Below are 244,827 nucleotides of genomic sequence, written 5' to 3'. Positions count from 1 at the left end.
CCGCCGGCTCCACTGCAGTCTCCGTTTCCCCTTTACCACCGACCCGGACCCCCTAGACGCCGGCTCCTGCGCACGTCACACATCCCACTTAGTCGCAGGGGAGGGATGGGACCGCCAGGTGACCAAGACATCGGGGGACTTGTCCTCTCCGAAAGCCGACATTCCTGAAGAGAACGCATTTCGCCCGGAGTCCGAGTTTGCTTAGGTGGGAGATGCGGTTGAGCGGCGGGATGAGGGCTTTTTTACTTCCCTGAAATTGCTGATGCTGCTGAGGGCTGCTCCAGCTCACTGTCCCTTCTCTGTTGTAGTGGGAACCTTCCTGGCGGAGGTGAGCTGGGAAGTCAATGTTGAATGAAGATCAGTTCCCCATCCTCACGTGCTTCCCAGTCATTTCCTTCTTTCCGTCCTCCTTTCTGAGATCCTTCCTAAGGTCAAAAGAAACTGATGAGTGTGCCCTCTCTTGAATTTGTCTAAATGGCTGCTTGCAGTAAATGATTAAACCCTCCGACTTGTTAATAGAAGCCCCAAACAAGTAGGCTGAGGGGAACCGGTGGGACCACATGACTATCCATAGCTCGTTTGCTGTAAGAAGGGGATCGCGGGAATGTTGACCTGTGCCTTGGGCCGGGCATTGCACTAAGCACTCTCCTAGTATATTGATATCGTACCTCTCTCTGACAGGTTAATTTTCACTAATCCAGTATTACTGATGAGGAAACCAGGACTCACAAATTACTCCTTGCAATTCCCAAGGTATATTCTGTCTCAGTGTCTCTGATACTCTTCTGTTCTCCTGGTTGACTCTTTCTTTCTTATAGATTCTAGTTAGTTATCACCTCTTCCTGCATAAAGCCTTCCTTTTGACCTTCTTTAACCCATTCAGGCTATGTAAGTGTCAAACCAACTCTGCCTGGGGATCCAAAGGCTTAACATTTTCCATTATGTGCCCTTTTGGTATCTTAGGGACAACTCTGTCCCTTTCTTACATTTCCCCTCCTTCTTCCTTCTGCTAGTTAGAAGGTGACAGAACAGGGCAGGCTTGAGAGCACTCCTTGGAGCTTTCTGGATTCCTTTCTCTCCTTGAGCCCCAACATCTCCTTACTATACCCAACCATCTTCTCTTTCCTCTCCCATACCTACTCCTAACCCAACCCGGTCATAGGCTTCTTGAGAGTAGGACCAAGTTTCATTCATTTTTGTATGCCTTGTTTATGCATGTTTAACACAGGGTTTCACCAATCTCTGTACTAGTGACATTTGTGGCTGAAAATTTTTTATTGGGGGGGGGTGCTGTCCCATGCTGTTCCATTGCAGGATGTTTAACAGAATTCCCTGCCCTCTCAACTAGATGCCTGTTGTACCCTCCCCCTAGTTGTGACAACCAAAAATGTCTCCAGATACTGTAATATGTCCCTGGGTGGAGGACAAAAATCTCCTGTTGAAATTCACTGGTTTACGGACTGAATTGATATGAATTTCCAAGAAAGTCCCTGGCTCAAGGCCTAATTTATTTGATTTTGGGGGTAGGGGGTGTAATTGTTAAACTCTCAAAAATTTATACCCTGCTTTAAAATTCACAACCCACGCCTGACTCATCCCTGCTTCAGTGTGATGAAACTGCCATAGCACAGTTCACTGGGGTTTCTTAATAAAAATAATTCCTTATTCTACCTTTCTTCTTCCCAATAGTTCCTCTTCCCAATAGCCCCAGGATTGACAAGCCCCGAACTTCAGATTCTTTTGTAAGCCTGGTTAATCAGCAGGATCCCAATACTGGTGACAGACAAGAGTGGCCAGTTTTGAGGCTTTGATTCTTTGCCTGCCTATTCCTAAAGCAAAGAGTGAAGGCTGATCTTCAATTGGGAGTAGGATAGAGGACAGCTCTCAAGTTTCCTCGGCCTCCATCTAAAGCCATCTGCTTAGCTAGAGCTCCATCTGGCTTTACTTTCGGAGAAGGAATTTCAAAAATTGGTGTAAAGACTACAAAAAATCATGAGAGACCTCAATCCATGATCTTTTCCACACTAAAGTGGAATGGAAGAATGTGAAGATCAGACCTCTGCTCATTATGGGTGCAGATATTCAGCACGTGTCATAAGGAGGAAGGTAACTGGAAGAGGTAACAAGAAACTGCAGATTAACTGAAAACTTTGAAACTACAGGCCATGAAATTGACTTTTATTTTTCTTTTTGAGATAGAGGCTCCCTCTGTTTTCCTGGGTAGAGTGCTGTGGCATCATCATAGCTCACACCAACCTCAAACTTGGTGGGTTCAAGTGACCCTCCTGCCTCACCCTCCCAAGTAGTTGGGATTACAGGTAGGTACTCACCATAATGCCTGGCTAGTTTTTCTATTTTTAGTAGCGATGGGGTCTCACTCTTGCTCAGGATGGTCTCAAACTCCTGAGCTCAAGCAATCCACTCACCTCAGCTTCCCAGAATGCTAGGATTACAGGTGTGAGCCACCACACATGGCCAGGAATTAGCAATTTTTTTTTAGCTTCCTTGTCAGCAAAGGAGTTGATAGTCATCAATACCACCAGCCACAGAGGCACCAAGAAGGCACCCAAAGCTGGAAGTAGTCAAGGCTGGTCTACAAGTCTTTCTTTCTTGCAGAGATGGTTCCAGTCTTGTTGTTTCTAAAGTTATTAAAAATCTACATTACCAATTTCCCTTGTTCCAGAATTCAGGTTTTCTCCAAAACTTGAACAGAGGGATACAGGTATAAATACGTATAAGGATCAAACATACTATTTTCCCCATGTAAGCATTCTACTTTAACCCAGAGGTCAGATATTTGATTAAATAGATAGCATCTGGCATTGATAAAGCTTAAAAATAAGATGCAGAAGTGGTTTGTTTAAGACAGAATCTCACTATGTTGCCCTCAGTAGAGTGCCGGGGCACCATAGCTCACAGCCACCTCTAAATGTTGGGCTTAAGCAATTCTCTTGCCTCAGCCTCCCAAGTAGCTGGGACTATAGGTGCCTGCCACAGTGCTCAGCTATTTTTTTTTTGGGGGGGGGTTGTAGTTATCGTTGTTTGGCAGGCCTGGGCTGGATTCGAACCTGCCAGCTCCTGTGTTATGCAGCTGGCACCCCAGCTGCTAAGCTACAGGCACCGAGCCAAGATGCGTAAGTCTTTTTATCTTTCAGAGACAGAGTCTCAGTCTATCACTCTTGGTAGAGTACCATGGCATTACAGCTCACAGCAACCTCCAACTCCTGGGCTTAGGCAATTCTCTTGGCTGAGCCTTCTGAGTAGCTGGGACTACAGGTACCTGCCAGAATGCCCAGCTGTTTTTTTGTTTGCAGTTTGGCTGGGGACAAGTTTGAACCCGCCACTCTCAGTATATGGGGCTGGCACCCTACCCACTAAGCCACAGGTGCTGCCCAATGCAGAAGTCTTAAAGTACCTACTTTTTGAGTCTAGCAGGCAGCTAGGGTAATATAGTAGAAAAAGAATAGAAATCTTCCTCTTCCCACAAAGGGCATGTGTGGATGTAATGATGCAATGGAGGCTGTAGGGCCTGAGACAAGAAGTTGATGTTTATGCAGTCAGCAATGTGTGCCAGGCTTTGTAAGCAGCATTTTTTACACATCAGATCATTAAGTCTTTACCCTTACCCTGGAGATAATCATTACCTATTTCACAGGCAAGAAAAAGTCTCTGAGTTATTATATAATTTGGCCAAGTTATACAACTTGTAAATGGCAGAGCTAGGATTCAAATCCAAGTTAGTTTCATTCAAAATCCAAGCTCTTTCCACAATACTGTGAGGTGGAGAAATGTTCATGGCAGTGGGCAGCCTGGGCTTATCTCATGAATCTGAAAGTAAGACCTCGGTTCCATCCTTCACAAAAGAGGAGTCAAGCCTACCCTAGGGGAACAAACTCACAGGCTTCATCGCTAGCTGCTGCATTTTCCCCCTTACCTGAAATGGCACCAGCTTTGAGCATTACCAACATCGCAGACTATTCTAGCCCTGTGAACCTTAGTCTAAATAAATAGAAGTCAAAGTGGTAGAACACCCTGTTAGAGAAAACATCTGCCTACAGGATGCAGAACTGGTTTAGTTTGTCCACTAAATAAGGTGGCTATCAGAAAGCTATCCAAAGATGGCTACCTTACTGGTAGTTGAACCTGGCTAGTTGGATTTATCCTCTGATTATGAATTTAGTCACACAACCTGATTTAGAGACAAACCTCTGATTTCTTTCTTCCGTTTGCTGAACACATCCAGGTCTTGGGTATCAGGATCCTTTGGTTCCGAACTGTGGAGATGCTGACTTCTCAAGCTTTCCAGGTAAGGGCAGCACACAGAGGGCTCAGGGGACCTAGAACATGCTTTAGTTTCTCTGCCTTAGCCTACAATTCTCAATTTTCTAGGGTGGCAATTTTCTGGGAAGGCAGGTTCCTTACACACACAGCCAAAGTGTAGAGGGCAGGGGCAAGGGCAAAGGAGTGGGCTGGTAAGATATTTACCATCAAAGTTAAGGCCATTCAAACATGCCTACTGGTAACTGTTTCAGCTTTGCACATCCCCACCCTACAGCAGGTTCTCTAGCTTGTTGCCCAGAGACCTCTCTCATCTCTGAATTCCTAGTTCACAGAAGCAAAGAATCCTCTTAAGACAAGCATCCATTTTAAGAATATTTTATTTGTGTTTTGAGATTACATAGTCATTATTGCTGATCTAATACAGTCACTTAGACATAAAGATTTCCAAGAGCTTCTCAGAAATGGTGATCCTTAAAGGTTTTATTCCTTTCAGTAAGATGACAGAACTAGATTATTATTATATATATGTATATATATGTGTGTATATAGTTTAGAATTTGTCCACATACAATTTGCTGGTGTTGCTTATTTTCCTTCTGTAATTTTCCTTTATTAAAAAAGCTTAATGCAACAATTTTGCATTTTAATTCCTTTTTTAAACCATGACAAAGTTAATTTGGGGAAAACCACAGGAGCAGCAATTTCAGATCTGTTTAGAGAAAAGCTAAGCAGCAAAAAAGCTTTGCAGGAGTGTGTGGCTGGGGAGCCGTGCTCGTATGGGAGGGTGGGAGTAAGGGGGCAGGAGGGCAGAGGGAAGTAGACTAGATATATGTTTTTTTGAGGAAAAGAAAACTATTTCCATTAAGAAGGCAAAAAAGGTCTTGAAAACTAGCACAAATTCATTGTAGAGAAAATAGTATGTATCCTCACAGGCAAGGTGACAGGGATAATTAGCCTTCTTTCCCATGTTTCCAGATAGACAGCTAAGATGCATCTAAGGTGAGAAGTTGGAAGAAGACACATTTGCTCTGATTCCAAGGGTGGAGGGAATAATGACCAGATTTCCAAAACTAAGACAGAACACAAATACTTAGGAAACCTGGGCCTCCTCCTTCTTAATGGTTGCTGACATAGGGTTCCCAGAGTGTAAGAAGAGAGTTCACTTGAAACACAGAGGCAGATAACCTCATCACAGACAGCAACACTGGCAACCTAACTTAGAAGCCCAGTGTGGCTCCTTTTTTATTTGAATGGGCCTCTTTACTATGACAAGGCAGAGTATACTCTGTAAGTACTGGCATATATTAAGCTCCACAGAGAGCAAGGCTTTGCTGAGAATCAGGATATTATGATTTTTGGTGTAGGAACATAATAGATTAGAGTCCATGTATCTGCTGAATGGAATCTTCTCTGGATATAAGATGAGGTGCAAAGAACTGAATCTTTTACTAAAGGGATCCAGTTAATTACTACAAAAATCAGAACTGGGTAAGCAAAAAGAATCAAGTGGCTTAGTGGAATTTTCAACATTTATGATCTTCCTTATATAAAAGAATACAGCCATGTATGTAGCACTTCTCCATACTTGCTGAGAAATATGGCCTCTGAAGAATTGGACCGTGTGTGCTGAGCCTGTATACAAATAGTCATTTATCCAAGTTCCACCTCCCTACTTCCAAAAGTAAGGTCTGAGGGCATATGTGAAGACCAGGGGAAGTTGGAGAGGGTTATGGCTGGGGGGAGAATAAGGATGGGAAAGTTACAGTAATTGTGGATGTTATGCTGTTTCCTTGAGTCACCTCGGTCTTGAGACTTTGAGGCGGACCAGCATGGGGAAAAAATGAGAAACGGAGTGTAAAATTGGGTCAGTAAGGGAAAGAGGGACTCATTTAATTCAAGATTCCAAGGGCCACTCCAGACTTTAACTCTTAGAACTAATCTGCTCCTAGTGGAATTCCTGAGACCAGCATGTCAGTCTCCAAAAGGAATCCAATCCTTGGATGGGACATAAAATTTCACACTGTTTACATTACTAATATTTTGTAATGTTGGATTTACTCAAGAAACTATCTGTGAAATACAGAATCTTTAAGTTGAAGAGGTCAATCATAAAGGCTAAGTCCGTGGAGAGGAAAGACCATAGATCAGATTGCAGATCTCAGTTTCATCAATGGCAATGGCCAAAGGGATGAAATGTCTGAGATTCAAACTGGTCAAACTAGCTTTGATCATCTGGATACAGCCTACAATGTCACCTCTGCATCCTTCAGTCAGTCAAGCGGCAAAAACCTTCCTGGGAAACAAATATACTATTTCTTTAGGGTGTCATGCTGTGGGCCTGAAAGACCTGTCCCATTTCCAAAGCCTTATACCCTTAAATCCCTGGGAAAGTATGCCTTTCCCTACCCACTTTCAGAAGTAGTTTTAGGCAACGGCAGAACTTTCAGGAAGCAGTTTCAGCACAAACCCTTCTTTCTGAGACAGTGCCAATCTGGAAACTAGATAGGAAACTAGTTAAATGACAAGGAAAAGTAAAACTATGAGGCCTAATGAATGCAGCCCCCACTTCCTGAGCAGAGGTTTGTTGGGTTAAAAAGACAACAAAATAAATGTCTGACAAACACCAGAGCTGTGAAGGAAATAACAGAAGCACATCCCTCTTGGAACCAGAAAGCATTAAAATGGACATAAATATTCAAGGAGAAGAAAGGAGTCCTGGGTAAGGAAGGAGACCCCCATTAGGCACAGCAAAGCTGAATTCTTGGGGTAGCTTGACAAAGCCATAAATAACATTCCTTCCTTACTAGCCTTTGTATAAAGAAGGCAGTGACAGTGATGTTCAAGGCTGTGTTAATTCAGAGGCTTCCAAAAGGCCTTACCTGGGGAAGGGCTAAAGCTGAGAAAGGCAGCTGCTGATAATTTATTCCCCAAACCCCCAAGGAACAAGGGGCCTGGAATCCCTGGACTACTGAGCCTGAACAAGAGAAAAATGGCATTGCTGAGGATTCAGAGTCCACAGGGAATGACACGAACAATGCAGTGGGAGCAGTTACCCCATGCCTTTCCTTCCTCAGGCTATCCTCTGTGACTCTCATGGCCCTCAGGGCAGTAACCACACACTGGGCCAAAGCTATAGGCACAGGAGTCTAGATTTTAATAAATAAATAATCTAACACATAGGATGAGCACGGCGGGCAGCTCTGATTGGAGAAGCAGCTTGCTGAATTCTTTCTTGTATAGTAGTGGAGAAAAGGCTTGGAGTTTTATTCCTTAAAACTTCTGGCTTGAGTTACAGGAATTTAATACCTAGAGGGAAAAAGAAAGATGAGACTGTGATCTTATCAGCTAGTGGGGTTGCTGGGAGATGAAGGTACTTAAAGGTAAGACAGGTAGTCAGGGACTTTTCTGGAGTATATGGTAAGGGTATATAACTGTAGAACCCTTGTACATTAGTGAAAGAGGCCAGTATTTCTCCATAAGGAGAAAAATCATAGCAAGAGGATGAAGTAGAAGGGCAAATTCAGGAAGGGGAACACTAATTAAGTCCTTGAAGAGTCCTCTGAGGGTGGCAGTGAGAAGGGGGTGGTTTTTATTTGTTTAAGTTCATTCTAATGTAGAAAAGCACTTCACTACCCGGGTGTCCCTGATTTGGGGGGATGCCCAAGTCACCTGTAGTAATTAGGCTTGAAGGGCCCATTTTTGTTGAGTCCCAGATACTTGGCCTGTTCGTCTGTCAGCTCTGTCAGGTGGGCATCAAAGGTGGGCAGGTGTAGGCTTGCCACATACTCATCTGGAATAGAACACAGAAGCCCTGGTATGAGCATTCTTGCCTCCTATCTGGCTGTTCTCCCCAAGCTAGGCCTTCAAAAGTTGGAAGTAACTATCTAATATACCTGGAGCTAAACAAAAAATGCTCAACTTTTGCTCACTGGTCCTCAGTTGTTTTTTTTTTTTTTTTTTTTTTTGAGACAGAGTCTCATTCTGTGCTCTGGGTAGAGTGCTATGGTGTCATAGCTCACAGCAACCTCAAACTCCTGGGCTCCAGCAATCCCCTTTCCTGAGCCTACTGAGTAGCTGAGACTACAGGTGCCTGCCATAACACATGGCTAGTTTTTCGATTTTTAGTAGAGACGGCCTCTCATTCTTGCTCAGGCTGGTCTCGAGCTCAGGCAATTCACCCTCCTGGGCCTCCCAAAGTGCTAGGATTACAGGTGTGAGCCACTGTGCCTGGCCTGCTGGTCCTCAATTTTTAAAAAATGGTTGCCATTAGCTTCAAGCACATGCTTTTCAAAGCTATAATCTTTCTTCCATAATAACATTTCTTTTTTTTGAGAGACAGAGTCTCACTTTATCGCCCTCAGTAGAGTGCCGTGGCCTCACACAGCTCACAGCAACCTCCAGTTCCTGGGCTTAGGCGATTCTCTTGCCTCAGCCTCCCGATTAGCTGGGACTACAGGCACCTGCCACAATGCCTGGCTATATTTCTGTTGCAGTTTGGCCGGGGCCAGGAGGTTTGAACCCGCCACCCTCGGTATATGGGGCCGGTGCCCTACCCACTGAGCCACGGGTGCCGCCCCATAATAACATTTCTAACTCTTTCAGCCTTGAACCTTTCTTTCTCTCAGAAAGGTGAGGGAGAGAGGAAAGAAGTAATAGGCCTCAGGATCTAAAAGAAAGAATGAGATAGCAATGGGACTAAAAAGTGGTAAGCTATAACTTGAAGTTTGCCTTGGTTTTCTAAGTAACTTTGGGTTATTTAGAAAAACTAAACTAACACCTGCAGAAACTGTAAAGGAATAACTAAGAAGGATGCTACACCGTGTGCTTTGCCTTTAGTATTCTTAGTTCTTATGTGCTTCTGTTCATATTCTATTATCTGAACACATAGTATTTATTCATAATTTTATGTCATTTCTCATGTATCTGTTTGGTCTCCTCAACTTCATTCATTATACATTTAGTCAGAATGCGGACTGCTCTGTTTCTTTTATATCCTTCCAAAGTGTCTATTAAAGGGAAACTATATCAACTTTTAACAGTTGTTATACACCTAGTGCTAAAGCAAAACAAAACGGGGTGTTTTATTCCCTGATCTTTGCCTGAGGAGTATGTAAACACACCACATAAGTTCAGGTGCTTGAGGCAGGCTCTTTAAAAATTTAAGTTAGTTTAATGTTTCTCTTACACAAAACGCCTACATAACTAAACTCAATAGCAGCTACTCTGAGTCTGCCCTTTGGCCTGAAACAATGGGGTTAGCCTTAGAAAGTGTAGTAAGAAGATGGGTGTGGTGGTTCATGCCTATAATCCCAAGCACTTTGGAAGGCCAAGACAGGAGTGCATGAGGCCATGAGTTTGAGATTAGACTGGGCAACACAGCAAGATTCTGTCTCTAAAAAAAAAAGTACTAGCCAGGTGTGATGGTGTTTACCAGTAGTCCTGGCCTAGCTTGGGACTACTGGTAAGCTTGGGAGGCTGAGGCAGAAGGACTGCTTAAGCCTGGGAAGACTGCAGTGAGCTATGATCATGCCATACCACTGCATTCCAGCCTGGCCAACAGAGTAAGACTCTGTTTAACCAAAAAAGAAAAAAAGTACAGTGAGAATGATTCATATGGTCTGGGGAAAGTTTGGTAGGAGCTACCTAGCAGTCTAGAACTAGATTAAGTCAGATGTCACAAGGTAGGAAGTGATTCCTCTCTTTAGGGGGAAGAATTTTTTTTTTTCTCCTTTGTGATTTCTGAAATGTGATCCTGAATGAGATACTTTATGAGAGAACATCCTTAAAATTCCCAGGCAGGTAAACTAAATCACAGCAAAGTGTCCCAACTTCACTAGGACAACCCATGTGGATAAAGGACTGACTCAACTGGAATGGAACCTATGAATCCTAGCTCCTACTTTACAAGATATTTTTTCCCCTATCCCTAAGAAAGTTAATGTCCTCAAATTTCCTTCAGACTCTGACTCTGATCTACTCTGGTGAGGATAAGATGGAAGAGCATGTGCTTACCCATTTTCTTGGGCAACAGGTAGACATCCTGCTTATAGCGTCCCTCAGGAGCATTGTAAAGTTCTATCAAGGCGAGAGCCTAGAAAAGCAGAGAGAGGGTCGCTGACGTGCCATGCACAGCAATCTTCCCCATATCAAGTGAGACCGCTGGTCTGGGGACCCTCTCCAGCCTACTAGTGCCCTTCTCTGGCAGCCTTACCTGAGTAGTAGCAGTGATGGAGAGCACAAATGTAGGCACTGTGGAGCAGCTTAGGTTCAGCAGACGGCCCTAGTGGTCAAAGGTGAAGACACAAATAGGGTTAGGACAAAGTTGCTGGCCCTTGAGGAGTGAGGGAGAGTATGACCGCCATTTTCCAAACACTTCCCGACTGACGCTGCTGGACAAAAATCAGGTGTTCAATAAGTAGGAACTGACTGACATTTAGAAGAAACACTAAAAATTCTGGAAAATTTGATGAGGGTAATAGCTAAAAGATTTCTGGAATTATGTAAAAAGGAATACAGATGGTTATATGATGCTGAAGCTTATGCCAAGGGTGGGTATATTTCTCTTAATTTTTTTACTCTCTAGCAAAATATCCTTCAGAGGATCAGCATGTTTTTTAAAAAACTGTCCAAACACAGGCAGTGCCTGTGGCTCAGTGGGTAGGGCGCCGGCCCCATATACCAAGAGTGGCAGGTTCTCACCCAGCCCCGGCCAAACTGCAACAAAAATATAGCCAGGTGTTGTGGCAGGCGCCTGTAGTCCCACCTACTCAGGAGGCTGAGGCAAGAGAATTGCCTGGGCCTGGGAGTTGGAGGTTGCTGTGAGCTGTGTGATGCCACAGCACTCTACCGAGGACGATAAAGTGAGACTGTCTTTACAAAAAAAAAAAAAAAAAGGCGGCGCCTGTGGCTCAGTGAGTAGGGCGCTGGCCCCATATGCCGAGGGTGGTGGGTTCAAACCCAGCCCCGGCCAAACTGCAACAAAAAAATAGCTGGGCATTGTGGCAGGCGCCTGTAGTCCCAGCTGCTCGGGAGGCTGAGGCAAGAGAATCGCTGAAGCCCAAGAGCTAGAGGTTGCTGTGAGCCGTGTGACGCCACGGCACTCTACCCAAGGGCGGTACAGTGAGACTCTGTCTTTACAAAAAAAAAAAAAAAAAAAGACTGTCCTAAAATAAACAATAATCTAGTCAAATCCAGAGGCAATCTCTCTAGGTTAAGAGGAGAGATACCTTTGGATTTAGGAAGCTGTGGCGATTTCTGTGTTTCTTCCTCAGTCTGGTTCTCCCAAATTCAAGGCAACCTTATATACTGAGTGGTGTTCAGACAGCAGAAGGGCTGGACATACTTTCCTGGTTTGTTTCCTAGGAAGCCTAATCACCTTTATTTCTCAATCAGATAGCCACAAACACCTGTGGTGCTTGTTTTTGCCACCAAAATTACTAAGCAGGACTTCCCAGGACAATTAGAAATAAGTTGCCAGACAGTAGGCTGACATCAAAGCTACTTGTGTATATTTAACAACCTAACCATCTCCCCATACACACTCCTTCTTGGTGAAGAAAATAGTTCATTTCCTTAACAGATGCCCTGAAATATTTGACAAGGTGAAGAAAATGTGAAAAGAATAACAGTAAGGATGCTAAGACCTAACGTTATGGGCTCCTAGATAAATACTATACATTTTACATTTTCATATTCAATTTCCATAATATAAAAAAAGGAAAGAAAAACTGACTAAAAATCAAAACCTGAGAAAAATACTATCTTCCTTGTGATTTTGGCATCTTTCTCTGAAGACAAGAGAGCTTACAAGAAAAGCAGAGGGGCATCACCATACCTGTCAGGAATCCAGGACCAGGGAAGAGGAGCTTTCAAGAAAGGAAAAGTGGTCAAACATGGATGTGAGAGGCTAAGCAAAATGTAAATCAGGAGTAAGTGTGTGCTAGAAGAAGCCAGGATGGGGAAGTAACAATTGAGCAACCAATATATACCTGGGTCCCTACTACACTTCTGGGTCGATTCAAGAGGACAAACACTCAAGAACAGGAAATCTACCAGCAAAGGCAATCAATGACTTTCCCAGAGCTGGCCCAAGATAGATATTTCTGACTGTAACTATCTACTTGGTACTCACTGATTAAAGCATCCCACAAATGACATTATCTCTTTGTAAGTATCACTCAAAGTGGCATTGGTTCTATCTGTGAATTCCTTCCACAGTAATAGTCATTATCTGACTCAATTTGTGGAGTGACATGGAGAGACAAGATAATTGGTGAAAAACGGGGAACCAAAATAGTTTCTTAATTGCTGAATTAAAAGATCTTTCACAATCAGAAGTAAAATCCTCTGGCAAAGTAGTCAAACTTGCATCTAAGAGAAGGAGTTGAAAGTATAGGAGAACATGAGGAGGAGGGGACCCGGGTACTGCAGTCTCTCCTGTCAAGAGGGCTACCTTCTGTCAGCCTCAGTCTTACCTCTGCCAGCAGTATTATCCTCTTCCCATCAGGCCATATCACATGGTCAACTTGGGACCTCACCCGCTCCCAGGTCAGTTCTGGTGTCCGCAGACTTGCCTGGAACACATATAACAAGCATGTCATCAGCTATGGCAAATCCCAGTTTAGGGATAAAAGATGTTGAAGGGAGCCATTTCAAATAGCAAGTTGAAAGGAGCAACCAACATGCCAGATGGAGAATACCTGTCCCGGGTTGGTTAGGACTGTTCCATTTCAGGAAATTTAATCTTAGGCCCAGCCAGGGAGGGATCACTCGGGATGTCATTCCACAACATATACCGTATGCCCACTCTCACAGTAAAAGGTGCTATGGGAAATAACAAAAGAAACCAAAGACATGGTTTCTGCCTTCAAAAAGCTTGCACTTTAGTTGGAGAACAATACATATGTGAGAGGAAAAAAGAAAGCCTTTAAATTACTTACAAAGCAACATGCAAACAAGTGCAGATTAATACAGTGCAAACTGAATACATAAGTGCTAAAGAGACATAGAAAAAAAGGACAATCTGAGCTGAGTTGGATTAGTAAGAGAAGGCTAAATGTCCTAAACATAGCATGCTGGGCTCAAGGTTCGGCCCTCACATCCCAGTGTCCCAAGTTCCACCTTTTCAATGATGGTGGCTCACCCTAAAGTTACAGAAGCTTTGTGACCTAAGTGCAAATGTGAAGTAGCTTTTAAAGAAATGCTTAATGGTAAAGCGCCAATGGCTCACCCTCCTTCCATTTCTGTATATTGTATATTCAGAGAACAAGAAAAAAAAGTTCAAGTTTATTAATGGCAGCAATCAAATAACAGTCACAGGGTATAGACTTAAGACAACAACTTCTTTTTTCTAATAGGCAATGCCTAAAATAGAAAGGAAATTCAAATTCAAAAACTACCTGCTGGTTCATTTGATAAAACTGAGAAGTTCTGTCAGATAGTAGTTTTCTGACAAAGGGAAACACTTTAGTTACACAGTAATCATATACTGAGTTCATATGCTATTCTAGGCCTTGTAGTAAAGGGTATGACTATAGATAAGACTATAGATTCCTTTACTATGCTCTGAGTTATTTATGGACAAGAAAGTACTTTCTTTTCATTTTTGTATCCCCAAGGTCTAAATGTATATACAATGGGGGGCTCAATTAATGTTTAGGAGTTTGTGGTCCCTATCCTCTATGAAGCCCCAATCTAGTGGGAACTGTATCAACGGTCTGGCCATTTCTTTATTAGGCAGATTGGAAATATATAAAAGTTCTTGGGATGTCCTTTCTAGAGGGCAATTGGCAGTAGCTAGCAAAGTCCTAAACTTTGACCAGTTTTACCTTCAGGACTTTATCCTATAGAAACATTTGTTCAAGTTCAGAAACGTAAGTGCCCAAGAATATTTAACCCAGCATTATTTGTAATAGCAAAAAATCTAAATCAACAAGGGAATGGCTAATCAGGACTCCATATGATGGAATATTATGCATCCTTTAAAAAAAAGTATACCTGGGCTTGGCGCCCATAATACAATGGTTATGGCGCTGGCCACATGTCGAGGCTGGCAGGTTTGAACCTGGCCCAGGCCAGCTAAACAACAATGACAACTGCAACAAAAAAATTGCCAGGCATTGTGGTGAGTGCCTGTGGTCCCTGCTGCTTGGGAGGCTGAGGCAGGAGAGTCGCTTGAGCCCAGGAGTTGGAGGCTGTTGTGAACTGTGACGCTACAGCACTCTACCAAGGGTGATGTAGTGAGACACTGTCTCAAAAATAAAATAAAATAAAAATTTTAAAAAGTGTATCTGTATACACATATACATATACATATAACATGAAAACCATTCACTATTGTTAAGTGAAAAAATAAAGCTGCAGAACGATATAACCTCAATTTTGTGTATTTTTTACTTTTTACTTTAAACATATTTACATTGTTTGAACTTTCTTTCTTTTCTTTTGTTTTTTTGATACAGAGCCTCAAGCTATTGCCCTGGGTAGAGTGCCATGGCGTCACTGCTCACAGTAACCTTCAACTCCTGGGCTTAAGCGAGTCTCTTGCCTCAGCCTCCCAAGTAGCTGGGATTATAGGTGCCCGTCACAACGCCCAGCTATCTTTTGGTTGTAGTTGTCATTGTTTGGCAGGCTCAGGCCGGATTCGAACCCACCAGCTCTGATGTATATGGTTGGCGCCTTAGCCACTTGAGCTACAGGTGCCACCCTGTTTGAATTTTCAACCGTGCAAGTATTACTTTAAAATTAGAATTTTAATAAAAAATTTTATAAATAGTATAGAGTTAAAAAGAATTTAAGTAAACAGACTAGTTTGAGAAGTTAAAGATATAAAAGATTAAATCCCTTAGCCAATGAAGACAGTAAAACAGAGATCCTAACCACATAGAACCAAGAGATACTCCTTGGTAATGCTGGCATTTTTTATTGAGATTTCAGGTAAAGTATTTCATGTTTTCAGTGTTTCACATTCATCATCTTCTAGAGGACAAGAAATCTTGGCGACTGGGAGCAAAAACCGACACCAGGATAACAAGAATCTCCTGTCTTAGAAAGTATTCCTTGGAAAGAATGATAAAATCAAGGACAGAATATTCCTTATTAATATAAGCAAATAATCAACACTTTGTAGAAGCAATTTACTAGAGCATCGGAATGGCTATGATGGAGGCAAAAGCCCTGAGGGTAAATTTTAAAAAAGGAGTTTGAAGAGAAATTTGCTAATTTATCTCTGCCGCTGACCAAGGAGCTCCAATAACCTCATTATTAAGGTCTATTTCGTGTTACATTCTTTGAAAGAAGAAGAGTCTCCTACACTACCAGCTGGCACACGTGACAAGAATCCCTCTTAAAGACACCCAGTGGTCTTCACTATGGATTGACAATCACTAAGCAATCCACCAGGAAGAGGGCACCTTCCCAGACATCCCAGCATAAATTAGCCAGTTGTGTGCTTACACAAATCAGTTCTTATATGATTTGGAACAGTGTTTATCACATTGTTTTGTTTTGTTTTGTTTTTTCAGGGAGAACAACTGTGATTCTAGTCCTGTAAAGCATGGAGTTAATAGCAAGTCTCAGCTTAAATCACTCTTTGGTTGGAAAAAACTTTTTAAAGCCCATGTATATAATGGTTTAACCATCGGTATTGTGAAGCTTAAAATCATAAAGAGCTTCTGTGTGATGCCTATGGGGAAGCAAGTCTGCCTGCTTTCAAGAGAAAACAAATAGGGCAGCGCCTGTGGCTCAGTGTGTAAGGCGCTGGCCCCAAATACCAAGGGTGGCGGGTTCAAACCCGGCCCCAGCCAAACTGCAACAAAAAATAGCCAGGTGTTGTGGTGGGCACTTGTAGTCCCAGCTACTTGGGAGGCTGAGGCAAGAGAATTGCCTAAGCCCAAGAGCTAGAGGTTGCTGTGAGCTGTGATGCCACGGGACTCTACCAAGAGCGACAAAGTGAGACTCTATCTCTAAAAAAATAAAAAAAAAGAGAGAAAAAAAATATGTAAAAGAAAGACATGGCCAAAAGCAGCAGAGAGCATAATCCCTAAAACAGGCTCCCTAAATATTCATAGCATTAATATTTTTTAGAAAAAAATGCAGCTTTCTAAGTGACCAACTATTTTGAGGAGCTATTTTCACTCCTCAAAGGCCAGCAATATGTCCTAACCTATGGTGGCCTTTGAGGAGCAAACCTTCCCCCCAAACCTCAACAATCTTAATAGTTTTTTTTTTTTTTTTTGGAAAGAGTGTCTCACTTGCAGACTGGTCTCCAGGTTCTGGGTTCAAGCAGTCCTCCCCACTTCAGCTTCTGGAGTAGCTGGGACTATAGGTGTGAGCCATTGTGCCCAGCTAAAAAAAACTTTAACTTTTTGATAACCAAAGATATTGAGGTTACTTACCAAATCACTCATTCTGCTATACAGTTTCACTTAGTTGACTTACTGTGATTTTCCTCTCTTTTTCTCACACTCTACATCCAATCCACTTAGCAGATCCCATTGGTCACAACATATCATTTCTTATTACCTCCACTGCTTTACCATCTAATCTAAGCCTCCACCTCTTATCACTGGAAATACTGAAAGACCCTCCTGTTGTTTCTATTACTACTCAAGTTCTGGAGTGTTTTCTTTGTATAAAAGCCAGAGTAATTTTTAAAATTTAAGCCAGATTTTGTCACTCATCTGCTTAAAACCTTCCAATGGCTTGCCTCATATTCAGAATAAAATCTAAAGTCTTTATCATGGCCTATAAAGCCCTATATAGCCCACCACCCCCTTGTGTTACCTCTTCTCCTCAACACCTTGCCCAGCGTTCCTCCTCCATGGCTTTTTTTCTCTTTCTCCAACACATCCAGTGGGTGTCTACCTCACCGTCTTTTACTGGCCATTCTCTCTGAATACAATGCTTAGATGGCTTGTTTCTTTTCATTCAGGCTTTTTACAAATGTTATCTCCTCAAAGACACTTCCTTGACTGCCCTATTATAGAATAGCATCTTCAATGTCCTCACCTTGCTGTTTTTCTTCAATGCAAGCACTGACAGTAACTGTCTATTATTTGCTTATTGTCTGTCTTACACACTAAAACATAAGCTCAAGGAGAGCTAGGATGTGTTCACTGCTATTTCTTCAGCCAATTAGTAATTGGCACATAACAAAGCAGTTACGCAATACAAATTTACTAAATAGTAAATAAATATTCTGGTTTCAATTATTAGTTGAGTTTGCTAGTTCCCCTGAATTTCACTTTACGTATCTTATAACATCATACCACCAAAGACTAAGTAATTTAACTTTCAAAAGACCTTCTAAGCCATTCTGGACCATTTAGCTTAACTATATACCTTCTGCCATGAAAGACATAAGAAGTGAGAGCTGGCCCAGCTCATGTCAGTTGCAGATGTGGGGACAACCTGGCAATACCTGAAAAACTAGGTCTAATCTCAATACAGCAGCCAGAGTGATCCTTTTAAAATAAAAGTCATTCTTTCAAAACATAAAGTTAGGTTGTTATAAACCCTACAACTGCTCCCTGTTTCTCTCAAAACATAATTGGGAGTTCTCATGATAAGTTATGAGGCTCTGTAAGATCCGGCCTATGGGCTCCCTGATGTCTGCCCCATGTTCATTCTACTCCAAGCACACCAGCCACCTGTGCTCCTCAAACAGCCTAGGTACACTCCTGCCTGAGGGCATGTATGCTGGGTTTTCTCTCTTCTAAAAATGCTCTTCACCAAAAAACCCATATGGCTAATTTCTTCAAGCCTGCTCAAACATCATCTTCCTAATAAGGCTCTATTTAAAATTGCCACCCAGTACTAAATTTCTCTTAGCATGCTCTACTTTTTCTTGTTTTTCATGGTGCTTCTGCCTTCTAACATAGTACAAATTTTACTTGAGATTTATAATGTTTGTTGTCTTTCTTCTCACTCCATGATGGCAGGAATCTTTGCCTGTTTTGTTCATTGACTGTAAGCATCTACAACAACACCTAGCAGATAGCAGTCACAAAAAAAATACATTTGTGATTGAAGGTAAAGAGACTTCTGGCCTGGGTGGCGCCTGTGGCTCAAGGAGTAGGGCACCGGTCCCATATGCCGGAGGTGGCGGGTTCAAACCCAGCCCCGGCCAAAAATCACAAAAAAAAAAAAAAAAAAAAAAAAGAGACTTCTGGCCTTTATTCTGAGAGATTACTTACATCTGGCTGCCTTTGAAAGAGCGATTACCATCACAATTTGAAGATAAATTTAATCTACAAATCATGAGGTGGTAATAATAAAATACATAAGCACACAAAACTAGAGTAGGAGTCAAAAAATCTGGAATTTGTACTCCAATTTCATTTTGGATTAATTATATGACTGACAATGTACTTAACTTCATAGTTGTTTTCCCAATTAATTCCTTTCCCCTTCCCCTACTCTGAAGATTTTTCATTAGGACCTATGTCATGACATGAATACTTCCCTTTAGGCTTTTGCCCTTTGAAGGCTCTAGAAGATTAATCCAAGAAAAGACAATCATATGCTAGACATTTTTAGAAATATTAATAACTTTGGCCCTTTAGTAAAGGGGCAGTATTGCACGTAAGTGAAACTTCAGGAAAAAAACCTAACAACTAAGTTATTCATTGTAAGCAAAATATCATGGTAAGATAGAGAAATGAAGCCAGTCAGACAACTAGGGTAGAAATAGGCTTGGTAGGTTGCTTTGCTAGCTATTTTTTTTTTTTTTTTTGTACAGACAGAGTTTCACTTTATGGCCCTCGGTAGAGTGCCGTGGCCTCACACAGCTCACAGCAACCTCCGACTCCTGGGGCTTAAGCGATTCTCTTGCCTCAGCCTCCCGAGTAGCTGGGACTACAGGCACCCGCCGCAACGCCCAGCTATTTTTGGTTACATTTTGGCTGGGGCCGGGCTTGAACCCGCCACCCTCGGTATATGGGGCCGGCGCCTTACCGACTGAGCCACAGGCGCCGCCCATTTTGCTAGCTAGCTATTTTTAATAATAGAAGAATACAGCACAGAGTTAAAAAGAGAAGTCATATAAAACAGATATCCAACAGGCTCTCAATAACTGATCCTTACCTGGCAATGCTGAAACTCAAGCAGAGCAGCCCTCAGTGGAGATGAAAGCATGCTTTGCTTGAGCCAGAGAGAAATACAGGTGTGCCAGAAAAATGCCATAAAAATTTAAAACCAGAGCGAAAGTCACATTGAGAGATATTTTGGTAAGTCTGTAAAGAAATAAATAACACTTCTATTAACTATTGCTTGGGCAACGTATTAGGACCAAGTGCTGTTTTGGATTGGAAAATTTTAGAGTAAATATAAGCAAATTAGAGAACCAAGGTGATAGATTTTCTGGGTTTGAGGACCACATGCTACTACACAATGGCACTGCATTGACTGTGACCACCTACAGACCCAATTACTATGGTATGGAAAATATGTTAAGGGGAGACATAGCCCAGTGAAAGAAAGAGAGAAGGAAGAAACCGCAGTATATGACTGACACAGTCAAACTTAAACAACATAATCATCCAGCACATAGAGTTTTCTTCCGTGACTTGTTTCCTTGGACCAAGCCACTTATTTCATCTTTATGGTAAAACCATAAAGTAAAACTTCCAAAAGTTTGGTAAAACTTTGGTAAAAGTTTGGTAATACTTTGGTAAAACTCCCAAAGTATTGACTACTACACTGACTCACATTCATCGCATCCTTTTTGTAGTTTTGAGTTTCCCCCACTCTCAATCCTAAATATAGAGATAAAATGGCTTATAATATAAGTAGGTATCAAAGTTGGGAGGAGGAAGATAATCGTTTGAAATTATTAAATTGAGAGGAAGAAGCTATATAGTAACCACAATAACAACCAGGAAAGTTATATTTAGGATGGCTCGTGATCCTGCTCTTTCCTCTTTCAGTTTATTTCCTGGGAAGAAGAGGTGGAGCAAAAGACCCTAATAATAAGCCACTTGATCTTACCACATCAATCTCCGTGTTGGAATGTCCCATGTTACAGACAATACAGCTATTCTTCATACGGTCCAGGTGCTCTCTGGTTACCACATTCTTGTTACCTTAAAAACCGAAGAGGTATCCATATGAAAAGAAAGGAAGCTGGACCCCTATCTCATTCAATATGAGATAACTCATATAACAACATGATAAAATTAACTCAAAATGAATCATAACCTAATTGTTAAAGCTAAACTATAAAACTCCTAGAAAAACATAGAATTACACCTTTGTGACTTTGGGTTAGGCAATGGTTTCTCAGACATAATACCTAAAGTACAAGCAACCAAAGAAATAATAGATAAATTGGACTATGTCACCATTAAAAGCTTTTGTGTACAAATGATACCACTAAAAAAATGAAAAGACAACCCATAGAATGAGAAAAAAAATCTGCAAATCATATAATTGATAAGGGGCTTTTATTCAGAATATACAAGGAACTATTACAACCCACTAAGAAGAATACAATTCCAAAATGAGCAAAGATGAGCTCAGAACTTGAGATTACAGTGAGTTATGATCATGCCATTGCACTCCAGCTGGGGTGACAGAACAAGACCCTATCTCTAACTGAAAAACAAAAAGAGGAAAAGATCTGAACAGACATTTCCCCAAAGAAGATGTACAAATGGCCAACAAATGCATGAAAAGATGTTCAACATGATCAGTCATTAGGGAAATATAAATCAAAACCACATTGAGTACCACTTTATGCTCACTAGGATGGTGATAATTAAAAAGACAGACAATAACAAGTATTGGTGAGGATTTGCAGAAATTAGAATGCACATGCATTTTGGTGAAATTATAAAATGGTGTAGTAATTTTTTTGGTGATTCCTCAAAATAATAATAGAGTTACTGTGTGAGTCAATTTTACTCCAAGGTATATATCCAAGAGAACTAAAAATATATGTCCACACAAAAGCTTATGTATAAGGTTCACAGCAGCAGCATTATTCCTAATAGTCAAAAAGCGAAACAACACAAATGTTCATCAACTGATGAATGAATAAATAAAATGTGGTTACATCATACAATGAAATATTCAGCAATAAAAAGAAGTATGATACATGCTATCACATGGTAGACCCTGAAAACATCATGCTAAGTAAAAGAAGCTGGTCACAGAAGATAACATACTGTATGATTCCATTTATATAAAATATCCAGAATAGCAAAATCTATACAGACAGAAATACAAGTGGATTGCCTAGGGCTAGGGGAGGGTGGAGGATGAAGGATACAATAAGGAGTGACTGCTAACAGTATAGAGTTTCTTTATGGGGTGATGAATATGTTCTGGAATGACATAATGGGATGTTATACAACTTTACTAAAAACCATTGAATTGTAAACTTTAAAATGGTGAGCTTTGGTGGCGCCCATAGCTCAGTGGGTAAGGTGCTGGCCACATACACCGAGGCTGGCAGGTTGGAGCCTGGCCTGGGCCTGCTAAACAACAATGACAACTGTAACCAAAAAATAGCTGGGCACTGTGGCAGACACCTGTAGTCCCAGCTACTCGGGAGCCTGAGGCAAGAGATTCGCTTAAGCCCAAGAGTTTGAGGTTGCTGTGAGCTGTGACACCACAGCACTCTATCGAGGGCGACATACTGAGATTCTGTCTCAAAAAAAAGGTGACCTTTATGGTATATAAATTATATATCAATAAACAAATTTGATTTTGGTGAGGGCTGCACAACCCTGTAAATTTACTAGAGAACAATGAATTTAAATGGGTGAAATATGTAGCATGTGAATTATATCTCCATAAAGCTATTAAAAAAATTCAGGAAATTTATATGAACCAAGAACAGCTTCTTGTGGTCCTTCTTCTCTGTCCCAGATCTCCCTGAGGCTACAAATATTTCTGATTTTCCCCCTCAAAAATAAGATTATAAAAGAAAACCAGTGTTCCTGTGGTTTATGGTTCTACTATAAAAATAAAATAAGCGGTGGCGCCTGTGGCTCGAGGAGTAGGGTGCCGGTCCCATATGCCAGAGGTGGCGGGTTCAAACCCAGCCCTGGCCAAAAAAACACACACACACAAAAAAAATAAAATAAAATAAGCATCTCAGTCTAAATAAACTAGTCATCTCTGCATATTCCTCTCTAAAACTCAAAATTTACCTCTATAGGAATTAACACAATAACCTCTCCCACTTTAACTATGAATAATTTGTGTCTACCTTTGCCTTAATTATAGGGACTAGAGAAAAATATATATCATTTTTGGAGATAAAATAAATATCAAGCAGAGTCCTATGGATGAAAAAAAAGAAAAAAACCCAAGTGTACAAATTTAAGTTCTGGCTTCCCAAATGAAACTATACTAATTAATCTCATCTCTAGCTTTATCCTAGGTAGTTGGGGATAGATGGAGACACAGCAGTTACAAAGGGTGGAGAGAAACCTTCCTATAGTAATAACCTAATGGTATACTTTTGGGTCAGAGCTCCAAAGAGGTAGGAAGAAAAAAAACTACCTGGTTTTAAAAAACTGGCTGGTTTTGTATACTACTATCTCATTCTAGCTTTTAGACTTTGTTTTTTCAGAATATTTCCAATCATCTTTCTTTTGCTCTGTGAAAGCGTTCCCAAGTGCCACCCCATTTAGTATGTCATAATCATACCTGTACAGGTAATAACAATGTCCACTTGTCGGATGACCTCATTTAATTTCACCAGTCGAAATCCATCCATACTGTAGAAATAAAGCACGACCAATTAACCTAAACAAGCAGCTGGGGAGATTTTTGCCACAGAACTTCAAGAGCTATTACAAGGTCCTTTGGTAACTACACTGTCACTTCTTGAGATAGCTGGATTATTCTTAGTAATGAAAAATCCAAACCATTTCCTTAAGTCCACCACAATGCCTGGCTATTTTTTGTTTTTTATTTTTTTGTAGTTACTGTTGTTCAGCAGGGCTGGGCCTCCAGCCCTGGTGCATGTGGCCGGCGCCCCAGCCGTTGAACTATAGGCGCCGAGCCCAAAAATATATCTTAGACTCATAGACATACTTGATTTCTTCTTCTACATTAAACATTACTTGCCTTCTTAAAATGCTATACTCTTTAGATCTGTCACATTTCTTTTTTTTTTTTTGTACAGACAGAATCTCACTTTACTGCCCTCAGTAGAGTGCCGTGGCATCACACGGCTCACAGCAACCTCCAGCTCTTGGGCTTAAGCGATTCTCTTGCCTCAGCCTCCCGAGCAGCTGGGACTACAGGCGCCCACCACAACGCCCGGCTATTTTTTTGGTTGCAGTTTGGCCGGGGCTGGGTTTGAACCCACCACCCTCGGCATATGGGGCCGGCGCCCTACTCACTGAGCCACAGGTGCCGCCCGATCTGTCACATTTCTATCCTGGTTTACCTCCTACTTTTCTGATTCTCTCTTGTTGACCGCAACCAACCTTGGCACTGGTATACTCTACAGGGTTTTGCTCTTTACTCTTTTCTCTTATTTTTTCAATATTTATCCATACTCCTTCCCCTGGCTGCAAATGACCACTTATAGGTGGCTGATATGTACATTTATATCTTTAGATTGGATCTCTCTGAGGCTTCGCAGTCAAGTATCAAATTATCTAGTGAATATTTCCTCATGAATGTCCCGGAAGGATCTCAAACTTACTGTCTGAAAATATACTCATTATCGTCTTCCCACATCCAACTCCATCTATTTCTTCTTCTATATTCTCTATTTTGATCAATAGCATCAATGTTCATCCAACTATATGAGCCATATAAACAAGAATGTTCTAAGGGCTGGGCGTGGTGGCTCATGCCTGTAATCCTAACACTCTAGGAGGCCAAGGTGGTTGAATTGCCTGAGCCAGAGCGAGACCTCATCTCTAAAACTAGCTGGGCATTATGGCAGGTGCCTGTGGTCCCAGCTACTTGGGAGGCTGAGGCAAGAGAATCACTTGAGCCCAAGAGTTGGAGGTTGCTGTGAACTATGATATCATGACACTGTACACAAGGTGACAAAGTGAGACTTTGTCTCAAAAAAAAAAAAAAAAAAGATAAGATAAGAATGTTCTAGCTTACTGCCTATCCCTAACTGAAGTTGTCACCAAATGTAGTTGATTCTTTTTCCTTAATTCCTTAAAAGTCTATTGAATCTGTCCCTCATCTTCAGACATGCTGGTCTTGCTTAAGTTCAGGTCTTACACTTCCTGCCTAGATTACTACAGTAACCCCTGGCCCAATCTCATTGCCTCTAAATCATTTGCAGAGTGACTTCCCTAAATGCAATTTAGATCATGTCACTTCCTTGTTTAAAATATTTCAAAAAGGCTTGGCGCCTGTGGCTTAGAGGCTAGGGTACCAGCCACATGCACTGGAGCTGGAGGGTTCAAATGTGGCCTGGGCCTGCCAAACAATGACAACTACAACCAAAAAATAGATGGGCTTTGTGGCAGGCCCCTGTAGTCCCAGCTACTTGGGAGGCTGAGGCAAGAGAATCGCTTAAGCCCAAGAGTTTGAGGTTGTTGTGAGTTGTGACACCATGGCACTCTACCCAGGGCCACATAGTGAGACTCTGCCTAAAAAAAAATTTCAATGAGATGCCTGTTCTCAGGATAAGACCCAATACTTACGTTCATATGATTACACTGACATAGGATTCCTATGACCCCTACCTCAGATATTATCATTCCTTCAAATTTATCCTGTCTGCCAGCAACATTAAAGTATTTCCAGCTTCTTAGACATGCTGTGCTATCTCCTTCCTTACAGACTATGCACATGTTCCCTCTAACTATAATATACCTCCAAACTAAGAAAATATTTAGACATGTCTGAAGACTCAGTTCTATTGACATCTTTCTACCCTGTCCCCTTGCTCTCCAGTTAGAAATTTCTCCTTTGTCCAACTACAGAAGCATGTGATGTTTATCTTCATGTCAGCACTTGGTACACTACATAGTGGTTATCTGTCCATGTGCTTCTAAAAGCAGACTTTGAGACAGAGTCTCACTCTGTTGTCCCAGGGTAGAGTGCCATGGCATCACAGCTCACAGCAACCTCAAACTTGTGGGCTCAAGTGATCCTCTTGCTTCAGCCTTCTGAGTATCTGGAATTACAGGTGCCCACCCAACATCCGGCTAGTTTTTTTATTTTTAGTAGAGACAAGGTCTCACTCTTGTTCAAGCTGGTTTTGAACTCCTGAGCTCAAGCAATCCACCCTCCTTGGGCTCCCAGAGTGCTAGGATTACAGGTGTGAGCCACCATGCCCAGCCTCTACAGGATAATTTGAATAGTATTGCAATCAGTATTAAAGCATGTTCAAATTTCTATAATAAACTCTGAGAACACTAGAAGGGTGATGGTTCCCCTTGTGTGCAGGAACTTGACTTAAAGAAAGTCCCAATTCTGTTGAGGAAATCCGTCGGTTTATAGCTAAGATGTGTAAGGAGGACAGGGGGAAATGATTATAGTAAAAGCTTTATGCAATGTTTATCTTGGGAATACTCCTACAGAAGTGTTTTTCAACCCTTTTTTAAATCTCACAGCACACTTGAACCTATAAACTTCTGTGCACACTTAAATTATGTTGATCAAAAAAAGGATAAAAAAAGAATCTATTTTCTGTGCTTTGAAATTCTTTTGAAAATAATTTTATTATTATTATTATTAAGATCCTCTCATGGCACACTAGTTGAAAATCACTGCTCTAGAGGGTTGATAGCAAAGACTGGGTTGGGTATCCAGACTATAACACTAGGGCTCTGCATAGTTTTCAGGAACAACAGTATTTCCCATCCTGCTAAGGGTAGCAAGAGACAATTTTAATGATAGCTACCATTTAGTGAGCATGCATTATGTGGCAGCAGCTTTGTACCTTATATATTATATAATACATAATAATTATTGTTTTATTGAACTCTTACAACCTTGTGAAGTAGCTATGATTACCTACATTTTACAGAAGAAAAAGGAACTATTCTGTTTTCAAATTTTTAATTGTAGAATAATTTGAAATTTAAGAATTGTAAGAATAGTACAAATACTTCTCATATACCTTTCAGTCAAAGTTAGCAGATTTTACCCTTAATTTGGACTTGACTGATAATTCCTCACAATTAGATTCAGGTTATTATGTTTTGGGGAGAGATATAATACCACAAAAAGGCCTTTTTAGTATATTACATCACAAGACATCCAAAACCAGCCTGTTTCTTTTCTGATCATTGTTTTCAAAGAGGCAGGGATTACATACAGAAGAGGTAAGGGGCTACTTGTTCTCTGGCTCAAAGCATACCCTGCTACTATTTCCATAGGAATTCTAAATTTTAGCTTTTCTGATAGTCTCTGCTCTATCAGAGCAGAGCTCCTTTATCTTTGAAAGATAAACTTAGCATTAGTGGCAGCCTCTCTGAGGAGCTGAGCCCCTCTAAGATAAGATGTGTAACTAGGCCCCTCTTTGGAGCAGCTCCAAGATCACATGTCAGATGGCAGCATACAGGAGGAGCAAGTCTCCCTTTGCATGCTTACCAGGCTTGCAGGGCACAGATGGGGTCAATCTCTGTTACATACACAATGGAGCCCATGGCTTTGAGGGCAGCACAGCACCCCTTCCCCACCTGAAGAAGGGGAAGAACATACCTATTAGGAAAGTCAGTGACAAAACAGTTTTCCAAAGCTTCTATAAAGAGCACCCCCAATTTCTGCCCCCAAAAGGAATTTCACTGAATAGATTCATGCTCAGGGAAAAACAAATAAATGAATACAGTTCATAAACAACCCCCCTGGTTCCTGCTTATCACATTCATGTGCGTAAGAACACCCACACTCACGATTTATAATCAAAACACAAGCGAAAAGAACATTACAAACGGTGGTTCTGGAACAAGTCAGAAAATTAACTTAAGGAAAAATGGCAAAGATGCAAAGGTAAAAGAAAGGCTTTACTTTAACTAAAGGGCCTCCGAAGTTGTTCAGTTTCCCATTCTAAAGTGGTAATGAATATATTCTTATGTCCATACAAATGAAAAATTCTAGACTATTTCAGCAAAATACATTTGATACACCTAATAAATGAAAGGTTAAACTTTACCTCTCCATAGCCACAGACCACCACTTGCTTTCCACCAAACATCATGTCTGTTGTTCTTTTAAGTCTAGCGGGGGAGGGTGGGGGGGGGAAATGTCAAATCAGAAAAATTTTCTCATTTCTCCGTTGAGATTAGTATTAAGTCTTTTTGTTTACATGGGTCTTTTTTTGGTTTGTTTTTTATTTTGAAAGAAAGTCTAGTTTCTCTCCTAGAAAAACAATTTAATAACCAGAAAGAAAAGTTGAATAAAACATATATTTTCTCACTCCTTGCCATCCAACTAATTCTACATGTGACTTTTTTTTTTCCTTTTTTCTCCTTACGTTAGGAGTGGTGTAGAAGAGAAGAAAAGGTAGATTACACAGTAACTTTTGAACATAAAAGCAATATACATTTATTATATAATGTTCTGAATGTATAATACTTGGAAATAAAAGATACAAAGAAGAAAATAAAAATAATGTAATTTTAATTTATGAAGTTACAAAGCTTTGGTTTAGTGGAAATGTTATCTAAATGTGCTACGTGAATCATTTCCAGAAATAAGCAAAACCAAAAGAAAATCAAAATTACAACTCAAGATCATCTTAACGATAATAAACATTACCCATCAAGAATTGATTCACGGCAACAGTACAGGTTGTCAAATTTCTGTTTGGTGACTGAGTCATTGACATTCATGGCTGGAACACACAGCTTCCCAGCTTTGGACAGTTGGTATAGCCTGAGGATGAGGGAAGTCAAGAAGAATATAAAACAATGAAATACCAAGATCTACTATCGCTTTCAGATCAAATCCCAGAAATATGTTGATTACCTAGGCATGACAGCATGAGACGTGACGAGTTTTGTCTTCTCAGATACTGAGAAATAAAAAATATGTTTCTCGGGGCGGTGCCTGTGGCTCAAGGAGTAGGGTGCCGGCCCCATATGCTGGAGGTGGTGGGTTCCAACCCAGCCCCAGCCAAAAACTGCCAAAAAAAAAAATGTTTCTAGAACCTGTATACAGTTTGGCAATAAAGATCTTCTTCAAAAGTAATGTGGGGAAAATCCTTGATTTACCTTTAAATTTTAAATGTAAAATTTTAAATTGCATATTAACTTTATCCCCCATTTTTTTTGAGACAGAGTCTCAAGCTGTCGCCCTGGGTAGAGTGCCATGGTATCATAACTCACAGCAACCTTCAACTCAGGATCAACTGGGGTCTCGCTTTCTGCTCAGGCTGGTCTCAAACTTGTGAGCTCAAGCAATCCACTGCCTCAGCCTCCCAGAGTGCTAGGATTATAGGTGTGAGCCATTGTGCCTGGCCTTTATTCCCCATTTTAATTAAAAGGAGAATAACTTTCAGTACTACTACATTGGCTAATTAAGTTCTCAAAATCAGGGTGGTGCCTGTGACTCAAGGAGTAGGGTGCCTGTCCCATATACCGGGGGTGATGGGTTCAAGCCAAGCCCTGGCCAAAACTGCAAATAAAAAAAAAGTTCTCAAACTCATCCTGGAAAAAGTACACCTTTGAAATGCTCCTCTTGCATCTGGCAACCATAGTGATATGCAGCAATGAGATATGTAGCACTTTTTCTAGGATGGGTTTGTGAACTTAGTTATCTGACTTGTATTTTAAAAATCTTGCATAATCCTACTACTCTAATGCAACAATTTTAACTTTTAAATGATCTAAAATTTATAATCTCAATATGTAGGTCTACTATGAAAGTTTTATGTTATTTTATTTTATTTTTTTCAGAAAGAGTCTCACTTTGTCACCCTTGGTAGAGTGTTATGGTATCATAGCTCACAGCAACCTCAAACTCTTGGGCTCAAGTGATTCTCTAGCCCGAGTAGCTGGGACCATAGGCACCCGACACAACGCCTGGCTATTTTTTTAGAGACAGGGTCTCGCTCTTGCTCAGGCTGTTCTGGAACTCACATGCTGAAGCAATGCACCAGCCTCAGTCTCCCAGAATGCTAGGATTATAGGCGTGAGCCACGGCACCCAGCCAAGAGTTTTATTTTAAACTGAGTCAATTACAAATTAGAACTACGGACTTTATTCAAAATTGATCCCTTTTTAAGAGTTGAAGGTATGTTATACTACAGTTTTGTATATTCAAAAAGATCACAATATATTGAAGCCATGATGGTGGGCGATTGAGAATTTACTTCCCCCCAATTTTTGTTTCATGCTTTCAGATCTTTATGGGTGAATAAGAGCAAACAGAAATGATTCTAGTTTTACTCAGGCAAGTACTAGCTCCTTTGAGAAAAAGAGCAGAACCCCTACACTCTGTGTAAAAATATAAGCTTGATAAGGACACAGATTTTTGTCCCTTTTGTCTGCTGCTAGATCCCTAGCATGTAGGAGAGTTCCTGGCTCATTGTATATGTTCAATAGACATTTGCTGAATAAAAGAATTTATCCCAAAAGGACAAGAAGTCACTGTATCAAAATGACTAGAAAACATGAGACCTCCACTTATTCCCCTGCCTGACTCTCTCACTATTTTAGGTTTGTTATTTGGGTTAATTAAATAATAAGTGTGCAGGCTCAGATCTGGTTACCTCCTAGCAGGTTATAATTTTTTAACATAGTATGTTCTGTAGGTATGTGATTGTAAGATTATATGCCTAAACTGCATAAAACAAGGTATGCCCATGTCAAAACTTACCTATGAACTCCAGTGACACTCTCCTCTACTATGCCCTTGATTTTCTTAAACATGTTGGGATACTTTTTATAAATCCAGTGAGTGAGATCCCCTCCATCATCTAAGATCTGCAATAGCAAGCATCAATAATGTCATTTACTTTGTTGAAGGCTCCAGGCTTCAATGCTTCTTTGGGTTTTGTATCCTAATTTCTAATTACCAATTTATAGATATTCCAAATTTCCATATGTTTATATAAAGTAACTTCGAGCAGGATTAATTAACTAAATAGTCATGATACTGAAAGGAAAGACAATGGAAGGTGAAAGGCCAATTGTAATTCTCACTGCCAAATGACGCTCCCACATGACAAACCTACTTTATGAAAATACACAGCAACATGATGTAGATTTTCTTATGGATTGACAGCTTAAATAATGGCTATCTAGACTATTAGTCCTTGAATGTACTGTAGATATTCAAAAACCCTAAACTTATATAGGTATTCATATAGCAGATTTCTACTGGTTAAATTCAGGACTTTAAATAAATTCAGTAAAGGCTTAGCCTAAAATTAAAAAAGGCCAGATAATTAGCCTTCCTCTCAGAACAATGGTTATAAGACTTAATTCTTTAATCCTTTACTTCTCCCAAAGTACAGGCACTCTCCCACCCAAAATATCAGGCAGCACTGTGGGGTTTTGCCTAGCACAACCTCACACTCTGTATAAACCGAATTAAAAATAACCAGGGAACCATGCAGCAGGTAGGTGTGCAAGCATGCCTTTGAACAGCTCATCACTATTTCAGGTTGGGATTAAAGATAAACACAATGCTGTGCCCACTGGAGAGCTTTCATCAGCAGAGGAAAGTTTTTGAATTATAAATAAGCTAAAGAAGGACCAGCTTAGAATGCTATCAGGCTCTAGGCTATGGCAATTCAGCCTTTCACTGGGCTGTCAAAAATGCTTAGCAGGACTTAACAAATTGTTACACCTGTTGTCCTGGAAAGTCCCTACAGAAATCTGTTGCCCTTTGCTGGCATGTACCCATTTTACAGTCCCATCAGTCATCAACTCTCCTATAAGTGCCAAAAATGCCATGGCGGACCCCAGGGCACACAAAATCCCCAACCTCATGTCTATCTCCTGATCTCTGTTTCTGCTCCAGTTGTCGATGTATTTTCTCTGACTCAATCAAGCCTTGCTTGAGAGCAGAGATCCAAGGAAGAACTCATTAAAGCTCTTACACTTGCTCCAAACACAAATAGAAACTCCTAGAACAGATGCCCTAAGAAACCAAAAGTTTCTTTTTCTGAGTTTCTCTCTCCCTTTCTGCATGCATGGAATTCCTTGTGGGGTTTTCCCTGGCCACAGAAAAGGTCAGAGACAAAAAAGATTGGACAACTGGGAACCATGTGTTGTAAGTTCTACTATTCTTATCTACTTTTCCCTTTGACAAAGATACAGGCAGGTAGCTGCTAACCCCAATATTTATTTAATGAAAGCAGCCCATAGTTCTCACCATGTAAATCTACTGTAGAAAATTCCTGTCATCAGGAAATCCTTTTGCGATTAGAAAGCAAGCAAAAGTACTACATCTTCACAGGATCCAAAGAGGTTTCAGTCTAGTTTTCCGGGGTGACAACTGTTTTTGTCTCTGACTTTCTTCATTAACCTTCTCATAGTTTCTGCTGGTTCCACAGTTTATAAAATCTCTCTGGGTACAATCCCATGTCCTTTCTGGGTTCCTGACTATAAAATCAATGTTTTTTTTTTTTCCAGTTTTTGGCCAGGGCTGGGTTCGAGCCCGCCACCTCCGGTATATGGGGCTGGCGCCCTACTCCTTTGAGCCACAGGTGCCTCTCTAAAATCAATGTTTTATTCCCAGAAGAAACCTGGCATATCTTTTTAGTATCTGTCAGTCATACTCTGTCCTGTTTCTGTTAAAACTGACTCCTCTTACAGCCACTGTCAACCTCCTCCCCCCAGCCCTTTGGAATGAAAGCTTTAACACAGCTTCCTCAAACGAGGGAGAGGGAGCCCTGGGTGCAATGTGACCTGGATCACAGAAGGCAGAAAGAAGCTGCTTCTCTGCGTGAGTCAGACCAGGCCTGCTCTGCAGTCTGCAGCAGCAAGCAATGGTTGGAGGATTCACGCATTCTTTTTTCAGTTGATTCTCTAGTTTCTCATCTAATATTCAGAATTTTTATAAAATAGGAGTGCCACATATTTTGTGTAGATTTTTGCCTCTGCAAATCTAATGTACTATCAGGCTTCAAGACTTGATCTTTTACAAAAAGAAACAAGAATAAAAAACTCAAAACTTTGCTTGGTCATCTTTTTTAAGGTGCTCAACAAATAAAGAGAAGAAATTTGAACTTGGAAGTTCTTTAGATTTACTAGATTCTGTGTATAGATTCTAGAAAGAAAGCTAAGTATCTCAGAGTTGTTTTTTTTTGGGGGGGGTTTTGGTTATGTTGGGTTGGGGGGACTGGTAGGCAGTGACAGGGGATGGAAATTCATTATCCTTGCTTTTTAATCAGCCATGTGTAAATCCCGAGCAGCACTTTACTATTACTAATGAATATGAATGCTTCTAAGAATTAAGGTACAAGGCACTATGAGGTTATAAGAGTTCAATACTCTTGGGGTACCCTAAGCATGAGCATCTAGATAGATCTACTGGAAACCCTGGCACATCAGATAGAAAAGGAGTCATTTTCCCTTTTTACTGTTGAGAAACTTCTCCCAGGCCACAGCCTTATCCCACCTCCATCCTGTCCCTATAGAATTGTATTAGCAGAAATCCGACCTACCATGTTTGGCTGCCAGCCCTCAACATTTACACATCTATCAATGCACCACCAAAAGTCATCTTCTGACTCTCCCTTCCAGGCAAACACAGGAAATCCTGAGGAAAAAAAAAAAAAAGAAAGAAAGAAACCATTAAAAACTGAAAAAAAAAAAAAGGAATGATCCCCAAATATTTGAAAGACGATGTTGGTTTTCCCCAATTCCAAACCCTCCTATTCTACTATATTCCTTGGACTGACTTCCTTCATGATTAGCATTGCCTTTAGCACTGTTATCCATTCCTTTGTCTTTGGAGGTCATTCTGCTCTTATTAGCCAAAAAAGGACAGGCTAAAGGGACAAAAGTATCACAGTTGTTAAAAATAGGACTAAATGGAAAAAAGAGACCAGAAATAAGTACTTCTTGATCCACTTAAACTGCCATTCTCACCATTTCCCAACTACTCTTTTTTTTGAGACAAAGCCTTACTCTGTCCCACTGGGTAGAGTGTCGTGGTGTCATAGCTCATGCAACCTCAAACTCCTGGGCTCAAAAGCTCCTCTTGCCTCAGCCTCTGGTCCACCACAACACCCGGCTAATTTTTATATTCTTTTTAGTAGAGATGGGGTCTTGCTCTTGCTTAGGCCAGTCTCAAACTCCTGAGCTCAAGCAATCCACCAGCTTCCCAGAGTGTTAGGATTACAGGCGTGAGCCACCACGCTGGCCTCTACTCTTTGATCTTTCTTGCTTTTATACTTTAGTCATCCCACCTTCTTTGTCAGGAAAACCCTTCTTATACCTTCTCCATCTGCTAAAATGTTGCTATACTTCATAGCCCAGTTAAGTGTCATGTTCCTAATGAAACCTTATTAACCCAGCTGGAAGTAACTCTCAAAGAATTTGAACTTTTCTAAGCCCCCTGTTTATGGATATAAATCCGCTGTGGCATTTATCATAAATGTTCTTGTATTTTAATAAAATTCTGAGGGCAAAGACATTGTCTCATTTGTCCTTATATCTCTTAGAGTAGGTCAATACGCATTTGTTTTAAAAAAATTATGAATGCATACCTATAATTAATTAGGCTATATAATACTTGTATCAATAAAGCATTAATATTAAATACTGTTCTATCATATATACATTAATAAAATTTTATAAATGAATGAGTATAAATGAAAGAACCAATGAACACTGAGAGTGCCAGCCAAAGGACAGACATGCATATTCTATAGGCCTTCCCCAGTATCTCCCAGGGGCTCTGAAGCAAGTGTTTAGTACTCTGATCTGTGCTGTGCTGCCAGAGAGTAAAGGCAAGAGGCTGGCAAAATCCAAATTTCTCTATTTCTTTTGTCCTTCAAGTATCAGTGGATGTTCAGATCAAATATTAATCTGCCAGGTCAAGTCAGATTTCTGCTAAAGTAGAAACACAAAACGTTAAGTCAGGGCTGGAAAACCTACAGGGTGAAGCATTTTCTTCTTCTTTTTTTTTTTTGAGACACAGTCTCACTCTGTCACCCTGGGCACAGTGCTGTGGTGTCAACAGCTCACGGCAACCTCAAATTCTCGGGCTCAAAGCATTCCTCTTCCCTCACCCTCCTGAGTAGCTGGGACTACAGGCACCCGCTACCACGCCCGTCTAGTTTTTTTTGAGGTGAGCCATTGTCCCTCTTTATTTCCAACTTTAGGACTGAGCAGAAAGAAGGTTCAGAGATTTGTTTACAGGGAATTGAAGTAGGAAGACAGCATAACCAGGTAAACCAGGTAATCTAGACACAACTTCCCAGGTAAGCAAACCAGGAAGCCTGGAGCACAAGGCTGGAGAGCACAGCAATCCACCGGCTTCCCAGAGTATTAGGGGACATTTGTGGAGAAGGAGTCAGGACCCCAAGATATGTGTCCATGAGTTCATCCAGGACTGAGAGAACACTGAGGTGAAGAAGACCCCTTCCTCATGCTCTTTCTGCCCCAAGCCCTTAATGAAAGGGAGAGGGAAGCCTGTCCAGAGCCTCAGGCAGTCCATACACTTTAGACATTTGCAGTAGGAATAGGGAGGGGATGGAGGCAGAGCCACTTCAGACATGGAAAATCACAGTTGCAGTAGACACAGAGGGCCAGTCACTGGAGGAGCTTGACATAATTTGCAGGGAAGAGTCCAAATGCCCCCGCCACGAGCCTTCATCCACCATATCGATGTCAGTGATGATGTCATCTGGATCAAAGGGAAGCTCATCACTTCCTTGTCCGTGGTAATCATACAGGGCTATAGCTGAGATGCCCATGGCCCCACGTGGGCAGCCTGATGATCCAGGCACGGCAGAAGGAAAAGGGGACTCCTCGGGTTCAAGCACATCCTCATAGTCCCCCTCTGTGTCCTTATCCTGCTCATGACTGTCCATCTCAGCAATATCCTCATAGTCATTCTCAGGCTCGGGCTCAGGTGCCTCTTCATACACTGGTTCTTCCTCCAGGTAGAAGACTTCTAGAATCCGAGGGGGCAGAGCTGGGGGCTCCTTGTTGTCCTCTGGAGGATTCAGCCTCTTGGGCAGTGGGGGCACCGGTTGTTCTCTGCTGGTTCTCACAGGCTCAGGTTCTGATGACTGAAGACTTCCTGCTGGAGGCCAGGCCTCAGAGGAGATTTTCTTGGGCAGTGGAGCTGGTGCCATGGTTCTTCCACAGGCGCCACCAACTGCTGATTCTTGTGGCTTGTCTTTACCACGGCCTTTGGCTCCTATTGCCGCTTGGCCATCTGCTGGGCCTTCTCCTTTTCCTCCAGCTTCCTCTTCTCACCATGGATTCAAATTTTGCCATCAGCTTACAGGCACCACTGGAAGCAGCTTCTACAGGTGTCGTCTTCTGATAAGCTGTTGTTGGGGCCTGCATTTCACTGAAGTCGGCAGCACTCTTTCCCTGGGCTCTCACTCTCTTGCTCTCTCTCTTCCCCCCTCCACTCACTCTCAGTTAAAGTTCAGCTTTTGGAGGACAAAAACATTAGATGTGGGCAGTCAAGGGGGAGTGCAGGAATGCAGAACACCATCGGGATTGGCTTAGGCCCATGACCACTGTCCCTTCCTCCTCCACTTCTCCCGCCTTTCACTTTTCTCTGTGCACTGCCCTAAGCTCAGGGCATTCTTCTCAAGACACTGGTGTTTGGGTGCTTTACCTTATCCATTTGATCCTTCTGAATTCCATACTGGCCACCAAAGCCCTTGGTATACTCTCTCTGGGACTCGTCACGCCCGTCTAGTTTTACTACTTTTATTAGAGATGAGGTCTTGCTCTTGCTCAGGCGGGTCTCGAGCCCCTGAGCTCAAATGATTCACCCACCTTGGCTTCCCAGAGTGCCAAAATTATAGACGTGAGCCATCACACCCAACCCTTCTTCTTTAGGGCTCACTCAGTGAGTCAAAGCAAAATATTAAGCAATAATGGAATAATAGACATAGGTAGACATTTGCCAACTGTATAACAAAATTAACCAGATCATATTTGAAAGAAAACGCCCAGAAAAAAAGAACAAACTCATTTAGATTAGGGATCCACTTCTTCCAAGACAGCTCCTTTACTGTGAACCTTCCTTAAAAATATATATTAAAACAATGGGAGTTTTTGGAGACTTTCTTGAGCCAAAGACATGGAGAACAAATAAGAGAGCTTACCACTTTCTGCTAGAGCAGCAGCTACTTCATTGAGAGTGGAATAGATGTTGCAGGCAGCCCATCGGCACTGTGCCCCCAGAGCACCTAGAGTTTCCATGAGCACCTGTGTTAAAGAGAAAGCAAGAGATGAGCAAGCTTGGGCCAAACTAATGGTCAAGGAGATTAAGTTTATAGATTTGACAATGAGAATGTATATCAGAAATAACTTAGGCCAATTCTTTTCAAATTGTGCTGTACAGAACCTCTACAGTATTCTGAGAAGAGGGAGAGGGTTGTGGGGGAGCCACGGGAAGACGCTCTATCTGAGCTCTATGCTTTTACCTTTCAGCAAGAAAATATCTCCTGCCCAAGATCCTCCACAGATGCAAGAAAAAATTTGGCTGCTACAAACAGGCAAGGTAAGAACCTGAGAAAGCCTTGCTCTCACAGAGGCCTACTTAAGACAGAGGCTGCACTAGGAGATCCAAGAACCCCACTTGCCCTCCCCACCAGCCTGGCCCCCAGAAACAGGGAGCAGCAGTGTAGTGTGGCAGGAACTGGAAGGGAGATCCTCCCTCCCCCAAAGGTATGCCTGTGTAGAAACAGCCTCTGATCCAAGCACAAGGTAACAGCAACCTACTGCTGCTGGAGGAATTAGAAGCCTTTGCTGGTATATAACACAATCTATATCTACTCCAAGTCAGGACTATAATGGCAAATAATATACTACTATTCAATAAAAAAATCTGAAGACGGGTGGCGCCTGTAGCTCAGTGGGTAGGGCACCGGCCATGTATACCCAGGCTGGTATAGGTGGGCTCAAACCTGGCCTGGGCCAGCTAAAAAATGACAATGACAACTGCAACAACAACAAAAAAATAGCCAGGTGTTGTGGCCAGCACCTATAGTCCCAGCTACTTGGGAGGCTGTAGCAAGAGAATCACTTAAGCCCAAGAGTTTGAGGTTGTTGGGAGTTGTGACATTATGGCATTCTACCCAGGGTGATACCTTGCGACTCTGCCTCAAAACAAACAAACAAACAAAAATCTGGAGATACACAAAAACTGGGGGGGTGAACCCCACTATTAAGAAATAAAGTTATCAAGCTAGACACAGTGGCTTATACCAGTATTCCTAGCACTCTGGGAGGTTGAGACTAATCTGAGCAAGAGTGAGACCCCCGTCTCTACCAAAAATAGCCTGTGTGGTAGAACACGCCTTTGTCCCAGCTACTCAAGAAACTGAGGCAGGAAGATCACTTGAACCCAGGAGTTTGCAGTTGTAGTGAGCTATGATGATGCCATTGTACTCTAGCCAGGACAACAGAGCAAGACTATCTCAAAAACAAACAAATAACCACCCCCAACCCCAACAAATCAGTAGAGCCAGACTCTCTGATGAGCCAAATATTTGATCAGAAACTTCAAAATAACTATGATTAATATGTTTATGTTAAAGGATCTAGAGAAAAAGATGGATTATATCTATGAACAGACAGAAAGTTCAGCAGTGAGATGGAAACTACAGAGCAATTCAAATAGAAATAACAAGAAATTAAAAAAAATTAGAGCTTAAAAGTTCCTTCATCAGACTTATCATATTAGGTATATCCCAAGGATAGAATCATTGAACTTGAAGATAGAGCAGTAGAAATTACCGAACTGCAAACAAAAAGACATGAGAGTGTTGGAAAAAAATCAGAACAGAGCACTCAAGATCTCTGGGACATTATCAAATGGTATAACATGCATGTAACTGAAGTGCCAGAAGGCAAAGACGCAGTGAGAGGGCAAAAGAAACACATGAAGAGTTAATGGGCAATTATTTCCAAAACTAATAAAAGAGGATTTGGGAATACCAATATTCCAACAGACAAGAGCACATTAGTGTCCAGATCCACTAAAGCAGTGGTTCTCAACCTTCCTAATGCTGCGAACCTTTAATACAGTCCAAAGGGGTCGCAACCCACAGGTTGAGAACCGTTGCTCTAAAGGAACCAAGGCTCCTTGGAGAAATGGCTAATTCCAAGGCTAGAGCATGGAATATACAGGATGAGCTTAAGAAGTGCTACAAGAATGAAACGGACATGTCAAAAGACAAAAGAAGCAGGCTGAGCACAGTGGCTCATGCCTGTAATCCTAGCACTGGGAGGCCAAGGCAGGTGGATTGCTTGAGCTCACAGGTTCAAGACCAGCCTAAGCCAGAGCAAGACCCCGTCTCTAAAAAATACAAAAAACTAAGGCAAAAGAATGGCTTGAGCCCAAGAGTTTGAAATTTCTGTGAGCTATGATGTCACCATGGCACTCTACACAGGGCAACAGCTTGAGACTCTGTCTCAAAAAGCAAACAAATAAACAAAAAAAAGACATTGAAGGGGCTCCCCCGGCCAAACTGGGGACAATATGTGCATCAAAATAATGATACTAATGGATTATAACCCACTAAATAAAATAGGAAAAAATTATTCTATACAAATAAAAGTGAGTGAATGAATGAATGAATCAATCAATCATAAATCTGGAATGTTTATAGTTTATACTACTAGCTTACAAAAAGCATATTAATTACCAAGGGAGGAAAATAACTTTACAAAGGAAAAGCCTGACAGATACCACCTCAATCAAGGGGTTCAAGTGAACATTATTAATTATGGGACAAATTGAAATCATGTACCACCTATAGTATCCAACAACAAAAACATGCAGCATCACTTCACTGTATTCCTACCATAGACGCATAGCCTGAAGCATCGGAAAAATCTAAATTGAGAACATTTACACAATAATTCATCTGTACCCTTCAAAAGTATCGAGGTAATGAAAATCAGATTTAGAGTGTTTCAGCCTAAAGGAGACTAAAGAGACATGACCATTAAATGCGACACATAAGTATGGACTAGATTCTTTTTGTTTGTTTGTTTTTGTGATTTTTTTGGCTGGGGCTGTGTTTGAACCTGCCACCTCCGGCATATGGGACCGGGGCCCTACTCCTTGAGCCAAAGGCACCGCCCGATTCTTTTGTTATAAAAAGTACTACTGGGACAACTAATGAAACTTGAATGGGATCTGAGGATTAAACAGCAACAATGAATCAATGTTAATCTCCAAATTTTGACGGTGATACTGGTTGAATAGGAGAATGTCGTTCCTTGTAGAAAAGAGACACTTAAGTATTTGGGAGATATGATGGTGTGAATATATGTGGTCTCCCCCAGCTCTATGACTTAATACCATTGTATTAAGCTGTGAAGGTCATAAGAACTCTGTCCTCATGAATGGATGGGACTAGTACTGTCATGCAAGAGGCCTGAGGAAGCTTGCTTGCCCGTTTGGCCAGGTGAATACACAAAAGCTACCATCTATGAGGAACAAGACCTCACCAGGCACTGTATCTGCTGGTGCCTTTATCTTGGACTTCCCAGGTTCCAGAACTGAGAACAATAAATTTCTACTGTTTGGAAATTACCCAGTCTCAGGTTTTTGTTATAGCAGCCCAAATGGACTGAGAGTAAGGAGTCCAAACAGACTCAGGAGTATTAAGTTGGCAATTTACTCTCAAATGGCTTAGGAAAAAACGTAATTTTTTTTGCAAATCTCTGGTTATTAGATTTAGAAACTTATAAAATTTAAAGCTACTTATTTGATCCTGACTTGATTTCACTTTAATATATAAGATACGACAGGAATTCTTTTAAGAAGGTAGTGTACCATCCCACTGCTTTGATCAAGAGTATTTTTAATAGGAATAAAGCTTTGGTTAAAAAGCTTGATTAAACATTTCCTGACAGTAGTTAGCTTTGGGTACTGGTAATTTTCTTTCTTTCTTTCTTTTTATTATTAAATCATAGCTGTGTACATTAATGCAATCATGGGGCACCATACACTGGTTTTATAAAAAGTCTGACACATTTTCATCACACTGGTTAACACAGCCTTCCTGGCATTTTCTTAGTTATTGCGTTAAGACATTTATATTCTACATTTACTAAGTTTCACATGTACCCTTGTAAGATGCACCGTTTATTTTTTTTTTTTTGAGACAGAGTCTCACTATGTTGTCCTTGGTAGAGTGCTGTAGAGTCACAGCTCACAGCAACCTCAAACTCTTGGGCTTAAACAAACCTCTTGCCTCAGCCTCCCAGTAGCTGGAACTATAGGCGCCTGCCACAATGCCCGACTATTTTTTGTTGTCATTGTTGTTTAGCAGACCTGGGTTGGGTTTGAACCCACTAGCCCCGGTGAATGTGGCTGGCACCCTAATCACTGAGTTATGGGCACCAAGCCTACTCATATGTCTTAAATTCTAGTCCAACTATGTTTTAATATCTGCTTCATTTTTCACCTTAAATAATTTCTGAATTCCTTATAACCAGGATTACTGAATTTGTCAAACAAAAGAATGATATTGGCTAGGCGCCATGGCTCATGCCTGTAATCCTACTAGCACTCTGGGAGGCAGAGTGGAAGGATTGCTTGAGCTCACGAGTTTAAGAACAGCCTGAGCAAGAGTAAGACCCCATCTCTACTAAAAACAGAAAAATAAGCCAGGTTTCATTGTGGGCACCTGTAGTCCCAGCTACTTGGGAGGCTGAGGCAGGAAGATCACTTGAGCCCAGGAGTTTGAGGTTGCTGTGAGCTAGGTTGAGGCAAAGGCCCTCTAGCCTGGGCAGCAGAGTGAGACTGTGTCTCAAAAAATAAATAATAATAATAATAAAAAGAATGATACTGAAGCTTACCTACAGAGCCATATAAATTAACTAGGAAAGAAAAGTGACTGCAATAAAGAATATAAGACTGTGAGTCTGTTGGCTGTTAGGGCTCAAACAGGAGGCAGAAGGCAGGTAGGAGTGGGAAGAGGACAGCACTTAGAAGCTGGTTTAACCTCACTTCCAATCATTATCACCTAGAAGGAGTAGCAATGGAATCAGGTAAGAACTATGGAAACACCTAAAATACACAAATAAATCCATGTCTGTTAGAAATATGGGCAGGAAACCATTAACTATGATAGTTATTTCTGGAGCATGGGATTATAGGAGACTTTGTCTTTTTACATTATATACTGAGTAACATCTGACTATTATAAAATGAACATAAACGAGTTTCATACTCGGAAAAATAAGGTAGAAGACAAAGCCAAATGCCTTTGTAATTTTTTTTTTTTGCAGACAGAGTCCCACTTTGTCGCCCTAGGTAGAGTGCAGTGGTGTCACAGTTCACAGTAACCTCCAGCTCTTGGGCTCAGGCGACTCTCTTGCCTCAGCCTCCCAAGTAGCTGAGACTACAGGCGCCCACCACAACGCCTGGCTATTTTTTGTTGCCGTTTGGCCTGGGCCAGGTTCAAACCCACCACCCTTGGTATATTGGGCTGGCGCCCTACTCAGCCACACGCACCGCCCTCCTTTGTAATTTTTTTAAAGGAAAAAATATGCGGTGGAAACAATAATGTTAAAATTGTTAAACTAATTGTGATTAATCCATTAAGAACAGAAAAGAAACTCTGAAAGCTGGTAAATGTCAGTCAGCCTAGGAGCAAAAAACAAACTAGATACAATTTAGCAACATGAGACAGTAGCTATATTAAGCTACCACACTGAAGTCTCATGTCACTGACTGAGGAAGCCCAAAAAACCGTTTCAAGAATGTTTTTGCCTTGATTCATCGGTAGCTCCAAAAAGATAGCTTTTCAAATTATTGTATTAATTTTGGGCAGTCAAGTGCTCTTTTCCTCAGAGAACATATAACCCAGAAAAGTCTCCTAGTGAAGATGCTAACAGTAGCTGTCTGCATCTTGAGGAATCACTAGTGTTGGGAACATTCTTAATCAGGAATGTGAACATTTAAGTGTTATGCTTCAGGGGAGACAAAGATAATCTTTTGGGGCGGTGCCTGGGGTCAGTGGGTAGGGTGCCAGCCCCATATACCGAGGGTGGTGGGTTCAAACCAGACCCCAGCCAAACTGCAACAATAACAAAATAACAGCTGGGCGTTGTGGTGGGCACCTGTAGTCCCAGCTACTCCAGAGGCTGAGGCAAGAGAATTGCCTAAGCCCAGGAATTGAAGGTTGTTGTGAGCTGTGCCGCCATGGCACTCTACCTAGGTGACAAAGTGAGACTCTGTCTCTAAAAAATAAAAAAATAATAATAATCTTTTGAAAGTTGATCTACCCATACAAATGACTCAGATCTTATTAATCCCATAAAAGACTCCAGACCATTTCTTAATACACCAATTTAGCTGGCAACTTAATATCTATTACATCTTTGATGATGACTCAAAAGAGCAGATTTTGAAAATTGTTGGAGTATTTCTGGTTGTCACAATAATTGGGAGAGAAGTTCTACTGGCATTTAGTGGGCAGGGCCAGGAATCTGGACATTTTGAAACTGCAGGACAGTCTCTTTTTTTTCTTTTGAGACAGAGTCTCAAGCTGTCGCCTTGGCTAGAGTACCATGACGTCACAGCTCACAGCAACCTCCAACTCTTGGGCTTAAGCGATTCTCTTGCCTCAGCCTCCCAAGTAGCTGTGACTACAGGCGCTTGCCATAACACCCGGCTATTTTTTGGTTGTACCTGTCGTTGTTTGGCGAGCCCAGGCTGGACTCGAATCCACCAGCTCTGGTGTATGTGGCTGGAGCCCTAGCTGCTGAGGTATAGGTGCCAAGCCAGGACAGTCTCTTAAAACAAAAAATTGTGCCACATATCAAATGTCCCAGGGAAAGTTCATGTGGGTACACAATATATGTATAATTACCTGAGTTTGGAACCCAATTCTAATTTACATATTTTAAAAAAGTATTTTTATAGTTTTAATACAAAATAGTTTTTCCTTTTCTTTTTTGCAAACAAAATAAAAGCCAGGCATTGTGGTGGGTGCCTCAGACTTGGGAGGCTGAGGCAAGAAAATCGCCAAAGTCCAGGAGTTGGAGGTTGCTGTGAGCTGTGACAACATGGCACTCTACTGAGAATGATAAAGTGAGATTCTCTCTAAAAAAAAAAAAAATAAATAAATTACATATACTTAGATATGTTATTTGAATTCTGTTTCAGGATAATTCGGAGACACTGCCAAATTTATTTTTGTAGAAAGAAGAAGGTAGGAATCACTGGTTTAAACTAATCATGGTAATTCTAATCCTTTTTTCAGGAGTGGTGGAGCACATACAGGTGACTGAGTTCTGCTCATTGAGACATAATGGAGTATCTGGAGGAATTCTGGAAAGGTTTCCTTGCTCTTGAGAGAGAGGAAGACATGGCTCTTTTTCATGGCAGTTTGTAATGACTAAAACAACTATAATCTTCTGGCTATCATCTTGAGGGTATAGTAAGTAGACTGAGAAGGTATCTCCAAGAGAATCACAGAGATACAATCACAGTCTTGGGATCCTACATCTGAAGTCTGCCTTCCCTTTGGACTTTTAGCTACATAATGTAATACATCTCTTATGTGTAAGTCAGATAGAATCAGGTTTTATCCTATTTGTAGCCAAAAGCAGCCCAACACATAAGGTTGCCTTGTTTACAGAAATGACACTGGACGGGAAGATAAAGGGAAGCAGTGTAGTATAGCCGCAGAAGCATGAGCTTGCTTTTTTTTTTTTTGATACAGAATCTCAAGCTGTCACCCTGGGTAGAGTGCCGTGGCATCACAGCTCACAGCAACCTCCAACTCCTGGGCTCAAGCCAGTCTCCTGCCTCCGCCTCTGCTTCCCAAGTAGCTGGGACTACAGGTGCTCACCACAATGCCTGGCTTTTTTTTTTTTTTTTTGGTTGCAGCCGTCATTTTTGTTTGGCAGGCCCGGGCTGGATTCGAACCTGCCAGTTCAGGTGTATGTGGCTGGCACCTTAGCCGCTTGAGCCACAGGCGCCGAGCCGAGCTTGCTTATTTTGATATAATAGTCCCCCCATCTGCAGTTTCAGTTATCCACAGTCAACCAAGGTCTGAAATTATGGGAGTACAGTTCGATAAGATATTTTGGCAGAGAGAGACAACATTCATAAAACTTTTATTAGTCTTTATTATAATTGCCCTATTTTATTATTAGCTATTCTTGGGTTTTCTTTTTTTTTTGTTTTGAGACAGTTTCACCAAGTCGCCCTCAGTAGAGTGCTATGGCATCACATTTCACAGTAACCTCAAACTCTTGGGCTTAAGCAATTCTCTTGCCTAAGCCTCCCAAGTAGCTGGAACTATAGGCACCTGCCACAACACCTGGTTATTTTTTTTGTTGTTGCACTTGTCATTGTTGTTTAGCTGGCTTGGGCCAGGTTCAAACCTGCCAGGCTTGGTGTATGTGGCTGGCGTTGTAACCACTGTGCTAAGGGAGCTAAGCCAAAGTTATTCTTGTTTTTTTGTATGAGACAGAGTCTGACTATGTCACCCTCGGTAGAGTGCTGTGGTGTTACAGCTCACAGCAACCTCAAACTCTTGGGCTTAAGCGATTCTCTTGCCTCAGCTTCCCAAGTAACTGGGACTACAGGCACCCGCCACAATGCCTGAGTATTTTTTTTTGGTTGTAGTTGTCATTGTTGTTTGGCAGGCCTGGGCTGGATTCCAATCTGCCAGGTCCAATGTATGTGGCTGACACTCTAGCCGCTTGAGCTATAAGCGCTGAGCCAGTTATTCTTGTTACTCTCTTACTATGCCAAATTTATAATCATTTCTTGGTATCCATGGTGGATTGTTTTGGGACTCCCTTGGATAACAAAACCTGAGGATGCTCAAGTTCTTATATAAAATGTCAGAGTATTGTGTATAACACACATCCTCTCATATACTTTAAACTATCTCTAAATTACTTATAATGCCTCATACGATATAAATGTTATATAAATAGTTGTTATACTGTATTTTAAAAATATGTATTTTTTTATTGTTGTATTTTTTTCTCCCAATTATTTTCTTCCTGTTTTTAAAATTTCAAATTGATATGAGGGTACAAATGTTTAGGGTCCTGTTTATTTTCAATCTGCAGTTGGTTGAATCCTCAAATGCAGAACCTACAGATATGGAGCACCAACTGTGTAAATCAAACTGTATCACAAGTATGAACAAATAGGAAAAAACACAGTAGGCATAGAGTTTGATGCTACCCGAGGTTTCACACATCCACTGGGGGTATTGAAACTTATCCCCCATGGATAACAGGGGAAATACCATATATTGAAGATCAAATCTTGATTCTATAATTTACTAGCTATATAACTTTAAACAAATTTCTTAAACCCTTTGAGCCTCAGCTTCCTCATTTACAAAATAGAAACAGGAATACCTGTTTTATACGGCTATGATGAGGATTAGTGAACTAGTATTTGCTAAGCTCTTAACTTGGTGCTTGGCATGTTGTAAGCATTCAGTAGCTGGTGGCTACTATTTACCATTGTTTTGAAGAAGAGAAAGGAAAAGGACTCACAGCAGTCTGAGCAGTAATATGTGTGCAACCCACAATTTTGGCTCCAGCCAAAGGCTTTTCTCCTTGAGCTCTCTTCCTCAAAGCCATCAGTGCAGGCATTTCTGAAAAAGACACAATACATATACAGCAATATTAAAGAGGAGAGAATAAAAGATAAAAGAATAACCAGGAAACTTACTTTTCAAGTTAAGATCCTTCTCCCCATCGGGTCATATTAGGTTCCTCAAGGGATCAAGACATTAAACTTGAATTTTCTTTTATTAGCATTTTCAGAGGCAAATGCTACGGGGTTCCAATTCCCTGTACTAAGTCCTCCTTATCTACTCTCTCTCCTGTTTTCTTGTACAGGGGTTCCTTTTAGACTTTGCCACAGTTTACTCCTCCCCACAGTGTTTCCTAAGCTCACATTTCTTTCATTGTAATTATTCTTCAATGTTACTCACAAGTTTCACAAGCTACCAAACCCTAGGATATAGAAAGGGTTAACATGGACAGAAAGACATAGACAGGTTAAGAGGGAAAAAAGGTGCATGCTTTCTTTACCTTGTTCAGCAATTTCAATTTCTCTTCGTCCAAACTCTGCCTGTTTGATGTTCTTGACACAGAAGTCACTGCTTCCCTTAGAGTTCTTCTGCTGCTTGTCCCTGGGGGATGTCTCATCATCAGAGCTATCTGTATATGAAGCCGCTGGAATGACAAAATAAACAAACCTCAGCAGAAAAAAAAAAGCTTCCTCTACAATTCCGAACTACAGAGTGAACTGAGGCTTCTCTAGCCATCCAGCACCATGCAAATACACGCCTCTGGCAAGCACCTAAGTGGTACCATGGGGCTATCACTCATCTTCTATGGAAAGTGCTATTGATAGGTCAGAAAAGGAAAGCTAAGAGAAGTTGCCAAAGATATTTTCCCTGGGTACCATTAACTTGAAATCTAGGGCTAACTTTATTTTCAGAATATGCAGAGGTCCTTGAATATGTGAAAAGAGAGAGTGATGCCATGGTAGCAATAGGTGAAAAGTCTCTAATGCAACATCACAGTCATTAACCTATGGGTTTCTGGCATCCCATGTACCTTTCTCTCTTTGCATCTTAAATGTCTAACGTAATTTGTGTTTTAGTACAATAGCTGAACAGATAAGACCTAGAAAACAAGGAACCCATGTGAAAGTAATTAAGAACCATACAAAAAGTGTTTGTCTGACATAACAGAGATTCCTTTTTTAAGACTTGCTGAACTATGCCTGCAGACCCAATTAGACACTGACAAAATGAAGTATTTATTGTGCTTTCTCTTCTTGCTGGCCTCAGTGGGTTCTGTGTTACGCATTTTAGATTCCCAAAGAATGAAGAAACTCCTCGTTAGGTACAAAATGCTCTTATACTTATATTGAATCCATGTAGCAATATACACTAGATGATGGGTCTATTTTTTTATTATGGCTAACAAGCAACTGCTGCTACTGCTATCCACTGCTAGTCTTCATGTAACTCTGTAGTTGTTAATCATTTGCTAGAAAATGTGAAGCAATTTCTTTCCTTAAGTTTCTTTTTTCTTTTTGAGACAGAGTCTCACTATGTTGCCCTTGGTAGAGTGCTGTGGCATCACAGCTCACAGCAACCTCAAACTCTTGGGCTTAAGCGATTCTCTTGCCTCAGCCTCCCAAGTAGCTGGGACATCAGGCACCTACAACAATGCCCAGATATTTTTATTGTTGTTGCAGTTGTTCAGCAAGCCTGGGCAAGGTTTGAACCTGCCTGCCTCAGTGCATATGATGGGCACCACACCCACTGGGCTATTTTTGTTGCAGTTGTCATTGGTGTTCAGTTGGCCTGGGCCAGGTTTGAACCCGCCAGCCTTGGTGTATATGGCTGGTGCCTTTAGCCACTGTGCTACAGGTGCTGAGCTTTTCCTTAAGTTTCTGAAGATAGTTATTCCTAACCCCCACAATTTTGGGGAGTGGAAGATATAAAGTACTGTCTATAAAGCATTTTCTTTCTGTTTTTTTTTTTTTTTCTTTTTTTTTTTGAGACATAGTCTCACTATGTCGCCCTGGGTAGAGTGCCATGATGTCACAGCTCACAGCAACCTCCAACCCTTGGGCTTAAGCGATTTTCTTGCCTCAGCCTCCCAAGTGCTGGGACTACAGGCGTCCACCACAATGCCCAGATATTTTTGTTGTTGTTGCAGTTGTATTGTTGTTCAGCAAGCCTCGGTCAGGTTTGAACCTGCCTGCCTCAGTGCTTGTGATGGGCACACCACCCTCTGAGCTATGGGCACCCAGCCTATAAAGCATTTTCTATCTCTTAGTGGAACAAGAAGTACTCCCATCACTTTTCAGGGAAGAAAACTGTGAAAGTTCAGAGGGTCTAGGGTCTATGGTGTTCTGATCTACTTAAAGCCAGAGAATTAAGGCATTTCTGGGATTTCTTAGCAAAGAGTCTCTCTCTGGGAGGGCTGTAAAAGGCAAGTCTGACTTTGCCCAATTAATCAGGTATGGCACTACAGACTGCTTGGGCAGCAGGGGCCTGAGAATCTATCTTGGAACTGGAAAAGTGCCCTAGAGCAAAGTCCTAACACGAGGCAAGGAGAATGAACATGGGCACCAGGGGAGGTAAGGGAATTAGTAAATATCTCCAAAAGGACTTTTGTTCTTGAAAGGAGCTAATCTGTACACAAAGTTTGTGGTCCCCCCCACCCCCCTGGGAGAGCTCAAAGTACTTTTGGCAACAGAATCCAGAAACAACTTTCTGAGCAGTCATCTGTTTTACCAATCAATATTCAGAAATAGCTCATGAGTTAGAGGCTTAGGGGATCTATATTTCTACCACCCAAGAGAGAAAAAAGATAATAGCCAACCCTAATCTTAATTGAAATTTACAGGAAAAATTGCTTTTGAAGAAACCTTTTACATTCAGAATATCCTGAAATTTCCTTTTTTTTTTGTCAGGATTTTTTTTTTTAATTGTTGGGGATTCATTGAGGGTACAAGAAACCAGGTTACACTGATTGCATTTGTTAGGTAAAGTCCCTCTTACAATCATGTCCCCAAAAGGTGTGGCACGCACCAAGGCCCCACACCCCTCCCTCCTTCCCTCTCTCTACTCTTCTTTTCTCTCACCCCTCCATCCTTCTTTCTCTCTCTGCTCTCCCCTTCCCCCACCCCAACTGTATCCTTAATTGTCCTCATATCAAAATTGAGTACATAGGATTCATGCTTCTCCATTCTTGTGATGCTTTACTAAGAATAATGTGTTCCACTTCCAACCAGGTTAATACAAAGGATGTAAAGTCTCCATTTTTTTTAATGGCTGAATAGTATTCCATGGTGTACATATACCACAGCTTGTTAATCCATCCTGGGTTGGTGGGCATTTAGGCTGTTTCCACATTTTGGTGATTGTAAATTGAGCTGCAATAAACAGTCTAGTGCAAGTGTCCTTATGATAAAAGGATTTTTTTCCTTCTGGGTAGATAGATGCCCATTAATGGGATTGCAGGATCAAATGAGAGGTCTAACTTGAATTCTTTGAGGTTTCTCCATACTTCCTTTCAAAAAATTGATATTAGTTTGCAGTCCCACCAGCAGTGTAAAAGTGTTCCCTTCTCTCCACATCCACGCCAGCATCTGTAGTTTTGAGATTTTGTGATATGTGCCATTCTCGCTGGGGTTAGATGGTATCTCAGGGTGGTTTTGATTTGCATTTTTCTAATAAATAGGGATGATGAACATTTTTTCATGTTTGTTAGCTATACATCTGTCTTCTTTAGAGAAGGTTCTATTCATGTCTCTTGCTCATTGATATATAGGATTGTTGGCTTTTTTCATGTGGATTAATTTGAGTTCTCTATAGATCCTAGTTATCAAGCTTTTGTCCAATTCAAAATATGCAAATATCCTTTCCCACTGTGCAGTCTATTAGCTTTGGTTGTTGTCTCCTTAGCTGTACAGAAGCTTTTCGTTTAAGTCCCATTGTTTATTTTTGTTGTTGTTGCAATGGCCATGGCAGTCTTCTTCATGAAGTCTTTCCCCAGGCCAATATCTTCCAGTGTTTTTTCTGTGCTTTCTTTGAGGATTTTTATTGTTTCACGCCTTAAATTTAAGTCCTTTATCCATCTTGAATCAATTTTTGTGAGTGGAGAGAGGTGTGGGGCCACTTTCAGTGTTTTACATGTGGATATCCAATATCCTGAAATTTCAAATCCTTTTCCAGAGCCATGATAATTTTTATGCTCTGCAGTGGCCATTTAAAGATAGTGGTTACATGTTTTACAGTCAGACTTTGGTCGAAGTCTCAGTCTCTGGTGTATAAAGTAGAGGTGATACCAGAATCTAGTAGGGCTGTTAATTTATTCACGTATACCATCATTCACACATTTAGTGAATTCACTTTTACTTGTGCCCTTACCATGTACCAGCCATAGTTTAGGTACTGGGAATACAAGACAGATATGGTCCTTACCTTAATGGAGTTTTCAGTCTAGTACCCTGTTTCCCCGAAAATAAGACAGTGTCTTATATTAAGGTGTGCTCCCAAAGACGCGCTAGGTCTTATTTTCAGAGGACGTCTTATCTTTCCTGTGAGTAGGTCTTATTTTCAGAGGATGTCTTATTTTGGGGAAAACAGGGTAGGTGAGCCAGAAGTGAAATAACTAATTATAAAATAAAAGTTTTTTTTCAAAACAGTTGTAATGTATGCTATGAAGCAGAAATCAAGATGCTATAAGACTAGATAACAGGAGGACATGACTTGAGAAGATCAAGATAATATAAGTAAAGCGTTTAGTGCAATGCTTGGCATATAGTAGTTAAGCACTGCATCAGGGATACCTGATATTACCCGCTTTTGCACATATTTTAAATTCACTACCTGGTATAATTATCTTTAAAGGTTCTTACTTAGTTTTAGGATTTTGAATGGGAAAAGAATGATATACATACATCATTATCTGGCAGTTTCTTTTTTTTGTACCTCCGTCATCTCTTATGAATTTACCAAAGCAACAGGTGGTTGGCTGGAAGTAATTAAAAAAGTTGAGACTGGAATCCTAACTCTACCCAGAATAGCTCTCCCCTCCTGTTCTTCTCCAGCTTCTAAGGATGAGTCAAGAAAACAAACAAACAAAAATAAATAAAATAAAATATTCCCTTAAGAGAAGCATTCCAACTTTTGGCTCTCCCACCTCAACTCAAAGAAAAAAATTACATCACTTCCTTATTCCAAAAGCTAGAGAAAACAGTATTTAATTTTCTTAATAGTCAACTGGTTACAGTTAATTCAACCAATATTTTTCCTTGGACCAAAATGTATACAGGCTTCAAAGAGCCCTGTATACAGACCTGCTCTAAGATAAAAACCAAACGTATCAGTTGTCCAGAATGTACCAATATGTGGACAAAACTTTGCTGTTTGGAAAATCTAAAAATATCTCTAACTTTTAAGAACCAATTATGAATAAGGACTTCTGTTTTCCCTCCTTATTCTTAACCAATTAACTCACTATAATGACAGCTTTTCCAGAAATATATCAGTGAGAGTAGTCTGACTTTGGAAGAAAGTCTCTTTTGTTCACTTGTTTTTATGAGATTTTTTGCTTAGGGAAAGAGCTTTTAGAAGTTTGTTTGGATTTTTGAGATGAGGTCTCACTCTGTCACCCAAGTGAGAATGAAGTGCCACAGCCACAGCTCACTACAACCTGAAACTCCTGGGCTCAAATCATCTTCCTACAACAGCCTCCCAAGTAGCTGGGGCTACCAGTGAATGCCACCATGCTCCGCTCATTTTTAAACTTTTTTTTTTGTAGAGATGGGGTCTATGATGCCAGGGTTGCTCTCCAATTCCTAGGCTCAAGCAATCCTTCCTGCTCAGACCCTCAAAGCATTTGCATCACAGGCATGAGCCGTCATATCCTGCCATTTGTTTCTTATAAAATAATTTCATGGATTAATGTAGCACTTAACTTAGGTTCTGCTAGAATTAAGTTCTAATGCCTGAAGCATTCATTCATTATATACAAAGAATTAACTTCTCTCCCATGCATCTAAAAAGTTACTATTTATGTACCATCTTTTGGAGAATTAAGAAAATAGTCTATCAAATCATTTCCTGTGTTCTGTGATTTAGATAAGGAACCCTGTTTGAGAAAGGCTGGTAGAGGTTCCTAAATAAAACATGGTAAAACTTAGTACTAGAATCATTATGAAGGAAGAGTAAGCCATAGCCCACTTAGCCTCTAAGTATCTTCAGCAAAATAAGCACTTTGGATAGGAAAGCATCTTTTTTTGAAATGTCATAAACCTTAGTCTGGCTGTTCACATATACTGAGTATATTAGAGACCTTGGCAAAGGTGTAAAGTATAATAAGAACGTCTCTGAACCCCTTTCATTAATATCATTTACTGAGGCCCTTTTATGTGTCAAACAGTTCTAAATGCTGGAAGCAGAGCAATATAAAGACAAAAATTTCTACTCTCTTGCATCTAGCATTAGATGGGAGGTAAAAGAAAAAATTAGTAAAATATAAAGTATGTTATATGATAGGAAGTGCTATGAATAAAAATAAAAGAAAAATTTGATAAGGAGTATTAGGTGAGGTATTTTTATAGTATTTATTTTTAATGAATGCATTTTTTTATTTCAAATTAATATGAGAGTACAAATTTTTATGTTAATTGTTCTCACTTCCAGGGTAAAGTTCCAGATGTAAAAGAGTCCCTCACCCAGGGGACATGATACATACCCTCACAATGTGCACGTAAGGTGAGATGCCACCTCATGCCCTCTCCTCTTTCTGCCAATTGTCCTCCCCCTCCCCCTTAATGAATGCATTTTTAATTGACATAAAATTGCATATATTTATTGTGTACAAAACAAACAATATTTTAAAATATGTATACATTGTGGAATGGCACAATAGAGTTAATTAACATATATATTATCTCATATACTTATTTTTGGTGGTGGGAACACTTAAAATCTATTCTTTTACTGATTTTCAAGAATATAATACATTGTTGGGTGGTGCCTGTGACTCAGTGGGTAGGGTGCTGGCCCATATACCAACGGTTGCAGGTTCAAACCTGGCCTCAGCCAAACTGCAACAAAAAACATAGCCGGGTGTTGTGGCGGGCGCCTGTAGTCCCAGCTACTCAGGAGGCTGAGGCAAGAGAATCACCTAAGCCCAGGAATTGGAGGTTGCTGTGAGCTGTGTGATGCCATGGCACTCTACCAAGGGCGATAAAGTGAGACTCTGTCTCTACAAAAAAAAAAAAAAAATAGAATAGAATACATTGTTATTAACTACAGTCACCATGTTGTGTATAATAGAAGAATAGCCAGGATAGGACTCAATGAGAAGGTGAAATAAATTATATACACACACACTCATAAATGTATGTATTTTAAAGACTAGTCAAGTGCAGTAGTGAGAAGCAAAGAATAGAACAAGGAATTCTATCTGTAACTGTAAATCAACTGAGATAACTCACTATCTTTGGACCGGATAATATTTTTGATAAAGAAGTGCAGGAGGTAAGATAGCCAGCTGTGCATATTTCTGGGAAGACAGCATTTCAGGCAAAGAGAACGACAAGTACAAAGGTCTTGAGGCAGGAGAGTGTCTGGCATATTTCAAAACAACAGTAAGGAGACTACTATGGGTAGAGTGAAATTAACAGCTGGGAGAAGAGGGAGGTTTGGAGAAGTAGAGAGATGATCAGACACATAATGGAAGGCTGGATGGGATAGAGCCTTACAGACTGCCCTAAGAAAATTAGACCTCACCCAGAGTGAGTCTGGTAAGCCTTTGGAGGGTTTGAGCAGAGTATCGATGTGACCTGATGTATTATAAAAGGATGAATTTGGCTACAGTGTTGGGAATAGACTGAAGATGGGTAAAGTTGGAACCAAGAAGATCAGTTTTTAAGACATGAGAGGTATGAAATGTCTATAAATCATCCAAGTGAAAAAATTAAGCAGATAGTTGAATACATGGATCTAGTGTGCAGGAGAGAGACTTGAGCTAGAGATAAAATATGAGAATCAAACACCAACATATGGTATCTATTTATTTAGGAGACAGAGTCTCATTCTGCTGCCCAGTCTAGAGTGCCATGGTGTCAGCCTAGCTCACAGCTATCTCAAATTCCTGGGCTCAGGCAATCCTCCTTCCTCAGCCTACCTAGTAGCTGAGACTACAGGAATGTGTGACAACTCCCAACTAATTTTTTCTAATTTTTTTAAGTAGAGACAGGGTCTCACTCTTGCTCAGGCTGGTCTTGAACACCTGAGCTCAAGGAATCCTCCTGCCTCAGGCTCTCAGAGTGCTAGAATTATAGGCGTTGAGCTTCTGCACCTAGCCTCAATACATGGTATTTAAAACTATCAGATTAAATGAGTTCACCTAGGGAGAAAGTATAAATGGAGAAAGGAAGTGGGTTCAAGGATCCATCTTTGGGACTCTCCAGTGGTAATTTCTATAGTCATTTAAATTATAATGCCCACTGAAAATGGGCTCCAAGTTCTTATTGTTATGCATTTGCATATATTCTAATATTTAGAAAACTGTGAGTCACTTCCATTATTCTTGGGTTCTCATTTGATGGGCCTGGAGTTCTTTCTGTATCCTATGACTTTCCATTTCTCTTTTATGAATATGCCAGGAAGCAAGAGTTTTCTAGGATCATACACTAAAACAAACATGGATTAAAAATGAATCAGGGCAATAGGCATCTCCATTCAGAATCTGTTTAAAAGGGATTGACAATTGTTCATGTGAAGGAGAAAAAAAAAGAAGGCAACAATGCATGTGAGGCAGATGCTAAAGAAGTAAACAATCTTAGGCTGCATTTTGAAAGCAGATTTATGGAAATAACACTTCTTATAGATTAATTCTGACCATCTAGAATATTATATTGATAGGAATATATTGATAATATTGTTTAAAAGGACTCTTTAATCTGGAAAATGTCCAGATAAGCATAACCAGGATAGTGGGATATCCCAAAATCAGGCAACCCAAAATGGCAATTTTTATTTGTAAGTAAAATCTTTTCTTTTTCTGAGATAGAGTCTCACTTTGTGGCCCTGGGTAGAGTGCTGTGTCTTCATTGCTTCTTAAGAGAATTGAGGTTTCTCTGTTAATTTGCTAGTAACAGATGAAAGGATGAGGAACTTCATTTTTATTTTTAAAGGATGGAAAAAACACAAGTCATTACATATATTGTTTAGTGAAGGTCAGTGAACAACATATCCCCACCTTTCTGAGTAGATCAAATAACTCAATTTCCTTAATCATTTCTTCTGCTTCTGTTGGAAAAGGAGGCCTCTATTAAGTACCACTCTGAATTCTGAAGAGAAATCCAAAGATTCCACCAAATTTTGACTCAAAGTATTTATTCAAAGCACAGATGAGGTTATGCTTACTTAGCCTTGGATAGATGGAGGGTGGTGGGGTTGGGGGAGGTGGGGTCTGTTGATCATACGTATTAGCCTTAATGCATGGGTCCACAGCAGCTCACACTCACCTGAGCTGTAGCTGTCAGTAGATGACTGAGAAATGGACCGAGACAGAGAGCGACGTCCAATTTTGGTGGGACGTTTGTTGAATTCTTGCTTCTGGTCAGCAAATTGGATCTGCTAAGGAAAAGAACCCTAGTTACATAAGGGAAAAGAACCTCCATTTTGAGAGCAACGCTAGGCTTGCATTGTAGGCTCTTATTTTTCTTTGTAGTTGATCTGACTGTATTCCTATCAGGAATGTTAAGACTCTTTGAACAGAAGAATAGTTTTTCATTCATTACCTACTATGTTTCTATCAAATTCAAATCTATGATCACTCTCTGACTATATGCTTTTTACAATAAAATTGTGACATCCCTCCCCCAAATGGAAAATGGGATGTTCTGGTTAAAGTAAATTTTTAGAAAATTGAGTCATATTCAGAAATCCCTTCTATAGTTTCGCTGAAAATTAAAGCTGGAAAGAATCTTTTAGACTATCCACGTAGCTGTAAGTTTCTAGATATACTAGATGAGAAAATTGTAAGGTACAGAAAGGTAAAATGTGGGCAGAGAGATCAGGAAAAAATTTTTAAAAACAAAAGTGAAATGACTTGCATTTAAAAAAATGACTGGCATTCAAGTTTCAAGATTCTTGGTAAATGGTAATATAATAATTTTTAAATGGGGCGGCACCTGTGACTGAGTGAGTAGGGTGCCAGTCCTATATACTGAGGGTGGCAGGTTTGAACAAAAAAATAGCCGGGCATTGTGGTGGGCACCTGTAGTACCATCTACTCAGGAGACTGAGGCAAAGAGAATCGCCTGGGCCCAAGAGTTGGAGGTTCCTGTGAGCAGTGATGCCATGGCACTCTACCGAGGGCGACAAGGTAAGACTCAGTCTCTAAAAAAAAAAAATAATAATAATAATAATTTTTTCTTTTTTTCTTTGTTTTTTTTCTAATAATAATTTTTCAATGGCTTTTCATTCAGAACAAACATTCTGGAATTCACATTTATTATTCACATTCTGGCTATGCCGCTTATTATCTGTGTGATGTTGTCAAGATGCTTTTGTGAGCATCATTTTTCCATAAATAAAACAGATAAAACTACTTACCTCACAGGTTTTAGAGAGTTCAATGAGACAATATACGTAAACTATGAAACATAGCAGGAGATTTAATAAATCCATTCCAGCTCACGCCTGTAATCCCAGCACTCTGGGAGGCCAAGGTGGGTGGATGGCTTGAGCTCACCAGTTCGAGACCAGCCTGAGCAAGTGCGAGATCCCACATCTAAAAATTAGCCAGGTGTTGTGGTGAGTGCCTGTAGTCCCAGCTACTTGGGAGGCTGAGGCAAGGGGATTGCTTGAGCCCAAGAGTTTGAGGTTGCTGTGAGTTATGATGCCACAGCACTGTACTGGGGCAAGAAAGTGAGACTCAAAAATAAATAAATAAATAAAATGAAATAAATAAAATAAATCCACTCCCCACCCCTAATCCCTACAGTTCAGTGTTTTTATAACTCATGCAGGTAGCCACTCTAATTTGTTAAATGTTTTCTGAAACATATTAGTTAGCTTTCCAGTTCTAGTAAGCATTAACTTATCTTTTTTTTAATGTTTGGCATTATAAAATACCTAAAAACTACAAGATCAATCATTTACTAACTGTAAAAGATATAGAAGGAACAGATGATTTCACTGAATGTATATAAATCTCAGATCATACTCTGGAGGTTGCATTTTGGACAATATCTGATAATGACTGTTTAATCTCTGCCCCTACTGTTAGGAGGTGCCAGCTGATATTTTATAATACTTTACAAATCAAAGCTCATATCATTTATTGAACTAATACTTTTTCTCTAACAGAACGTTTGTATACTTGCTTATTCTTGTGGATTCAAGGTGGCACAGAGGAAGGTCTACTGAAAAGGATAGAAGACATGATGACTAATTTTACTTTCAATGATAAAGATGAGCCAAACACATCAGACAGGATGAAAGCAGCAACTGATGACTACACTTACTGTAGTCAGAGGTAACTCATGAGTCATTTGAGTACTGAGACAAGGGGACCAATGCCAAATCGAAATACCTTAGTATTGCCATTTAGGGGAATTCATAGCATTTTTATAGCTGTAACAACAAATAAAGCCTGCGTAGTGCTTCTTTAGAGTTTGCAAATTGTTTTCAGCAACAGGAAAATCCATTGGATTAGAGGCTTTTCACAAAATGAAAAAGGACAAAACGGATTATTTTGCTAAAGTAGTAATTTATTTCAAAAGGATAAAGTGCCCCTTCTGTGTATTCCCATGGGATGCACACAAACTTTCATGTATTGTACTATTTCTAACATAGCACCTACTAAACTGATTTAACTGTCTGCCTACTTGTTTCCGTTATAAATTATAGGCTCCATAAGGTAGGGATCATCTTATTCATCCTTACATCCTCATGCACAAATGCCTGGCACATCCTAGGCACTCAATCATGTGCTGAATCCATGAATCTGAAGTAACCTATTCTATTTTCACTATATTTGGCTGAATATTCAGTTAATATAGTAAACATAAAATAAGCTTAAATTTAATTTTTTTTTTTGGTAGAGACAGAGTCTCACTTTATTGCCCTTGGTAGAGTGCCATGGCAATCACACATCTCACAGCAACCTCAAACTCCTGGGCTTAGGGCGGCGCCTGTGGCTCAGTGAGTAGGGCGCCGGCCCCATATGCCGAGGGTGGCGGGTTCTAACCCAGCCCCGGCCAAACTGCAACCAAAAAATAGCCGGGCGTTGTGGCGGGCGCCTGTAGTCCCAGCTGCTCGGGAGGCTGAGGCAGGAGAATCGCGTAAGCCCAAGAGTTAGAGGTTGCTGTGAGCCGTGTGACGCCACGGCACTCTACCCGAGGGCGGTACAGTGAGACTCTGTCTCTACAAAAAAAAAAAAAAAAAAAAAAAAACTCCTGGGCTTAGCTGATTCTCTTGCCTCAAACTCCCAAGTAGCTGGGATTACAGGCACCTACCACAACACCCAGCTATTTTTTTGTTGCAGTTTGGCCAGGGCCGGATTTGAACCCACCACCCTAGGTATATGGGGGCAGTGCACTACCCACTGAGCCACAGGCACTGTTCAAAAAAAAATTTTTTTTTTGAGACAGAGTCTCAAGCTGTCACTTTGGGTAGAGTGCTGTGACATCGCAACTTACAGCAACCTCAAATTCTTGGGCTGAAGCGATCCTCTTGCCTCAGCCTCCCAAGTAGCTGGGACTACAGGCGTCCACCACAATGCCCGGCTATTTTTTTGTTGCAGTTGTCATTGTTGTTGTAGCAGGCCTGGGCTAGGCTTAAACCTGTCAGCCTTGGTGTATGTGGTGGGCACCCTACCCACTGAGCTACGGGCACCACCTAAACTTAAAATATTTTTTAAGAGCAAAAATGTTGGGACGGAGAAAAGAGAGGGTAGGAAACTGGGGAGGTAGATAGCAGTCAGGCTGAAAATTCTCAAAATTCTCGCTTCCATTTCATCAACCTTGTTTAAGACAGGGTTTATTCTTTTTTAGCAGGTCATCTAGGAAACAGAGTAATAATGGATTTTCCAAAGGCCATACTGAGTCACTTGCTAACTTCAGTAGTGCCTTCTTTTCAAAAAGAATAACAGATAAATCCTACCTCAATACAAGCCCCCGCACCACCCATACATACACACATGCATGTGCACTCACACCACTAGAGGGGGCCAGTCACTCTGATTCTGTAGATTTATAGGATCAGGGTAATGCCTAGGTATTTTCACCTTGGTAACAACAAACCATAGAGATATCTAGCTGCATTATCATCTCAAATCAGTTTCTCTGAGCTGAGCTCTCTTCTCTATAATCCTTTCCACTCACAGTAACCCCGCCACCCAGAACAAGTCCAGGTTGTCTTTTGGCACTAAAGGCAATTAGGCTGTACAGGCTTTCTCCATTTAGAACATAGGGATCTAAAACCTTGGTTAGACATGGAATTCAAGTTTCTCTAAAAGCGACTAGCTACATACTTATAAATTATATAATTTTCCCAAGAAATGTCTGTCTTTCACTGATAACCAGAATATCTGAGTTAAGTGGGTCATCCCTGGTGTCTGCCTTCCCTCAATAATTAAATGCCATATTCTTCATGCAACAGTCCATTTTGTAATGGACTGATTTTGTAATCCCTACCCCAATTGTGGTACCTTGGTAGATTTAACCTCTAACTTTCCTACCTTGTCTGAAACCAAAGAGTCTTTCAAGGTAACCCTCCTTTTCCATTGCAGACAGAATAGCCTAATTCTAACAGGTATCAAGGCAAGGGAGAAAAAGAGACCGTTATGAAAGTAGTGGCTCACCTTATACCAGACAGCGAGATGAAAGCAGGAAAAGAGGAAAAAAGGATATAAGCAGCAGCCTTTTAAATAATGGCTACAGCGGCAGCAAATGGTAAATAAGAGCTTAGTCTCACCTGGGTTTTAATCCCAGAGTTGCCATTGACAATGTATTTCTTCCTGCTGCTCAGCATGGTGACATGACCAGCCCTACTGCCACCTCTGTGGCCCGGGGACCCTTGTGGCCAGGCCTTTAAACTTTCCTCATCAGCAATTCTGTTGGCTCTGGTTCCAGCTAGCTTTTTGGAGGGGGGAGGGGGACTACTCTTCCTTGGAATCCCTGAAACAGTTCCAACAACCCCTTCAACAGCACAGCCCCAATTTAATAAGGCATTTCTGTTAGTGGCTCATCAGCCATTCCTAATTCTGGTGGCTGTTTTGCTTTTATTTTCTTCTTAAACACCTAATTACATGGATCCTCTGACCTCTAAACCTTAACAAGTCCCTTGACAAGGCCCAACTTGCTTGTGTATAACAATGGCTTATTTATATAACCAATACACTTTTTTGCCTACTATAATTAACTTGCTAATTAGGTTCCTTTTTAACCTTACCTCCTCTTCCCTGTCAGATGATTTTAGTCAACCTAGTCTCATTAGGAAAAAATTAACTACAGAGCCCAAAAACAATGAGGGACTTTTTTAAGAGTAAGAAAAAAAAATTAATGGTGCCAAATATTCAGGCAGCCCTGTATCCTTGGATTAGGCAGACACTGGTTTCAGCTCTGTTACCAAGGAAATCAGTTTTCTCAGCCTGTTATTTTACTCTTAATTGTGCATCTTTTTTTTTTAATTAAAAAAATTTTTTAGAGTGGGGGTCTTGTTCTATCACACATGTTGTGCAACGGTGTCATCACAGATCACTGTAACCTCAAACTCCTGGGCTCAAGTGACCCTCCTGCCTCAGCCTCCCACAATGCCTGGCTGGCTATCTATCTATCTATCTATCTATCTATCTATCTATCTATCTATCTATCTATCTATCTATCTATATGGAGTCTTGCTATGTTGTCCAGGCTAGTCTTGAACTCCTGGGCTCATGTGATCCTCCCACCTTGGCTTCCCAAAGTGCTAGGATTACAGGCATAAGCCACAACATCAGCCTATTATAATTATTCATCTTTTATACAGGCTTTAACATTTGGTTTCTAATCTTATCTCAGGATTGTTGCTGACTTAGCATGGGGTGACCCAGTTTGATTTTTTTCAAAAAATGTATTTCGTGGAAAGTATGACTACAAAGAGGAGTTTCTTATCTCTTCAGAGTCCTCAAAATAATAACCTAATTACATAGCAAATAATGATTCAGACAACAGGGCAAAGAATAACATTATCTGTTTGATTTCTGAACGGGACACAGCAAATAGGAAAGTATACTACAGAGGCTAGAGAGGAAAGTGATTTGAATTCTTCCTAAAAAAAAGAAAAGACTGCTTGTTGAGCACAAGAAAGAACATAGATTATCTTTTAAGAATAATCTCTATTTTTAGAGAAAAGGTCATGTTACATAGTGTTTACTGACTTCTCTGAAAGAAGAGAAGGGGAGAAGAATTAATATTTATCACATTACTATATGCACAGCCCTGTGTACTGTATGTTGCTGCTATTGATCTGTACAAGAATCTTAAGAATCAGGCATCGTCATTCTCATTTGACAAAGCAGCTCTGAGACAACAAATAGTTTGCCCAAGGTCTCACAGCAAGTAAGTGATGGGACTGGAATTCGAGCCTGTGGTTATGTCAGAGCTGAAGCTCTTTCCACTATACCACACCCTATGATATTAATCAGAAGGACCAAAGAAGTCTCCTGGCCCTAATCCTTGGTGCACTAGCCCCAACTTAATCCTCTTAAATTTATCTTTAAATGTATTTAATTTAAAATTACTCTTTAAATTTACTTTCTTATTAGAGTGGGTCTTAGAAATGATATCATCCCTGATGATCGTGGGGCTCTGATCAAGCCATAATTCTCAAACACTTATAATTATATGAGTTAGAACTCTAACAGCCATTTAACTGGCAACTTTGCCCAATGCCATTACCAAAAATGGAAACAGAAATTAAATGAACTCAAATATTGGTATTTATCATCACCCATGACAATCCTGATTGCTTACTCAGAATTTCACAAAGTGAGAGAGACCACTTTGCCTGCTTCCTTAACAAATCGGCTCTTCCTAACAAGGATGTTCACACTAGTATGCGCGCCTGTAACTAAACTGGTTTCTTATTTTCCTCAGGTAAAAAGGAACTCCTTGGTCCAATGGCTTAAATAACTAAACCTGAGCCCAAAGGAATTGTAGATCTATACCAAAATATTTTAGAATACTATGATTGACAGGAAAAGCCTTACCATTTAAATTATCTAACAGAGTAGTTAACACATTTTAGTTAGATCAAAATCACTTGTTAAAGCACACTGCTGGGCCTTACCACCAGACTTCTTGACTTACTGTGTCTGGGTGGGAAAGATTATGCATTTCTAACAAGTCCCTGGGTGATACTGATGCTGCTGGTCTGGCATCAGACTTTGAGAACCACTGTTCTAACATTTTCTCCACTCATGAATAAAGCAGCCCTGATTCTCTTGACTGTCTCCTTAGCCCAATATCCTATCCTATTCTATCCATGGCTACAAACCATGAAGGCATGTTCACAGGGAGAAAAGAAAAGGTCATTTGAAAGGTCAGAGAACAAGATAAGGTGATCCTTTCTTTATACCCAACACAGGATCTAAAAAAAAGTGGGTCTGGCGGCGCCTGTGGCTCAGTGAGTAGGGCGCCGGCCCCATGTGCCGAGGGTGGTGGGTTCAAACCCAGCCCCGGCCAAACTGCAACAAAAAAATAGCCGGGTGTTGTGGTGGGCGCCTGTAGTCCCAGCTGCTTGGGAGGCTGAGGCAAGAGAATCGCGTAAGCCCAAGAGTTAGAGGTTGCTGTGAGCCGTGTGATGCCACGGCACTCTACCCGAGGGCGGTACAGTGAGACTCTGTCTCTACAAAAAAAAAAAAAGTGGGTCTAATTCTGATTTCCATAACATGAGACTCTTAAGAACAGATGGCTAATACTTTAAGAAAAACAGGACTCATGGGGAGAATAGAAGACTTATTTACTCTAAAGAGGATTAGGCAAAGAGAAACCTATTAATTTCTTTAAAGTACGTAAAATAGTAATACAAAGGATGTATCTGTATCTCTTTTTTTTAACATATGTAATGCTTATTTGCAAAATGGAGACAATATCTACTTTGCCTACCTAAAATGCGTGCTGAGATAATAAAATAAAACGTGAGAGGGCTCTGAAGACTACATAATGACATACAAGTCTAAAATATTAATATTTCTATTCTTTTAGGTCAAACATGCTTAACCTAGAATTCATGGATGTCTAGAGGTCCCTAAAAGAGTATGCAAAATTTTATGTTTGAGTATTTTCCTGGGGAGGGGAAAACTACATACACATAGTTTTCAACAGTTTTTTCAAATGGGTTTCTGCTTTCAGTGCTAATCTTGACCTATACTCAAGCTACCTCTACCACCATTTATCAAATAAAAGTTTCTGTTTCACTTCCAAGTAAATATTGTTCAAATGTTCCTCAAGACACTTCTCCCTTCTAATCCAAATGAGCAGCTTGGGGCAGCGCCTGTGACTCAGTGGGTAGGGCGCCAGCCCCATATACCGAGGGTGGTGGGTTCGAAACCAGCCCGGCCAAACTGCAACAAAAACTAGCTGGGCGTTGTGGCAGGCACCTGTAGTCCCAGCTGCTCGGGAGGCTGAGGCAAGAGAATCGCCTAAGCCCAGAAGTTGGAGTTTGCTGTGAGCTGTGATGCCACAGTACTCTACTGAGGGTGTTAAAGTGAGACTCTGTCTCTAAAAAAATAAAGAGCAGCTTGAAAAAACTCTTTACTTATGAAAGGGATTACTTCTAGTTGAAAGAATACTGAGTAGCAAGCTGGCTGGGTACTCAAGAAAGTCAATCAACCAGATCTCCTATGGAAAAGTACCAAGCACTACAGAGAGCTTGCGTGGGAGGAGGAGGAACTATTAAAATGTAGACACGTTGAAAAAAAGTTACTGCTGATCACCATGCATGTAAAAAAAAGGACTCAAGATTTCTCAGGGGAAGTAAATCACATTAATAAAGACAATCTTTAAAAGAATCTGCTCCTCAACCTTGCAGCAGTAAAACTGCCTGAGCAACGCTAAGAAAATCACATCAAAACAGCTAAGGAGAGGAGGCTCCAGAAGAAGTCTTGCAGTGATTGATGGAACATTACCTTGAAGTTCACAATTCTTGAGATGGGGTTCTGCAAACTTCATCCTGGCTTATTTCCCAGCAGGGAATCAGAGATGTGAGTACTGTCATCTATCTATGGTCTGAGTTCTATTTTCTGAGGGGTACACAAGTCCCTTCTGCTAGTGATTATAACAAAAATGGAGACAATCTTCTCTGCTAAATTTTTCTCCTGAAAGAAGAGAGGCTTCACATATTTCCTTCAGAAGAGGTGGCAGAGACAGTCTCAGTGGAAATTTCAATATACTAATATATAAACTGAAATATGAGCCAGACATTTGTTAAAACTTTCTTAACTTGAAATTTTTGCCCAACATGGAATCTGGCTCCAGAGTTTTCTCTTGGGGATTTAAAAGGCACTTTAACATTTCACAAGTCAACCTGAAAATCTATAGGCAATACACTAGAGGGTGCTCAGTGGCTAGCTTTCCTGGCTATGTGGATGTCAGTGGCAGCTTAATGAAGTATTTCCACAGACCAGGTCAGAAGTTAATGACTTACATACTATCTGAAAGAAAGCCTCAAAAGTCGTTGGCAAGGAAAAGATAGCAAATGAGATAACTGTGTTATTAAAGTCAAGTCCCTCCTTACTCCTCAATGTTATTCAAACAATTACTAATCAAAGGTATATTCCTGGTTTTCGAGAGAGAAGGACTGAGAAGTTGCTAAATAAAAGGAATGCCATATTAACAACAGAGCAGACCTGTGCTTTATTAAATAATGTTTTCTAGGGCGGCGCCTGTGGCTCAGTTGGTAGGGCGCCGGTCCCATATACCAGGGGTGGCGGGTTCAAACCCGGCCCCGGCCAAACGAACCCGGCCAAACTGCAACCAAAAAATAGCCGGGCGTTGTAGCGAGCGCCTGTAGTCCCAGCTACTCGGGAGGCTGAGGCAAGAGAATCGCTTAAGCCCAGGAGTTGGAGGTTGCTGTGAGCTGGGTGAGGCCACGGCACTCTACCAAGGGCCATAAAGTGAGACTCTGTCTCTACCAAAAAAAAATAAATAAATAATGTTTTCTAAAAGCTGAGAAGCCCTAGGACTAGGTTATATCCCTTAAGCAGCAGTCACACTAATTCCTTTAGGGGAGTTTTCCTGTTCCCATAAGAGAAGTTAAATGGGTAAAAGTTCAGTAGGAGCTCCTGTTGAGGGGATGTAATAAGCAGGCATGACACTAAGGATGATTACTTACGGCAACAAGAACTACTGTGAAAACTTTGATTTGGAGTTGGCACATTAATGTTCAGTTGAATTCTTCTATAATATTACTTTATGTAAATACCAAAGTGTAATACCTTAATGTGATCCCTCCCTTAAGAAAGACAAATTTCTTGCTCTCCCTTCTTATTAGCAAGTGGGTAGAGATTCAGAAAAACAAACTAAAAAACCCAATGAGAATGATTCCATTAAGTAATAATTAAACCTATTAATTCTAAAGCATATTATATTCTAAAACACAAGTTTGTGGATGGATAGGATTTCTCTTCATCAAATATTTTAAAACTGAGCATGATGTTCTGAAATGGCATCAAGAATAACAGCCATAACCTCTACAAGAAAAAGTAATAGTTACAACCAGAGTTGAAATGTAGGCTCCTCAATTGGGCCTTTGCGAGGCCTACGGTATATTCAATCTCATTGTCAATAGTTATTTCTTCAAGTCCACAAACACTAAAAAGAACTTGAAATATACTGTGGAGTCTAACCAGTTTTCTATAGAAAAAATATCTATATATAACACAAACCCATATAGGCTATAATAAATCAGGCAAAATCTAGAAACCATTTGTAATCATAAAATGTTTACTGTTTTTAAATCAAAAGTTGAAATTAGATCCAAAATATTAGGTTTATGTATCAGCTTTTATCAACAAATAAGTTCTTATTATCATTACATTAAAACTATTTATCTGGGGCGGCACCTGTGGCTTAGTGAGCAGGGCGCCGGCGCCATATACCAAGGGTGGCAGGTTCAAACCCGGCCCCAGCCAAACTGCAACAAAAAAATAGCCGGGCGTTGTGGCAGGCGCCTGTAGTCCCAGCTACTCGGGAGGCTGAGGCAGAAGAATCGCTTAAGCCCAGGAGTTGGAGGTTGCTGTGAGCTGTGTGATGCCACAGCACTCTACAGAGGGCGATAAAGTGAAACTCTGTCTCTACAAAACAAACAAACAAACAAACAAAACTATTTATCTGATAAATAATAGTATTTTGAAAAACTATACCAAGGGAGCTACAGTTTCTGCCCTATAGAAATATATATACATATAAAGAGTGGTTGGTGGGTGGCGCCTGTGGCTCAAAGGGGTAGGGTGCCAGCCCCATATGCCAGAGCTGGCGGGTTCAAACCCAGCCCGGGCCAAACACTGCAAAAAAAAAAAAAAAAAAGAGTGCTTGGTAAGGGGGAGAATAGTTGGGGAAATGTTTTGACTGGAATAAAAAAAAATAAAAAATAAAAAATAAAAAAAAAAAATGGGCAGGGTAGGGAAAGATGTTTTTAATCTCTAAAAAGAAACTTGAAAGAGCACTATTTGTCTAAGTTGTTGTTGTTTTCCATACTTCTTTTTTTAGCCGAAGATCTTGCTATGTTGCCTAAATTGGTCTTGAACCTGATCTCAAACAATCCTCCCACTTTGAGTAGCAGGAGCTACAGGAGTGTGCCACCATGCCCTTCCTTATACTTTTTCTTTACTCCCAGAGGAATAAAATAAGCATTAGTTTGAAAACAGAAACAAAGAAATCACAGGACAATTCGGCCTATACAGCACACCAGCAGCTGTAGGAAGGCCCCCCACCAGAGGAAGCCAGGCAGTTCTGACACCTTCCCTAGCTCCACTGGTAATTAAGAAACTGGGGGAGGGCCTTGTGGGGGAGCCCAGTACATAGGAACTAATCAGAAATTAGAGTAATAAATGTTTCCCCCATCACAGATTTTGATAGGAGCTTCTACAGGTGATCTTTATCACCTGTCAGAAATGGTTGCTTCTCATTATTAAGAAACAGAAGGAAAAACAAAGTGACCAAAGAACTCACCATCCACTCAGGCATGTGAAAAGCTGAGGTGCCCTCATTACCGTCCCACTTCTCCATAGTGCAGGCTTGGGTAAGATATGTCCTGAAGCAAAAGGGAAAGCTGGTTTGGAAATGCCAGGGTTATCTGAGTGCCCCAAAGCAGACCCAAACCTACTGATTCAGAAGTTCATAGCGGCTAGCAGAAGTTGCCTCCCTTTTCACAGCAGCCTCCTATTCAAAGAAAGATCATCAGTCAATTGCCTGACAAGTCCTTTTACTGGCTGGCTTCAAAGCCTTCTGCTTCTGATGCAAAAATCAGAGCTGATGCAAAATGCTGCACCCAAGCACTGTATTTCTCACTGTGCACTCAATGTTCAATGCTACCCAAACACTCTACACTACTTACCTAGTGGGGACTTTCTGCAGCAGCAAACTTCCTTCACTTCCCATGTGTAAGGCACTTGTTAATTTTCTCCCGCCCCTCAGTACACGTCACTGAAGGTACTGATACCAAGATCAATAAAGACTGAGGTCAAGAAGGCACTCCCATTTCTCAAGAGTTGCTTGATTTGGATTAGTACAGTAAACAGGCGTTTCCTTGAAATCAAGAGCTCCTTACGGCCTGGCCTTCAAGTTTAAACAGCTATGCAGAAGCTCCCCATCTGCTCACACCAGGGGTCTGGCACCAAACTCTGACATATCTCAAGTTAAATTCTTACTGCATGGGAGGTTCAGATGGAGCCTGGGAAGATCTTTTGCAAAATTATAATTTCTTAGAGGCTCTGAAGAAAGTTCTGGGACCACAGCTCCCTCTGCTGGCTCCCTATGAAACAACACAGGTGCTGAACTTAAAGCAGCTTCATTGAGGCTAGTCAGGAGCCACCAGGGTAGGTTTAGAGGAAAGCCAGGGTTTCCAAGCAAGACTTGTGCTGCCTCAAAGTCCCTAACCAATGTCAGTTTTTACACACCAGTCTGGTTTCAGAAGAAATAGGGTGCCAACACGGTAGTCCTGTACACTATCACCTTAAAGGCTCTTGGAAGCTGTTTCCACTTTATGTCCCTATATCAGCTCTCTCCTTGCTGTATACTTCAGAAATCTGGAAATACGACAAAACTAGAAAAAAAAAGGTGATATAACCTTCTTTACCTGTTTAGTTCATTCCTAGAATATATTATCCAATAAGAGTACCATAGGTTTCAGGAACAAAGGAAGTCCAACAAGAATATATGCCTGCCTTGGTCCCTTCCAAGGACCAAGGACTCTACAGTGTTAATTCCCACTGCAGTGGATAATTTCTCTGGAGGGACAGTCATAATATGCTAACGATTACAGGTTTGTTACCCTGTAGGACCTTCACTAGTTAAGAGAATGGTCCTCTGGATGCAAAATGAAGGGAAGGTAATGTTAGGGAAGAGGTAATGTAAGATGCCAGAGAGGGCACCATTCAAATGATTGGCCATAGGTATAAACTGGAGAGAAAGGCAAGTAAAAACAGAAGGGGACTGTTGTACGAGGTATGTTCAGAGGTGTCAAGGGGGTAGTAATCACAAGGAGAGCAGGTGCAGTGAAGTGGAAGTAAAGGAACTATGGAGTTCAGCAATTTGAGTGATGTCAAGAGAGAAACTTGATGAGATACAGGGAAGATAAGGCCCACTGAAGTCAGGATGTCAACTTTGCTATTCGATAGTTCAGCCTTAGCTCGCAGCAACCTCTAGTTATTGTTCTCTGGTCTTCCTTTTAATCCAAATGTCTCAAAATGAGAACTCACACCTGCTGCCTAAATTTCCAATGATGTATTTCATCTGTGTTTTAAATACATCATGTCTAAAAGCAAAATTATCACTCTATCTTTTTCCCATCACCTGCCAAACAACTTTCTTTTCTTCTCACTTTTCTATTTGTGTTACAGATGCTGCTATTTCCTTAGGCAACCAGATATGAGATCTTAGACATCTTTGATTTCCCCTTTTCCCTAGTCCCCATAACAACCAGTCACCAATGATTTCTGAGCCCTTCTCTACCAAGCCTTTCATCTATCCCTCTCTGTTTATTTTCACTGCCTCTTAAAAACTCTCTATAAACCCTTTCCAACATGACCTTCCGGTGCATGTCCTTATTTACAGTCTATCCTCCAGCTAGGCTGTATAACTTGCTATTTCCTGAATGTGAAGACTGCCCAGTATGGCAGCCTTGAGCACTGGTTGTGGAGTAATACAGACTTGGGTTAGAATCCTGGTCTGCCAGATATTTAACCTCTCCATACCTCCAACTTTCTAATCTGTACAGCAGAAGTAACAACAGCCACCTCACAGGACTGATGTAAAGATTTTAAAAGAGTACACACACACTAAGGACTTAATTAATGTTAGCTCTTAATTACGTTCCTTTCCCACCTCAGTGCCTTTGCTTATGCCATTTCCCCAAATTAAAATTCATTTGTTGGGGGAAGCAGAAAGAGAGAGGGAGGGAGTGGGGTGGGGCCTTAGTGTGTGTCACACTTTATGGGGGCAGGACATGATTGCAAGAGGGACTTTACCTAGCAATTGCAATCAGTGTAACTGGCTTATTGTACCCTCAATGAATCCCCAACAATAAAAAAAAAAAGGAAAAAAAAAAAGAAAAAAAAAAAAAATAAAATAAAATTCATTTGTTTCTGCCTTCAGAAAGAAGAGAAAATTCATTTGTTTCTCCATCATTTTTGATTATTCTAATTCCCCAGGGCTCAGCTCAAATGATAGTTCTGCCATGAAAGGTGACCTAAAAAAAGGAATCTCGCTTTCCTCTAATCCTGTCCTTTAGCTATTTCACTCTTCCCATCCCTCCTCATATTAGAGTTACTATGTACATGTGTTACCCCTCATTAGACTCCAGGTTCTTCAGAGGCTTAGCCAACTTTGATTCGCCTACAGAGCCTGGCCTATAGTAGGTGTTTAAGAAATTACCAAATAAATTTAAAAAATTTTTTTCTTTTTTTTTTTTGAGACAGTCTCAAGCTGTCTCCCTGGGTAGAGTGCCAGGGCGTCACAGCTCATAGCAACCTCAAACTCTTCGGCTGAAGTGATCCTTTTGCCTCAGCCTCCCAAGTAGCTGGGACTACAGGTGCCTGCCACAATGTCCAGCTATTTTTTGGTTATAGTGTCATTGTTGTTTGGCAGGTCTGGACTGGATTTGAACCTGCCAGCTCCAGTGTATGTTGCTGGCACCCTAGCGGCTTGAGCTATAGGCGCTGAGCCTGCCATAGATATTTCTTATAGTCCTCTAGGAGTAAGTTAAAAAATTAATGTATTTAATATGTTCGTGTCCATTTTATAGAATATGGAACATTATATTTGTTGGGCCTTAGTCATATTTTCCAGTGACAGCTATGACTTCTTTGATGATAAGTTCTTATGAGGCTTTTAATCCTTAATCATAATGTATCTCTGTAGGAAGACATAATCCACTTCCATTGCTTGATCCACATTAATTGTAACTGTTATAAACCACATCATAATGAAACTTTTAGGAACAAATCAAGGCCAAAAGTCTATCTTACTGCTGGTGTAGAGGCCCTTATTTCAGTCAGTGGCAAATCACTAGATTGTTAATACTCCTGTTTTTATTTTCTATGTAATGATTTATTAAATATATGGGAGATGACTGCCTTCGTGATAAGCACTAAACCATGAGAAAAAATGACTTTTAAAGAAACTAAGATTAGGGCTCGGTGGCTAGGGCGCCAGCCACAAACACCGGAGCTGGCAGGTTTGAATCAAGCCCAGGCCTGCCAAACAGTGACAACTGCAACCAAAAAGTAGCTAGGTGTTGTGGCAGGAGCCTGTAGTCCCAGCTACTTGGGAGGCTGAGACAAGAGAATAGCTTAAGCCCAAGAGTTGGAGGTTGCTGTGAGCTGTGATGCCATAGCACTCTATCCAGGGCGACATAGTGAGACTCTATCTTAAAAAAAAAGAAACTCAGATTAGGAATAAAACAATAAACACAAGTGAAATATATCACTTTGGCAGGCTAAACTGTTTCAGTTATGGCATTGTTTTGTTTTCTTAGTCTTAGTTTTTTCTTAGTTTTCTTTAGTTTCTTAGGCTTTAAAATAGACTTCGTTTGAACACTGTAACTTTGCTGCACCTTTCTCTAATGATTCTGAAATGAAAATAAAATACAGTAGTAGCTATTACATTTGAGAACTGAGGGTGTATTTACTGACCAGGGCTGTGGTAGGTATAAGGTATAGGTGTAAGTACTAGTTTTATTATTTTTATTCATTTATTTTTTTTTTTTTTGAGACAGAGTCTCACTATGTTGCCCTCAGTAGAGTGCTGTGGTGTCACAGCTCACGGCAACCTCAAACTCTTGGGCTGAAGTGATTCTCTTGCCTCTGCCTCCCAAGTAGCTGGGACTACAGGTGCCCGCCATAACTCCCAGCTATTTTTTGTTGCAGGTGTCGTTGTTTAGCTGGCCTGGGCTGGGTTCGAACCTGCCACCCTCAGTGTATGTGGCTGGCACTGTAACCACTGTGCCACAGGCGCCAAGCTATAAGTACTAATTTTAAACTTGTTTCCATATAATTTCGTTTTACCATATTATGCCTTAGAAGATACATCTATGGCAAGAGTAGCAATGAGACCATTGCACATTGATTACAGAACATTTGACGTTTGGGCAAGTAGTTAGCAAGTTCAAAAAGAGTTATAAAAATTGCATCTGCTCTTGCAGGCGTCTGTTGTACAAAAATTGCCTGAATGTATGAACAGTTTACAACAATCTTTTTTGTTTGTGTTTGTGGCTGGCGCCCTAGCCGCCAAGCCCTAATCTTAGTTTCTTTAAAAAACAATCTTTTTTTTTAACTCCAAGAACAGTTAGAAGTTCTATGTACCACGTGTGTTCTAACAATGGTAACTTGATAGATCAATGAGGGTATGCCAGATTATCTTAAATCAGAGTGAATATATGCTCAGGGCTCAAGGGGGAAAGACAAAGTTAATATTTCCAGGGGTCAAAGCCTAAAAACAACCAGGCAGTAAATAAGTTACCACAGTGGTAGCACAGTTTTAAACTAAAGGAGATAAATCTGGATCCAAGAATCATAGCCACAGGACAAAGGATACAAGAATGTGAACCTGTCCTCTATTCCTTGCTTGTTCCTAATGAGTTTATTAGACATCAGAAAGTCAAATGATCACTCTCTCCCTCAGTTTCCTTATTACAAAATGAGGGAAAGGTAAGGAAGAGTGTACTGTGGAAGGGTGGAACTGGTTCTTTCCAGTTCTGACATTCAGTATTTCCAATCCATCTGGCTTCTCTGAGACTATTAAAAAAAAACCTATTCTTTAGTCACCTTTGTTACAGTTTATTATAGAGGGTAAGGTTCTGAACCACCTGAGTTCAAAGCTCAGTCTGGTCAATTATGAAGCTGCCTGGAATTGTTGGGCCTTAAATCTCCCTTACCCTTCAAACTTGAAATCCAAATGCAACCACAGCAACTGGCATTAAGTCCTCCTCCTTACCTTACAACCTACATAATGTTAGGCATCTGACCTTTTAGTTCCTCTGTGATCTTAAAACTCCTATCTGACAGATATTTAAGATTCAACAGAAGGCATTATCAATACTGGCTTTAAAGGTAGCTAGATTTGGGTTTAAAGGCTGGCTCCATCCCTTACTAGTGGTGTACCCTCAAGTAAGCTACATAATTTTTTATTTTTATTTTTGGGAGACACAGTCTTGCTCTTGCTGCTTGGGCTTGAGTGCCATGGCCTCAGCCTCCTGACCAGCTGGGACTATGGGTGCCCGCCACAATGCCTGGCTAATGTTTCTTTTCTTTTAATTTTTCTATTTTTAGTAGAGACAGGGTCTCAGGCTGGTCTTGAACTCCTGAGCTCAAGTACACTTCCCGCCTTAGCCTGCCAGAGTGCTAGGATTATAGGCCTTAGCCACCCCACCTAGCCTCAGACTCTACATTTTTAACAGCTCTCAGATGACGCCAATGCTGCTGGGACTACACTTAGAGAATTAAGGGCCTAGATAATTCCATCTGTGGAATGGCCTACTTTAATTCATTAAATTCAACTTATTTATACATGATTACAATCAGTATGATCACTTTAAAATCCAATCACATTGTTTCTTTGTTTCTAACAACTCAGTTGGTCCCCATGTTCTTAAAATAAAATCCAAACTCCTTAGCATGATGACATATAAGGCCCTTCATGCCTTTGCATAGTTCTGGAACCTTAGCTCTCTGCATTCCCTACCTCCCCACTCACACATACATCTTCCGAACTTATAGATTTATAGCTTAGCTATAACTTCCTTCAGTACATAATTCCAGCTCCTGATTTAGGTTAAGAATCAATTCTATGAATTACTGAGTAGTCACCCACATTGATATCTATAATAGCATGTGTCAGCATTGATACTGTAATCGATCATTTTCCTATTTCCACACTGGAACTGTAAGTAATTTGAGGGCAGAGGTAATGTGTCTTATTCCTGTATTCCAAGTGCCTAATATATAATAAACAATTAATGAGGGCTGGGTGTGGTGGCTCACGCCTATAATCCTAGCACTCTGGGAAGCTGAGGCAGGTGGATTGCCTGAGCTCACAGGTTCGAGACCAGACTGAGCCACAGTGAGACCTCATCTCTAAAAATAGCCAGGTGTTATGGCAGGCACCTATACTCCCAGCTACTTGGGAGGCTGAGGCAAGAGAATCGCTTGAGCCCAAGAATTTAAGTTTGCTATAGCTGTGACACCACGGTGCTCTACCCAGTGAGACTCTGTCTCCAAAAGAAAACAAAACAAAAAAACAATGACTACATGCTGAATAAAAAAAAGACTTAACTGAAAAATAAATAACTAGCTCAGGACAAATCCCAAAATGAATAAAATATAGAACAGGCACCTGAAGGGTAAAAAGAAGGAAGAGATCCGGGCATGAGTAAGAAAGGACAAACCCATAAATAGAAACTCACTATAACAAAATTATGCCCATTGTAGTTAAATGTACCACCTTGTCAATGACTACCCCATTCAGTGTTTTTCAGATAAACAATTAAGCAATACAAAGACTATAGTATTCTAAAACAGGCACCAAGCCAACTTCTTCACTCCCTCTTAAGTCCTCTAGAACCTGGCTGTAGGATGTGGACTTAAACCCTCAATTTCCCTGACACAGCTAATAGAGAGCCACTTAGGCCAGGGTTCAGTTTGCTGCATAGTTAGCACCTCTACCCGAAACTGTCCTTAAATAGAAGTTAAGCTTAAACTTGAAACTGTTTTTTGTAATTATTATTAGTAGTAGTATTTATTGTTTGGGATTCATTGTGGGTACAAAGAGCTAGGTTATACTGATTGCATTTGTTTTTTTTTTTTTTGTAGAGACAGAGTCTCACTTTATGGCCCTTGGTAGAGTGCCGTGGCCTCACACAGCTCACAGTAACCTCCAGCTCCTGGGCTTAAGCAATTCTCTTGCCTCAGCCTCCCGAGTAGCTGGGACTACAGGCGCCCACCACAGCGCCCAGCTATTTTTTTGTTGCAGTTTGGCCGGGGCTGGGTTTGAACCCGCCACCCTCGGCATATGGGGCCGGCGCCCTACTCACTGAGCCACAGGCGCCGCCCTGCATTTGTTAGATAAAGTCCCTCTTTTTTTTTTTTTTTAATATTTTCTTTTTATTTATTTATTTGTGGGTTTTGGCCAGGGCTGGGTTTGAACCCGCCACCTCCTGCACATGGGACCGGCGCCCTACCCCTTTGAGCCACAGGCCCCGCCCCGATAAAGTCCCTCTTATAATTGTGTCCCACCCCCAAGAGGTATGCCATACACCATGACCCCTCATCCTCATTTCTCCTCCCCTCTCCCTGCTTGCTCATTCCCCTATCCTCCCCACACCCCTTGTATTACTCATTTACTGCTTTCATATTAGAAAAGAGTACATTGGATTCTTGCTTCTCCATTCTTGTGATGTTTTACTAAGAACAATGCATTCCGCCTCCATCCAGGTTAATACAAAAGATGTAAAGTCTCCATCTTTTTTTTAGTGGCTGAATAGTAGTCCATGATACACATATACCACAACTTAATCCATTCCTTGATTGGTGGGCAGTTAGGCTATTTCTACATTTTACCGATTGTAAATTGAGCTGTGATTAACAGTCTAGTGCAAATGTCCTTATGATAAAAGGATTTTTTTTCTGCTGGGTAGAACCCTAGTAATGGGATTGCAGGATCAAATGGGAGGTCTAATTTGAGTTGTTTGAGGATCCTCCATACTTCCTTCCAAAAAAGTTGCATTAGTTTGCAGTCCCACCAGCAGTGTAAAAGTGTTCCCTTCTCTCCACATCCATACCAGCATCTGAAGCTTTGATTTTGTGATGTGGGCCATTCTCACTGGGATTAGATGGTATCTCAGAGTAGTTTTGGTTTGCATTTCTCTGATTAGGGACGATGAGCATTTTTTCATGTTTGTTAGCTATTCGTCTTCGTATTTAGAGAAGGTTCTATTCACCTAGTGATATTTGGGTTTTTGGGTTGTCTTTTGTTGTTGTCTGAGTTCTCTATAGATCCTACGTATCAATTCATAATACACAAATATATTTTCCCATTTTGAAGGTTGTCTGTTTACTTTGGTTGTTGTTTCCTTAGCTGTATAGAAGCTTTTCAGTTTATGTCCCATTTGTTTATTTTTCTTGTTGCAATTGTCATGGAAGTCTTCTTCATAACATCTTTCCCCAGGCTGATATCTTCAGGTGTTTTCCTCACATTTTCTTTGAGACTTATTGTTTCATGCCTTAGATTTGAATCTTTTATCCATCTTGAATCAATTTTTGTAAGTGGTGAGAGGTGTGGGTCCAGTTTCAGTCTTTTACATGTGGTTATCCAGTTCTCCCAGCACCATTTATTAAACAGGGATTCTTTACCCCAGTGTATGTTCTTATTGGTTTATCAAAGATCAGGTGGCTATAAGAGCTTAGTTTCATCTCATGGTTTTCTATTCAGTTCCAAATGTCAGTGTCTCTTTTTGTGTGCCAAAATGTGCTGTTTTGAGCACTATGGCCTTATAGGATAGCTGAAAGTCTGGTAGGGTGATAACTAGCCCCAGCTTTGTTTTTATTAGTAAGAATTGCCTTGGCTAACAGGGTTTCTTTTGGTTCCATACAAAACAAAGAATTATATTTTCCAAATCTTGAAAGTATGATGATGGTATTTTAATGGGGAGTGCACTGAATCTGTAGATTGCTTTGGGAAGTATAGCAATCAACATTTTCACAATGTTGATTCTTCCCAACCATGAGCATGGTATGGTCTTCCTTTTGTTAATATCTTCTGCTATTTCTTTTCTTGGGGTTTCATAATTTTCTTTGTAGAGGTCTTCACCACTTTTGTTATGTATATTCCTAGATATTTCATTTTTTTAAGCTACTGCATCCTTGTTTAGCTTCTCATCTTGGCTGTTATTGGCATATACAAAGGCTACTGATTTGTGGGCATTGATTTTATATCCTGAGGCATTGCTGTATTTTTTGATTACTTCCAGATTTGTGGTTGAGTCTTTGGGGTTCTCTAAGGATAAGATCATATTGTCAGCAAAGAGTGATAGTTTGACCGCCTCTGCACCCATTTGGACGCCCTTTATTTCTTTCTCTTGCCTGATTGTATTGTCTAGAACTTCCAGCACTATGTTGAATAGTAGTGGTGATAGAGGACAACCTTGTCTGATTCCACTTCTAAGTAGAAAAGGATTCAGTTTTACTCTGCTCAGTATAGCATTAGCTGTGGGTTTTTCGTAGATGGCTTCCATCAGATTCAGAAATGTGCCACCTGTGCCTAAATTCTTAAGTGTTCTAATTAGAAAGGATGCTCAATTTTATTGAATGCTTTTCCTGCTTCTACTGAGAGGATCATATGGTCTTTGTTTTTGCTTCTGTTGATACGGTGAATTACATTTATGGACTTGCATATGTTAAACCAAACCTGCATCCCTGGGATGAAACCAACTTGATCATAATTAATGATTTTTTTTTAATGTGCAGCTGTAATCTGTTGGCTAGGATTTTGTTGAGAATTTTTGCAGCTGTATTCATTACTGAAATTGGTCTGAAATTCTCCTTTTCAGTTGAGTCTTTTCCTGATTTTGGTATCAGGGTGATGTTTGCTTTGTGGAACAAACATGTTGGGGAAGATTTTTTGAAATAATTTCTGCAGTATAGGAATAAGCTCTTCTTTAAAGGTTTAATAGAATTCTGGTGTGATGGCATCTGGAGCAGGGCTTGTTTTTGTTGGGAAATTTTTTATTGTTTCTTCAATCTCAGTTCTTGAAATTGGTCTGTTCAAGAGATCTAGTTCTTCTTAAGTCTAGGGAGGGGGTGATTCCGGGTATTCATCTATTTCTTCCACTTTGTAAAATTTCTAGGCATAGTTTCTTGTAGTACTCAGAAATGATCTCTTGTATCTCTGTGGCATCTGTTGTTATTTCCCTTTTATGACTTTTTTTTTTTTTTTTTTGAGACAGAGTCTCACTATATTGCCCTGGGTAGAGTGCTGTGGCATCACAGCTCACAGCAACCTCCAACTCTTGAGCTTAAGTGATTCACTTGCCTCAGCCTCCCAAATAACTGGGAATATAGGCGTTTGCCACAACGCTCAGCTTTTTTTGTTGTCGTTGCAGTTGTTTAGTTGGCCCAGCTCAGGTTCGAACCTTCCACCCTCGGTGTATGTGGCTGGCGCCGTAACCACTGTGCTACAGGCACTGAGCCCCTCTTACCACTTCTAATTGAGGTCATTAGAGATTTTATTTTTCTGAACATTTTTGTTGGAGTTCCACCTTTTGCCTTGTAGTCTTAGAAGATATAAGGTGTAATTTCAATTATTTAAATTTTCCTGAGGTTTGATTTGTATCCTAGAATGTGGTTGATTTTGGTGTATGTACCATGGGCCGGCGAGATATTCCTTAACTTTGGGATGGTGTGCTCTGTATATGTCAATTAATCCCATTTGTTCTAGGGTCACATTTAAGTCCTTTGTATCTTTGTTTAGTTTCTGTTTAGTGGATCTGTCCAGTTCTGTCAGAGAGATGTTAAAGTTCCCAAAATTATGGTGTTGTGGGACATCATATTACTCAGATCCATCAAGGTATATTCATAAATCTGGGAGCATTTAAGTTGGGTGCATAAATATTTAAAATTGAAATGTCTTCTTGTATTGTTCCTTCAACCAGCCATTTCATTAATTAAGGTGGACCAGTATAAAGTGTCCATCTTTGTCTTGAAACTTCTTAAACTTGAAAACAACCAGAATAAGAGTGGAAAGGGATGTGCATCCAGAGCCCTCAATTCTGTCACACAGATGGGGGAGGGTACGGGAGTAAGATAACAAAGCATAATGCCATTAAGTAAGTGGAGAGTTGGACTTCTTGCTATATTCTTTTTTTCTGCTATATTCTTTTTATTTTTAAATAAATATTTTATTGAAGCATAATTTATCTACAAAAAGAAATACACAAATTAGAAAGTTACAGCTTGATAAAATTCACAAGTCTACATAGATAAGGGAACCAGGACATTCCCAGTACCCTAGAGCAGTCCCTCATGTCCCATCCTTCAGTTATTACTGTCATTTTTCCCTAAGGTAACCCCTTATTCTAACCCCATCATCACTGATCAGTTTTGCTGATTTTTGAACTTGAAATAAATATAAAATAAATACTTTTAAGTGTCTCTTTTTCTGCTCAATGTTTTTTAAGAATTATCCAAGTTTAGGGCGGCACCTATGGCCCTGTGGGTAGGGTGCTGGCCCCATATGCCAAGAGTGGTGGGTTTGAGCCCGCCCCCAGCCAAACTGCAACAAAAAAATAGCCGGGTATTGTGGTGTGTGGCTTATAGTCCCAGCTACTCAGGAGGCTGCGGCAGGAGAATCACCTGAGCCCAGGAGTTGGAGGTTGCTGTGAGCTGTGATGCCATGGCATTCTACCAAGGGCGATAGAGACTCTGTCTCAAAAAAACAAAAAAAAAATTATCCAAGTTTGTCATTCTTAGTAGTTTATTTACTATTTATTTTTATTGTGGGAAATTATCCCATATTCACATTTTATTGAATCCATTTTCCTGTTGATGGGTTTTTGGTTATTTTCAATTTTGGGGCAAAAATAAATAATGTTGCTATAAACACTGTATATGTCTTTTGGTGCCCATATGAAAATATTTCTGTTGGATACATACTTAGTAGTGTAACTACTGAGTTATAGTATAAGTGTATGCTCAGCTAGGTAAATAACATCAAACAAGCTTCTAAAATATTTGCACTGATCTATATTCCTACCAGCAGGATATCAGTATTCCAGTTGCTTAGGATTATTGGTCTTTTGTCATTTTAGCCATTCTAGGTAATTGTGTCACATTGTGATTTTTAATCTGCATCTTTTTTTTTTTTTTTTTTTTGTGGTTTTTGGCCGGGGCTGGGTTTGAACCCACCACCTCCAGCATATGGGGCCGGCGCCCTACTCCTTGAGCCACAGGCACCACCCAATCTGCATCTTTTTTAAAAACAATGGCAAATACAAATAAGATTTACCATTTTTTATTCTTTTATTTTTTCTCTTAATGATTTTTTTATTAAATCATAACTGTGTACGTTAATGCATTTATGGGGTACAATGTGCTGATTTTATATACAATTTGGAATGCTTAGATCAAACTGGTTAACATAGCCTTCACCTCACTTACTTATTGTGTTAAGACATTTATACTCTACTCTTAGTAGATTTGACATGTACCCAAGATTTACCATATTAACCATTATTTTTTTTTTTTTTTTTTTTTGTGGTTTTTGGCCAGGGCTGGGTTTGAACCCACCACCTCCGGCATATGGGACCAGCGCCCTACTCCTTGAGCCACAGGCGCCGCCCCATATTAACCATTTTTAAGTGAACAGTTCAGAGGCATTAAGTATGTTCACATTGTTATGCAACTGTCACTACTATCCATCTGAAAAACTTTTTCATTATCCCAAATGCAAACTCTACACCTCTTAAACAATTCCCCATTCCTCTATCCTTCCATACCCTGGTAAACACTATTTTACTTTCTCCCCACTTCCCTTTTTTTTTTTAAGAGACAGAGTGTCATTCTGTCACCCTTCATAGAATGTTGTGGCATCACACAGCTCACAGCAACCTCCAGCTCTTGGGCTTAGGCCATTCTCTTGCCTCAGCCTCCCGAGTAGCTGGGACTATAGGCACCCACCACAACACCGGGCTATTTTTTGGTTACAGTTTGGCTGAGGCCAGGTTCAATCCTGTCACCCTTGGTGCATGGGGCTGGCACCCTACCCACTGAGCCACAGGTGCCGCCCAATGACAGGCTTATCTCATTTATGATGTTCTCAGGGATCATCCATGTTGTAACATGCAACAGAATTTCATTCCTTTTTACAGCTTAACAATATTTCATTGTAGGCATGTACCACATTTTATCTATTCATCCGTTGGTGGACATTTAGGTTGTTTCTACTTTGTGGTTATTGTGAATGGTGATGCCACAAACACTGATGGGCAGATATCTATTCAATTCTGCTTTCAATTCTTTGGAGTACATATACAGAAGTAGAATTGCTGCATGGTGTTGGGGGCGGGACACAATGATAAGAGGGACTTCACGTAACAAACGTAAGCAGTGTGACCTGGTTCTTTGTACCCTCAATGATTCCCCCAACAACAACAGAACAAAAGAAGTAGAATTGGTGAGTCATATGATAATGCTGTTTAATTTTTAGAAGAAATGCCATGCTGTTTTCCACAACAGCTGCACCATTTTACATTCCCATTGGCAATGCACAAGAGTTCCAACTTGGAGAAACTGAAACACTTGTGCACTGCCAAGACATTTTTATATGGTTATTGGCCATTTGGCTGTCTTCATATGTGCAGTGGCCTTTCAAGTCTTTCGCTATGGGTTTTATATTGGGATGTCAGTCTTTTCCTTGTTGATTTGTATGAGTTAATATTATACATTCTGGTTTTTCTTTCTTTCTTTTTTTTTGTAGAGACATAGTCTCACTATATCGCCCTAAGTAGAATGCCATGGTGTCACAGATCACAGCAACCTCAAACCCTTGGGCTTAGGTGATTCTCTTGCCTCAGCCTCCAAAGTAGCTGGGACTACAGGCACCTGCCACAACGCCCAGTTATTTTCTTGTTGTTGTAGTTGTTGTTGTTGTTTAGCAGGCCCAGGCTGGGTTTGAACTGGCCAGCCCAGGTGTACATGGCTGGTGCCCTAACCACTGAGCTATGGGCACTGAACCCATAGAAGGTTCTGATAATGAGACCTTTGAGTTTATAATCTTGCAAACAACTTCTCCTACTCCCTGGCTTGCTTTTCCAGTCTTGTTTTTTTTTTTTCCAGAAAGAGTCACCCTCAGTAGAGTGCTATGACATCACAGCAACCTCCAGCCCTCAGTAGAGTGCTATGACATCACAGCAACCTCCAGCCCTTGGGCTTAGGCGATTCTCTTGCCTCAGCCTCTCAAATAGCCAAGGCAAGAGAATGCTTGCCCACCACAATGCCCAGCTATATTTTGTTGCAGTTTGGCTGGGGCCGGTTTTGAACCCACCACCCTCAGTATATTGGGCCAGGGCCCTACTCACTGAGCCACAGGCGCTGCCCTGTTTTTCCAGTCTTAATATTGTCTTAAAAGAAAAAAAAGAAACTTTTGATTTTCAAATAATTTTATTATTTTTTATTTATTTATATTTTTGATACAGAGCCTCAAGCTGTCACCCTGGGTAGAGTGCTGTGGCATCACAGCTCATAGCAACCTCCAACTCCTGGGCTTAAGTGATTCTCTTGCCTCAACCTCCAAAGTAGCTGGGACTACAGGTGCTCACCACAACGCCTGGCTATATTTTGATTGTAGTTGTCATTGTTGTTTGGCAGGCGGGCAGCTTAGCCACTTGAGCTATAGGTGCCAAGCCTCAAATAATTTTAGAATTAGAAACGAGTTGCAAAAATCGTATTGACAGTTCCCATACACACTTCACCCAGTTTATTCTAATGTTATAAAATTATGGCAATTATCAAAACTATGAAATAAACACTAGTACAGTATTTTTAATCCGGACTTTATTTGGATTTCACCTGTTTTTCCGATAATGTTCTTACGTTCTTTTTCAGTTCTAGGATCTAATCCAGGATCCCACGTTACATTTGATTGTCTTCCTTAGTCTCCTCCAATCTATAATAGTTTCTCAGTCTCTCCTTGTCTTTTATTTCATGCTCTTGACAATGTAATTGACTGAATTCTGGAATAAGGCTATTGGTTGATTGGATTAAAAAACCCTTATGTGTTATCTATTTATCTCATTGATTAATTCTTAGCAAAGTTGAGATATCAGATTTTGTATATTAATCAAGATAATAATTTTAAAAATCAGCTAATTCAATATCCTTATTTTAAGGCTAAAGGGGTCAAGACCTAGAGAAATGAACTTACCCAAAGTCTTATAGCACTTCTTTTCCCACTGATTTTATTTGAAAAATGATACTTTCGGGTGGCGCCTGTGGCTCAGTCTGTAGGGCGCCGGCCCCATATACCGAGGGTGGCGGGTTCAAACCTGGCCCCGGCCAAACTGCAACCAAAAAAAAAAAAATAGCCAGGCGTTGTGGCGGGCGCCTGTAGTCCCAGCTACTCGGGAGGCTGAGGCAAGAGAATCGCTTAAGCCCAGGAGTTGGAGGTTGCTGTGAGCTGTGTGAGGCCACGGCACTCTATGGAGGGCCATAAGGTGAGACTCTGTCTCTACAAAAAAAAAAAAAAAAAAAAGTGATACTTTCTTCTCTGTAACTTCTGGTAGACTTCTGGAGTGCTTTAAATGCCTTTAAGTGTTCAGAGACTCTCCCTTTGTAATCAACATAAACTAAATATCTATCTCTATTTCCGTTAAGAGATTAAAAAGGACTAAAGAGTACCTGACCTATTCTATTTTCTAAATTTTGTGGAACGAAGACATATTGCTCTTATAAAGGAAAAAAAAAATAGAATAGAAATTTGTGGCTGTGGGCGGCGCCTGTGGCTTAGTCAGTAAGGCGCCGGCCCCATATACCGAGGGTGGCGGGTTCAAACCCGGCCCCGGCTGAACTGCAACCAAAAAATAGCCGGACGTTGTGGCGGGCGCCTGTAGTCCCAGCTACTCGGGAGGCTGAGGCAAGAGAATCGCTTAAGCCCAGGAGTTGGAGGTTGCTGTGAGCTGTGTGAGGCCATGGCACTCTACCGAGGGCCATAAAGTGAGACTCTGTCTCTACAAAAAAAAAGAAATTCGTGGCTGACAGAATAATGTCTCCCGTGTCTATGTCCTAATACTTCTTCCTTAGTAACAGTAGGAAAGAAAACATAATAGATGCAGTTATTGATTTGGTGGTAATAAGATGAATGAATACACATCTAAGAGGTTCCCCTCCACGCACAATGAATTATGAAACAATGACATCAATTATGGAGGGGTGGGGTGAAAGGGCTGTAGGAGAACTGAAGAGCATGAAGAGACAACTGGTTTATAGTAATTTAAAAATAGACAACTAGCAGCCACCAAAAGGTTCTAAGTAGGGCAATAATCTCAACAGAATGAAGTGATAAAAATATACTTAGGGAAGATGACTTACTACTGTGTAACTGATACATTCAAGAGAGAATGTGGCTGAAAGAATTGAGAGTAATTTTAAGGTCAACTTGAAGATGATTAAAGCCTGGATTTCCAGATTATGACCTTACAAATAAAAAAGAGTACAGATTTGAGAAATCGTATAAAGGAAGAACTAGAGAAGGACTGAGTACAGAGTTAAAAGAGACAAAAGTTCCTGCAATTTATGTGAGTAGCCATTTTCAACATAGCACAAATTCTATGTGTATAGAAACTCACATCATTACTGTTTTTATATTTTTGATAATAACCATTATAATTATTTCTCTTTACCTGGCACTTTTATGCCAAAAAGTTTTGACTGCTTTCCAAAATACTCTTGTCTTTTCACCTTTCCCCATGAAAGTCAAATAGGCAATATTCTAATGAGTTTCAAAACAAATGAATTAAGCATAACCATGATTAGTAAGCAGATCTTTTTGCATCCAAGGACAAGATATTGTATATTTAAGAAGCAAAAATATAATAAGATGCAAAAATTATCCTAAAATATGAACCTTAAAGATGACCTACTGAATGGATTTTTCCCTCATCCCCCAAATAACAATTAAGCCTCTCTCTAGTAGCCATTTTCTGGAAGTTAAGTTGATAAATGAGCTAATGTCTGTAAGATACTTTAAAAACCTTAGAGATACATACAAAAAATACTACATTCTTTTTTCTTTTTGAGACAGAGTCTTGCTCTGTTGCCCAGGGTGGAGTACAGTGATACAATCGTACCTCATGGCAACCTCAAACTTCCTCCTGGCTCAGCCTCCCAAGTAGCTGGGACTATAGGTCCATGCCACCACATCTGGCTGGCTTGCTATGTATCTATCTGTTTATTTATCTATCTATTTGGCAGAGACAGGCTTTAGCTTTTTTCCAGGGCTGGTCCTGAACTCCTGACCTCAAGGGATCTTCTCACTTCAGCCTCCCAAACTAGGATTATAAAGTTGCCACTAATACTGAATTTGCCAATATTTGACCATTGCTCCTAGGGGAAATTCAAGATTAGACTCCCGAGATTTCCAGCATTATTTTTTTTTATTTTTTATTTTTGAGACAGAGTTTCACTTTGTTGCCCTAGGTAGAGTGCTGTGCTGTCATAGCTCACAGCAACTTCAAACTCTTAGGCTCAAGCAATCCTCTTGCCTCAGCCTCCCAAGTAGCTGGGATACAGGTGCTGCCACAACGCCTGGCTATTTTTTAGAGATGGGGTCTTGATCTTGCTCAGGATGGTCTTGAACTCCTGAGCTTAAGCAATCCACCCACCTCAGCTTCCCAAAGTGGTAGGACTACAGGTGTGAGCACCATACACAGACCTGTCGGTTGTTCTTTCAAGTAGAAGTGGCATACTGTTTAAAAAAAAAAGAGGTTAGTTCAGTTTGCAACTTAATCACATGAGTGTTTTCAATCATCATACCTCAGCATGCAGCCAGAGACCTTTATGTGTACTTCCCAATTCATCTGAAAATAAAACCTTTATTCAAGGGTTGATATTCAATAAAATTTATCATTTCAATGGCTTCATCAAAGTCATTTTAAGTATAATTGAAAAAAGATTTTAATTGCACGTGCATGATAACAAAGAATACATTGATAATCTATGGCAATTATATTAATTACTTATCTATCCTTGTGTGTGTACCATGAGTACAAAATGTCAATACAATGGAAAAGGCAAACAACATCTCAGTATTATTATGGAAATCGTTTTGACATCAGGGACCCTCAGGAGACCACATTTTTTTTTTTCTTTTTTTTTTGTAGAGACAGAGTCTCACTTTATGGCCCTCGGTAGAGTGCCGTGGCCTCACACAGCTCACAGCAACCTCCAACTCCTGGGCTTAAGCGATTCTCTTGCCTCAGCCTCCCGAGTAGCTGGGACTACAGACACCCGCCACAACGCCCGGCTATTTTTTTGGTTGCAATTTGGCCGGGGCCGGGTTTAAACCCGCCACCCTCGGTATATGGGGCTGGCGCCTTACCGACTGAGCCACAGGCGCCGCCCAGGAGACCACATTTTAAGAACCCCTACTTTATAAGGTACTGGGAGACCATTTTGAGGTCTGGAGATTAATAAAGGTTATGAAAGCAAAGCAGTGATTCAGAAAAGTCTATAACCTTTACCATCGCCAATGGGGATTTCCTTTTCACCTTCTCCTTTTATTCAGGTGCTTTTTGAGGTCAAAAGTATTTTCATAATAATACTGAAATGTCATTTGTCTTTTTCACTTTTCATTCTCTCATAAGCATAGAGTGGAGATTTTAACAATGTGTGATAATGTGATCACCATGCTGATAATGAAATGTGTGCATATTTATGTATTTTTGTGTTTTCTAAAATTTTGCAAGGAGATTGGTTAGAGTGTAAGTAAGTGTTTTCTTTTGTGATCCTACTGTCTATCTTCAGCTATACCTGCTGTATTTTCTGTAGCTTCATTATCATCTAATGAATTACTGTTTTTAAATCCAAGTGTTCCTTCGGGGGCAAGACACGATTGTAAGAGGGACTTTACCTAACACATGCAATCAGTGTAACCTGGTTTCTTGTACCCTCAATGAATCCCCAACAATTAAAAAAAAAATCCAAGTGTTCCTTATGCCTATGTGGAAACACAGAAAAATAAGTATGTAAGTACATATTATCAACTTATAAATTTGAAAAGACAGTATAATGAAAATTCTATTTCCCTCTAATTTAGAGCTTACAATATATACCTTATTTTGTTTTATGCAACTGAATATTTCTAAATAGTATTACACTCCAGTTAAGTTACAGAATCATTTTGAAACTAATCATTTAAAGTTCAAAGAAAAAAGAATTAAATATGTTAAAGAAAAATACAAAATCCCAAGATGAACTCTTTTAAATGTATTACACAACATAAAGACTGACTCATACCCAAAGATGAAATGACCTCGAATCATCACTTAAATGGCAGTCATGCTGAACTCTGGCAGAAAATTGAATAGAACTTGGCATGACAAAGGGGGCCCAGTCACTGTCTACGGTGAAAATATCTTGCTCTGTAAACCTTCATCTTGCTCCTGCTCTGTAAATCTACCTTTTTCTTCTTCAATATTATTTCATGCTTGCAAAAAAAAAAACAACAGTTGAATAGAACAGAAAGATAAATCTTTAGAATTAGAGGCAGAATCTACTTAGGAGTTGTGGAGTTGTATATGTTGTTGAAATAATTAGACAGTCAAGGGGCCTGTAGTTCTAATGATAAGAATCTCTTTTAATTTTGCTTCAGACAGGTACCTAATAGGGAGAGGGGAAAAAATATCCACATGACTCTTCTCGGGGAATTTCAAAGCTACAGAGAAACAACAGTATAACCAGAAAGCCCAGAAGTCTAGTGGTTGAGACATGAATTTTAGCTGTCTCGCTTTTCTTTCTTTTCTTTACTATCAGTCAAACAATAGAGGATATGGACATTGAAAAAGAAATCATTGCTATAGTGTTTATGCAACAAAGTAATCATGGGGGAGAACTGGCTCTTAGTTCTGATAATCAACAATTTGATTCAACTCCTTATCTGCTTGTTCCACACCTCCCTGTGGAATCCAAGGAACCTAGGCTGTATGGAAAAGTACACCCTGATCCTTACCCCTCCAAGGAGGCCCTTCAAATCAAGAAAACTGAATCCTACCTTGCTGACTAATCAAGAGCAACAGAAGGTCATTGACTTAAAGTAGTCACCAAAATTATCAAGGATACTGGGCTTGAGGGCCCAGGACCTCAAGGGGCCCAGGACATGATGTGAAGGTCATCTTTGTGCCACAAGACACTTGGCAAAAAGTTGAGCACATGATGTTTTTCCAGCAATAGCCCATTTGGGAGGGCTAGATTTCTTTGCAGTAATAAATTTTTACTTTAAAAAAAAAGTTTTTACTTTTTAAATAATATTTGAGGCTCAGCGCCTGTAGCAGTGGTTTCGGCGCCAGCCACATGCACCGAGGCTGGTGGGTTGAAACCCGGCCCAGGACAGCTGAACAACAATGACAACTGCAACAAAAAAATAGCCGGGTGTTGTGGTGGGCGCCTGTAGTCCCAGCTACTTGGGAGGCTGAGGCAAGAGAATTGCATAAGCCCAAGAGTTTGAGGTTGCTGTGAGCTGTGACACCATGGCACTCTACCAAGGGTGACAATCTGAGACTCTGCCTCAAAAAAAAAAAAAAAAGGGGGGTGGCGCCTGTGGCTCAGGCGAGTAGGGCGCCAGCCCCATATGCCAGAGGTGGCGGGTTCAAACCCAGCCCCGGCCCAAAAAAAAAAAAAAAAAACTACAAAAAAAGAGAAGAAAGAAAGAAAGGGAAGGAAGGAAGGGAGGGAGGGAGAAAGGAAGGAAATAATATTTGGGAAATCTCTGAACAGACCACTATTTAGAATTTCCAGATCATCTATTATAGTGATTAACATAGCCCTAGTGCTCTGAAGTTTGCCTCAGACTTATTACTTACTGAGAGAACATAATGAAGAAATGAACAGCATATATCCTAAGAGGAACATCCAGTGATCACAGTACTCTGCTTATAATACCCTATGTATCAAATTAAAACATGGACAGATAAACAATACTCAAACAAGGCAGCTCAAGAGCTCACTCATGTGGAGAGAAGGAGGGAACACAGAGCTGTATGCGAACACAAGTAAATACGGAACATGTGTTGGTCAGTTAGCTTCCTAAGGTAAACCTGGAGGAAATGACCACGAACAAAATCAAGACCACAAGTATATGGAGTTGAGGAACACACCCAATCAAAGGAACTTACGTCTCAGGTCTCAGCTCAACTGTCACCTCTTCCAGGTCTTCACTAATCATCCTGTCCCACCGAATTACCTTACTTTACTTTTTTTCAGTTACTTACCATTATCTGAAACTACTTATTTCTTTTTCTGTTTTCTCATTCTAAAATTTAAGCTACAGACCAGGTGTGGTGGCTCATACCTGTAATCCTAGCACTCTGGGAGGCTGAGGCAAGTGGATTGCCTGAGCTCATGAGTTCGAGACCATCCTGAGCAAGAGCGAGGATGGCTGGGCATAGTGGTGGGAGCCTGTAGTCTCAGGTACTTGGGAGGCTAAGGCAAGAGGATCACTTGAGCCCAAGAGTTTGAGGTTGCTGTGAACTATGATGCCAGGAGCAATCTACCAAGGGAGACAAAGTGAGGTTCTGTCTCAAAAAAAAAATATAAATAAATAAATAAAAACAAAAAATTCATTGACATGACTGCCTCGTCCTCCGAAAGGGCAAACTAAAAATTTATATGTGATGTAATTGTAAAATTTACCCTTGCATGCTTATTGAACATACTCTTAATAACCCTGAACTAGGACGGCGCCTGCAGCTCAGTGAGTAGGGTGCCAACCCCATATACCCAGGGTGGTGGGTTCAAACCCAGCCCCAGCCAAACTGCAACAAAAAAATAGCCGGGCGTTGTGGCAGGCACCTGTAGTCTCAGCTACACGGGAGGCTGAGGCAAAGAATTGACTAAGCCCAGGAGTTGGAGGTTGCTGTGAGCACTGTGAGCAGTGTGATGCCACAGCATTCTACCGAGGGTGATAAAAGTGAGACTCTGTCTCTACACACACACACACACACACACACACACACACACACACAACAAACCTGAACTACCCTGTAGGTCAAGAATTCCATTCTCTCAGTGATTTTCAACTGGTTTGCTGCGAGATCTCAGGTGTGCCACAAAAATTTTTAAGGATCATTAATTATTTTCAAAAGAAGTTCAAAGCACAATATGTATATTCTTTTTTTACTTTGTTTTTTTGATCAACATTCTTTAAGTGTGCTGTGGAAGTTTAACTATAGGTTCAAGTGTGCTGTTGTGATAAAAAAAAAAAGGTTGAAAAACACTGCATCCTCTACAAAGCCTTTTGAAACAAAAATGATCACAATGTAGATTTCGGACAAATGATTCAGGGTTGTGCAATAGTGTGAAAAACCAAATGTACAACTGAGTTAAAATGTGCATGTTGAAATCTAGGTCATAATTCTAATTTATGAAAATCAGGTAAGTAACAGATTATGATCAATACTCATCAAGGTAATTCTTACTAGTGAAGAACTACAACTCACAGGGTTGTATATACTTCCTCTCCTTTTCATAAAGCAAAGCAGAGAAAAGAACCTGAGAAGAGAGAGGTTTCACAGAGATGTCACCTCTCCCTCACAGTACCACCAGAGGATCAATCTCATTAGCAAGGCAGGTTTATTTCTGGTAAGAAAATAAATCATGGCTATTCATTTAAAATCAGGCTGGTATACACTCTTCCCCTCATATTAACATTTCATCTGTTTGTTCAGAATTAGGTCTCTACCTAATTATTCTCAGCATTAGGGTTTTTCTTTATGACAACATTTCTAATTTTTGAAGCCCATACATAGTAAATCTAGATAGAATCAAAATATTTTCAAGATGAAGGGAATCTCTTTGAAATCAATTACTTCACTTTACAGGTAGGATATTGAGACCGCCAGGGCACAGAGTGAGACTGTGTCTCAAAAAGAAAAGAAAAGAAAAAGAAAAAAAAAAAAAGAAAGAAAGAAATTGAGACCCAGGGAGTTTAAATTACTTGCCCCAAACACAATACAATTAGAAAACACTTAGATCCAGAAAAGACAGAAATTATGAGGAAAAAATAGCAGCCACAGTCTTCCTAGGTATAAAGAAAAGACTGCCTGATAGCAAAGTATTTTCTGGCAGAAAGAAACATAAAATAGCAAAAAAGATTAACTTCCTAAGGCCACAGGACACTCCTTAAAAAATCTGATTAAAGTCATAGACCCTTTCTAGAAACACTGGAATAGGATGTACTTACACAAGATTTGCTACACAATTTCAAAGGGTTCATATATCTATTCAGGTTGACAATCCTTGGCCTAAATTAAGAAAATAAAATCCTGGGAACCTTCCAAACAGAAATTATGGAACTGGAGACAAAGGAGCAAGAGCAAAGGTCATCTTTTATTATTGTATACTCACGATATGCGAAGCAGTGCATTAGGATTATATACATGACTCATTTAATCCTCATAACAATCCTATAAGATCAGTTTGTTTAAATCTGGATTTTATGTTTTTATTTGTTCATTTATTTTTAACTGTGGTACAAAGTTCTAGAGATATAAAGAGTAAACTGGAGAAAGTCTTTCTACCCTTTTCCTTCAGCACATGAATATTCTCTCTAGAGGGAAATCTTACTTGTACATTTTTCTAGAGATATCCTTTACATAAAAGCATATGTGTGTGTGAGGGGGTAGTATTCTGTTTCTTTTTCTACACAAATCATACATAATAGTCCTACATCCAGTTTTCTGCTCTCAACATTATCTTGAAGATGTTCCCTGTCAGTATGTATAGAGCTGCCTCACTTTTTTTAACTTCTGCACATTGTTCTGGTTTCCAAATATACCAATATTCACTTAACCAGTCCCCTGCCAATGGACATTTAGATTGTTCCTATCTTTTGCTGTTTATTGACATGATATAATGCTGTAATGAACAGTCTTCTATATACATTCCATACATGTGTGAGAACATCTGTAGGATAAATTTCCAGAAATGTTATTCTTCTCTTTCACAGGCTTTTTGTATACATAGGTATAAGCAAAGATCTCTCTCCTATTTTCTCAGAAATTATTTTGAAATCCATGGGAGAAGGAGGCCTTGGTACTTAAAATAGATTAATATTGTATGTAGTATCAGTTGAAAAGCTGTCAAATGATGTTTGAATGTATGTCAAACAGTGAAAGATGTCAAATGGTGTTTGCGTGTAAATGTAAACAAAGTAAAAAATACAACTGAAAGGAGATGCAAATATTCCTTAGAATAGGAAAATAAATGACTTTTAATTATTGGGGTTGGAGGATTTCCCCCCATCATTTCTCCCCTGACAATATACAATTCTAGACATTTATATCTCTATGCATTAGGCTATAATTCTATCTTTTCAAAAACTGTAATTATTTACTATCACTATAAAAAAACTTGGGCGGTGCCTGTGGCTCAGTGGGCAGGGCGCCGGCCCCATATACCAAGGGTGGCGGGTTCAAACCTGGCCCTGGCTGAACTGCAACAAAAAAATAGCCGGGCGTTGTGGCAAGCGCCTGTAGTCCCAGCTTACTCAGGAGGCTGAGGCAAGAGAATCGCCTAAGCCCAGGAGTTGCAGGTTGCTGTGAGCTGTGTGATGCCACAGCACTCTACCAAGGGTGATAAAATGAGACTCTGTCTCTACAAAAAAAAACTTAATGAAGGCCAGGTACTATGGCTCACCCCTATAATCTTAGCAGTTTGAGATGGAAAGATCACTTGAGGCCAGGAGTTTGAGACCAGCCTGGACATAGAAAGACCCAGTTTCTCTCTCTCTCTCTCTATATATATATATGTGAAAAAAACACATATACACACATATACATAAAATAATTATTTACATATAATATATCTTACATTATATAAATATGTATTTATTTATATAAATAAGTAAATGAGCCAGGCATGGTGGCATGCACCCCAGCTACCCAGGAGACTGAGGTGGGAGGATCACTTGAACCTAAGAGTTCAAGATTGCAGTGAGCTATAATCAGATCAGTGCACTCCAGCCTGGGCAATAGAGCAAGACCCTGTCTTTAAAAACAAAAACAAAAAACTTGGCAGATTTGAAGGAAGTAGTGGTGAAGGTGAGAAAGGGAAGCAAAACTTTCCTATCAAGCAGCAGCAAGCTAAAAGTGAAAATAAAGACCTAGAGTATTAACTCAGTGATTTTGAGTTTAGACTAGCAGTCCTAAATTACCTGACCTGTCTCCATGAAGTTTCTTATTACAGCTGTTCTGGTTTTTAAAGCAGACTTTCTTTTTCAGGGCAGTTTTGGGTTCACACCAAAAGAGAGTGGAAAATCAGGTCATTGACAGTGGGGAAGCTGTTTCCTTGTGGGGAAAGACCAGCATGAGAGTGGTACATTGGTTACAATCAACTGATAAACCTAACACTGACATATCATTTTTACCCAAAGTCCATTGTTTACATTCTGTGGATTTGGATAAATGTATGTGTATCTACCATTACAGCATCATACACAGCAGTTTTACTCCCTGCCCCCAATCCTCTGTGCTTTGCCTATTCACCTTTTCCCTCCCCCTAACCCAGTGGTTCTCAACCTTCCTAATGCCACGGCCCTTTAATACAGTTCCTGTGGGGTGCGACCCACAGGTTGAGAACCACTGCCCTAAACCCTGGCAACCACTGATCCTTTTACTGTCTCCATAGTTTTGCCTTTTCCAGAAGATCACAGTATAGTTGGAATCATATGTGTGTAGTCTTTTCCAATTGGTTTCTTTCACTTAGTAATATGCATTTAAGGTTCCTCTCTGTCTTCCCATGACTTGATAGCTCATTTCTTTTTACTGCTGAACAATATTACATTGTCTGGGTGCACCCAGTTTATTTACCCCTTCACCTACTGACGGACATCTTGGTTGCTTCCAAATTTACAATAAATTACAGATAAAGCTGCTATTAACACCTGTGTACAAGTTTTTGGGTGGATATTAGTTTTTAACTCCTTTAGGTAAATACCAAGGACAGCAATTGCTGGACTGTGTGGCAAGAGTATGTTGAGTTTTGTTAAGAAACTACCAAACTATCTTCCAAAGTGACTATATCACATTGCATTCCCACCAGCAACAAATAAGTATTCCTGTTGCTACATATTCTCACCAGCACTTGGTGTTGTCAATATTCTGAATTTTGGCCATTCTAACAGGTGGGTGGTGGCATCTCATTGCTGTTTTAATTTGCACTTTCCCAATGACTTAATGATGTGGTGCATTTTTCATATGCTTATTTGTGATCTGTTTATCTTCTTTGGTAAGTTGTTTGTTCACGTCTTTTCCCCATTTTTAAGTTAGGTTGTTAGTTTTCTTTTCTTTTTTTTTTTTGAGACAGAGCCTCAAGCTGTCACCCTGGGTAGAGTGCTGTGGCATCACAGCAACCTCCCACTGCTGGGTTTAAGTGATTCTCTTGCCTCAGCCTCCCAAGTAGGTAAGACTACAGGTGCCCACCATAACGCCCAGTCATGTTTTAGTTGTAGTTGTCATTGTGGTTTGGTGGGCCTGGACTGGATTTGAACCCACCAGCTCTGATGTATATGGCTGGCACCTTAGCCACTTGAGCTACAGGCGCCAAACCTTTTTTTTTTAGACAGAGTCTCACTTTGTCACCCTTGGTGGAGGGCTCTGGTGTCATAATTCCCAGCAACCTCAAACTCCTTAAGCAATCCACTTGTCTCAGTCTCCCAAGTAGTTGGGACTACAGGTACTGCCCCAGTGCCCAGGTAGTTTTTCCATTTTTAGTAGAGCCAGGGTATGGCTCTTGCTCAGGCTGGTCTAGAACTCCTGCCCTCCAGCAATCCACCCACCTTGATCCCCAAGAGTGCTAAGTTTTAAGAGTTCTTTTGATATTTTGGATAACAGTTCTTTATCACACAGGTCTTTTGCAAATATGTTCTCTCAGTCTGTTCTCTCATTCTCTTGATACAATTGTTCTTAACAGCTAAGATAACCGAGGCTTGGAAGTTTATTTCAAGCCCTGAGTGGGAAGTAGCTGCTCTTACCACCATTTTATTGTTGTATTTCCTAGGATTTACTTGAAAAAGGAGACAGAATACTGAAGGAGAAAAAAACAAAACACCAACAACAACTGCCATAACCACTCTGGTTTTGAAAAATGAAACCACATACCTTCCTTATCTCACAAATTCTCTGATAATCTCTTTGGTTACCAGTTTCAGTCATCACCTATATGCTGATAATTCCTGGATCTCTATTCATAGCCCAGTTCACTCAGATGTGTATATCCAATTGCCTATTGGGTAACTCCACTTAGACATTCTGCAGGTTCCTCAAACATAGCCTGTCCAAAACCGAACTCATATATTGCCTCTCCCTCAAACCTGTTTTTCTTCCTATAAGAAGGAAGAAAAACAATCTCGGCCAAGTGCAGTGGGTCACGCCTGTAATCCTAGCATTCTGGGAGGCTGAGGAGGGTGGATTGCTTGAGCTCACGCCTGAGCAAAAGCAAAACCCCATCTCTACTAAAAATAGAAAAACTGAGACGAGAGAATCGCTTGAGCCCAAGAGTTGGAGGCTGCTGTGAGCTATGACACCATGGCACCACCCAGGGCGACAGCTTGAAACTGTCTCAAGAAAAAAAAAGATTAATCTATTTCAATAAATGGACCTCCATTCTAGAAACTTGGAAGTCACCCTAAAACTACTTCCTTCTATCCTACCACTTCGTTTGCAGAAGTAGCCCCAACATATAATTGTGTCCTCCATCCAGTGATCCCAACATTTCCTTCCTACTCCTGAGCCCCTTCCTAGTTTCATTTTCCTTCTTTTCTAGGCTAGCTTTCCTACCCATCTCTTGAAAACACCTTCACTCCCTTTATTATTTTTGTCAGGCAAAACCTCAATCCCGATGATATATAACAATCTATTAATTTCATATTTGAGCCCAAGCAGCTAAATGTTGCAAGACAAAAACCCTATGACCAAGCTGATTGGTCTCACTTTAAAATCATCTCCCCAAACATCAAATATGCATCAATAGTGCCTCAGTCATCTTATAAAGTTTCTTTTGCAGGCACATATCCTCCTGTCCCATCCTAGGAAGAATATTACAAGTTTGTCCCCTTTAACTTCTTCTAGAAAAAAGAATAAATGTAAGAAAACAGAAAAATATCTAATATAAACTCTCTCCTATTCCAGCTACCAGATAACCCTCACTTACACAACTATCTCCCTGGGCGGTGCCTGTTGCTCAGGGGGCACTGGCCCACTATACCGAGCCTCCACCACTACTTGTTAAAAGAAAATCCTTACTCCACACAGCTATGATTTAATACAAAAAAATAAAAAAAAAAAATCCTTACTCCACAGAATTATCTTGGCTTCTCTGTCAAAACTCATTAGAGATAGGGGTCTATCTCTGGATTCTGTGTATTTCCATTGTTCCAAGCCTTCTCTTTACTCATCCTTTTTTTTTTTTTGCAGTTTTTGGCCAGGGCTGGGTTTAAATCCACCACCTCTGGCATATGGGGCCAGTGCCCTACCCCTTTGAGCCACAGGCACCACCCTTTTTTAAAAATATTTTATTTTATTTTTTATTAAATCACAGCTGTGTACATTAATGCAATCATGGGACACCATGCACTGGTTTTACATACCATCTGACATTTTCATCACACTGGTTAACATAGCCTTCCTGGCATTTTCTTAGTTATTGTGTTAGACATTTATATTCTACAATTAGTAAGTTTCACGTGTACCCTTAAACAATGAGTACAAAATAGTCTTCAAAGTCACAATTGCTAGCAAGGAAGGTACCTAAATTGTCCATATACCCCAAACAAAGTGATCTCAGGATGAAAGTTGTTTCTTCTTTCTTTCTTTTTTTTTCTTTGAGACAGAGTCTTGAGCTGTCGCCCTGGGTAGAGTACCGTGGCATCATAGCTCACAACAACCTTCAACTCTTGGGTTTAAGTAATTCTCTTGTCTCAGCCTCCCAAGTAGCTGGGACTACAGGAGCCCGCCACAACGCCTGGCTACTTTTTGGTTGTAGTTGTCATAGTAGTTTGGCAGGTCTGGGCTGGATTCGAACCTGAGAGCTCTGCTATATGTGGCTGGCGCTGTAGCCGCTGTGCTACAAACACTGAGCCAGGATGAAAGTTTTATTCATATTATAATGCAGGATAAATAAGAAAACATATGAAAGTTAATGCTAAATTCACTATAAACAGACCACTAAAAATAAACAATATCTAGTGCCCTCTAGTGGGCGAAAACTGTAGAGCTATGCCAAGTAAGAAAGATGAGCTAATAAAAATGCTATTCGCAGGAATACCAAATGCCAACAAATGTGATTAATATCTCCACTTAATCTCCTCGCTCTTTTTTTTTTTTTGAGACAGAGACTCAAGCTGTCACTCTGGGTAGAGTGCCGTTGCATCACAGCTTACAGCAACCTCCAACTCCTGGGCTCAAGCGATTCTCCTGCCTCAGCCTCCCAAGTAGCTGGGACTACAGGCGCCTGCCACAACGCTTGGCTATTTTTTGGTTGCAGCTGTCGTTGTTGTTTGGTGGGCTGGGCCTGGATTCAAACCTGCCAGCTCAGGTGTATGTGGCTGGCGCCTTAGCTGCTTGAGCCACAGATGCCGAGCCACTCCTCACTCTTTTTAAGACAAACAAGTTAAATATAAAAGGAAAATGTTTTGCTATTATAAGCTACTTTAATCCAATGTGAATGCAATGAAAGAGAAAACTAGTAGAAAAACAAAACAGGCCCGGCGCCTGTAGCTCAGCAGCTAGGGTGTCAGCCACATATACCAGAGCTGGTGGGTTCGAACTCAGCCTAGACCTGCCAAACAATAATGACATCTACAAACAAAACATAGCCAGGCCTTGTGGGAGGTGCCTGTAGTCCCTGCTACTTGGGAGGCTGAGGCAAGAGAATTGCTTAAGTCCAAGAGTTTGAGGTTGCTGTGAGCTGTGATGCTATGGCACTCTACCCAGGGCAACATAGTGAGACTGTCTCAAAAAAAAAAAAAAAAAAAAAAATCTTAACACAATAACTAAGAAAATGCCAGGAAGGCTATGTTAACCAGTGTGATGAAAATATATCAAATTGTATATAAAACCAGTGTATGGTGCCCCATGATTGCATTAATGTACACAACTATGATTTAATAAGAAAATAAAAATTAAAAAAGAAAGAGAAACAAAACATGCTTAGAATTTGTATTCCCATAATATATTTCTCTACACAAAGAAAAAGGGGCCAGAAGTCAATGGAAAAAAGGAAGGATTTTACACAATTTATTAAGCAAAGATGTAAGCAAAATGGTTTCAAAACATTGTCAAAATATCTTATAATAAAACACATAATAATGTGTAATATTACATACATAGATGCTAAATTTTTTTGTAATTGAACATAAGAAGCTGTCAACAATCATAATTATGTGTAGAGAACAGAGAGGATTTATCTATCTCCATATTTGAAATATATATAATACATGCTTGTATTTAAAATTGTAGATCCATCGTTTTGAAAAAATGGTAATTTTATATGCTTAACACATGAACCTCTAAAATAGGTGGCAAGTGAATAATACTTTTTCAAAACAGTGTGTTCCAACAGTTGATTATAATTAACTAACCCTTGTTAAGTTTCTCAGAGTGCATAGCTACACAGCAGCATTCTCAAACAGCAGAGGGAAAACAAAAAATTAAAAGTACTTTTATTATCAATTTTGCTCAATATTGTAATCCTTTAAATACTTCCATATACTCAAAAAGCCTCCATCTGAAGAAATCCAAAATGTCTGTTTTCTGAATACTCATTCTTGAGTAGGCTCTTGTGCTATTAGGTCTAATATCAATTTTCCAGCTGGCATATCATAAATTTCTATCAGGTCTTGAAGACTTGCCTCCTGAGTGTCAAAGTCTTTTGCTTATTTTACATATACCTTCACCTCTTGACTCTCAGCCTTACTTAGACAATGAGTTTACCTTCTGTGTTAGAAGACTTCATCTTTTCTTCATCTTTAACCAAAAGTTTTTGGTATATCCATCTACCTTTTTCTTCTTGATTCCTACTTTAAAGGAAGAGGTCTATCTTCTCAATATTTGTGCCTTCAAACTATCTCCCTATCTTTTCTTCTGTATCTTTAAAAAATCTCACTACTATTTGAGTTACTTAGGTTCAAAACTTGAGTCATGGCTCAGTGCCCAAAGTTCAGTGGTTAGGGCACCAGCCACAAACACCGGGGCTGGCAGGTTCAAACCTGGCCCAGCCCTGCTAAACCACAACTACAACAACAACAATAACAAAATAGCCAGGTGTTGTGGTGGATGCCTATAGTCCCAGCTACTGGGAGGCTGAGGCAAGAGAATCACTTAAGCCCAAGAGTTCGAGGTTGCTGTGAGCTGTGGCACCGCAGCACTCTACCGAAGGCAACATAATAAGACTCTGTCTCAAAAACAAAAAATAAAAAATAAAAAACTTGAGTCATTGTTACTCTTACTCTCCTTCTAAAACTGGTTTTTTGTTTGTTCTTTACATTAACTGTGAGTTAACTCCATAGGGTGTGGGAGTCTAAAAAGACTGAGCTTTCTGGCACTCTGCTACCAGATGATAGGATGAATAACAGTACTAACAGGGACCAAGAACACCTATTACTAGTCTCCCTATGTACTTCTGCATATAATTTCTTCAGTCTAAAATGCCTTTTCTGTCTCCAGTTTAATTACTTCCTATTCTCTATCCCTTCTTTCTTTTTTTCTCTTTCTGAGATAGAGTCTCAAGCTGTTGCTCTGGGTAGAATGCTGTGGTGTCAGTTCACAGCAACCTCCAACTCAGGATCAAGTGATCCTCTTGTCTCAGTTTTTCTGTTTTTAATAGAGACAGGGGTCTCACTTTTGCTCGGGCGGATCTCAAATTCATGAGCTCAAGCAATCCACCTGCCTCGGCCTCCCTAAGTGCTGGGATTATAGGTGTGAGCCACCGCACCAGGCCTCTCTATCCCTTCTTTTAAGTATATGCTGCTTCCTACACGAAGCTTTACTTTTATATCCTTGGAGATGAACCATTCTTCTGAATGGTTTCATGTTTGTAATTAATTCCTACACCACTTTAGTGGGCTTGAAATCCATGCTCCTTTACATTGATACTCTTCCCTTTTTTTTTTAGAAAAAAAAAAAAAGCTCACTTCAAGCCCACTTTGTCACCCTGGGTAGAGTGCTGTGGCATCACAGCTCACAGCAACCTCCAGCTCTTGGGCTTAGGCAATTCTCTTGCCTCAGCCTCCGAAGTAGCTGGGACTACAGGTGTCCACCACAACACCTGGCTATTTTTTGGCCAGGGTTGCATTCTAACCCGCCACCCTTGGTATATGGGGCCGGTGCCCTACTCACTGAGCCACAGGTGCCGCCTGATACTCTTCCCTTTAAGTACTTGTTAAATCTTCCCAAGTATTAGTTAAATTCCTAAGATTATGAGCAGATTTTATATTCCTTTTTACTTTCACTATCTAACCCCAAATAGGTTTGATGATAACCACAAATGTATCAGAGCTTTGGGGACAACAGTCACTTTCACTGCTATCAATGATTTGCGCATACTCAAGTCCTCCATTTACACCCTCATCTACCCCCTACCTCCATTCCCTACCCACAACTACAGCTTCCCTGTGTCTAGCTTTCTTCATTCCTATACATTCCCTCTTTAGCAAGTGTGACCAAAGAATTATATGCTACGCTTTATTCTTCTGAGATCAGATGAGATCGGGTGCATCCAGAGTGGTATGGCTGTAGACACTTCACAATTGCCATCCCTAGAAGCTCAAAGTCCTGTTCCTTTGTCTTTAAAAAATTATTTATCTTTGCTAAGATGCTATATAAGCCCAGGTTCTATTTTTTTTTGTTTTGTTTTTAGTTTTCACAACTAGGCCAGGCACAGTAACTCATGCCTGTAATCCTGCACTCTGTGAGCCAAGGAGGGTGGATTGCTTGAGCTCACAAGTTCGAAACCAGCCTGAGCAAAAAAGTGAGACCTTATCTCTACTAAAAATAGAAAAACTGAGGCAAAAGAATTGCTTGAGCCCAGGAGTTTGAGGTTGCTGTGAGCTATGACACCACAGCACTCTATCCAGGACGATGGAGTGAAACTGTCTTAAAACTAACTAAATAAATAATTTAAAAATAACCTTTTGTTGTTATTCTCTTGTTAATTTGTCTTTTGTCAGTCTAATTTGCAGCCCCAGCCAACTTTCATAGAATCAGTATAACTTTAATTCTAAACCAGACAAGGATAGTACAAAAAAGAAAAGTATATGCTAATCACTCCTGAACATAAATACATACAAAATATGAGCTCATGAACAAAATATTAGCCAACTAATATAGCAATGTAAAAACACATGAGCACATAAGTTTATTCAAGTATGTATGTATTTTCACATATATGTTTAGTACATTAATGGGGAAATTCGTAAAAGTGAAGTCATTTGGTCAAAGATTACATACATTTTTAGGTTTGAGAAATATTAACTTTCAAACTATCCTTCAAATAGACTATACCAAGACTGTACTTCCACCATGAATGTATAAGGGTCTGTTTCTCCATACCTAGGAAGGGTCCTTTAAAACAATCAAATAAACAAAACATAAGAGAGACGAGTACAAATGGCTAATGTAAAGAAGTCAGAAGAGAGGGAGAGGTTAAAGATGTAAGTGCAAGAGAGAATAACCAATGTGGCAACATCTCTGAAATATAGTAAGGACACTTAGGTTGGATAACAAATCAATACTAGACTTGGACAGGAACCAGGATGCCTCTTCCAAATAAAACAAAAGGAAAGGAACAAGCTGAGAGTCCTAATAACTTCTATTTTTCCATTAATGTAGAAAGTAAGGTGATCTGCTGAACACAAGGGATGTCCAGAAGATTTGAAATTAAAATAATCTTGAAGTCGAAAAGGCCTACATAAGACACTATCAATAAATTAAGCTACATTAAACTACATTAAAGTCAAAAGTCAGATGACAAATTGGGGGACATATTCAGAATTCATATTACAATAAACCTATTTTTAATATACAAAAACTCTAACAAATTGATTTTTTAAAAGACCAACAATCCAATAGAAAAGTAGGCAAAGTGTCTATAGAGAAGGCACTCAAAAGCATTCTTCATGTCTCCAGCCTTGCCTCTTTCTCATCTATCTTCCATACTTTGTGCTTTATGTGATTCCTAACTGTCTATGGAATAATGTCCAAACTCTTCTCTTCCATATGTTCAGGTTATTAAAACCTGGATTAAGTTACCACTGAGAAATTTATAATATCAATTCTGCTAACATTGTTTTAAACACTCTGTTGTTGCTGATGTTGTTGTTAGAGAATAGGTCTTGTTATGTAGCCTAGGCTGGCTTTGAGTCCTCCTGCCTTGGTCTCTCAAGTAACTGGGACTATGCCAAGTGTAACATGGTTTTAGAGCCTAAGCCTGTGATGGCTGCCGGAGACCAGCTGCCTTCACCAAGCAAAATAAATGAACAAACCTCAATACTTTGTATTTACCTCAATAGAAGAAGACCAGTCTCTCAGACTATGAAAAGACAGTGTGGCAGTTTTAACAAATGGCCCCCAAAATTCTTGGACAATCCTCCTATGGTGGTAAGATCTAGGATTTGTCCCCTTGAATCTGGGCATGGTTGTAGTTGACTCAACCAACACAGTACAGAGGAAGTGATGCTATGTGACTTTCAAGATGCAGTCAGAAAAGGCCACACAGTTTCCATCTGGTCCTTTTGGGGACACTCACTCTAGGAAAAAGTAGCCACAGAGAAAGAAACTTACCTTGAAACCATTGTGCTGGAGAGGCTACTGGCAGACACTTGGACTGACAGCCATAATCAACTATAAACCATGTGAGTAAGTGACCTCAGAGGTCTAGACCAACTGATCCTTCAGATGACTGGAGCCCCATCTAACATTAACCATATGAGAAACCCCAAATGAGAAGTGTCTAGCTGAGTCACTCCCATAATCCTGACTCACAAAATTATAAGCAATATAAAAGGAAATTCTGGGAGTAATTTGCTATGCAACAATACTAACTGTAACCAGGTATTTTTACATTAGTAGACAAGCTGTCCCCTTTATATTATTATAATATATTACTATATTATTATTATAACAATATGGAATTTTGAAGACAGCTCTACTTTCTTTTTTCTGCCTTAGGATTTCAGACTCTTTTTTTTTTCCTTACAAACCACACATTTCACAAGTCAGATACTTAGGCACAGAAAAGTGAAATCACAGTCCAAATTACAATAGGATATAATAGATCAAAACTCATGCTTCTTAATTATTAATGTAGTGTTTTTTCCCTAACTGAGCTTCTTTGTACCTTCTTCTTCCTTCCTTTCCACTCTTTTTCTTGTGGCAGAAGGATAGCCAAAGTAATATTAATCAATCACCTTTTTATACTTCCTTCCAAAGAACCCAGACTTATAATAATTCAAATTTAAACAGCATTTCTCAATCCTGCTTATCTCTACTCCTACTGAGCAGGAAGGTACTCAGACATCCCTCCAGCAACAAAAGGTGCCAGTGTGTCTGGACTATTACCAACAAAATGCAAATTTGTTACCGAGGTACCTTGGTAACAGGACAGCAATGACAGTAGAAGTACATTACCTGAGTATTAAGACCTTCACAGAACTTCCAACAAAGTAGGTAGCAGAAATCCCATCCTCACCTAGACTGTAAACTGTCATCTTTTGTCAACTGTGAAATGCAAAGGCCATCTGCATGTCTAACAATTTTCTAAGAAAGCTCTAATTAGCAGTTAGCGGGGCTGGTGTATTAGGATATTATGAAGGAACTATGAAAAGAAAAATTAAAAGGCAATAAATAAATAAATAAATAAATAATATCACCAGAGAAAACAAAGTAGAAGATTTTATGAGGTAGCATAAAATTGGAGTTATGCAGCCATCTTCCCACAATCTAAATTAAATTAAAGTTGGATTTGTAGTTTTTCACTTATATTCATTTGTTTTCTATATACTAACTTCTATAGTCTGTCTTCAAAGTGAGAAGGCTAACGAAAGGGACTTAAAGAGCAAAATCCCAGCTTAAAATGACTTAAAACAAGTGTCCATGAACAAGTTTTTGACAATATAAACTAAGGTACATCCAACAGTGGACTATTATACACAGCCATGAAAAGAAAGAGGAAGCTTTCTTTGTATTCATATGGGAAGAAAGCAAGATTCATATTATGCTATCCTTTTGTGTAAAAAAAGGAAGATAAGAATAAATAAATATATTACTTATAAAAATATAAGCAAACACTAAGAAATGAAGAATCAGTCAGGAAAAATGTTTTTGGATAAACATACATTCATTATCAACCTTAGGCATTATAGGCATAGGCATTATAATGTCACTTCTGGTGAGAGACATAGGCATTATAATGTCACTTCTCATTTAAATTTTGTTCTTTCCTAGCTTAAGGATGAATTGGACTATCTGGATGAAATGTTTATTTAGCCTTGAATGGCACAATAGCGTTTGAGGATGGTATATCTGATGATGATTGATTTTCAAAGTCTCTTCAGCTCAAGATGATTTTTTTCTCATAGGTGAACTAGATAATAAGAACCACACTCACTCACTCTCTTCCCACAATAATTACCATTTTATCTCCACTAACCCCTAATCAATATTTACTATTTAAATAAATACCTTACCACCTTTTCATTAATAATTCCAGTTTTCTTACCTACTCTCTGTGTTGTGTGCTTTAGGCTTTAGCTGTCATGTCCCTGCAGTTGTGATTTCAAATGACTGTGAATCACTGACTTCCCACAACCCCAGTGCACATTTACTTATATACCCTAGAACTACTTTATAATGCCAATATCCAAAGTATAACTCTTTGAAACCAAAAATTATAAACCCCATGCCTTTCCCTACAACTGTTCATTTTCCTAGGTTTTCCAGTCCTAAAAGATATCTTAGAATCTATTAAGTCCACCCCCAAATAGCAACCATTTCCAACATGCAAAGAGAGAAAAGGTAGTTAGTCAGCTATATCTCTCAGCTGCTGGGAAGGATGACCAAGAATCTACACAAATAGCTATCGGCATCATATTCTAAGTAGTTAAAAGAGAATCAAAACCAGAAATGTAAGTATAATGCTCTCTTCCCTCATCCCTCAATTTCTATCCATTCTTCTAGTGTTCTTTATTACCACCTCTTCCCTTACTCTAGGGTGGGAGGCTGCAGCCGAAAGCTGGTTTTCTCACAGGTAGCTATATTTGATTTATCGGGCAACAGAAATGCACAAAAATCAGGCACAAAAGAAAGCTATTTGTCTATGACTGGTTCAAAGTATTTTCATCCAGATAAAAAGACCCTTAAAATTAACAAAAAAGAATCAGGAGAAAGGAGAAGTAAAAGACAAATAAGAGTCTGGGGACTTGCTCCCTGTGTGGTGTTGTGGTTCTGGCTTTGAAATCTTGTTACTAGTGGCCGTGGTCCCAGATCTAGGGAACTAAAGAATGGTTACAATGTTATTCTTTAAACATCTTTCATCTGTCCTTGTCTTCAGATCTCAGAATAACACTGCTGTTTCAAACTTCTACTTTTAATAAACTAGTGCCAAGAGGAAATTACAGGCAACATCAAGAGTAAATACACCCAAATTCAAAAATATGTCTTGAGAATACACCCAGAAACAGAGGGGAAGAATGTATAATTATTTTTTTAACCCACCCCACCTCTCTTCTATGAAATGAATATCTCTTAAAAACTTTATTATGGGTGGGTACAGTGGCTCACACCTATAATCCCAGCGCTTTGGGAGGCCAAAAGTGTAAGAATATCTAAGGCAAGAAGTTCAAGATCAGCCTGGGCAAAAAGACAAGACCCTATCTTTACAAAAAATAAAAATTAAAAAAAAAAAAATAGAAAACTTTAATATAAAAGTTGTTCATGTTCACTGTGGAAAATAACAAAAGAGACAAAAATCAACCATGAATAATAATCCTAACACCCAACTATTACCATTTCTGGCATTTTAGAACAAATCCTTGTGGAAATATTTTACATGCAAAAGTTGAGATCATGTTAATAACCTTTTATCATGTAAATATTATGACATTTTCATATCTATAACATTATAGTAATTGAGAGAATGGATTTTGAAGTCAGACAGATTAAATTGAATCCCAGCTTTCCCACTTACTACGTGACCTTAAACAAGTTATTTAATCTCTCTCGGTGCCTGAGTTACCACCTCGTGTGGAAAATGTAAATAAGTACTTACCCTCACTGGTTTATTCTAAGGATCAACATAGTTTTATTAAGTGGCTAGCATTCCACTTAATATCTCCTCTATTGTCAGTTATTAAGTTGGTTTTAACTTTATAATATTATAAATAGCAATGCAATAAACACTAACTCTAAATCTTTTTTTTTCTTCTTCTTTCTTTTTTTTTTTTTTTGGATATGGATTCTCAAGCTATTGCCCTGGGTGGAATGCTGAGGCATCATAACTCACAGCAACCTCCAACTCTTGGGATCAAGCAATCCTCTTGCCTCAGTTCTTCTATTATTAGTGGAGATAGGGTCTCACTATTTTTGCTCAGGCTGGTCTCAAACTTGTGAGCTCAAGCTATTCACAAACCTCAGTCTCCCAGAGTGTTAGGATTACAGGCGCAAGCCACTGCGCCCAGTCTAACTCTAAATCTTTATGTCTGTGATCTTTTTCTTTAAAATAAATTCCAGCTGGGTGTGGTGGCTCATGCCTGTAATCCTGGCACTTTGAAAGACCATGGCAGGAGGATCAGTTGAGGTCAGGAGTTCAAAACCAACCTGGACAACATGGCAACAACTCATCTCTACAAAAAAATTTTTTTAAATTAGCCAGGCACGGTAGCATGCATCTTGAGTTCCAGGTACTTCGGAGGCAGAAGCAGGAGAATTGCTTAAGCCCAAGAGCTGGAGGATGCAGTGAGTATAATCACGCCATGGCACTCCAGCCTAGGTGACAAGACTCTGCCCCCACCCAAATAATTAAATAATTAATTTAATTTAATAAATTTCTAAAAATGGAATTCTAAGTCAAAAGAAATAACATGTTCCCTATTGCCATAGTGCCCTCTAAAAAAGTACCAATTTCTATTCCCATCAGCATGTATTAAAATGTTCTTTTCCTTACTCCTTCACTACCGTATAGGGTTTTATGCATTTTTAAAATATTTGTAACTTTTAATAATCTATGTTTTAAAATGATTAAAATATAGGAATCTAACAAAAACTCATCACTTCAGAATTGCTGGAAACGTTCCCTCTACTTGGAGGGCAATTTTTATGTATTCAAATGTAGTGCTATCATAGTTAGGCACTGTGAAATGAAAAAAAAAATTAGCTATAATAATAATACGGATAGCAATAATAAAAACGGAACCCAATACTTAACTAACCCACAATGCTTACCTTTATTCAAATACGTGTGGCCTTAAGGCCACAGGTTTCCTATCCCCGGAATACAGGCTATCTGTATAGGCTACCACTCTAAGAAAAAAAATCCCAATTTTTTATTTAAATATCACCAAATGAAATATTAAAACTTCATTCCAATTAACAGAAAAAGAAGGAAGAGGGTGGGAACATAAATGAAGCAAGATTAGCTATGAGTTAATAATTGTTGAAGCCGGAAGATGAGTACATGAAGGTTCCTTATACTTTTCTGTCTACTTTAAATATTTAAAATAGCCAAGACATTCCTGGTTCTAGCCAAAATGAAGGAAAAGGAAACTGATTAGCTTCTTGGCTAAAATAACCAAGAAGAATTAAAATATATTGAATAATAGCTTTTAGACACTAGATAGAAAAATACAGGACAATGTTCTCTGAAAAAGACAAAAATGTTGTAAGTCTTAAAATTACCCCAGTTCCCAGGTTGCAGCACAGAAAGGAAAAACCCAGGTGGAGCTCAGCAATCTCCCTGAGTTAAGGAGACAAGAGTTGGAAGTCCAGGGCGGCAAAGAAGGCTAAAGTTCTCAGGAAAGGAGACACTTGCACACAAAGAGAGGTCTAGAGATCTGTAGATCACCTCTAGACTTCAGGGTAAGTACTGATCAGGACAGCGTTGTCACTACAGGGTAGAACCAACAGAACTCATATAAGGCCCAGAGTAGTTCACTACAGCTACCATAGCCAGATTGGGAAAATCTCTATTCACAGAGCACTGTGTAGAGTTTTTAGCGCAGCTTGGATTGGGCATAACAAATTCAAAAAGAAGTCTCAAAAGGGTCAAACTGTTTCCAGTAAGGCCAGAAGAGAATAGAGCAACATCTTTAAAGAGTAAAGTACCATCAACCTAAAGTGCTATGCCCCCCTCCAATTCCTTCAAAAAGAATTCATCGGGGCCACACCTACAGTGCATCTTACAATGTGAAATTTACTAAATGTAGAATATAAATGTCTTAACACAATAACTGAAAAAATGCCATGAAGGCTATGTTACCCAGTTTGATGAAAATGTTTCAACTTGCATATAAAACCAGCACATTGTACCCCATGATTGCATTAATGTACACAGCTATGATTTAATAAAAAATAAAATAAAATAAAATAAAAAATAAAGGAGATTAAGGAAAGGGCAAAAAAATAAAAATAAAAAGAATTCATCACCAGCAAATCTGTACCAGAAATTATTGAAGAAAACCTTTTGGGAAGATACAAATGATAGAATTGACGGCAAATTAAACACTATAGAAGAAAAGCTTAGTGAATTTAAAGATACATTAATAGGAATTATTCAAAATAAATGAGATAAAAAACACTTTGAAGAATGTACAGCACATTAGTGAGCTGTAGGGCAACTTTAAGTGGTCTAATGTACATATAAATGGAGTCCCAAAGGAGAAATGAGAAATGGGGTACAGAAAAAATAAAAGAAATAATGGCTGAAAGTTTTCTAAAGTTGACAAAAACTATAAATCCACAGATCCAAGAGGCCTAACAACCCCAAGCACAAAAGATATAAATAAAATTAAACTAGGAACATCATGATCAAATTGCTCAAAACCAGTGATAAAAAAGAAAACTTAAAAGCAGCTAGAGAGAGAAAAAACACATCATGTACAAATGAAAAAACTATGGATGACAATAGACTTCTCTTGGAAAAATCACAGAAGTGAAAAAAAAAGTAGTGAAATATTCATACTTGTCAAAACAAAACAATGTAAACCTAGTATTGTGTACCCAGTGAAAATACCATTCAGAAACAAAGGCAAAATAAAGATCTTTCCAGAAACAATAGTTGAAAGCATCACTAGCAAGCTTGCAGTACAAAAAATGTTAAGGAAGTCCTTCAAGCACAAAGAAATGATGCCACATGGAAAGACAGATCTACACAAAAAGAATGAAGAACACCAAAAAATGGTAAACATGGTAAGCACAAGATTTTTTCTTAATTATTAGTTAGATCTCCTTAAGTTTGTGGTCTGTTTACAGCTAAGTAAACAAAGTAAAAAAATAAAAAGGTACTATGGAGTTATATAATAATACATGCAGAATATGTGACAATGAAAATGTAAAGGCTGAGGGGCTGAAATGGAAGTATACTATTATCAGACCAACACGCTGTATGTGAAGTGCCATAATACCACATGAATTTATTTTCTGTTAAGTTAAAGATGTATAGCATAAACCCTAAAACAACCAGGCAAAAGAAAAAAAAAGAGTTATAGCTAATAAGCCAATAGGGAGATAAAACTGAACGATTATAATATGCTTAATTAATCCAAAAGAAATAGAAAAAAGAAAAGAGGAACAAAGAGGTGGGACAAATAGAAAATAAACAGCCAGATGGCAGATTTACAGCCATCCATCCATATGAATAATCACAAATGTAAATGGCCTAAACACCTCAATTAAAAGAGACTGTCAGCCTAGATAAAGCAAGACCCACTTATATGCAGTTGAAATGTAAAAAAAAAAATGCTAAAAGCAAAGAAGATAGGCTAATGCTAGTTAAAGTTAGAAATGGCTATATTAATACTGAATAAAGTGTATTTCAGGACAAAGAATTTTATCAGGAATAAAAGATGTAATTTCATAATCATAAAGGGGTTGGTTCATTAAGGATATAATCTGGGCGGTTCCCGCAGCTCAGTGGGTAGGGCGCCGGTCACATGCACTGAGGCTGGCAGGTTCGAACCCAGCCTGGGCCAGCTAAAACAACAATGACAACTGCAGCAACAACAAAAGAAACAGGCAGGCATTGTGGTGGGCGCCTGTAATCCCAGCTACTTGTAGGCTAAGGCAAGAGAATTGCTTAAGCCCAAGAGTTTGAGGTTGCTGTGAGCTGTGATGCCATGGGACTATACCGAGGATGACATAATGAGACTCTGTCTCAAAAAGAAAAAAGATATAAGCCTAGATAATTATACATCTAATAACTAACCTTCAAAATACATGAACCACACACTGATAGTACTGCGAAGAGAAACAGACAAATCCACAATTCTAGCTACAGATTTCAATACCCTTTTCTTATTGATAGAACAGAAAATCTGGAAGGATATGGAAGACAATGTGACCTAATTGACAATTATAGAACACTCAACCCAACAACAGCAGAAAATGCATTCATTTCCAGGGCACACAGAACATTGAATAAGATAAATATATTCTGAGCCATAACACAAGTCTAAACAACTTGAAAAGAATCCAAGTCATACAAGTCATTGATTGCATTCTCTAAACACAATGAAATTAATGAGAAAACAGAAATTGTCTAGCAAATCCTATGAATATTTGTAAATTAAATATAACAATTCTAAATTAACCGTAAGTAAAAGAAAAATTTAAGATATTTTAAGCACATTGAAAACATAACAAATCAAAATATGTGGGATGCAGCTAAAGCAGCACTTAGAGGGAAATTTACAGCATAAAATACCTCTATTAGAAAAGAAGTCTCAGATTAAAAAAAACAGTAGAAACCTTAAAGAACCAGAAAAATAACTAATAAAACCAAAAGTAAACAGAAGAAAGGAATAATAAGAATCAGGGCAGAATTTTAAAAATAGGCAACAGAGAAAATCAATTGAAACAAAAGCTGGTTCTTTTTTTTTTTTCCACTTTTTTTGGGGGGGAGATGGGGTCTTGCTATGTTGTCCAGGCTGGTCTCAAATTCCTGGCCTCAAGCAGTCCTCATCCCTTGGTCTCCCAAAGTGCTAGGATTACAAGCATGAGCCACTACACCCCATCAAAAGCTAGTTCTTTGATGGGATCCACGAAACAGATAAATTTTTAGTTAGACTCACCTGGAGAAAAAGAAGATCCAAATTAACAATATCTGAAATGAGAGGTCACCTCACTACAATTCTATACATATTAGAAGGAAAATAAGAAAATATAATGAACAAATTTTGCCAATACAGGCACCCTCCAAGTTACAAACATCTGATTTATATACAACTTGCACTTACAAATGGAGGCTATTACAAGTAATAGGTAAATGTACCTATCCCCTACAAATTCAACTTAAGAACAAACCTACAGAATGTATCTTTTTCTTAACCCAAGGGCTGTCTATATATTCAACAAATGCCTAGAAAGACACAAGCTCACTAAAAAAAAATCTAAATAGCTCCATATTTACTAAAGAAATTAAATAAAAATGGGTTAAAAACCTTTTCTCACATACAAAATATCCTGGCCCAGATAGCTTAGCTGGTAAATTCTAAGTATTTCATGAAGAAATAACACAGGCTTGGTGCCTGTAGCTCAGTATTAGGGCACCGGCCACATACACCGGGGCTGGAGGGTTCAAACCTGTCCAGGCCCTGCTAAACAACAATGACAACTGCAACAACAACAACAAAAATAGCTAGACATTATGGCAATGCCTGTAGTCCCAGCTACTTGGGAGGCTGAGGCAAGAGAATAGGTTAAGCCCCAGAGTTTGAGGTTGCTGTGAGCTGTGACACTACAGCACTCTACGGAGGGTGAAATAGTGAGATTCTGTCTCAAAAAAAAAAAAAAAGAAAGAAAGAAAGAAAAAAAAGAAACAACACAAATTCCACATAAATTCTTGCAGAAAATTGAAGAAGAAATACTTTTTAACTTGTCCTATGAGGCTTGCATTACCTAGATATCAAAACCATACAAAGACACAGTAAGAGAAGAAAACCACAGACTGATGTTTCTCACTAACAGAGATGTGAAAATCCTTAACAAAGATTTAGAACCTCTACTCCAACAACATGTTTTAAAAATAATGTATAGGCTTGGCACCCATAGCACAGTGGTTACCGGGCTAGCCACATATACACCAAGGCTGGCGGGTTTGAACCCAGCCCAGGCCAGCTAAACAACAATGACAACTGCAATAAAAAATAGCCAGGTATTGTGGTGGGCACCTGTCGTCCCAGCTACTTGGGAGGCTGGAGGCAAGAGAATCACTTAACCTTTGAGGTTACTATAAGCTGTGATGCCACGGCACTCTACCAAGGGCAACATAGTAAGACTCTGTCTCAAAAAAAAAAAAAAAATAATAATAATAATGTATAACAAACAAGTGGGGGTTATCTCATTATACAAAATTGGTTTGATATATGAAAATCAGTATAATTTACCATATCAATAACCAGAAATAGCAGGTGCAAAGAAAGTATTACACAAAATCCATCATCCATTCCTGATAAAAACTGTTAGAAAACTGTGCTCACTTTGGCAGCACATATACTAAAACTGAAACAATACAGAAAAGATTAGCATGGCCCCTGCGTAAGGATGACACGCAAATTCATGAAGTGTTCCATATTTTTTTGGTAAATATGGCATCATCCGCATGGAGGATCTGATTCATGAGATCTATACTGTTGGAAAATGCTTCAAAGAAGCATTTGTGGCCCTTCAAGTTATCTCTACTGGGTGGAATGAAGAAAATGACAATCACTTTGTGGAAGGTGGAGGTGCTGGTAACAGGGAAGACCAAATCAATAGGCTTATTAGAAGAATGAACTAAGGTATCTGCCCTGATTATTTTTGTAACCTGGTCACTTAATAAACAATGACTGCTTTTGAATTGAAAAAAAAATAATTACTAAGAATAGAGCAGAACTTTATTTATTTACTTGATCAAGGGCATCTATAAAAACTTGAAGGTAACATCATACTTAAAGATGAAAGACTGAATGCTTTCTTTTTTTTTTTGTAGAGACAGAGTCTCACTTTATCACCCTCGATAGAGTGCCATGGCATCACACAGCTCACAGCAACCTCCAACTCCTGGGCTTACGGCGCCTGTGGCTCAGTCGGTAGGGCGCCGGCCTCATATACCGAGGGTGGTGGGTTCAAACCCGGCCCCGGCTGAACTGCAAACCAAAAAATAGCTGGGCGTTGTGGCGGGCGCCTGTAGTCCCAGCTACTCGGAAGACTGAATGCTTTCTTAACTCTGCGACCAAGACAAGAATCTTCTGCCTGGTCTATTTACCACTGTGTGGCAAGTTCTAATCAGTGTAATTTAAAACAAGAAAAAGAAAAAGAAACCAAAGGGATCCATAATGTAAAGGAAGAAGTAAAATTATCTTCAATTGCAGATGAAATAATCATCTATGTAGAAAATCCTGAGGAATTTACAAAAGCCCTACTAAAACTATGACTTTAGCATGATTACAAAATTCAAGGTTAGTACAAAGAAATTTATTGTATTTTATTTTTTTTTTTTGGTAGAGACAGAGTCTCACCTTATCGCCCTTGGTAGAGTGCCATGGCATCACACAGCTCACAGCAACCTCCAACTCCTGGGCTTAAGCGATTCTCTTGCCTCAGCCTCCCAAGTAGCTGGGACTACAGGCGCCTGCCACAACGCCCGGATATTTTTTGGTTGCAGTTCAGCAGGGGTCGGGTTTGAACCCGCCACCCTCGGTATATGGGGCCGGCACCTTACCAACTGAGCCACAGGTGCCGCCCTATTGTATTGTATTTTACAAATCTCAGTCAACTGATGACAAAATAAACAGAATGTTGTATATCCATACAATGTAATATTTCTTGGCAATGAAACGGAATGAAGCACTGATACATGCTAAAGCTTGGATGAACCTTGAAATCATTATTGTAAGTTAAGTCAGACACAAAAGGCCACGTATTGTATGACACTTATGTGAAAGTCCAGAATCAGCAAATTCAGAGACAGAAAGTAGATTGGTGATTGCCAGGGGCTGGGAAGAAGAAAATAGGAAGTGATTGCTAATCAACAGGGGAATTTCTTTTTAGAATAAAAATGTTTAGGAATTAATGTGAATACAACCATGTGAAAATACTACAAACCACTAAATTATAAACATCAAAAAGAAAGATTTTATGGTATATTAATTATATTTCAATTTTTAAAAAAACAGTGATGGGGAGGCTGATGGGGGTAAGGGATCAAAACTACCTGTTGGATACAATGTATATTGTTCAGGTGAAGAGAACACTAAAAGCCTGGACTGTATCACCATACGATTCCCCCTTGTAACACAAAACCTCTTGTATTTCCTAAGTCTGTTGAAATTTTAAAAAGTAAAACAAAAAAACCCAGTGACAAAAAGACACTGTACCATACAGACTGACTGAAAATATTCACAAAACATACACATAACAATGTATTTATAATTAGTGTCTGCCTCCCCACATATTCTCTAATACAGTTTATTACCAAACTGCTGCATACCTGGCAATCTGAGATGTTAATAGACATATAATAATGCTTACAATGTAGTAATAAGACAAACAGCCCAGTTAAAATCAGGCAAAAGACTTGAACAGACACTTTTACAAAGATAAATAAACATTTTTAAAATGCACATAGATTTATTATTATCAAACATTATAGAAATGCAAATTAAACACAATGAAAAACCACTATACACCTAGTTAGAATTACTTAAATATGGAGGAACTGTAAGTCTTACACTACTAATGTCCATCAACAGTAAAATTGATAAATTACAGTGTATCCATACAACAGAATAGTACCCAGCTATAAAGAAACGAAATATTGATTCATACTATAACATGCACGAATCTCAAAATAATTTTGCTGAGTGAAATCAGATAAGGAAAGAGTACATATTATATGATTCCATTTACTATTCTAGAAAATGCAAAGAAAACTGCTGATAGAAAGCAGATCAGTGGTTAACAATTAGTGTCTGCCTCCCAACATATTTTCTTTTCTTTTTTTTTTTTTTGAGACAGAGTCTCACTATGTCACCCTTGGTACAGTGCCATGGAGTCACAGCTCACAGCAACCTCAAACTCTTGGGTGTAAGCGATTCTCTTGCCTCAGCCTCCCAAATAGCTGGGACTACAGGCGCCCACCACAATGCCCAGCTATTTTTTTGTTGCAGTTGTTTAGCTGGCCTTGGCTGGGTTCAAACCTGCCACCCTAAGTATATGTGGCTGGTGCCGTAACCACTGTGCTACGGGAGCCGAGCCATATTTTCTAAGACAGTTTATTACCAAATTGCTGGGTACCTACCAATCTGAAATGTCAAAAACAGTAGTTTTTATTTATATTCCCTTTATCAAGAGTGAGACTGAATTTATTTTCATAAGTGTAAGTGACATTTGTATTTCACTTCTTCTAAACTATCTGTTCATATTCTTTGCCCATTATTCTATTGGAGTACTAACATTTTTCTTGTTGATTTATAGAGCTCTTTACATATTAGGGAAATCAGCCCTCTGTGATAAGAGTTGCATATATTCCCCAGTTTCTCACTTGTCTTTTGACTTGGTTATAGTAGTTTTTGCAATGCTGCCCTCCCCTAGGTACAATTTTTTTTAAAAATTAAGTATTCAAATTTACAGTTTATTCTTTTATGGCTTCTGGAATGTTTTATCATACTATACTATACAAAATCATTTTTTTGAATTCTCCTATGGTTTCTTTTAGTACCTTAACATATCAGTACTATAGTTCCATTTATTAATATCATAGTTCCATTTCTTAACATTTAAATATCTGATCCATCTAGAATTTATCCTATTATAAAATGTGAAGTATGACACAACTTTATTTTCCATATGGCTACCCAAATTTTTCTACACTGTTAATTAAATAATCCATTCTCTCACAACCATCCTCCCTACCACCACTGATTTGAAATGCCGCCTTTACTTATATTACCTGTTTTTTGGTTTCTAGACTTTTTAAGGAGTATAATTTCAATGAGTCTTCTGTTTCTAATTTTTTATCAAAACTTATTTGATTAGCCACGCACAGTGGTGTGTGCTTATAGTCTCAGATACTTAAGAGGCTCAGATAGGAGGACTGCTTACACCAGCAGTTCAAGTCCAGCCTGGGTAACATAGCAAGACTCATCTATTAAAAAAAAAAAAAAAAAAGCTAACTAAATATATTTGCTGCAGGAATATTATGGACAAGAAAATCATCACTTAGTATTTCTAATATGTATTCTCTTTGAGAAATATTAATATTTAAGGCCAGAAATTTTTGTTTATCCCAAGGAACTAGTAAGTTACTTGAGTTTCTACTTTTATTTATATATTCCCTAGTATTTATTATTCTATTGCAAATGTTTATATGGCAAGACACATGAAAACTTTGTCAATCTTGGCTCGGCACCTGTAGCTCAAGCGGCTAGGGCGCCAGCCACATACACCAGAGCTGGTAGGTTCGAATCCAGCCCGGGCCTGCCAAACAACTATGACAACTACAACCAAAAAATAGCTGTGCATGTGGTGGGCACCTGTAGTCCCAGCTACTTGGGATGCTGAGGCAAGAGAATTGTTTAAGCCCAAAGAGTTTGAGGTTGCTGTGAGCTGTGATGCCATTGCACTCTACTGAGGGTGATAGCTTGAACTCTATCTCAAACAAAAAAACAACCCTTGTCAATCTTGTTACAAAAATAGTAAATAAACTTGTTAGGTAGTAGGCATGAAGATGTATCACTCAGATCTCCTTTAAGAGAACCTATTTATAGAACACAGTTTAGCCTCTAGCTGCCACCTCCATGAACACTGAGAGTGCTCTTTGCCTAAGCTTCTTCCAGCCAGTGACTAAACTTGGCAGCAGAGGGGGTAGTAGTGCCTGCCCATTCCTACTCAAATGGGATTCCATTACAGGCAACTTTTGCTTGGGCACTCCAATCTGCCTGGCTGGGATTTTCTCAACTGTCCTATGGTTTGCCTTATTTCCTATCCAATCTTTCCCTCACACGTGGATATGCGCGCACACGTATGTACACACACAGGATATAGGGTTCCATAAAACTCAATCCCAGTTAATTATCTTAATGCTAATGAGTTTCAGTGTTGAATTACAAATAGTTAGAACCAGGCCAGTGTTCCTTTTGGCCACCAGTCTTGGATTAGTAAAAAGAGGTAATAATTTTTCTGATTTCCTGGTTTTTTTCTACTGTAAGTTCTGTACGTTTGTTATAGCTTAGAGCAGGGTGCCTTAGATTTAGAAACTGTTTTTCTACACTTGCTCTTTAATATAGAGGGCAGAGGCAATCACCCAACAAATGAATTTCTGATATTCTTCTGCACAAATGCCACATGTTGCAACACTGTTACACCTCCTTATAAATGTATGCTATATGAAATAAACTTTGCAGACAAAAAAAAAAAAAAAGTGTTAGGCTTGAATCACATTCTGAAAGCTCTTGTTTCCTGCTCCTGGCTCCCTCCTCTTTATCACTCACAGGTGCTCTACCCAATAAATCTTGTGCTTCTAAGTCTGCCTTGACATCTGCCTCTTTAAGGATCCTCACTGACATACGGAGCTTAAGATAATTCAGTTAATTGAGGAAAGACTCACAGTTTAAATAGGACTTGTCTCCATATTCTTCATACCCAACATTATCTTTAAGGCTACAGGAGGGATTCTGTAGACAAGCCCAGAAAAAGAGATAAGATTTTATAGAAATCCCAATATACTGTGGGCTCTTTTGCTACTTCACTGAAAGAATTCAAGTAGATTTGCCTTAGGAAACAGAGCTGTCTCTAAATTAATCACTGTATTTTTGCTTGACCTATCCTGAACTGAGAATAACTCAGAAATCTGGTTAGCAATACAGGCAATAGCACCACTCTCTGGCATTTAAAACATCCTAAATAATAAATATGTTATCAGCTCAAGGCTTCATCAGCATCACCAAGGAAACTCTTGACTCAAGGTTACATGTTTTGCTATCTTGTGAAATATTCATTTAAATAGGATTTCATCTATATTTTTTTTAAAAAGTCAACATTTGGCCTATTTCTGCCATCATTCAATTTGAAAGGACTAGTTGTAGGTTGGGCACAGTGGCTCACGCCAGTAATCCTAGCACTCCGAGAGGCCAAGGCAGGAGGATTGCCTGAGCTCAGGAGTTTGAGACCAGCCTGAGCAAGAGTAAATATTTTTGTACTAAAAATACAAAAACTAGGCAAGCATGGTGGCGGGCACCTATAGTCCCAGCTACTCAGGAAGCTGAGGCAAGAGTTTGAGGTTGTGGTGAGGCATGATGACACCAAGGCATTCTACCCAGGGTGACAGAGTGAGACTCTGTTTCAAAAAAATAAAACCAAAACAATAATAAAAAAAGGGATAATTGTATGAAATTTGTCAGATTCTAAACTATCATAACATATTAAGAATGCATAAAGCCTATAACAACCAGTGGTTTTTAGTACCTCAAGAACTATGTGCTTTGTACTGTGTGATACTCTGTGCTTAATATACTGTGCATACCTAACAAATACTGAGTCAATCCCCCATAACCTGCCTTTTAAGACAAAAACTCTTTATTCCTGAGACCAAAATATTCTTCAACCATTCCTCCAGGGAAGGAGCATCTTTAAATTTTGGAGCCTTACAGCTTTACACTATAAAAAGTCCTGAGGAATGAAGGCAACATTATCACCCAAAAACTCTTATCAGGACATTCCTATTAGAGAGGTATCAATTTGCCTGTTCTTAGTTTCACCTTCTTACAAAGTTCCATAGTCCAGGCTAAATAATTCTTCTCTTTCTCTAATGTTAACACCCTTCAAATATTCAGGAGTGTCTCCCTGGATCTTGTGGTTTCCAAAATTCAGTCAACCCTGCATGCTTAAATTTGTTAAACTGATCTTCATAAATTCATGTATTTATCCCTCTCAGCACTACAGCTGCACTCAGAGCTCACCACCTTCTGTTTCTATCATGCTGACACTGTGCTAAATGTAATACTCCCAGTGGGCTCTTGCCAACTCCCTGTGCTGTGGCACAATTCTTCTTTGTTAGCTGCCCAGAATAGCACTGGCTTTCCTTTGACTGCCAGATCACATTTCAAGCCCAAACCAAGTTTGTTATCTGCCATTACTGTCAAGTCTCTCTTGCCCTCTGGGATTTCATTTATTTTTTTCCCTGTCAGATCTCTTGTATCTCCTCTTTGGCCTCTGAAACAAGAGTGGAATTGTATCCTAATGCTAATTTCCAGATAAATGAATATTGTTCATATTTTGGCCTGACATTGGCTAAAACTGCTGACTTCATTTTCATAATTCACCACTTCCCTCCCCCTCTATCGGACTCCTACCTAGGACTTTTCCTTTTAAACCTTCCCTCAAGCCTATGTTCTCCTTTGAATTACTGTTTTAGGTAACACAAAATAGGCAGTATACTTTTCATAGTCCCTTTAGTTCAATAAACTTTTACTAAGCACCCAGTAGATGCAGGTGTAGTAAATAAAGATGAATATATAGTTTTTACCCTCAATCAGGTCACAGTCTTGTTTAAAAGACATGTAAATGTATATTTACAATACAGTGTAATAATGCAATCTTAGAAAAGTATACAAAGGCCAGGAAAGGTGGTAGCTTTAAGAATGAATAGGAATCCATCAGACCCAGAAGGAGGAGGAGGACATTCAGGTCAAAGAAAAATTCCAGAGCCAAGGCAAAGAATGTTGAATAGTGTGGGATGCTGAGGAAAGAAGTGACATGTTGTCACTGAAGCATAAAAGGCAGGGCAAGGGAGAAATGGCAGGATGTGACAGGAGGGAATAAGCAAAAAACTAAGGTACTAGACCCTGAACTGCCTTGAAAGAGCTGGAACTTAAATCATGTAAACAATGAGTAGAGGTTAATGACCATTATTTTAGAATTGCTCAACATAAGTGTAGAGAAGAAACTCAAGGTTCGAGGGACAGAAGCAAGAATATCAATTAATGCTGTGTGTGGAAACTTTTTTTTTTTTATTTTTGAGACAGAGTCCCACTTTGTCACCCTCGGTAGAGTGCTGTGGAGTCATGGCTCACAGCAACCTCAAACTCTTGGGCTTGAACAATCTTCCTGCCCCAGCCTCCCAAGTAGCTGGGACTACAGGCACCCACTAATATATAGTTTTTACCCTCAATCAGGTCACAGTGTTGTTTAAATCTTCCTGTCTCAGCCTCTATTTCTATTTCTTTTTAGAATTTTTTTTTGTTGTTGAGACAGGGTCCCACCCTATGCCCCTGAGCAGAGTGCAGTGGGCGTGGTAGTTCACCGCAACCTCAGACTCGGGTGCGGGCACCCCGCTGCCTCAGCCTCCGGAAGCTGCTGGGATTACAGGGGCTCTCTACGGCGCCCGGCTGGGTTTTTCTACTTTTTTCATGAGTCGGGGTCTCACTGTCACTCAGGCGAGTTTTTTATTATTATTAAATCATAGCTGTGTACATTAAAGCAGTCATGGGGTACAATGTGCTAGTTTTATATACAATTTGAAATATTTTCAACAAACTGGTTAACATAGACTTCACATCATTTTCTTAGTTATTGTGTTAAGACATTTATATTCTAGATTTAGTAAGTTTCACATGTACCCTTATAAGACGCACCATAGTTGTGGTCCCATAATTTTTCTATTTTTAGTAGAGATGGGGTCTCACTCTTGCTCAGGCTGGTCTCAAACTCCTGAGCTCAAGCAGTCCACTCACCTCAGCTTTCCAGAGTGCTAAGATTACAGACATGAGCCACTACACCTGGCTGTGTGTGGAAAGTTAAAAAATGTGTGTGTGTGTGTGTGTGTGTATCAGGCATCAGCTGCAATAGTTCAGATAAGACATAAGAGCTTTTACAAAAAATAAAGATGGCCATTTTCAGCCTGTAACTTAAGCACCAACTATGTGACAGGTTCTGTATTATATGCTTTCCATATTTAATCTCATTTAATGATTACCATAACCCTGTCAGAGAGGTATTAGTATTTTAATCTAATAGGAAGAACTTGAGGATCAGAGAAAATAAAAAAAGCTCAAAAGTGCAACAAATAAGCCAGCAACTAAAACAGAGTCAAATTCAGTAAAATGTCCTCTATATTATCACTAGGGCTTCTAGAACCTTGTTCCAGAACAGTATATCCCTAATTTAGTCACAGACAGCTCATTTTCTCTATTTCAACTCATTTATTTGGCAAATATAAATTAAGAACCTGGAATGTATGTACAGCCTGAATGTTTGTATCTCCCACAAATTCATATATTGAAACATAGTGTCTAATATGATGGTATTTGGAAGTAGGACCTTTGGGAGATGATTAGGTCAAAAAGGCTGAATGCAATTAGTGACCTTATAAAGAGACCCACTGAACTCTCTCACACCTCACCCCTTCCACTATGTGAAGAAAGAAGATGACCATCTATAAAACTACTTCTATGCTGCACCTGCTACCTGTGGGTCATGACCCCTAAGACCATCAGAAAATACATCCTGCATATCAGACATTTACATTATGATTCATAACAGTAGCAAAATTACAGTTATAAAGTAGCAACGATAATAATTTTATGGTTGTGGGTCACCACAATATGAGGAACTGTATTAAAGGGTTGTGGCATTAGAAAGGTTGAGAACCCCTGCTCTAGTCACTCCATTTCTCAGGCTGGAAACTCTTAAAACTAGTTCATGACTCTGGATTTTCAAAGTCCATGGCAATAATGTATCTAATCAGACACTTGATCTCTACTCCTTTTTAGTTACATCCTCCAATGGCCATACCCTGGTAACCTTGTCAGTACCTATAACTGCTACACTTCTAGAATCGAATATCATATTTTATCAAATCTAAGATACCACCAACTAGAAGATTCTCCATTATTTCACATTCCAATATGAATGACTTGGACAACATAGATTTGTTGCTTATTGTTGGAGGCTAAAGCAGTGTTCTGGCCATGGATTTGTATGGTACCAACGAATGTGGCTGAATGATTCACTTCAACAGAACTTAGCCCAGATGTCGAAACAGAGGAAGTTGACAGTAATTTTTGCCCTATAGATGTAATGGAAGGCAAGAGAGATAAGGGAATTGGCAAGATACTCTCCTGTGTCTTCCTGTGCCTCTAACATTTCAAACTTCCTTCACCGTCTTCATGATCCCAAGTCCATCACCTCCCCTGTACACCCAAAAGATAATTTTATGTCTTATTTTCTAAGAACATAAAAGTACATATAGGAATTTCCCCAATTTCTGAATCTTCCCATTCAATTATCTACAATTTACAATCCATCCATCTGCCTTCTCATCCATTCATTTCACAAATATTTATTGAGTGCTTACTATGTGTCCGGTACTATTCTAAATGCTTGGGTCACTGCAGAACAAAAATCTCTGCCCTTGGAGAGCTTAGATTCTAGAAGGGAGAAAGACAATAACAGAAAAAACAAATTATATTATATATTAGAGGATAATAAGTACTACAAAAGAAAGAAAAAGTGGGCAAGACATGATTGCAAGAGGGACTTTACCTAACAATTGCAATCAGTGTAACCTGGCTTATTGTACCCTCAATGAATCCCCAACAATAAAAAAATAATAATAATAAATAAATAATAAAAAAAAGAAAGAAAAAGTACTGCAGGGTAAGGAATAGGGAGAATAAAAGCAGGGATTGGTGTGGAGGGCCAGGCTGTAGTATTGTGGTTAATAGCATTAGGTAAGATTCAAGTTTAGGACCAGACAAAATTAGTTTATGGGTTAATGTAAGTCAGAATAGGGTTACCTGTGGTTGGTTGGGAGGCAGGGAGCTTCTGACAGGAAAAGAGCATAACAGAACTTTCTAGAGAAATGAAATGTACAATGTCTTGATCTGGATGGAGGTTGCATGTGCTGTATACTTCAGATTTGTGTATTATACTCTATGTAATTTATACCTCAATTAAAAAAACTAAATAGTTTAAGAAAACAGGAAACTGTAGCAAAAACATAATTCTGTAAACTGACCTTCTGAGTAAAATTATAGGTAAGACACATTGAAAATCAGAGATTTGAAGGAGGTGTAGCAAAATAAAAAAAGAGGAAAGTAAGTAAATGAAGAGTTCATGGGTTAATGACCACTGCAGTCAATTTTAAGGACTGTGGCTTTCGTTCTCAGTGAAATGAGAAGTCATTGCAAGGTTCTGAGCATAAGAGTGACATGACGTGACTTTTTAAACAAGCTCTCTTGTTTAACAAGTGAAAACAGACTATAGAAACAGCAGCAGCAGAAGTAGAGAGACCAGTTAGGAGGCTATGCCATAATCCAGGCAAGAAATGATAGGGCAGCTTAGACCAAAGTGGTGAGAAGTGGTTAGATAATTAATACATTGAAAGTAGACCCAAAAGGGGTGGCGCCTGTGGCTCAAGGAGTGGGGCACCGGTCCCATATGCCAGAGGTGGCAGGTTCAAACCCAGCCCCGGCCAAAAACCACAAAAAAAAAAAAAAGAAAGTAGACCCAAAAGGATTTCCTGATGGATTGGTATTAGAGAGAAATGTTAAGAATGGCAATAAGACTTTTAGCTTAAGTTTCTGGGAGGAAAAACAAGACTGCAAGAGAAAAAAGTTTCAAAGGGAAGATTAGCAATTCAATTTTGGGGACATGTTCACTTTTGAGATGTAGAAGGGGGGTAGATATGCAAATAAATGACCTATGCCACCCTGCCCACATCATATGGCCCAAGGAGCCTAGTATCAACACCCCATGCCCTTCAGCACAGCAAATTATTCTTCAACTATCATGATGGTTTCTTTTTTGAAAATTTTAAAGAATGATTACCTTATCTGAATGTTTTGGGTTTTTAAACTCACATAAAAATCTTTTTTTTGAGACAGAGTCTCACTCTGTCATGGTGTCATCACAACTCATAACAACCTCAAACTCTTGGGCTCAAGTGATCTTCCAGCCTCAGCTTCCCAGGTAGCTGGGACTACAGGTGTGCACCACCACATCCAGCTAGTTTTTCTATTTTTAGAAGCAGGGTCTCACTCTTGCTCAGGCTGGCTCCTGACCTCAAATAATCCACCCACCGTGACCTCCCAGAATGGTAGGATTATAGGTGAGCCACCATATCTGGCCTGAAAAATATATCATGGCATGTGGAAATTATATCAAATTTAAATTTATTTCCATAAAGCTTTTTTGGAAGACAGCCACACCCATTCATTTACATATTGTCTGAGGCTACTTTTTCTGCTATAAGGATAGAGTTATTGCAACAAAAGCCATATGGGCTCTGTGCATGTAGCTCAGTGCCTGGGGCACCAGCCACATACACCGGGGCTAACTGGTTTGAACCAGCCCAGGACATGCCTAACAATGACAACTACAACAACAAAAAAATAGCTGGGTGTTGTGGCAGGCGCCTGTAGTCCCAGCTACGTCGGAGGCTGAGGTGAAAGACTCGCTTAAGCCCAAGAGTTTGAGGTTGCTGTGAGCCGTGACGCTGCAGCACCCTACTGAGGGTGACAAAGTGAGACTCTGTCTCAAAAAAAAAAAAAAAGTCCATATGGCCTGAAAAACCTAAAAACTATTTGACACTTTACAGAAAAGGTTTGTTGTGGGGAATGCCTGTAGTCCCAGGCTGAGGCAAGAGTCCTATTTTAACCAAAAAAAGTCCTATTTTATTGTATAATTCAGTAATTATAGTGACAATTATTTCCAAATGGACATCAGAGCTGAAACCAATAGCAATTTAGAAAATAATGACCTTATTTGATGAGAATGAACAAAGCTTAAACAATTTAATACATAAATTAGACTTAATTCATTTGGTTCTATGTATAATGACACTATCATATATGCCATTGCAAATGTGCCACTTACTTTAGTTAAATGCTTTGGTTTAGCTCTTGTAAGCCCTTACACACTGCTTCTCCTCCATTATTCCCCAAGAAAACTTCAGTAAGAACTTTCCAAAAGCTTTCTAGAGATTTTAGAAAAAACTACATGGAAGTATAACATTTAGTCACTGCAATCCTACCTAGATACCTCCCATAGCTAACAAAACAGAGGATGTTGTCATGAAATGTCAAGTGAATTGCAGCCAGTAGGTGGAGACCGTTTCTAACCAAACCAGAGAAGCACAATTTGATACAAGTTGCAGTAGAAAAATTTAAACATCTTCTGATCCTAAACAGGAAATATTTAGTTAACTAGATAGGTCAAAGTGATTTTTTTTCCTTCCCTAGTTTTATAATAAAACCAGGCTACCCTGTATTCCTAAATCAAATTTCACTACAGAATCAGAAATAAAAAGGCTTATTGGTAAACACTCCATTCTCTATAGAATAAGAGCCTGATTAATAGGTTAAAATAAATCAAAGTTGTTTTTCTCTTACCATTAGAACAGGAATATTTTCTGATAATTTTCTCTCAATGAGGCTGACTTATTGCCTGTCAAATCAAACCTCAGGACTTCTCTATTGTTCTCTAGTTCAGTGATTTTCAGCCGGTATGCTGTGAGAGGATCTTATGTGTGCTGTGAAATTTTTTAAAGATCATTAATTAAATTATTTTTAAAATTTTATTTATTTATTTATTCATTTTTAAGGGGGAAAGTGCAAACACAATCCCCCCACTAAAACAAATTATACAGTCAAGTTTCCCACATTTGGGGAAATCACAGAAGTCCGCACATCCAGAGTGCAATGGATAAGCATCGCTCTGGGTAAATCACCTTCATGAACATGGTATCTCTCTTGCCAGGTAAGTATTTTTAATTAATTTATTTTTGAAAGAAGTTCAAATCACAATCACAGTAAGCATATTCTTTTTTTTTTTAACTTTTTCTTTAATCAACATAATTTAAGTGTGCTGCAGAGTTTTACTACAGATTCAAACATGCTGTGAGATAAAAAAAGGTTGAAAAACATTGCTCTAGTTATTTGATTATACAAACCTATTTAGAAGGCAATGATTTTGATAACAGGTCTAAATCACTTAATCAAATATCATATACTTTTTTTTTTTTTGAAACAGAGTCTCCCTTTGCCCTCTGGGTAGAGAGAAATAGCATCATCATACCTCACAGCAACCTCAAACTCTTAGGCTCAAGCGATCCTCTTGACTAAGCCTCCTGAGTAGCTGGGACTACAGGCACCTGCCACAATGTCCTGCTAATTTATCTATTTTTTAGTACAGACTGGTCTTGCTCTTGCAAAGGCTGGTCTCAAACTCCTGAATTCAAGCAATCCTCCCACTCGGGCTTTCCAGAGTAATAGGATTACAGGCACGAACCACTGTGCCCAGCCCAAATATCATATACTTTTACTCACAAGAAGTATCCTTCTCAAAGATTGTTTTCATTTTATAAACAAGAAAAAAGTTTTTCTATACTGCAAATGAAAGAAATGTAGTTCCAACTTCAGAGCCCTCAGTCCAAAATCACGTGGTAATTTCTATAAGTCTGTAGGAAGAAAGAGGCTATTTCTATTAGGCCTCAGGCAGAAGTACTCTAAACTTTCTGTCTCAACTTCTGACACACTGCTTCCCAAGCCCCAGTGCTCTGGGAGCTGTTCACTAGTTTTCCAAAGCTCTAAACAGGAGCTTTTCTTTGGGACCTATCTGCCCTTCACTTCTTCAGTGAACTCTAATTTCAGTAGTACGCACAACTCAGCCAGGTTTTAAGATGGATCTTATTTCAAAACAAAGTATATTTGAGTGCAAAAGACCACAGGCAACCCCTGCTAACTACCCAGGGGATATACACACTTCAAAAAATTTCTAATTGGAATAAATTAATGGTGATGTCGTCTAGAAGCTGTCTCTTTTAAAGCAGCCACCTCTCTATAGTCCTTTTTCCTTTCATATCTCCAACCACCATAAAGTCATATATTGGGGTGGTGCCTGTAGCTCAACAGACTAGGGCGCCGGCCCCATATGCTGGAGGTGGCGGGTTCAAACCCAGCCCCAGCCAAAAACTGCAAAAAAAAAAAGTCATATATTGTGCTGAGAATATAATGATAGTAAGCACATGCACGTATACATGGACAAGTTGGCTAATCACTTCAAACAGGTTAACATATAAATTTATACTCAATCCATAAAAAACATCAACTAAAGCCTCCAAAAACTTGAAATCACCAGGCCAGGCAAATGACTCTAACTTAGCAAATTTAGGATAATGTCAAATACATATTCATCTCCTTTGTGAGGCTATTTTCAGAAACTTGAGTATTGTTTGAAACCACCTAGTACTATCAGAATGTCCTAAAATTTTTATTTTACCTTCTAGATTATATAAAATATAGGTATAACCTTCCATCAATAATGTTGCCATTTTAATAAACACCAAGCATTTATCATCTGTTAAACGCATGGGCCACTCTAGGAAGCCAAAATATTTAAATTCAATGAAAGCCAACATGATACCAGAAAATAGTTTTATCTTCCTTCATTTGATGTTTCTGTTTTCTTTGAGAAAGTACTTAATTTTGGAAGGAAAGTCTGTGTTTGATGGTATATTAAGGTGTACAATAGTTCCCCACTGGCTTCCTTTATGCAGCTTCTCCTTTACTCTTCCTATTATTTCCTTGATTTTCGGCGATCAACCAATAAGTTTTTTCCTAAATATAGTTATAAGAATTTTATGTAACTATTATAGGACTAATCCTATATGATTTCACCAAAATGAGACTTACTTTAAGCACATTTCCAAAGTCTCCAATTATTGTGAGTAGCACATGCTGGGAAGAAGACTGGACCAACAAGAGGCCGGCTTAAATTCCATGGCCTAAAATCAACTATGTATTCATCCAAAATCAATTTAGCAAATAAAGGTAACAATATAAACGTAGAGCCTTTAGAGAAACTGACTAATCTATCTTTATCCCTATTTTGGCCAAATTACTTTTAATTCTGCATACTACATATATACATAGAAACCCTTAGCAAAGTCAGCAAGTGTTGGAAGAACAAAAACTAAGCCAGATATTCCTAATTAGAAACAATTTGAGTTCCACCAGGGCATGCAGTAGCCCTGCAGGGATGCCTATAGTACACTAATTTCAAGTAGTTTCTCTAGCTGTTCACTGTCTTTGCCTTAAGGCATAATTCTATAATCATGTTTAAAATATTCATACCATTTTTATTTATGCTATTTGCGGAAAATAAATACTCATACCCTTATTGCATGCTTACTATATGTTTAGTTTTAAGCTTTTTAAATATAATCTTGTGAGCTTTTTTTATATATAATCAAGTACTGGAGTCAGCTCACTAACAAAAGTCTAGACTAGAGAAACGCCTACATAACAAATAACACCTAGATGGGACTTTGTTCTATAGTATATATAATGGTCCCCTACCGCCTATTTTTCAAATTTTAGAATCTAGGATTCTCTTTAAGATGCTATGGAATTGTCGAGGACTAATCCTTGAACTTAAAGTAGTTGCAGTGTCCTGTTCTTAATCTAGGGACATAGACTAACTCATATGTACATTTTCAAAGCTGCTGCTCTGCAACGTGCATCCCTCATAAAACCTTAATCACAATAAATTTAGTTAAATCTTTTAAAACCAGATTGCACTGGCTTCACAGAACAAGTCTGGCGCTCAGCTTCAATTCCCTGGAGAGAAGAGAGAAGCTCTTCTCTATTATGAAACCAGCTTGCCTAATCAAATTCCCTTTCAGAGAAGGAGGTCAAGGAGAATAACTGCTGTGACATTTTTCAATTCTTCCTTCCAAGAAATGACTGTGATTGGCAGACGCTATTTCTTTGAGATCCACTGGCCTACTGCCAAGGTTAACTAATTGTTTCTTGATTAAAAGAATGATACCAAATCTACCAAGCCATATAACTCTCCATAATCATAATATTTCACACATTAGTAAAGTTTAATAATTTTCAAAGCTATACACTCAAAATATCCCATAGGGAAAGAAGAACAGATCTTATCTTCATTTTACAGACTGAGAAACTGCAACAAAGGCAATGTATGACATCTCCAAGGTATGTATGATAGTAGAGGATCTAAAACTCTACTTATCCTTTTATAGTCCTGTGATTTTCTATATACCACATATTTTTGCAGTCTCCTTAGTATGTCTACTAATCCCATTATCTGCCCCATTTACTGAAATATTTACAAACAGATAAATAGCCTCTTCAGATGAATAGCTACAACAGCATGGTAGAGAGGTATTTAGATTGAGATGGGTTCAAATTACATTCTTGCCACTTATGGTGTGTGACTCAGGGTACACTGATAACTAGCTTCAATTTGTTTAATCAGTAAAATTGATACGCCATCTACCTCACATAATTCTAAGAATTAAATAAGTTAACACACATCAAGTGCCTAATACATAAAAGGTACTCGAGTGTTAATTTCCTTCCCTGGAACAGTCCTGAAGAGACAACCAACATCTAGAGAGAGTCTAACCCATCTGATGTCAATGGTCCCTAACTATTAAGGGATAAGGATTAGGGGAATTAAAGCACTAACTCTTTCCTGGCACTTCCCCCAGGCATGTGGGATTTTTTGGCTGTCAGTCTAAAGAGCAGCTTTTAGAGATGCAGTTAAATCAATTATGAAAAAAATAGGAAAAGGCAAATATGTTCAAATAAATAACACTTATCATGGGCACACAGAGTAATTATTCTACCAATTAAACATATATTTGAATGACAGCTAGAATATACCATTTAGTTTCCCAATAAAAATAAACTGAATTAATTTTTTTTTTTTTTTTGAGAGAGGGTCTCACTATGTCACCCCGGGTAGAGTGACATGGCATCACAGCTCACAGTAACCTCTAACTCTTGGGCTCAAGCCATTCTCTTGCCTCAGCCTCCTGAGTAGCTGGGACTATAGGTGCCACCACAATGCCCAGCTATTTTTTTTAGAGACAGGGTCTTGCTCTAGCTCAGGCTGGTCTTGAACTTGTGGGCTCAGGCAATCCACGTTGCCAATATTTAAGAACCTTTTAATAAATAAATTAAATTAGATTCACAGTTTTCCCTATTAATGTTACTTTCATTCTCATGTTATATTAAACTTTACTGAGTAGAGAGAAAAGAGTGACATATAGCCCGAGTCAGGAAGGAATTTTAGACAACCTGAAGGCTCTATTATTTTTATGTTATAGTCACAGTTGTGACAATTACTGATTATTTATAGTGCTTTATCCATGCATAAATTCATAATAATGAAGGAAGCAGAGACAGATGAAGAAACTAGGATGACTGCCTCTCCTGTATGATAATCTATGAACCCATTTATAACCAAACAAAACAAGTTGTAATAACCTAATCAAAGGATGGTAAGTAAATTATATTACAGGCACTTTTCCTACTAAAAATGTTTAATCGGCACCTGTAGTTCAATCGGCTAGGGCGCCAGCCACATACACTGGAGCTGGCAGGTTTGAATCCAGCCCAGGCCCGCCAAACAACGACAACCACAACCAAATAATATCGGGCATTGTAGAGGGTGCCTGTAGTCCCAGCTACTTGGGATGCTGAGACAAGAGAATCACTTAAGCCCAAGAGTTTGAGGTTGCTGAGAGCTGTGATACCATACCCAGGGTGACAGCTTGAAACTCTGTCTCAAAAAAAAAAAAAAAAAAAAGTTTAATTAAGATTTGCAAATTCTGAGTCGGCGGCTAGGGCGCCAGCCACATATACGGGGGTTGGCGGGTTTGAACCTGGCCCGGGCCTGCCAAACAACAATGACAACTACAACAAAAAAATAGCCGGGCATTGTGGCGGGCACCTGTAGTCCCAGCTATTTGGGAGGCTGAGGCAAGAGAATTGCTTAAGCCCAAGAGTTTGAGGTTGCTATGAGCTGTGACACCACGGCACTCTACCGAGGGGGACAAGTGAGTCTCTGTCTCAATAAAAAAGAGAGATTTCAAATTGTATGAATTCCAATTTTTTACAATATGGCAAAGGACAGTAAGAACTTATTCTTCAATATTTCATATTTATTTGTCTAATACTACCTATGAAATGATAACCTGGAGAAAATGAATCCTATTTTTGAGAATAAAGTTCCACTAAAAAATAACTGGCTTATTTAGCCACATTTATTTGTCATTATAAAATGACAGATTTTTTGCCAGGTACAGTGGCTTACACCTATAATCCCAGCACTTAGAGGCCAAGAGCTTGAGAACAGCCAGGCTAGGAAACACATAGTGAGACGTTGTCTCTACAATAAAATAAAAAATTAGCTGGCATAATGGAGTGTGTAGCAAGTCCCAATTGTGCCATTGCACTCCAGCCTGGGTAACAGAGTGAGATCCTGTTTCTATTTACAATAACAAATACATAAATAAAATGATAAATTTTGTGACACTAATTTTTATTACTCACATCACTCACAATTCTTTTATGGACACTACCCCACCCTAAAAAAATGTTGTGGTAGTCACTAAAGTTAACTTAAAAAGAAGTCTCCAAGCTCTGGAGAAAGAAGGCATGATTTGAGTCCTGGTGCTAACATTCACTGGTCATGTGACCCAGGGTAAGTTACTTAATGTCTGTGCCTTCATCTACAAAATGGACATGATAAAAATACTACCAACTTTACAGGGTTTGTGGTAAGAATAATTGTTCTGTATAATCCTTGTAAAACTATTCAGAACAGTGCCCAGCATACTGTGGGCACTTAAAGTTCATATTGCTTTACTTCCTTGCAAGATTGGGGTGGGGGGGCTGTAAAATAAGTGGATATACTGATGGGCAACATGTCTGTCATAAAAATGAATGCTCTTTGCCATTTATATTAAATGAGAAAAGAACCCAAGGGAGGTGAAAGGAGACTTTTAAATGTAATTTACGTTACAGTAGGAAACGTAAAAATAAGGACTCTGACTTACTCTTAGGACAAAATGCATTTATACAAAAAAAAAGACCTACTGGAAACAATGGTGTATCTAATGAATACAATGGTGTAAACAACTCCACCTCTGTCAACAAATAACAGTTAAATAACTTTCACCTTTTTTTCACATTCACTCAGAATACTTTTCACTGTTACATAGCCTTTTATCAGATTATGCAGGGAAACCATATTTAACATTGTTCCTCTGTTAAGCCTCCAAAATTAACTCTTATCTTAAAAGATTGCTCAGACTATCAATTCATTCATTTGACATTTATTGAAAGTCATGCAGTAGGCACCAGGAACACAAAGGTGATGAGACATGTCCTGATCTTCAAGTTTAGTCTATTAGAAGAAATGAATATGTGAAATTCCTAGAAAGGGAATAGACCATAATAACAACGGTAATGAACTGAATCATATTCAAAAATGTCTAAATCCTGGAGTTCACAATGATGCCAAAAACTTGCCCCCCATCAATGCCTAATTGGTCACCATTGGAGAATGCTCGTGAACCAATTCATTATTTTGAAAATTGGTAAACAGAAAAGGTTAAAACATTCATCCTTTCATTCATAAAACATGACTTTCCTGTATATATAATATCAATGGGTAATCAAATGATAGATCATGGTGGGGGGGGGGACATTTCTCTTTATAGTACTCCAGTTAACAAATGAGAAAGAATGACAGAATTAGAATTTTACAACCTTTAATGATTTAATAGATCGAAGCAAAAATCATCAACAGCTATTGACATCACACACACACACACACACACACACACACACACACGACAAGCAAACATTAAGGATCCCCTAATAAAAGAACCAAACATTGGCTCGGTGCCTGTAGCTCAAGCGGGTAAGGCACCAGCCACATACACCTGAGCTGGCCAGTTCGAATCCAGCCCAGGCCTACCCCTACCAAAGAACAATGACAGCTGCAACCAAAAAATAGCTGGGTGTTGTGGCAGGCGCCTGTAGTCTCAGCTACTTGGGAGGCAGAGGCAGGAGAATCACTTGAGCCTAGGAGTTGGAGGTTGCTGTGAGCTATGATGCCACAGCACTCTACCCAGGGGGACAGCTTGAGGCTCTGCCTCAAAAAAAAAAAAAAAAGAACCAAACATCACTCATGAAGAAGTCTGAGCAAACTTCTATATCAGTACCAATTTACAGGAAATGTAGGAGACAAAGGAACATGTTAAAAGACATTACAGAGATCTAATAAGCAAAATTCAGACTCAGGGAAACTCTGTAAGGTAAATGATTTGATTTCAACAAAAAATTGCATGAGAATGGCTCGGCGCCTGTGGCTGAAGCGGCTAAGGTGCCAGCCACATACACCTAAGCTGGCAGGTTCGAATCCAGCCAGGGCCCGCCAAACCACAATGACGGCTGCAACCAAAAAAATAGCTGGGTGTTGTGGCGGGCACCTGTAGTCCTAGCTACTTGGGAGGCTGAGGCAAGAGGCTTAAGCCCAGGAGTTGCAGGTTGCTGTGAGCTGTGATGCCACAGCACAGGGCAACAGCCTGAGACTCTGTCTCAAAAAAAAAACAAACTTGCAAGAGAAAAGGGAGGAGAGAAAGAGAGAGGAAGGGTACCAAGAGACAAATCAACCAACTGCACTACATTAAATATTTTCCCACCCTGATTCAAGCACACTAATAATATATATATATATTTTATTTTTGAGACAGAGTCTTACTCTGTCACCCTGGGGTTGAGTGACATGGTGTCATAGCTCATAGCAACCTCAAACTCCTGGGCTCAAGTGATCTTGCTTCAGCCCTCCAAGTAGTTGGGACTATAGGCACCCACTATAAAGCCTGGCTAATTTTTCTATTTTTAGTAGAAATGGGGTCTTGTTCTTGCTCAGGCTGGTCTTGAACTCCTGAGCTCAAACAATCTACCTGCCTCAGCATCCCAGAGAGGGATCCTAGTGCTAGGATTATAGGTGTGAGCTACCACGCCTGACTAAAATTATATATACATTTTATTTTTTATTTTTTTTTATATATATACATTTTAAAATAACACGATTAGGGAAATGTTTTTGATGCTATTGAAGAATTACTATTTCCTATTTTTTAGTGTGATAATGGAATTGAGATTAAAGTCTTTATCTTTCAGAGAAATATAGTGATATTTTACAGATGAAATTATAAAATTCTTGAATTTGCAGCAAAAAATCCAGGGAGTTGGGTAAAGTGGGTAAGAGGCCATGAATTCCCAATTGTTGAAGGGGAAAATGGGGCACATGTTTTGACATTTTCTATCACAAAAACATTTTAAATTAAGATCAAAATAATAGGCTCGGTGCCTGTGACTGAAGTGGATAAGGTGCCAGCCACATACATCTGAGCTGGTGGGTTCAAATCCAGCCCGGGCCCACCAAAACAACAATGACGGCTGCAACCAAAAAATAGCTGGGCACTGTGGCAGGCACCTGTAGTCCCAGCTACTTGGGAGGTGGAGGTAGGAGAATCGCTTGAGCCCAGCAGTTGGAGGTTGCTATGAGCTGTGATGCCACAGCACTCTACCCAGGGTGACAGCTTGAGGCTCTGTTTCCCCCTCCCCCCCCCCCGCAAAAAAAAAAGATCAATATGATAGTGATGGTGGGCTCTACATAGAGCAGCCAACCTGTGTATTATTAGTATAATTATTAGAAAACTTAAGGGTTGGATTAGATGGCCTTCAGATACTTTCAAACCTGAAAAGTACTAAATTTCTATGACTTGATTATCTTTTTTATTTTATTTATGTATTTATTTTTTAGAAACAGTCTCACTTTGTTGTACCCAGTAGAGTGCTATGGCATCATAGCTCACAGCAACCTCAAACTCTTGGGCTCCACTGATCCTCTTGCCTCAGCCTCCCAAGTAGCTGGGACTACAGGTGCCTGCCACAATACCCAGGCAGTTTTTGCTCAGGATGCTCTTGAACTTGAGAGCTCAAGCAATCCACTGGCCTTGGTCTCTCAGAATGCTAGGATTACAGGCATGAGCCACCCTTCAATTATCTTTAAAGGTCACTGTTATCTCTAAAATTCTTTAGTTCTTTCCCAAGGATCTGGCTCCATTTTCCTCTCCAACTGATTAGCAAAGGCCTACAAAAACACTTCGTGAACAGCCACTACTTTAAAAAAAGCACATGAACTGGGACTAACTCCCAGTTTAGTGGTTGGAGGTTTCAGCTGCAACACCCACTTCAATTCTGGAGTCTGGATGTTATACTGCTTAATTAGGTTTAACAGCCAGTACTGATTAAACACATGGAAACATTTGCTATACCTAAGGGAGATAACTCTTTTCCCACACATAGTAAAGTTTGGGAACTATAAAGTTTGTGGTCCAGAAATTCCTGGAGGTATCCTTTCAGGGAGTGCTTGAGGTCAAAAGTGTTTTCACAATAATACTAAAATGAGGGCTGGGCATAGTGGCTCGCACCTATAATCCCAGCACTTTGAGAGACTCAGGTGGGAGGATCCATTAAGCCAGGAGTTCAAAACAGCCTGAGCAACATAGGGAGACCTCATCTTTATAAAAGTAAATAAGTAAATAAATAAAATGATATTTGCCCTTTTTACTCTCATTATCTCATAAGCATAGTTTTCCAGAGGATATATGCTGTGCTATAATGCATCAGATTAAATGCAAAAGCAGAAATGAGAATCCAGATGTTTTTTATGAAGCCAAGTATCAAAGAGATTTACGAAAACATACAATAATGCCTTTGTTCCCATTAAATGTTTTCTTGATTTTTTTTTTTTTTGTTTGTTATTTATTTCTTTTTGGAGACAGGGTCTCATTCTGTCGCCCAGACTAGACTGCAGTCTAGTGTCACCATAGCTCACTGCAACCTCAAACTCCTGGGCTTCAGGGGCAAGACACGATGCCTAGTTAATTTTTCTATTTTTTGTGGAGATGCAGGTCTTGCCCTTGTTTGGGCTTGTCTCAAACTCCTGACCTCAAGCAATCCCCCTCAGATGCTTGTTTGGGCTTGTCTCAAACTCCAGACTTTAAGCATGCATCAGCCTCTCAGAGTGCTAGATGACAGGCATGAACCACCACCACACCGGTTTGTTTTCTTGTCTTGAAAACTAGTTACTTTCCATGAAAATGTTATTAATGTTAATATGTAATAGGCTTATTATTTTTAATAAATTAATACAGAAATATTTTTAAATTTCCCTGTTTTAAATAACATAGTATGTTTATAGTTATTTTAAATCAATCAATCCATAAATATTTTTAAGTTCTCAGGCTTAATTTTTTTTATCACAATTATACTCATTTCACAGGCTTAATTTCTAATACAGTAAATATCGTATTAGACAGATAGGACCCACAAACTAAAACAGAGTTCTGATTATGTCTGTCACTATATCACCTCACATTATAATTATATTTTATATTGTATAGCTTCAATTCTTTCATTCTCACCCGCAAGAAGGACACTAAGGTTTGGTAAACCTAAAATTTTGGTGAAGGTAGGAAGTGGGGAGGTGGTCCTAGTTTAAGAGAGAATAGAGAATTACTGCTCAGAACTCTAAGGAGGACATAAAGAACTTTAATCATATGTATTCTACAAGATCAGGAAGAATAGTTCTAGTTCCCTCTAGCGGGAACTTAGTTGACACTAAGTCCAAGCACCTAAGTTCTTTCTTTTGTGATCTTTTCTCCTTTTCATTAAAACTTGCCAAAACTCAAAGTCCTCAATCCATGAGAAGACTCTGATAAAACAATCCTTCTGATCTGGATAGGAGAAGCTGGCTTTTTCAGGACACAGAGAGTTGTTCCTTTTCTTGCTTAGTGGATTCTCTGACCACCAAGCAAGATGGTAGATGTTCTGACCCTTGCCCAGTTCTTCTAACAAAAACTTAAAAGTTTAAATCAGTCCAATAAACTGGGTGAACTCTTGTAGGAATGACTCTGGCAGGCCTCAGATGGGAGAGGAATTAAAAAACACATCCCTAACTATTGCTGGTGCTAGCTGTGAATACATATGTACATTAAGAGGTTTACATAGCACATCAGGGAGGCCACAGATGGAAGAGGAAAAAAAGACTGTCGCCCAGCTGATACATACATACTCTATGTACACGCTAACAACTATACCTGGCTGTACCAACCTCATTAACCCTAGAACAGTCCTGGACTCTTCTGTATCATATCTTCTAATTTTTTTATACTCCAAGGCATTTTAACTGGATTTTATCTTTATAAAAATATTGTAAGGCTGGACATGGAAGCTCACACCTGTAACCCTAACATTTGAGGAGGCCAAGGTGGGAGTATCACCTTTAATTCTATAAATTGAGACAATAAAAAACTGGACTACTCCAGGTTGCAAAAAATAAATCTCCAGAAACTAGTGCTTTGGATTTTCTATACCGTATTTGTTTTTTTTTTTGTTTGTTTGTTTTATTTTGAGAGAGCTATGTCACCCTCGGTAGAGTGCTGTGGTATCATAGCTAACAGCAACTTCAAACTCTTGGGCTTAAGCAATTCTTTTGCCTCAGGCTCCCAAGTAGCTGGGACTACAGGCGCCCACTACAACTCCTGGCTATTCTTCCGTTGTAGTTGTCATAGTTGTTTGGCAGGCCCAGGCGGGGTTCAAACCTGCCAGCCTCAGTGTATAAGGCCAGCGCCCTACTCACAGAGCTAAGGGAGCTGCTGATTTTCTGTATCTTAATAAACTTTTCTAATTTGAAAATAAAGTTCTTTTTTTAGACAGATTCTCACTCCAATGCTGCCCAGGCTAGAGGTCAATGGCATCAGACTAGCTCACAGCAACCTCAACTTCAAAGTCCTAGGTTCAAGTGATCTTCCTGCCTCAGCCTCCCACCTCCTGAGTAGCTGGGACTACAGACACATGCCACAACACCCAGCTAATTTTTCTATTTTTAGTAGAGACAGGGTTTTGCTCATGTGCAGGCTGGTCTCGAACTCCTGAGTTCAAGCGATCCTTCTGCCTTAGTCTCCTAGAGTGGTAGGATTATAGGTGTAAGCTACCAAGTCTGGCTGAAAATAAAATTCTCTTTAAAAAGTTCTATTCCTAGCCGGGCATTTGGTGGGCACCTGTATTCCCAGCTACTTGGGAGGCTGAGGCAAGAGAATCACTTAAGCCCAAGAGTTTAAGGTTGCTGTGAGCTGTGATGCCATAGCACTCTACCAAGGATGACATAGTGAGACTCTGTCTCAAAAAAAGAAAAAAAGAAAAAGAAAAAGTTCTATTCCAAGTCCTCTTTTTATTAAAGACAGGGTCTTGCTATGTTGCCCAGGTAGGTCTCAAACTCCTGGCCTCAAGCAATCTTCCCACTTCAGTCTCCAAAAGTGCTAGGATTATAGGCCTGAGTCACCATGTACCAACCCCCACTCATTTTTTTTTTTTTTTGAGACAGAATCTCACTTTGTTGCCCCCAGTAGAGGGCCGTAACATCACAGCTCACACCAACCTCAAACTCTTGGGCTTAAGCGATTCTCTTGCCTCAGCCTCCCAAGTGGCTGGGACTTCAAGCGCCTGCCACAATGCTCGGCTATTTTTGTTGTTGTAGTTATAATTGTTGTTTAGCCGTCCCAGAACCAGTTAGAACCTGCCAGCCCTGGTATATATGGCGAGCACCCTAACCACTGAGATAAGGGTACCAAGCTCCCCACTCATTTTTAATTAATCAACAATTGCATATTGAACATACAGAAAAAAGTAAAAGGATGAGTAAAAAGTTACAAGCTAGAATTGTCCAAGGGTATTTCTTATCCATGTACTCCCAAAGGTGAAAAATCACAATGTCTAAAGATGGCCCTCCAAAAACAACTATTAGAAGCTTTTTTCCATCCCACCTAGAACAACAGAAATTTTCCTATTCTCACTGTTGTCACATGACCTTACTTGCTCTCTAAGAAGATCACTAGCAAACTCCTTCATCTTAACTGCAAAATCACTGTATGCTCACAATCAACCTCAAACTCATAGCTTTTTTTTCATTATTACTTCCACCAACAAAATTCATGGCCTTATCATTTCCTTTCATTTATTCAGTTAGAACCGTCTTCTTACCCCAGGAAATCTTGGAAATCAATTATTTATAATAAAATAGTACTCAAATTATTCATTAACTAGGCTAAAGAACAATACTTTCTTTTTTTAAAAAAAGAGTCCATTGTAGAAGGGTTTTACATATTAAATTTTTTTAAATATTTAGATCCTGATTTTGTTTTTAAAAGCCTCATGAGATAAAATGTTTCTTTATTCTCTTCCTGGAATGTTTCTTCTCTGAGGTCACAAGATCAAATCAAAGCCGACACACGAACTGGTTTTAAATTTAAAAAATGACTACCTGATGCTATTTGGAAGCTAATATGAAACAAGATAGTGATGCTGAGTTCAGACCTCAGAACCTGTTTACAATAAGCACTGCATTATTCTATTCACATAATCATAAAACATATTAACCCTTTTTGTTTTATAGATAAAAATATGGTCTTTCAAATGTTTGAAGAAGGTAAAATTTAATTCACGTCTAGAAAAATTCAATCAGTACCTTTACCTTTGACAAATACACCCATATTTGGTGTATCTGTTTATCCTGAAACATTTTAAGCACATAAAAAAATATAGAAAACAATTCCATTTCCAGCCAATATGGAGCAACAAGTACAGATTATCTACCTACCTGAAACAAACAGAAAAAGCAAACAAAATACATGAAACAATAGGTTTTCTTTGTTTTGTTTTGTTTTTGAGACAGTCTTACTTTGTCGCCCTCAGTTGAGTGCTGTAGAGTCATAGCTCACAGTAACCTCTAACTCTTGGGCTTAAGAGATTCTCTTGACTCAGTCTCCGGAGTAGCTGGGACTACAGGCCCCAGCCACAACCGGCCACGAGCCCATCTCTAAAAATAGCCGGGGTCTCTCTCTGGCTCAGGCTAGGAAACGATAGTTTTAAAGACACTGTACCTCAGGCAATGAAGGAGAGCAATCCCTGAGAGACAGGAAACAAGTGAAGTAAGCTGTGTGAGTGCCGAGGCTTTCTGCCTTGAAAACATTTCTAGGGAATAGCTCAGGAAGGAAGGAAGGACCTAGGTAGAGCCCAGGAACCTATCTTAGGTGAGGATATAGAGCTCAGAGTCTAAGTAGACTGTGGCAGAGAGAGTATGCAGGACAGAGTACTGGAGAAGAAGGAGCTGCACCTTGGGAGCACCTTAAGTTCTGTGGGTACCCCTTCAGTACTCAGTGGAGTAATGACCAGCAAGTGCATCTAGAAATTATTGAGAGGATCAGCGTGAACACTAACTGACACTCAAATAGAAGAGGAACAACCACCAACCAGAATGGAAACTCCACAATTTACAGGGCACTAGGTAGAGTATATTTCAAAGGGTCTGGGAGAATAACTATCCTAGATGGTAAACTGCTCTGGCCCCACTTAAGAAATCTTAAGGAAACAATCAAACTGTATCAATAACTTTACTGTAACACAGAACAAAGAAAAGAAATATCCAGTAACTAACAAGTTAAAATTCAGTGTTTGGAATCCAAGCAAATTTACCAGATATACAAAGAAGTGAGAAAATATGACCCACAAAGAGAAGAAAAATCAACCAGCTAAAACCAACAGAGAATGTTAAAATTAGGAGACAATGGCATTAACAGTTATTATGCCTGTGTTCCACATTCAAAAAGCTCAGTAGAAATATGGGAGATAAAATAGGAAACAATAAAAGAAAAATACCTGTAAAACCAAATACTAGGAAACTAAATAATACACATCTAAGTAACTTACAGGTCAAAGGAATCAAAAGGGAGATTAGAAAGTGCTTTGAACTGAATGAAAATGAAAATATAATTTGTGGAATGCTGCCAAAACAGAACTTAAGAAGGAAATTTATAACATCACACATTCCTATTAAAAAGAAGGTCTATGCTGGGCACAGTAGCTCATGCCTGTTGTTCTAGGAGGCTGAGATGGGAGGATCCCTTGAGGTCAGGAGTTTGAGACCCGCCTGATCAAGACTAAGACCCTGTCTCTACTAAAAATAGAAAAAATTAGCTGGGCATTGAGGTAGGCACCTGTAGTCCCAGCTACTTTGAGAGGTCAAGGCAGGAAGATCACCTGAACCCAAGAGTTGGAGGTTGCTGTGGGCTAGGCTGACGTCATAGCATCTAGCCTGGGCCACAGAGTGAGATTTTGTCTTATAAATAAATAAACAAACAAATAAGATAGGGTCTAAAATAAAAGACTTCAGCTTCCACCTTAACAATCTAGAAAAGCTAATAAAACCTAAAATAAGCAGAAGAAAATAATAAACATCAGAATGAAAATCTCTATAAACTGTTTCAGAATGCTGAAAGGAAAAATACAGTAGAACCTCCACAGTTGACCACCTCCTTAAACTGACCTAATTTTCACAGATCAGACATGCACCACATGTACATATCAATATAGGCGGCTTAGTTCTTTATGTTGACCACCTCCGTACATTGACCAGTTTGTTACAGTTCTTTAGGTGGTCAACTTATGTAAGTCCTACTGTATTTCCCAGCCTATTTTATGTCATCATTATCCTAATCCCAAAACCCTGCAAAGACATAACAAAAAATTGCATACCAATAACTCATAATACAGACAAAAAAAAAATCTTTAAAATTTTAGCAAATCAGGCTCAGCGCCTATAGCTCAGCAGCTAGGGCACCAGCCACCTACACTGGGGCTGGTGAGTTCGAACCCAGCCCAGGCCTACCAAACAACAATAACAATTACAACAACAACAACAAAAATTGCTGGGCGTTGTGGCGGGCACCTGTAGTCCCAGCTACTTGGGAAGCTGAGGCAAGAGACTTACTTAAGCCCAAGACTTTGAGGTTGCTGTGAGCTATGACGCCACAGCTCTCTAACAAGGGCGACATAGTGAGACTCTGTCTCAAAAAAATAAATTGAAATAAAATTTTAGCGAATCAAGTGCAGCAATATGTAAAAAGAATAACAAAACATCACAATTAAGTAGAATTTATCCTAAGAATGCAAGGTTGGTTTAACACTTGAAAATGAATCAATATGATTCACCATGTTAACAAACTAAAAAAGAAAAATTATATGATCATTTCAATACATAAAGAAAAAGCATTAGAAAAACATTAGACATTCCTGATAAAAGTGTAAGAAAACTAGGAATAGGGCGGTGCCTGTGCCTGGTGCTGCCAAAACAGAACTTAAGAAGGAAATTTGTAACACCGAAAAAGCGCCAGCTCCATATACCAAGGGTGGTGGGTTCAAACCTGGCCCCGGCCAAACTGCAACAAAAAAATAGCTAGGCATTGTGGTGGGCGCCTATAGTCCCAGCTGCTTGGGAGGCTGAGGTAAGAGAATCAATCGCCTGGATGCAGGAGTTGGAGGTTGCTGTGAGCTGTGTGACACATGGCACTCTACCGAGGGTGATAAAATGAGACTCTGTCTCTACAAAAAAAAAGATAAAAAAGAAAACTAGAAATATAAGGAAACTTTCTCAGTTTGATAAAGGGAATCTAGGAAGAAAACAATTAACATCACAATGGTGTCTGCCCTCACCATTTCTATTTAGCATTGCATCAGATGCACTAACAGTACAATAAGACAAGAACTTAAAAATCTAGATTAGAATGGGAAAAGTAAAATGTCTTTACTCAGATGACAAGATTGTCTCAGCTAAAAATCCAATAAAATCTACAAAAAAGGTACTTAGAACTAATGTAAGAATTTAACAAATTTAAAGAATATAAGATCAATTTATAGAAGTTAATTGGTATTTCTATAATATGTAAATTTATTAAATTTTTTTTTTTTTTTTGTAGAGACAGAGTCTCACTTTATGGCCCTCGGTAGAGTGCTATGGCCTCACACAGCTCACAGCAACCTCCAACTCCTGGGCTTAAGCGATTCTCTTGCCTCAGCCTCCCGAGTAGCTGGGACTACAGGCGCCTGCCACAACGCCCGGCTTTATTAAAATTTTTATTAAAATTTAATATTGAAATATAAAAATTTAAAAATACAGCTTATAATATCAAAAGCATGAATAACGAGTGATAAACTGGACAAAAGATATACAAGAATTAAACACTGAAAACTATCAAACACTTCTGAGAGAAATTAAAGATATTCATAATAAATGTAGAGATATATGTCATTCATGGCCAAAAACTTCAACATTGTTAAGCTATTAATTATCCCCAAATATTCAACACAATTCCAATAAAAATTCCAAAAGCTTCATTGTAGAATCTGATAAACAGATTATAAAATTTACATGGAAATGCAAAAGACCCAGAATAGCCAAAACAACTTTGAAAAGAAAGCAAAGCTGGGGGATTAACACTACCAGTTTTTAAGACTCATGGCTTGGCACCCATAGGTCAGTGAGTAGGGCACCAGCCACATACACCGAGACTGGTGGGCTCAAGCCCAGCCCGAGCCTGCTAAACAACAATAACTACAACCAAAAAATAGCCAGGAGTTGTGGTGGGCGCCTGTAGTCCCAGCTACTCAGGAGGCTGAGGCAAGAGAATTGCTCAAGCCCAAGAGTTGGAGGTTGCTGTGATCTGTGACACCACAGCACTCTACCGAGGGCAACATAGTGAGACTATGTCTCAAAAAAAAAATTATAAAAATTACTTATTAAATTTTAAGCCTTTTTAATTCTGTGAAGGCAGAAAGTGGAAACCTAATTAAACACATGTATATGTAAAAAAATTAAAAATAATTTGAAAAAAAAATTACAGCTATCAAAATAGTGCAATAGTGGTATTAAGTTAGACAAACAGATAAATGGAACAGAATGGAGTTCAGAAACAAATCTATGCAGACAACTATAGACAACTGATTTTCAGCAAAGGTTCAGGGGCAATTCAAGGGAGAAAGGTCTCATTGTTTTTTCAGCAAATGATGCTGTAACGATTAGATGTAGATATGCTAAAAAAAAAAAACCTCAATACAAACTTTGTACTAGCATATACAAAAATTAACTCAAAATGGGCCTTAAAATAGACACAAACCCCAAATTATAAAGCTTCTACAACAAAACATAGGGAAAAACTTTGTAAACTTGGATTGGGCAAAGATTTCTTAGATATGACACCAAAAATACAAAAAAAGAGTAAATTGATAAATTGGACTTCATCAAAATGAAAAGCTTTTGCTCTTCGAATTTGTGGCCTCAAGCAATCCTCCTGCCACGGCTTCTCAATGTGGGCTTTTGCTCTTTAAAATACATTGAAAAAAGAATAGAAAAACAAGTCACAAACTGGGAGGAAATACCCGCAAAGCAAACATCTGATAAAGGACTTACATTCAGAATATATAAAGAATACTCAAAACTCAACAATTAGAAAACAAACAATCTGATTAAAAATGGCCAGGTGGGGTGGTTCACACCTGTAATCTTAGCACTCTGGGAGGCTGAGGTAGGTGGATCACCTGCGCTCAGGAGTTCAACACCAGCCTGAGCAAGAGTGAGATCCAGTCTCTACTAAAATAGAAAAACTAGCCAGGTTTTGTGGTGGGTACCTATAGACCCAGCTACTCAGGAGGCTGAGGCAAGAAGATCACTTGAGCTCAAGAGTTTGAGGTTGCTATAAGCTATGATTCCACAGCACTCTACCTAGGACAACAAAGTGAGACTTTCTCTCAAAAAAAAAAAAAAGTCAAAAGATTTGAATAGACACTTTACCATAAGAAATAGAAAAAAAAAAAAAAAAGAAAAGAAAAGAAAAGAAAAAGATGCTCAGCCTTAATCATTAAAGAAAAGGAAATTAAAACCACAATGAAATAATATTCTACATTTACTAGAATGGCTATATCAAAAGCTAAAAATGGATTGATAGTAAGAATGGATTGACCGTATCAAATGCTGCTAAGATTGTGGAGGAATCAATGGTGGGAATCTAAGATGGCAAAACAACTGTGGAAAATAGTTTGGCAGTTTCTTCAACATATACACTTATTTGATACTCAATAAGTATAAATATATCACTTATTTGATACTCAATAAGTATAAATATATACACTTATTTGATCCAATCATTATACTACTAGATATTTGATAATGAGAAATGAAAACATATGTCTATAGGGTGGTGCCTGTGGCTCAGAGGGTAAGGTACTGGCCCCATATGCCGGGGGTGGTGGGTTCAAATCCGGCCCCGGCCAAACTGCAACAACAAAAAAAATAGCCGGGCGTTGTGGCAGGCGCCTGTAGTCTCAGCTACTTGGGAGGAGTTGGAGGTTTCTGTGAGCTGTGTGACTCCACGGCACTCTACCAAGGGCAATAAAGTGAGACACTCTGTCTCAAAAAAAAAAAAAAAAGAAAAAGAAAACATATGTCTACAAATGTTCACAGCAGCATTATTTATAATAGCCCCATATTGGAAATAACCCTAATGTCAACAGGTGAATAGATAAACAAAATGTAGTCTAGCCAAACAATAAAATACTACTAAGCAATAAAAAAGATGAATCTTTGATCACTCAACATGCTCTGCTCCCTCACCCCCCAAAAATGGATATACTGCATGATTCTATTTACATAAAAGTCTAGAAAATGCAAACTCATTTATTATATAAAGCAGGTAAGTGATTGCCTAGGGATGAGATTAGGTGGTAGAAAGGGGCAGGAGAAACTTTAGAGGTGATGAATATGTTTTTTATCTTCATTTTAATTTCAATAGATTTAGGAGGTAAATCTATTGAAAATGTTTGTTACATGGATGAATTGTATACTGGTGAATGTAATGATAATTTCCTGGTTGTATACGTGTCAAAACTTCCCAAATTGTACACATATACTTCAAATATGTGCAGTTTTCTGTATGTCAATTATACCTTTATAATTCCATCTATGCCTGCCTCTTTTCTATTGGGTAGAATTTGACTTGCCAATTCAATATATTTATTTTATTTATTATTTTTTTTTTTTTGTAGAGACAGAGTCTCACTTTATGGCCCTCGGTAGAGTGCCATGGCCTCACACAGCTCACAGCAACCTCCAACTCCTGGGCTTAAGCGATTCTCTTGCCTCAGCCTCCTGAGTAGCTGGGACTACAGGCGCCCGCCACAACACCCAGCTATTTTTTTGTTGCAGTTCGGCCGGGGCCGGGTTTGAACCCACCACCCTTGGTATATGGGGCCGGCCCTCACCGACTGAGCCACAGGCACTGCCCATCAATTCAATATATTTAATAATTATATGTCTCTTCAGGTTTTTATTCCTTCTTGAATCAATTTTGTTAAGTTATATATATTTTTCACAAAGTTGTTCTTATCTAAGCTTTCTAATTTTGTTGTGTACATTTGTTAATAGTTTATTTCATAATCTATGCTGTATCTGTAGATATGTCTTCTTGTTCAATCCTAGTCGTATTTATATCTTCACTCTCTGGTTTCCTGATCAATCTTTCCAGGGGTTTGTCCATTTTAGTAGTTTTTCTCAGAAAACCAACTTTTGGTTTTGTTGATCCTATTATATCTTTGTTATCATTAGGTTCTGCTCTTATTTTATTATCCTTTCCTTCTATTTTCTTTGTTTCTTTTTTCTTAAAGACAGGGCCTCACTTTGTCACCCAGGCTCACTGTAATCTCAAACTCCTGGACTCAAAGGATCCATTTATCTCAGCTTCCCAAGTAGTTAGGGCTATAAGCTACTACCATATCTAGATAATTTCTTTTTAGGGCTATAAGCTACTACCATATCTAGATAATTTCTTTTTCTTTTGTAGAGATGGGGTCTCATTATGTTGCCCAAGATTGCTCTTGGACTCAAGCAATCCTCCTGCCTCATTACCCAAAGTGCTGGGATTACAGGCATGTAATCCGCAGTCTGGCTACCACACTTGGCCAGATGTATGCTTTTATATTTCCAAATATATAAAGTTGTTTTTGGTTATCTTCTTATTCAATTTCAATCTAAGATTAACTGATCAAAAAAACACAGCCTGCATTAATACCCAATTTTTGGTTTTGTTGAGACTTGCTTTATAATTTTAGTATGTGTTCAATTTTATTTTAAACTGCCTAAAAAGACAATATATTCTCATCTGAGAACAGTGGCTCACACCTACAATCCTAGCACTCTGGGAGGTGGGTGGACTGCCTGAGCTCCCAGGATCGAGACCAGTCTGAGCCAGAACGAGACCTCATCTCTAAAAATAGCCAGGTGTGGCGGCAGGTGCTTGTAGTCCCAGCTACTTGGGAGGCTGAGACAAGAGAATCACTTAAGCCCAAGAGTTTGAGGTTGCTGTGAGCTGTGACGCCACAGCACTCTACTGAGGGCGACAAAGTGAAACTCTATCTCAAAAAAAAAAAAATTAAATTAAAATTTAAAAAAAGATAATATAGTCTCATCTATTAGATGCAGGGCTTGGTATGTACCCACAAATGAAGCTTGTTGGTTATTTGTTCAAATTTTCTGTATCTTCTCCAATTTTTTGCCTATCAATTACTAAGAAAGATACATTATAATTTTCCACTTTTGTAGATTTATAAATTTATTCCTATTATTGTATCTATACAATCTCTTCATATATTCTATCTATATGTTTTATATGTTATCTATATTTTATCTATATACTTCAAGGCCATTCTAGTGGATCCATAGTATGGATATGGAATTATAGCTTTTTGCTTAATTATTCCTCTCATAATTTTTTCTTATGATTTTTAACCCTAATAATGATTTTTGCCTTCTAATTAATTTTTCCTACTATTAACCAGCTTTCTTTTGAAATTGGTTTTTCCTTAATCTTTACTTCCAATCTCTCTGATCCCTTATCTTAGGTATATCTCTTATAAACTGCATAGAGCTGGACTATTTTCTATTCAGTCTCACAATATTCCAGTTATCTAACACCACATAAAAAATAAAAACTATCCAAAAACTAAGTAGTATTAAACGACAACCATTTTATTATTCTCATGATTCTATGGGCCCAAAATCCTGGCAGAGAAGAACAGAGACAGCTTGTCTCTGATCCATGATGTCTGGAACCTCAGGTGGGGTAACTTAAATGGATGAAAATGACTGAGATATCTTAACAGGGACCCTGGCTCTTCTCTAGATAGTGTCTGCTGGACTGGCCAACATGAGTCCTTCCCTCACTCATATGGCTGACAGTTGATGTTTGCTAGTAGCTCACTTGGGGCTATCAAACAGTGCCTAGAAGTGTCCTCCCCTTTTGGCTTGGGCTTCTCACAGCACGGTGGCTGGGTTTTGCGAGCAAGTATTCCATGAAAGAAAATTCCAAAAGGCATAGGTAGAAGCTGCAAGGCTTCATATTACTCAGCATCAGAAGTCCCAGAAAGTCACATTTCTATTGGTTAAGCAAGTCACTAAAGCCAGCCCAGATTCAAGGGAAGGAAGGAAAGAGACTCCACCTCTGAATGGCAAGAAGGAAAGAAACTGATGGTAGCCACTTTGGAGATAAACTACCACATACCATCCCTTGGCCCCAAGTCCCTCCCACATGCAAAATACACTCACCCTCTCCTAAGACCTTCAAAAGTCTCATCTCATTATGGCATCAGCTTGATGTCCAGAATCTCGATATCTAAATCAGGTCCAGGTGTGGTTGAAGCTCCTCAGATGCAGTTCCTCAGGTACAGCTACTGGAGTATAGCTCCTCTTGATCTGAATTAAAGAAACAAATTATCTGCTCCCACACACCCAACATACAAACATACAATAGTGAAACTGACCCGAGATAACCACAACAGACACTCCCATTCAAAATGTGAGGGAAAGGGGGAAGAAACAGGAGACATATAGCAGTTAACTAGCCCACAACAATTCTGAAATTTAATCAGGTACGTCACCAGTTCCTGCACTAAGGCCAAGTCCTACTCTCTAAGAATGATTCTCCACAACCCTTAGCTGCACTCTCTGAGTTAGCCTTCCTTTTATAGAAGAGATGGCTAATGTTTGCAATGGAATAGCCTTCTCAGCCTGCTTCTTGCCTCTACGGTTGGAAGGAGAGTTGGAAGAGTCCATCCATTTTCATTTTCTATCATCTTTGTTCCTTTTAATCTAAGCTGAACATGCTTATATTAGTACAATTTCTTTAAAACCTTGTGAATTTCCAATGGACTTTATTTCCCTTTTTTGGGACTGAGTCTCTGTCACTCAGGCTGGAATGCAGTGGCATGAACATAGCTCACTGAAGCCTTGAACTCCTGGGTTCAAGCAATCTTCCTGCTTCAGTCTCCCAACTGAGGATGAGAAAAGGTTTTACTTTCTAACGCAACTCTTCCTGGGTGAGAAATACTACCTCTAAGTTCTGCTTTAAAACTTAATAGTTCATTTTTTTAGCTCATTCATCTATTTGTATCTCATAATAGGCAGTTAGAAAAAGCTAGGTAATACTTTTCAACATTCTGGCTAGAAATCTCCTTTGATATAGAGAATTCATTTCTAGCTTCCATGTTACCACGTGACAGTGCCAACAAACCTTCCACCACCACATAACAAAGGCTTACTCTTTTACCAGCCTCCACTAATACTTTTTTCACTGTGCTTCAAGCCTTCCCTAACAGCTTTCTTAAGTTCCCTTCATCTTCAGCCCAGCACCAAATCCCAAAGCCAACGCAATTTTTAGTTTTGGTAGACCTCATCTCCAGGTTCTAAATTCTGTTTCAGTTATCTATTGCTACAAACAGACTTCCCCAAAGTTCAGTGGCATAAAACTACAGCTGTTGTATTATGCTAGTAATTCTGAGAGTCAGGAATTCAGACAGATACATCAGAGAAATCTTGTATCTTCTCTATGACATCTGGGGCCTCAGGTTGGGTGGCTCCAAAGATTAAAGATGGCTAGACTGGGGTCATATCCCTGGGGCTTGGACTTTTCTCCATAGTGATGCCTGCTGGAACTGCAGTGTCCAAGATGATTCCTTTACTCACATGGCTGGTAGTTGATGCTGGCTATTGGCTGGGAGCTTCACTGAGCCTCAGACTTCTAACAGCATGGCAGCTGCAAAACTTCTTGTGATCTAGTCTTGAAGTCCCAGAACGTTATTTCTTCCACATTTTATTGGTCAAACAACTTACTAAAGTCAGCCCAGATTCAAGATGAAAAGAGAAATAAAATCCATTTCTAGACGGGGGGGATGGCATACTTGTAGAGGAAAGGAACTAATGTGAGCCATTTTGGAAACATGCTACAACAGGCAATTTTGGTTTTGCTTTTTTTTTTTTTTTTGAGACAGAATATTGCTCTGTCACCCAGGCTAGGTCACATGGCTTCAGCCTAGCTCATAGCAACCTCAAACTCCTGGACTCAAGCAGCTTCCTAAGTAGCTGGACCACAGGGCATGCCACCACACCCAGCTAACTTCTTTTTTAGTAGAAACAGGGTCTCTCTTTGCTCAGGCTGGTCTCAAACTCCTGACCTCAAGCGATCCTCCTACCTCGACCTCCCAGAGTGCTAGGATTTCAGGCATGATCCATGGCACCCGGCCACCAATCTTTTAACTGGTGTCATTCATTTACATTCAGTATGATTACTAATACATTTGGATTTATTTCTACTACCTTTTAAAAAAATTATTATTGTTTATTATTAGATGGGATCTATTACAGCGGTTCTCAACCTGTGGGTCGTGACCCACAGGAACTGTGTATTAAAGGGCTGTGGCATTAGGAAGGCTGAGAACCACTGTACTAATAGACAGCCCAGAATGAAGTACAGTGGCATCATCAATGCTCACTGCAACCTGTACTCCTGGACTCAAGTAATCCTCCTGCCTCAACCTCCTAAGTAGCTGAGACTACAGGAGTGTACCACCATACTTGGCTAATTTTTTTTATTTTCTTGTAGAGACAGGGTCGCACTATATTACCCAAGCTGGTCTCTATCTCTTGGTCTCAAGCAAGACCTCCCTTAGCATGGTCTCCCAAAGTGCTGGGTTTATAGGCACGAGCCACCATGACTGGCCTATGGCTACCACCTTTCATTGTGCTTTCTATTTTTCTTTCTATGACATTTATCAAATTTTCCTTTCCTGCTATTAGATTAAGAACATATGTAAATTATAAACTTAATGAATTATCATAGAGTGAAACAACTATGTAATTACCACAGAGATCAAGAATGCTATTGTTACCAGCATTCTTGAATGCTGGAATCTAGAAATCTTCCTCCTCCCAACTCCTAATTACTCTCCCTTTCCTCTTCCTCAAAGATGACTAACATAACTTCTAATACCATTATGTTAAGGCTTTCAGTTTTACAGAAATAAAATCACAGATTATGTATTATTTTGCACACAGCTTCCTTCTTCCAGCACTATTTTGCTCAGCCATGAACTTTTGCACAGCAACAATTTAGTACTTTCCATTGCTTAATAGTATTCATTATATGAATACACCACAATTTACCAATTTGGTCATTGATATTGATCACCAAGTTTTAAATTTCAATGACTGTTTTAAAAAATGGGGAACACCTTTAGCTCTGGGTTTTTGTGTAACCTACATTGAGGAGATCTCTACAGAGTAGTTTTGTATTTGCTTCAGCCTGATACCATAGGACTGTCCCTGATTCAAGACTACTTTACATGATAATTTCTTGGCTTTGGGGGCTTCCAGGGCAGTAGAGAAAGGAACATTCTAAACTAGTGGTTCTCAACCTTTCTAATGCCACAGCCCTTTAATACAGTTCCTGTGGGTCGTGACCCACAGGTAGAGAACACTGTTCTGAACCAAATTTATATGAGGATAAGCCCTGGTAACATTCTCAGAGACAACTTTGCCATCCAAAACACACACAAAGTGGAAAAACTTCCTTGATATCTCTCTATGCCACTGGACAAATGTTTTTCTACATCATCTTTTTGAAAATGCAGTAACCCACTGAACATCCTAGCTTTATGCAGGAGGGTAGAAAAGTCTCCAGTTCCTTGTGGCTGTTAATGAAGTCTCCTGGTCACCCAGAGCAGCCACAGCTTTAGCTTATGTATTTAAAATTTTTGTTTTCAATTCCCTCATTTTTACCTCCTTACTTTTTTACAAGAGCAGTTATGAATGGACTTAAAATAAAGTTTATTATATATTTATCTTGTATTTCCTCTTTTGTTAAATGTAAAGCACATTATAAGGGGAGGGAAGGTCCACAGGAAGAGAAACTCAAAAATAGTGAAAATTTTTTTGCCTTTTATCACTAAGACAGAGACCTCATAGGTCCAAGATTATTTATAGTAAAAAGATTCTAACTAAAGGAATGTATACTACTTTAACATCCTGTCTGAATATCTCTGTACTCTGGTGACCAACAGAAGAGAACATCAATTGAGCAGGTATATATGTCAAGGCAGTTCTAAACAACAAACCGACAGTACATTAGAAAGACAGAATCCCTCGGTCAGGGTGACCCTGATTACACAATGAGGATGGTTCCAAAAACAACTAAGAAAGTTTCAAGATATACCTAACAGTCTTCTAATAGGCTTCATTTTCTTTTCAGTAAAAGAAACTTTTGACCTTGATCCTACCAAGTTGTGCATAATTAAATAATTCTACAGGCATAAAGACAGCCTGAGTCAAAAACTTTCCATCAGCAGTGAAGTAGAAACACAATTCAACTAGAAAGTGAGTAGGCAGGAGCAAAAATGTTAATAAGAAATGGTAAATGAAATCCAGACACTGGAACAATATTAACACAGAATAACTTTTAATGTCTACAAAAAACCTATGTAAAAAACAAACAAATTATTTATTGATATATACTACGTACATGGATTAAATGATAGGATATAAGTATGAATTAAGAATCAAGCAAATGTATCAAGCAAGATAGAGCTACAATAATTATAAACTTTAAGTGAACTCCAAAAATACAGAAAACTAAAAGAAATCATTTAGGAAAAAAGAAACTTTAATCGGGCGGCCCCTGTGGCTCAAAGTGGTAGGGCGCCGGTCCCATATGCCAAAGGCGGCAGGTTCAAACCCAGCCCTGGCCAAAACCCACAAAAAAAAAAAAAAAAAAAAAAAAGAAACTTTAATCATGAGGTCTACACACATTGTTATGAAATTTTTTTTTTTTTTTGAGACAGAGTCTCACTTTGTTGCCCTTAGTAGAGTGCCATGGTGTGACAGCTCACAGCAACCTCAAACTCTTGGGCTTAAGTGATTCTCTTGCCGTAGCCTTCCAAGTAGCTGGGACTACAGGTACCCGCCACAACGCCCAGCTATTTTTAGAGATGAGGTCTTGCTCTGGCTTAGGCTGGTCTCCTTCAAAGATATATCATCTTCATAACTAGATCTTTCCAAAACCTGATACATCACAATGCTCTTTCAAGCTGAGCTTCTTAGGGGCAAGCCAGTAAAAATAAGATCTTCAAGAGTGATAAAACAGAGGTTTAAAAACCAGCCATTGTTAAAATTCAGACTTGGAAATTACCAGTTTAAATTGGTAGAAGTACAAAGTAAAAAGGGAATGGATAGAACAGGGAGTTTGTCCAAAAAGTCTTCAAAATAAATTTCTCATTTTCATCTCTCTAGATATTTCCCCTCATTGTTTTTTCCCAGTCATCCAATACAAAACTCCTCTTCCTCTTTTATCACACAGAGCATCTACCCACAGTGAAGTCAGTCATCAAACTCCACCCATTCCATCATCTTAACATCTCTCCTATCAGATCCCCTCTTTTCTATTTCCTATCTTAGGTCAGGTTCTTATTCTCTTTTACTAAGATAATTAATTACAGTAGCCTGACTATATTCTCTACGTCCATTATACTATCCACACTAACATTCAAGTCTGATGAAGATTAAGTGAACTCAATAAACTGAAGGGCTTATGAATAAACACATACAGCCACTTATGCTTTAATTTTTTTTTTTTTTTTTTTACAATTTTTGGCCGAGGCTGGGTTTGAACCTGCCACCTCCAGCATATGGGGCTGGTGCCCTACCCCTTTGAGCCACAGGCGCTGCCCCATGCTTTAATTTTTTTATTTCTTCTTATTTTTTAGAGACAGGTCTCACTATCACCCAGGCTGGAATGCAGTGGCTATTCTGAGTGAAGATCATTGCACACTACACATTCAAATTCCTAGGCTCAGGCTATCTTCCCTCCTAACTTAAACACTTTACTCCTTAGCTGGACAACAGATAGGTGCCACCATCCTGGCTGTCATTTCTGATGGCTAGATAGCCATAATTTACCATGTCTCTACAACATAAATATTTGTGCTATATTGGTGAACGAAGATAGTTTCTCTTTGACACTTTCTCACGCTCATATTTCTTTTAAAATCTATTTATACCTAAAATTTAAAATATGCTATGGTTGTTCACATAAAATCACCTAATCATCTTTGTTTCATATTTATATTATTTATATTTACTATGATGTAATTTGAATAAGTTATACACATGATTTATTAACTCTTATTATAACCCTCCAATTATTTTATTCGGTTTTGTTTCTACCCCCTCTTATGCCCCCAACTCCTCAGCATCTTTCTTTACCTTTATTATTTTTTTTTTTGTAGAGACAGTCTCACTTTCTGGCCCTCGGTAGAGTGCCGTGGCCTCGCACAGCTCACAGCAACCTCCAACTCCTGGGCTTAAGCGATTCTCTTGCCTCAGCCTCCCGAGTAGCTGGGACTACAGGCGCCCGCCACAACACCGGCTATTTCTTGGTTGCAGTTTGGCTGGGGCCGGGTTTGAACCCGCCACCCTCGGTATATGGGGCCGGCGCCCTACCAACTGAGCCACAGACGCCGCCCTTCTTTACCTTTATTAAATGAGACACTCAATGAAATAAGCTATTTGTCCAGATGGGGTTACCTTGAAAAAAACATTATGTCCATGAATGTTACCTATACCTCAGTGAGATGATACTCTAGTTCACGGCTCTTCCAAGATATGATTCTTTGCATTTCCTTTGATTCTGTGAGTTACCTCTATTTTCTTTATAATCTCCACTCCCCTCCTCCCTACCCACCTAGCTTTTTCCCTTTTTGCTGAAGTCAATTAAGCAAAGTCAATTCTGGTTTGCTTCGAAACCAAAGAAACCTAACTACTAAAGACTGGAACTCCTTGTAAGTGTTCAACATTAATCTGTTTGTTAAGCAAAATAATGAATAAATATGCTGAAAGCCAATTAAATGTGCACTGAGAAAAAAGGAAAAGATAAGAGACAAAAAACAAATATACTGAAACAGAAACTGACTATTCCTATAGTAGTTCGCTGTATTAATACAATTATGCTATTTTGGATGACTTTTCCCTGTTGCTCCCCTCACAGTTCTTCTGGTCAAAGACTTTTTTTTTTTTTTTTTTAAGAGACAGAGTCTTGCTCTGTCACTCAGGCTGGTTTGTAGTAGCCCAATGGTAGCTGACTGTAGTCTTGAACTCCTGGGCTCGAGGGATCCTCCAGCCTCAGCTTCCTGAGTAGCTGGGATTATAGGAATGTGATTATACTATTCTTTTTTTTTTTAGACAGGATCTCACTACTACACGCTAGACTCAAATTCCTGGCCTGTCAAAAGTATTTGAATTACAAACATGAGTCACCTTGTCCAGCCTGTTGTGGGCAGACTCTGAAGTCATCCAAACACTCATCAAATACATTAGCATACCCCGTTTGCTCTATTCTCTAGATACACGCAGAATCCAACCACTTTTCCCATCTTCACTGCTATCATCTGGTCCAAACTATCATCATCTCTTACCTAATTATTGCAATAACCTCCTAACTGATCTCCTTGACCTCTTCAGTCTATTTTCAACCGTATAGTCAGAGTGATCTTAAGTTAAGTTAGGTCATACCAGTCTCTGCTCAGAATCTTCCAATGGTTTCCTATCTCATTTAAAGGAAAAGACACACTTTAGGAGGCCAAGGCAGGAGGACCATTTGAGGCTTTGAGTTTGAGACCAGCCTAGGCAACACAGGGAGAACCTGTCTCTACAAAAAAAATTTAAAATTAGCTGACACCCTGGGAGGCTTGAGGTGGGTATACTGCTTGAGCTCATGAGTTCAAGACCAGCCTGAGCAAGAGCGAGATCCCATCTCTAAAACACAGCTGGGTGCTGTGGCAGGTGCCTGTAGTCCCAGCTACTCAGGAGGATGAGGCAAGTGAACTGCTTACCTCAGGAGTTTGAGGTTGCTGTGAGCTATGATGCCAAGGCACTCTACTCAGGACAATAAAATGAAACTCTGTCTAAATAAATAAATAAGTAAATAAATATTAGCTGAGTGCAGTGGCACACACTTGTCACAGCTACTCCTCAAGAGGCTGGGGCAGAAGGATCACTTAAACCCAGGAGTTCAGGGTTTTATGTTTTTTTTTTTTTTTTTTGCAGTTTTTGGCCAGCTGGGTTTGAACCCGCCACCTCCAGCATATGGGGCCGGCGCCCTACTCCTTTGAGCCACAGGCGCTGCCCCAGAGTTCAAGGTTTTAGTGAGATATGATCACACCGTTGTACTCCAGCCAGGGCAACAGAGAAAAACCCTGTCTCAAAAACAAAGAATCAAACAAACAAAAATAAACCAAAAGACAAAGCACAAAATCTTTAATATGAGGGGCGGTGCCTGTGGCTCAAGGAGTTAGGGCGCTGGCCCCATATACTGGAGGTAATGGGTTCAAACCCAGCCCTGGCCAAAAACTGCATGAAAAAACAATCTTTAATATGAAATATTAAAATCATATATGACATCTGACTCACTGCTACTGGCTGGTCTTAGCTCAACAAATCTCCTTATAATTCCTTCAAAAATGCCTGGTAAATGCCCTCCTAACCACCTCTGAACCTTTGTACTTGCCATATTCTCTATAAGAATCCTTTCTTTTTTAATTTATCTGAGATGGAGTATCACTCTGCTTCCCAGGCTAGAGTGCCATGGCCTCAGCCTAACTCATAGCAACCTCAAACTCCTGGGTTCAAGTGATCCTCCTGCCTCAACCTCCCCAGTAGCTGAAACTACGGGCACTTATCACAATGCCTGGCTAATTTTTCTATTTTTAATAGAAATGAGGTCTCACTCTTGTTCAGGCTGATCTTGAATTCCTGAGCTCAAGCAATCTTCCCGCCTCAGCCTCCCGGAATGTTACAATAACTGGCGTGAGCCATGGCACCAAGCCAAGAACACTATTTCTTCACTCTCTCATGAAAAAACAGCTCCTGTAAGGTCTTGCCATTCAACTATGTCATTTCTCTCCCTCTTAGTTACTACCATCTATCAAACTCTTATCTCTTAGACTCTAGGCATCCTAAATTCTACCATAAACCAGTTTATCAGATGAAATGTAAGAAGCTGTTGGGTGAGGCTTCTGGGAAAACCCTTTTTGCCCTTCCTCCTTCCTGCTTCGTAAATGCAGAAATAATTCTTTGACCTCCAGCGATCCTCTTGAACCATCCCTAAAGATGGTTGCAATATACTAAGAACAATGCAGAGAAAAATGACAGGTGTCTGGGCCTTTAATCTTTGTTGGACCCACCATGCCAATCTTGCAATGTTTATCTCTGTACTTCTTTCTTTTTTTTTTTGAGATCACTTTGTTGCCCTTGGTAGAGTGCCATGGCATCATAGCACTCTTGAGCTTAAGTGATTCTCTTGCCTCAGCCTCCCTAGCAGCTGGGACTACAGGCACTTGCCACAGCACCTGGCTATTTTTAGAGAAGAGGTCTCACTCTTGCTCAGGATGGTCTTGAACCTGTGAGCTCAGGCAATCCACCCACCTCGGCCTCCCTGAGTACAAGGATTACTGGTGTGAGTCACCGCACCTAACCTCTTTGTATTTCTTTATAAATAAAATATACGTACATTTGGAAGGCTATAATTGAGCAGAATTAATAAATCATGTATGTAACTTACTCAAATTAGAATGTAATAAATATCATAAATGATATAAATATGCTATCTTTGTTCACGTGAAACCAGCATTTATGATATGTATGTATATACAGTATAATTTCTTTTTAATGAGAGTTACTGCCATAAGCAACTGAATTTAATTCTAAGTATAATTTTTCTAGTGCATATTGCTCAGAGTTCCATTAATAATGAAGTAGGAAGTGGATATTTAGTAGACAGCTAGGAGTCTCTGCCACACTAGAAGATTTCAACAATCCACATGGGTACCCTGTGAAGACTTTAGCCTTCAAGACCTTTGTTCTCATCTCCAATTATTTTCTCCTCATCAGCTAACTACTACCAAGGTTATACTCAGACCTTATCATCACTAGAAATTGTTTTACCTCCAAAATGCCTAAGGTAAGTATCCTGCTCTCTGACCTTTAGCTTGCTTATTTAATTACCCCCATTATGATCTCACACTGAACGTTAGCTCACTGATCCTTTTATTAAAATTTTCAGTTTCCCAGCTATCTCCTTTTTTTTAAATTTTACTTTTTTTATTTTTTATTTTTTTGCAGTTTTTGGCCGGGGCCAGGTCTGAACCCACCACCTCCAGTATATGGGGCCGGCACCATACTCCTTGAGCCACAGGCGTCGCCCCTCTTTTCCCTTTCTTTCTTTTCCATGATTTCTTGCCCTTATATTCCATGAATGCTCTCTTTTTTTTTTTTTTTTGAGACAGAGTCACACTATGCCACCCTTGGTAGAGTGCCATGGCGTCACAGCTCACAGCAACCTTAAACTCTTGGGCTTAAGTGATTCTCTTGCCTCAGCCTCCCTTATTTATTTTTTTTGAGACAAAGTCTCACTATGTCACCCTGGTAGAGTGCTGTGCTGTTACAGCTCACAGCAACCTCCAACTCTTGGGCTTAAGCAATTCTCTTGCCTCAGCCTCCCAAGTAGCTGGGATTACAGGTGCCTGCCACAATGCCTGGCTATTCCTTGGTTGTAGCTGTCATTATTGTTTGCCAGGCCCGGGCTAGGTTCAAACCCACCAGCTCTGGTGTATGTGGCTGATGCCCTAGCACTGAGCCCCATGAATTCTCTTAATAACACTCTTTACATGCTGTGAGTACATTACCACCCTATCCAATTTGTCTACTCGTCTTTTCCACTTAGATGTTCCACAGACATGTCAAATTCAACATGTCTAAAATTAAAATCTCTCTGCTCCCACCTGTTTTGCCTCCTATGCTGATAAATGGCACCATCATCCATCCAAATGTGCTAACTAGGCACTCTTCCCTCTCTTTTACTCCTCCTCATAATAACTAGGACCTGATCCAACATCTAGAGTTAACTTTAAAAGAATCCATCTACATCTTTCCATTCTCAGTGCCAGGTTCCTTGTTTGTGCTCCCATAACTGAAGCCGATTACAGACAGTACTCAAGTTACAAACAAGATAGCTTCTGTATGACTGTTCTTAAATTGAATTTGTATGTAAGCTGGAACCGGTGAGGAATTTGTACGTAAGCCGGAACAGGTGAGAAAAACACTGGAATATGTATTTTTAATTCAGAGACTGCCTATACTCTGATCCATTCTCCCCATTTTCCCACTGTCCACATTGCATCCAAAGGAATCTGTCTAAAATGCAAATATAATTATGATATTTCCCAATTAGTTCACAAAGTTTCAGGAACCAGGGCAGCCCCAGGGGAGAACAGAAACAAACTAAAGCTGCCAGGACATTTTCTAGTTTCTCTGCCCACTACTATCTTTCTTCCCTTAGGCTACTTCAAGACACTAGGAACGGCTACTTGCAGCTGCAAGGTAATCCCAAAAAGTAAAGAAATAAAAGTTGAGGCCTTGCGCCTGTGGCTCAAGAGGCTAAGGCGCCAGCCACATACACCTGAGCTGGTGGGTTCGAATCTAGCCCAGGCCCGCCAAACAATGACGGCTGCAACCAAAAAATAGCCAGGCATTGTGGCAGGCGCCTGTGGTCCCAGGTACTTGGGAGGCAGAGGCAGGAGAATCGCTTGAGCCCAGGAGTTGGAGGTTGCTGTGAGCTGTGATGCCACAGCACTCTACCCGGGTGACAGCTTGAGGCTCTGTCTCAAAAAAAGAAAGAAAAGTTGACACATGTAAATAGATTATGTTATTATTCAAAATATTCACTGCTCCTCCCTGGTGGGGATGAGACATCCTTCCTATAGAGGTCAGGTTTACCCAATGATGTTAAGAAGCAAGAGGAAATGACATATTACACTTCTGAACAGAAGCTTTCAGAGAAATGATGTGATTCTACCATGCCTCATTTCCCCCTAGCCTAAGAGAAATGTCTTGGTTAAGGAGATGAATCTGTGGCCTGAGTCCTGGAACAGAGCTACATGATGGCTATGCAGAATGAGCAAGCCACTGTTACTGTAAGCTACTAAAATTTGGGATATTTCTTTTACCACAACATAATGTAGCCAAAACTGAATTATACAGTATGTCATGAGGAAAGACTCAGGCTTGGTTTTAATCACATCCCCTGCTTAAAATCCTTCAGTGACACTCCTGTACCTCCTGGAGTCCAAATGCTAGCAAAGAATCTAAGGTATTTTGTGTTATGGTCCCACTTATCTCTCCAGCCTCTCTTTCATAGTCCATATTCTAACCATACTGGATTTAAAGGTTTCCCAACACATCATGTTGGCCTTCACCCTCCATTTATTACATGTTGTTCTTCATAAAAAGCACTGTTGTTCCTCCAATCCCACCCAATTCACAAGAAATGTCTACATTGCCATTAAGAGTCCCCTTTAACAGAGCTGCCTCTGTGGAGGCACTTATGAGGCTGCCCCGCTATCCATATTGGTTGGTTGCTCTTTCCTCCAGTGCCACCATAGGATTTTCAACTTCTCTTGTTATAAAGTAAATATTTATATAAATGTGTAACTCTCCAACTAATTGTGATCCCTGCCCTTTGAGAACAGAGACCATATCTTACTCATCTTTGGAATCCAAACTCGAATCCTGTGCCTGGCTCATAACAGAAAAATCAATATAAGCTTATGAAAAGTATAAACATAGTCTTTTTTTTTCAGTGAAAAATAAACTGTATATTGTACATATAAAAATATGAGATAGGCCCTTCTGTTATGTTAAAAAATAACAAAGAAAATCTAACCTAGTCAACTCATTTTCCTTCCATTTTCTTTTTTTTTTTTTTTTTTGAGACAGAGTCTCACTATGTCACCCTGGGTAGAGTGCCACACAGCTCACAGCAACCCCAAACTCTTGGGCTTAAGTGATTCTCTTGCCTCCCAAGTAGCCTGGACTACAGATGCCCGCCACAATGCCTGGCTATTTTTTGGTTGGAGTTGTCATTATAACAGCAGGCCCAGGCCAGGTCAAACCTGCCATTCTCAGTGTATATTGCTGGCGCCCTTACTCATTGAGCTACAAGTGCTCAGCCTCCTTCCATTCTCTTTATCAAGAATAACTTCACATTGGAAAGAGAAGAACACACATGGTTAACAGGAAACTAAAGCATGAGGACAGCGCCCATAGCTCAGTGAGAAGGGCACCAGCCACATATACCAAGGCTGGCGGTTCGAACCCAGCCTGGCCTGCTAAAACAACGACAACTACTAACAAAACAAAACAAAACAGCCAGGTGTTGTGGCGGGTACCTGTAGTCCCAGCTACTTGGGAGGCTGAGGCAAGAGAATAGCGTAAGCCCAAGAGCCTGAGGTTGCTGTGAGCTGTGACACCAGGGCAGTCTACCTAGGGCAACAACTTGAGACTCTGTCTCAAAAAAAAAAAAAGAAAAGAAACAGAAGCACGAGATTAGGAGGAGATTAGGAGTAGTTTTTATTTTTCCTAAGTTCAAATCTTTAGGACCAGATAATTACAGCCTAAGACACTGAGTTCTCCATGACCTCTCATGAAGAATAGAAGCTAGAAGACTAGAAATTTTAAAATTCAATTTTAATTTCCTCAATTTCAAAGGGAAATAGATTCCTGAAACTATAGTGAAAGTGTTTTTGTTTGCTTGTTTGTTTGGTTTTTGGCTTTTTTTTTTTTGAGACAGAGCCTTAAGCTGTTGTCCTGGGTAGAGTGCTGTGGCATCACAGCTCACAGCAATCTCTAACTCCTAGACTCAAGCAATTCTCCTGCCTTTGCCTCCCAAGTAGCTGGGACTACAGGCACCCACCACAATGCCCGGCTATTTTTTTTTTTTTGGTTGCAGCCATCATTGCTGTTTGGCGGGCCCAGGCTGGATTCGAACCTGCCAGCTCAGGTATATGTGGCTGGCGCCTTAGCTGCTTGAGCTATAGGCACTGAGCCTAGCATAAGGGTTTTAATAAGGGCTTCCAGAAAAATTCTGTTAGCCAATGGCAGGGGAGGAAAGAGGTATAGAGCACACCAAAAGTCAGACTAGGAGCATAGGAAAAAAAAACCATGTTAAGTTTACTTTTGACAAAATTATTAAACTGAGAGATCAGAGAAACAACATATAGGAGGTCCAATGCATATTGCTGAAATCAACATAGTTTTTTATGCTGGGTGATAGGTTTACAACTGGTTGAACAATCAATTATCTTCACACTATTAATTAATTGTTAATCAATGACTTAATATAAATCTAGACAGATATAACTAATGTATTTGGCCTTACTTTAGTAGATGTTTATCAACAACTAAAAGATTGAGATGGCAACTTATAAATTTTGCTCCTGATATAAATCTATCTACAAAGATTAGATAATACTGAGAAAAACATAAAAAAATCACAAATATCTTAACAGATAAAAGCAATAGGCTGAAAGTACAAAATGAATTTATCAAGGATAAATATACATGCATTTTCAATTTTAACACTCATTGAAAAATGAGAATTTAGTTAACTATAAGTTCAAGATGTGCCTTCAGCATGAGTTGTCAGCTTAAAAAGCTTACACAAATTCACGGCTAATAAAATAACACTACAGTTACTTGCACAAGGAAAAAAATTAATACAGGTCAAGCAATATCTGGCAAATTATAATTTGGAATATGACCTCTTACAAGTAACACTGACTACAGGTAATAGATTTGGAAAAGGAAAATTAGGATGGTAGTAATGGATTTGGTAAACTAAACCATATGAAGAAAAACAAAGAGAACTGAGAATGATTTCCATGAAGAAGATTTCGGTAGGAAAAATAAAATCAGTGGTGTTTACAAATATTTGAATGACTATTATATTCAAAGGCAGGTATTATGCCTTTTTGGCGGGGGGAAACAGAGTCTCACTATGTCGCCCTCTGGAGAGTGCCATGGCGTCACAGCAACCTCAAACTCTTGGGCTTAAGCAATTCTCTTATCTCAGCCTCCCAAGTAGCTGGGACTACAGATGCCCACCACAACACCTAGCTATTTATTTTTGTTGTTGCTGTTGTCATTGTTGTTTTAGCAGGCCTGGGCTGGATTCCAACCTGCCAGCCTGGGTATACGTGGCCAGCACCCTACCCACTGAGTTATGGGCACCACGTATTATGCTTTTATATACAGTAGAATTTCCATAGTTGACCACTCCCTACAGTGACCACCTCCATAAGTTGATCTAATTTTTTTAGACCAGACATGTACCTACTATACTGTACTATACCACAGTACAGTATAGTAGGCCTAGTTGCTTATAGTGACCACATCTATATGCTGACCAGCTTGTTATAGTCTCCCTTGGGTAGTCAACTTATAGAGGTTCTACTGTATCTTATATTTATTCCCTATGTGATTCCTTCCACTCCCAGCAGCTGACTGACAAGACCCCTTTCTTGGCCGAGGGGATACTCTAAAACTGAGTTGCTAGCCATGAGAAAGTAGTTCAGACATGCCTCATCATGTTCCCCTCCCTTCTTAGAGATGTCCTTTGAGACATGTCATTATCAGGCCTAAAGATAAGCAAGATGTACCTAAAAGTCCTCAATATGCAAAATAAACCCCTTGAGTCTGGGCATATGTCTTATAGTTTGTTTCTGATTAACACTCTTTTTTGGTTTGGGGGGTTTTTTTGAGACAGAGTCTCACTTTGTCACCCTTGGTATAGTGCCATGACATCCTAGCTCACAGCAACCTCAAACTCTTGGGCTCTAGTGATTCTCTTGCCTCAACCTCCCATGTAGCTGGGACTATAGGAAGCCTCCACAACACCCAGCTATTTTTAGGGGGGGGGGTCTTGCTCTTGCTCAGGCAATCCACTGACCTTATCCTCCCAGAGTGCTGGGATTATAGATGTGAACCACCTCACCCGGCCTTGATTATTAGACTCTTAAATATTCCTTTTCAATGACTCGTGGTCTATTAGACAAAGCCTAACTCTTTCAGCCAACTGTCAACTAAAGAATCTTTAAACTCACCTATAACCTGTAAGGTTTGAGATGTCCCACCTTTTCAGGCCTTCCATGTATTGATTTATGACTTTATCTGTAATTCCTATCTCCCTGAAATTTATAAAATCAAACTATAAGCCCACCACAATGAGTCCACTTGCTCAAGGCTTCTTGGATGTGGCTCCCAGCCATGGTCCTCAAATATGGCTCAGAATAAACCTCTTTAAATTGTTTTATAGAGTATGGCTTCTTTTCTGTTGACAAATATGCACACAGTTGCAACCTTTGCATATAATAAATGCTCAAATATTTGAAGTTCAAATTGACTCACCTGTTGATGGCTAAGCCAACAAAGACACTTGTTATATTGGAGTATCTATTGTGATCTGAACGGAAACTCAGGAAAAGCGTAAAGTAGGAAGAAGGAAAACTAAAATCAAAGTAAAAAATGTAAAAGCCTTAACTGGAGCAAGCTGAGTAGGCATGGCTGAGGCACAGTATCCTCAAATATGGAATTTCTGTCTTACATCAGACAATATTCTTGACCACACCGCTAGTTAAATTTTAGTTTCTTTTGCAAATATTTCCCTGCAATAGAAAGTCATTGTTTTCATTCTGAGAAAAACTGAGGCCGAGGAAAGCTATTTGCCTAGCACCAACATCTTACCAATGGTTAACCTAGAATAGGAAATTCACCTTTTCTGTCATAAGCCCTACTTAACTTAGCAGCTCAACCTGTTTGATAATCACTTTAGTTTCACTTTTATTACTCCCCTCCAATCATCTGGCCTCTAAATCCACAAAAAGTAAGCCTGCACTAAAACTCTCAAACATTTATAAAATTTCCTTTTTTTTTTTGAGACAGAGTCTCTACATTGCCCTCAGTAGAGTACCATGGTGTCACAGCTCACAGCAACCTCAAACTCTTGGGTTGAAGAGATTCTCTTGCCTCAGCTCCCAAGTAGCTCCCAGGCATCCACCACAAGGCCCGGCTATTTTTTTGTTGCAGTTGTCATTGTTGTTTAGCTGGCCAGGTCTGGGTTTGAACCTGCCAGCCTCGGTGCATGTGGCCAGCGCCATAACCACTGTGCTATAGGCACCGAGCCTAAAATTTCATTTCTTAAAAGTGAAAAGGCTAAAACAAAAAATTAACATTTGAGGGGCGGCGCCTGTGGCTCAGTCGGTAAGGCGCCAGCCCCATATACCAAGGGTGGCGGGTTCAAACCCGGCCCCGGCCAAACTGCAACCAAAAAATAGCCAGGCGTTGTGGCAGGCACCTGTAGTCCCAGCTACTCGGGAGGCTGAGGCAAGAGAATCACTTAAGCCCAGGAGTTGGAGGTTGCTGTGAGCTGTGTGATGCCACGGCACTCTACCAAGGGCCATAAAGTGAGACTCTGTCTCTACAAAAAAAAAAAAAAAAATTAACATTTGAGGCCAAAGATTTGTCGCTCTTGTGCTGATTAAGGAATAGCCCTGGCACCACTTGTTCCATCATCAGTCAAATCTTAGCCACGAGGGTATACTAACTACATGCTGTTTCTCCAGAAACCTAAATGGCTTCCTTTGTATAACAGAGATTTGGTGCAGTGTTAGTGCCAGGGGCAGTGGGACAAAGGTAATCTTAATAAATGAAAAAGAGGTCTTAAAGCATCTGAAGGAAGAGTCACACGTTAGAGATTCATTTTCTGTTTTATATACATATTTAAACGTGATGTTATCTTCTCAGAAAACTCAAAGGAGGTTGGAGTAACACAGGACTCAGTAGTGTCCAAGGAGCAGCTACACCAGGATTTTAAAATAGCAAAATGCTAGGTCTAGCTGTAAAAGTAATAAAGGAATGTCCCAACAAGTGCCCACGCTCTCAACTTCCTCCCCAAGGAGGCTTATTTACATTATAATGGTTGCCAAGGTTACCTTAATTCCATCACAGCTCCTGTCTCTAGCAGCTAATCTGGAGCCTGGGTGGTACAAGCACAACAACCAAAAACCTTAATTGAGGCTAACTCAAAACTCAGGCTACTCAAAAGTTCATGACCCACAAAAGGATTTTATTCTAGCAACAAAAATTGCTGAAGGTAGGACTGTTTTCTATACTACATTCTAACCAAGATGTTACTTGCTATCTAAAGGAATTCTCTGAGAGTCAGTATTTGTATCTGCACTAAGCAGAGATTTTAAAGGAAAAGCAAGATAACATAAATTTTATAAAAGGTAATTGACCAAAGGAGTGACTGCTTTATTCCAACTAGTATTTAGCATTCCAACCTCTAATCAGAAAAGGCCATTATCTAAAAAAGACATTAAAAAAATCTCTCAAATGAATTTTTTTTTTTTTTTTTTTTGAGACAGCACCTTAAGCTGTCGCCCTGGGTAGAGTGCTATGGCGTCACAGCTCACAGCAACTGCCAACTCCTGGGCTTAAGTGATTCTCGTGCCTCAGCCTCCCAAGTAGCTGGGACTACAGGCACCTGCCACAATGCCCGGCTATTTTTTGGTTGTAGTTGTCATTGTTGTTTGGCAGGTCCGGGCTGGATTCAAACCCGCCAACTCTGGTATATGTATGTGGCTGGCACCTTAGTAGCTTGAGCTACAGGCGCTGGGTCTCTCATATGAATTATTAATAAGTATTATCTTCTAAGAATGGTAACATGTAGTGCTGGTATACATGTAGTACCTAAACTAGACAGAAATAATGAGGCTAGTATATTTAGAATTTAAGCAACAACCAAACATATATAATAACAAAGAAAGTGAAGGAAGAAGGCAGGCAAAAAAAAAAAAAAAAATTAAAAGATTTTTAGAACCATGCATCCCAAACACTCACGTTAAGTATAGCTAAATTAACAATGTGTGTGTTTGAGATGATAATCTGTTATCAGAAATTTTACTCCCAAAGGTAGCAACAGGAGAGACACAGGGGTATTAACCTGTAGTGTCCTCCTAGATACCCAGCAGATGACTCAAACATCACGCCATTGAAGAAGTGTCACATTTATGTTACTGTTTATTTTACTGTTTATTCTCTTTTATCTCTACTCCATCACCCCAAAGTAGGCAATCAATCATTGCAGCTTATTGTAACTCATTGTAACATGTTGCATAAGTTACCATTTTCTTGCAAACTGTAATGTGTTTTACTTTCACACATTTTAAAGTTTGTATAAATGCTATTGTGTTACATACCTCATTCTGTTTTTCTGCTGTTACTCAGCACTAAGTTTTTAAGATCCACCCTCTAGTTGTCCCTGTTTGCTCTTCATTAGCAGTCATCACCATGTCAGAAATGTGAAGGTAGGACTTTCTCCCTTCTCAAGTTTCTTGTTCTACTCCAACAATGCCTACACTACTCCACTCACCATGAAGCTTACAAAAAAAAAGCAAATAACAAATGTTATTTTTAAAAATTCCAATGCTCAAAAAGTCACTAATTGAGGTTTACCCATTATACAGAAAACACATATATGTTCAACACATATATACAAAAATATTCATTTTAGTACTGATTTTAAGGGCAAAATATTAAAAATAAGTTAAATCAATAGCATACTGGTTATATAAATTATGGCACATCCATATACTGGAATATTACGTAGACTTTAAGAACAACAAAGCAGGGCGGCGCCTGTGGCTCAGTGAGTAGGGCGCGGGCCCCATATGCCGAGGGTGGCAGGTTCAAACCCAGCCCCGGCCACACTGCAACAACACCAAAAAAAAAAAAAAAAAAGTAGCCAGGCGTTGTGGCGGGTGCCTATAGTCCCAGCTGCTCGGGAGGCTGAGGCAGGAGAATCGCGTAAGCCCAGGAGTTAGAGGTTGCTGTGAGCCGTGTGACGCCACGGCACTCTACCCGAGGGCGGTACAGTGAGACTCTGTCTCTACAAAAAAAAAAAAAAAACAACAAAGCAGCCCCTAAATATATTAAATGGAGAAAAAAGCAAGATGCAGAATGCTGCATGCAATATTTCTACCTTTTATATATTCTTAAAAGGATATTTATACTTACACTGTATAGGCTACTCCTAAGATACATAAGAAACTAAAATCTGCCTCTAATGAGGGCAATCAGGTAGATAAATGATAAGAGCTTTATTTTTGCTATATAATCTTTTCTTTTGAATTTTATACTACTGAACGTACTATTAAAATTCTAAATTTATCACTCTAACATATAATTTTCTAAAGTTACTTCTAATTCTTATATTCTGATTATAGCACACTGACTTCCAGTTAGATGGTATTTACTTCAAGAAATTAGAAAAAATAAAGTAGCTGAAGGGTGGTAAGAGGCCAGTCTTTATTCAACAAGGTGGATGTATCTACTTGGGACGTAGGTGTTAAGTCTTGGCACTGCCTCATGAATTTCCTTCTAACTGAATCTCACCTTTTTTCCTTCACTAAGTTGAGTAGTCTCAACTATTTTTTTTTTTTTTTTGTGACTTTTGGCCGGGGCTGGGTTTGAACCCACCACCTCCGGCATATGGGACTGACGCCTTACTCCTTGAGCCACAGGCACCGCCCAAATCTCACCTTTTTTGTTCACATCAACTTCCCTGGGGCTTATCAAGCCAGGTCTACTAAATGATTTGCATTATCCCTAAGAATCACTAAAAAAACAAACAAAAAAAGGAATAGATTCATGTAAATAACATATGACTATATCTATGCAGCTCAAAATTTATTTTTAATTACAACAGATTTTGAAGACTCAAAATAAAAAAGGAATTATCTCAATTTTTACACATACGGTAGAACCTCTGTAAGTTGACCACTCAAGGGACTATAAAAAACTGATCAACATATAGAGGTGGTCAACATAAGGAACTAGGCCTACTGTAGAGATACAGACATATAGTTCATGTCTGGTCTATGAAAATTAGGTCAACTTCAGGAGGCAGTCAACTATAAGTTTCTTTACATAATATATTATTAAAAATCAGTTTCACTTATTTCTTTTTACTTTTTTAATGTGGCAAACAAAAATTTTACTTCACTTTCTGATTAAGTCAGAAATCCTACTACATTTCTAATTAATCCACTTGTCTATACTCCACAAAAAACTATTTTGAACTTTGTACTTGCTTCAGCAGCCTAAATATTAAAAATTAGAATGATACAGAGATGAGCATAGCCCCTGCATAAGAGTGACACAAATATTCAAAGCATCCCATATTTTAAATAAATAAACAAGTAATTTTCACCACTTTTCTCAGACCTCCCAAACCTGTTAAAAATAAAATAGACAAGTAGCTATAAAGTTGCCTTCAGGTTATTTGCAAAGTTACACCTTCTTTGAAATAAACCTGTGGATAACATTCCTTTAACTAGGTTTAAAAAACTGAAGTGGCCGGGCACAGTGGCGCATGCCTATAATCCCAGCACTCTGGGAAGCAGAGGCGGATGGATTGCCTGAGCTCAAGAGTTCAAGACCAGCCTGAGCAAGAGTGAGACCCTGTCTCTAAAAAAATAGCCCAGCATAGTGGCGGGTGCCTATAGTCCCAGCTACTCCGGAGGCTGAGGCAAGTGAATTGCTTGAGCCCAGGATTTTGAGGTTGCTGTGAGCTATATGATGCCACGGCACTCTACTCAGGGCGACAAAGTGAAACTGTCCCCAAAAAACAAAACAAAATTGAAATGACCTACAGCTTAATGAGCAATGATCGTTTTACAGTAGAATGGTGCCACAAATAAGCACAGACAGAAAATTAAAACCTGGGCTCTAGTTTTAGCAAAATTGCAATTTATTTGAAAAATATTAATAGCATACCGACAAAGTACAAAATAATTCACTGTATAGTATCTAGGTTTTATTTTTTAGCAGTTTTTAGAAAAAACAATATTAGCTTCTCTGAAATTAACATATTATACTAAGAAGTCAACTAGTTTATTTCAAATTCTATTTCAGTATTAAATAAGATAATGGACTAGGTACAGTGGCACATACCTGTAATCCTAGCACTCTGGGAAACTGAGGCAAGTGGATTGCTTAAGCTCAGGCATTCCAGACTATCCTGAGCAAGAATGAGACCCCGTTTCTATCAAAAATAGAAAAACCAACTGGCATTGTGGCGGGAACTTGTAGTCCCAGCTACTTGGGAGACTAAGGCAAGAGGATCACTTGAACCCAGGAGTTTGAGGTTGCTGTGAACTATAAGGTTGTCATAGCACTACTCCCCAGCATAGTGAGACTCTGTCTTAAAAAAAAAAAGTTATATGTCAAACGCAAGGTAAAAAACTTGAACTTGAGTTCTTTTTCTGTAATACTTTAACCAAGCATTCATATTATGATTTAGTTTAAGGAACTACATAACAAAAGTTCGAGGTTGGCTTTTTACCTTATGTTTGATTTGACTAAATCATGATACCCACATAGAAAAGATACAACTGTAAACTAAGTTTGTCTCTTGCTTCTGTAATTCTTTTTATTCCTTTGAAAATTCATAAAACATGAAAACCTAAATAAGTATACTTTGAAACACATGTGTTCTGATCTCAGGAATATTTCTTTATCATACCTTATAGTTCTGAAATTATTTTTTTTATTTTAGATTAATATAAGGATACAAACGATTAGGTTATAACATTTGCATGTGTTAGATAAGGTCCGTGTTGTAGTTGTGCCCCTCCAGTAGGTGCGCCATATAGCCTTACGTCATGCCCATTAGGTGAGAGCACACCACTTCCCCACCCTCCTTCCCTCTGTTCCCTCACTCTTCCTCCCTTTCCCCTCAACTTAAATTAAATTGAGTTTTCTTTTATGTGGGGGTGTATTAGTTCATCTACTGGCTTTATATTAGAATCTAATACAGTGGATATTTGCTTTTCCATTCTTGTAATACTTTTAAAGAGAATGTTCTCCAACTCTATCCAGGTTAATACAAAATATGTAAAGTATCCATCTTTTATTATTAATTTTTTTTTTGACTGAATAGTGCCTGGAATTATTGTTTACTCAGAAACTAAGATGCTATCTTGGCAAAATGCAATTTTTGAATTTTGCATTTACTCTAGCCTTGGACAAGCACTAAATAGATGTTTGATACATTTAACAAAACATTAATTGAATTTCATTTTACCCAGCCTTGTCATTAGTAAACTGTTTACCACAGTGATATTATTAAGAATTAATTCATATTTATAAACACTCTAAAAAGAATATTCTTTGATATTCTGCTATATCTTGGCAAGGTCCTGACATTCCTAAGGTTTCTTTCCTTTTCAAGGTTGGAACAGAGTTGTTCAGGAGCCTGCCTGTGAGTCTCAAAATACGTACCACCTTTGGCTCTTTTTTATTTTATTTCATTTTTTCAGTCTCTCTGTCTTTGCTCACAGCAACCTCAAACTCCTAGGCTTGAACAATGCTCCTGCCTTAGCATCCCAAGTAGACGGGACTACAGAAACACCCTCCACTACTCAACTAATTTTTCTATTTTTAATAGAGACAAGGTCTCACTTTGCTTAAGCTGGACCTGAACTACTGAGCATAAAGGATCCTCCCACCTCAGCCTCCCAGAGTGCTGGGATTACAGGCACCACCACAATACCCGGCTATAATTTTAGAGATGGGGTCTTGCTCTTCCTCAGGCTAGTCTCGAACCCGTGAGTTCAGGGCAATCCACCCATCTCAGCTTCCCAAAGGGCTGGGATTATAGGCATGAGTCACCTGGGCTGGCCGTTTACCTCCTTTTTAAACCAACATCTCTCTGGCTAAGCCTCCCAGTCTTCAAGTAGAAATAGAGTTATCACAATCTCTGCTATATACCTAAGAAACAATTCTGGAGAGGAAGAATACACCAAATGGTCAAATCTGCAAAGTAGGTTTTAAGCCAAAAGTAGGTTTTAACTGGCTTAACTTGATGTTCTTCAATAAAACTAATGTTACTTCAGAACTGCCAAGTATCATCATATTGATATATACAATGCACTGTTCCTATTGTTGCTGTCTAGTCAGAGAGCCTGAAAATCCTTGAGCTCATTCAAAAGGCTTAATTATCAGTGCCATCTGACAGAGAATCTAGTGAAGAATGTTACATACAAGAACTGAAAAATACTAGGATCTCCATGTATTTGACTACATCCAGGGTATGTTCATTAAAGGCTCAGAGGTAATTGGGCTGCCAAAGGGAAAGAAATACGTTATAAATCATGACTAGGTTCAGCTTGATAATCATGAACATTTATTAAGAACCTATTATGTGGCGGCACCTGTGGCTCAGTCGGTAAGGCGCCGGCCCCATATACCGAGGGTGGCGGGTTCAAACCCGGCCCTGGCTGAACTGCAACCAAAAAATAGCTGGGCATGGTGGCGGGCGCCTGTAGTCCCAGCTACTCGGGAGGCTGAGGCAAGAGAATCGCTTGAGCCCAGGAGTTGGAGGTTGCTGTGAGCTGTGTGATGCCATGGCGCTCTACCTGAAGGGCATAAAGTGACATTCTGTCTCTACAAAAAAAAAAAGAATAAAAAAAAAAAAGAACCTATCATGTATGGGCGGCGCCTGTGGCTCAAGGAGTAGGGCGCCGGTCCCATATGCCGGAGGTGGTGGGTTCAAACCCAGCCCTGGCCAAAAATCACTAAAAAAAAAAAAAAAAAAAGAACCTATTATGTAGCTTGGTGCCTGTAGTTCAGTGAGTATGGCGCCAGCCACATACAACGAGGCTGGTGGGTTCGAGCCCAGCTTCAGGACTGCTAAATAACAATGACAATTGCAACCAAAAAAATAGCTGGGTGTTGTGGTGGGCGCCTGTAGTCTCAGCTCCTCTGGAGGCTGAGGCAAGAGAATAGCTTAAGCCCAAGAATTTGAGGTTGTTATGAGCTGTGACGCCACAGCACTCTAACTAGGGCAACATTGTGAGACTCTGCTTCAAAAACAAACCCAAACAAATAAAAAACCCTATTATGTGCCAGTATTAAATTGTGCAAGTGTCACTAAAAATAAGCCAAATAATGAACAAAAAGCAGATCAGCTAGAAAAGAGAAGAAATTAAAAGACACTACACCAAGGGATGGAGAAAAATATTCTGACTCAATGATTCTTTTTTTTTTATTTTTTTATTATTTTTTTTTTTTGTAGAGACAGAGTTTCACTGTACCGCCCTCGGTAGGGTGCCGTGGCGTGACACAGCTCACAGCAACCTCTAACTCTTGGGCTTACGCAATTCTCTTGCCTCAGCCTCCCAAGCAGCTGGGACTACAGGCGCCCGCCACAACGCCCGGCTATTTTTGGTTGCAGTTTGGCCAGGGCTAGGCTTGAACCCGCCACCCTCGGCATATGGGGCCAGCGCCCTACTCACTGAGCCACAGGCGCTGCCCGACTCAATGATTCTTACTCAAAAAAATACTAAGTAGGCTCGGCGCCTATGGCTCAAGCGGCTAAGGCACCAGCCACATACACCTGAGCTGGTGGGTTCAAATCCAGTCCAGGCCCGCCAAACAACAATGACGGCTGCAACCAAAAACATAGCCAGGCATTGTGGCGGGTGCCTGTAGTCCCAGCTACTTGGGAGGCGAAGGCAGGAGAATTGCTTGAGCCCAGGAGTTGGAGGTTGCTGTGAGCTGGGATGTCACAGCACTCTACCCAGGATGACAGCTTGAGGCTCTGTCTCAAAAATAAAAAGAATAAAAATAAATAAAAAAATATGGGCGGCACCTGTGGCTCAAAGGAGTAGCGCGCTGGCCCCATATGCCAGAGGTGACAGGTTCAAACCCAGCCCTGGTCAAAACTGCAAAAAAATTAATTAATTAATTAATTAAAAAATAGTAAGTAAAGACCATAAAATTTACAAGCCACTATAGTAACTCAAAGGCAGTATGACAGAAAAAGAATTTAAGATTAGTTGTGTAGATTAATGAGTGTATTCAAAATAGAAATAATCATTTTTATTGTTTATTTATTTATTTATTTTTTGAGACAGAGCCTCAAGCTGTCGCCCTGAGTAGAGTGCCATGGCGTCACAGCTCACAGCAACTTCTAACTCCTGGGCTTAAGCGATTCTCTTGCCTCAGCCCCCAACTAGCTGAGACTACAGGCGCCCGCCACAACACCCAGCTATTTTTTGGTTGTAGTTGTCACTATTGTTTGGCAGGCCCAGACTGGATTCAAACCCGCCAGCTCTGGAGTATACGGCTGGCGTCTTAGCCACTTGAGCTACAGGGGCCAAGCTGAAATACTCATTTTTAGACATCATTATCAAACTGTGTGAGTTATCGTATCAAGCAGCATAACAGTGAAAAACAGAGAAAAACAGTGAAAAAATTATGAGCTAATAAGCTCATCGAAGCATCACTGAGATACAAGGAAAGATAAGAAGGGTGGGAGCCAAAAACTTCAGCTTAACTCCTGACGAGCAAGTTCTAACATTCCTCCATGGAGTGGCAAGGTCCCAGCTAACCCAGTACACAGAAATGAAAGAGTCTCACAAAGCAAACCAAGTGAACTGCTAAAATCAGAATATATTTATTAATCTATCAGGACAAATGCTGACCCCTCTTCGAAAGAAATATCATTTTACTTAAAAGATATCAACTTTCTTTTTTTTTTTTTTTTTTGTGGTTTTTGGCCGGGGCTGGGTTTGAACCCGCCACCTCCGGCATATGGGACCGGCACCCTACTCACTGAGCCACAGGCACCACCCAAAAGATATCAACTTTCTACATGATACTCATCACTGTCCCTTTCTGACAACTAGTTATCCCAAAGGTATACAGTTAATTATTAAAATTCCTACAAAATTACCTAAATCAGTCATGACTGTCCAGGCTTAGAATCTCTAAGAAAAGACATGAAAATAGTTTAACTAATATAGCACAGATTTACTTTGATTCTACCAAACTATTAAGGAGAGAAAAATGATATGTTTCAAAATTTTTAAAAGTGAGTGTGTAAGAAAATAATAAACTTGGTAATATTTAGCATAATTACTATGAATAAACTGGAAAAAATTCCTATTTGAAGTATTTTTTTTCCTATTTGAGGTATTAATAGACACCATCCCTACTCTGAAATGCCTTGAGAATTTAGAGAATAAAAATACAAGCCAATTTGCACTAATCACTCTGCTTCACACAAGTGTCACAAAACAAACTGATTTAATCATTCTTTCATTCAAACCCTTAATATCTGCTAGATGCTAACAATACAGCGAACAAGAAAGACAAAAATCTCAGTTCTTCAGGAGTTTACAGTCTAAGGAACAAGGCACTTAATCAAAATATCACATCACAAACTTCCCAATCAAAGTACGACTTTACTGACTCTATCCAAAAGGAGAACAAATCTGGTTATGAAACCCATAGGTATGAACTATAAAATAAACTATATCTAAATATATGTGGCTAAAACACACAGCCACGTATATTTTACTTTGAAAGAAAATATCAAGCTGGGCACAGCAGCTCATCCCTGTAATCCTAGCACTCTGGGAGGCTGAGATGGGTGGATTGCTTGAGCTCAGGAGTTTGAGATTAGCCTGAGCAAGAATGAGACCCTGTGTCTAATAAAAATAGAAAAATTAACCAGGCATGTGGCAAGTGCCTATAGTCTCAGCTACTCAGGAGGCTGAGGCAGGTGGATTGCTTGAGCCCAGAAGTTTGAGGTTGCTGTGAGCTATGGCGCCATGGCACTCTATCCAGGGAGACAGGGCAACAAAGTGAAACTGTTTCAAAAATAAATTAAAATCGGCACAGCGCCCATAGCGCAGTGGTTACACCACCAGCCATGTACACCAAGGCTGGCAGATTCAAACCCAGCCCCGGCTAGCTAAACAATAATGACAACTGCAAACAAAAAATAGCCAGGCGTGGTGGCAGGCGCCTGTAGTCCCAGCTACTGAGAGGCTGAGGAAAGAGAATTGCTTAAGCCCAGGAGTTTGAGGTTGCTGTGAGCTGTGATGCCACATCACTCTACCGAGGGCGACATAGTGAGACTCTGTCTCAAAAATAATAATAATTTATTAATTAAAATAAAATAAAATTGAAAAAGAAAAGAAATATCAGCCTAGGCAACATAGCAAGACCTCAACTCTATAAAGATTAAACAATAGCTGCACATAATGGTGCATGCCTGTAGCCCTAACTACTAAGGAGGCTGAGGCTTTGAGAATGCAATTCAGAATACTGCCAATTCAGATTACTGATTCAAAAAATAAATGACTCAAAGTGGAAATGGATAGGGCATCAGGAGTATCATAAAGGTCACCTCATTCTACAAGAAAAAAAAAGGATTGTCAATCTTATAGCTAAGTATAAATGTCAAGAGGGGATATTTACTACTACATGCCAATTTATCTAGTCCCTTAATCAGTGCTGCTGCACTCCAGTCTGGGTGACAGAATGAGACACTCTATCTCTTTAAAGACAAAATAAAAAAGGCTCGGTGCCTGTCGCTCAAGCGGCTAAGGCTCCAGCCACATACACCTGAGCTGGTAGATTTGAATCCAGCCCGGGCCTGCCAAACAACAATGACAGCTGCAACCCAAAAAATTAATAAATAAAAAATAAAAAAAATAAAAACAACCGGGCACCTGTAGTGGCAGCTACTTGGGAGGTGGAGGCAGGAGAATCACTTGAGCCCAGGAGCTGGAGGTTGCTGTAAGCTGTGAGCACATCATTCTGCCCAGGGGGACAGCTTGAGTCTCTGCCTCAAAAAAAAAGAGTCTCTCCCCATAGAAGGAAAATGACAATGAACATTAAAACATATTAGGTGGGCGGCACCTGTAGCTCAAGGAGTAGGGCGCCAGTCCCATATGCCGGAGGTGGCGGGTTCAAACCCAGCCCCAGCCAAAAAAAACACCATTAGGTGCTATAAAGGCTTCACTGTTTTGGCTGGGGTGCAATCTAAATATCCTAGACTTGACTATGGGATTAAAGATGGCGGCCGAGTAACAGCTTCCCTGCAACTGGGAATAGCGAGTCTGGGGAGACAAGACTCCAGGCATCTCTGGCTGGTGGGATCTGCCTATAATCATCCCTTTGAGGATACAGGGAGCCAGCAAGGGACTTGTGGACCCCAAAAGGAGGACAAAAACAGTGGAAAACTGGCAAGTGGTTCTGTGTGTTCAATCGACCTAATCATGCCAGCAACCGTAAGTACAAGCAGCAGTGAGACTGCAAACGGGAAAGGCCATACCTGTGAACTGTTTCAGTGTTCTTGGACTTGGCACTCAGTTGAACTGCCTTGGGGAGAGCTTGAGCAGGAGTGTGGAGAACTCTGGGCATTGTCTGGGGCCCCAGACTGAGCCACTGAGCTGGGCAAAGGAAGCCACTGTGAAAGAACTGCCCCGGCAAGCTCCGCCCTCATGGTCTCAGAGCAAGGATTGGGCGGGTCAAAGTAACCTACTAACTGAGCAGCCTAAAGGCAGGGACTGAGCTGCCTTACAGCCTTAATTCTTAGGGGCAGAGTGAGACGGTTTTGGCACACTGGAGCCTTGGGCTGTTGCCCTGGGTAGAGTGCCGTGAGGTCACAGCTCATAGCAACCTCAAACTCCTGGGCTGGGCGCCGCCCAGACCTCCATAAGAGCTGTGCAGCGACCCCCGACGGGTGACCCGCACCCACCGGGCCTCCGCATTCCCTGACCAGGAACTGCGGGAGCCACGCAACCCTGCGTCCTCCCTCCTGTGTCCTCCCAGCTTCAACACTAGCCCGTTCATCTGGACAGGGACTCTGGTAGCTGCATGCCCTTTGGAGCCCTCCCTGCCTCTGCGCAGAGCTCTTCTGGCCAGAGACTGCTGGGGCCTTGAGCTCTCTGTGCCAAAGTCACTAGGCGCCTGGCACGCCCAGAACCGTGCGCACCACCCCCAGCCCTGTTGCTGGATCCAGGTGTGTCACAAACCGGAGCTGCTTCCACAACCAGAACTCCCTAGCTAGAGCAGCCCCAGAGAACTACACAGGGTCACTCCCTACAAAGATCCAGCAACAATAGAGTGATCCCGCTGGGGTCTAATCTTGGAGAGACACCTCCTCAACTCTGAGGACAGTCAGAGGCAACAGTGAAAAACAATCATGAGGTGAAATCAACAGAAAAACTCTGGCAATATGAATAATCAGAGTAAATCAACTCCCCCAAGGATCAATGGGGCAGAAACAGCACAAGACCCCATGCACAAACAAATAGCTGAGATGCCAGAAATTGAATTCAGGATCTGGATAGCAAATAAGATCGAATTAGAATTCCAAAAGTTATCTCAAGAATTCAACGGATTCAAAGACCAAATGACCAAAGATTTTGATACATTGAGACAAGAAGCTGCATCCCTCAAAGATCTGAGAAACACAGTAGAATCCCTCAGTAACAGAATAGAGCAAGCAGAAGAAAGGATTTCTGACACTGAAGACAAAGCTTTCGAATGCTCCCAAACACTCAAAGAAGTGAAATGGAGAGCAAAAACAGACCACTCTCTCAGAGAGCTCTCTTTTTGAAGAAAAACAATATTCGTCTTATAGGGATCCCCGAAAGTGATGAAGTGGCTTCACAGGCACAGAGTCTCTTCTCCATGAGATTAGGAAAGAGAACTTTCCAGTCATGCCAAGAGATTCCGAAATTCAGACAGCAGATAGTTTCAGAACTCCAGCACGACTCAACCCAAATAAGACATCCCCCAGACACATCATAGTCAATTTCACTAAAGTTAATATGAAGGAGAAAATTCTGAAAACTGCCAGACAAAAGAAAACCATTACCTACAAGGGGAAGAATATCAGAATAACTGCAGATCTCTCTGCTGAAACCTTTCAAGCTAGAAGAGGATGGTCATCGACTTTTAATCTCCTAAAACAAAATAACTTTCAACCCAGGATCCTGTACCCAGCTAAACTGAGCTTCATTTATGACAGAGAAATTAAATACTTCAATGAAATTCACATGTTGAAGAAATTTGCCACAACTAAACCAGCTCTCCAGGACATTCTTAGACCTATCCTCCATAAAGACCAGTGTAATCCTCCACCACAAAAGTAAACTCACCCAAAAAATTTTTGATCAAATTCCAACTTCCACAGTCGCAAAAGGATTAAAAATGTCCACCAGTCTCTTGAAAGACTTATCAATACTCTCAATTAATGTGAATGGTTTAAATTGTCCTCTAAAGAGGCATAGGTTGGCGGACTGGATACAAAAACTCAAGCCAGATATCTGCTGCATCCAAGAACCACATCTTACATTAAAAGACAGATATAGACTCAAGGTGAAGGGATGGTCATCTATATTCCAGGCAAATGGAAAGCAGAAAAAAGCAGGCGTTGCAATCCTGTTCACAGACGCAATAGGCTTTATACCAACCAAAATAATTAAGGATAAGAATGGACACTTCATATTTGTTAAAGGTAATACTCAATATGATGAGATCTCAATTATTAATATTTATGCACCCAACCACAACGCACTTCAATTTATAAGGGAAACTCTAACAGACATGAGCAACTCGATTTCCTCCACTTCCATAGTAGTTGGAGATTTTAACACCCCTTTAGCAGTCCTGGACAGATCCTCCAAAAAGAAGCTAAGCAAAGAAATTTTAGATTTAAACTCAACCATTCAACATCTGGACTTAACAGACATCTACAGAACATTTCATCCCAAAAAAACTGAATACACATTCTTCTCATCAGCCTATGGAACATACTCCAAAATCAACCACATCCTAGGCCACAAATCTAACCTCAACAAATTTAAAAAAATAGAAATTATTCCTTGCATCTTCTCAGACCATCATGGAATAAAAGCTGAACTCAATAACAACAGGAACCTGCATTCCCATACAAAAACATGGAAGCTAAACAACCTTATGCTGAAGGATACATGGGTTATAGACGAGATTAAAAAGGAAATCACCATATTTTTGGAACAAAACAACAATCAAGACACGAATTACCAGAACCTCTGGGATACTGCAAAGGCAGTCCTAAGAGGGAAATTTATAGCACTGCAAGCCTTCCTCAAGAAAACGGAAAGAGAGGAAGTCAATAACTTAATGGAACATCTCAAGCAACTGGAGAAAGAAGAACACTTCAACCCCAAACGCAGCAGGAGAAAAGAAATAACCAAAATCAGAGCAGAATTAAATGAAACTGAAAACAAAAGAATTCTACAACAGATCAATAAATCCAAAAGCTGGTTTTTTGAAAAGATCAATAAAATAGATAAACCTTTGGCCAACCTAACCAGGAAAAAAAGAGTAAAATCTCTAATTTCATCAATCAGAAATGGTAATGATGAAATAACAACAGACCCCTCAGAAATTCAAAAAATCCTTAACAAATACTACAAGAAACTCTACTCTCACAAATATGAAAATCTGAAAGAAATTGACCAATACCTGGAAGTACGCCACCTACCAAGACTTAGCCAGAACGAAGTGGAAATGTTGAACAGGTCCATATCAAGTTCTGAAATAGCATCAACTATACAAAATCTCCCTAAAAAGAAAAGCCCAGGACCAGATGGCTTTACGTCAGAATTCTACCAAACATTTAAAGAAAAACTAGTACCTATACTACTAAACCTCTTCCAAAATATAGAAAAAGAAGGAATATTACCCAGCACATTCTACGAAGCAAACATCACCTTGATCCCCAAACCAGGGAAAGACCCAACACGAAAAGAAAATTATAGACCAATATCGCTAATGAATATAGATGCCAAAATACTCAATAAGATCCTAACAAACAGAATCCAACAACACATCAAAAAAATTATACACCATGACCAAGTCGGATTTATCCCAGGGGCTCAAGGCTGGTTCAATATAAGTAAATCTATAAATGTAATTCAACACATAAACAAACTTAAAAATAAAGACCATATGATTCTTTCAATTGATGCAGAAAAAGCTTTTGATAATATCCAGCATCTCTTCATGATCAGAACACTTAAGAAAATTGGTATAGAAGGGACATTTCTTAAACTAATAGAGGCCATCTACAGCAAACCCACAGCCAATATCGTATTGAATGGAGTTAAATTGAAATCATTTCCACTTAGATCAGGAACCAGGCAAGGTTGCCTATTGTCTCCATTGCTCTTTAACATTGTAATGGAAGTTTTAGCCATTGCAATTAGGGAAGAAAAGGCAATCCAGGGTATCCACATAGCGTCAGAAGAGATCAAACTTTCACTCTTCGCAGATGATATGATTGTAAATCTGGAAAACACTAGGGATTCTACTACAAAACTTTTAGAAGTGATCAAGGAATACAGCAATGTCTCAGGCTACAAAATCAACACCCATAAATCTGTAGCCTTTATATATACCAACAATAGGCAAGCTGAACAAACAGTCAAGGACTCTATTCCTTTCACAGTAGTGCCAAAGAAGATGAAATATTTGGGAGTATACCTAACAAAGGACGTGAAAGATCTCTACAAAGAGAACTATGAAACTCTAAGAAAAGAAATAGCCGAAGATGTTAACAAATGGAAAAACATACCATGCTCATGGCTGGGAAGAATCAACATTGTTAAAATGTCCATACTGCCCAAAGCAATATATAATTTTAATGCAATTCCTATTAAAGCTCCATTGTCATACTTTAAGGATCTTGAAAAAATAATACTTCGTTTTATATGGAATCAGAAAAAAACATCGCATAGCCAAAACATTACTGAGCAATAAAAACAAAGCAGGAGGAATCACGCTACCAGACCTGAGACTGTACTATAAATCCATAGTGATCAAAACAGCATGGTATTGGCACAAAAGCAGAGAAGTAGATGTCTAGAACAGAATAGAGAATCAAGAGATGGATCCAGCTACTTACCGTTATTTGATCTTTGACAAGCCAATTAAAAACATTCAGTGGGGAAAAGATTCCCTATTTAACAAATGGTGCTGGGTGAACTGGCTGGCAATCTGTAGAAGATTGAAACTGGATCCACACCTTTCACCATTAACTAAGATAGACTCTCACTGGATAAAAGATTTAAACTTAAGGCATGAAACTATAAAAATATTGAAGAAAGTGCAGGGAAAACTCTTGAAGCAATCGGCCTGGGTAAATATTTTATGAGGACTCCCCCCCAGGCAATTGAAGCAGTATCAAAAATACACTACTGGGACCTGATCAAACTAAAAAGCTTCTGCACAGCCAAGAACATAGTGAGTAAAGCAAGCAGACAGCCCTCAGAATGGGAGAAAATATTTGCAGGTTATACCTCCGATAAAGGTCTAATAACCAGAATCCACAGAGAACTCAAATTTATTAGCAAGAAAAGAACACGTGACCCCATTTCAGAGTGGGCAAGGGACTTAAAGAGAAACTTCTCTAAAGAAGACCGACGCACAATCTACAAACACATGAAAAAAAGCTCATCATCCTTAATCATCAGAGATATGCAAATCAAAACTACTTTGAGATATCACCTGACCCCAGTAAGAGTAGCCCACATAACAAAATCCCAAAACCAGAAATGTTGGCATGGATGTGGAGGAAAGGGCACACTTCTACACTGCTGGTGGGAATGCACACTAATACGTTCCTTCTGGAAGGATGTTTGGAGAATACTTAGAGACCTAAAAATAGACCTGCCATTTGATCCTATAATTCCTTTATTAGGTTTATACCCAGAAGACCAAAAGTCACAATATAACAAAGACATCTGTACCAGAATGTTTTTTGCAGCCCAATTCATAATTGCTAAGTCATGGAAGAAGCCCAAGTGCCCATTGACCCACGAATGGACTAGCAAATTGTGGTACATGTATACCATGGAATACTATGCAGCCTTAAAGAAAGATGGAGACTTTACCTCTTTCATGTTTACATGGATGGAGCTGGAACATATTCTTCTTAGCAAAGTATCTCAGGAATGGAAGAAAAAGTATCCAATGTACTCGGCCCTACTATGAAGCTAAATTATAGCTTTCACATGAAGACTATAACCCAACTATAGCACAAGACTATGGGGAAAGGGCCAAGGAAGGGGAAGGGAGGGGGGAGGTTTTGGTGGAGGGAGGGTAATGGGTGGGGCCACATCTATGGTGCATCTTAGAATGGGTACAGGCGATTGCATTAATGTACACAGCTATGATTTAACAATAAAAATAAAATAAAATAAAATAAAAATAAATAAATATCCTAGACTTAAATATAGACAGAGTATGAACTGCCAATTCAGATTGCTGATTCAAAAATTAAATGACTCAAAGTGGAAATGGATAGGGCATCAGGAGTATCATAAAAGTTGTCTCATTCTGGGCGGCGCCTGTGGCTCAGTGAGTAGGGTGCCAGCCCCATATGCCGAGGGTGGCGGGTTCAAACCCAGCCCCGGCCAAACTGCAACCAAAAAATAGCCGGGCGTTGTGGCGGGCACCTGTAGTCTCAGATACTCGGGAGGCTGAGGCAAGAGAATGGCGTAAGCCCAAGAGTTAGAGGTTGCTGTGAGCCGTGTGACGCCACGGCACTCTACCCGAGGGCAGTACAGTGACACTCTGTCTCTACAAAAAAAAAAAAAAAGAAACTAAAAAAAAAAAAAAGTTGTCTCATTCTACAATAAAAAAAAGGATTCTTAATCTTATAGCTAAGTATAAATGTCAAGAGGGGATATTTACTACTACATGCCAATTTATCCAGTCTCTTAATCAGCCAAAAAAAGACATTTTAAAGACTATATTAGGAGAAATTTGTCCTACTATCAGCTAACCTATACTTAATGATGAAAGACTGAATACTTCCCTCTAAAATTGGGAACAGGGCAAGGATGTCCACTCTTGCCAGTTCTATTCAACATTGTACTGAAGGTTCTGAACAATGCAATATAAAAAGAAAAATAAATTGGGTGGCGCCTGTGGCTCAAGGAGTAGGGCGCCGGTCCCATATGCCAGAGGTGGTGGGTTCAAACTCAGCCCCGGCCAAAAAAAAAAGAAAAGAAAAATAAATTAAAGGCATACACATTGGACAAAGAGTAAAACTATCATTTGCAAAGAGCATGATCTTGTGTGAAAACAATCCTAAGGAATTTCAAAGACTACTAGAGTAATAAGTTTAACAAAGTTGCAAAACACAAGATCAACATACAATAATCAGTTGTAATCAACCAATTCCATTCTTAGGTATATATCAAAAAAACTTGAAAGCAGGAACTTGAACAGATAATTTGCACACCAATGTTCATTGCAGCTTTAGTCACAATAGCTAAAAGATAGAAACAATCCAAGGGTCAATCAATTGATGAATGTATAAACAATATAATACTATAGTACTATTTAGCCTTAATGAGGAATGAAGTTCTGACACATGCTACAATATGAATGAACCTTGAAAAGTTGTTTCTTTCTAAGATGGAGTCTCTCACTATGCTGCCCTGGGTAGAGTGCTGAGATGTCATCATAGTTCATAGCAACCACAAACTCTTGGACGCAAGAGATCCTCCTGCCTCAGCCTCCTAAATAGGTGAGACTACAGGTGGCTGCCATGACACCTGCTAGGATTGGTTGGTTGGTTTTCTATTTTTTTAGTAGAGATGGGGTCTCACTCTTGCTCAGGCTGGTCCCCAACTACTGAGCTAAGCAATACCCTCGCCTAAGCCTCCAAGAGTGCTGGGATTACAGGACTGAGGGACCACACCCAGCCAGGGACCTTGAAAACTTAAAACTGGATAAAATAAGCCAGACACAAAAAGACAAATACTGGGGGCAGCACCTGTGGCTCAGTGAGTAGGGCGCCGGCCCCATATGCCGAGGGTGGCAGGTTCAAACCCAGCCCCGGCCAAACTGCAACAAAGAAATGGCCGGGCATTGTGGCGGGCGTCTGTAGTCCCAGATGCTCGGGAGGCTGAGGCAGGAGAATCACGTAGGCCCAGGAGTTGGAGGTTGCTGTGGGCCGTGTGACGCCACAGCACTCTACCCGAGGGTGGTACAGTGAGACTCTGTCTCTACAAAAAAAAAAAAAAAAGACAAATACTGTCTGAATCCACTTACATGAAAGTATACAGAATAGGCAAATTCATAGAGACAAAAAATATAATAGAGGTTCCCAAAACCTAGGAGGAGGGAGGAAAAGGAGTTAGTGTTTAATAGATAGAGTCTTTGGTGCGGATAATAAAAAAGTTTTATGTACAGACAGTTTTATGGATAGACGGTGATGGTTATACAATATTATGAATGTACTTAATGAATTGTACATTTTAAAGTGGTTAAAATAAAAGGGGAAGGCTCCGCGCCCATTGCACAGTGGTTACGGCGCTGGCTACATGCACAGAGGCTGGCAGATTCCAACGCAGCCCGGGCCAGCTAACCAACAATGACCAGGCATTGTGGCGGGCGCCTGTAATCTCAGCTACTTGGGAGGCTGAGGCAAGAGAATCTCTTAAGCCCAAGAGTTTGAGGTTGCTGTGAGCTGTGACGCCAAAGCACTCTACCCAGGGCGACATAGTGAGACTCTTGTCTCAAAAAAAAAAAAGAAAGGTGAAGAGAGAGGAGGATGGGTGAGCTCTCACCTAATGTGCACAATATTAAGGATATACAGGACACCCCCTGGGCAAAGGGCTCATCTATACAATTTGAACTTTACCTTAGAAACCCAAACAATGTAACCTAATCATTTGTACTCTCACATCAATCTGGAAATAAAGAAAAAAGAGTTTATATGTTCTTCCCAAAACACACACATCTTAAATTTGGGATGTCTTCATGACTTCCTTTTAAAAAATAAAATAAAATATAATGGTTCAAATGATAAACATTATGTAAACTTTACCACAATGTAAAAGCTGATGGTGTTTCAATTGCAATAAACAATCTGAAAGTAAAATTAACAATTCCATTCAAAGTAGTATCAGAAAAAATAAAATCCTGAGAAATAAATTTAATAAAAGAAATGCTAGGCCTATACAGTACACAAAGTACAAAATATTGCTAAGGAGCAATTAGAAAAGATTTAAACAAATTGAGAGATGTTCCATGTTTATGTATTAAAAGTCATAAATGGGAATTCAGCCAAATTTAATGCAATGCCTATTCTGACAGGCTTTTTTGTAGAAATTGACAAGCCTGTTTTGCCTACCCAAAACAATTTTGAAGAAAGAACAAAATACTTCCCAAGATTTATACTACCCAATTCCAATAAGCAACTGTCTGTATCTGAAGTTTCCACATCCATGGAGTCAACCAATTTCAGTTCAAACATACTCAAAAACTTTTTAAAAAACCAATACAAAAATAAAAGGCAATACAAATTTAAAGAAACAATACAGGTCAGGCACAGTGGCTCAAACCTATAATCCTAGCACTCTGGGAGACCAATAAGGGAGGAACACTTGAGGTCAGGAGTTTGAGACCAGACTGAGAAAGAGCAAGACCCTGTGTCTACAAAACAAAAACAAACAGGCTCAGCACCCGTAGCACAGAGGTTACGGTGCCAGCCACATACACCAAGGCTGGCGGTTTGAACCCAGCCCAGGCCAGCTAACCAACAATGACAACTGCAACAAAAAATAGCCAGGCATTGTGGCCTACACTTGTTGTCCCAGGTACTTGAGAAGCTAAGGCAAGAGAATCACTTAAGCCCAAGAGTTTGAGGTTGCTGTGAGCTGTGATCTCACCGCACTCTATCGAGGACAACATATAGTGAGACTCTGTCTCAAAAACAAAAACAAAAACAAACAAACAAACAAAAAAACAGAAAAGAATCAGGCAGGTGTGGTAGCACAAACCTGTAATCCCAGCTATTTGGGAGCTAATGCAGGAGGATTCCTTCAACTCAGGAATGTGATGCTGTAGTGAGCTATGACACCAGCACTCTACCCAGGGTAGGCTGCAGAATACTATCTGTAATACCATTTATGTAGAGTTTATAAACAAAATAACATTATATATTACCTACTGATATACAATTGAATTGATAAACAATATACAGCAAAAGTATTAGAACATGAGGGGAATTATAAACAGCAAAGTTTAGCTCATCCCCTTTGTGTGAGAGGGGAAGGAAAAAAGGGACCAAGGGTAATGTTTAGAGAAGGGGTACAAGGGATCTTCAATCTTGTCTACAATGTTTTTATACCTTTCAAAAATAAAGGAAATTTTGCAAAATTGGTAACATTTGTTGCTACTAGGGAGACTGAGGCAAGAGGATCCCTTGAGCCCAGGAGTTTGAGACTTCAGTGAGCTATGACCATGCCACTGCACTCCAGCCTAGGTGACAGAGCAAACCCTATGTGTTAAAAACAAAACAAACAAACAAAGGGTGGCGCCTGTGGCTCAGTGAGTAGGGCGCCAGCCAAACTGCAACAACAAAAAAATAGCCAGGCATTGTGGCAGGCACCTGTAGTCCCAGCTACTTGGGAGGCTGAGGCAAGAGAATTGCCTAAGCCCAAGAGCTGGAGGTTGCTATGAGCTGTGACATCACGGCACTCTACCGAGGGCGACATAGTGAGACTCTTGTCTCTAAAAAAAAAAAAACATAGCATTTGTAAACTGGACAGTGAATACAATTTTCTCAGGACTGTTCCATATGTTTGAAATAAAATTTTTTAAGTAGGCCTTTGTTCTAATTAATAAATATATGTATATCAGGCAGCAAGAGAAAAATACCTATCTCTCTATAACTTACATATGTAGAACTATTCTACTAACATCTCTGATAGCTAGCTTCCTCAGTGTGATAGAAACCTACGACTATTCACTCACACAAACTGCCGTATGTGTCGGATCTCCTTTTTCCTAATAAGATACTTCTTTCAAGATGCTGCCTGAGACACTAAAAAACTTGGCACATGGCTACCAATGATATCTCTATCAACCAACATAATCCAGTGTGCCATCCCCTGCCCATATCAGTGTAGTATTAAAATCTTTCAACTTATGATTAATGTTAAAATTCCTCTAAAATCAGTGTTTTTCAATCTTTTTTATCTCACGGCATACTTGAACCTATAGTTAAACTTCCATGGCACAGTTAAATTATGTTTTTCATAAAAAGAAAAGGTATATTTACTGTGTTGTGAACTTCTTTCAAAAATAATTTAATTAATGATCTTTAAAATTTTTCAGAGAGGGAGGGGGAGGATGGGGGAGGGAAAGTAATTGGTGGGACCACACCCACGGTGCATCTTACAAGGATACATGTGAAATTTACTAAGTGCAGAATATAAATGTCTTAACACAATAACTAAGAAAATGTTAACTAGTTAACTATGTTAACTATGTTAACTAGTTTGATGAAAATATTTCAAATTGTATATAAATCCACTACATTGTACCCCATGGTTGCATTAATGTACACAGCTATGATTTAATTAAAAAAAATTTTTTTTAAGTACATCTAAGATCCTCTCATGGCACACCAGTGTGCCACAGCACATGGGTTGAAAATCACTGCTCTAAGTCATTGTTAAGTTTCATCACAGCTCTCTATGCAAACCTATATGATGAATGACCTAACAATTGAAAAAACCTCTCTCTAAACATAACTACGTTTCTTAGCCAGGAGCAGTGGTGTGTGCCCATAGTCCCAGATACTTGGAAGGCTGAAGCAGGAGGACAGCTTGAGACCAGGAGTTCAAGTCCAACCTGGGTAACAGAGTGGGACACCCATCTCCAAGAAAAAGAAAAGAAAGAAAAGGAAGGGAAGGAAGGAAGGACATTATCTCTAAATTCCTTACTCCCAAAGAGGACTCAATATGAGTCTTCCCGGTAGATGCAATGTTTCTGTATCTTCCAATCCTGGGCAGATTTATATGACTCAGATAGCACCAAAGAAGTATGTTAATTAGTGCCAAGGAGAACTGAGCATGGAACTCTGCTTAATCAGCAATTTAGAATGTGCGCTCCGAGAAAAAGTAAGGGGAGAATGACTTCCCACCCCAGCTTGAGTACATCAAACTGAAAATGATGCGCAGGAACAAGCAGTTCCAGAAACAAGAATTCAAATAAAACTGGCTTTGTAGTGCTTTCACTGTTCTGCACACTCAGTGGCAGCCCATCTGTTTTGCTTCATTTTCTGGTTCAGTTAAAAGTACCTTAGAGAGAATACTCGTCTCTTCTCAAAATAACTATGGAGAACACTACTCAAGTGCTAGAAAATCTTAGTTTGAAGCATTACCTGTTGGCTGTCAGTTTGAGTGTCTGTGTGTATAGACATCTCTCTCCGTGGGACTTTCTATGTTTCTGAGTGTAGGCGGGCCTCACAGTCTGTATAGTCTATGTGGGGTGTCTCTGTGGGTGCATGTAGGAGACTGTGCAGAACCCTGAGGTTCTGCGGAGGAGTCCTCTTTGTGTGGGAAGGGACTAAGTAGAGGATTCTTGGGGGGTTCTGTTGTATGTATGTATATGGAGGGTGTCTCTGTGTGCAGAAGAGAATGTGTGTTTCTACCTGTGTGTCTGTCTCTCTCTTTGTATATCTATGCCTGTCTATGTTTCTGTCTATCAAGTATTTTATTATAAGTCTTATAACAAGGCTTATTAACCTTCCATAAAACACTATGATTTTCTTTCTCTTTTTTTTTTTTTAGAGACAGAATCTCATTTTATCACCCTTAGTAGAGTGCCATGGTGTCACAGCTCACAGCAACCTCCAACTCCTGGGCTTAGGCAATTCTGTTGCCTCAGCCTCCCGAATAGCTGGGACTACAGGCGCCCACCACAACGCCTGGCTGCTTTTGGTTGCAATTTGACCGGGGCTGGGTTCAAACCCACCACCCTCAGTATATGGGGCCAGCACTGTACCCACTGAGCCACAGGCGCCACCCAAAACCCTAAATGATTTTCTTGCATCTCTACTCTGAGGTTTCAAACTACTAAACAATAAGTAAAAAACTGAGATTTTGAAAGGTATACACTAGTAGAGAACTACAGTTGCCTGATATTGTCCATTTCTAAGCTTCCAGGTGATAATCAAGCTTCTGGTTTGAGTAGCAAAGATTTAAGTGACTCCAAACTTAATAAACTGCCTCTAACTATAATTAAACCTGCCATGTAGATTTTCCAGAATATCCTCTGACTTACACCTCTGTCAGATTAGCTTGAGTGTTGTATCTGATTGTAAATCAGGAGTTATCATTTGTTTTAAATAAGTCTTCCATGAGTTTGCTTTGTCTGAGCCAGTCCTAAGAGGTCAATGAACTTTAGATACACTAAAACTGTGATTCTTCTGAACTTGTAAAAGCTAAAACAAGGAAACATCACAAAGGTTCTGATATGTGATGAAACCTCTTGGATGGACAACCAGTTTTTCTAAGGCAGAGGTCCCAACCTTTTTGGCACCAGTGACCAGTTTCATAGAAGAGAATTTTTCCATGAATGAGGGGGAGTAGGATTGAAGATTTTGATATAAGTCTGCAAGTAATAGATCTATTATGGTCTCTATGCAAACCTCTCTGCTAATCTCCATTTGCAGCCTGCTCCCCAGCACCAGCATCATCGCCTTACCTCAGGTTATCAGGCATTAAATTTTCATAAAAAGTGCGCAACCTAAAGAGTTCACATTCCTGACCCCACCCCAGGTCATCAGGCATTAAATTTTCATAAAAAGTGTACAACCTAAAGAGTTCACACGCCTCTGAGAATCTAATGCTGCCAGCAATCTGACAGGTGGAGGAGTTCAGGCAGTGATGCGAGTGATGGGGACCAGCTGTAAACACAGATGAAGTTTGCCTGCTGTGTAGCCGGGTTCCTAACAGGGGTGGACCCTGGGGGTTGGAGACCACAGCCCTAAGGTGATAACACCTCACTTTTAATGCTGACCTCTTCAAACTATAACTCCTGCTTCCAGCAATGCTCATATCAAACTAGACTGTGTTTTTTTATTTCCATATCTATAATCCCTACTCACTCCTTGAAGGCAACAATGGTATCTTGCTGATTTTATAACTCTGGAACTTAGCAGTGTTTGGCACCCAATAGATAAATGGTTTATGCACAAAAAAGCTCATATGTATTAGGAAGATTATTACACAAGTAACAAGAAGCAGTAATTTCTCTAATACATAGGCCCTAACAAGAAACAGTAATTTCTCTAATCCATAGGCCCTAAAAAGGAAATAGCATTAGGTAAGTCATCTTTCCCTCTTGTAGAAACAACAAACATGAATTAATGTAGTAAAATTTCCTATACATTTCTGTCTCCCAAAGCACACACAGAATGACTCAAGACTAGACTCAGTCAAACTTCATCCAATAAGTTTTTGGTAAAGAAGAAACTTTCTTCACCTTCCATAAAAAGAAGTTCCCCTTTAACTTGGAGTTTCAACTTTTTTTTGTTTTGTTTTTTGAGACAAAGTCTTACTTTGTCATCCTTGGTAGAGTGCTATGGTGTCATAGGTCACAAAAACTTCAAACTCTTGGGCTCAAGTGATTCTCTTGTTTCAGCCTCCCAAGTAGCTGAGACTACAGGCACCCACCACAATATCTGGCTATTTTTAGAGACGAGGTCTCACTCTAGCTCAGGCTAGTCTTGAACTTGTGAGCTCAGGTGATCTGCCTGCCTCGGCCTCCCATAGTACTGGGAGAGTTTCAACTTTTAAAAGGTAGATGCACACAACTACCTAACCAGAGCAAAAAGTTTTCTTCCTCCAGTCTCATCACATATCCTCAATTTATGATAATGCCATTAAAAAAAAAAGGTGTCCTTTTAGAAAAGATAACACAGTATCACATTTTTCTACCTTACAATGCATATAGTTACTATAGCACTGTTTATAAAGAAAGGAAAAAAAGTAAAATTAAACATGCATCAACACAGAATGGTTTAATAAATAATGATTTAGACGTTGGAAATTAGTGCAACAATTAAAAAGAATGAGATAGGTGCGGCGCCTGTGGCTCAGTCGGTAAGGCGCCAACCCCATATACCAAGGGTGGCGGGTTCAAACCCGGCCCCGGCTGAACTGCAACCAAAAAATAGCTGGGCATGGTGGCAGGCGCCTGTAGTCCCAGCTACTCGGGAGGCTGAGGCAAGAGAATCGCTTAAGCCCAGGAGTTGGAGGTTGCTGTGAGCTGTGTGAGGCCACAGCACTCTACCGAGGGCCATAAAGTGAGACTCTGTCTCTACGAAAAAAAAAAAAAAAAAAAAGGAATGAGATAGACCTGTATGTACTGATACAGAAAGAACTTAAAAAAGAAAGAGAGAGAGACAGAGAGCGAGAGAGAGAGAAAAAGAAAGAAAGAAAGAAAGAAAGAAAGAAAGAAAGAAAGAAAGAAAGAAAGAAAGAAAGAAAGAAGAAAGAAAAAGAAAGATAGAAAGAAAGGAAGAAAGAAGAAAAGAAAAGAAAGAATTCCAAGACATGCTATTAAGCAAAAAAGGAACCTATAAGCCAGGCGGGTGACTCACACCTGTAATCCTACCACTGTGGGAGGCCAAGGTGGGAAGACCCTTGAGTTCAGGAGTTTAAGACCAGCCTCGGCAAGAGCAAGACCCTGTCTCTACTAAAAATAAGAAAAAAAAATTAGTCGGGTATCGTAGCAGGTACCTGTAGTTACTCAGCTACTTGGGAAGCTGAGATAGGAGGATCACTTGAACCCAGAAGTTCGAGGTTGCTGTGAGCTAATGTGACACCATGGCACTTTAGCCTGGGTAATAGAGTAAGACTCTGTCACGGGGAAAAAAAAAAAAAAATCAGCCTAAGGAGCAATAAAAAAAAGAAAAAGATTTAAAGAAAAAGGAATCTGTGAGCAGTGCCCATAGCTCATTGGGTAGGGTGCCGGCCACATACACCCAGGCTGGTGGGTTCAAACATGGCTGGGCCAGCTAAAACAACAAAGACAACTGCAACAAATAAAACAGCCAAGCATTGTGGTGGGTGCCTGTAGTCCCAGCTACTTGGGAGGCTGAGGCAAAAGAATCACCTAAGCCCAAGAGTTTGAGGTTGCTGTGAGCTGTGACGCCATAGCACTCTACCGAGGGTGACTTACCAAGACTCTGTCTCCAAAAAAAAAAAAAACCTGAACAACAATGTAAACAGAGTATGTTTTTATTCACATAGAAGTTACTACAAACCTATACATTTCTCTATGTACTAATGAGTGTAAATTCATAGAAAAAGCCCTAGAAAGATAAATAGATTGATACCAGAGGTCACCCATGGTAAGGGGAATGAGACTGGCTAAGCACCAAGGAAGAACTTCTGTTTTATTACACTGCATTATTTTATAAGATCATATTCATTACTTGTGTAATTAAAATTTCTTTCTATTTTTCTTTTGTGGAGGCAGAGTCTCACTCAATCACCCTCAGTAGAGTGCTGTGACGTCATAGCTCACAGCAACCTCAAACTCTTGGGCTCAACTGATCCTCTACATCCTCCTCCCAAGTAGCTGGAACTACAGGCGTCCACAACAACATCCAGCTAGTTTTTTCATATTTAGTAAAGACATAAAGAAAAAGACTTGCTCTTTCTCAGGCTGGTCTCAAACTCCTGAGTTTAAACAATCTACCCGCCTCCACCTCCCACAGTGCTAGGATTATAGGTGTGAGCCACCATGACCAGCCTTAAAAATATTGTTTTAAAGAAAAGAAAAAATAATGAAAGTGACATTTAGCTGACATGAAGAAAATAACAACAACATATTTGGGAATTAGACAAAAAATTCAACTTTGGTCATGAAAGTTTTGAAGTCCTACAGCAAATACACAGTAATACATATGTAAGATTGGCATTTAGGGGCCGCGCCTGTGGCTCAGTCGGTGAGGCGCCGGCCCCATATACTGAGGGTGGCGGGTTCAAACCCAGCCCCAGCCAAAAACTGCAACCAAAAAATAGCCGGGCGTTGTGGCAGACGCCTGTAGTCCAGCTACTCGGGAGGCTGAGGCAAGAGAATCGCTTAAGCCCAGGAGTTGGAGGTTGTTGTGAGTTGTGTGAGGCCACGGCACTCTACCGAGGGCCATAAAGTAAGACTCTGTCTCTACAAAAAAAAAAAAAAAGATTGGCATTTAGAAAGGGGTCTTGGTTAAAGCAATAATTTGGGAATTGCCGGCACATGGATGATAACTAAAAGTTCAGAAAAGGTATGGAGGACTCGGACAGAAAACAATGATAGAGGGCCCAATACTAAGGAGAAAGAACAAACAAAGAAGATTGAGAAAGAGTAACCAAAGAAACAAGATGGAAATTAATAAAGGGTGATGTCATAGAAGCCAAGGAAAGAGAGTGTTTCATTAGGAGTCAGTGTCAAACGGTGCTAAGAGATCAAATAAGATGAGGAATGAAAAAACAGACAGCTGTATTTCCCAATCATTAACAACTTTGGCAAGGTTGTTGGTTTTTGTTTTAGTCAAAGGGAGTATTATACATGTAGTAGAAATGCATTAAGGAGTTAGTGGAAAAAAAAGTATATATAGCATGTACAAAAACCTCCTTTAGGAGTCTGCAAAGTAAGAGTACAAAGGACAGTAGCAGAAAATATGCAGGTCCAAAGACAGGGTTTTCAAAATGGGAGATGGCAGAGTATGTTTGAATAATGAAGGAAAAGATATAGTAAAAAGAGAAAATAACCAAAAGAAAAAGTTCTTTAACACAGGAGGCTGAGGCAAGAGAATCGCTTAAGCCCAAGAGCTTGAGGTTGCTGTGACGCCATGGCAGCACTCTACCGAGGGCAACATAGTAAGACTCTGTCTAAAAAAAAAAGTTCTTTAAGACAAGCGAGAATGTAATTACGATACCTGTGAATGAAATGAAGGAACGTGGGCGGCGCCTGTGGCTCAGTCGTTAAGGCACCGGCCCCATATACCGGCCCCATATACCGAGGGTGGCGGGTTCAAACCCGCCCCCGCCAAACTGCAACCAAAAAATAGTCCCAGCTACTCGGGAGGCTGAGGCAAGAGAATCGCTTAAGCCCAGGAGTTGGAGGTTGCTGTGAGCCGTGTGATGCCACGGCACTCTACCAAGGGCCATAAAGTGAGACTCTGTCTCTACAAAAAAAAAAAAAAAAAAAAAAAATGAAGGAACGTGACTAAATGAAGGAATACAAGAGAAAAAAAGATGATGCTGGCCATAGGGGCTAATGCCTGTAATTCTAGTACTCTGGGAAGCCGGGCAGGTGGACTACTTGAGCTCATGAGTTCAAGATCAGCCTGAGCAATAGCGAAACCCTGTCTCTAAAAAATAGCTAGGCAATGTGGTGGGCGCCTCTAGTCCCAGCTACATGGGAGGCTAAGGCAAGTGAATTGTTTGAGCCCAGGAGTTTGAGGTTGCTGTGAGCTATATGATGCCACAGCACTCTACCCAGGGCGACAAAGTGAAACTTTGTTTCAAAAAAAAAAAAAAGAGAGAAAGGAAAAAGATGAGTCCCGACAAAGTGAAACTCTGTCTCAAAAAAAAGAGGAGTCCCAGATGCACGTAGGATTGTAGATTTGGGAGGTACAAATAATTCCCATTTGGTGGCTTCTGTTTTATAATGAAGCATAAGGACACAACATGAGAGATTAGATACAGAGATCATTTAAAAACAGTCATTTGCAGTGAGTAGGGAAGTGAACTAAGGAATGTATAACATTGCTAGGTAATGCTAATTATGCATATGAGACGGAGGGATGAATTTATAGTGACATTGATCTGTCTGATATGATGATTTTCTCTAGCAACTCTCAGCTCCATGGGTGCAGGCAACTAAAAGGATAGATGGTTAGGTTAACCAGGACATCACTGATTCTCCAAGCAGTAGAAGTCAACTCTGACTGAATTAAACACAAAATTTAAAGGCTGGGCTCAGTGGGAGGATCCCTTGAGGCCAGGAGTTCAATATCAGCCTGAATAAGAATGAGACCCACCTCTACAGAAAATATAAAAATTAGCAGGTATAGTCGCACACACCAACTACTTAGGAGGCTGGAGCAGGAGGATTGCTTGAACTCAAGCATTCAAGGTTAAGTGAGCTGTGATGAGGCCACTGCCCCCAGCCTGGCAAACAGAGAAACTCTGTCTCAAAAAAAAGAAACAGAGAGAGACAGAGAAAGAGAGAAAGAAGAGAAAGAAAAGAAAGGAAAGAAAGACAGAAAAAGAAAAAGAATTTACAGATTTACAGAAAAGATATGAGACAGGTTTCACAGTGAAGAACACTTACTTCAGGACTACACAGCTAAAAACACCACCCAAAATTATAGAACTGGCTTGGCAAACATATGATCACTAATGCCAAGCAGGAGTGCTGCAGCTTGGTTTGTACCACTGTAGTTCTGGATACCAAATGCTAGTACTAACAGTATTGCCACCATCACTGCATGATTAGAATTATTGCTAGAAGTGACACTACATAAGGATTAGCTGATGATGGAGGAGGATGTTATAGAAAACACAGTGGAAGGGTTTGGAGAGACTGAATCATCTGAGAGGCTGAAGATAGGGGTAAAGTCATGAGCACCAGGAAGATAATGGATAACCAGATGTCAAGTAGCAACTGAAGTGAACAAAGATGTGAAGCACGGTGGTTCAGTTCTTCCCTTGTTAACAGGGGGAGTTCCTGAGATTCAAAGTGGTTTTAGTAACCAGGCATGGCAGCTCACGTCTGTAATCCTAGCACTTTGGGAGGCTTAGGCAGGTGAATTGCTTCAGCTCAGGAGTTCAAGACCAGCCTGAGCAAGAGCAAGACCCAATCTCTATTAAAAATAATAATAATAATAGGGCGGTGCCTGTAGCTTAGTGGGTGGGGCACCGGCCCCATATACCAAGGGTGGTGGGTTCATATCCAGCCCCAGCCGAACTGCAACACAAAAAATAGCCGGGCGTTGTCGTGGGCACCTATAGTCCCAGTTACTTGGGAGGATGAGGCAAGAGAATCGCCTAAGCCCAGGAGTTGGAGGTTGCCTTGAGTAGTGTGATGCCACAGCACTCTACCAAGGATGATAAAGTGAGACTCTGTCTCTACAAAAAAATAATAAAATAAATAATAATAATAATAAAAACTAGCTGGGCATTGTGGCGGGCGATTTTCCCAACTACTTGGGAAACCAAGGCAAGAGGATTGCTTTAGCCCAAGGGTTTGGGGTTGCTATGAGCTATGACACGACCACACACTACCCAAGCACTCTATCCAGGGCAACAAGGGTGAGACTTTGTCTCAATCAAAATGGTCTTAGTAGCAGCTTAAGCAGACTTCATATGAGAGTTTGGTCAGAACATTAAGGTGCTGGCAGTGTGGCAAATCCTCCCACTATTGCTATGAGCAGCTTCACAGGCAAAGCCTTAGGCAATTAATAACTTCCTTTGAACCTATATTTTCTTATGTGTAAAATAAAGATAAAGTTATTCATCCGATAAAGCTGTCATGAGGATTAAATGAGATGAGATGTATGTGTACCACAGAGCAAGTATTCAGTAAATAGTAGCCATTGTGCCACTGAAACTAAAAGAGTTTCCAAGAAAAGGTAGCCAATGTCATCAAATCTTTTAGACTGATCAAAACTGTTTACACTGGAGCAATGCAGGAGTTAAGTATGTAGGGAAGGTAAAGCCAGTTTTAGTCTTGGGTGTGTAATATTTGAATAAGCTTTAAGGAAGTCTTAGAGTCAGAGAAACTCAACTAGAAGGAGCTCTAGTACCCTTTCTTAATATAGGTTCTGAGCTAAGAACTAGGTGCCCTAAACTGAAAAATTTCTACTGATAGACCTTTGAAAAAAAGAATAGAAAATCACCAGCTACTAAGGCAATCTTCAAGATGGCAAATGGCTATTTGAATTGTTGCAAAATACAGTTAGGGAAAAGGGAAACTGAAAATCATACACATCACATGTCTTAAGTTACTTAATTTGATCAGAATAATTTTAGACTTAAGAACTGTTAGGGAAGAAACTTCAGTATGCTGCTTTCTCCTCTGCTCTATTCTGCTTTGACCAAGTCTCGGGTCATGGGTCATTCAGACTATAAAAAAATTCCATAGAAATCTGATCAAGCGGGCGGCACCTGTGGCTCAGTGAGTAGGGCGCTGGCCCCATATGCCGAGGGTGGCGGGTTCAAACCCAGCCCCGGCCAAACTGCAACAAAAAAATAGCCGGGCGTTGTGGCGGGTGCCTGTAGTCCCAGCTCCTCGGGAGGCTGAGGCAAGAGAATCGCGTAGGCCCAAGAGTTAGAGGTTGCTGTGAGCTGTGACGCCACGGCACTCTACCCGAGGGTGGTACAGTGAGACTCTGTCTCTACAAAAAAAAAAAAGAAAAAAAAAGAAAAAAAAAAAAAAAAAAAAAAAAAAAGAAATCTGATCAAGCTTGCTAAACTTCTTGGGTGAATGGAATTTTAACTCCTCTAATTGAGCCTACCACTAACATTATGATGGAGATGTGGTGGATCAGGGCAACTGCCAAAACTGTTCTCTTCCCATCCACCTCAGTACCTCTCCGAATTATTTAAACAAAAACTACCACAAAAGAAACTGCATATTCTTTATAAACTCAACAAAGGATACGGGTAAACATTATAACAAACTCTTTTTTCTTTCACTGTAAGTGAGGGGACCATTTCAAGGAAATGGCATAATAAAGAAACTTACTCTTCCTCTTTCATTTACTATCATTTCTTCTATTAATTGTACCCTAAGAACCTAAGTAGTCTTCCTCAAGACATCATACAATTGCAACTTTGGCCCTGAGCAATCTCCTACAATAGCTCTTAATATTCAATATTTCCCAAGTTTGAGAATAGAATGCACACACTATACCAAAACAAAATAAGGGCTGCTTTCTCAGAAAATTCATATTCCAAAAAATATATGTTAAGACCTTCAACAAGTCAGCTCAATGCCCGTAGATCATTAAGTAGGGTGCCGGCCACATACACCGAAGCTGGTGGGCTCAATCCTGGCCAGGGCCTCCTAAACAACAATAATTAACTACAAACAAAAAAATAGCCAGGCACTGTGGTGGGCGCCTGTAGTCCCAGCTATTCAGGGGGCTGAGGCAAGAGAAACACTTAAGCCCAAGAGTTTGAGGTTGCTGCGAGCTGTGACCCCACGGCACTCTACCGAGAGGGTAGAGACTCTGTCTCAAGAGAAAAAAAAAAGCTCTTTAAAGAAAAAAACCTTCAACGACTCTAATAAATAAAAAGAAAGTGCCTGGGGGCGGCGCCTGTGGTTCAGTCGGTAGGGCGCTGGCCCCATATACCGAGGGTGGCGGGTTCAAACCCGCCCCCGCCAAACTGCAACCAAAAAATAGCCGAGTGTTGTGGCGGGCGCCTGTAGTCCCAGCTACTCCGAAGGCTGAGGCAAGAGAATCGCTTTAAGCCCAGGAATTGGAGGTTGCTATGAGCTGTGTGAAGCCACGGCACTCTACCGAGGGCCATAAAGTGAGACTCTGTCTCTACAAAACAAAAAAAATAATAAATAAATAAAAAGAAACTGCCTATTAGTGCAATAAAAAAGAAATCCACAAAAAATTACAGATTAAGGTTTAAAAAGTTCAATCCTGAGTTTTGAACAGAGAAATGTTGAATTGAAAAATAACAGAATTTAAAAAAAAAAGAAAAATAACAGAATTTGAGCTAACAGATGAAGAGTTCTGTTAGCTCTATCACATTACTGTAACCTTGAGACAAATTTCTTAATCTCTCCAACCCTCAGTTTCCTCAATAAAACAAGGATAACAATACTGATCTCTGAGGGCTCTTAAAAGGAGCAAATAAAATAATATATGTGAAGCTCTAAGTACAAAGCTTCGTACATAGCCGGAATACGTCACAGTATGTTTTCCCTTCCACTTTTTTCAAGAGATTTAATCAAAGATTGATTAATAGAGAAGGTGGGACTTAAAGAAAGGGAAAAGTGGGGTGGTGCCTGTGGTTCGTAGGGCGCCGGCCCCATATACCGAGGGTGGTGGGTTCGAACCCAGCCCCGGCCAAACTGCAACAAAAAAATAGCCGGGCATTGTAGCGGGCGCCTGTAGTCCCAGCTACTCGGGAGGCTGAGGCAAGAGAATTATGTAAGCCCAAGAGCTGGAGGTTGCTGTGAGCCGTGTGACGCCATGGCACTCTACCGAGGGTGGTAAAGTGAGACTCTGTCTCTACAAAAAAAAAAAAAAAGAAAGAAAGGGAAAAGTGTTAGCTGAACAGGAAGGAGAATTACACTTCTCAGGATTTACTCTAAGGATAAAATTTTCAGATTATTAGTAAATTACTAATATACTGCTGCTTTTCTGTATAAAACATTCTTCTTCCTCTCTTCCAGTTTTACGGTTCTCTGAGTTTCTACATTTGTATAATTCTCTCCTGTCCTCTTTCAAAAGCCCTGACTTAGTCCCTTCTTACTTTGGTCTTGGCATGACCTTAAAGAGACACACCTTTGGGTTCACTTAGTACTCTAAAAGACTTCGGGGAGCAGCCCAGAACCCACCATTTAAGAAGTTAGAATTAGTGGGTTAAATTCTACCTCTGCCACTCTCTAGATGCATAACCTTGGGCAAAACACTTAACCTCTAGGGACCTCATTTCCTCATTTGTAAAACAGAGATAATGCCGCCTACAGAAACACCTATGACAACTTCAGGCGCATTAAAGGTCAATTAATGGTAACTATTATTATAGTCCAACTGCCAAATGCCTTCATGAACACTTTTCAAGGTTGTACTTTTCTGACTGGCAAAGGAGTCATACTGCTCCCACATTCCCATGCCCAGATCCAAAACATTCCATTTCAGTAATCTATAATTAACCAAATCAAAAGCTTAAACAATTCCGGGCAAGAAAGTGCTAACATAGCTCAACTCATTCTCTCTTGTAAGCAACAAAGTCAGTGCAAGGTGAATATGTTTGCCAAAAGCAATAGAGTCTGTTTGAACGTGGTCATTACCGAGACTGACGTAAGCACAAACTAGTTGAGGTTCTTAGGCTTGCAGTCTTACTGCCAAAGTTTTACCTTTTCTGAAATAAAACCTCTCCTGCTTTGTTTTCCCACCATATGCCAACACTCCTTATCACCTATTTTCAAGAACACAGAGAAATAAATCCTCTCAACTACTGATGCTGGAACTTTATCTTCTCATTTCACAAATTGCTGTTTACAGAGATTTTTGGTTTACCGGGTTCACTTAATGTACGTATATAAACATACTGTAGCCACAAGAGCAACGCAAGTTACAGGATAGACAGATAGATGTCAAAGATAAGACGTGACTCAGTAACCTGAACACCATATGTTCACTCTTATTAACTACTGCACTTGAGAATTCTAGCTCTTGTAAAAAGCTTATTTCCCTTGAGTGGCTGAGCAGAGTAACAGAACGAGGAAAACTGATGACAGATACAAGAATGGAGTAAGAGAAAACATCAATGGAAATGTGACTTAAAATAAAAAAATTTTGGCAGACAATAATTGCCTTTGGCAATTTCATAGGCAAAGGCAGCTATTTCAATACTAGTATCCCCTGTCCCTCCATATACTTTAATAAAAACAGCGAGCAGTAAAGGTCAGAATGATGATTTAAATGGACAATCTAAGAATCAACAAAGGCTTAACAAATCAAAACATCACACTGCAATCCTTTGGTGAGGCTAACTTTCAACTTGGGGAAAAAAAGGCAGTTTTATGAACTTGTTTTCATTTAGCCAATCGGTATCAAGAAAGGTGAAGGTTCTGCCCACAAAAAGCAGCTCAACAATACCCTTAGTTTTGTCATCCAGCTGTATCCTTGCCCAGAGCTTTACCTACTTTAACTTTCAGCAGAGAAGTTGGTTTTTTTGGTGCAATTAACATTGTAAGACAAGCTCAGCCCTGTCTTCTATAGCCTTAGGCTGCTGAGTAAATCATGGAACATATATTTTGATGCTGAAAAAACAAGAAGAAGGTGGTTCAGCAACAAGGAAAATGGTGAATCAGCACATCTAGGATTAAGAAAAACGGCCTCTGGTATGCTAGCTTGTGACTTTTTTTTTTTTTAGCTTGTGATTTTTTTTAAACTTCTTTATATAGAATTGATTGAACTGTGGCACCTTTCAGAGGAAGAAAAGTTTACATGCACTTCAGCCACAATGGCAGGAATAAAAAAGTAAATTCTTCATAATAATAATTATCATTTAAGACCCTATTCTATGTGCCAAATTCAATGCTAATTTACAAATATTTATAATCCTCAATCATAATTAGTATTCTCATTTTACAGAAGAAAAAACTGTGATTTGCAGAATTTGGAAATTACCCAAAAATTAGTAGTGAGGGTATTCATTTCAAACTCAGGTCTGCCTGACTGTCAACCTCATGCTATAAAAGCAATTTGATAAACACTTTTACCCTCAAGAGAGCTAATCAAATTACAAATTTTAGACAAAAACACTCCTGATCACAAGATAAAGACTTGACCAATTATTAATATCAAGTTTCTCACAGAAATATGCTTCATGTTTCCAAACTCATATCTGAGAACTACCAGCACTGTTTACTATAATTCCTCCCAGAGGAGTTTCATACTGCCAATGACAAGGACACTGTCCTAAAGCATTATTACACAAATTCCCTCAGTCTTGCCTTTGACATCTTTTGTTACCTATATTTGAATAGTTAGAATGAAAGTATTATCTGCTATATCTTTTTTTTTTTTTTTTGTAGTGTTTTGGCCCAGGCTGGGTTTGAACCCACCACCCTTGGCATATGGGGCTGGTGCCCTACTCCTTGAGCCACAGGCACTGCCCTATCTGCTATATCTTAATCATGAAGCTATTACACCAAAAAGTTAGTGTGGATCCAAGGTTCCAATTCAGCTTAATCCTATACAGTAAAGCTAATGTAGACTTCACATTCCTTTATTGCTGTTCTGATAAAGCAATTAAAAATGGGGCGGCACCTATGGCTCAAGGGAGTAAGGCACTGACCCCATATGCCGGAGGTGGTGGGTTCAAACCCAGCCCAGGCCAAAAAAAATAATAATAATAATAATAAAAGCAATTAAAAATCATTCATGACAATTTTAAAAAGCCATACATCATTGTGTTCATATTGTGCCTAGGAAATTACAGCCACAATCCCTTTTTATCTGATCCACATCTCTTTTCAAATATTTGTCCCTTTTTTTTTTACTGTGCTGATTTCCCTTTAAGAGGGAAAGAGACACAACATACATAGCCAATGTACAGTTAATACCGGGGTATCATACATCTAGGCACACTTAACTCTTCAGTATTCTGAGGCCTCCTGAAAAACTGACACCTGAGACAGAAAACCCCACAATGATCACCTTTCCCAAAAAGAGCAGCATTTTTTTCTTAATGCTTTCGTACTATACTAAAGGAACCAACAGAACAGTAAATTTTTCATAGAGTCTAATAATCATGGTGACCAATTCCTAATCAGGAAGAACCAACCTCTTAAGATAAAATAGTGAAGAGAATCTCTCCATTAGCCCGCTACATTCAGAGAAGATAGACTATTGCAATGGCTAGAAATAAAGAGCATCAACATCAATACTGCTCTACAGAAGCGGTTGGCCACAGACAGGCAGAAGAAAGTCATCAAATGAACAGAAACCAGACAACTCTTGAGGTTTTCAAGGCAAAGTAACTACTGCTTACTTGTTTTCCAAGTAGAAAGAGCTGTTCACTCTTATTGCTGGGTGAACTGCTGTAAGCGGTAAAGTTTTTCTATACCACGGGGGTCTTCTCCCCGAGTAACATGGAAAATAACACACGGGACTGCTGGAGAAGCGGGACATAGTATTAGGTGGCCTCTCCTCCCCCGCCTATTCCAAGTAGCAGAGGAGAGCGCTACCTCCATGTTATTCATAGCGAAGTACGGTCGTGCAACCTGCAGTCTCCGCTCCCCAGTACTCGGGGCCAGCGGGGGCATCTCTGAGAAAGTGAATTTGAGGGTACAAGGGGTCCTTCTGCTCCTGTGATCAGAAGGGAAGGCATAGAGGGTGGTGCCGCCGTGCGGAGAGGATCTGCGGTTCCCCGCCCTCCCTTCCTCTCCTCAAGAGGCAGCCCGGCCCCAATACCTTCTTGACTGTGCGCGGCGCTTCGGTGACGGTGCCGTCGGGGCTGACCAGGGCCTCGCCACCGTCGCGGTGCCGCTGGTGCTGATGATGCGGGTCGCTTCGCTTCATGGCCGACGCTTGAGGCACCTTCCCGGCGGCAGGGCTGAGAGCGGCGGCCGGCCCCGAGCCCGGGCCATGAGCCGGGGGCCGCTCCGCAGCGGGAGCTGGAGCCTCAGGGTCTCCGCCGCCCGCCGGGGGGCCCATGGCGCCCACCGCCGCCGTGCTCAGTCTCAGTTGCGGCTCCGCCTCGGAGGGGCTCAGGTCCTTCAGCTCCACCTCAGGCACCTTGGCGGCAGCCGCTGCTGACACAACCTGCACCGACATCACCGCCTCCACTGCAACCGCCGGCTCCGACTCCAGCCCCTGCTCTTGCTCGGCCCCGCCTCCTACCTCCCTTCCCCTTCCCTCCCCCATTCCCCCACTCCACCCCTCCATCGCCTCCGCTCCCACCCCCTTCCTCCGCCCGCCAGCGCCGGCCTCTCCAGTTCCGCCCCGCCCCTCCCCTCCCCACCCCGGCCCGCTCAAGGCCCGACTCGCGCGCTAGGCGCCACGGAACCTGTAGTGCGCTTGCTCAGGAACACACGCGGCCAGAAGACCGCGGGACCTCAGCCCCCGACCTACACTGCGCGCCGCGGGCGTGGGCAGGGCCCCCTGGGAGTTGTAGTCTTTTCCGGCCTTTGCTCCAGAAAGTGACATTCTGTCGGAGAGAGGGCGCTTTAAGGCTGGTGACTAACGGGAAGGAGTGAGGAAAGGTGACACGACGGAGAAGAGGAAGAGAAAGCCTCCAGAGGCTTTGTGGCTTCCGGGGAGGGAACGCTAGAAATCCTAGGACTGGGAAAGTGGCGGGGAGGAATGACTGGTTACCCTGACAGCCTGAATTTCCTCCGGTGGGCAAGTCCTCGGTCACGTGAGCGGGCATTTAAAGGAGAAGCGGCGGAGTCACGTGAAGAACCGCCTCAGCGCTTCACGAGGCTGTGGTTTTTTGTGTGTGTGTGAAATCGGGACCCTAACACCTTTCTAAACCTTAAGGGCTTTGTTTTCATAAGGACTAAAGTAGTGCCTTGTCTGCTGTGAGGATTTGTGGCACATTCTGGATTTGAAGTTAAAATAAACCCCCAAAGAAGTTACCTATCACTAGGTGAAAATTCTAGGACTGAGAAATTACACGTTGCCTTAAACAAGGCCAAATTTTTTGACCTAAAATTCTGCTAGGGCAATAATCTGAAATTCAGATATATCACCTATCATATATATACATATATATATGCACACACACACATATATACGTAAGCATAGCTGTATATCAAGTAAAATATGAATAATGATTTGATTTTCTTAAGTGATGGGATTTGGGGTGATTTTTTGCCTTCTTGTATTATTTTTAAATGTTTACATTTATTTTAGAGGGTGTGGGTACAAAGACGTGTGGCAGGTTTTTTGTTTGTTTGTTTGTTTGTTTTTTTCCCCCAGAGTCTAAGCTGTCGCCCTGGTTAGAGTGCCATGGCGTCACAGCTCATAGCAACTTCAAACTCTTGGGCTTAACCAGTTGTCTTGCCTCAGCCTCCCAAGTAGCTGGGACTGCAGGCGCCCACCACAAAGCCCGGCTGTATTTTGGTTATAGTTGTTATTGTTGTTTGGCAGGCCTGGAATGGATTCGAACCCACCAATTCCAGTGTATGTGGCTGGCGCCCTAGCCACTGAGCGACAGGCGTGGAGCCCGCAGTTTTAATTAACAAAAAGCCGTCTGAAACTAATGTGCAACAACAGAGGAATGGTTACAGCCTTTGAAAATTGTTTGCCAGCTCGGCGCCTGTGGCTCAAGCGGGTAATGGGCCAGCCACATACACCTGAGCTGGCGGGTTCACATGCAGCCCAGCCCACCCAACAACGATGGCTGCAACCAAAAAAAATAGCTGGGTGTTGTGGTGAGTGACTGTCCTCTCAGCTTCTTGGGAGGTGGAGGCAGGAGGATCGCTTGAGCCCAGGAGTTGCTGTGAGCTGTGATCTCATAGCACTCTACCCAGGGTGACAGCTTGAGGCTCTGTCTCAAAAAAAAAAGAAAAAAGAAAATTGTTTGCCAAGAACATTTTTGTAATAAGGGGAAACAAATGCTTATGATGAAAATAAGCTAAAAGCAGGAGATAACATTGCACATTGCATAATATTTCGTGTAAATAATACTTTTTCAAAAAGTGGGCTGATTGTGGTGGCTTACTCCTGTAATCCCAGAATTTTAGGAGGCCACTGAGGGAGGACGGGAGTTGAAGACCAGCCTGAGCAATATAGGGAAACCCTGTCTGTACAGAAAAATAGAAAAAAATAGGGGCGGCGCCTGTGGCTCAGTGAGTAGGGCGCCGGTCCCATATGCCGGAGGTGGTGGGTTCAAACCCAGCCCCGGCCAAAAACCACAAAAAAAAAAAAAAGAAAAAATAGGCAAGCATGTGAGGGGAAAATGTAGGTTCCCCAGCACATAACAGAAACACTATGCCAGCCTGGAGTATTCACCAAAATTGTTGCAAAGTAGAGTAGATAGGTACCAAGGTAACTACTGGAGGGAAGGGAAGAAAGTGTCTAGCACTTTTTGACCTTGAAATGGTCAGAACAGACTGGCCCTAACTACTTTAGAGCTGCTTTGGCTAGTGCCTTTTAGCTAATTATAATACTAAAATCCCTGCCTGGTGGAAAATTACAACATAACAGGGGTTGCATGACAGTATGTGATGATGGTACTGAACCTGTATGATTTATTTCACTGTGAAGGAACAAAAATACGATGTAAAAACTTTGCATTACTCACTGGAAGGAGATCGCTAAAGCAACACTGCGGAATGAGAAGATGGGGATTCTGCCTGCAAGAAAGCTCCTGTGGAGGAAATCTTATGCCATGCTGCCCAGGAGCAGCTTCTAATAAATTCATCAAACTCATCAGACTCCTCTTGTTTGAATCATTCCTTGGCCTCTTGGTTCCCTCTCAGTTTGGGGAGCTGCATTTCTATCCTGTCCTGGGATTTTCTGGGAACAGCCTGGTGGTGCAGGCCTGTAGTCCCAGCTACTCAGGAGGCTGAGGCAGGAGGATCACTTGAGTCCAGGAGTTTAAGGCTACAGGAAGCTATGATTGTGTCCCTGTACTTCGGCCTGGGTGACAGAGTGAGAGACCCTGTCTCAAAAAAAAAAGCACTCTGGTGACAGTTGTGTGTAGTTTTTTTTGTTTTTCTCTTTTCTCAGAGAAACAGAGGCAAAGTGGATCTTACAGTTTACAGCTGCTGAGAGAGTGACAGCCCTGACTACCCAGGAAGGTCACTATACATCTAGTCTTTGACCATCTAGTCTTTGGAATAATTTTCTTTTCCCCCAGCAAGAATTAAAAAAGAGGGAGAAATCATTTCCCTTGATCTCCTCCTTTCATGTGTTACTACAGTCTTGGAAATTTATTCGCTTTGTGAAGTTGTCCTACCTTGAATGGAACCCTTCATTTCCACATCTCCAAGTTTGTGCCTTTACGCTGTGTGTTGGAAGGCATCTGAGCACTGCCATTCCCATAAAGCCCACAAACCCAGCAGACACAAGAACTTCTTAAGCTTTCTTTTCACATTCTGGCTTTCAGAATTTCCTTCCTGTTACAAAGAACCAGCCTAGAGCTTCATCCTCCAGCTGTCGAGGCAGAGATTAGCAGCCCTATAACTCATTTCTTTCTTCCCCCTAATGCACAAGGGAGCTGTGGTACAGCCACCTGGCATGTGTTGAAGCTCAAAGGCAGCAGCTGCCTACCTGGACTGCCAATATAATTGATCACAGAGGAGATGAATTAATTCCTCACTGGGATATGATTATAAAACATAAGGAGTTTAAGCACTGGAAAGAAACTGATATTCATCCCTTATTCATCCAGGCACACCAGAGATTGGGGCAAACCTTTAGGGGACACTTTTCACTCATTCTCAGCCACATTCCTACATACCTGCTGGCTTTGGCTATCCTTGTTGCTGGGGGACAACAGGCACAGTTGAAGATCAAATTACCATGCTGGAAACGGTAATTAAGCACAAGTTTGTGAACTATGTTAGAAATATTTAGTCTATGAAATATTTAGTCTCTAAGTCTTCTTTTACCTAGCTCATTCATCTTCCAGAACGCTGGCAGACAGGAATGATCTTCCATTCAGGGAATTAGAAGATCTCTGAGGTTATCTGACCACATCCAAGAGAGAAATAGGCCAACAAAATCACCAACTGTGAACACCTTGCATGTGTTCACAGAGCTTCTGTGAACCATTTAATGCTACACTCAAGTATGAGCCGACAGCCAAAGTTGACATATGAAGTATGTCTCTAATATGAAAGACAGAGACCAACATGGGTAAGCAGAAAAAATAAATAACTAGGAGGAGACAGAGGCTATGCATCAAGAAGAAAGCAAGACAGGGCCAGGTGTGGTGGCCCACGTCTGCAACTCTAGCACTTTAGGAGGCTAAGGCGGGTGGATTGCTTGAGCTCAGGAGTTCAAGATCACCCCGGGCAAGAAAGAGACCTAGTCTCTACTAAAAATAGAAAAATAGCTGGTTGTTGTGGCAGGCTCCTATAGTCTCAGCTACTAGGGAGGCTGAGGCAAGAGGATTGCTGTGAGCTATGACACCACAGCACTCTACCCAGGATGACAGCGTGAGACTTTGTCTCTGAATGAATGAATGAAGGAATAAATAACAGAACATGCTGTTTGAAGAAAACATGAAACCTTTAAAGTGAACACATGCTAGCAGAAAATTCTTAAAAACTCAATAAAAAGAGAAATTAAAAATAGGAAAGGTACATTTTACTTTTGCTCAGACTGTTGAAAAATGGTGACTTGTTTCATGGTTTTTGTATTTGTGTCTAATGTATGTTTCACATGATAGACATAATACATTGTGAGCTACAGTTTTCGGGAAAAAGCAATCTTTTAGGAATTAGTTTTCGTATCTTCAATATATTTTTCTTTAAATTTTAAGAACAATGGCCAGGTGCAGTGGCTCACACCTGTAATCCTAGCACTCGGGTAGGCCTAGGTGGGTGGATTGCCCTGAGCTCACAGGTTCAAAACCAACCTGAGCCAGAGCAAGATCCGGTCTCTAAAATAGCCGGGAGTTGTGACAGGCACCTGTAGTCCCAGCTACTTGGGAGGCTGAGGCAAGAGAATTGCTTGAGTCCAATAGTTTGAGGTTGCTGTGAGCTATGATGCTAGAGCACTCTACTGGGGACAGCAAAAGTGAGACTGTCTCAATAAATAAATAAATAAATAAATAAATTTATTTCAAAACAAAAACTGGAAAGAAAAAAAATTAGAGGACCAGTCCAGAAAGTCCAACACTGCAGTAATACAAGTGTCAGAAGGCAGTAACAAAGAAATGGATGTGGCTTGGCACCTGTAGCTCAGTGGCTAGGGCGCCAGCCATATACACCAGATCAGGCAGGTTCGAATCCAGGCTGGGCCTGCCAAACAACAAAGACAACTCCAATCAAAAAAAAAAGCCGGGTGTTGTGATGGGAGCCTGTAGTCCCAGCTACTTGGGAGGCTGACGCAAGAAAATCGCATAAGCCCAAGAGCTTGAGGTTGCTGTGAGCTGTGACGCCATAGCACTCTACCAAGGGTGACATAGTGAGACTCTATCTCAAAAAAAAAAAAGAAAAAGAAATGGATGGGAAAAATAATTCAAAGAATTCCCTTCACAGTAGCTTCAAGATACATGAAATACCTAGGAATATATATAACAAAAGAAGTGAAGGACCTCTACAGAGAAAATTGTGAAACCCTAGGAGAAGAAATAGAAGAAGATATTAACAAATGGAAGAACATGCCTTGCTCATGGCTGGGAAGAATCAACATTGTGAAAATGTCTATAATACCCAAAACAATCTACAAACTCAGTGCAATTACCATTAAAATACCATCATCATACTTTCAAGGTTTGGAAAAAAATTCCTCGTTTTGTATGGAACCAGAAGAAACCCTGTATAGCCGAGGTAATTCTTAGTTATAAAAACAAAGCCAGGGGTAGCACCCTATCAGATTTTTGGCCATATTACAAGGCCATAGTGATCAAAACAGTATGGAATTGGCACAAAAATAGAGACATTGACATTTGAAACCAAATAGAAAACCATGAGATGAAACTAACCTCTTACAGCCACCTGATCTTTGATAAACCTAACTAGAACATACACTGGGGGAAAGAATCCCTATTCAATAAATGGTGCTGGGAGAACTGGATAACCACATGTAAAAGACTGAAACTGGATCCACACCTCTCACCTCTTACAAAAATTGATTCAGGATAAAAGATTTAAACTAAGGCATGATGGGGTGGCACCTGTGGCTCAAGGAGTAGGGCACCAGCCCCATAAGCTGGAGGTGGCGGGTTCAAACCCAGCCCTGGCCAAAAACTGCAATAAATAAATAAATAAAAATAAAAAATAAACTAAGGCATGAAACAATAAAAATTCTTGAAGACATGTATATGTAAAAATAAATTAAAAAAAATATAGATGGGAAATAGATGTTCACCTTCTTATATATATATATTTTTTTTTTACATTTTATTTTATTTATTTTTTTTTTTGGTGTGGTTTTTGGCCGGGGCTGGGTTTGAACCCGCCACCTCCGGCATATGGGACCGGTGCCCTACTCCTTGAGCCACAGGCACCCCCAGTTCACCTTCTTATATTAACAGGCTATGGAATTCAGGCTACTCCTCCCACTGAGAATGAATGGAAAAGCTAGACAAAATGTAAAATAAATCTGCTTGAAAGCACTGGAAAGTAAATGAAGCTTTCAGACCTTGGAGAAGGAAAATCTCCAGAGAGGGGACCCTATCCCGTGGGACCACTTTCCCCCTTCTGCTTATTTCAGAAGGTGCAGCCATGAGGCAGAGAGGTTGCACCAATCTCACAAGGACAAGTAGACAAAAGTTCAGGCACCACCCAAATGGGGGAACCCCCGGCAAGCACTCTCTACTTTAGTGGACAAAGAGAGCTTAAAGACATTTTCAATTAAAAAAAAAAAAAAAAAACAGGCATAGCTAAGAAAAAATATTAATAGTTGATCTGAACAAAATAAATACCGAGGTGTATGGTAGAAGAAAAGTCATGCAAGGTGGAAGCTTGGTGACACAGGGAAGAGTAAAGGGCCAAAAAAATAGGACGTGGGGGGTAAATATAAGGGTAAGCCTAAAAGCCTGTTAACTATACAAAATTAATAGAAATAATATCTTATAGGACTTAAACAATATAAACCAAATTAAAATACAAAAAGCAGAGGTGAGTAAATGGAGTTAAGTGTTTTAAGATCCAGGCCTTGTCTGGAAAGAAGCAAGAGTAACAATTTCTATTGGAGTTTGATAGATGAGGGATCATGGTGTGCTCTCTAGGGCAACCATTAAAAGAAATAGTAAAAGAGTGACTGTAAGTACCAAAATAATGGAAAGAAAATTGGAGTGGAGGTGCTCCATTCAGGCAGATTTCATTAAAGGTATACGTGATCTGTGTAATAATGCTTTAGGAGAGTAGACCTGAAGTGAAGAGGATAAAATGAGAGAAAAAAACAATTGCTAATTTTGAGTGAAAGGAATATGAGTGTTTATTAGGTTGTTTTTTGTGCTTTTCTATATCTTTTTGATTTCTTTTTTTTTTTGTAGAGACAGAGTCTCACTTTATGGCCCTCGGTAGAGTGCCGTGGCCTCACACAGCTCACAGCAACCTCCAACTCCTGGGCTTAAGCGATTCTCTTGCCTCAGCCTCCCGAGTAGCTGGGACTACAGGCACCCGCCAAAACGCCCGGCTATTTTTTGGTTGCAGTTTGGCAGGGGCCGGGTTTGAACCCGTCACCCTCGGTACATGGGGCCGGTGCCTCACGGACTGAGCCACAGGCGCTGCCCTCTTTTTGATTTCTTAAAACAAAAACATAGGCAGAGGTAGGAAGTTGGGACCAACAGAAATGAGCCTCAAACCTGGGAAGCTGGACAGGTGAGTTTGAGAGAGTGGGAAGGGGCCCACTAGGCAGCCAAGGGCAGAGCCTGCCAGTGAGGTGAGCACAGAGATGCCGCAGCACTGGAGGCCCCCAAAGCAGGCTCCTCTCAGACCCTAAGGGTTTTCTTTGGGGATCCAACTCGTGAGCTTTTGGTAGAAGGGTGGCCACTGCTGCTCAGTCCTGAGATCTGGCACTCTGTGTAAAAATACTGCAAGATTTCTTGGTTGTGGTAATGAATGACCTTCCTCCTGAAGGCCCAGCATTCACAACAGATGGGCTTACACTGCCCTCTAGTGGTCACAGGGTTCTGGCCCACTCCACAGCCATCCACAGAAAGGTCACATTTCTCAACTTTCTTTTTTTGAGTCAGCATTTTGCTTTGTTGCCCAGGCTGGAGTGCTATAGTGTCATCATTCTTCACTGCAACCTGGAACTCCTGGGTCCAAGCCACCCTCCTGCCTCAGTTTCCAAAGTAGCTGGGACTATAGGCACACACCACACCCAACTAATTTTACTATTTTTTTGTAGAGATGAGTGTCGCTCTTCTTTAGGCTGCTCTGGAACTCCTGGCCTCAAGTCATCTTCCTGCCTTAGCCTCCCAAAGTGCTAGGATGTGAGCCACTGCGCCTGCCACTTAAAGGCCCAGATAGGACTCCCCTTTCAACCCACACCCCACTTAAAGTTACTCAAGTAACCCCACTAAAGAAAGGACAGAAGGAAGGATGAAGGAGGGGAAGCTAGTAGTCAACTGTCTGTGGAGGTGAAAAGAAAATCCTAACACTTCCTCTTGTTTCAGAGAAGCTCATTAAATGACTCTGATAAGTATTACTGTTAAATACTGTTGTTTAAAAAAAAAAAAAACACTAAAACTTAACTCCCACACTGCTGAGAAAAGGCAAAAATGAACAGGGAAGCAGCGCGGAAGGTGCATAGAATGGGAGATCTGGATGGGAACTGAAGTCAAGGTCAGAACTGAGAGTTCACAGACATTGGAGTCAGGAAGACCCTGGGTTCATTATCTTTCCCTGGCTAGCTACAAGGTCGTAAGCCAGTCATTGTGCTTCACTGAACTTGGAGTCCTCCGATTAGATCGTTACTCTCTGAATCAAATGTGAGGCAGTGGAGCACCATGGCTACGTGCCCACTGCATTACTGCTTACTGTGTGGTCTTGGGCAAGCTACAGAAGCTTTTTGTGCCTCAGCATCTTGAAGGGTGTTAACAGAGCCTGCAGGTATGTGCTGAGACTCAGTGAATTAAGGCATGCGAAGAGCCCAGGGGAGCAAGTGCTCCCTGAGAGCATGTTATCACACAGTAATGCGTGTATCAAGAGTCCAGACTGCAGTATGTTAGTAGATCCCTTTTCCTTCTCCTGGAGGCTGGCTCTGATCACAGTGCTGTGTCCCATTACATGAACAGCAGTAGGAAAGGGTACTGTCCTAACAAGACTGGTCAGTGTCCACAATACCCTCCAAGTCTGTGGGCACCACTTGCTTTCTTCCATGGGTCTCCTTCCACATCTGAGTCTGTGGGATCTAGTTCCCAGGCTCTGCTGACTGCTTCTTGGAGGAAGTAGGGCTAACAGGACTCTCTGCACAAAGCCTAAATTCCTCTGGCCAGGGGAAGACGCTGTAGATCAGCCCCAGGCCTGGCAACAGTCCTCCAAGTGGGGCCCAGGATTGCTAGGAGGAGCCCGGCCCACCTACGTGTGATCACCACCAGGGAGAAGCTTGTTTCCCATCATCACTGCAGGGCCAAGCTGCGAGCTTGTGCTCACTCATCTGTGATCAGCACTCAGTGAGGCAGCTGTGGCTACAGGAGAGCTTTTGTCCATGTATAGCCAACCTGACAAGGATAGCTAGCACACACAGCTGACAGTGGCCTCAAGTATGACTGTTAGTGGTGACCTCATTAGCACCAAGCTCTTGACCTTTTAGAATAGCCTTTAGGAGGACATGGAAGACAAAAGAGATCAGGACCTGGTAAATGGGCCAAGACTGGGGCCTATAGAGAAAAAAAAAAACAAAACTCCAAAAGTTTATACAAAAACCTTTTATTTACTGTTTATATTTCTTCTCCCCATCTCTATCCCCCAGCATGGAACCCAGCCAGCTTCTACAACCTGCTGCTGTCTGGTCCTTGGAAATGGGGCTGTGGGGACATATTTGGAGCTTGAAGGAAGCTTTCCTACCTGGCTGAAGCTACAGCAGTTTCCAGGGTAGCCTCTCAAGTCAAGAGGACCCACCCCCATCAAATGGGTATAAGGAAGAGATAATGTGTCTGTCTGAGGCCCCACCATTCACTGCTTCTGTCCCACTCCAGGCCAAGGCAAGAGTTGAACCACTCTCTTCCCTAGAGATGGTGCTGAGCGCATGGCGAGGGTAGGGTGGGGCTGTGAGTGTGTGTGCTGCTGTTCTGGGTCCTAATCAACGAACGGAAAGAGGTTGGCCTGGCTGAACTGAAATAAGAGAGGGGAAGGACAAGGAGAACTGAGAATGGGTTTGGAGCAGGGCCACCTGTCAGGAGAGGTTCTGGCCCCTCCCAGCCCCACGACCACCTAGAAGAGGAAATCAGATCCCTGTCCCTACTTAGGCAAAGAACTAATGACACAATAAACACTTTTGGTCTGAGAGTGCCAAGATAGGACACTCATCCACCCAGAAATGGGCAGCCAGCCCTCATCCGACAGACATAGGCTTGGCTGCCTCCCTGGGTATCACAGCACACTCCAGGTAGTGTCACCCCTGCCTCTGCCATTACTGCCACACCACAAGCTCTGTGTACTCCATGACCCTGTTGGATGCTGCCAGTCAGACTCCAGCTGGTAGGGAAGTAACAAGGGCCCTGAGCCCACCATGGAGATGTTAGGCTCTTTCCTACAGTCCTGCTGCCTTGAGCCAGACATACAGAACTCTCCTGGCAGAGCACCTGGCCCACAGGTTCTCTGGAAGACAAGATCCTAGGGAAGCACTCTCATGAAGGAGGAAGAGCCTTGGGACATATTTGTTCCCACCTTTCCAGTTACAGGCTCAGAAGTCCGAGTCTGCATCCATGAGTTCTGCCTCCATCAGGTTGGTGCGGGAGTGAATGGGCCCCAGACCCTGCCGGCGGCCATGAGCCCAGGTTGTGGGGGCGGGCGCACTGGGCAGGAACAGATCCTGGAGGGGACTGGGCTCTGGGCAGAATGGGTTGGAGACCAGAGCCCAGGCTCCCTGTCGGCAGGGCTCACTGGCTCCCCAGGTGCCCGCGGCCACCAGGCATTTCTGCCGGGGCAGCTGAGGCAGTCGAGGAACAGCACTGGAGGCAGGGGCAGCATGGTGAAGCTCTGGGGGTGGCCCCGAGGGGCACACCTCCTTCTTCCTCTTCCTCCTCTTCTTCTTCCGGCCCAGGCGCTTCTGCAGCTCTGGGGAGATCTCCGCTTCTACCAGCCACAGGTTGGCATGTTCCTCTGGGGGCACTGATGGGGAGAGGGAAAAGAGTCTGGGGCCCTGGCTCTGTCCACCATACGTCTGCTCTCCCTGGACCCTTGCTGCTTTAGCTCTGGGACCCACACCTCTAGACTTTCAGCACCCCAGCCTCACCCTTCAGGTGTGTCGGAGCCTTTCTTTCCTCCTGCCTTCCTGGCAGTCCCTGTGTCCAGGCCCAGGAATCCCCAGGCTCTGTGCTCTCCACCTTCCTCCAGAAGTCTGAACCCTCATACCTGGGGTTGCCACAGGGGTGACAGAAACATCCTGGGGCAGTATGGCTCCTCTCCGAGCTACCATCTTGGTGACATGCTGAGCCCAGGCAGAAGAGACATCAGCTGAGGGCTCATTGAGGTCAAAGGCCAAACCCGCTATGGGAATACAAGAAAAGAAAGAGCAGTGACTCCCCAGACCTAGGGAGTGACTCTTCCCTTATTCAGCTCTATTTATCTTCCTCTAGCCAATCCTTCCTGCTCCACTAGAAAAAGCTCATTCTGTATAGCCAGGCACTGTGGCGAGTGCCTGTAGTCCTAGCTATCTGGGAGGCTGAGGCAAGAGAATCACTTGAACCCAAGAGTTTGAGGTCACTGTGAGCTAAGATGCCACGACACTCTACAAAGGGTGACCAAGTGAGACTCTGTCTCAAAAAAAAAAAAAAAAAGCTCATCCTGTAACACAGTGATCTCTACTCACTCAGAACCTGAAGAGAGGGGCTTCACATTCCCCAAGGACCAACTAGATGACAGAAATCTAGTTCTTAAAACCCTAACTTACTCTTGCCCAGGAAGAGCAACTGGAGAATTTAGGAGAAAAAAGGAGAGGGAGGCGAGTCGTCTTGGAACTAGAGAGAAGAGAATCCCACAGGAGGGCCAGGAAGGGCCTGGAGAAGAATGAGCGTGTCAGTGAGAGGAGGAAGCGCTTGCCTCTTCCAAACAATGTAGGAGCCCCCGCCAGCCTGGGGGAAGGGGGTACAGGTGCTGCGGCCGGCAGCTCAGATGCAAGGAAGGAGCTCATGCTTACCTACGGGCCCGTCGTGTGAGACGGTGTGCATGCTGAAGGACAGCTCCTGGCCCGGGTTCTGCAGTAGCTCACGCCGCTTGGAGAAGGCCTTGGCGATCATCTTGCTCTTCTTGATCCGTTTGGGCTCATCATCACTCTGCCCAGTCAACCTGAGAGCATAAAGGGTGGGACGGTATGGAGGAGCAGCTGCTTCCCATCAAGTCTTGGGAAGGGCCAGCATTCTGTTCCCTCCAGGGAAGGAGGCTCTAAGGGCCTGAAGTCCCTCAAGGACTTCAGAGCAGAAGAGGACTTCTTTGCAAAGAACTGGGCCTGGAGTGCAAGGTTCCTGTGTGCCCAGCTCTCAAATCACTTCTCTCTTAGAAGAGGATGGCAGCTGGTTCTGCTCTTGGCCACAGGCCCAGGCATCAGGCCTGCCAAGGACAGGGGAGCCACTAGGGGGCAGTGGTGAGCCACTGTGCTGGAAGTAGGATGCAGCAAAGCCTATAAAGATGGGGACTCCAGGGCGGCGCCTGTGGCTCAGTGAGTAGGGCGCCAGACCCCATATACCGAGGGTGGTGGGTTCAAACCCAGCCCCGGCCAAACTGCAACCAAAAAATAGCCAGACGTTGTGGTGGGTGCCTGTAGTCCCAGCTGCTCGGGAGGCTGAGGCAAGAGAATCGCGTAAGCCCAAGAGTTAGAGGTTGCTGTGAGCCGTGTGACGCCACGGCACTCTACTGAGGGCAGTACAGTGAGACTCTGTCTCTACAAAAAAAAAAAAAAAAAAAGATGGGGACTCCAAGCTGAGAGTAAGATGGGAGAGAGGTAGGACTGCTGGCTGCTGACCCCACCTGCACCAGGTACGCCTCCAGATGAGCAGCGTGGCCTTGGTCCAGACCCAGGTGCTCATGGCTATGCCAGTTCCAAACATGGCAAACAGGTTGATCTTCTCTACCAGGAGGCTAGGGCGATTCTTGATCTCACAGTCAGGAATAGGCTTCTTGGTGGGCAGCCCAATGGTCACATTGGCCTGGCATCTGTGGTGAAGAATGGTAAACAGTGAGGCTCTCTGAGCTCACTGGGTATACCCAGACGATCAGACCAAAGACTTTAGAAAGAGCTAAGCCCCATAGCACTGATTCTCAGTCCTGGGTACTAGTTAAAATCCCCTGGGGAGCTTTTAGTAGCTACTGATGTGAGCCCCACCCTAGGTAATTAAATCAAATCTCTGGTGCAGAGAGACCCAGGTGCTGGCAGCTAGAACCTTTAAGAAGGAGCCTGAAGCAGTCAGGGTATGAACTAGTGTCCATATTTTAATGGGCATCTGAGCTGCTGTCCCAGGCGATGCACTTTTTGCGGCTGAGATGCCTAATCCCTCCGATTCATCCTCATTATGACACAAAAAGCACAGGCAAGACTAGCAAACATTAACAGGTTGTTAACCTATTGTAGAGAGTTAACTTCTCCTGTATAGGGATCTACAATAAGCTCTATAGGAGAGTCCACAGAATTAGAGCCAAAACATGAAATTGCTTCTTATTTATTTATTTATTTATTTATTTGAGACAGAGTCTCAAGCTGTCGTCCTGGGTAGAGGGCCATGGTGTCACAGCTCACAGCAACATCAAACTTTTGGGCTTAAGGATTCTCTTGCCTCAGCTCCCAAGTAGCTGGGACTACAGGCGCCCTCCACAACACTTGACTATTTTTTTTGTTGTTGTTGCAGTTGTCGTCGTTTTAGCTGGCTTGGGCTGGGTTTGAACCCGCCAGCCTTGGTGTATATGGCCGATGCCCTACCCACTGAGCTATGGGCACCGCCTTTTTTTTTTTTTTTTTATTGGTGGGGCATCACTGAGGGTACAAAGAACCAGGTTACCGTGCTTCCATTTGTTAGGTAAAGTCCCTCTTATAATTGTGTATGAAATGGCTTCATAATAGTGACAAATGCATCAGCTAGCTAGACACAGGTGCAGAGGGAAGGGCAAAGTAGAGCAGGGTCTGGGAGGTTGTTCACCATGTTTGGCAAAGTATAGAGCAACTGATGTCTTGGCATCCAGACATTAGTGAATCTGCTGTCAGAGGGAGGGACCATAGAGGGCTGTCCCTGCTATCCTGGCAGCAGTTCCCACCATGGCTGCCTCCAAGCCCCTCACTCACAGCACGTAGTCCCTGAAGCTGCGCTCCCACTCAGCCTGGTTGAAGAAGTCGTAGAAGTGGCAGCTGAAGGTAATGAGCACAAAGCCAAAGGCCAGGAAGCCAAAAATGCCTGTGGAGGACGGGGGCAGGACAGGACATTACCAACCCCAGGTACTGCAGCAGCAGCAGCAGGAGGCTGTCTGTTCCACTGAGGCCTGAAAGATTACTGAAGCTGGGGTGGGTTCAGGCTGGGCTCAGTTCAAGAACTGCTTTCTCCAAAATAAAGCAAGATGGGCACTGCAGGAGGGCCATGGGCATGAGGAAGCAGTCTTAGCATGAACTTGAATTCTTCCACCTGAGAAGGCCTTCTACACACATACTTCTTGTCCTGTGTCTGTGTCCCCATAGCTACTAACTTGTTCCAGTGACTTACTGCATCCTACAGGTCCCACAGTCCTATAGCAAGGAGGGTGCAGTGTTGGGCTGCCCAAGGACCTCAGACTAGTTTCCTGGGGCCACTCACCCAGACGCAACATGGTCTCATTGATCTTGCTGGCAGCCTTCTCACTCAGCAGCCCGGGGTGGTTGCTCTTGATAGAGAATAGAGTCATGACTCCTGAACAGAAGGGGGACCTCAGACTTTAGAGGGCTTGATGCCACTTTTCTGGGAGGGATGGGTATACAGAGGGGTGGGGTGGCAGGTGGGAAGAGAGTCCCACAGCCCTGGAGTCCCAAGTCTGATTACACCTGTACTAATTTAAAGCTTAGGGAACTGGAGACACAGGAGAACAGAGAGCTGCTGGTAGCAGATCTGCCACGGACTGGGACGACTGGGACAGAACACAGACAGTTGGGAAAAGACAGAGGAAGCCTCGGTTCTGGCCCAGCTGCCCCTGAATAAGGCAGCCATGTCAAAGCTGTTCTGATGGAAAAGGCATAAAACAAACTCACGAACAGCACTGTCCAATAGAAATATCATCTCAAATTATCTAGTAGCCACATTAGAAAAGTAAAAAGAAACAAGCGGGACAGATCTCAATATATTTCATGAACCTAAAATATCTGAACTGTTAATCATTTCAACATGTAATCCATGTAATAAATTATTAATGAGATATTTTGTATTAGTTTTTCATGCTAAGCTTTTGAAATGCAGTATACCTTTTATACTTAGAGTACATCTCCCTTTGGTCTCATTTCAACACATGTGGCTCATGGCTACTCTACAGGACAGCACAGACACAGAACATAAATCAGAGGCCCAGACACTGCCAGAATGAAGGGAAAGAGGTGGGCTGGGCAGAAGGCTGGCAGTTCAGGGTAAGGAAATTGAAGTTGACAAAGAAAGCCTAAGAACAGTGAGTTAAATAGATAGCAAGAATTATCATTATCATTATCAGGTTGACTTCCTCAACCTGCCACCCCAGGGGGAAGTCAGGGGCCAGTGATTCTGTGCTTGTTGTGAAAACTGTGTTTATGTGTGTTCGAGACAGGAAGAAGAGGGAAACCAAGCTCCAGAAGATTGACAGCAAGTTGGTCCACATAGATAGAGTAGGTTTCTCAGAGTGCTCATCACATAGCACCTGGCTAAGGGCCGACTAGAGCTGGAACCTAGCCAAAGCTCTACTCAAGAGGCCATGAGCCCTGGGCCAAGGCTCTGGAGAAATGAGTGGATTTTTCTGGCCACAAAAATTGCCATCCAAATGTTCATGGTGCTATGTCTGCCCAGAGGGGCACCTTCTTCTACTTTGCACCAAAGCCCTGCCTGAGCTAGCGGAGGTCTCAGAGCCAGAGAAGTAGAGCTGGCAGCTCTCAGCTCCTACTTACACATAGCAGGTGCTCAGCACATTCTGTTGCCTGACTGGTCCTGGCCTGGCCTTCACTCACCTCGGATGAGGAAGTAGCCTCCCACAATGAGCACCAGGCCAATTGGGGCCAGCACAAAGCCAGCACGGTATCGGTAGTTCTTGTAGCCAACAAAACAGATGCCACTCACGGAGTCCCCATCCACCTGTGGCAGGAAGGGATGGGAGAGACAGTTAAGTCACTAGCTCCCTCCCCTAAAACCACCTTCTGCAGGTCCCCAGCCCCTTACCAGTCACTATACCTGGGCCACAGCAAGGATTGCCACGGTCAGGACGAAGGGGAGTGACCATGTGAGCAGATGGAAGTAGGAGGTCTTGCCTGAGAGAGGCTGGTAGGTGGTGCCCAAGGCTTTGAAGGAGGTGTGCCAGGCATAGGTGAGGACCACAAACCAGACCACACCAGCCATCAGGGCGTAGTACACGATGACAAAGATGATGACGCAGGACAGGGTCTCGTTGGAACTGTGCAGACATGTGGGGTGGCACTTGAGGAGGTCACTCTGTACTCCCTCTGCTACCTAACTCCACCCTGTCCCCTGACCCTTGGTTGCTGAGGTCTGGAGTTTCCCAGGAGTCAGGGCTTGGAGAAAGAACCAAGGTCAGACTCTTAGAACAGTGGTTCTCAACCTTCCTAATACTGCGGCCCTTTAATACAGTTCCTGTGGGTCGCGACCCACAGGTTGAGAACTGCTGCTCTAGAAGTTGCCCTTTGAGCAGCTGCAATCAAGTCCTGATACCGAAACCAAGGTCCAACACTGGAGACTGAGTGCGATCAGGCAGAGCTGGATCCTATCCTGAAAGCTCAGTTGCAAGTGCAAGCTGCCCCTTTTAGTAAGCACACATTGTACCCCACACCCTCACCTCTGGGTCCCCAAGACACCTACGTGGGCTCTCCAAGCCTCATGGTGCCATCTGCACGGCAGACAATCTCTCGGCGGGCACCATCCATGAACTGGGCCAGCCAGCCGATGCTGCCCACAAAGAAACATGCATTGACGTAGAAGAGAATAACAGCAGGGTAGCGATTGGAGTTCCGCCAGTCAGCCACAAATGTGGCCTGGAAGAGAGAAGTGGGGCCGTTCTGCGAGCTGTCATTCTACTGAGGCAAACATCTTCATCTAAGCCCGGACCCTCTCTGATTGTGACTTGCCCGGGGGACCCCCACCAAGTTCTCTTCCACTCCACTCCCTCTGGCCCCTTCCCACTTTCCAGGCTAAGCGTGACCCACCGCCCGCCCCTCCCAAGTGTGGCCTGTCCCCCAGCTGACCAGGGTGAAGAGCGTGCACAGGCCCGTGACAGCCCCAAAGGCCGCGATGTAGCTGTGCATGTCCTGGTGCTCGGCCTCAGTGAAGAGAGGGTTCTGGCACTGGATCCCGCAGCCCTCCACGTCCTCGTACCAACTCTTGGGGTTGTCAGTCCGAACCAAAGGCGCTTCGCACTGGCCCGAACTGTTGAACTTGATGTTCTGGACCTCATTCTGGCACCGGGAAGGGCAGGGGGAGGAAAGGTGCAAAGGCAGCTCAGGGGGGAGCCTCTTGTTTGGTGAAAGGAACCTGGTAGCATGGCATGGTGGCAGGGGACACACTTCCAGGATTCAAGTCCCAGCGTGGCCACCCATTGGTAGTGTAGCCTTGGGCAAGTTATTTGATCTTTCTGTACCAGTTTCCTCATTAATAAGGTAGTAGTGTCTGCCTCATAGTATGGTTTAAGGATTAAATGAATCAGTACATGTAAAATGCTTATAATGGTATTTGACACGTAGCAAATAGTAATAGTATTATTACTATCGTTATTATCATTTACAGTCTCTCCCTTACCCAGAACTACATCCTGTTCCCATCTTGGTGGCTCCAGTGGTTTCACACATGCATGCCTTGACTCCCCCACACATGCACTAACTTCTTAAGGATTTGCTCCTGTCATCTGTGATGCCTGTAACACTCCAACAGGCAGAGTGGGTGCTCAATAAAATGTTTGCGGAATGTATTCCCTTTGAGTTGAGTGGTGTAGTGGCAAGTGGGCTTGTGCTTGTTGACCCCCATGGCTATAATAGTCTTGTAGTCTCACAGGAGAAAAGGTTCGGGGGTTCCTGCTTCTGCCCTATGCCTGGCTGTCCAGTCTAGAGAGCCTGGACCTTGTCCGCAAAGCACTTACCGGGCAGCCTTCAGGGAAGTGGTCAGGGGTGCAGCGCAGGAAGTCAGGCCAGCCTCGCTCCCTCTCCACAATGGCACAGGGGCCTCGGGTGGCCTGGCACAGGGTGCGGCTGGGCAGTTCTACCCGGTCATTCTCGCACTTGGGCATGTACACGGCACACAGCAGGGGCTGGATCACTGCCCAGCAGCGGGGGGCATTCCGGAGGCCTGGAGGATGGTGACAGTATGGACATATTGAGGTGAAGAACCCTTCTCCTCTGACCCATAGATACAGCTGCACCCCAGGCCTTTGCAGGCCAAGGCCATCTCTGCATACACTTGTCAGGCAGTGTTTCTCCACAGTGCACCTGGCTGGGCAGTACACATCTTGGTGCTAGAGGACTAGTCCAGGCATTCCGGGACAGCTAGCATCCCTAGACCCGCTAACTAAATGCCAGTGGGACCCTTAAGTCATTGTGACAAAAATAAGTGCCCCCCTACCTCCAGCCAGGGGCAGGGACTAGAAGAGGAACTTCTGGGAATGTTCTATTTCTTGATCTGGTACTAGTTATATGCATGCATTCACCTTGTGAAAACGAAGCTTATAATCTGTGCACTATTCTTAGGTGTGACTATAATTCAATTAAATTTTTAAAAAAATATTTGCCATATCCAAATGCCTGCCTAGGGAGTGGTAGTAGTGCCTTTGGCTGAGAACCCTGGGTAGTTTGCCTTTTCAGGGATGTTTCTAAAACCTCGGACAGGCTTCCTACAGGGGAAAGGGGGGTTGTGGGACCCATCCCTCACAGGCCCACTCACCAGAACCAGGACATATTTCCCCTTGCCCAGACCCCAGAATCCCTGTTCCTCTTACCAAGCTGAAGTGAGAGGGAGAAGAGGTGGGGGCTTAGGGAGAGGTGGTCAGAGGAGCCAGGTACTCCAAAGCCAGAGGAGGAAGCAGATCAGATGGAGAGAAACAGAGGAGGCTCTGTCCAGTGGAGAGGGAGGAAAGGTGGTGTCAGCAGACAGAAGAAGGCAGAGGTCTCCTAACACCCTTGCTCCAGCCCAAGCCCCTACCCTGCTCATCCCAGTAGCTGGGCTCACCCTGCATTTTAAGCCTCTCCCGAATCATCCCTGTTTCAGGAACATCTATTTCCCAAGCAAGAAGCTGCATTAGGAGAAGCTTCTGAGGATGTGAGAGCCAACATGGGTGACTGTCACATTGCCAGACTGGGGAGGGTTGAGGCAGGTACAGCTCTTTTTTTTTGGGTGGAAGGTAATTTAGTGGAGGGTAAGAAGCATGGGCACTGCAATTAGCTGGCCTGGGTCCAAATCTTGGTGCCACCATTTACTGGCCATGTGATTTTGAACGAAGTACTTAATTTCTAGCCTCAGTCTCCTCATCTGTAAAATGGGGATGATAGATTTACCTTGTAAAATTGTTGTGAAGAGTGAGATAACCCTTAAATGTGCTGGGGGCAGTGCCTGTTGTGTAGCAAGCATGTTAGCTGTTATTACTACCTGTCTGAGGCCTCTGACTTGCTCACAGCTCTCAGATTCTATTCAGGGCACAGGCCAAGTTCCTGCCAGTTCAGAAGCAATATCCTCAGGCAACAGTTGTACTTGATTCAGATCAGAATCACCCAGATAGAGGATCCAGTCTCAGCAATACTGAGTGGGTGGGTGCCGGGGGGCTGAGGTGAGGGAAAGGTTTGCCTGCAAAGTTGCAGCACGAGAGATTCTATGAGGTAATGGGAGTGTTCTCTATCTTGAATGTGGTGGTTACAGAACTCCACGTATTTGTCTAAACTCACAGAGCTAAGAAAGTGAATTTTACTGGATGTTTAGTATAAAATACACTTTAGTGGTGGTGGGACGCTCTCTCCAGTAAAATGCATTTTAGGGGAGCATTAGGCAGTTAATCAAAAATGTTGTGTTATTTTTCTTGATTAGGTGGTATTTGCGACTACCAGCTTTTAAAAATGTGTAATTTGTTATTTTTCTTTTTTCCCTCATTTTCAATACTGTTCCATACTTTAAACTCCCAGGGAAAAGACAGATTATTAAATAAATCTTAAAGGACAACTGGGGAGCCATGTGGGGAAAAAAATACCTCACCTCATTTCTTATATGAGGTGAATTCTAGAGGGACCAAAAATAACTATATTATCTTTCTAAAAATTAAAGTACAAGACAAAAAAGGGGGGGCCAGGAGTGAGGTGTGGTGGTTCACATGGGTAATCCTAGCCCTTTGGGAGGCTGAGGCGGGTGGACTGTTTGAGCTCAGGAGTTAGACCAGCCTGAGCCAGAGTGAGACCCAGTCGCAAAAAATAGGCAGGTGTTGTGGCAGGTGCCTATAGTCCCAGCTACTTGGGAGGCTGAGGCAAGAGGATCACTGGAGCCCAAGAGTTTGAGGTTGCTGGGAGATGTAAGGGCAACAAAATGAAACTCTCTTTCAAAACACACACACACACAAAAGAAAGAAAAAAAGTACAAGACAAAATGAGAAATGGCTTTTTATTTACTTTTTTGAGACAGAGTCTCACTTTGTTGCCCTCAATAGGGTGCTGTGGCATCATAGCTCACAGCAACCTCAAATTCTTGGGCTCAAGCGATTCTCTTGCCTCAGCCTCCCAAGTAGCTGGGACTACAGGCGCCTGCCACAATGTCTGGCTATTTTTAGAGACGTTGTCTTACTCTTGCTCAGACTGGTCTCAAACCTGTGAGCTCAGGCAATCAATCCACCCATCTCAGCCTGTCAGAGTGCTAGGATTACAGGTGTGAGCTACCACGCCCAGCCTCAAGAAATGGTTTTTCAAACCTTCGAGTGGAGAAGGCCTTTTGAAGCATGAAACAAAACCTAGGGGCCATGAAATAAAAGATTTAAAGAAAAGGCTTCAGAAATATAGATAAATTCAGTAAGGTAAAAAACAAAATCATAAGAAAGGCAAGTCACTGAGAAAATATATTTTCAATACATATCATAGGTAAAGAGCTAATTTCCTTACATTCATAAAGCTCTCATAAATCAGTAAGAATTACATAACCCTATAGAAATATGGGCAAAAGATGACAGTTTACACAAAGAAGATGATGAGAAGCCTTTATAAACATAAAGAGATGTTTAGCCTTACTCTTAAAGATGAACTAAAACTACAATAAAATATATATTTTTAACCTTGTATACTGTTTTATCACTTTTTCTTTTTTTTATAGACAGTCTCACTTTGTTGCCCTCGTTAGAGTGCCGTGGCATCATAGCTCACAGCAAGCTCCAGCTCTTGGGCTTAAGTGATTCTCTTGCGTCAGCCTCCCGAGTAGCTGGGACTACAGGCGCCTGCCACAACACCCGGCTATTTTTTGTTGCAGTTTGGCTGGGGCCATGTTCAAACCCACCACCCTCAGTATATGGGGCTGGCACTCTACTCACTGAGCCACAGGTGTTGCCCTGTTTTATCACTTTTTTAAGTGATAAGGAGCAAAACATTTGAAAATACTGTATTGTAAAAAGTATGGGGGAAAACTGGTGCTTTCATATATATTCCTAGTAGGAATAAAAATCAGCAACACTTGTGGAGATATTGGCATTATCTATCAACATTTTATACTAGCAATTCCACTTCACATGTTCCCAAAGATAATACAGAAGATTATTCATTGCAGCATTGTCTGTAATAGCAGAGGAGTAGAAAACAACCTGAATTCATATCTACCAACAGAAGATTAGCTATACATCAATATAATAGAACACAATTCGGGGTTGAACTGCAATCATGCATTGCTTAAAGTCAGGGATAGGAGCTGAGAAATGAATTGCTGGGCGATTTTGTTGTTGTGTGAACATCATGGAGTGCACTCACACACGTCTATAGCCTGCTACACAGGGAGGCTGTAAGGTGTAGCCTATCCTTCTGGGCTACAAACCTGTGCAGCATGTTACTGTATACTGAATACTGCAGGAAACTGTATCACAGTGGTAAATGTTGGTGTATCTAAGCAGAGAAAAGCTACAGTAAAATAAAGTACTGTAATCTTAGAGCACTACCGTTCTATATGTGGTCTGTTAACTGAAATGTTGTTACGTGTCACACCACTGGATAAGCATTGAAATGGAATGATGTCCAACATGTATTGTTAAATGGACAAGGTTGAGCAGAAAATAGTCTACAGAGGATGGTACTGGTTGGGGGGTGGAGGAGAAACTGAGGACAGATGTCAGATACCCCTAAAAGGACACACTAAAGCATAGTGAGGATTGTTTCTAGGCAGAGAAATGGATAGCAGGAAGCAAAAGTAGGATTTAACTTTTGTTCCTGTTGAATTTGGTACCATGTACATGTACTACCTATTTTTTTTTTAAGTAATTAAGCTTAAAAAAAAGAAATATAAAATGACGAGGATGGGGAAGCTTCTCAGAGAAGAGAGGGGAATGAAACTGAAAAGAGGAAGAATGCGGACATCAATATAATCTATATTATTTTATTTTTTTTATTTTAATACAAAAAAAAGAAAAAAGAGACTTATTTTAACAATATTAGTCTCTTCACTTTTCTATGTTCACAGACTTTTATGTTGAGACAGAGTCTCACTATGTCACCCTTGGTAGAGTGCTGTAGCGTCACAGCTCACAGCAACCTCAAACTCTTGGGCACAAGCAATTCTCTTACCTTAGCCTCCCAAGTAGATGGGACTATAGGCACCCACCACAACGCCTGGCTATTTTCTTTTCTTTTTTTAGCAGGCCCGGGCCGGGTTCAAACCCACCAGCCAAGGTGCATGTAGCCGGCGCTCTAACCACTGAGCTCCAGGTGCCGAGCCCCAAATGCATATTCTTTTTTTTTTGCAGTTTTTGGCCGGGGCTGGGTTTGAACCCGCCATGTCCGGCATATGGGGCCGGCGCCCTACTCCTTTGAGCCACAGATGCCGCCCCAAAATGCATATTCTTTTAACTGCTTCTGATCACCAGCCAGGTCTAGGAACAGATGTAAGAAATTCTTCCTGATGTGCTCCTACAAATAACTTATCATCACCAACAAGATCCCTCCTCTCTCCTCTAAACTCAATGTGCAAGATGCTAATGAAAAATTCCTCCCAGCTTTTCTGTCTCTTTCCTACTTTCTGGCTACACCCGGGCTGGGCACCAGGCCATATACCCAGGTACATATGCAGGGGGCAGCAGCATTCAAGGAGGCTACGTGCTGGCTCTCAGGGACCGATTTTCCTCGCCAGCTGTTGGCCTCTCTGCTTTCTTGCCCCACTTACTAAACCAAGTTTGGCCTAAGGTGGACCATGGCTTGGACATTACGTTTTTCTGGTTAGCATGGAATGCCTGGAAGAAGACATTTCCAGCTGTAATGGGGAGAGATGCTAAGTGACTGACGAAGCCCAGGGCCAGGGAGATGAAAGGAATAGTAGAGACCTGAGGACCACACAGACCTAGAAATTGGACCAACTTGAGTTATACTTTCTCCTCAGTGGTATCCTTCCAAAGCCTCAGCCATCTGCCCTCCAAAAAAGCACATAGTGGACACCTCTTTCAGAAATTCATATTTCCGGATTTGCTGAGAATCTTCACATAAATGACCAGTGAGCACTTCTAATTCAGACAGCTACAGCCAAAGCCATACGTTCTTCCCAGATCTACCCCTCTATCCTGGCACCTCTATCCTAGTGAAAGGAAATGGCATCACCTCCCATCCACACCTCACACTCGGGGCCTTCTGCTCACTCAGGCCTCACATCCGGCTCATCAGCAAGTCCTGTTGATTTCATCTCTGAAACTCAGTGGGATCTGCCCACTTCTTCCAGCCTATTACCCAGTCCTGACCTCCATCATCTCTTCTGGCTACCCCAATTGTCCCCTGATCAAGCAACCGGGTACCAGGCTTCCCTACACCTGTGGCTGCTGCTGCTGCTTCTTTTTTTTTTTTGAGACAGAGTCTCATTATGTCGCCCTTGGTAGAGTAAAGTGCCATGGTGTAACAGCTCACAGCAACCTCCAACTATCGGGCTTAATTTTTTTGTTGTTGCAGTTGTCATTGTTGTTTTAGCAGGCCAGGTCAGGTTCGAACCCACTAGCCTGGGTGTATGTGGCCGGCACCCTACCCACTGAGCTACGGGTGCCGCCTCTTCTTCTTCTTTTTTTTTTTTTTTTGAGACAGAGCCTCAAGCTGTTGCCCTGGGTAGAGTGCCATGGCATCACAGCTCACAGCAATCTCCAACTCCTGGGGCTCAAGCGATTCTCCTGCCTCTGCCTCCCAAGTAGCTGGGACTACAGGCGCCTGCCACAACACCTGGCTATTTTTTTTTTTTTTTTGGTTGCAGCCGTCATTGTTTTTTGGCGGGCCTGGGCTGGATTCGAACCCGCCAGCTCAGGTGTATGTGGCTGGCGCCTTAGCTGCTTGAGCCACAGATGCGGAGCCCGCCTCTTCTTTTTTTAAACTAGCAAGCCCAACTGTTATCCTACAGCTTCTTCCTGTAGCACCCAAAAAGAACTTTCTACAAGGCAAATATGATTACATTTTTCCCTAGCCTGAAAGTCATTAATGGCTTCTTACTGTCCTCTGGATAACACCCAAACTTAATATGGAGTATAAATCTCTTTTTGGTTTTACTGCTTAATAATTTTACCCCTCACATACTTTGATCCAATTCTACTCAATTCTTACACTTTCTTTAAAAGTACGGAGCCCTCTTACATCTACATTTTTGTGCATGCTGTTTATTTCCCCTTCCTATCCCTTTACCACCCAACCTTCCCCCGGCCCAGGTAATTCCTGCTTATTTCTCAAGGCATGGGTTAAATGTCAGTTATTCTGAGCAAGGCTCTTCCCTTGCTTCCCAAAATCTTTTGTGTCCTTTGTGTTCTTTCAGTTCCCAATAATGTCACAATACCTTTCACAGGTGTCTCTAAATTTCTAAAGCCTGTTTAACTGTCTGCCTTCCTCTTGATGACAGAGGTATCATATCCATATTCTTTATCTTTATACGCCCCAGAACTTGACCCAGGATGTGAAATATAGTAAACATTCAATACATTACTGAATGAAAGAGTGAATGTACAGCTGTGTACTCAAAAAAAAGTAAAGACCAAGCCTCTACCTTCAGACATTTACAGATAAAGACAACCTAGATCCATCTTCATCCTTTACTCATAAAAACATCTCTAAGAGCCCAGTGCCATGGACCATTTCTAATGCCAAATCAAAACCACTCACTCAAGACAAGACAAATCGCCAGCCAGAGGATCCCAGCTGAAAGACCCGGTTGTGATTTTTCACAAACAGCTTGAGTTCACTCTGTCCATGACTCAGCTCACACCAGCACCTCCTCTGGTCCTACTTCACAGAACAAGGAAGCAGGGAGACCCAAAGCAGAAACAACCAGGATACACATGGAAATAGGACTGAGCTGAGGGATGGTGGGTGGCAGCAGAGAAGAGCTCAGAATGCCTCTGCAGGACCCTGCCCTGCCAGTGGCACAGCTAGTGAGATTTGAACCTGCACAGCCAGCAGATGGCTCCAACCCATACACTTTCCTTCCAAAACCATTTTGGCCTGCTCAGCAGCTGTCCTCAGGAGCCTGGGCTAGAAAGAGGTTCCTATCCTTCCTCTTTGCATTTAAAAGAATTCAACCAAGGTCCCCTGCAAAATTGAGAAAGAGAGAGAGGGAGAGAGAAAATCCTCTCAGAGAATGAGCAACTCAGAGCTGGGTGAGATTCTAGTACTGAAAGATTTGGATTTTCCTTGCAGCTGGCTCCTAAACTCAAGTCTCATTTCAAGTGGTGCTCAAAGTAACCTTGCTTAACTTTTCTTTCATGTTCCTTTTTTATTTTCAGTCTTTACTATGTATGTAACTTTAAAAGACTACAATTATATCTTCTATGTGTACCCATTCTTATATAGGTATGCTACTATGTGTTACACATTTATGGCAAAGACCTTACGTTTTGGTAATACACAGATTTTTTTTCAAAGCTACTGTTGATTAAACACAGTTTCTACTTTACATGACTTTAGAACCTGATGCCCACATAGGATACAGCTCCACTTCATGTGTACACATCTTCCAAGTTCTTCCATCAGCATCTGCCTCAAGCCGAGAGCCTTTATGGCCTTGTCCACTATCGTACAGAGGCTGAGAACTCTAGTGGCCAAGCGTGACAAAGACAGGCAGACTTCATACACTCTGCCTGCTAGGTAAGACAAGCGGCACCCCAGGCCTGCCAAAAGAAGGGTTGGTCTCATCCTGGCTCCTGATTTTTTCTTTTTCAAGGACAGTTTTAGAATCACACCAGCCAGAAGTGAGGCAGGACAAGGCCAGTTCCCTTCGTCTACACCCTGTAGGGTCCACTTTTCCACACCCCCATCCAGAAAATGACAGGTGGGGAGGCAGTCCACTCTACACTGACGGCTAAGGAAGGATCTGTTTGGGTTCAGTCAAGAGCAGGGTGGGGGAAGGGACAGACCTCTGGGACCTCAAATCACCATGGAAATATCCAAGGCTTTCAATAGCCCAGACTTAAGTGTCTTTCCACAGCCCTCACCAGCCTGAGGATCCAGATTTCCAAAGAACACACAAAAACTGTAAAAATGGTCACATTCCTTCATAAGCCCCTGCATGGATCAGAGTCCCCATTTTTCAGTTCCCAGTTTCAAACTGGGAACTCTGTGAAAGCAAGACAAGATCACACTTTTCTTGACCAAGACTAACAGAACTTTCTGGTTACCTCTTAATTCTTCATTACCAGAGAGTTTCTCTTCCTTCGCAAGTTCTTTTCAACCATTCTTTTCCCCACCCTTTCCCTTCAAATGCCTAAATTTCTTTTACCGCCATCCATCCCTTTTTCCTCTCCAACTCCGATTTCCTCAACGTCTTAAACACCTCGAAACCCCGCGGACGATGCTTCAAGAATAGGTGGCGGGGGCGGCGCCTGTGGCTCAGTCGGTTAGGCGCCGGCCCCATATACTGAGGGTGGCGGGTTCAAACCCGGCCCCGGCTGAACTGCAGCCAAAAAATAACCAGGCGTTGTGGCGGGCGCCTGTAGTCCCAGCTACTCGGGAGGCTGAGGCAAGAGAATCGCCTAAGCCCAGGAGTTGGAGGTTGCTGTAAGCTGTGTGATGCCACGGCACTCTACCGAGGGCCATAAAGTGAGACTCTGTCCCTACGAAAAAAAAAAAAAAAGAATAGGTGGCGGGTTCGAACCCGGCCCCGGCCAAACTGCAACAAAAAATAGCTGGGCGTTGTGGCGGGCGCCTGTAGTCCCAGCTACTCAGGAGTCTGAGGCAAGAGAATCGCCTAAGCCGAAGAGCTGGAGGTTGCTGTGAGCTGCGATGCCACAGCTCTCTACCGTGAGCAACAGAGTGAGACTCTGTCTCTAAAAAAAAAATAGGTGGAGCATCTCCTCTTCTTTAAAAATGTCCTTTCCTGTAGTTCAGACCACTCCCCACAGGCTCCTCATCCCCTCACACTCCTGCTGAAGGTCTTTGTGGCCGGCCTCAACTTCCTCACCCTCCCTGTCCCATCACCGAGGGTCCCGTCCTGCACGTAACCCGCTCCCTAAGTTTTGGACCCTGTCCCTCCAACCCTCCCGGTGCCGCCCCCCCGCTCCCCTCCGTCTCAAAGCTCAGGCCTGACCCTATTCTTTCCACGGTGACCCCAGCCCAGCAGCGTAGCCCCCAGGCCCGGCTCCTGCGCGCTTACCCGACCAGAGCACGAGCTTGCCGTGCGCTTCCTCCTGGGAGTCCGAGTCTCCGGCCAGCAGCGTGGAGGTGGCCCCGTAGGGCAACGCCGAGCCCAGGCACACGTTGTAGCGCAGCGGCTCGCAGGGGGCTGCCCGGCCGCAGTGGCTCAGGAGCGGCGGCGGGCCGGTCACGGCAGCGCTCCTTCTCGGGCTGCCGCCCGCGCTCCGCGGCCCAGGGCCGGTCGCGTTCCCGCTCGAGGCCTCCCCCCAGCCCGGGCCCCCCAGCAGCAGCAGCAGCAGCCCCAGGAGTGGGAGCTCCGGCCCCCGCATGGGGCGGGCAGAGGCCATGGCCAAACCCGCCAACTCAGCAGAAGCCCCGGAGCCCCCGCCTGCTCCCCGGAGCCCCCTGGCCACACGCGCAACCCTCGGGGCCGCGGAGACTGCTCAGGCGACCTGTGCGCCCCGCAAGTCCCGGCCCGGGCCTCCCCGGACACTCCGCGCGCCCCTGCCTCTCGGCGCCCAACTTCGCAAACTTTGGAACCAGGGGCCCATGTTGGGCTGCAGAGGCCCGGGCCGGGATGCACAACTCCCTAGGCCCTCGCTTGGCGATCTAAGTTGTCTTTAGTCCCAGGAGCCCCTTGGACCCCCAATCCCCAGCCCCATTCCTTCTCCCACGGTTAAAACCAACTCTCGGCCCAGCGAGGGAGGCCAGGCACGGGCCGGGGGCTCGAGACTAAGTCTCCGGCTCCGCCCCCGAGCCTGCCCGCGGCCCAGCAGCCACCTTCGCCCAAACGCGCCGCAGCCCCCCGAGTTCTCCCCGCCGTCTACCCGGCTCCTTTGTTGCTTTAGCTCGCTCGGCTCTCTGGAATGCATGGGCCTCGCAGAGCCAAGCCCGACCCCCCTTCGCCAAGGCTGTGGGAGGGACTGGGCGAAGGAGGAAAGGGGAGGAGAGCTGAGGGGAGGCGAGAGAGGAGGAGCGAGAGCTTCGGCGTCCCGGCACCGGGAGGGGCCCCGGCTTGGGGGGATCCGGTGACCCTGTCTGCTGCCGCGGGGAGAAAGATGGGCGGAAATCGCGGGCCGGACTTACAGCCAGATACTCAGCCAGCGTCTTGGTTGGTTTGAGGATCGCTCGACTTCGCAGTTTTAGTGTGCTAGAGTTAGAGGATGCCCAAAGTCAGCGAGAGCGCGTACTTCATCCCTACTGCTTCCCAGGCCTGCCAGTCTTTCTAGCTTTAGGTTAGACCTTTCAACTTATGGGGGGGTGGGGGGCAGGGGGCGGGAGGAGCATGAAAAAGAACTTGTGTTTGGGGCTCCCACTTCTCCAAACCCCTCCATCTTGGGACCTGTGTGAGAGCTGACCTCAGAACCACTCACGAAAGCTGCCCTGGCTGCTGTTACCTGTGGGAGCCTGTGTCTGGAATAAAAGTGCCAACATCGAGACTTTCTTGGTACAAATGTGTACAATGCGTCTGAATTGTGGTGTCCAGCGTCTGGCGTTGGCGTGTCTTTGGTTGTGTCCGAAGGCAGCCAGTCCCTTTTCGATGGCCCTCGCTGCTCAACGCCAGAGGAATTTTCCGCTGCCCCTCTTCGCTACTCTGCTCATTTTGGTTTTTCTCACTTTGTGCATCATGCTTTCAGTCACCGCACTTAATTTCACCTGGCATCAGTTTACACCTGCATGACCAAGTAAGACTCCGTGTAACCAACGGTCCACCCAGGAGAGGGGACTTCCTGCTCCAGAAGCATACCACGGTAATTTCTCTCTCTTTTTTTTGCTGCAGTTTGGCCAGGGCTGGGTTTGAACTCTCCACCCTTGGCATATGGGACCAGTGCCCTACTCACTGAGCCATAGGTGCTGCCCTGGTAATTTTTCTCTTATGAGCCCTGGAGGAATAGCTCACGTCCTAGCTGAAGCTGAAGTTATGTTACATTTCACTGTTAAGAGCAAATTAGGTATTGCACTTGAACCAGTGTATGTGCATAGCATGGTGACATTTGGCCAGGACTTTACCTTATTCTCTTTGTGTCCACAAAGCATCTAGTTCAGTCAGATATGCATATCAATCACTTGATAAATAAGCTGCTAAGATGACAATACTGTGAATTTACTATGGCAATTGACAGCAGAGAGGTCAGTGTGGGTAGAAGTGGAGAAGATGGATTTTGAATTGAGGACTGAAGTATGAGTAGGAGTTAGTGGAGAAGAGGCTGGGTGCCATGGCTCACACCCCTAATCTTAGCTCTGGGAGGCTGAGGCTCCTGGATTCCCTCAGCTCAGGAGTTGGAGAGCAACCTAAGCAAGAGTATATGACCCGTCTCTAAAAGTAGCCAGCATTGTGGTGGGCGCCTGTAGTCCCAGCTGCTTGGGAGGCTGAGGCAAGAGGATCACTTAAGCCCAAGAGTTTGAGGTTGCTGTGATCTGTGATGCTACCGCACTCTACTGAGGGCAAGAAAGTGAGACTCTGTCTCAAAAAAATAAAAAAGGAAGTGGAGAGGAGTAGAACTGGCATTGCAGGTAAAGGGAAACATGATGACAGCTCACAGCGTGACTGGCCTGGTGCTCAGGACACAGGGAACAAGATTCATAGGGAAAGTGGTAACAGTCTCAATTGACATACAGAGGAATTAACACTTAATTTTGTTGCCTATTAGGAAGCAGTGCATATTTTTTTATCAAAGGAGTATTATTAATCCTTAGTATAACAGCTAATAAGCCAATGTGAGGATGGTATGAAGCACAAGAGGCTGGAGATAAAGGCAATTTTCGGGGAAGTCATTGGTAATTTATGGAGGACGTGGAAATAGACTATCATTAGGGCATAATATTCCCACTGGAAAAATAATTTAAAACATTAAGACCGGCTCAGTGCCCATAGCTCAGTGGTTAGGGTGCCAGCCCCCTACACCTGGGCTGGCAGGTTCCAACCCAGCCAGGGCCTGCCAAACAACAATTACAAAAAAAAATAGCCAGGGGCGGTGCCTGTGGCTCAGCAGGTAGGGCGCAGGTCCCATATGCCGGAGGTGGCCGGTTCAAACCCAGCCCCGGCCAAAAAAAAGAAAAGACTCTCTTAAAAAAAAAAAAAATAGCCAGGCTTTGTGGTTGTGGCAGGTGCCTGTAGTACCAGCTACAAGGGAGGCTGAGGCAAGAGAATTGCTTAAACCCAAGAGTTTGAGGTTGCTGTGAGCTGTGATGCTACAGCACTCTACCGATACTCTACTCTGTCTCAAAAAAAAAATTAAGACCTATTTCAGTTATATTTTTTTCTGTGTTATAATGAAATGGCTATTATGTTCAAATCTGAGCTATAGAGAAAGTCGCCCTGGTGCCTATTATCACATCGTATCAGCTTTGATTTGTGAATTTTCTCCACTTTTTTCTATATGGCCATTACTGTGGCATGTTCTCAGCATTCCATATGTTGGGGAGAAACTTACATATGTGTTCAGGTAGCCCCTTAGCTCTATGCCTAAAAATGTCAGTAGGTAATTCTTAAGTAGAAAGGCTCTACCATTCTTTTTCTTTTCTTCCCTTTTTTTTGCTGTCATTCAGGCTTTATTTTTCCATCCACTTATAGGCTCTACCATTCTTTGTCTGTGATTTCTTAGGAGGTATGAGGAAGATTCACGTGGTCACAGTATAGTACCTTTACCCTGGAAATAGAAGGACATTGAAGATCCTAAGATGTTATCTTCTAGTCAGACCTCTTCCCTTCAGTGGAAGGGAGAAGATAATCTATTTCTCAATGTGTGTGTGTGTGTACATGCTCCTACTCACCAGACTTCAGTATTCCTTCCTAGGAATGCTGCTGGTCTAGCAAAGGACAACAGGAAGGCAGACTGAGAACATTCCCATGGCACTGTCCACTGCTACTGGGCCAGGTTCCCATCAGTGCCAGCTGCACCAATGTGCTATTCCTCTGATACAAAAGGAAGTAGAAACAGATTCAGGAATCCTATCAGACAGCAGGTTTGGAAGAAGGAAAAGAGCTCAGTGGGGGACTAGGGAAGAGATAATTTCTTGCTGATTCCTGAATGGCATTCATGGTCCCAGAGAAAGCTTGTCCTGCAGATATACCAAGACTGCCCATGTCTGTTAGATATCCCTCAGAGTGACTCACTCTCTGCTCTTCAAACTGGTGTCAGGCTCGGAAGTGCTTCCCTCCTGATCCTGGACCACCCCTTACTCAGTTCCTCAATAATCTTGGCCCTATCTTCATGTCCTAACACAGTCCTTTTGTTAGGGATGAGAGGCTGTCCTGTGTTGACAATGCATTTTAATACTTGATTTGCTACAAGTAGCTTCTTGATTTCTGAGTCATTTTCATCAAATATTTTGGCATTCAATGTTGATTCTTTGTTATTTGCCTTTGGGCCCTTCGCTCAAAGAGGGTTGACATGAAATATCTCTGGGATATTCCATGGATATCCTTGAGATGTTGGTTGCCTCCATAGGGTTCAGTTATTACACTGGCCAGAATTTGCAGTGTAATTACTGCGATGTTCTAATTCTTTTTTTCCCCAGTATTTCCTATTTCGTAACTAAGAGCATTGAGTCAAGGGGAAAAAGTAAAATGGGAAAGGGGCTAGATCAGCAACCCCCTCAGAGAGAAAGCGCAAAAGATTTGCAGTTACAGCCCTTGAGTTTGGCCTTAGTAAGCACTTTTGAGCAACTTACTCTGAGCCTCTATTTCTTCTTTTCCAAAAATGTGGAAATTATCAGTTTGTGCTTTTTTTTTTTTTGTAGAGACAAAGTCTCACTGTACCGCCCTCGGGTAGAGTGCCGTGGCGTCACACGGCTCACAGCAACCTCTAACTCTTGGGCTTACGCAATTCTCTTGCCTCAGCCTCCCAAGCAGCTGGGACTACAGGCACCTGCCACAATGCCTGGCTATTTTTTTGTTGCAGTTTGGCTGGGGCTGGGTTTGAACCCGCCACCCTCGGCATATGGGGCCGGCGCCCTACTCACTGAGCCACAGGCACCGCCCATCAGTTTGTGTTTTTATATTCCAGTGATGAATAATCCAAAAAGGAAATTAAGATAGCAGTTCCATTTATAATTGCATCTAAAAGAATTAAATAGTTAGAGATAAATCTAATTAAGAAAGTTAAAGACTTGTAAACTGAAAACTATTACATAAAACATTGTTGAAAGAAATGAAGTCTTAAATAAATGGAAGGCTAGCCTATGATCAAGAATAGGAAGACTTGACATTGTTAGTCAATACAATACAAATTAATCTACAGATTTAACACAGTCCATATCTAAATTCCAACAGCCTCTTTTACAGAAATGGAAAAGCCAATTCTCAAATTCATGGAATTGCAAGGGGCCTTAAATAGCCAAAATACTCTTTTAGAAAGAATAACATTGGAGGACCCACACTTTCCAATTTCAAAACGTGCTATAAAGCTAAAGCAATCAAAATACTATGAGGCCGAGTGCAGGGTGAATCACTCCTATAATCCCAACACTTTGGGAGGCCCAGGAAGGAAGATCACTTGAGGCCAGGAGTTTGAGACGAGTTTCAGCAACATAGCAAAACCCTGTCTCTACATGAAATTTTTAAAAATTAACAGGTCTGATGGTGTATTCTTATAGTCTCAACTACCTGGAAGGTTGAGACCAGAGGATCTCTTAAGCCCAGGAGTTCAAGGTTACTGTGAACTATGATTGTGTCATTGCACTCTGGCCTGGGGGACAGAATAAGATACTGTCTCTTAAAAACACAACAACAACAAAACAAAAACTCCAAACCAAAAAACACTATGATACTGGCATAAAGGCAGACATATAGGGATAAAACATCACATATATGGCCAATTTGTCTTCAATAAGGGTGCCAAGACCATTCAATGGGGAAAGGACAGTCTTTTTAACAAATATTGCTGGGAAAACTGGATATCTACTTTATACAATATATAAAAATTAACCCAAAATGGATCAAAGAGGCCCAGCAAGATGGCTCATGCCTGTATTTCTAGTTCTCTGAAAGGCCAAGGTAGAAGATTGCTTGAGTTCAGGAGTTGGAGATCAGTCTGAGCAAGAGCAAGATCCCTTCTAAAAGTAGAAGAACTAGCTGTGCATTGTGGTGGGCACCTATAGTCCCAGCTACTTAGGAGGCTAAGGCAAGAGGATCACTGGAGCCCAAGAGTTTGAGGTTGTTGTGAGCTATAATGCCATGGCATTCAACCCCAGAGCAACTGAGTGAGACCCTGACTCAAAAGAAAAAAAAGAAAAAAGATCAAAGGCCTAAATTTAAGAGCTAAACTACAAAACTCTAAGAAGAAAACACTGGCAAGGCTGGGCACCAGGGCTCACACCTGTAACCCCAACACTCTGTGAGGCCAAGGCAAGAGGATCCCTTGAGCTCAAGACGTCAAGACCAACTTGAGCAAAAGCAAGACTCTCATCTCTAACAACAATATAGGAAAATTAGCCAGGTAGGGTGACAAGCATAGCTTGTGTAGTTCCAGCTACAAAGAGACACTTGAGGCCAGAAGATTGCTCGAGCCCAGGAGTTTGAGGTTGCAGTTGAGTTATGATGATGATACTATACTCTAGCCTGGGTGGTTGACAGAATGAGACTCTATCTCCAAAAAAAAAAGGAAGGAAGGAAGGAAAAAAGATTGGATTTCATGGATATGATACCAAAACTATAGTCAATAAAAGAAAAAAATAGGGCTGTGCCTGTGGCTCAATGAGTAGGGCGCCGGCCCCATATACCGAGGGTGGGGGGTTCAAACCCGGCCCTGGCCAAACTGCAACAAAAAAATAGCTGGGCATTGTGGCAAGTGCCTGTAGTCCCAGCTACTCGGGAGGCTGAGGTAAGAGAATTGCCTAAGCCCAAGAGCTGGAGGTTGCTGTGAGCTGTGGCGCCACTGCATGCTACTGAGGATGACAAAGTGAGACTGTCTCTAAAAAAAAGAAAGAAAAAAATAGAGAAATTTGACTACATCAAAATTAAGAACATCTGTGCATCAAAGGATACAGTCAATAAAGCAAAAGACAACCTATAGAATGGGAGAACATATATGCAAAATAATATCTGATAAGGCTCTATGGTAATATTCAGAATACATAAGAACCCTAAGACTCAGCAACAATAAAGATACAAACCCAATTAAAAAGTGAGCAAAGACTTGGATAGACACTTCTTCAAAGCAGATATAAGAATAGCCAGTAAATAACATGAAAAAATGCCCAACATCATTAGCCATCAGGGAAATGCAAACCAAAACACGATAAGATGCCTCTTCACATGAATTGGGATAGCTATAATTAAAACAAACACACAAGGAAAATAACAAGTATTGATGAGAATATAGAGAAATTGGTTTTGTTTTGTTTTGAGAAAGAGTCTCACTCTGGTGCCCTGACTAGAGGGCTGTGACATTAGAGCTCACAGCAACCTCAAGTTCTTGGGCTCAAGTAATCTTTTTGCCTTAGTTTTTCTATTTTTAGTAGAGATGAGGTCTTGCTATTGCTCAGGCTGGTCTTGAATTCTTGAGCTCAAGTGATCCTCCTGCCTCAGCCTCCCAGAGTGCTAGGATTACAGATGTGAGCCACCGTGCCTGGCCTAGAGTATACAGAAATTGGAACATTTGTGCTGGGAATATAAAATGGTGCAGGCACTATGGAAAACACTTTGGTGGTTTCTAAAAAAACTAAGCATAGAACTAACATATGACCCAGCAATTCCACTCTTAGGTATACTATATGTAATCTGAAAGAGCTGAATGGATTTGAATGATATTTGTACACCAATGTTCACAGCAGCATTTTCCACAATAGCCCAAAGGTAGAAACAACCCAAGTGTTCATCAGTTGATGAATAGATAAACAAAAAGTGGTATACCCATAACATGGGATATTATTAAGCTATAAAAAGGAATGAAATTATGGTATAACACAGATGGACTGTGCAACATTGTTTAGTGAAATAAGCAGACACAAAAGAATGAATGTTGTATGATTTCACTTTATATGAAGCACCTAAAATAGGCAAATTCTTAGAAACAGAAAATTACAATAGAGTTTCCCGGGGGTGTGGTGTGGGGATGAAGTGGGGAAAAGGAGTCATTGTGTAATGGGTATAGAGTTTTTGTTGGGGATGGTGAAAGAGTTTTGGGTATAGATAATGGTGATGGTTATACCAGATGGTGAACATACTTAATACTACTGAATTGTAAAGTTACAAATGGTTAAAATGATAAATATTATACTATGTATACTTCACTACAATTAGAAAAAGAAAAAGTAAGGGTATAGCTACTTACCCTCAAGGAATCTAATGAGGATTAGTATGAAATGACATGATAGTTCTTAAGGGCTTAACAGCTGTCAGTTTCATTTTCCTCTTCTTCCATCTCCAACATCTTTCTTATGGCACCATCTCAGTGGTTATTGATTTTAGAATCTAGCTGCCAAGATTCTAAAAAGGTGGCTAATTTGAGAAAGGCTAATCTTACCTAATACCACCATGATGTTAGGTTTCAGGTATTTTCTGGGCAGTGATAGTTCTGTTTTTGCTTTGTTTTGTTTTCAGATGGGGTCTCACTATGTTACCCAGGCTGAACTTGAACTCTTGGGCTCAAGCAATCCTCCTGCCACAGCCTCCCTTGTCACTGAGATTACAGGCACATGTCAGTACCGGCCTGTACAATTTGTTTTTATACCACAGAATGTATTTCTCCTCTTCTTAGTAAATGGCATCAACTTTCACCCAGTTGCACAGGCCAGAAATGATGGGATCATCCTTTACTCTTCTCTTTCTATGACATACCACACCCAATCATCAGCAAATCCTGACAGCTGCATCTTCAAAATATGTTTAGACTCCAACTACTCTTCATTCCCTCCACAGCTGACCCCTATCACCTGTCACCTGGGCACTGAGAGCTTCCTAACAGACCTTCCTGTTTCCCCTTCCCCTCTACAACCTAGTGTCCATCTAGGGTCCACCTTCTAAAATATGTCAGATTATGTCATTTTCATGTTCAGAATTCCCTGATGGCATCTCATCCCAGACTAAAATTCCAATTTCTCATCAGGACTTCAACAAGCCCCTGCTAATCATTGGCTAGTTCTGGATCTCATTTGCTGCCACTTTTCCTAGTCCTGCCACCTCAAACATGCTGTTCTCTTTACTGATTAATGGGTAGAAAGTTTTAGTTGTATATCTGTACATGTGCCAAGCAAGCACCTGCCTCAGGACCTTTGCACTCATGCTTACTCTTATATTTTCATTTCACTTAGATGCATTCAAATAGCTTTCCTAAAGAAGGCATTCCTAGGCCTGGCTTGGTGGCTCATGCTTGTAATCCTAGCACTCTGGGAGGCTGAAGCTGGTGGATTGCTTGAGCTCAGGAATTCAAAGTTGCTTAGGAGCCTAAAGCAAGAGCGAAACCCCTGTCTTTACTAAAAATATAAAAACTGAGGCAAGTGGATCTCTTGAGCCTGAGAATTTAAAGTTGCTGTGAGCTATGAGGTCACAGCACTCTACCCAGACTGACAGAATGAGACTGTCTCAAAACAAAAAACAAAAAACAAACAAACAAGAAGGCATTCCTGGCTGGGCACTCTGGGAGGTTGAGGTGGGAGGATCCCTTGAGTAGCTTCCCTTTAGTAGCTTTTCTACTAAAAATAGAAAAATGGTGTGGGTCTATAGTCCCAGCTACTTGGCAGGCTGAGGCAAAAGGATCACTTGAGTCCAAGAATTTGAGCTGCTGTGAGCTATGATACCATGACACTCTACCCAGGGCAACTGAGTGAGACTCTGTTTTTTTATTTTTTATTTTTTAAGAGACAGAGTCTCACTTTATCACCCTCGGTAGAGTGCTGTGGCTCACAGCTCACAGCTCACAGCAACCTACAACTCCTGGGCTTAGGCAATTCTCTTGCCTCAGCCTCCTGTGTAGCTGGGACTACAGGTACCCACCACAATGTTCGGTTATTTTTTGTTGTAGTTTGGCCCGGGACCGGGTTTGAACCCGCCACCCTAGGTATATGGGGCCAGTGCCCTACCCACTGAGCCATAGGCACTGCCCAAGACAGTGGGCAGTGCCCACTTTTTTTCAAAAAAAGAAAAAAAAAAGGGCGGCGCCTGTGGCTCAGTGAGTAGGGCGCCTGCCGAGGGTGGCGGGTTCAAACCCAGCCGCGGCCAAACTGCAACCAAAAAATAGCCGGGCGTTGTGGCGGGCGCCTGTAGTCCCAGCTACTCCGGAGGCTGAGGCAAGAGAATCGCTTAAGCCCAGGAGTTGGAGGTTGCTGTGAGCCGTGTGACGCCACGGCACTCTACCCGAGGGCGGTACAGTGAGACTCTGTCTCTACAAAAAAAAAAAGGCATTCCTAACAGATTATTCCAAACATTTGGAATAATATATATACATATTTATAATATACATACATACATACAATAATATACATAAATATTTAAGTATAAAACTAACAAAACATATAAAGCATTGATATGGTAAAAATTATAAAATGCTGCTGAAAGAAATCAAAGGCAACCTAAATCCCTGAAGACATGAACAAAGATGTCAATTTTCCCTGATTTTTTTCCTAAACCTCTAGGTTTAACACAATTCCTATCAAAATCTTGACAAAATTTTTCTATAGATGTAGATAAGCTTATTGTGACAAAATTTATATGGAAAATGAAAGGACTTAGGCAATATTTGAAAAAGTATAAAGTGGAAGGAATATTAAGGTTGACTAGATAGCTACCATAATCAAGACAATATGGTTTTGGCAGACGGATAGGGATATAGATCAATGTAACAGAACAGAGAATCCAGAAATATGCCCACAAATATGGCCTATTGGGTTTTGATGAAATAGGAAAAACAGTTCAATGGTGGAGGTAGAACTTTTTTTTTTTTTTTTGGCCGGGGCTGGGTTTGAACCCACCACCTCTGGCATACGGGACCGGTGCCCTACTCCTTGAGCCACAGGCGCCGCCCGTAGGTAGAACTTTTTAAATAAATAGTGCTGGAGCAATTAGATATCCATAGACCAAATAAATGAAACTCCATCTAAACCTTAAACAAAAATTAACTCAAGGTGGGGTGTGGTGGCTCATGCCTGTAATCTCAGTGGATTGCTTGAGCTCAGGAGTTTAAGACCACCCTGAGCAAGAGCAAGATCCCATCTCTACTAAAAATAGTCAGGCATTGTGGTGGGCACCTGTAGTCCCAGCTACTTGGGAGGCTGAGGCAAGAGGATCACTTGAGCCCAGGAATTTGAGGTTGCTGTGAGCTATAACGCCATAGTACTCTACCCAGGATGACAGAGTGAGACTCTGTCTAAAAAAGAAAGAAAAGAAAAGTAAGAAAGGAAGAAAAAGAAAGGAAGGAAGGAAGGAAGGTCAAAATGAATCATATAGTTAAGTGTAAGCATAAAACTATAAAACTACTAGAAAAAAACATAGGGGAAAATCTTCAAGACTTATACTAGGCAAAGAGTTCTTAGACTCAACACCAAAATCACGACCCAAAGTCTAGCATAGTGGTTTGAACCTGTAGTCCTAGCTGCTCAGGAGGCTAAGGCGAAAGATCACTTGAGCCCAGGAGTTCAAGGCTGGAGTGCACTCTGGTTGTGCCTGTGAATAGCCACTCCAGCAGGAAGTAGCTGTGAACAGCACTCCAGCCTAGGCAACACAATGAGAACCTGTCTTTAGGATAAATAAAAAAAATTTTAAAAGCACAATGCAGAAGAGAAAAAAATCGATAACTTGGATCTCATCAGGATTAAAAACTTTTACTCTGCAAAAAAGTGTTAAAAGAACAAAAAGACAAAGTATGTATTGGCATAAGATATTTGCAATTTGCATGTCCAACAAAGGCCTGGTATCTGGAATATATAAAAAATTTGCAAAAAAGCATTTAACAAAACAAACAATCCAATTAGAAAATGGGCAAAAGTCACGCACAGACATTTTACCAAAGAGAATACATAGGTGGCAAATAAACACATGCGAAGATATTCTACATCATTAGCCATTAAAGAAATGCAAATTAAACCACAAAGAGATATTACCACAACTTATCAAAATGGCTACAGTAAAAAATAGTGATTAACACCAAATGCTGGCAAGGCTGCTGAGAAACTGAATCATTCACAAAGTCCTGAGGAACATAAAATGATATAGCCACTCTGGAAAACAGTTTGTCAGTTTCTGAGTAAAACCACACACACATTTACCATATGACCCAGTAATCACTCGCTTGGGCATTTATCCAAGGGAAATGAAGACTTATTTTCACGCAGGAACTTGTACACCAATGTTGATGGTGGTTTTATTTGTAATAGCTTAAAACTGGAAACCAACCAAATGTCCTTTAATGGGTGAATGGTTAAATGAACTGTGGTTCATTCATACTGTGGAATACTACTCAGAAATAAAAAGGAACAAACTGTTGATGCATGCAACAACTTGGATGGATCTCAAAGGAATTATGCTGAGTGAAAAAACCCAGCCTCAAAAGGATACCTACTGCATGACTTCATTTCTGTAACATTCATGAAATAACATAATTACAGAGATGAAGAACAGATTAGTGGTTGCCAGGATTAGTGATGGTGGGAAGAAATGGGTGTGGCTATGAAGGGGTAACACCAGTGTGTCTTGTGATCATTGCATAGTTGAGTTTTGTTTTTTTTAAGAGACAGAGTCTCACTTTGTCGCCCTCAGTAGAGTGCTGTGGTGTCACAGCTCACAGCAACCTCCAGCTCTTGGGCTTAGGAGATTCTCTTGCCTCAGCCTCCTGAGTAGCTGGGACTACAGGCACCCACCACAATGCCTGGCTATTTTTTGTTGCAGTTTGGCTGGGGCTGGGTTCGAACCCGCCACCCTTGATATATGGGGCCGGCGCCCTACTCACTGAGCCACAGACACTGCTGAGTATGTTTTTTTTAATAGATTTTATGGAGATATAATTCACATACACAGCTGAGTACCTTGATTGTTGTGGAGATTACAAAAGGCTACCTGTGTGATAAAATTACATATAGCTATGCACATAAATGCATAGGAATAAGTGTCAAGTCCTTGGTTTTG

The 244,827-nt window shown here is 41.0% G+C and overlaps 2 protein-coding genes, 2 non-coding genes and 2 pseudogenes across 15 annotated transcripts; 2 read left to right on the top strand and 4 right to left on the bottom strand.

The window, feature by feature from the left end:
- Positions 1 to 4,640: 4,640 nt before the first annotated feature.
- On the bottom strand, positions 4,641 to 203,880 carry AHCYL2 (adenosylhomocysteinase like 2). 12 transcript variants are annotated; one of them, XM_053609160.1, is made up of 19 exons: positions 67,472 to 67,532; positions 67,241 to 67,296; positions 67,087 to 67,168; positions 55,390 to 55,501; positions 46,407 to 46,550; positions 45,864 to 45,964; positions 36,473 to 36,575; positions 32,837 to 32,931; positions 30,040 to 30,146; positions 27,979 to 28,095; positions 27,374 to 27,437; positions 26,812 to 26,900; positions 22,939 to 23,009; positions 20,269 to 20,363; positions 12,756 to 12,854; positions 10,493 to 10,561; positions 10,294 to 10,372; positions 7,951 to 8,071; positions 4,641 to 7,587 (listed from the first exon to the last, which is right to left on the bottom strand). In XM_053609160.1, exons 3-19 carry the CDS (start codon positions 67,141 to 67,143, stop codon positions 7,581 to 7,583), a joined length of 1,530 nt encoding a protein of 509 aa, XP_053465135.1. In that variant the 5' UTR covers positions 67,144 to 67,168; positions 67,241 to 67,296; positions 67,472 to 67,532; the 3' UTR covers positions 4,641 to 7,580. The 12 variants fall into 12 exon arrangements, with proteins under 12 accessions (XP_053465135.1, XP_053465137.1, XP_053465131.1 ...); XM_053609162.1 differs by lacking the exon at positions 67,472 to 67,532 and having other exon boundaries at positions 55,390 to 55,498; positions 67,241 to 67,452; XM_053609156.1 differs by lacking the exons at positions 67,087 to 67,168; positions 67,241 to 67,296; positions 67,472 to 67,532 and adding an exon at positions 203,457 to 203,880 and having other exon boundaries at positions 55,390 to 55,498.
- LOC128560235 (hematopoietic lineage cell-specific protein-like) lies at positions 34,932 to 36,339 on the bottom strand (annotated as a pseudogene).
- LOC128560484 (U6 spliceosomal RNA) lies at positions 112,064 to 112,170 on the top strand. Its single transcript, XR_008372982.1, has one exon. It is a non-coding gene; the product is annotated as a U6 spliceosomal RNA (small nuclear RNA).
- On the bottom strand, positions 125,173 to 125,337 carry LOC128560649 (U1 spliceosomal RNA). Its single transcript, XR_008373118.1, has one exon. It is a non-coding gene; the product is annotated as a U1 spliceosomal RNA (small nuclear RNA).
- LOC128560572 (uncharacterized) lies at positions 168,717 to 168,815 on the top strand (annotated as a pseudogene).
- A 9,639-nt stretch (positions 203,881 to 213,519) lies between the features above and the next one.
- Positions 213,520 to 232,894, bottom strand: SMO (smoothened, frizzled class receptor). Its single transcript, XM_053553583.1, has 12 exons — positions 231,787 to 232,894; positions 222,107 to 222,312; positions 221,220 to 221,429; positions 220,837 to 221,009; positions 220,195 to 220,414; positions 219,975 to 220,098; positions 218,611 to 218,703; positions 218,109 to 218,217; positions 216,803 to 216,988; positions 215,976 to 216,124; positions 215,192 to 215,326; positions 213,520 to 214,948 (listed from the first exon to the last, which is right to left on the bottom strand). Exons 1-12 carry the CDS (start codon positions 232,112 to 232,114, stop codon positions 214,521 to 214,523), a joined length of 2,361 nt encoding a protein of 786 aa, XP_053409558.1. The 5' UTR covers positions 232,115 to 232,894; the 3' UTR covers positions 213,520 to 214,520.
- Between the last annotated feature and the right edge of the window lie 11,933 nt (positions 232,895 to 244,827).

Source organism: Nycticebus coucang, chromosome 11 (genome assembly GCF_027406575.1).
Source record: "Nycticebus coucang isolate mNycCou1 chromosome 11, mNycCou1.pri, whole genome shotgun sequence".
Lineage (NCBI taxonomy): Eukaryota > Metazoa > Chordata > Mammalia > Primates > Lorisidae > Nycticebus > Nycticebus coucang.
The sequence above is the reverse complement of the archived record's forward strand: the minus strand, read 5'-3'. Positions and strand labels throughout refer to the sequence as shown.

Bases quoted from the DNA above. Each gene is read 5' to 3' on its own strand.
- AHCYL2 (XM_053609155.1), bottom strand. From the start codon at position 203,819: ATGTCGGTGCAGGTTGTGTCAGCAGCGGCTGCCGCCAAGGTGCCTGAG. The intron at 12,855-20,268 runs GTAAGATCAAGT...TATGTGTTCCAG, and splicing joins CCAACACGGAGATTGATGTG to GCAAGTCTGCGGACACCAGA. The intron at 10,373-10,492 runs GTAAGGCTGCCA...CTGCTTTTCTAG, and splicing joins CCATCACTGCTACTACTCAG to GCTCTCGCCTTGATAGAACT.
- SMO (XM_053553583.1), bottom strand. From the start codon at position 232,114: ATGGCCTCTGCCCGCCCCATGCGGGGGCCGGAGCTCCCACTCCTGGGG. The intron at 220,099-220,194 runs GTATAGTGACTG...TTCCTGCCACAG, and splicing joins CAATCCTTGCTGTGGCCCAG to GTGGATGGGGACTCCGTGAG. The intron at 218,218-218,610 runs GTGAGTGGCCCC...CGTCCTCCACAG, and splicing joins TGAGACCATGTTGCGTCTGG to GCATTTTTGGCTTCCTGGCC.